The 221,676-nt window shown below is 60.9% G+C and overlaps 6 protein-coding genes, 1 long non-coding RNA gene and 1 pseudogene across 11 annotated transcripts; 5 read left to right on the plus strand and 3 right to left on the minus strand.

The window, feature by feature from the left end:
* The first annotated feature begins 5,661 nt into the window (after nucleotides 1-5,661).
* Nucleotides 5,662-8,871, plus strand: DUSP28 (dual specificity phosphatase 28). The gene is made up of 2 exons (XM_065917192.1): nucleotides 5,662-6,199; nucleotides 6,393-8,871. The coding sequence occupies exons 1-2, from the start codon at nucleotides 5,714-5,716 to the stop codon at nucleotides 6,519-6,521; spliced, it is 615 nt and encodes a 204-aa protein (XP_065773264.1). The 5' UTR covers nucleotides 5,662-5,713; the 3' UTR covers nucleotides 6,522-8,871.
* A 2,312-nt stretch (nucleotides 8,872-11,183) lies between these two features.
* RNPEPL1 (arginyl aminopeptidase like 1) lies at nucleotides 11,184-20,034 on the plus strand. Its single transcript, XM_065917193.1, has 11 exons — nucleotides 11,184-11,821; nucleotides 14,526-14,666; nucleotides 15,134-15,285; nucleotides 15,625-15,741; nucleotides 15,865-16,100; nucleotides 16,292-16,405; nucleotides 16,764-16,876; nucleotides 17,185-17,293; nucleotides 18,338-18,568; nucleotides 18,640-18,782; nucleotides 19,172-20,034. The coding sequence occupies exons 1-11, from the start codon at nucleotides 11,285-11,287 to the stop codon at nucleotides 19,430-19,432; spliced, it is 2,154 nt and encodes a 717-aa protein (XP_065773265.1). The 5' UTR covers nucleotides 11,184-11,284; the 3' UTR covers nucleotides 19,433-20,034.
* Nucleotides 20,035-21,598: 1,564 nt separating this feature from the next.
* LOC136155456 (uncharacterized) lies at nucleotides 21,599-26,179 on the minus strand. Its single transcript, XR_010660827.1, has 2 exons — nucleotides 22,815-26,179; nucleotides 21,599-22,410 (listed from the first exon to the last, which is right to left on the minus strand). It is a non-coding gene; the product is annotated as an uncharacterized lncRNA (long non-coding RNA).
* A 137-nt stretch (nucleotides 26,180-26,316) lies between these two features.
* CAPN10 (calpain 10) lies at nucleotides 26,317-37,244 on the plus strand. 2 transcript variants are annotated; one of them, XM_065917195.1, is made up of 12 exons: nucleotides 26,317-26,590; nucleotides 28,738-28,869; nucleotides 30,206-30,402; nucleotides 31,102-31,319; nucleotides 32,196-32,337; nucleotides 32,679-32,845; nucleotides 33,077-33,297; nucleotides 33,826-34,028; nucleotides 34,108-34,363; nucleotides 35,766-35,965; nucleotides 36,709-36,754; nucleotides 36,951-37,244. In XM_065917195.1, exons 1-12 carry the CDS (start codon nucleotides 26,465-26,467, stop codon nucleotides 36,978-36,980), a joined length of 1,938 nt encoding a protein of 645 aa, XP_065773267.1. In that variant the 5' UTR covers nucleotides 26,317-26,464; the 3' UTR covers nucleotides 36,981-37,244. The 2 variants fall into 2 exon arrangements, with proteins under 2 accessions (XP_065773267.1, XP_065773266.1); XM_065917194.1 differs by lacking the exons at nucleotides 35,766-35,965; nucleotides 36,709-36,754; nucleotides 36,951-37,244 and having other exon boundaries at nucleotides 34,108-35,657.
* A 3,251-nt stretch (nucleotides 37,245-40,495) lies between these two features.
* Nucleotides 40,496-63,497, plus strand: GPR35 (G protein-coupled receptor 35). Of its 4 annotated transcripts, none has more exons than XM_065931073.1 (3): nucleotides 40,496-40,610; nucleotides 55,488-55,708; nucleotides 62,230-63,497. In XM_065931073.1, exon 3 carries the CDS (start codon nucleotides 62,240-62,242, stop codon nucleotides 63,143-63,145), a length of 906 nt encoding a protein of 301 aa, XP_065787145.1. In that variant the 5' UTR covers nucleotides 40,496-40,610; nucleotides 55,488-55,708; nucleotides 62,230-62,239; the 3' UTR covers nucleotides 63,146-63,497. The 4 variants fall into 4 exon arrangements, with proteins under 4 accessions (XP_065787145.1, XP_065787154.1, XP_065787162.1 ...); XM_065931082.1 differs by lacking the exon at nucleotides 40,496-40,610 and adding an exon at nucleotides 62,109-62,145 and having other exon boundaries at nucleotides 55,549-55,708; XM_065931090.1 differs by lacking the exons at nucleotides 40,496-40,610; nucleotides 55,488-55,708 and adding exons at nucleotides 57,528-57,968; nucleotides 62,109-62,145.
* Nucleotides 43,949-44,090, minus strand: LOC136156408 (small nucleolar RNA SNORA70; annotated as a pseudogene).
* A 25,398-nt stretch (nucleotides 63,498-88,895) lies between the features above and the next one.
* Nucleotides 88,896-174,994, minus strand: KIF1A (kinesin family member 1A). The gene is made up of 49 exons (XM_065917196.1): nucleotides 174,889-174,994; nucleotides 153,245-153,412; nucleotides 147,876-147,952; nucleotides 146,639-146,818; nucleotides 145,789-145,854; nucleotides 145,206-145,384; nucleotides 144,143-144,254; nucleotides 142,721-142,798; nucleotides 142,333-142,398; nucleotides 141,832-141,849; nucleotides 139,090-139,165; nucleotides 137,676-137,754; nucleotides 136,961-137,103; nucleotides 135,303-135,436; nucleotides 134,247-134,326; nucleotides 133,627-133,702; nucleotides 131,522-131,601; nucleotides 131,158-131,264; nucleotides 130,177-130,260; nucleotides 128,236-128,416; nucleotides 128,094-128,166; nucleotides 127,874-127,967; nucleotides 127,050-127,198; nucleotides 125,956-126,134; nucleotides 124,568-124,705; nucleotides 123,619-123,882; nucleotides 117,637-117,755; nucleotides 115,639-115,724; nucleotides 114,674-114,812; nucleotides 114,393-114,561; nucleotides 114,170-114,260; nucleotides 112,706-112,824; nucleotides 111,976-112,031; nucleotides 111,087-111,195; nucleotides 110,746-110,812; nucleotides 110,492-110,576; nucleotides 107,724-107,829; nucleotides 105,690-105,716; nucleotides 98,095-98,209; nucleotides 96,970-97,103; nucleotides 96,147-96,208; nucleotides 95,802-95,947; nucleotides 95,134-95,334; nucleotides 94,635-94,712; nucleotides 93,965-94,089; nucleotides 93,127-93,279; nucleotides 92,433-92,625; nucleotides 91,858-91,976; nucleotides 88,896-91,529 (listed from the first exon to the last, which is right to left on the minus strand). The coding sequence occupies exons 2-49, from the start codon at nucleotides 153,348-153,350 to the stop codon at nucleotides 91,487-91,489; spliced, it is 5,361 nt and encodes a 1,786-aa protein (XP_065773268.1). The 5' UTR covers nucleotides 153,351-153,412; nucleotides 174,889-174,994; the 3' UTR covers nucleotides 88,896-91,486.
* A 25,604-nt stretch (nucleotides 174,995-200,598) lies between these two features.
* On the plus strand, nucleotides 200,599-213,358 carry AGXT (alanine--glyoxylate aminotransferase). Its single transcript, XM_065931113.1, has 11 exons — nucleotides 200,599-200,952; nucleotides 201,046-201,238; nucleotides 202,770-202,834; nucleotides 203,721-203,821; nucleotides 207,740-207,810; nucleotides 208,608-208,692; nucleotides 210,165-210,260; nucleotides 210,634-210,703; nucleotides 211,821-211,916; nucleotides 212,644-212,772; nucleotides 212,984-213,358. Exons 1-11 carry the CDS (start codon nucleotides 200,722-200,724, stop codon nucleotides 213,089-213,091), a joined length of 1,245 nt encoding a protein of 414 aa, XP_065787185.1. The 5' UTR covers nucleotides 200,599-200,721; the 3' UTR covers nucleotides 213,092-213,358.
* Nucleotides 213,359-221,676: the final 8,318 nt, after the last annotated feature.

Raw genomic sequence — 221,676 nt, forward strand, 5'->3', positions numbered from 1 at the left:
CTGTGTGGATCACAATAAACTGTGGAAAATTCTCAAAGAGATGGGACTACCAGACCACCTGACCTGCCTCTGAGAAACCTGTATGCAGGTCAGGAAGCAACAGTCAGAACTGGACATGGAACAACAGACTGATTCCAAATAGGAAAAGGAGTACGTCAAGGCTGTGTATTGTCACCCTGCTTATTTAACTTCTATGCAGAGTACATCATGAGAAACGCTGGGCTGGAGGAAGCACAAGCTGGAATCAAGATTGCCGGGAGAAATATCAATAACCTCAGATATGCAGATGACACCACCCTTATGGCAGAAAGTGAAGGAGAACTAAAGAGCCTCTTGATGAAAGTGAAAGAGGAGAGTGAAAAAGTTGGCTTAAAGCTCAACATTCAGAAAACTAGATCATGGCATCCGGTCCCATCACTTCATGGCAAGTGGATGGGGAAACAGTGGCTGACTTTATTTTTCCGGGCTCCAAAATCACTGCAGATGGTGACTGCAGCTAGGAAATTAAAAGATGCTTACTCCTTGGAAGGAAAGTTATGACCAACTTAGACAGCATATTAAAAAGCAGAGACACTACTTTGTCCACAAAGGTCCGTCTAGTAAAGGCTATGGATTTTCCAATGGTCATGTATGGATGTTAGAATTGGACTATAAAGCTGAATGCCGAAGAATTGATGCTTTTGAACTGTGGTGTTAGAGAAGACTCTGGAGAGTCCCTTGGACTGCAAGGAGATCCAACCAGTCCATCCTAAAGGAGATCAGTCCTGAGTGTTCATTGGAAGGACTGATTTTGAAGCTATAACTCCCATACTTTGGCCACCTGCTCCGAAAAGCTGACTCATTTGAAAAGACCCTGATGCTGGGAAAAATTGAGAGCAGGAGGAGAAGGGGACGACAGAGGATAAGATGGTTGGATGGCATCACTGACTCAATGGACATGGGTTTGGGTGAACTCTGGGAGTTGGTGATGGACAGGGAGGCCTGGCATGCTGTGGTTCGTGGGGTCGCAAGAGTCGGACACGACTGAGCGACTGAACTGAATTGTTGTGGGTTGAGCAGTGGTCCCCCCGCCCCCCAGTCCCACAAATGATAAACTGAAGTCCTAACCCCTGAGAATGAACCTTATTTGCAAATAGTGTTTTTACAGATGTAATTGAGTGAAGACCAAACAATGGTGTCCTTACAAGGACAAGGGGGATTTGCAGACAAAACACAGAAAAATATATTTCTGTTGTTTGAAGCCTACTGGTTGGTTGTGATGCTTTGTTACATTCAGCTCAGTTCAGTTCAGGTGCTCAGTTGTGTCTGACTCTTTGTGACCCCATGGACTGCAGAACACCAGCCTTCCCTGTCCTTCACCATCTCCTGGAGCTTGCTCAAACTCATGTCCATTGAATAGATGATGCCATGCAACCATCTCATCCTCAGTCATCCCCTTCTCCTCCTGCCTTCAATCTTTCCCGGCATTAGGGTCTCTTCCAATGAGTCAGTTCTTCACATCAGGTGGCCAAAGTATTGGGAGTTTCAGCTTCACCATCAGTCCTCCCAACGAATATTCAGGACTGATCTCCTTTAGGATGGACTTGTTTGATCTTCTTGCAGTCAAGGAACTATCAAGATTCTTCTCCAACACCACTTCAAAAGCAGTTCTTTGTTACATTGATTCTAGGAAACTCACATGCTGTGCTGTACTCTGTTGGTCCCAATCTTTGAGACCCCAAAGACTGTAGTCTGCCAGGCTCCCTGTCCATGGGATTGCCCAGGCACGAATACTGGAGGGGATTGCCATCTTCTCCTCCAGGGGATCTTCCCTGTCCAGGGATGGAACCAGCGTCTCCTGCACCTCCTGCGTTGCAGGCAGATTCTTCACCACTGAGCCACTGGGGAAGCCCCAGGCAACTCACATGAAAGACTCTATAAACAACAGGTAACAATATTTTTAGCAAACCTTACAATTTCAGAAAACTGACAAAGCAATTCTAAATACTAACATGTGGCCAGAACATGTGTTCTGGGAGCTTCTATAAACTGGAAAAAACAATATAAAACGCTGAAATGTTGTTTATGTTCATAAGAATATGTGCACTGGTATTTTTAAAAAAACAAGGATTAAAAAGTCTTATTTCCATAAATTTATACAAATCCTACAATGATACTAAAGAGTATATCCAAAAAGAAAATTTTCATAGGAACAATATGTTAATATTCATTGACAATATTCAAGAATAATAATTTTTAAAGTTTTTAGTGAATTGGTAAACTTGATAAAAAATTCAGCAAACTGACCTTTAGGACGACTGGTTTTCAGCATGTTAGTTGCTCATGTTACCAGTCATAGTGTTTGCAAACCTGAAAATGCTGGCTGAACCTATCATAGTTATGAAATTCAGTGAAGTATGACTGATGACATGTGGATGGGGAAACAGAGTTATGTTCCTATTAAAATTCAGCTGAAGGCTTGGAAAAGTCAACAAAAGTCACTTTATAAAACTGCAATCAAATTAGATGCATGTGAGACAACTGTAAAGGATTTACAGGGGAAAAAAATCTTTTAAAAAATTCCCAAAGGATTCTTTCGGCAGATTGTTTCTCAAGTGCTTTTAAGTTCACAGGAAGAAAGGAAGGGAAACTAGAAGGCATAGCCAGGAGCCAAGTGTGCTGAGCAAAGTCTCTGTTGACCCACAGAGAAAAGCTTTAAGTGGCTTTTCTTTTTTTTAAGTGGCCTTTTATATTAACCAAATCATGCTTAGATTTTTGTCTTGCATCAGAATCACTGGAGTGCATGGTAACACGTAGCTTCCTGCGTCTCACTCCTAGAGCTTCTGGTTCAGCAGGTCCGGACTAGATAGACCCTGAGAATGTGCATTCCTACCATGTTCCCAGATGCTGCTGAAATTTGGACCACACTTTGAGAACCACTGGGCCAAGGCCTAGTGGGTAGCTGGTTTCAACTGAAAAAAATGCCCAACCTGAGAATCTTGAGTTAAGTTTTCAGTTCAGTTCAGTCGCTCAGTCGTGTCCAACTCCTTCCGACCCCATGGACTGCAGCACACCAGGCCTCCCTGTCCATCACCAACTCCCGGAGTTTACCCAAACTCATGTCCATTGAGTTGGTGATACCATCCAACCGTCTCATCCTCTGAAGTCCCCTTCTCCTCCTGCCTTCAATCTTCCCCAGCATCAGGGTCTTTTCCAATGAGTCAGTTCTTCACATCAGATGGCCAAAGTATTGGAGTTTCAGCTTCAGCATCAGTCTTTCCAATGAATACTCAGGACTGATTTCCTTTACAACCCACTAATGGATCCTGCCGACCTGCTGAATCAGGACCAACATTCAGAAACTCAATGCTTTAAAAAGTGTATTCTGGCTGCAGTGAGAAAGGCTAGAAGGCTCCCTGCACGAGTATGGTGTCAAGTCCAGAAGAGTGTCCTGTAAACAAACATAGCAATCAAGGGAGAGAATGGACTTGAGATACTCAGCATGAATTGTTACCCATTCATTAACTCAAGGTGGTGAAAGGAGTGTGAGGTTATCAGTTAAAAGGCCTTGGAACAGAAAACTCATCTCAGACATCCAACAATAAAGGATGACTGGCTGGCTCAGGAAAGCAGAGTCCAGAAGCTGGAGGCTCTTCAGATTTGGTTTGCTTCAGTACCCAAGTGTCATTGAGGATGGTTTCTTCCATGTGGTTTCATCCAAGGCTGGTTTCCCTTTGTGGTCATAAGGAGAGGACAGGTTTCCAAGTCCCTCTCCCATCTTTGGTTCATGAAAGAAAGTGAAGTCACTCAGTTGTGTCCAACTCTTTGTGACCCCATGAACGGTAGCCTACCAGGCTCCTCCATCCATGGGATTTTCAAGACAAGAGTACTGGAATGGGTTGCCATTTCCTTCTCCAGGGGATCTTCCCAACCCAGGGATCAAACCCGGGTCTCCCAGTTGTAGGCAGACGCTTTTACTGCCTGAGTCACCAGGGAAGTCCTCTTTGGTTCCTATGACAGCCCAAACCCTGCCCTAAAGCAATCATGGGGATAGATGTCACTGACTGGAGTGTCATCAGAAGCCTGATTCTGGAGCTGGGGGACCAGTACTCCCACCTAGCTGGATGGCTCCTGTGAACTCTGGGGAAATGGGAAATGAGAATCCCATTCAGGAAAAGTCAGAATGCCTCCTTAGGGCACAGAAAGGGACATGGATGCTGGGAAGTAGGTGACGTCTGGACCTACAGCCAGTGAAGACCTGGTTACAGACCAACATTTCAATCTTCAGCTCAAGAGAGAGCACCAAGTAGCAAAAAATATCTGACAGTTACCAAGCTTGGTAGCTTTGGCTGGAACGGAGAGACTTGAGGTCACCCAGAAAGACTGCAGAGGTTCATTTTACGAGTAGTGTGTGTTCATGTGTGTGTGTGGGGTGGGGGGGGTGTAGGGATGTACTAGAGCAGTGGTCTCCAACCTTTTCGGCACCAGGGACCAGTTTCATGGAAGATAAGTTTTCCATGGGCTGGGGTTGGGGGTTTGTTTGGGATGATTCAAGCAAATTACATTTCTTGTGCCCTTTATTTCTAACCTAATGCTGCCACTGAGCTGACAGGAGGTACTGGCCCATGGGCCAGAGGTTGGGGATCCCTACACTGGAGAAAAATTTCTGGCCCAACAGATTGAAAATCAGAAATGTTTCAATATTATTAGAAAAGAATTGAAACACCAATAACTAGATGCATACACAACTGCAAGACAGCTAATTTTCAGTGAAACCAGCCCCTGAAAGACACTGGACATCAGAAAAATCTGTTGAAGAGGTTTTCTTAAGTGGAAACTGTGTAACTCTTTAAAGCTACAGTAATAACCCAAAAAAGAGGAAAAATCACAGAAATACTCATCTATGAAAAATGGAAATGCTAAAGGTAAATAGCTTTATTTTATATATTCATGTTTTACAATAAAATAAAATGCAGAAATGACACAGAGTGATTTATTAGGAAGCAGAGAACATAAAGGAATAAATATAAAGTTGTACTAAGGGGAAGGACTGATGCTGAAGCTGAAACTCCAATACTTTGGCCACCTGATGCGAAGAACTGACTCGTCTGAAAAGACCCTGATGCTGGGAAAGATTGAAGGCAGGAGAAGGGGACGACAGAGGATGAGGTGGTTGGATGGTATCACCGACTGGATGGACATGAGTTTGAGTAGGTGCAGGAGTTGGTGATGGACAGGGAGGCCTGGCGTGCTGCAGTCCATGGGGTCGCAAAGAGTTGGACACGACTAAGCGACTGAACCGAAGGGGCATCGCACCAGGTAAATGCGCTTGTAAGAGAAGTAATGACTGGTCAGTGCCCAGATGAGACTCTGCGATAGGGCCCTGGCTCAGCGCGTCAGCCACAGCCTGAGAAGCCGGCCGCCCGCTGCCCGACCCAGCTGGAACCCTCGCGGTGCAACAGGACCGCTAGGGCGAAGCCCTCAGACCTCGCGCCTCTCAGCCAGCCCGGGTTTGGCCTCCGGCACAGGTGAGCGCTTATTCAATCCAGGAACCTGAACCCGCCCACATGTCTGCGGCCAATCTCTCTCTCCCGGTGACCACGCTAACGGCCGCACCCCCACCGCCAGCCAATCAGAGGAGGCCTCGCCCGCTCAGACCTGGCCAATGAGGCGGCGGCAAGGGCCTTGTGGGCGTGACCGCTCCCGCACACCCACCCCGGAGGCCTGCCCCGGGATGGGGAGGGGCGGCCTGAGGGACCGGGGGGCGTCGGCCGGCCACCCGACTGCCCAAAGTAAGACTTCCGGGCCGGGCGCCCGGGAGCCGGCCATGGACCCGGCACAGGCCGGACGGCGCGCGGATGCCACGGCGCCCCCGCCGCCTTTCGTGCGCGTCGCCCCCTCGCTCTTCCTCGGGAGCTCGCGCGCCGCGGCCGCGCCGGAGCCGCTGGCGCGCGCGGGCGTCACCCTGTGCGTCAACGTCTCGCGCCAGCAGCCCGGCCCGGGCGCGCCCGGCGTCGCCGAGCTGCGCGTGCCCGTGTTCGACGACCCGGCGGAGGACCTGCTAGCGCACCTAGAGCCCACTTGCGCCGCCATGGAAGCCGCGGTGCGCGCCGGCGGCGCCTGCCTCGTCTACTGCAAGAACGGCCGCAGCCGCTCGGCCGCCGTCTGCACCGCCTACCTGATGCGTCACCGCGGCCTCAGCCTGGAGCGGGCCTTCCGGGTAGGGCGGGACTTCCGATGGGGAGCGGCAGGACCTTCCGGGAGCGGCGGGCTCCGCCGCCTGGGGAGACACTTCCAGGCGGGGCGGGGCGCGCCCTTGGGGGCGGGGCCTCCGGGCGTTGGCGGGGGCGGGGCGTCTGTGGCCCTCGCGGGGAGCGCGGCGCGGGGGTCTAGCCACAGCCTCTTCTTTGCAGACGGTGAAGAGCGCCCGCCCAGTTGCCGAGCCCAACCCGGGCTTCTGGGCCCAGCTCCAGAAGTACGAGGAGGCCCTGCAGTCGCGGTCCCTCCTTCCCAGGGAGCCCTCGGGCCCAAGTGAGCCCTGAGCGGTCAGCCCTGGAGGACGACCAACCAACCCCAAAGTAGGACGCTCGGGGGTCTCCTGCATCCTCGAGGTGGAAAGATGTAGTGCATGCACTGACGGGAGGCTAGGCCTCCTCTCCTGCCTCACGTCCCACGGAGTTTTTATTTTCTGCAGATTCCCAAAGCTCTCTGTCCCCGCTTGATGGTAGTGTAGGGGTATGTCTGCAGAGAACTGGGGAGCCGTTCCTCCCCTGGTCCTCAGGTTTACTAGACAGGGCTTGATCAGGAACATCAAAACCACTCGAGAAAACTGAGCCAGAAAGACATTTACTACGGAGAGGTGGAGGGCGGGGAGCCAAGGTCAGGAGATGGGGAAACCGCAGGAGTCACGAGGGCCTGCCACCCTGCCCCTGGCTTCCTTCCACATTCGAGCCTGCCACCAGCTCAAGCCACAGTGGCTTTCCGAAACAGACTTGGAGCTGCTGTGCCACACAGGTGCGGGTTCGAGGCTCTGTGACAGACTCAGCTTGGGCTCCCCTGGGGCTCTCAGTGCCCACACCCACTTCCTACCTTACTGACCTCCCAGTTTCGGCCAAGGTCAGGCCCAGACCACACTGACCACCCATGTGTCTGAGTGCATTGGTTACTCTGGTTCAGAGGCACCTCATCTGAGCATCCTACAGCCTGAAGCCTATACTAGAATATTAATCACCCTCAACACTCCCTAAATAAGATAAAGGGGAGAGAGTAAAGGGAAAAAGGGATAATACATGAATTACAGATGATGATGTCCCCGGTTAACACAAGTGTACAGATAACAAAATAATGGATAAAATACCCCAGTTGGTGTTTATCGTTTCCCCTGACCCTCACCAGCGCCTCCTAGCGGGGAGTGTGGAGCCTCCACCTCGGAGGGCCGCGTGGTGTGCTGTGCTCTGCACGGTCTCCTGCACAGCCCGGACTCCTGAGCGGCACGAGCGCAGGACCCGAGTCCCAGCACAGCAAAGCCCCGCTGCGCCTTCAGAGTCAAGGTCAGGGAGTTTCCTGGAGCTCCAGTGGTTAGGATTCCGCGTTTTCACTGCTGAGGCCTGGGGTCAGTCCCTGGTCGGGGAACTAGGATCCTGCAAGCCACACAGCACCCCCCCCAAAAAAAAGTGTCAGTCATTGAGTAGAGCAATTCTGATGTGTGCCTTGAGGACCCCCAACTGGCTAAGTGGGATCTCAGCCTCCATCCAGGTGTGTCCCAGACGGAAGCATCCTACCTGCAGGTGAAAACCTCTGACCAAGCAGAGCCCAACGGGTGAAGCTTGGGAGCCTGCGCTGTGAGCAAGGCCCTGGGGCAGTTGTGAAGGGGCCCCGTCCTCCCCAGCCTTCCTGCTCCTGCTCCTGCTCCTGCTCTGCCAGCGCGATGGCCCTGGCTCAGAGCATGCCCCACCCCCTGCAGGTCAGCACCCAGCCCTGTGCAGTGTCACGCATCAGTGGCGCCCATCTCTAAGAGCCACAGCCCTCGTCATAACCCGATTTCTGCCACCTTTATGGAGGGCTCGCCAGCTGCCGCCTACTCCCTGCAGGCCCCTCACAGCTCATGTTGCTTTCCCATCTACCTGTAAACAAGCGCCTGCCATTGTCTCCGCGTGGCAAGTGAGGCTGCTGCGGCTCCCTTTGTGCCCTCAGGCGAGCTGAGTGGTTTGCCCAGCTGGGAGGTCTATAGCCAGGACCTGAGCCCAGATCTTTTCCCTGTGTGCTCGTGGTACCCTTGCTGCACAACCCCTGACCTGCTGACGTGGCCCCAGGTGACACGGGTGCAGGGGTGTCAGAACCTGGGTCAGGCCTTGGTCTCCCAGCTCCAGCTGGAGAACCGTCCACATCTGCCTGCCGCCAGAGGCCAGGCATGCCTCGGACCTCTGTCCCAGGGACAGCACAGCCCCCACCTGACCCCCACGGGCCTCCTGGGAGCCCTCCCACCGCCGTGTCCACCTGCTAACAGATGAGGCCAGGGACCCGCTCCCCTCCCGGTGCCCGCACACTTTAACAGTGGCACCCAGTCTGGGTTCATGGGGAGAAGGCTGCGTGCAGGCGCTTCCGCCCACCAAGCCAGTCAGGATTGGACCATCCACAGGCTGGTGTATGGGGCTTCCCTGGCAGTCCAGTGGTTAAGACTGCACCTTGCAATGCAAGGGACACTGGTCCAGGATGATCCCACATCCCGTGGGGCAGCAAAGCCCGTGCGCCACAGAACTGCGGAGGCCTGCGCTTTACAGCCTCTTCTCCACAAGAGAAGCCACTGCAGTGAGAAGCCCGCACACCGCAAGAAGAGCAGCCCCCACCAGCATGACTCAGCAGCAGCAAAGGCCCACCACGGTCAAAAAAAATAAAATAATTTTTTTTTAAAAGCTGGTGTATGAAAATTCCTATGGGAGAAACCCCAGCCTCCAGCAGTCCCAACCTCCCGGCTCCTCTCCCCCAGGTGGACTGGGGGAGGAGGGTACATTCCACCCTGGACCTCTGTCAGCAAAGCAGCACCCCCGACCCCCAACACCGAAGGCACCATCCTCCACTGGACAGGGACGAGGTGGAGAGTGGAGACGACCACTGTGCCTTTCACAGTTCACAAGTGCCTTGGCGGGCTGCCTTTAGTGCTGTGAAACATGTTTGCTCCTTCAGACTGACTGGTGTTGGTTCCTTATAAAAACATGGGGTGGAAGGCACGGCCCAGGGAGGAGCTAACAGCTCCTCCGGACCTACACGACTGCACCTACCCCACCGGTCCTATGTGCAGGACAGGCCACCGGGAGGTGCCCAGGGCCCTCCAGGAGAGAAGGGACGAGACCCAACCCCTGCTCTTGAAGGCCAGGGCAGCAGGAGGGCCAGAAGCCCCCTGAGGTTAACTTAGCCTGTGCAGGGGACTGGCAGATGTGCCTGCAGTGCTTAGGGCAGGCCGGTGTGGGTGCCCACAGACAGTCCTTGATGGTCTTCCAGCCTCAGCCCAGTTGGCTGGGAGAGTTTTAAGGATGGCTCCAAAAGGCTGCTCACGCTGGGAGTGCCGTCAAAAACACTCTGCCCTTGGCCTCTGGGCAGGCGCTGGGCCCCCTAAAGGCGCTGAGGACTGATTAGACCCAGTTCTCCCCCGTCTTGAGTCTCGGATGCAGGGCTGAACCCCTTCCTCTAAGTGGCTGGTGAGTTTGGGGTGGGGGCCCCGAGGCTAAAATGACACACAGGGCAAGTTGAAGAGATGCCTCAGTGTGGGTGCTGACTCCGTGAACATGGGTCCTCAGCTCGGCCGTCCCACCCTGCCCGCCCCCCAGCCCCCAGTGGGGAAGGCAGGCAGGAACACGAGTGACAGATGGAGATACTGAGTCCAAAGCGATTAAACACCCCTGAGGGATGCCATCGAGGTCGAGTGCAGTGTCCGTCAGGCCCCAGCTGTGCCACACAGACAAGGAGCAGGGACAGCGGTGGGTGGGACTCCAGGCCAAAAGGGCCCGTCTCCCTGAGGACCTCAATTCTCCCACGACGATGAGAGCAACACCTTGGCGGCCCCTCTCGTTCGTGGCTTTGAGACCCACCCAATGCTGGTCTCTGAGCATCCTCACTGGTCTCCAGCCACCCCTCAGGCCCAAGTGTCTGGACGGGCCTGGGCGAGAGTGGGGGGTGACAGGCTGGCCAGGTCTTGTGACCGCCCAGCACTCACCACCTAAACAATCATCCTTCAGGGCCCGGACAGCCCTGAAGGCAGCAGAGTCCAACAGGACTTTCTCTGATGATGAAATACCTGCTCTGTCCAGTATGGTGCTACTAGCCTGTTGCATGCATGCTTGCTCAGTCGTGTCCAACTCTTTGCCACACCATGGACTGCAGTCCACCTGGCTCCTCTGTCCATGGGATTCTCCAGGACCTGAACCCTAGAATAGGTTGTCATTCCCTTCTCCCGGGGAACTTTCCGACCCAGGGATCAAACCTGCATCTCCTGTATTGGGGGGCAGATTCTTTACCACTAAGCCACCAAGGAAGCCCCACTAGCCTGACATGACCCTCCAAACACACATGGAGACCCTGAAATAGGGCCAGTGCAACGGAGAACCTGAACTTCTAATTCTATTTAATTTCAATCTAAGAAGCCTCATACATCTGAGGGTACAGTCTCAAGGTTCCAGAACCACCACCATGCCCCACATGGCACATAACACAGACCAGTGGTCTCACAGGGGAGCGGGTCAGGGTGATGGGAATCATTGAATTTTCTCCAGGCCCGAGGTTCTGGAACGGACGAGTAACACTTCCCTGACCCAGGTGTTCCAGCAGTGGGTGCCCGAGGAACCTCCAGCGCGCCCGAGTCCCCGCGCTTTCCCCTTCCTCCAGCCCAGTGCCGGGGCCACCTGCACACAGCGGCCGCTCCGGCCCCACGCATCGCACCTGGTTCACGGTCGCAGCGCACAGCGCACCCGGGCCCACACACAGCGCCCGGGCTCACGGCCCCCAGCCGCGCTGTCAGCCCTCCGGCTCCTCGGTCTCCCCACTCACTGAGCCGCGGGCGCCCCGGCCCCCAGCGCACGGCGCCCCCGGCCCCGCGTCCCCAGCGGCCCGGTCTCCCCGCGCACAGCGCCCCCGGCGGCGGCGGCGGAGCGGAGCCGGAGCGGGGCGGCGCACGGCGCGGGGCCGGGCCGGGCGGCTCCCGGCGCGACTTCCTGTTGTGCCCGCGCCCCGCCGCCCGGCGCCCGGCGCCCCTCGCCCGCTCCCCGCGGCCCCGGGCGGCCGCCGCCCATGGATTTCACCTAGCGCGGCGGCCATGGCGGCGCAGTGCTGCTGCCGCAAGGCGCCCGGCGCCGAGGCCGCGCCCGCCCGCCCGCCGCCCGAGCCGCCGCCCGCCCTGGACGTGGCCTCGGCCTCCAGTGCTCAGCTCTTCCGCCTCCGCCACCTGCAGCTCGGCCTGGAGCTGCGGCCCGAGGCGCGCGAGCTGGCCGGCTGCCTGGTGCTCGAGCTGTGCGCGCGGCGCCCCGCGCCCCGCGCGCTCGTGCTCGACGCGCACCCGGCCCTGCGCCTGCACTCGGCCGCCTTCCGCCGCGCCCCCGCCGCCGCCGCCACCGCCGCCGAGCCGCCCTGCGCCTTCGCCTTTGCTGCCCCCGGGCCGGGACCCGCACCGCCGCCGCCGCTGCCCGCCTTCTGCGAGGCGCCCGGCGCGGAGCCCGCCTGCTGCCCGCTGGCCTTCAGGGTGGACCCGTTCACCGACTATGGCTCCTCGCTCACCGTCACGCTGCCCCCTGAGCTGCAGGCGCACCAGCCCTTCCAGGTCATCCTGCGCTACACCTCGACCGACGCCCCCGCCGTGAGTCCTGCTGCCGGGCTAGGGGGGCGTTCTTGGGGGCGCTGCGCCTGCGACACCTGCAGAGGGTGGCCAGCCCGGCTCTCCTCGAGCCGGCCGCGGAGTCCTGTCCAGGCGCCGGCGGGGTTTCCCAGCTGGTGCCAGGGGAGCCCTTAGGAGTCCTGGACCGAGTGAGCCGCCGAGTGCTGGTCCCGGGGCCCAGGGATAGGGCCCTGCGTGCCGCCAGGGAAGCCTCTCCCTTCAGCTGTGCAGGGACGGGTCCCTGCCTGGGGACAGGGGCGGCTTCTGGTGAGCGCATGCCAAGCCCTGCATCTGCCAGAGCCTGGCACTGCGACCAAGGGCCTCCGTGTGACCCGGGCTTCAGAGGACTGTTCCCTGGGGGTGGCAAGAGAGACAGACTTGCCGGCGTGGGAGACCGAGAGGCCTGGATCGGCTCTGATGCTTCAGGCCGCCTGGGGGCTGGCAGGCACTCCAGCAGGTTGGACCCACGTCCCCAACACAGACACACACAGGCTCTGAGGGGCTTTGGACACGGAGCGCCCGCTGCCCAGGGGCTCGGCAGGAAGACTGGGCAGCTCAGACAGCACCCTTCCACCGCAGGGGGTCGTTCAGGATGAGCATGGGGGTTCCTGGGTCCCTGAGTGGACAGCACATTTATGACTGTAACCCACAACACACAACATTCAAGTAGCTCTGGGAGGCCCCAGGAGGTTCCATCCGTCACCGCCGTGGCATGTGAATAGACAGGGTGATGGAAAGGCATCAGGCCAGGAGCCATCAAGGAGAAATCAGGAAGAGCCTAGGCCAGACACACGCCTGCGGGCTTTCTGCACGACTCCCAGGAGCCCCCAGCTGCCACCTCACCCCTTTGTGAGCTTCTGCAGGTGTGCCGGCCTGGCCCTGCCCTGCCCGCCTGGCCCCTGCCCTGCCGTCCTGGCCTCTGCCCTTCCCACCTGGCCCCTGCCCTGCCGTCCTGGCCCCTGCCCTGCCCACCTGGCCCCTGCTGCCTGCCGTCCTGGCCTCTGCCCTGCCCGCCTGGCCCCTGCCCTGCCGTCCTGGCCTCTGCCCTGCCCGCCTGGCCCCTGCCCTGCCCACCTGGCCCCTGCTGCCTGCCGTCCTGGCCTCTGCCCTGCCCGCCTGGCCCCTGCCCTGCCGTCCTGGCCTCTGCCCTGCCCGCCTGGCCCCTGCCCTGCCCGCCTGGCCCCTGCCCTGCCGGCCTGGCCCCTGCCCTGCCCGCCTGGCCCCTGCCCTGCCATCCTGGCCCCTGCCCTGCCCACCTGGCCCCTGCTGCCTGCCGTCCTGGCCTCTGCCCTGCCAGTCTGGCCCCTGCTGCCTGCCGTCCTGGCCTCTGCCCTGCCAATCTGGCCCCTGCTGCCTGCCAGGGGCCTTCTGGGGCTCTGACAGCTGGCGCGCATAGCTCCCACCACAGCCGTGAAAACAGAGGATATGGTTCTCCCTGACCTTGGAGCCCACGTGTCTGGTCCACCTAAGACCAGCAGAGTGGTCGGAGAGTGGTGGGACCAGGGCCCACAACAGGCCACCCTGCTGGCCTGACCCTGTCCCCAGCAGCCCAACCACAGGGACCTGTCCCCAGCATGAGCCAGGGACTGCTTGTCCCAGGATCTGGGGTGGGGGTGGGGGTTGAAATGCAGGTTCCTAGGTCCCACTCCTAGGTGGCCAGACCCAGGAGCTTGCATTTTTGAACAGTCTCCCCAGAGAGGCTTTCTGAACATCTGGGTCAGCCCTAGGGGTCAGCAAAAAATGAAGATAGTGCCGCAGGCTCTGCACGGGCAGAGAATAGAGACATAGAAGTCCAAAAGAAGTTTTGTAGAAGTCCATGAATGCTGACAGTGGCCTGGCTGGTCTGCAGGAACTGGATAGGCAGCTCTGCAGGCCTGGAGGACATCCACTAGGATCTGGGGTCCCCACCTCTGGGGTCCCGGCACGGACAGCCCCCAGCGGTGGTCCTGGGTCTGGGGTCCCCGACTCCTGGGGTCTCGGCACGGACAGCCCCCAGCAACGGTCCTGGGTCTGGGGTCCCCGACCCCTGGGGTCTCGGCATGGACAGCCCCCAGTGGCGGTCCTGAGCCTGGGGTCCCCCACCTCTGGGGTCACGCACAGACAGTCCCCAGTGACGGTTCTGGTCTGGGGTTCCCTATCTCTGGGGTCTTGGCACATATAGCCCCAAGTGGTGGTCCAGGGTCTGGGGTCCCCCACCCCTGGGGTCTCGGCACGGACAGCCCCCAGCGGTGGTCCTGGTCTGGGGCCCCCAGTGGCAAGCAGCTGTGGCTGCTGTGGGGCCTGTTGCTTGCAGGGGGCTGGGGGCCCTCCGTCACGGCCCTGGGGGGACCTGTGTGCACTTGGTCACTGAAGACCCGTCCAGTTGGCCTCAGTGACCACATTGTCCCAGCAGAGGGGACATGGGAGACAGATTCGGGACCCCACAGTGGGTGCAGTTGGGTTGGGGAGACCCCCGGCCTCCAGACGCCCTTCCTGGAGATATCATGATGCTTGGTGGCGTTGAGAAGGAGAGCGCTGAGTTGGCCTGGGCAGGCTGGGGGCGGTGGTGCGCCAGAGCCCCTGAGGGACGGCTCCGTGGTGGGGCGGGGCCGTCTGCCTGCAGCTGTGGTCTCCAGGAGGGCTCAGCCTGCTGTCCCGGGGAGGGCGCCCCGGCCGGAGCTGACCCCTTGCCCACCACCCACTGCAGATCTGGTGGCTGGACCCAGAGCTGACCTACGGCAGTGCCAAGCCCTTCGTGTTCACCCAGGGCCACTCCGTCTGCAACCGGTCCTTCTTCCCGTGCTTCGACACGCCTGCCGTCAAGTGCACCTACTCGGCCGTGGTCAAGGTCAGTGCCGGCAGCTGGCCCTGCTCCTGACCTGTACCTCCCTGGGCCTGCTCCCCAGCTGCCGCCCAGGTGGCCCTCCAAGAAGGAGCACTCCCTGCCCGCCGTGCGGGAGGGGCACCTGCCCATGTCGGGGTCCTCAACAGCCTGAGCCCCGGGACGCCAATGCGGAGAGGGGGCAGGCGGAGTGGCCGGGTCCCAGCGCTCCTGGCAGCCCCCTGGCCCCACAGCCACTCCTGACTGGGACGAGAGGTGTGCGGGCCAGGAGCTGAGGGTGCCCCGAGCAGCATGGGGGGGTCCCTGACGGGGAATGGGAGGCTCCCTAGCAGTGTGGCTGCCTGACCCAGGTGGTGGGGCCTCTCCCACGGACATGGGGCTTGCCAACCGGGCCATGGGGTCCCCACCGGGGACACGGGGTGGCCCCCATGGGGGACACGCTGTCCTGATGGGCGGGGCCTCCTGGGACGCAGGCCCCGTCGGGGGTGCAGGTCCTGATGAGCGCCACGCAGAGCACCTACGTGGAGGAGGAGGGCGTCTACCGCTTCCACATGGAGCACCCAGTGCCTGCCTACCTCGTGGCCCTCGTGGCCGGGGACCTCCAGCCCGCAGACATCGGGCCCAGGTAGGCCCGCCTCTTGCTTGCTGCCCGGGGTCCAGGCTCAGGAGATGCTGCCGGGGCCCGGCGTGCAGCCTGCCTCTGCGGCCGCCCTGTGTGATCCCGCGCGGTGGGACCAGCCCTGCCCCTGCCTGCCTGTCACTGCCCGGGGGCTGTCCTCCCCCGGCTGCGCTCGCCGCACAGTTGGAAGGGCCTGCGGGGTGGGTGGCGGGCGCCGGCTGGACGGTTGGCCGGCCTGCACTGGGCATAGGCAGGCGGTCTTCGTGCCCAGAAGCAAAGGGAAGGCCCAGTGGGGGGCCGGGGCTGGGGGCAGGCTGGCCCCCGCACACCGTGTCCCCGTGACAGGAGCCGCGTGTGGGCCGAGCCGTGCCTCCTGCCCACGGCCACCAGCAAGCTGTCGGGCGCAGTGGAGCAGTGGCTGAGCGCGGCCGAGCGGCTCTACGGGCCCTACCTGTGGGGCAGGTACGTGTGAGAGCCCGGCCGGCCGCGAGAGGGGTCAGAGGGCATGCGCACCACCCCCCCAGCCTGCCGAGAAGCGGCAGGAGGCGAGGCTCACCTGCAGCCCCCACCCCTGGCTCCCCGCAGGTATGACATCGTCTTCCTGCCCCCGTCCTTCCCCATCGTGGCCATGGAGAACCCCTGCCTCACCTTCATCATCTCCTCCATCCTGGAGAGCGATGAGTTCCTGGTCATCGATGTCATCCATGAGGTGGCCCACAGCTGGTTCGGGAATGCCGTCACCAACGCCACGTGGGAGGAGATGTGGCTGAGCGAGGGCCTGGCCACCTACGCCCAGCGGCGGATCACCACTGAGACCCATGGTGCGCCGGATGGGGCGGGATGGTGGTGCCCTGGGTCAGGGAGGGACCGTGCACAGGGCTGGTCCCCGAATGCGGCTGCCCTGCCGTGCGTGTGTGTCTGTGTGTGTCCCCCGCGGGTGGAGGCGGGAGGCAGCTCATGGGGCACAGGGTGGGGAGCAGCCTGGGCAGCGGCCTTGCCCCTGCCTGTCCAGGTGCGGCCTTCACCTGTCTGGAGACAGCCTTCCGCCTGGACGCCCTGCACAGGCAGATGAAGCTTCTCGGAGAGGACAGCCCGGTCAGCAAGCTGCAGGTCAAGCTGGAGCCAGGTACCCGCCCGGCCCTGCGCGCGTCACCCGCAGGCGTCGGGCCCCACCCCAGCCCAGCCAGGCGGGGCCTGTGTCCCCATGAGGCTTCTCTGCGGAGGCCGGGGCTGGGGGGCTTCCCCCCTCAGCCTGCGCCGCCTCTCGAGGGCGCTGAGCACCCATCTCCCCAGTGTCTGGACCCGAGGCCTCCACCAAAGTCCCCCAGCAGGGCAGCCCCCCCCGCCACGCTCCGGGGCGTCTGGACGTGAGCAGCGGGGCCCTCAGTGGCCCCTGCCCTGCAGCGCCCCACCGCCATGCCGCCCCCACCCCTGGGGACCCGCGCGGCTCAGGGCACCCCCCAGAGCCACAGTTTCCCTCACAGGCGTGAACCCCAGCCACCTGATGAACCTGTTCACCTACGAGAAGGGCTACTGCTTCGTGTACTACCTGTCCCAGCTCTGCGGGGACCCCCAGCGCTTTGACGACTTCCTCCGAGTGAGCAGCCCACTCTCTGGGCCCCCGGCCCCCTCCTGGCTCCCTGGGGTTGGGGTGGGGGTGAAGCGGTGGAGGCCGTGAGTGGGGCTCTCATCGGGCTCCTGGCCCTCCCACCTCCCAGCTTCAGCCACTTGGCAGGCCCCTGCGGCAGCCGTGGGCGCCCCCGTGCCCGCCCTGGCCCTGCCTCCCCCTGCTCAGACCCCTGGGCGCAGGGCCCTTTCCCGTGGTGTGTGCCGGGCCCGGCTCGGGGGGAGGGGGACAGTGGCGCACCCAGCCCCTGGGCTTGCTGAGTCCGCTCTGCCCGGCAGGCCTACGTGGACAAGTACAAGTTCACCAGCGTGGTGGCCCAGGACCTGCTGGACTCCTTTCTGACCTTTTTCCCGGAGCTGAAGGAGCAGAGCGTGGACTGCCGGGCAGGTGAGGCCCCCCCGCACCGGCCGTGTATCCACACTGGCCTGCCCTTGGCCTGTCAGGGGCCAGTGGTGTAACAGTGGGCCTGGGGGCTCTGGCCGGCCAGCAGCCCCCTTCACTTGTTGGTGTAGAACTCAGGCTGGACCACGTGGAAGGAACAGAGAGGAGAGTGCGATTCCCAGCCCGGAGGGGCCCCAGGGGGCTTCCTGGAGGAGGTGGCAGTTAGGCTAGGTGGCTCAGTGGGTAAAGAATGCCTGCAATGTGGAAGACACAGGAGACTCCGGGTCGGGACGATCCCCTGGAGGAGGGCCCCACTCCAGTGTTCTTGCCTGGAGAACTCCATGGACAGAGGAGCCTGGCGGGCTACAGTCCATGGGGTTGCACAGGGTCAGACACGACAGAGCGATTGAGCACGCATACATGCAGAGCTGAGTAGGCAGTTCCAGAAAGAGCCTTGGAAACGGCACAGAGGGCCTGGGGCAGGATCCAGGAGCAGAGGGAAGTTTGCCTCAGAGCAGGCTGAAGACAGCCGGCCCATTCGCGAGGGTGTCCCTGGTCCAAGAGCTTGGGCCAAAGCAGAGAAGGGTCTGCCGTCTCGGGCAGTTGGGATTTGAGGTAGCGCAGTGAGCTGTGGGCCAGGGACCCTGCATCAGGGAAGGTTTGGGAAGTGCTCCAAGGTTCTGGGGGGCAGGAGTCTCAGGACTTGCCCCCACAGCTGCCCAGGCTCCAGCCTCTAAAGCAGGAATGGCCTTCTCCCAGGGCAGTGCGCCCCACCTCGCCCCTCCGCCCGTAGGCTCAGGGCCCCTCACTGTTTCTGCCCGGGAGACGCGGGCGGGCAGGGAGTCCCTGGTCCCCAGCTCCGGCCCTCTGTGCCGCCTTCCCAGAAGCTGCCTGTGGCTTGCAGGGTCTGCAGCCGACTGCGGCATCCCCAGGCCACCCCTGCCCCTGGGGCTCCCAGACCCTGGCAGGGTGTCCCCCAGGCACACCCTCGGGGTCTGCGGTCTCCCAGGCAGGCCTGCTTGGGAACCCAGGAGGGTGTCTGTGCTGCAGGGCTGGAGTTCGAGCGCTGGCTGAATGCCACGGGCCCTCCGCTGGCCGAGCCGGACCTGTCTCAGGGATCCAGCCTGACCCGGCCCGTGGAGGCCCTCTTCCAGCTGTGGACCGCCGAGCCCCTGGACCAGGCAGCCGCCTCTGCCAGCGCCATCGACATCTCCAAGTGGAGGACCTTCCAGACGGCGCTCTTCCTGGACCGGCTGCTGGACGGGTCCCCGCTGCCCCAGGGTGAGTCCCGCAGCTGCCAGGGTGGGAGGGGCGGGGGGGTCACCGGCCCTGACCTGCCGTGGCCCCAACAGAGGTGGTGATGAGCCTGTCCAAGTGCTACTCCTCACTGCTGGACTCCATGAACGCCGAGATCCGCATCCGCTGGCTACAGATCGTGGTCCGCAACGACTACTACCCCGATCTCCACAGGGTCCGGCGCTTCCTGGAGAGCCAGGTACGGCCGCACAGGCCTGCCCTCTCCCCCACCCGGCCACTCAAGCTGTTGACCCCTGCCCTCCCCCTGGCCCGGCCCCTTAGGCTGGCCGACCCCTGCCCTCCCCCCACACCCAGCCACTCAGACTGGGCAGCCCAGAGAATGGGGTGGGGCCCAGACCTCAGCAGACCTCAGGCAGGCACCGGCCAAGCCAGGAGCAGAGTCCGGGGGCCTCGCCGCAGGGCGTGCATGCCAGGGGCATCTGAGTTCCTTAAGGCTTAAGGGTCGCTGGATCCCCAGGCCTGAGCCCTGGCAGGGCCCCTGCAGCCCAAGCGCCCTGGGGCGGGGAGGGGAGGATGTGGGGGGCTGGGGGAGGACCAGGGCGCCCTGTGACCCGCGGCCGCCCACAGATGTCGCGCATGTACACCATCCCACTATACGAGGACCTGTGCACCGGCGCCCTCAAGTCCTTCGCCCTGGAGGTCTTCTACCAGACGCAGGGCCGGCTGCACCCCAACCTGCGGCGGACCATCCAGCAGATCCTATCGCAGGGCCTGGGCCCCGGCACGGAGCCGAGCGGGGCCACGGCGGACTCGGAGCCGGGCCTGCTGCTTGGGGATGAGGCCCCGGGCGGCGCCATCTCTCTCAGGGACGTCAACGTGTCTGCATAGCGCTGCGCCTCCCAGACACCACGATTGTGCCTTCTGGGCCCCGGGCCCGGCCGGGGGGCTCTGCTGGGCCCCCCCAGGGCCGACCGAGGCCCGTGGACCCGTCTCTCCCCCACCCCCCCAAGCGCTCTTGCACTGCGGGCCCTCCTGTCTCAACACTGACTGCCAGGCACCGCCCTGGGTCCACGGCGACCGCCACACTGTGCCTTCTGCCCGCCGGGAGGGCCCGGCTGCCGCGCCCGCCCCGCACGCCTGCCTCCACAGAGCCCTGGGCCCCCGCCCCCCGCCCCCGGGGCCGGCAGCCCAAGGGCCAGGGACGCAGACATGCCCACACCCTCCCCGCGGGGGACGGGGCGCCAGACAGACGGTGGATGTCCCTGGGGAGGGGGGCCCCAGAAAGCCTTAGCTCCTCAGGGAACTCAGGGTCCCAGGCCCCGGGGCCAGGGCAGCAATAACACGCAGGAAGGCAGGCGGCACTGGTGCTGTTTCTAGGCCCACCCTGCTGGAAGAGGCCCGGGAAGCCTGGGGTCCACGCTGGGCCCCCTGAGGGACCTCCACTCGGGGTCACTGCGATTGTCCCATTAAACCTCCACTCGCAGACTGCTCCCCGGCCTGTCTGTCCCGCCTCTTGTCCTGCGCAGCTGCCCAGCGGCCGAGGAGCTGCTCACAGACCTGTCCTCTGACCCAGGCTTCCAGCCGGAGGCGGGGACGGAGGGGGCTGCCCAAGGCTGGGGCTCTCGCCTGCATCTGGTCCCTCCTGACCACCCCGCTCTGCACCCCGGGGTCTGAGCACCAGCCTCCCCAGGACCCCCAAACACCAAAGCCAGGGGCACTTGCTGGCACCCCCGCTGTGGGCCTTTCTCCCAAATTGGAGTAAAGGGTGAGGTGAGCGGCGGGCATGTGACCTGGGAGGACGGAGCGCAAGGGCTGCGGCCCTTGCTGGCCCAGGGGAAGGTGGGGCTGGACGCCCCTGGGGGCACGGCCCCAGAGCACGGCCAAGCCGTGGGTACTGGGAGCAATGCACCACGATGACCAGGGGCGACATCCAGGCCCCCTCCTCCTGGCCGCCCATGGGGCTGGGTTCCTGGGGCCGCGCCTCTGCTGTGGGTCCACTCAGCGCTGCAGGGTCTCCCCCAGGATCACACGCTCGGACCCGAGTGACCTGTCAGCTGGCCCACTGGCGAGACCCGGTCGCAAGTGCCCCAGTGACTGTCCTCCCTGCTACACCCCCCACCCCCCGGGAGCTGACCCGACCCCACCCAGTCGTGGCCCAGGCTCTCGGGGGCTGTCCTAGCACCGGGGCCAGGTGTGGCTCCTCTGAGCCCAGACACTTGGAGCGGGAGGGCCAGTCACCCGCTGTGGTGAACAGGAAGCCCTGTAGGGGAGAAGCAGGGGCCCGAGCGCTCCCTGCAGCAGAGCTGGAGTCCGTGGGCCCGGGCCCCCGCGTCCTGGGCTCTCTGCAGCCCTCGGCTGTCCTCTGGGAAGGGCCTGTCCTCCCATCTTCTGGCCAAGCCCTCTGTGGGGCTGACCTGCTTCCTTAGCCTCCTCCCTGCCACGGCTGTTATCAGGTCTCCAATCACTCTTTAGTCCTAGGCTCCTGGTTTCTTTGACAGTTCAGCCCTCAAAAGCTCTGTGGTTCCCTGAGGTCCCGATCCCAGCTCAGCAGGCTGTGGCCACGCTTTGCCCCGCACGGCCCTGCCTGACACTGGGAGGCTCAGAAAAAAGCCCACGGCCTCGCGGGGGTGACCCCCACACCTCAGCGGCATCCTCGCCGCAGTCCGTCCTGGCTCTGACCTGCCCTTCGGGACGTTCCAGCCTTTCTCCATTCCTTTTACCCCCCGCTGTGCAAACCCGGGAATGTTTTTCTCAGCCCATCTTCTCCCACGTGGTATCTTGCCAAACACAGCCTGTGACCAACGCACGCTGCCAAGGTTTCCCAACCCCTTCCACCGGACCTGCAAGTTATTCTGGACGTCATTTGCCCCGTGAGTCATCACAGTTGAGTCTTACCAGATGTTTCGAGGCTGCATACCACAGCCTCCAGTGGTGGGCCCCGCCAGCGCCCCACCCCCACCCCGCCGCAGGCCTGTGTCCTGACAGGGCCGCTCGTCCCTTCTGGGGCTGACGTCTGTGCCTTAGCAACACGCAAAAACACTCTTAAGACACCAGTGTTTTAAGCAGTGAAGGTTTACTTCCCGCTTGTGGCCCGTGCCCACTTCAGGCCAGGTGGGGGGTGGGCTTCCCATCACTGGCTCCTCAGGGCCACTGGCAGATGGAGAAGAGCACCTCGGCAGAGGTAAGGGGGGCGTGGGGGGGCTCGGGCCGGCAATCAGACACACCGGGGCCCCGTGCCACGTCTGTCCATGGCATTCACGCTGGCCCTACACGCCTACTCCCACCCGGCGCATGGAGGTGGGGGGTTTCTGCCAGCAGTAGTAATGACCACCATAGGGGCTGGGGGCACGGTGTTGGGAGACAGAATTTGGGGGGCAGAGAAGGGAGCAGTCAGGCGGGGAAGTGGAGCCCAGGGGGTGGCCGTGAGCACGGCACCTGCTGGGGTCAGGAGGTGGGCCGGTGTGTGGAGGGCCCACGCAGCCTGGAGCCCGGAGCCCAGGGACGGCATCCTCGCCAGGCCTCCTCTTCGGGGTCCACCCTTGCCCTGGAAGACCGTCTGCCCTCCCCCGTCTCACTGGGCCTTCCTGGTGGCAGTCCCCTCAGGCCAGGTGCCTCGGGTGGAATGTCAGATGTAAAAGGCCCACCCAATCGAGTACCCGCCCAGGAGTGTATAAACCACGTGCACCAGGGCCAACACTCACCAAACTGATCCCCAAGGAAGCAGAGCCAACACAGCAACCAGAGGAGGACTTAACAACTTAGTGTTAACATCTCAGCCACGTGCATGGAGGAGGGGGTGTTGAAATAAACCAGGAACAGGTACTTGTGAAATGACCAGGACTTGGGCCAAAGAACCTCTCAAAGACCTGGAAGTTTTTTAAAGGGACAATTCTTTAAAAATGAAAACTAGGAAGAATAGTCACAAAGAAGATGGGTCACGGACTGGAATAGCAGACAAAGAGCATTCTTAGCATCAGCAAACGGACCCATGAAGGGAAAGTACGCAGGAAAAGAAGTGGGACTCGCCCCAGACCTGCCCCCACAGAGACACGCAAACTGAGAGGCATCTCCGTCCTGCATGCACCGGGACGCCACCCTCCTTTCCTTAGCCATCGCCCCCCGGCCACCTGAGGCCACCTCACCCTGGGGCAGCCTCCCTGACCCAGCTGGTGGGTGTGCTCCCTGACACGGGCTGTTGTTTCACCAAGAGCAATCAGATGTCAGCTGCTAAGGTTTTTTTCCCCCACTTTCTCTCTAAATAATCCCTGACCAGACACTGGGAGGATGAAGGCCAAGGCAGGGCAATCGCAGGGAATGGCAAGGCTGCCCCCGGGGCCAGCCCAGCGTCTGAGAGGGGCTCTGACAGGCACAGGCGGGCTGCTGAGAGGATGGCCGCCCACCGGCCAGGCCTGGATAAACTTCCCTTGTTCAAAAACGCATGAGCAAGCGGCGAGGCACAGACTCCACGACCTGAAGTGAATGTGACGGCTCGCCCACACTGCAGAAAACATCCAACTTTGGAAAAACGGTCATCCCAGGGGAGGGAAGTCAACAAAGGAAATTATCTGTATCGTGTTAGTAATAAAACTTAAGGACACACGACCATTGTGGAGCAACAGGCGGAAACTCGTCTAAGAACATCTATTATTTGTAACGAGGTTAGAAAACCCCAAAGTGGATCTAAAACACCACCCCGCAAGCATCCATTCCTCTCAGTGAGCAGAGTGACCTGGGCCTGCCTGGCCTCAGAACACTGGCTCTGTCCCCCCTACAGCTATGGGGTCCTGGGCTGCCGCCTCCCCCCAGTGAAGTCCAGGTTCCTCGTCGTAAGACGGGACAGTGACACCTACCGCTGAGGTATGTGAGGACCACGCAGACTCCACGTCTCATCGCTGTGAAAGGAGCCTGACCCTCCAGCCCTCAGGACGGACCCCTCCTCACCTCTGTGAGCTGATGGGGCCACAGGAGAGGCACAGGGGCCTTTGTTCTGGCCCTCCTGGGACCGATCCTCAGTTGGACCCTCCAGATGGGCAGGGGAGAGACTCAAGCTTCCAGAACCCCAACCCCCACCAGCTACCACCACCCCACGGGGAGCAGTCCATGTCCCCGGTGCTCACGACTGCTCCCCACAGCCTAGGGCCATGACCCCCGCCAACTGGCCCTCCAGGCCTGGGCCCAGGGTTGTTTCTTACAAGCCTCAGCCCAGCCTGGGCCCTTGCACCACGGGGTTTGCAGTTGCAGACGGGCCCGGAGCACAGCCCGGACACCCGCCCAGCGGGGCACAGCCTCCAGTGATCCTGCTTAGGTGACCTGTGGCCCTGCTGCGGTAGACGTGGTGGAGGCTAGTCCTGTGGGCCCAGGCCTTTCTGAGGTGGGGGACCTCTCACCTGTCCTGTCCCCTCAGGAGGAGAGTCCCAGACAGAAAGCCCTGCCCAGAGGGACAGGCACCCCGCCGCCCGCAGGCCCAGGACACTGGGGCAGATTCTCTGGCTGCCTCTGGCGGGGACGTGCCTGAAACTGCCCTGCAATACAGATGCACCAGGGAAATTGAGAACATGTCTAACCCAAGTCCGCCTCGAGGCGTTTTTCCCAAACACTGTCCTTCTGCTGCGCGTCCAGCAAAACTTCCTCACCTGACAGGCCCAAGGCCGGTCCTTCCAGCTCCACGGGGCCTCCCGCTATCTCATTTGTGCCTGTCAAACATCGCCATGACGTGGAGCTGGCATTCCCACCTCAGTGAGGACCCTGAGGTCAGACTAAGTAATGGCCCATCTCAGGGCCTGCGGTTGTGGAGACTAGGGTCAAGAACCAGCCACCCCCAAAATAGTGCCTCATCTCCCCAGTCCAGGCTGCTTCCAACTCCTCCTTCTACCCACAGGCCAGAGGCTCCACTCTGCAGAAGGCAGGAGTACAGGGGTGGGTGGGGTGGGCCTAAGAGAGAGAAGAGAATACTAATTGCCCAGTGGGCCATCTCCGCACCCAGGGATGGGGAATGGGACCCTGAAGGGCTCACGGGGTAAGCGTGGCCCAGGAGGAGCTGTGCCAGGCAGGCCAACAGGAGAGCTGCCTTCAGCCATCTCAGTGCTGGTCACAAACTTATCCCTACGGTCATGGGCTGCTCCCTGCTCCAAATCAACTGTCTCCTGGCCCCTTCTCTGGGTGTGAGCCCAGCCCTGGACACTGATGTGCCCACAGGAAACCGCCTGCTCTCCAGAGCTTGCAAGCCGGGGTTAAGAGGCCCAGCAGAGGCACCCCCACTTGGAGTCCAGTTCTTGGGCTGGCCCCAGCTCATCTGCTAACCACCCCTATGTGCTACCTGGAGCAGACCAGTTGCCCAACACCCCAGGGCAGCGAAATCCGTCCCCTACTCCTTTAGGACACCCACATGAAGCAGCTCCTGGGCCATTCCGGACTCCCTCCAGCAACAGTGCAGCGTCCAGCCTGCCATAAACTCCCATTAGTCAGTGCTGCAGGATAAATCGTCATGAAGTAACCTTTGCAGGGGCGGGGGGGGGGGGGGGGAGATGTCAGATGATGCTGAGGTTCCAGAACCTCAGCAGAGATGAGGACCCCAGACCCCCAAACCAAGAAGCTGGGGCCTGGTGGGGTCAAGGTAGCCCAGGTCACAGCACCACTAGCAGCTGCTTCTCATGTAGGCCCACAGGGGCCTCAGAGGGAGGAGCCGCAGCTGTCACAGCCTCACACTGGAGGCTCCGGAGCAAGGTCGGCGGCGCGCTTGGGTCAGGCTGGGCGCCTCATCCGCAGGAGGGCCTGTGGGGATCTGATCTGACCACACTGGGTATGTGGGGGCTGGGCAAGGACGGCCTGGGGACGCAAAATCTGAACTCCAGGTGGTGGCAGAGAGCTGCCCTCGAGGACTGTGCCCTCCCCACCTGCCCCCGCACGGCCCTCTGTGAAGGGTCCAGCCGCAGCGAAGCAGGCCTGGAGAGGCAGCCGGAGAACAAGCGTCAGGGTGGCTGCCTGCCCTCCTTCCGGGGGAAGGGCAGGTTCCTCGAACAGATCCCGAAGTCGGCGTCGTCACCAACCCGCAACGCTGAGCGGCCATGAGCTGCAACCGCAAGCCCAGCCTATCACTGTCCAGTACGCTAGGACCATCTAGATGGCCGGCCGTCTGGGGACCAGCACTGAGCTCCAGCCTCATCGCCTGCCGACTCACGGTCCAGGGCGTCTAACCGTAGCCGGCCTCCCAGGCCTGGGACGGCCGTCCCGGGGTTGTCACACTTCCCCGGACCCCAGCACACAGCCACAGCAGCGGCGGCGGGCAGCGGACTGCCCACTGCCGGCCTTCCAGAGTGCGTCCCGTTGGCTCCCAGACACCCCCGCGGCGGGGCCGGAAGAAGTGCATTGTGGGAGGCAGCGCGGCATGCTGGGACCTGTAGTCCGCGGCTCGACGTCGTCCAAGGCGGCCTCTCCGGTCCCTTCAGCCTCAGGAGGCCGTCCTCACACGCCGGCCCGAGCCACACCGGTCCGAGGAGGCGCCGGCACCGGCCTCCCAGACGTGAGTCTCGGCTGAGACACCACCAAGCGCCCCCCCGCCCCCCAGCCCTGGAAGGAGAGGCACAACCGACACGGCCTCAAGGCTCGGTGACGCGACTTCCGCGCCCGGAGGGAGGGGCCATCATGCCACGTGACCAGGAGCACCGCGCCTGGTTGGTTGCTGGGACGACGGTTACCGGGGCGACGGGGCGGGCGCGCACCCGGGCCGTCCGGCGCTGTGGGTGCCGCCGGGCTGGGGGGCCGGGGGGCCGGGGGGTCGGGGGGCCGAGCTGTGCCGGGCTAGGGGGCGCGGGCAAGTGGGACCGCGCGCGGCCGGTTCGCCCTTCCCTCCGGGGCCGCGCGCCCGCTCGGCTGCGCTCGGCACGGGTCGCGGGCTGCAGATGGGCGCCCGGGGTGCCCAAGATGCGGGCGCCGGCCAAGGAGCTCTTCCGCGACGCCGCCTTCCCGGCCTCGGACTCCTCGCTCTTCTCCAGCTTCTCCACGCCGCTGGCCCAGTTCCGGGAGGAGATCACCTGGAGGCGGCCCCAGGTGGGGCGGGCGGGGGCGGAGGGGGAGCGCGCGGGGCTCTCGGGGGTCTCGCGCCGCGTCTCCAGGCCGGCTTCCGGCTGTCCCCAGGAGAAGGCTCCCCGGCCCACCCCCACAGCCCGCTCCGAGTGTGCCGGACCTGAGTTCAGAGCCCCCACCTGAGAGCGCTCCCTTCTGTAGGGGATTCACGGCCCCGCGAGCGTGGCGCTTCAGCACACGGCAAACTCAGCCCAACTTGGGTCTGCTGTGAAGGGCTTCTAGTCTGCAGGGCTCTTCTGACCACAAGCGGTCTTGCTCTGCTTTTCCCGCTCGCCTGGAAGGGCCCAGCTGAGCCTGCAAAGCCACGGCCGTTTTGTTCTGCACGCTGGTGTGGTGAACGTCATGCCCTTTCAGGTGTAAACATCTCAAGGTGGCAGTTTAGAGGCACTCTCTCGCCCAATGCTGTGCTGATAGCTTTAGAAACGGCGTATCCGCTGAATAAGGCTGTCCCTGGGGCAACCTTATTCTCCCCGAGCGCTCGCAGCCGTCTTGGAGACCTCGGCATGCACCCGCCCCGGAAGAGAGCCAGAACTAGCTTTCCTTGGACAGCACCGAGGGCCTGTTTGTCACGGAGGTGCCAAGGGGCAGAGCCTGATTGGCTGGGCCAGTGGACTCTAGGTGCAATGGCAGGCCATTAGGGTATTTTTAGTAGAGGAGTGATTCGGTTGGATATATGTTTTAAGAAGCTCACTCTTAAGCCAGGTGTGCAGTGAGCAAGAGTGCAGGGGGCCATTGCAGTGGTCCTGGAGAAAGAGGCAGGGGCTCGCATTAGTGTGACAGCCCTCAGGCTGGGGCTGTGGCGTGGGTGATTAAGGGGGATGTCCAAGGCAGGATTCATAGGTCTCAGTGACCGCCTGGAAGTAGAGGGTGAGGATGAAGGGGGGATCAAGAACTTCTAGATTTCTAGCCTGAGCACCTGGGGGAATAGGGGTCCTGGTTGATGTGCTGCAGAAACGGGAGGTGGGCTGGAAGTGTAGGCTTGGGTTTTGCTCTCATAGGTTCAAGCGGAGCTGACGGTAGGCAAGTGGGTGTGAGAGCCAGGAGCTCAGGAGGAGTGGGGCTAGATGATGCTCCTGGGAACAGGGACCGAACAGATGGCTTACTGTCTGGAGTCTGGGAGAGCATCTCGGAGAAAGTAGGGGCAGAGAAGAAGAGACAGCTTGGAAGTGAGCCTTAAGGAACCGCAGGTGCCTTGACAAGCAGACCTGAGAAGCAGCAGGCAGTGAGGGGAGAGTACAGCCGGAGCACATGGGGTCGCGGATGCCCGGAGGGGGGCTGTTGGGCACAGGGGCGCTGCCGTTCTGATGCCGCTGTGTCAGGAAAGAGGCGCGCAGAGGATGCCCGTGGGAGGTGACGACACAGAGGTGACACTGATGCAAAGCGGCTTTGGGGCTGCGGACCTGCTCGGAAGCATGGGGGTGATGCAAGAAACAGGAGGGAGGAAGTGGGGGAGCAACTCTCGGAGGAGATGGGCGGTGAAGCGCCCGGAGGGGAAGCAGTGCCCAGGAACAGTATCTCAGAGGCGGCGGGCCTCCTCTCCCAGGCCTGTGCTGGTGGGATCCTGCCTGCAGGGCTGGGGGAGGGGGGCCGTGGATGGACTCAGGCACTGAGAGCAGCAGGGATCGGGTCAGGGGGCTTCTGGTGAGCCCCGGGCGGGGCCGCTGCTCAGAGGGACCTGGGTGTTTTGAGGAGAGCAGGGGGAAGGTCAACTCATCTGGGGTGTGGAGAACTGAGCCTTGTAGGGAAGCAGTACGGAAGACCCCCTTGAGACCTGCCTTTGTGAATTTAAAGGGAAACCGTTTTCTAGACCAGCGTTTCACTGCTGCACAGAGGTGGTGGGATTCGTCCAGAGTTGGGGGGGGGGTGCGGTTTGCCAATCAAGGAAGGTGGGCGGAGACAGGGAGCCCAGAAGCCAAGCTGGACGGGCTGATGTGCAACCTGGAGGGGCTGACGGGTACCGGCCGCAAGAGGCCAGCCGTTTCCCTTGCCCTCTTGGGCGACGTGGGTGACCGGAAGAGCGCCTCCCCTGACCCTGTCACACAGGGCCTCTGCTCGTGGTTTCATGGCCAGCCCGAGCACAGCGTCACTGCGGATGACTTTCTTTATTTCAGGAAATCTGCGCCACGCCCCGGCTGTTTGCAGGTAGCCCGCAGGAAGGGCAGGTGAAGCAAGGGCTGCTGGGAGACTGTTGGTTCCTGTGTGCGTGTGCCGCGCTGCAGAAGAGCCGCCGCCTCCTGGACCAGGTGTCTGCCTGCCGCCCGCGGCCGCCGCTCCTCCTCTCTCTTCCTGTCTGACCGCGTAGGAAGGAAGCGGGGTTGGGCGGGGGGCCTCCGCCATTGGGCCCAGCGGCCCCCTCTCCATCAGGGACGGGCCGGGTGGTTTCCACTGCACCTACTCCAACAGCTCCCAAGCCCTGGGTCAGCCGTGTATTTGTGACATGTATACGCACACACACACATATATATATGTTTTAATTTGATAAGCACTGGGTTTAGTTGCAGCAAGTGGGATCTCGTTCCTTGACCAGGGATCAAACCCAAGCCCCCTGCGTTGGGAGCACGAAGTCTTAGCCCCCGACCACCAGGGAAGTCCCAGGCAGGCATTTGGGAGAACAAGACAAACATGCCGGCCCAAAGAAGGAGAGGGTCGGTTGAGGGATCCTGTGTGGGTTTGGAGTAAGTTTTCTGGCTAGTTGGGGTGGTGGTTCTCTTTTCTTATAGGTTTTGAATATAAATTGGAGAAGGAAATACCAGTCCACTCCAGTATTCTTGCCTAGAGAATCCCATGGACAGAGGAGCCTGGCAGGCTACAGGCCATGGGGTTGCAAGAGGGAGACACGATTGAGCGCCTAAACCACCACCGTAAATTGGCAAAGGTGGTTAGAACTGTTTCAGATGTAGGCGGACCCCGCAGGAATAGGAAGCTGTTGAGACTTCCCCAGGAGCACTCATGGCCTGGCTGAGCGTGACGGGTGAAAACAGCAGTGTTGACCGCTTTCCCAGCGGCTCCCACGTCCCCGGTGCTGGGCCAAGCCCACCACAGTTGCCGGCTTTCATTCTCACAGGCCTTGGTGGCCTGGACCCCCTCTTACAAACGAGGCGCTGAAACTGTGGTCATGTCCCAGCTGACAAGGGCAGAGCCGGGACCCAACGGGGCCGTGTGGGTGCAGACCCCGTCCTGTCTCAGCCCTGGGCCAGAATTGTGGCCCCAGCCGTGAACACAAGCCGGGTGTTGGCGGAGCTGAGTGCGCGGGCTCCAGCAGGGGTAGGTGCCGCCTCCACCATGCAGGCCTCTGAAGTCACGCTTGTCATGGATTCAGGGCCCGCGCTCCCTGGGGACGCGCGCTCCTGATGGCTGGCTAGAGCCTTGGAGGCGCCGGTCGCTCAGAGAAGCCCTGGCATCTTCCACCGGAAGGTCTGTGACCTTCTGTCCCCCAAGTGGCATTCACAGGAGCCGGGCAGCCAGGCGCGTGCCGAGGGGTACAGCATCTGGCACAGTCACGCTCTGGCCAGGGCGCGGGACATACCACCTGGGCCTTCTCTCACTGTCTCCTTTTGCCTCCCCTCCCACGCACGCTAGGTCTTCCCTCCGGGACAGCCGAACTGGCTCGACCAGACGTACCGGGGCTCCTTCACCTGTCGAGTCTGGCAGTTTGGACGCTGGGTGGAGGTGACCATAGATGACCGTCTGCCTTGTCTTGCAGGGAGACTCTGCTTCTCCCGGTGCCAGAGAGAGGATGTGTTCTGGCTCCCCTTACTGGAGAAGGTCTACGCCAAGTACGCCGCCTGGCGTGGAGAGGCTGGGCGGGCGGGCGGGGGTCCTGGGCCGCAGTGCCCTTGTGGGCCCTGAGGGCCTCCAGGGTGGGCTGGCCTGTGCAGAGACCGAAGTGCTGAGGCTTGGCCCGTGGGCTGCAGTCCCCTCGGCCCGCGCCCCCCTTCCTGCCCTCACGTCATGGTCAGGCATGGGGGTATAGCCTCTAGAGAGAGGGTGCGTGTTGTCCTCTCTCTTTCCTCAAACCCAAGCAAGAGAAGCCTCTCCGTCCACCTGGTTCTCACTCTGGGGACAGGCAGCCTCTCTGCAGGTGGCTGGAAAGGAGTGAGGCGTCCAAGGCGTCAGACTTGTCTGTTGTGGTCCTGAGACCATGGACGCCCTCCCTGGACGCTGGTGGTCGTGCTGAAGGAGGCTGGGTCGGGAGGCGAACCTTCACGGCAGGAGTGAGCCCCTCCATCAACCTCACATCGGGCCCAGGGCCTTGATCGTGAGAGGCGGAGGGGTGGGTGCTCACGGCCACTGTGCCCACTCCTGCTGGTGCCCGTTGTGGGCCTTCTGCCTGGAGGCGAGCTTGTGCCTGGACGTGGTGGGGACAGGGCAGGGTGGAAAGAGAGGTGATCGAGGTGGGTCAGAGGCAGCCCATGGGGGGACAGGAGGGCTGAGGGCCCAGTGCCAGGCCTCACACCGCCTGGCTGTCTCCCTAGGGTCCACGGCTCCTATGAACAGCTGTGGGCGGGGCAGGTGGCAGACGCCCTGGTGGACCTCACTGGCGGCCTGGCCGAAAGGTGGAACCTGAAGGACGTGGCCGGAACCAGTGGCCAGCAGGGCAGGCCTCGTGGCGCGGAACGCAGGACTTGCCGGCAGCTGCTCAGCTTGAAGGACCGCTGTCTGCTGAGCTGCTCGGTGCTCGGCCCCAGGACAGGTAGGGGGAGCGGGCGGCGGCCTCGCGGGCGGCATGCCTAAGCACTCGCTGCCTCCTGCCGGAGCTTTGTACTTGAGTCCTGTTGGGACTGAGTCGAGAGAGGACCTTTGTCCTCAGAGCTGGTGTCCCGGGTGTGACCTTCCCTTCTGAGCGGCCTTCTCTGGAGGGCAGTATCCCACCTTCCCTTGACCAGGACTGGCCTCCAGGGCGAGAGGGGTGTCTGCACTGGGGTCCCCAAACGCAGAGTGGTGGCATCTCTGGCCCGGCTAGTGACCGGGCAGAACCAGCGCTTAGGTTTCCACATTAGTGATATGCGTGCTCACGAAGCCAGTCTGTTGGAAGACAAAGTCACCCAAACGTGACTACTCTGACTCGTTACTGCCCTTTCTCGGCTTTCTCCGTGAGGCGCGTGTGTCTGTGTTGTGTGTCGCTTTCTGTGCGCTGCGTGGACTTTGTCAGGGTCCTGCTTTATCCCCGTACCTGCCACGTTTCTCTGAATCCACCCCTCGGTGTCCGATAGTTAAGGGCTTTCCAGTCTCATGCTGTTAGAGACGACGTCGCAGTGAGCATCTTTCTGCACATTGCTTTCATATTTAAGATGATCTTTGTAACGGGACTTTTGTCCAAAGTGTCATCTGGGCGAGGACCGAGGCCCAAAGAAGGCAACGCTTTGCAGGCCTGGTGGCAGCTGAGCCCAAATCCAAGGCCAGGCGCTCCCAGTGGCCCCACGCTGGACCAGGTCACACCCCAGTTGACTGGCCCACCGTGGTCAGGATTCAGTGCCCTGGCAGTGCAGCTGGTGGGCTGTGTGTCCCAGGCAAGGAGGCGGGCCTGTGTCCACTCGGTGCGTGGACTTTGCGGCTGTTCCTCCCCCAGGGACCCGGGAGCTGGGCGAGTTTCATGCTTTCATCGTGTCGGATCTGCGAGAGCTCCAGGATCGGGCAGGCCAGAGCATCCTGCTGCTGCGCATTCAGAACCCCTGGGGCCGGCGGTGCTGGCAGGGGCCCTGGAGGGAGGGGTGAGTGCGGGCGGGCGCTCTGGGTCTCTGTCTGCGGGTGGTGGGCGGTGGTAGGGGGGCCGCCATGGCCAAGAGCCCTCTCGACCATGTGCGTGCCTGCTGCCTGTGGCTTGGACCGTGGTCAGGACAGTGTTTGGTCTCTGGCAAGGCCCACTTGGCACCTGCTCTGTGCAGGGCCCCAGACGGCCTTGGGAGGCCAGCTTCGTGCTGGGCCCCGGGACCCCAGCGACGCTGAGGGGCAGGGCCTGTCCTGAGGGCACCCACGGATGGAGGATGCCCCCTGGGCTGCAGGTGGGCGCTTGCTCCTGGGCCTCCGCTCCGTTGAAGGGGGTTCCTTGCAGGGGCGAAGGGTGGAGCCGGGTGGAGCCGGCGGCCCAGGCGGAGCTGCTGTCACAGCTGCAGGATGGGGAGTTCTGGGTGGAGGAGGATGAGTTTCTGCAGGAGTTTGACGAGGTCACCATCGGCTTCCCCAGCACGGAGGCCGGCCACCTGCAGAGCCTGCACTCAGGTGAGGGAGGCCCGGACAGACTGCCCACCCTATGAAGTGGGGCGGGCCACCTGGCGCCCCTCTCACCACCCGGCTTCTCTCGAGGGCGGAGCGCTGGTCCCATCCCTGCTGCCCAGGGGGACAGGTGGCCGGGTGGGATGTCCTCATGGTGTAGGGCTCCTGACGCCAAGTTGGGGCTGGGGGCGTGAGGGGAACCCCGTCCCCACGGCTGAGCGGTGCATTCCTGCCCAGGAAAGGTGCTATGCCACACTCAGGAGCTGCCCGGGGCCTGGGTCAAGGGCCAGTCGGCGGGAGGCTGTCGGAACAACAGCGGCTTCCCCAGCAACCCCAAGTTCTGGCTGCGGGTCTGCGAGCCCAGCGAGGTGTACGTGGGTGTCCTACAGAGGCCCCGGGTGCGCGCAGCCGGCCGCCCGGGCAGAGACTACCAGGCCGTGGGCCTGCACCTCTGGAAGGTAGCCCGCCTGGGCCTGGCGCCCCACCCCATGGGACGTGGAGGCCTGAGCCCCTGGAGCCCCCCGCGTCCCCTTTCCACCCCCACCCCGTCAGATCTGAGTCCACAGGACTCGCCTCCCTCCCCCCAGCCTGGGTATGTCTTCTGGCCAAAGGCAAACAGCACGGAAGCAGCCTGGCGGGCCGGCTGGGGGCCCCTCCGGTGAGCAGAGCCTCAGTGAGGGCTCCAGGGGGTGGTCCCGGCCAGTGTCCGCTCCCTCAGCCCCTTCCCTCCAACACGGATGGGAGGTCCCGGTGTCTTGGGCCACAGCGTCGCTGGCAAGCCTGGCAGGCCCAGGTGGCGTCAGCCACGTGTCTTTACCAGCATCTGTGTATCACGTGGGATGCAGCTGCTGACTCCAGGGCTGAGGGCAAGGCGCAGGTTCTCAGGGAAGGCCCCGAAGGCCTGGGTGCTCCAAAGGGGAGGCCTCTGTTGGGGGCGGAGCAGGGGCCTCCGGGCTCTGACAGGCGCTCTGGGGCCTCCCCTGCAGGTGGAGAAGCGGCGGGTCAACCTGCCCAGGGCCCTGTCGGCGCCACCGGTGGCGGGCACCGCGTGCCACGCCTATGATCGCGAGGTGCACCTGCGCTGTGAGCTCGGCCCGGGCTTCTACCTGGCCGTGCCCAGCACCTTCCTGAAGGACGTGCCGGGGCAGTTCCTGCTCCGGGTGTTCTCCACCGGGAGAGTCGCGCTCAGGTGAGGGCGGGGCAGGGGCGTGGCCGGGCGGCCCCCGCGGCCCGGCTCGCTCACCAGCGCCTCCTGCCTGTCTCCGCAGCGCCGTCCAGCCGGCCGCCCCGGGCCCCGCCCCCCGGGAGGTCCCGCCGGCGGGCGAGTGGGAGACCGTGCGGCTGCGGGGCTCCTGGAGAGTCGGCCGGACCGCGGGGGGCAGCCGCAACTTCGCCTCCTACCCCAGCAACCCCCGCTTCCCCCTGTCGGTGCCGGAGGGCGCGGGCCCGCGCTGCGTGCGCATTTCCCTGCGCCAGCACTCCGGCGAGCGCCAGTGCCTCCCCATCGGCTTCCACGTCTTCCAGGCAGGCACCGGGCGGGTGGGGTCTGCCTGCGTCCTCCAGCCCATGCGAGGCTCCTGTCCCGCTGTCCTAGAGTCCGAAGCTCACAGGGGTCGCGGGGTCACCGGCCAGCTCAGGCAGCCCTGGCCGCTCACCTGGGCTCAGAGCAGCTGGACGCCTGGGTCCTGTGCGAGGTGTGAAAGTGGCTCAGTTGTGACCAGCTCTTTGCGACCTGGATTCTCCAGGCCAGAACACTGGAGTGGGTACCTTTCCCTTCTCCAGGGGATCTTCCCGAGCCAGGGATGGAACCTAGGTCTCCCGCATTGCAGGCGGAGCCCCCAGGGACGCCCCCGAGTCCTGAGCTGCCCTCAAACGGTGCCTCCAGCCAGGAGCCCCCACAGGGCGCGGTGGGCACAGGGTCGAGCAGGCGCCTCCCTGAAGCCACGGGAATCCCCTGCCCCTCTCCAGTGCCTAGACCAGTGGGGGCTTGGGCTTGTGGGGACAGGGAGGGGGGCGGCCCACACCGCCTCAGCAGGACAGATGGATGCGCCACCCACCCGGTGAGGGCTTCTAGATCAGAAAGGGGACGTAGAGTGGGGCCCTGAGGCACTCAGGGCCCAGTAGCTCAAGGCAGGCCAAGTCCCAGACAGGAGAGAAGGGACACTCTCGGGAGAGAGTGCCATTTCCCCAACCCCATGCGGCTGGAGCCGGGGCCCCACAGAGGCCCACAGAGGAGAGACTGCTCCTGGGTCCTGGTGGCCACCGAGGGTCGGGTGGCAGGCGACTGCGAGAAGGCCAGGGAGTCACAGCGCCACCCAGAGTGCATTCCCGGCTTCAGTCCGCCCTTCTGAAATGCAGGCAGGACGTGCTTTGCAGACCTGCGGTTGGATTGGGGGTGGGGGGTGCAGTGCCAGAAGTTGCAAACTCCCCACCCCTTTTGGGGGCCCCACTTGAGGATGGGGCTGGGCAGGGCCCGGTGTCCCGAGGAGGGTGTGGTCCAGAAGGTGGGCCAGAGCCGTGCCGTCGTGGGGCCTGGGTGGGGGCGGCTCTTCCCTGTGCTCGTGGGGTCCCGACAGCCGTGGGCACCATGCTGTGACCATGCTCCACCCGGGCCACCCGGGGTGGGTCCCCAGGGGCTGCGAGAGAAGGGCCAGCGCATGAACAGTGAGGTGTCCGCCTGGGGGGGCCGGCACGGCGCTTCTGCAGGTCCCCGGGCACGGGGCCCCATGGGTGGTGGGGTCCAGTGAGGGGCCTGGCGTGTGAGGAGGGCCAGGCAGACTGCCAGTTGCCCCCAGCCAGGGCGGCCTCGCCAGGAAGGAAGCCAGGTCGAGGCTGCAGGAAGGGACTGGCCTTTGCAGTCCTGGCGGCCGCAGCCGGTTTGGTCGCCCACAGGCGGGTCCCCCGTCTGAGCCCCGGCCTCCCCCAGGTTCCGGTGGACGGCAGGGGCCAGGACGCGTGCTCCCTGCTGCTGCAGGAGCCTCTGCTGAGCTGCGTGCCACACTGCTACGCCCAGGAGGTGAGCCGGCTCTGCCACCTGCCCCCCGGTGCCTACCAGATCGTGCCCTCCACCTACCTGCCGGACACAGAGGGCGCCTTCACAGTGACCGTGGAGACCAGAATCGACAGGTGGGCACCGGGGCTCTGCGCATGCCCTGCACATGTGTGTGTCCCCAGCACCCCCGCCCCTGGTTCCCCCCAGTCACCCACACATCCTGACTCACACCTGTCGCGCAGAGCACGAGGCCTGTGGAGGAGAGCTGACGGCCCTGAAGCTCACTGCCCCCCATGCCTCACCCGCCCCGGGGTGCTGGAGGCCCACGGTGAGGGGCCTGGAGCTCACTGCCCCCGCTCCCGGGGTGTGGGGAGACCGGGGTGACGGGCGTGGAGCTCACTGCCCCCCGCCCCCGGGGTGCGGGAGGCCCAGGGTGACGGGCCTGGAGCTCACTGCCCCCCGCCCCCGGGGTGCGGGGAGACCGGGGTGACGGGCCTGGAGCTCACTGCCTCCGCCCCCGGGGTGCGGGGAGACCGGGGTGACGGGCCTGGAGCTCACTGCCCCCCGCCCCCGGGGTGCGGGGAGACCGGGGTGACGGGCCTGGAGCTCACTGCCTCCGCCCCCGGGGTGCGGGGAGACCGGGGTGACGGGCCTGGAGCTCACTGCCCCCCGCCCCCCGGGGTGCGGGGAGACCGGGGTGACGGGCCTGGAGCTCATTGCCCCCTCCCCCGGGGTGCGGGGAGACCGGGGTGACGGGCCTGGAGCTCACTGCCCCCTCCCCCGGGGTGCAGGAGGCCTGGGGTGACGGGCCTGGAGCTCACTGCCTCCGCCCCCAGGGTGCGGGAAGCCCAGGTGACAGTGACGTTCTCTCCCTCAGGCGCTCCATCCACAGCCAGGAGATGCTGGGGCAGCCACTCCAGGAGGTGCGTGTGGGGCCCACAGGGGAGGGCCCTCCCAGTGCCCTGGGGTCTTAGCTGCTTCCCAGCCCTTCCCTGCAGCCACCCCACGGGCCTCAGGCAGAGATTCCTGGGGTGGAGACGGCCCCGGGGCAGGCGAGGAGGGTGGTCTTCACCTGCCAGCCGAGACAGCATCTCCCAGCGCTCGCCCCTCCTCCTGCAGGCCTCCTTCATGGCGGTGATGAAAGCCTGAGCGGCTGACCCTGCATGCGGGCTCTAGTGACCCATGGCGGCCGGCCTGTGTGCGTCCCAGGAGCAGCAGTCCTGGGATCCAGCGGGAGTCACGGGAAGAGCCCAGGCGGGCACCGACGTCCTCGTGACTGAGCCTCTGGAATCTCCACGCGGTCTCTCCGCTGTCCTGGAGACAGGCCGTACAGCAGATGAGCGCGTCAAGACAGATCCTGTTTGAACTATTTGTTAGAAACGTTTTTAGGACCATGTTTATAATAAATGCGAGCATCGAGCAGCGTCCGGCTGGTTCGGGTGACTGGCAGGAGCAGGTGGGGGCTCCCACCGGCTGCTGACATGCGGGGGGTGACTGGGGCCCGGTGGGGCGGGGCTGGTGAGGGGAGGAGGTGAGAAGACGGGCGCACGACAGGTCTTGGGCGGCAGCGGTGGGGGGTGCCCATCCACACGAGGTCCCCCACCACCTCCAGTCTTCTGGTCTCCCGGCCGGTGGCGCTCAGGTGTGGACGCGCCCCCAGGTGCCCAGTGGCCATGTCGGAGGTCCTCTGCTCGTGACTCGGTGGGGGTGTCCCTGCAGGCCTCGACCCCGGGCCCCTAAACCCCTAACCACTTGGGAGTGGGGGGCCCTGGCCTTGGCCTGGCGTGTCTCCTGTCCCCACGCGTCCCCTGAGTCTGCACCGTGTTGTCAGCGTGATCCGGGTGCCTGGCCAGCTGGGCTTCTTGTCCAGTTACAACGTCATTTCCTGGGAGGGGCTGCAGGGCCTCTGGTCCTGGCGGGAGGTCTTCCTGCCCGCTCCTGACTCGCCTGCAGCTCCTTGGGAGCAGGCGGTGTCCCCGGAAACCCTGGCTCTGAGTCAGGGGGAGATAGGGTGGGACCACTGCCCCTGAGGGGACCACCCCACACCTTCAGCGCCTCGACGGGGTCCCCGTTCCCACCCTCTCCGAGGTACCGTCTGTGATTTGTTATCTGGGGGGCAGGGCAGAGGCGTCAGTCTCACCCCGGCCTTCCCGCCTGGGCTCCGACCCCAGAGAAGGGGTTGGACTTCTGCATGTGGCCGTCCCAGTTTCGTGCTTGGAGAACAGGAAGTGATCCCATCGCCCCCCGTGAGCGGTCCTGGCAAGGGTGCACAGTCAGCAGCTCGCTGTGTCCTGCCGCTGTGTGTCGGCAGTGTCAGCTGTGGGCCTGAGTTCCTGGGGCCTGGTCCTCCCCGCCCCTCCCTGAGCACAGCCACGGAGCGAGGGCCTGCGGGCCTGGTGGTGGCGGCACGTGGGGAGTCTGTCCTGCACACTCGCCGGGGGAGGCGGCCTTCCTCTGGGGCCCGACCACCTCTGCAGTCAGCAGGCCCAGGCCAGCTCCCGCCCTGCTCTGGGGCTGCTCCTCGCGGCCAGCGGCGGCCTCACCCCTGGCCCATCCCCTGGAGCTGCTCCTGTTCCTGCATCTCAAACCCACTGCCCCCTCGGCCCCTCCCCGATCCACCTGGTCAAACAGCGCCCGGACAGGACAAGACCACGCCTGTGCCAGGGCCGCCGTCTCGGTGCCCCCAGGGCCAGCGGGTGACCTGGCTCCGAACCCCACGGTATCGCCTCTTCTCAGGCCGTAGAGGCCAACACAAACAAGTCTGGGGTGCAGGATGTTTACAAGGGAAGGAGAGCTGAGGTTTGCACCCGGGGGCCCGCGTGGGGCTTAAACGCAGGTCTTCTGGGAAGGTGTTGACCTCAGGCATCCTCAGGAGAAAGAGCCGGGCTTCATGTGGGCACACGGAAGCCCGCCTGCAAGCCTGGACGGGGCCTCCGCCAGGAACCAGCCTGGCCTGGCCCCCAACCACGGACGTCCAGCTCCCAGAGTTGGAGGTGTCAGCATCTGTGGTTAAGCCCCAAGCCTATGGGGTTTTCTCTTGGTTCCTAGGCCTCGGCCGAGGGCTTCCCTGGGGTGGAACTTCTCTCTGAGCCTCCACGGGGTGTGCTGTTTGCAGCTGCTGCTGCCGCCTGGAAGAAGAACTCGTCCTGAGATCAGCTGGGGAGGGGGCAGGGGCGGGGGGCAGGAAATCTCTCCAGACCCACAGGTCCCCCAGCCTCAGAGGCCTCTGCGGTTGGCCGGCTCACCCCTGCCCAACAGCCCCAGACAGATGACCAATTTCACTGCAAGCCAGCCGTGGGCCAGACACTGCTCCCTCGGGCCAGCCCCGGCTGCTTGCTCCCCCCCCCCCAGCCATCGGGGGGCTTCTGGGGGCGCCCTTGAACCAGCCACTGCATCTCAGCTCTGCCTTTTACCACCTCCTTCCCTTCCCCGCTTGGCTGATGGCTTCAGTGAGAACAGAGAGCTGGGGCTTCAGGCAGGGGCCCTGCAGATCACTCCCCTTCCAAAGAAGCCTGAAAAAGAAGATGCTACCCATCAGCCCCTCACCCCCGGGCAAGGTGCCAGAACCCCAGAAGGAGGGCGGAACGCTGCCGGCTTTTCGCCAGGCGCCCAAGGGGTGACCCACGGTTCCCCTCGGTTCCCCTTGGGCCATTGGGGTCCCACGGCGGAGTCGGGTGAAGGCCAGGACCACGGCCACCGTAGATGGGAAGGCGGCCTCCGCCTGGGGCAGCGGGTGCCGGCCTCGCCCCCCCGAGCCAGAGGAAGCGGTATCTGGGCGCGGAGAGGCAGGGCGCCGTCGGGGGTGGTCTCCGTGCCCCTTGCACCAGGCTCCCTCCCACCATCAGACCCTGGGCCTGCACCAGCTGTTACACCATCCCTTCGCAAGAGGCACCAGCCCGCTGAGCTGAGGGGGCCTTTCCTTCCCCAGGCCAGCCTCCGTGCTGGGCAGGCCGGTTCCAGTCGGGGCAGCCATCTCCTAGCTGAGCCGTCACAGAGCAGCTCGTGCTCTCTGGGCCCCAGTGTCCTTGCTGGAAGTGTGGGCAGGCTCTGGCCTGTCCCCTGTCCAGCCTCTTCCCCTTTGGTTTGCCCTGGAGTCCTTGGTCTGGACGTGTCTGCTGGGGTAGCTCCAGGTCTGCTGACGAGGGACAGGGACCTGCCCTCAGAGGCCCCACCATCTGAGCCCGTCCCCTCCTGCCTGGGTGGAGGTCCTGATGCATTAGAATCCTCAGGCCTGTCTATTGTCACATCTGATTCCCGCCCCCAGGCCCAGCGCAGAGTTCCCGGGCTGAGTGGGGCTGCCGAAGGCAAGACCCCGGGCTCTGGGAGGGCCTGGGGTCCCGGGCAGGCCCACTGCTGCCCACAGCCTCCACCACACCGACTGACGCGCACCCAGGCCCCGGTCTGGGCTCCACGGCACCCGCGCCAAGCTGAGGGCCCTGCACAGAGCCCAGGGCTGTGTCCAGGGCCAGGGCCCACCTGGGGGGGTCCCCATTCTGTGGGAATGCTGCCTCCCTCCCGGGCACGTTTCCTGGCTGACCCGGGTGGGCGGGTCTGGGTGTGTGCAGGGGAGGCCGCCTCCTGTCCCGGGCTCCAGGCAGACTTTGCCCCGAACGCCTGCCTGAGTTTCCTTGTGGTCTTCACTTCCTGCTCCGGGCTCAGCGGGCAGCACCTCCTCGGTGGGAGCGGAGTCTCGATCCAGTCTCGATCCTGGATCTCCTCGCTCCCCACCTCCCTCCCTCCCCAGGCCAGGTCAGCCTTGGGGGAGGCAGAGCTTCTAGGGTGAGTATCGGGATCCTTGAGCCCTGAAAGCAAGGGGTCGGGCAGGGCGTCCTGGGCAGGAGGCAGGACGGGGTCAGACTGGGTGCACAAGGCCAGCCAGACCAGGGCCAAGGCTCTCGGACGCTCCAGGCACGTTTTTCTGTCTGTGTCTCTCTCTCTCTCCATTCATAACCGTGCCTGGCTCGGTGTCCCATGTCTGCCTCATTTAGTTCTACTGAATTTCTTTTTCTTCCCTAATGTTTAACAGATTCATCCTAGTTTTTACTGCCTTTTGAAATGAAGGGAGAAGTTCTTTTGTTCCCGAGGACCCTCTGCGTTTTTATGACCCCAACACTTGGCCTTGGACATGGCTGCTCCATCAGACGAAGTCTTTTCTACTTTTGAGGACAAGCTTTGAGGGCAGGCAGGGCCCGCCAGTCCCCAGAGTGCTCAGCTGCCCAGCCCCGGAGTCCTCTCCCTCGCCAGGGTCCCCAGGGGAGCTCAGAGGCGGCTGGGGGTTCTGGCTGCAGCCTGGGGCAGGTCCAGTCTGTGCACTGACCTTAGGGGCATTCCTCTGATTCCCAGCAAGTGCAGACTGCGTGTGCCCAGACAGCAAGGCCCTGAGAACGGCACGCGAGCCGGCTTGCTCGGGGTCCCTCAGACCACTGCCCCCCACGCCCTACACAAAGACACGGGTCAGGGCCTGTCCTCAGGTGCCTGGGACTCCTGGTCCTTCACAAACCACGCAGGAGGCAAGGCTGCTGGGCGAGCCTTCAGCACTGACTTGGGCAGACCCCTGAGGGTCTGCTGCAGGGTCCAGGGCCTGGGCAGGAGTGACACTGGAATGCTGAGGCATGCGTGTGTAAGCCTGTGGGCTCAGCCCTCAGCCCAGCCCCACGAGGGGGCTCGCTGGCACCGACACAGCCCTGTGCATACCGTGCTCCCCTGGCCCGTTCGTCCTGAGGCTGCTCTGTGAGCCCGTGAGGATGAGGCCTCGGGCATCCCTGCCCTCCAGGCAGGCAGGCCAGTGTGCACAAGGTCATCATAGAGGCAGTGAGGTGACAGACAGCTCAGGGTTGTCGCAAGGCCACCCAGAAAGGCCTGACAGTATCTACCGTACGACATGGGGTCACACAAGGTCACCCCGAGAGGCCTGGCAGTGAGGTGACAGACGACGCAGGGGGTGGCGGTGAGGGTGTGGTTCGGCCCGCCTGGGGTAGCCAGCTGCAGGGCAGGGCTGGGAGGATCGGGCATCCTCAGTGCTTGGAGGTCTCCGTGTCTGTGGGAAGTGGCCTGGGGTGTATGGCGGGAACGGAGGCGGAGGTGAGGCCGCGGGCCGCTGGAGGAGCTTGGTCTCACTGGAGGAGCTCGGGCCCAGTTTTGAGCAGGGCCAGGTGTGTGCCTATCTGACACATGTCTGGTTGAAGTCTCAGGAATGGACTGGAGGGAGGGCCCGGCCAGAAGGCTGCTGCATTCTTCCAAGGCAGACAGCAGGGCGTCCTGCTGGCAGCTGGCGAGGGGTGAGGGCCGAGGGAGGGGGCTGAGCTGTGGTTCCTCGGGAAGCAAAGCTCACACGGTGACGCTTGCTGGTCCATCGGTCTGGCTGTCCAGACCGCCCCAAGGAGAACTCAGTCGTGTCCGACTCTGCAACCCCATGGACTGTGGCCTACCAGGCTCCTCTGTCCATGGGATTTTCCAGGCAAGAGTACTGGAGTGGGGTGCCATTTCCTTCTCCAGGGGATCTTCCCAACTCAGGGATCGAACCCGGGTCTCCAGCATTGCAGATAGACGCTTTACCATCTGAGCCACCAGGAAGCCCACAAGGAGAACTGGGACCCTGCAATCCAGGAGCATGGTGTAGCTCTCCATTTCTGAGATCTGCGTTATTTCTCTCAAAAATGTTTTGTAGTTCTGAGCATTCTGGTTTGCATTCCTACTTTACTGACAGTTTCTATCATAAATGAGTGTTGAATTTTGTAGAATAATTTTTTTGCTTCTATTGAGAGAGTTATATGTTCTCTTTTATTTCATTAATATAGTGAATTACATAGATTTGACATTCTCATGTTAAAATAAGCTTTGTGCTCCTGGGATGCTTGTTCATGGTGGGTTATTTGTTTTCTGTACTGGTGGATTCAATCAGCTAATGCTTGTGCTTTGGCCATGCTGGTTCTTCGTTGCAGTACATAGGCTTCTTTAGTCGTGATTCGTGGGCTTAGTTGCCCCAAAGCACTTGGGCTCTACCTCACCAGCCAGGGATTGAACCCGAGTCCACTGCATTGGAAGGTGAATTCTTAATCACTGGACCACCAGGGAAGTCCCAAGCTAATATTTTATTAAGGATTTTTGTGTCTATGTTCAGGCATGATATTGATCTATAGTTTTCTTGTAATAGTATCTTTGTCTAATTTTTCTAAAAAAATATTTACCTCTGTATCTGGCTGCACTGGGTCTTAATGGTGGCACGTGGGATTTTTAGTTGTGGCATGTGGAACCTAGTTCCCTGACCAGGAATCAAACCCAGGTCCCCTGCATTGGAACACAGAGTCTGAACCGCTGGACCACCAAGGAAGTCCCAGTCTTTGTCTAGTTTTAGCATGAGGGTAAAATTTGTCTATGAAAATGAGTTGGGAAGCATTCGTCCTTATTTATTTTCAGCAAGTGGTTAAGATTGCCAGTATTTCATTGGTAAGTGTTTGATAGAATTCCCCAGTGACACCATCTGGGTCAGGAGCTTTCTTATGTGGAAAGGTTTTTAACTATGAATTCAACAACTTTAATAGATATAAGCTATTCAAAATTTTTATTTCTTGTACAAATTCTGGCAAGTTGTGACATTCAAGAAATTTGTGATTTTCGACTGAGATGTCAAATGTCTTTGCATAAAGTTATTAATAACTTTCCTTTATTACACTAACGTCTGTAGATCTAAGTGGCATGTCCTCCTTCATTCTTTTGTTTTGGACAGGAAAGTTGGTTTACTGGTGGGCGTGAGTAAGGAAGGGACAGAGCCAAGACTCTCATGAGTGCAGGGCCCGCCATTTGTCCCAGGAGCCATGACTGGGGATTCTTTGACCCCATAGTCCCCTAAGACGAGCTGCTTTTCTGCCACCATGTCTTCAAATTCATCCACATTAAACTTAGTAAATACCTATTCCTTGGAGATGTGGACTTTTTGGCAGAAGAAACTTGAACTTGGCCCTCTGGAGGGCTTCAATTACACACTCCTTGTTCTATATCTTGGTGCAGATGGACATTGTAGCTTGGCCAATGTGGATCCTGGCCACTGTGCCCTGGAGCTTCCAAAGGCACCGTGTATACCTGTCTGGAGCCTAGAATGGGGACGGCATGCCAGTCATGAATGTCCCAGGTCCCTTAGAGCAAGCTGAGCAGGCAGCAGGCTGCATAGCCTACCCAGAAGGCTGTCGTTTGCAAGCAGCACACAGCACCCCCCGCCCCCCAAGCACGGGGAAAGAGCACCGTTGACTCAATTGGCTGCAAATCTTCATGCTTGACATTAGTCATTTATGGACTTTTTTTCTTGATCAGTTTAGCCAGAGGTTTATCAACTTCATTGATCTTTTCAAAGAACTAGCTTCCATGTTATTGATTTTTCTGTTGTTATTTTTCTATTACATTAAATTATTACCATTTCTTATTTCCTTTCTTCTTACTTGGGTTAGTTTGTTGTTGTTTGCTTCCCAAAGAGAAGTCTCAGATCAGTGATTTTTGGCCTTTTCTCCTTTAGTGTAATCACTTAAAGCTACAAATTTTTCTCTAAACTCTGAGTTAACTTTATCTCACAGATATTGATAAGTTGTGTTTTCATTATTAATTAGTTCAAAACATTTTCTCATTTCCCTGTGATTACTTATTTAGCCCCTGAATTTATTATAGTTATGTTATTTAATTTCCAAATATTTGGGCATTCTTTGGGTAGTTTAGTCTTTTGTTGCTTATTTCTCATTTAGTTGTGTTGCACTTGAAGGACATATTACATATGATTTAAATCCTCCTAACTGTAATGAGACTTGCTTTGTGGCCCAGCACGGGGCCTATTTTGAGGCTGTTCATGTGCACTTGAAACGAATATGTATTCTGCTCTTGATGGATATGCTGCTCTATGGACATTTGTGTGTGCAAGTTGATTCACACTGTTCAAATACACCATGCTCTTAATAATTTTTTCTTAGTTGCTGAGAAAGGAGTGTTGGAATAGCTTACTATAATTGTGGATTTTCTACTTATTCTTCTGAGTTGATCTTTTTATTATTATGAAGCTTCACCTTTTATCTCCAGTAAGATTCCCTGTATTAAAGTTTACTTAGAGATCAATACTGGAGAAGGGAATGGCAACCCATTTCCAGTACTCTTGCCTGGAGAATTCCATGGACAGAGGAGCCTGGCAGGCTACAGTCCTGGGGTCACAAAGAGCTGAACGTGACTGAGGAGCTAATACACACGGATATCAATACACCCCACCCAACTTTGTTATGATCAGTGACAGTGATAGTGAAAGTCACTCAGTTGTGTCCGGCTCTTTGTGACCCCATGGACTATACACTCCATGGACTTCTCCAGGCTAGAACACTGGAGTGGGTAGCCTTTCCCTTCTCCAGGGGATCTTCCCAACCCAGGGATGGAACCCAGGTCTCCTGCATTGCAGGCAGATTCTTTACCAGCTGAGTCACAAGGGAAGCCCTTGTGATTCTTATGGTTAGTGTTTCATTTTCTCTTTTCCATCCTTTCACTTTGTTATCATTTTTTAATTTTAATCTGTCTTTTTGGAAAGTGTATATCATTTACACAGTGTATTTTCACTTCTTGCTTTTTAAATCCAGTTTGATAATCTTTGCCTTTTACTTGAAGCATTTAGACCAGTTATATTTAATGTAATTGCTGATATGGTTGGGTTAAATCTACCATCTTGCTGTTTTCTATTTATCTCATCTATTCTTTGCTCCTTTTCCTCTCACTTTTGGATTAACTGGAATACTTTGTTTTATATTCCATTTATCTCCTCTGTTGTTTTATTTATTATACCTCTTTGCTTTATCTCTTCAGTGGTTTCTATTGGACTTTCAATATGCACATTTAACTTACTGATGACTGATTGGATATAAGAGAGAGGGGAAATTTGTGTGTTAAAAATGACACTCAAGTATCTGGTCTGGACAACAAGAGGGATCATTCTCTGAAATAGGGAACTCTGAAGGAAGATAACAGTGTGGGGAGTTACAAAGGGGCTTGAAGATGTGATCAGTTTTGGTTCATTTTCTGAGATAGGGAACTTTGAAGGAAGATTACAGTGCCGCGGAGTGATGAAGGGCCTTGATGGTGTGGTCAGTTTTGGTTCATTTTCTGAGACAGGGAACTTTGAAGGAAGAGTACAGTGTTGCGGAGTGAGGAAGGGGCTTGATGGTGTGGTCAGTTTTGGTCAAGTTGCACTTAAATTGCTTGTTATATATCCAAGAGAAGAGGCCTGCTGTGCAGTCCATGTGTAGTCCAGAGGTCTGAGCTGGAGCTGGCAGCAGGGTCATGGGCACGGGCTGATTCTTGAGTCAATAGGATGGGGTGAATCTGTTATGAAGAGTGTGCGATCGGGTGAGAAAAGGCCCCAGTGAAACTTGGCCCAAGGACCAAGGACCAAGCCCCAGTGAACCACGTTAGGGACCCACATGGAGAACAGCAGGGGTGTGAGAGGAAAGGCCAGATAGGAGGAGCAAAACAAGGCCCGTCTGCATCACAGAGGGAAAGCCGCCTAGCGAGTGCCCCCAGGGGCTGCCTCCAGATCGTCCTGATCCGGGCTGCGTGCAGCGGGCCGCGAAGGTCATCTGAGGACCGCCTCCTTCCCTGCACACGTGTACCTCATGTGCACTTAGATCTGGTCCATGTTGTATCAAAACACTTTTAAAATAAAGAGCTAGGGATGTTCAACTCTGCCCAACGCTGCTGGGAGGTGGAGTAAGGCGGTGTATTAGGTGTCTGTGGGGGTCTGCGGTGCAGCAGCCAGAGGTCCTCAGGAGGATGTTTCTGGGTGCTGACCATGGACGGTCCCCTGGTCCCGGGGTCCCACATGGTGGTGGAGGCAGAGGAATTGAGGAGGCAGACACTGTGCGTGTGGATGTCTTTCGGGAGAACTTGGACCTGGTGGGCTTGAGGCACGGTATATCCTCTAGCCGGACCCTGCAGACAGCTGCGCCCCGGGGAGGCAGGCAGGCAGTGAGCAGACCCAGCCAGTCTTCTCCAGAGGGTGAAGTGCGGGGGTGCATTGCAGGACCAGGGAGGACGAGGGGCCGTGCTCTTGGCCTGCAGGGCTTCCCTGGGGACCGGTCGCCCGAGTCCTCTCCCTCCTGCTCCAGCAGCTGCTCGGGCAGCCAGAGGCCCCCAGGCAGCAGATTCCCCGGGCCCCACCCTGTCACGGAGGCTAATCAGAACAGCACCCAACCCACCGGCTTTCCGCAGCCCTGCAATCTGACAATCTGCCCCGTTGCATCGCTGACTTCCTAGAAGTGCAGCCCCAGCACGCTGCACTGCACACCCTGACTCTGACCTCGAGCAGGAGCCTGACCGCTTGGCTTGGTGCCTGCCAGAGGGGGCTCAGCAGACGCAGGGAGGGGAGCAAACGGGGACTGCAGCGAGGGTCCCAGGACAGGCGGGAGGTGAGGGCACAGGGTGAGGGTGAGCATAGGGCCCACGAATTGGCTCCGAGCTGCTGTGTGTGTGCATGCGTGTGTGCGTGTATACCGATATGTGCATACATGTATGTGTACCTGTGACTGTGCCTCTGTGTTTGGTGTATGCATATGTATATGCGTCCATGTGTTGTGTGCATACGTGCACACACACACATGTGGACAGGTGGTGGGGGTTGTACTGCACCAACCACATCCGAAAGTCAGCCAAGTGCAGCTCCCCCATCTGCCCTGCCCCCGCCCCCTGCTCAGACAGGCCGTCCACTCTCTGTTGGTAGGAGTCCTCTCCCAGGCACAGGTTGGCCCAGGGTTTCCCTCTGCCATTGGCCCCTCAAGCCTCTGACGCTCGGGGATTTCTCATCTTTTCAGGACCTCTGAGAGAACCCCGTCTCCTACACCACTTTGGAGTCAAAAGTCCTAAATCTACTTTCCATACTGTCTGTGGATTTTTAGTGGGGTGCTGGCCATCTTTTTAAAAGCTTTTTATTTTGGAAAATCTCCAGTAGACATAATTTTCATAATAGAAGGCTATGATGAACTCCAAGTGCCTGCCACCCGCAACTTCAACAGTGATCAAATGGCTCACAGTTTTATCTGCCCTTGTTCTATCAGTGGGGAGGTTTTAGAACAAATACCAGATATCATATCAGGGCATCTACCAAAACTTCAGCATAAATGAAAGCAACGGCTTTAAAATACATACTGCGAGGTCATGACCACCCCGAATCAGGCAAGCAGCCAGCGTTCACATTCTCTGTTGTCGCGTGCACCTTTAAAACTGTTTGTCTGGATGCACGGGGATCTGAGGGTTCCGGCTGCAGGCCCGAATCCCGAATCCTATGTGTGATGGCGAGGCCTTGCGCATCGGCTTCTCAGAGCGTGCAGTCAGCCCCGCCCAGCGGGGCCATGTTCCTCACGCCCCGGCCTTCCCAGTCTGGACATCGGGCATCGCCATCAAGGCCTCCTTGGGGGGACCTGGTTGAGGTGCTTCTGCCCCAACCCTCCTTCCTGTCTCAGCCTGTCCCCGCAGTCCCCGCACTCCCAGGTCCACACGGGGGGTGCTCCTCAGTAGAGAAGGCCCCCTGCGTTGTCCGACTCGGCCGCGGTCCCACGGGGCAGAGTGGAGCTCCAAGAAGCCCTGAGCTTCCGCCCCGCCCTTGCCTGTGCCTCGCCCTCAGTGAATAGAAGCTGGATTGTGAACATGGTGCTTCGCTCAGCGTCCCGACTGCCTGGCCACTGGCAGCTCGGCAGGCCCAAGGTCCGCGTCCTCTCCTGCCGAGGGCACCGCCGAGTGTCCCCCATCTCCTCGCCTCCCCTCTTTTAAAAAAACTGAAGTGCAGTTTGGTCTTCCTGGTGTCTTAGACGGTTAAGAATCCGCCTGCAGTGCAGGAGACCCAGGTTTGATCTCTGGGTCGAGAAGATCCCCCGGAGAAGGGCATGGCTACCCACTCCAGCTTTCTTGCCTGGAGAATCCCACGGACAGAGAAGCCTGGTGGACTACAGTCCATGAGGTCGCAAAAGGGTTCACACATCACTGAGACACTAACATTTTCACTTCTTTTTCTCACAGCTGGTTTGCAATGTGTGTTAATTTCTGCTGCACAGAAAGGGATTCAGTCATGCATATACACATACGTATGCTTGTTTTTCAGTCACTAAGTCACGGCTGACTCTTTGTGACCCCCACGGACCACAGCACGCCAGGCCTCCCTCTCTATCACCAACTCCGGGAGTTAACTCAAACTCATGTCCACTGAGTTGTTGATGCCATCCAACCATCTCGTCCTCTGTCATCCCCTTCTCCTCCTGGCCTCAATCATTCCCAGTATGTGTGTGTGTATATATATGTGTCTGTGTGTATATATATATATATATACAGTCTTTTGCATATTCTTTTCCATTATGGTTTATCACAGAATACCAAAAATAGTTCCCTGTGTCCTACAGGGAGACCTGCTGTTTATAAGAGTTTACATCTGCTAACCCCAAACTCCCAGTCCACGCTCCCCCACCTCCCTTCACCTCCCCTCTTGACACTTCTCTTCAGGGCCTGGCCGTGTAGAGCAGTCCCCAGACCAGGGCTCACCGTGGGCACCCCTGGGGTGTCGCCAACTGTGTTCTGGGCCCACTGCAGCTCCTGTCATGGGTGGCCAACTTCAGAGCTTAGATCAGGTTCAGGTGTGATTTTGGGGGTTTGGCGGTACCACTTCATGAAGCAACTTTTTTTTTTTAAAGTATAGTTGAAAATTCATGGATGTAAACACTGTGTTTCAATCTGTTAAAAATTATTCTCCTTATGGATATTAGATGATCCTGTCTTTGGCCAGTGGGAGTGAGCTTGCTTTGCTCTCGAGTCCCTCTGATGTTGGCGACCATCTTGATCTGCTTTGCTCTCTGGTATGAAAAACCGTTCTGGATGCATCTTATCTGTTCCCCAACCCAGACCTAAAAGCGTCTACTTCTCTCTGCGGGCCCCCTTCCTCTTCATGAGAAACCCTAGCCAGAGACCACAATCTGGCTGTTAGGCATGTTGGTTTCGAAGCCTTATCAGCAGTGAGAACCAAGAAGCTTTATTTTGAGACAAGACACAGTACCAGTACAAACTGATACTCTTCACTCAAATTCACTTTTTCTCACTCAGATTCACTCAAATTGCTTTTTTCTTTTCTCGGTAGATTTTTGTTTCCTTGTTTGTTTTGGTGTGCAGGGTGGTCACAGCTGCACAGGCTTTTCTCTAGCTGTGGCACGCAGGTCTGCTCTCCAGTATGGAGCAAGGGCTTCTTGTTACGATGGCTAGTTTTTGCGGAGCACGGGCTCTGGGGTGCATGGGCTTCGGCAGTTGTGGCTCCCTGGCTGTAGAGACCAGGCTCAGTGGGAGCAGCACACGGGCTCTGCTGCTCCGAGGCGCCTGGGGTCCTCCCGATCAGGGACTGAACCCGTGTCTCCTGCCCTGGCAGGTGGACTCTCTACCACTAGGCCACCAGGGAAGCCCCAGATCTGCTTGGCTTTTACTAAGTTTCATTGATGATACACCTTTATCCTACAGCAGAAGTCTCAACAATGCCTGACACAGTTATTCGCTTGCTTTATCCCATAGCACAACAGTCTCAAAAACCTCACACTACTATCAACAACACTGTTACTGAAAATAATTTAAGGTGAACTTTTTAAAAAGTCACTGAGTGACACAGATGTACAGGCAAAACAATGTTTTTAAAATATTTGGAAGATGTTTACAGACAATGGAACATTCTAGCCATTCTCTTTGTCCTCAGGTTGTATGGATATACACTTGAAATACTGGACTTTTTTAAATATAAATTTATTTATTTCAATTGGAGGCTACTTACTTTACAATATTGCAGTGGTTTTTGCCATACATTGACATGAATCCGCCACGGGTGTACGTGTGTTCCCCATCCCAAACCCCCTCCCTCTTCCCTCCCCATCCCATCCCTCTGGGTCATCCCAGTGCACCAGCCCCGAGCACCCTGTCTCATGCATTGAACCTGGGCTGGTGACCGATTTCACATATGGTAATATACATGTCTCAGTGCCATTCTCCCAAATCATCCCACCCTCGCCCTCTCCCACAGAGTCCTCACTTGGAAGAATTTGGTAGGGTTATGCTACCAACTGATCTTGCAAATTAATTGTCTTCACCTTGCTTTCAAGAATCCCTTTTAAAATATAATGTAATTTAATTTAGTAATTGCATAAATATTTACCTGGTTCCAAAGCCAAATCTACAAATGAAAGTACATTCAATGAAGTCTAGTTTCAATCCCTCTCTCCCTTCACAGCTTTTCTGCCTAGTCCCTGTAGGCAGCAATTTAATTTCAAACAAATGTTATGGCTTATTCTTCCACTTGTAAAAATATAGCCTTCTGCTCCTACATAAATACATGAGCATCAACATCCTTTTTTTTTCACTTAGCTGTATATCCGGGAGATAACCATATACTCGTGAACAAAAATATCTCTGTTCCCTTTTTGCAACTGCCCAGTTCTCCGTGGTGTGGATGGGACAGACTCCACGCCACCAGAGCCCATGACAGATGTCTGAGCGGGGTCCAGGCTGTCGCTGCCCCACAGGCCCGCAGGGTCAGCCTCTCCAGCACCTTCTCCCTAGTTCCGCCGTCCATCCATGGAGGAGATTCCCAGAGGTGGGATAACGGGTTGAAAGGGCCCAGCTGGATGCTTTTCAGTGACCCTCCGGGAGGTTGGATGTCAGAGGAGAGTGTGTGAGGGTGTCCCACCCCCACGGAGGGTTGTCAGACTTGGCTTTGGCCCATCTGACGGGAGAGTGGGGCTGCCACGCCCCGTACACTGAGGGCCCCCTTTCGAGCCATTTACGTCTCCTCTGTGAACCGTCCGGCCATCACTGTATTGGCTGGCATCTTGCCCACCCTCCAGAGGACCTCCTGCCTCCGTCGCTGGGGTTCAGATCACGTTGGGTTCCCCCCAGACAGACTAGCTCGTAGGAGCCTGAGCTGGAGGTCGCCTGCCCTTGGGGGCAGCAGGGGGCGGAGGACCCCCTGGTGGAGAGACAGAACCCCGGGGTGCTCTGAACCTGGGTGCTGACTTCAAGGAGGATGATGGGCCTGGGGCACACGCCTGCTCTCTGTCCACCAGACGCCCCGGCCTGAGGTCACCGCCGGGAAGCAGGGCCTGGGAGCCTCTGTCAGGCTGCAGGGGGGGCCCCTGCAGGGAGTGGGTGCCTGGAGAGGAAGGGGGGCAGAGTGGGCAGGGGCTGCCTGGAGGGGGCGGGCCCAGATGGCCATCTCTGCTGGGAAGGGAGGCCCGAGACCAGGCGGGCGCTGGTGGCCAAAGGCTGCAGGGAGGCGGTGTCCCCAGGAGTGGGGCTGGTGTGGGGCAGTGGTCCTTCCAGGCAGACAAACCCTGGGCAGAGAAAGGGGAAGGAGGCCCTCGGGGAGGCAGGAACCTGTGGCCAGCTGTATCAGCTCCTCACCGCTGTGGGGGATGGTGGGCGGAGGTCCCAGGGCTCAGAGCAGGAGGCAGAGCGGGCAGCTTGGCAGCCACCCTGGAGGAGGCCCCGTGAGCCGCCAGGCACCCCTGCCCCCAGCCGAGCCAGGCCAGGGAGGCAGGGTGGTGCTCACGCGTCCCTGGCCTGGGCTCTGCCTGCCTGTGGCATCTGAGGTGGGTTTGCAGGAGGGGAGCTGCCCCTGGCCCTGGTCCCTGAGTAATGCTAGTGTTGGCAGGGTGGGGTGTCAGGACCAGGCGCTGGGAAGCCCGGGGCGCCCTGCCCGGCTTGTGGGTCTGACTCTGTGGGCCAGGACAACAGGTCCACCTCTCAGGCCCGACTACTCCCCAAGGGGGACCCGGAGGTGACCCTGGGGGCAGCCGGGCCAGGCCAGCAGAGCCTCACAACGCCTCAGGGGCCCCAGCATCCCTCGCTGCCCCGTGTGGTGTCTCTCCCTGGCGCAAGCCCCCCAGCTGGGAAAGGACTGGACACGCCTGGCTCGGCCTCTGCGGGCACCCTGGGGTCCCAGGGTGAAGGGCTGTGGAAGGGGCTGCAGAGGACAGCGGGGCTGAGGGGGTCTGTCTGGGAGCACGAGGGGTCTGGGGGGCTTCGGGGAAGCGTGTGGTGAGAGCGCAGACGGCTGGATAGCAGGGTTGCCTGCCCCGGGCGCCGGAGTGCGAGTGCGCGCCCTGGACGTGTGGCCTTTGGCCACCGGGCCCCTGGGCTGAGCGGCGGTCATAGATGGAGCAGGGGTCCAGAGCCTGGAGGGCGTCTGGTGGGCTGGTCGTCTGACCAGAGGACTCCGGGCTCCGCTTCCTGGGTGTGCTGGCTCCTTTCTGGAAACAGAGCGGTTGTCCCTGGGCCCCTTGGCACCCGTCCCTCGAGGGCTCACTGGCAGGAGGGCCTGGGGGGCAGCACGAGCCAGAGGCCGCGGGCGGGCAGGCAGCGTGGCCACAGGATCCTCCTCAGCGTTTCCAAGCCTGCTACTCCCCTGGGCCCGGCTGTGTCCCCGCGACTCCATCCCTGGAGCGGGAACAGGAGCCTGTGTGGGGACAGCAGGGGGCCTGTCCCCCGCCCCGGGCACATCCGAGCCCCGAGGGTGGGCTGCTGGGCGCTCCCACCAGCCCCCTCCCTGCTCAGCCACAGGTGCTGAGCGGACACCGCGGGGCGGGGTGAGGGGCAGGAGGTGGGGGCTGGGGGAGGTGAGCAGGCAGGTCTCGGGGCCACAGAGCGCTTCCTGGAATGACGGAGGCGGCTGCTGCGGGGGCTGCTCCGGGGGGAGCCCCCAGTGGCCCATGGGGTCCCTGCCGCCAGCCCAGTGGGGGAGGGCGGGAGGCGGGGTCCCTGGCGCCCAGCGCTTCTCACCCGAGGAGGTGGGTGGCAGAGCCGCTGGGGCTGTGTGCCTGTCCCCTGCCCTCCACCCCCGCGGGTCGGGTCGGGGCCTTGGCTCTCCCTGCCCCGCAACCACTTCCGCGGCAGTCCCCGTCTGCGAGGCCGGTGGTCAGTGTGCGGAGATGAGTCACGGGTCACATCCGAGGGCCTGCGGCGGCGGCGGCAGGGTGAGCCTCGCACAGGACAAGCCTCGAGTGGACGACGTCTCACGCCAAAGAGCCGCACCCAGGCAGCCAGCCCCGCGCCCACGTCCCGGGGCTGAGGGGCCAGCTCACCGCCCACCCGCTGCAGACCCTTCCCCGCCGCACACCACTTCTCCATTTTTATAAACTTGTTTCATGGAAAAGTTCAACTGTATATTGAACTAGGGAGTCTAGCACAGAGACGCCCAGGCTGCCTGCCCCACGGGACCGAGGCCGCCTGGTCTTACAGCAAAGCCCCGTCCCCTGTGTCACCTCAGCCGGTGACTCCTGGGTGAGCGCCCAGCAGGCAGGAGTCCAGCCAGGGCACAGTGATGGGCCCGAGGACAGAAGCCGGCCCCTGGCCCCTGCCCACGCTGGCTGATCCCCAGGTGGCTCTCGGCAGTCCAGGCCTGCGGGGTCCCTCGGGGGCTGGGGCAGAGCTGGGCTCATCCAACTGCCCCTTTACGAGGGACCAGCCTGCAGGGAGATGGAGGGCGCGAGTCCAGGAAGAAACAGCGGATGGGGGTCGGGGACCCAGACCCCCAGAGAGACGCTCCTGGAGGTGGAGCGGCCGTGGTGGGGGGACCCCAGGGAGGGGAGGCGAGTGGGCAGCCTGGCCAGGAAGGGTCCGGAGGCACTGGACCCTCTGGGGCCCTGAGGCCGGTCTGGCGGCTCAGGGGATATCTGAGCCCAGGGCCTGTGGACAGCGTCAGGGGGGAGGGAGGGAGGAGCAGACCGCCCAGTTGAACAAGGCCTGCGGTCTTCAGGTCTGGGGTGGAGTTCAAGGGTGTTTCCTCAAGATGGGGCCTCATTTTCCTGTGAGGTGGGGGGGAGGATGGCCCTCGGGCTGAGCGGTGAGCCTGGGGTTGGGGGAGGATGGCCCCCCAGGGGTGAGTGGTGAGCCCGGGGTGGGGTGGGGTGAGGATGGCCCCCAGGGGTGAGTGGTGAGCCCAGGGTGGAGTTAGAATGGCCCCCCAGGGGTGAGTGGTGAGCCCAGGGTAGAGTGAGGATGGGCCCCCAGGGGTGAGTGGTGAGCCTGGGGTGGGGGGAGCTGTGAGGCCCATGGTGGGATGACCTACAGATCCACCCCTCTCCTCCCCCTCCCCCGGCAGCGTCCCCATCCCCGTCAGTTTCCCAGGTGTCCCCCCTTCCTCCCACCCCCGCGTGGTGTCCCATAGTCACCTCTGCCTTGCCCGCTACAGTGACAGCGGGGCAAATAACAGGCCCCAGGCAGGTTTGGGGCCAGACCAGTGGCAGGTTGGGGGTGGAGGGGTTGTTTCCCAGACCTGGTTTTGAGAAGAGGGGAACAGAAAGTGCTGGCAGCGACAGAAGGCTGAGCCCAAGGCCCAGAGGCCCGGCCCCTGGGGTGTCCTTGGTCCCCTCCCCAGGTGCCTGGGGCAGGGCTGGGGCTGGCCGAGGCTAGTGAGGTGCTGCCCCCTCCCACCCCACTCCCACATCTAAGGGCCCGTGGTCAGTAATCAGGGTAAACTGTCCTCCCTGCAAAACACCGGAGATAAGGCAAGGTCCAGGAAGAACGAAGAAGCAGTGTTAGTGTTAGACCAGCGCTCCTTTACCTCAGGCTGGGGGGGCGGCGGTGACGGGAGCCCCTGCGCCCACTCCAGTGGCCACATCTCCCCGCGGACAGCGCTACTCCCCTCCGCCCAGCTGCGCCCAGATTGTGAAAGCCAGGCCGGCCCGCCCCGCCTCCAGCCTCCCCTTCCAGCGCAGAGACACCGCGGCTCCCGCCCTTCCATCTTCCAGGAAGCCCTTCCCCACTCCGCCCCGCCCACCTCCCAGGTCCAGCTTCAGGGCTGCCTCCTTCTGGAAGCCTCCTGGTCCTGACCTGCCCTCCGTGAACCTCACGAGGTAAGTGTTCGCTCCCCCTGTGCCAGGCGCGTCCCCCTGGGCCATCTCCCCACTGCCCTGCCAGCCGTGTCCAGCGTGGTGCCCATGAGTGAGGCGGCTAGGGCGGGCATGGAAGGGGCAGACCAGTGTAGAGCAAGGCCAGAGTGGGCGCAGAGTCACGGAGCCCTGGGGGGGACCGCTGGGGGGGTCAAGGCCCTCGGCCAGTGGCCTCACTGTGCAGCTCGTGACATCCCACCTGGGTGTCCTCGGGTCCTTCGCCCTCGTTCTGGGTCAGTCCTGAGTCCTCCGCTCTCAGGGCTTTGTTCCCTCCTGGCCCCCGATGGCGGGGATATCACTCCCACCCCAGGTGAGGAGGCCTAGGGTGGGGGTGGTGGAGGCCAGGGGGTCCCGGAAGCAGCGAGGTTCCTGGGGGTGAGGGTGGGGATGAGGATGGGGGCTCTGGGCACTCCCGGCAGCCTCCTTGGGAGTGACTCTGCCTCCCGGGCACTTCCCTGGAAGAGGTTTCATCTGGACAGGGCAGTGATGCCAACCTCCAATTTCAGGAGTGTGTCCCCCCGCTGCAGCGTTGCCAGCAGTCTTTTCTCTCAAACTCCAACGATTCCGAGGGGTGAAGGGCCAGGACACGGGGGCAGGAGGAGCCCCCTGCCATCAGTCCGGCACTAGGACTCCTGCCCCCGTCAGGCTGCCACGACGGCTCTCGGGCAGGTGTGAAGCAGGAGAGGCAGGTGCTGGGACCAGGGGCGCTGAGTAGTGAGGGTGGGGGGCCTTGGAGACGGAGCTCTGTCTGAGCCCGAGCTCTGAAGCAGCAGCGGGGCCACGGGCCCTGCCCCGTCCTGCTCTGTGGAGGGTGCCTTAGGGTTCTGAGCCCGCCTGGCAGTGGGAATGGGTCTGGTCTGGACTCTGGAGGCCCCCTGGTGGGGCCAGGCCTCTTGGACCCCCGGGGACCCAGTGGACCTGGAAGAAAGGACCCAGTCCTGCCCTCCCTCCACAGTGGGGGGATGGTGAGTCAGCTGCAGGCCTGTGGGCTGGGGCAGCGGGGGGGCTGCACCCCACTCCAGGCCGCAGCCACTCATGTTTACATGCGCCTGCTCTGGGCCAAGACTCTGCTTGTTTCCGGGTGCTGGCCACCCAGTTGGATTCCTCCATTGGGCCCTGCTGACCCATGAATGGGACTTGTTGAGGCCCTTCTGTGCAGGAGCAGGTGGGGTCCCAGCCACAAGCCAGGACAAGGACAGGAGAAATACTCAGAAGTTCTACGTCTGAACACCAGGTTGCAAAGGGGCACAGAGGCCTGCGGAGGCTGGGGGCTGGTGGGGAGGGGATGGTCAGAGAGGAGGGACGGCAGGAGAGGAGCCCACAGTGGGACCCTCCAGCCTGGTCTGCAGGGTGAGCCCAGGCCCCTCCTCAGGGGAGGGTACCTGGTTCCCGAGTCAGGAGGCCAGCCAGACCCCTTCATGGAGCCCCAGGTTCTGCCTGTGGAAACGGGCAGGGTGGGGTCGAACTCGCCCCAGCCCCTCGCAGGCCATGCCGGGAGAGATGCTGAGGTCTGGTGCAGAGGACCCAGGCCCAGGGGACAAGGCGCTGCCCTCAGGTGCAGGCAGTGGGCGGAGCGGTCCCTTTGAACAGGGTCTGGGGCCCTGAGCTCAAAGGGGAGGGAATGGGACTCCGGAGGGCCTGGAGGAGTGGCAGAGAGAATATTCTAGAAGGGGAGCGGGTGGTCTGCAAGGACGGCTTCTGAGGAGGGGCAGTGAGGAGGCTAGCTGGTGGAGGGGCGTGGGGAGTGGGGCCCTGGCGCAGAGCAGCAGGAAGCCCACCCGGAGTGGGCTGTGCCGGGGTGCTCTGCGTGCGAAGGTGCAGGGCCTTCCTGCCAGGACACGGGGGCGGGTGGGGACACTGACCGCAGACACGCGGCCCCGCCCGGGAGGTGACAGGGAGGTGCCTCTGCACTGCGGGAGGTCTGGACCACCGGCTCCGCTGTCTCCAGAAAGACCACTGCTTCTCTGGGGTGTCAACAGAGGCAGCCGCTGGCACCCACTTCCTCCCCCAGGAATCTCCCGGGCAGCCCCGGTCAGGGCCGGCACAGGCGGTGGGGAGTCCCAAGCGCTGTCAGTGTCGTCAGCCCGCCCACTGCCTGCCGGCGTTAAGGAGGGGTGCGGTCAGGACAGTGTGGGGGCCTGGCTCACCCAGCCCTGCTTCCCTACCAGCCCTTCGGCAGCACCTGTCGAGGCGTCAGCAGCTCAGGAGGGAACCAGTGAGTCAGGTCAGTGCCTGCAGGGCCCAGGGGTCTCAGAGGGTGAGGGTGAGGGGGCCTCAGAGGTGAGGGCTGTGACAGGTCTCAGAGGGTGAGGGTGAGGGGGTCTCAGAGGGTGAGGGCTGTGACGGGGTCTCAGAGGGTGAGGGTGAGGGGGCCTCAGAGGTGAGGGCTGTGACGGGGTCTCAGAGGCTGAGGGTGAGGGGGCCTCAGAGGTGAGGGCTGTGACGGGGTCTCAGAGGGAGAGGGTGAGGGGGTCTCAGAGGTGAGGGCTGTGATGGGGTCTCAGATGGTGAGGGGGCCTCAGAGGAGAGGGCTGTGACGGGGCCTCAGAGGTGAGGGCTGTGACGGGCTCTCAGAGGGTGAGGGTGAGTGGGTCTCAGAGGGTGAGGGTGAGGGGGCCTCAGAGGGTGAGGGCTGTGACGGGGCCTCAGAGGTGAGGGCTGTGACGTGGTCTCAGAGGGTGAGGGTGAGGGGGTCTCAGAGGTGAGGGCTGTGACGGGGTCTCAGAGGTGAGGGCTGTTGCGAGGTCTGCTCTGGTGAAGGCCGTGACAGGGTCTCAGAGGGTGAGGGCTGTGACGGGGGTCTCAGAAGGTGAGGGTGAGGAGTTCTCAGAGGTGAGGGCTGTGACGGGGGTCTCAGAAGGTGAGGGTGAGGAGTTCTCAGAGGTGAGGGCCGTGACAGGGTCTCAGATGTGAGGGCTGTGACGGGGTCGCAGAGGGTGAGGGCTGTGACGGGGTCTCAGAGGGAGAGGGTGAGGGGGCCTCAGAGGTGAGGGCTGTGATGGCGTCTCAGAGGGTGAGGGTGAGGGGGTCTCAGAGGTGAGGGCTGTGATGGGGTCTCAGATGGTGAGGGGGCCTCAGAGGAGAGGGCTGTGACGGGGCCTCAGAGGTGAGGGCTGTGACGGGCTCTCAGAGGGTGAGGGTGAGTGGGTCTCAGAGGGTGAGGGTGAGGGGGCCTCAGAGGGTGAGGGCTGTGACGGGGCCTCAGAGGTGAGGGCTGTGACGTGGTCTCAGAGGGTGAGGGTGAGGGGGTCTCAGAGGTGAGGGCTGTGACGGGGTCTCAGAGGTGAGGGCTGTTGCGAGGTCTGCTCTGGTGAAGGCCGTGACAGGGTCTCAGAGGGTGAGGGCTGTGACGGGGGTCTCAGAAGGTGAGGGTGAGGAGTTCTCAGAGGTGAGGGCTGTGACGGGGGTCTCAGAAGGTGAGGGTGAGGAGTTCTCAGAGGTGAGGGCCGTGACAGGGTCTCAGATGTGAGGGCTGTGACGGGGTCGCAGAGGGTGAGGGCTGTGACGGGGTCTCAGAGGGAGAGGGTGAGGGGGCCTCAGAGGTGAGGGCTGTGATGGCGTCTCAGAGGGTGAGGGTGAGGGGGTCTCAGAGGTGAGGGCTGTGATGGCGTCTCAGAGGGTGAGGGTGAGGGGGCCTCAGAGGTGAGGGCTGTGATGGCGTCTCAGAGGGTGAGGGTGAGGGGGTCTCAGAGGTGAGGGCTGTGACGGGGTCTCAGAGGGTGAGGGTGACGGGGTCTCGGCGGGTGAAGGCTGTGCTGGGGTCTGAACTTCAGCAGGGTAACCTGTAGGAACAGCCCTGTGGGGGCTGATGATCTGGCACTGGGACGTCACTCGTGGGCCGGAATGCAGAGGAACTTTGGGTGATCCTGGGACCTGGGCTCCCCTCACTCGAGCCTCTGAAGTCTCTCATGGGCTGAGACCAGCGTCTGAAGCTAGGAGAGAAGGGGTCTTAGGGGGCCCTAGCACAGCGAACGCGACTTTGTGAAACTCGTCCCAGGCCCTGGGCTATTTCTAAGTTGGGGTCCCAGCTCCAGAGGACCCCTTGGCGCCCGGACAACAGGGGTCAGCACTCCACTCTCTGCCCCAGATCCCACTTAGGGCGTGGGACTGACAAAGACACCTCTGCCGCACCGAGGGTGGCTTCCCACCCCGCTGTGGGAGCAGGAAGCGCAGCCTCTGGGGTGCTGCCCCTCGCCCACGGCTGCCTCCCCCAGCAGGAAGTGGCGGTGCCCCCACAGCTGAGCGGTCTGAGCCCCGGCCGCCCCCCACCCCTGCCCAGGGGCCCCGCGCCTTCGCCTGGGGCAGGCAGGACCTGAGTGGGTTGCCATGGCTTCTGGGGACCCCATGCTGTTTGAGCTGGACCTTGGGACTTGAGCCCCCAAACCTTTTTCACCCCAAGGGAGAGGCCCCATGAACAGGGCATTTCCTCCAAGTGTCAGGTGCACCCTGTTAATCTTGCAGAGCTGCTGTCCTCCCTGACAGTCATTATAAAGGAGGAAACGTACAGAGGGCAGCTAGATTTTTTAACTTTCTTTCTTCAAATATTGGGCCACACGAGGTTGGACTGAAGCTGACACCCCCACGGGTGTGAAGCAGGACATAGCCCCAAGACAGCCGTCCAGGTAGAGGGCATGTGGTGAGGGGCAGGCCTGCCCCCTCTGCCGTCCCGGGCAGCGCCCTGGGCTGCGATGACCGTCTGCTGATGCAGGCCTTGCTGCCCATAGTAGCGAGGGGCCATCCCGGACGCCACCTGTGTGGGGAGACGGCCCGGAGGCGTGCGTGGCAGGATCACCGGGTGCTCCCAGCAGGCTCGAGTGTTCTGGGCCAGGGGTAGGCAGGCAGGCAGGGAGGACCCCAGCAGTTGTCTCAGTGGGTTCTGGAGTCTGGGGAGCCTGCCTGCGTGGGCCTGGGGTCACAGACCAAGGAGGGAACAAGCAGAATCCTTCAAACATGAGGAGAGAGGTTTCACACGCAGTGGAAGCATTCGTGAAACTTGAATTGCTGGCAAATGGGCACTTAAAATTCAGAAGGGATTTAACGGGATAATTGGGCGGAATATTTCCGCTCCTACTCTCTGCGGTCTGTGCACCAGCTCCCCTAATGGACTGTGGCCTGGACGTTCCCAGGGGGCTGTGGCTCAGGAAATGACTGCCCCGCTTCCAACCCTGGCACCCATGAGCCTGATACTGCTGCCTCTGGGTGCTTCTCCCCTTCCTGTGTGTGAGGGGGGGTAGGGGAGCGGACTCTACCCCGCCTGGCCATGGTGCTCCCCCCCCAATGGACTGAACCCCCTTCTCAACCTCGCCTGAAGGTCAGGGAGCCCCCAGGGGGCCTGGTGCTCATGGAGGGAGGAAGGCCGCTCCCCCCACCCCTCCAGGCCCTTCCAGCCAGAGGAACCAAAGTGGGGGTGGGAGTGTTCGGAGGGTGCCTGCCACTCACACAGGCATGCTCCACGCTCCCACACGTCTGACACCCACGCCTCTGGGTGCTGCCCAGCTCAGGGGGCCACACCGGGAACGTCAGGCCGCTGACCAAGTCCATCCCACCCTGGTGAGCTGGTTCTGGCAGTCCTGGGCTGTCATGGAGCGTGTGCAGGGGAGCGAGAGGTGTGGAGCGTGAGGCCGTGTAGGGGCTTCTGACGATGACCGGGTGGAGGTCACCCAGCAACACCCCGAGGCCACCAGAACCACAGGGCGGCCCCTGAACTCAAGGGGACTTCTGAACCAGATGGGGCGTCAGGCGAGTCTAGGTGGGCCTGAGGGCAGCTGGGGAGGCTCTTGGAGGGGAGGTGGGAGGGAGGCTGGGAACCAGGCACCTAACCACCATCCCCTCAGCAAGAGGGCAAAGCACAGGAGGGAGAGAGGGGCTGGACTTTTCTGGAGGGCTGAGCCGCGGCCCCTGCTGCCCTGGGCCTCAGTGGCCAGGAAGGACCCGGTTGGGAGATGCCTGTCCTGCTGAGGAGCAGGAGTGCGTCGGACACGGGTGCCTCCTGCAGCCAGGTTTGCGGAGGACGTGGAGGGGGGCAGTGAGCCGCCCTGAGATCCCACGGGCCCCTCAGTCTACCAGCTTTCAGACTCCAGGGCTCCCTGGGGTCCCTGTCTTGCAGTTGCCTCTGAGCCCCCCTGGTGAGAATGGCACTGGGCTGGGGCGAGGCTGGCCGCCCCTGGGTCCCCGTCCTGAGATCCAGTGGAGCCGGCGTGGCTGGGGCTGGAGGTGGACCGTGCACCCCCTCTGTCCTCTCTGCCCAGCAGCCAGCAGGTCCCTGCAGGGGCAGGCTCAGGCACGGGGACCTGGGTCCAGCCCTGGGCTGGCTCCCCAAGCCATCTCAGGCCCATGGGCCTCTGAAGGCCTTGATTTCCCACAGGTGCCTCGGGGCTTCTCGGGGTGTCTTCCTTGGGCAGGTAAACTTGGGGCTCCTGAGGTGGTGGGGGGCCTGGGGTCCTCCTGCTGGCCTACCCACCTCACACCCTGCTGCCCCTCTGCAGCCCCGGGATCATGAATAACAGCAACTGCAGCTCCTGGGAGCCCCCAGCGGTCAAGCAAGTCTTTCTCACCTACACGGGCGGGCTCCTGGCGCTAGGCCTGCTGCTCAATGGCCTGGCGCTCTGGGTGCTGTGCTGGCGCCTGCCGCGGTGGACGGAGACCCGCATCTACATGGCCAACCTGGCTGTGGCCGACCTCTGCCTGCTCTGCGCCCTGCCCTTCTTCCTGTACTTCCAGAAGACCTCCGAGGACACACCACTCTGCCAGCTCTCCCAGGCCACCTACCTGCTCAACAGGTACATGAGCATCAGCCTGGTCATGGCCATCTCCGTGGACCGCTACGTGGCCGTGCGGCACCCCCTGCGGGCCCGCGGGCTCCGCTCCCCGGGCCAGGCCGCGGCCGTGTGCGCCACGCTCTGGGCGGTGGTCCTCGGCTCCCTGGCGCTCCGCTGGTTCCTGGACGTGCAGGACGGTGGCTTCTGCTTCGCCGTCCGCTCCGGGCGGAACGCCTACACCGTGGTCTTCTCACTGCTGGGCTTCTACCTGCCGCTGGCCGTGCTGGTCTTCTGCTCTCTGCAGGTGGTGACTGCCCTGACCCAGAGGCCCGAGGCTAACCCGGGCCAGGCGGAAGCCACGCGGAAAGCCTCTCACATGGTCCTGGCGAACCTGGTTATCTTCGTGGTCTGCTTCCTGCCCTTTCACGTGGTGCTGACCGTGCGCGTGGCCCTGGGCCTGGAGACCTGTGCCATTACGATGGCCATCAAGATCACTAGCAGACTCTCATATGCCAACTGCTGCCTGGACGCCATCTGCTACTACTTCGTGGCCAAGGAGTTCCAGGAGGCGTCTGTGTCAACCACATCCCCCAGAGTCAAGGCCCACAAGAGCAAGGACACTCTGACTGTGACCCTGACCTAGGAGATGAGCCATGGGCCCCCCTGCTGGGGGGACCAGTGACCAGAGACAAGGAGCCCCACGATCTGCCCTGAACTCGCTGTGGGCCGTGGGCTGGGGGCACTCTCATGAGGCTCAACTCAGTGGGACAACTGGGCATGGAGCCTGGGGAGGCAACACCCCCACCCCTGGGGCAGAAGCGGAACAAGGATGAGGACAGGAGGCCTGGGGCCTGAGCAGGGCCAAGCCCGGGGACCCTGCTGCGTCCAGAGTCTGGCACACTTGGGGCACTAGGAGTTGGGTGTCTGCTGGGTGCCTGAGGCTCTGATGGCCAGCCTTCTGCTACTGGCCCACAGGGGCCAGAATAAAGCTCTCCACTGGGGCTCTGTGCCATCCACGGCCGCGTAGTGGGAGGTGGAGCACCTGGGGTGTCTTCCAGGTGGCTTTCTAGGGCTTTCCACTTGGGGGCTCTCCATGGGCCCTGCCAGCTGTTTCCCACTCTGGCCTACTCCCCATTATCTTGGGAGCTGCCACCAGAGAGGGCTGGTCCTCAGCTGCCTTGTTGGCCCCAGGCCTGGCCCAGGCCCGAATGTGGGCAGCTGGTCCTGAGCTCCAAGTCCAGGTGTAGGGAGAGGTGGGGCGACAGTTAACTTCTATATCGGCAGGTGACATGAGCATCCACAAGGGCCAGATGTGAAGTCCCAGAAGCCATCTAGGGTCTCAGCCTGGGTGTTAGGAGCTGCTGTAGACAGAAACAGTCTCTGGGACAGAGAAAAAGTGAGAGATGGGAGAGAAGGAGAGACAGATGGCGAGAAAGCAAGAGAGAATGTGGGTGAGAGAGCACGATTGGGTAGTTTGGAGGAAAGAAAGGGGGGACAGGAACAGGACGAAAGTGAGGAAGATGGTTAGCAGAGCGAGACAGAAGGAGCCTCCGAGGAGACGAGGAGAGAGCACAAGGGCAGAGCCGGGAGGAGGGGCAGAGAGACTGACAGACAGACAGACAATGGCTCAGCCTGCTCTCCCCCAGGTCCAGGTCCCTTCTGCTCTCCTGCCACCCGGGAACCCCAAGGGCCAGACTGGGACCCCTTCTGGCCCCTCAGAGGGTCCCCGAGAGTGGGTGGAAGTCAGGGGTTCTTGAGGAAGGACCAGAACCAGCTCTTCCGGCCAAAGGAGTTTGGGACCCCACATCCAGGGATACAGGAGGAGGGACCTTCCAGGAGTCACGTGGTCTGGGGCAGATGGGGTAACAGGGTGGAGGGGAGGACCGACAAAGGTCCTGAGCTGATCTGATGAAGCCTTGGGTGGAGGGGCTCAGAAAAGGCCCCCACAGACACCCTGCCTGGCAGGGTGCCACTGCTCCAGGGCTGGGGCCCCTCATCCCACTGGGCAGAGGAGGTGGCAGGTCCACAGTCTGGAGGGGCCCTTGGCGGAACCCTTGGTGGAGGTGAGGGAGGGGGAGATAAAGATGGAGGTGGGGGAGGGTTAAAGAAAGATGGAGGTGGGGGAGGGGGAGAGGAAGATGGGGGGAGTGGGAGAGGATAATGGGGGGAAGGGGAGAGGAAGATGGGGGAGGGGGAGAAAGATGGAGGTGGGCAAGGGGAGAGAAAGATGGAGGGGGAAGGAGGAGCGAAAGATGGAGGGGAGGGGGAGAGAAGGCAGAGCCTGCCTCTGTGGTCCAGGTGAAGTCTACCCAGCAGGGCGCGCTGGCCCTGGGCCCACTGAGGCTTCCACATCGTCCCATCCCCTCCCAGGCTGTCGGTCTCTGTGTCTGTGGCTGCCGCCTGGGGAATGACCACAGTGGCCGCAGTGTGGGCAGCGATGTCCTGTCGCAGGTGGTGACCAGTGTCTCCGTCTACCTCCCTGCGGCTCTGGGTCTGCCGTGATGGCATAGGTGGACAGAAACCTGCGTCCTGTGGTCAACCAGGTGGCAGCCACCGCCCACTGCTGCTGAGCCGGCCACATCCTGTCTGAGAGGTGAGGCAGTCGGGCCCACAGGGCCCCCAGCAAGGGGTCCTACAGAGCGTCCACTAGGCCAACACCTGCAGGAGCAGGTGCGTCGTCAGCAAGGCTTGAGAGGAAGCTCTGGGACCCTGCCCCGCCCAGACTTCCATGGATCTCAGGACGTGTCCACTCCACCGGGACAGAGGGCCTGGCGGGGAATCAAGGGGCTGGATCAGCACGAGCACAAACCTGCACCGTGAAGTCCGGGCAGACCACCCGGGGGCTCGTGCTGGGCCAGGGCAGCGGGGCGGCTGCTCCTAAGAGCCTCAGGGGGCCAGGCCCCACCTCAGCCTCCCAGGGCACACAGGGAGATTTGTTCGGGCAGAATGAGGGTGGACAGGCTTCGGACAGAGCAGAGCCCCAGGCCAAACCCACCTTCCTGCCGGGCCACCAGCCCCGACCTGAGGGAGATCGACGTCCTGGCTGTGACAGTGCAGCAGGGCCCTGGACCCACATGGCGGTCAGCGTGGCGGGTGGGAACCCCCTCTGCCCACGCAGGTGCCCCACCCACGGCCTGGTCTAGGGCCTTCTCCTGCCAGGAGGCACAGGCCTACCCATCCCCCACCGCACCTCTAGCACCAGGCATGCTGTTCTGGGGCCAGGCACGGGGGCGCTTCGAATGGCCCACTAGAGAAGCCGTTTATGTGGCCAAGGCTGCTGGCGGCATCAGTGCCCTTGACCACCACTCTGGTGCCAGGGAGATCAAGTCCAGCCATCCTGTCTGTGGCTCAAGCACAGAGCTTCTCATCAGGCCAAGAGCATGGCCACAGCCCCTGCCCCCATCTCCTCTTGGGGCTCTCTGCTGGCCAGAGCGGCAGCTGGCTGGCAGGAGGAGGTGGGGCCCTGGCCCTCCATGCTGCCAAACCCCGGAAACTGCAGAGTACAACGTCTGCCGCACCAGGTTCAACCCTGACCACCGGTCCCTCGGGAAGGGACTCCTGAAGGGGGGCACCGCCTTGGAAGACAACCTTGAGCTGCAAGTGACCCAGGAGGGCCAGACCCTCCTCCTCCCCTTCCCAGCGCCCTCCGTGTGCAGTGAAAAGCATCCCTGCACAGCCAGTCCAGCCACCCTCCCCAGCTGGTGCCACCCTCTGCCCTCAGCCATGGAGGCCCAGCTCTGACTCCGGAGGACGTGTGCTGCTGGCCGTGGGCACCTCCCCTCACAGAGACCCAGGGACAGACGAGGCCCGGGGCTCAGGCTGGTGGCACAGTCACTGGAGGCGGGTGGGCTCGTTGGCCTGCTGTGTCCTCACCCTGCCTCAGAGGCCCCCAGAGTCACCTTTCAGGGCTGGTCCCCTTGGAGAGTCAGGTGCAAGAGACCAGGCCCTCCCACCGGGTCCTGGAGGCAACACTGGGGCTCAGCAGGCGGTGGGGGGCTGGGTGTCAGACCACGCAGAGGGGAGGGGCCGCTGGTCACGCAGGGAGCTGGCTAGAGCCTCCTGTTCGGCTCTGAGGATGCGTCCTGAGGGTGGACACAAGCCCATGGAGCTGACTTACTTATCAGCATGTGCAGATAAAACCTGCCCTGTGCCTGGCACTGGACCCTGAAATGTGCACCCAGAGCCTCACAGGGCTGCACTCTGGGGTCCCCCATGGAGGAATGGAGAGGAGAGAGGCTGGGGGGAGTGGGCCAGATAAGACGGCAGGGCTGAGAAGGGGCTGCTCTGAAGGTGGGAAAGGCTGTGCATCAGAGGAGTGGGAGCGCCCGGCACGTGGGCCCCGCCTCGTGCTGCCGGCTGGGCGCTGGGGAGGGTCAGGACAGGGAGCAGCTCTGGGGGCCCAGGGGGGACGTGATCAAGGCCAGGTGGCACGGGAGGCGTCGGGACAGCAATGGCAGGTGTAGGCCAGGATGGGGAGTCCGAACGCGATGAGGGGTGACAACGCGACTCCGAGGGACACTGAAGGGGTGTGGCTAAGGAGGAAGCAAGGGGGCCTCCAACAGAGAGGGTGCCCGGGTTCCAGTGTGCAGGGGTGTGAGGGCCAGAAGGAAGCAGGGAGACCCGGCAGCAAGGAGGCTGATGCAGCTGAGTGGCCCTGTAACCAGGAGGGTGCTCTCTGGAGAACAGGGGGCGGGCCTGCCTGAGCGGTAACGCTGTGTCCGGCCTCACGGACACCCCTGATCCCAGCCCCGCCTCACACACTGCGCCTCGCACGCTGGAGCGGAGGCCGGAGTCGCTGTGCTCGGTGCTGCTCAGCTTGCTGGGCCCGGCCCGGCTTCCAGCATGTGGCAGGCACAGGGTGGACAGGCCAGCCCTCGAGGGCGGGCGAGGTCGGAGCCTTGGTGAGGAGGCGCAAGGCCAGGCCACGGGAGCCGCCCACTTCACCCTGCCTCCGCTCTAGCCTCTGCCCCTCTGGCCAGGCCCCGCCCAGGAGTAGGCCCCGCCCCTAAGGCCCCGCCCAGGAACAAACCCCGCCCCTTAGGCCCTGCCCAGGAAATAGGCCCTGCCCCCTTAGGACCACCCCTTAGGCTCCGCCCAGGAATAGGCCCGGCCCAGGAATGGACCCCGCCCCTTAGGCTCCGCCCAGGAATAGGCCCCACCGCTTAGGCCCCACTCCAGCGCTTCTTTCCCGGTAGGTTCTCGCTCGGTGAGGCTGGACTTGGCTGGACTCCGCTCCCCAAAGACTGTTCAGGCTCCAGAAAAAGGGGGTGGCTCCGCGCTGGCGGGGAGGGGGCCGAGGCCCGGGCTTTGCCTCTCACCACGCAGTTGTGACCAGCTGTGATTGAAGTTTCAGTTAATTTACGGAGGTAATGTGATTTCTCGCTGTGACCCAGACCGGAGGGTGGAAGTAGCCTGCTCGGCAGAGACCCAGCCAGGGCACGCGGGCAGCTCAGGTCGGGGTCCGTCCCGCCGGCCTGGGTCCTGGGTGCAGGACTTCCCCTGTCTGGGAGGAGGACTGTTAGAACACCGCAGGAGGGGTGGCTTCACAATGGGCAAGTCCTGAGGCTGGACGTGGACCTCCGGGTCCCACCTGGCCCAGCTGCCAGCATGGCCGCTCCGTGGTTCACAGACCACTGTCTGCTGCTGGGTCCTCCCTGGTCCTGGGTCCTCCTGGGATGCGGGAGCCCCCTGGCGTCTCTTTCCCAAGGGCGCCAATCCCTTTCTTGAGGGCTCCACACTTGTGACCTCATCACCTCCTGAGACCATCACATCCAGTTGGGCTAGGTGAGGATTCCAACTTTGGAAGTTTGAGGACACACAGACATTGTGACCACAGCAAGGGATCTGACTGAGGTGATCTCCCAGCATGAACCCAGAACCTAGTCAGCATCACCAGTGCTGGCGTCCATTAGGGGCTTCTAAGCCCCCACGTGAGGACCACTCTGACAGTGAGCTGCCCCTCCCTGCCTTCTCCAGAGACGTGCCCCTCAAGAGGAACAAACCTGAGACCCGGACCCCTGCCCTCCCTGGAGCAGGAGTGCCTGTCTGCCCTCTCCTCCCCTACCACCTCCGACTGTTACCCCTCAGCGGCCCTGTCCCCAGCCTGCCGTGGCCTCTGGTCCCCTCTCTGCCGTGGCCCAGTGTGCCAGGGCCTGCCGGCACCCACCTCCCCATACAATCGCCCATGTCCCGCAGTCCAGAGAGTGGTCCTGTGTTCTGGCTGCCCAAGTGCGGATTCAAGTGGCTTCCTCCCAGGCCGCAGTGTTCCCGCCTGTACCTTGGGATCCTCGGGTTCAGGGCGACACCTAACATGGCTGGGGCCAAGAACACGAGTAGAGGTGAGCCTCAGGCTCATTCGAGTATTGAACCCGTACCCTCGGAGTCTGGCCTTATTTCCCACACAGATCCCCACCCCTGGAGACCACAGGGGCCCAGAGGCTGGGGAGCTGCCCCATCCCTGGCAGGGACCCTGGGAGCCTGAGCCATATCCCCACCTTTGGGACACGGCCGGGACTCCTGAGAGTGACTCCCAGGCTGGGAATGATGGGGGTCAGGGTGGCCTTCCTCAGACACACCTTTTCAGACGTGATATTTCGAGGACCGCCCCCCCCCCGAAAACTGCCCCCTGCGCAAAGGATAGGGAAGGACCCGTCCTACCTGCACTCTTCCCCTGAACACTCAGCAGCGGCTTTCAGCGCTCCTCCTAGCTCCTTCCCTGGACTTGCTGCATGGCCCTGTGGGTCCAGACACTGCTGGCCTTGGTCCCCCTGTGACCTGATATCACTGCCAGCGGGCTTCCCAGGTGGCGCTAGTGGCAAAGAACCTGTCTGCCAATGCTGGAGAACTTCTCCAGCACCACAGTTCAAAAGCATCAGTTCTTTGGCACTCAGCCTTCTTTATGGCCCAACTCTCACATCCATACACATCCATACACGACTACTGGAAAAACCATAGCTTTGACTAGACGAACCTTTGTTGGCAAAGTGATGTCTCTGCTTTATAATACACTGTTTAGGTTTGTCATAGATTTTCTTCCAAGGAGCAAGCGTCTTTTAATTTCATGGCTGCAGTAACCATCTGCAGTGATTTTGGAGCCCAGGAAATAAAGTCTGTCACTGTTTCCACTGTTTACCCATCTATTTGCCATGAAGTGATGGGACCGGATGCCATGATCTTAGTTTTCTGAATGTTGAATATTAAGCCAACTTTTTCATTCTCTTTCATTACCCTAAGAATTATAATTCTATCAGGTCTGCATATGAGATGTCATTTGATCACTTAAATGGTAGCAATAAAACTGAAAGAGAAACACATCAAAATGGTTTTAGAAGACAGAATTCTTGCTGTGGGTCTGCATTATTTTATTACCCTTGTTTGCAACAAGATACTGTAATTACTCTTCCCACAAATGGAGTAATATTGAAGCACTTACCTCCTAAGAGAAAATCAAAACTCTTTTAGTGGAGAAAAGCGTGTGTCTTGGCCCTGAATCTTCAGAAGCTTGGGGTGGAGGGTGTCACCTTGGAGACGAGTCACTTCTAGGATTCCTTGACGGGAAGCCCTGTGCCCTGTGGTTCCAGCAGCTGCGGGTGACACCCCAACAGAAGTGAACGTTAGACTAGAGGAGACAGGAAGGCAAGAGCTGATGAGAGGGGGTGAAAGTTTGGATTAAAACTGTCAAGTGTGAACAGACGTCACGGACAGTGTTTGCACCTGCTGTAGCTGAACGTATTCTGGGAAGACGTTCTATGTGTGACTGGGGTACAACGGGAGGCCTGGAAACCCACCCTTCTGCCGAGGTTGATGGAACATTCCAAATGGGGGTCGGTGAGGTGGTCCAGCCCACAGACGTCATTAATATGAAGGCGTATAGGATGCCTGATGGACAAAAGAGGATCTTCAGGTTCACTATGTCCCGTTAGAGGCTGGACCGCAGGAAGGATAAATTGAATCATAAAGCGACAGGAACTATTGCCCTGTGTGGAGCCCAGGAAGAACCTTAGGGCAGGAGTCAGTGAGCGCCCCGCAGTGGTCACCGCTGGGTTCCCTTTGAGACGGCTGGCCCACTAGCCGGCATCAGGTTTGATGGAGACCCCTCCCCGACCCAGGGAAACAGAGCAATTATGGAACATCCCATGGGATGCCACAGACTCGCCAGTGGGGAGGTAAGTGACTGGAAGAGTTCCTGAATGAGACGGGAGTTTTATTTACCTATTTATACAGGTGCATGCTCCCGGGGGATGTCCATGAACAGGACAGGTGCGTGCTCCCAGGGGACATCCATGAGCAGGGAACCTAGTCCCCCGTACAGTGGCCTTGGAACCCCCTGAGGGGCTGCCAGACACCACCACCACGTGAGTGGTGCCCACGAGCAGCTCTCAGACAGCAGGGCCTGCTGGGTCTCTGGCAGTCCGAGGGGAATGGACAGCATCCTCTTGCATGGTCACAGTCTGATCAAAGAAGGTGAAAGCGATCGGCTCATGGTTGAACTACATGCTGTTGCCTCTGTGTTGGGTTTTTACTGACTAGTGTGTGGTGGCCAGTAACCTGGCCATACAATCAGGCAGATGGGCAACGGGAAACTGGTCTCTTAGGACCCACGCAAATCGTTTTGGAAATTTAAGGGGTGCGTTAAACTAGGACATTTCAACACCCAATCGAAGTAGCCCTTCCAGGATCAGAGGTGCTTGGAATTGACTGTCCTGGTGCTCTTGCACAAGGTGGCCCCCGGGCCCACGGCATGAGTGGGCACGGGGACTCTGCAGCCACGCAGAGATGGGCTGAGTCCAGACACGGCCTCCTGCACCCTGACGGCTGGGGGCAGGCTCCCCAGGAGAGGACCCCACAATGCTGACAAGTCAGACTGATGCCCCGTAGCCCCATAGACTACAAATGGGTCCTGCCAGGAGTGGACGCTGACTCTGGCCTCTGCTTTGTGGGTCCGGCGGGAGATGCAAGCGTTCAGCTATGCACATGCACTCATCTGTTCTTTTTCAGCCCCTTCTCCCGTTGAGGTTGTCACAGAATACGGAGTGCAGTTACCTGTGCTCTATGAAAGGTCCTTGTTGTTATCTCTTTTACATACAGTAGTGTGAGTACGTTAATCCCAAACCCCCAACCTTTCCCCCCTGGTTACCTGACATTTGTTTTCTGTGAGGAGATTGCTGCTGTTGCTGCCCAGCTTGTCCCAGTCTTGGCCATTGAGGAACCGTGTCGGCTGGGTCCTTGTCTTTCTGACACACTCCCGCCAGTGTGGGTGTGTTTTGGGGGAAGGCGGGGAGGCGGATGCTCCAGGCTCACCCCGAGCCTCTCCAGCCCCAGCTCCAGAAGCAGCGGTTTCTCCTAGAAGTGCTGGAGAAACCAGCTCTGGGGGCTGCAGCGCTGCTGGAGTGGGGCTGCTCCGGGGTCCTCTCTGCAAGACACAGACTCCTCTCCAGAGGACCCTCCGTGGCGGCAGCTGGGATGGGTGGGGGGTGGGCCGGAGAGAGGGAGGGGGCAACGGTCCAGAGATGAGAGCCCCTCTGGAGCCGGCCTGGATACGGGACCTGGCGTCTGCAGCCCAGGAATCCACAGGTGGACGCAGGTAGGCCCCGCCCACCAGAGCGCCCCCCACCAGAGTCATCCAAGAGCCCCTCCCAACACCACGCTGATCACTCCCTGCCTTCAGCACGGACCGCTCAGACCAGCAGACGGGGCGGGAGAGAAAGGGGTGCAGAGACGGTTTCAGGGCCGCCTCTGGGGCCTCGGCGGAGGGCATCCCCGCTCACTGTAGCCAGGTGATGTGTGGATTCTTTATCGTCTGAGCCCCAGGAAGCCCTGCTCCAGTCCAGCACCATACAGTGGCCTGTGTTAGCTGTGTACCTAGGCCAGCTCTGGGGGGCTTATGAGCACACTTAGAACCTGCTTGCATGTAGGGGACTTACTATACTTCATTCGCAAGAGATTTTGACTGATTGTCCAATTTTCCTGTCTCCGTTTTCTGAAAATTTATTAATTAGCTAATTAAAATGTATACATTTGGCAACTTCATCTTCCATTAATCGGGTTTAAAGCAGTATTAGTCACTCTGGACAAATATAGGATTGCAATCATTTCTGACGATTTTCAACTTCGAGAAGGATCTTTCTGCTGATTGAACCATTGCTGGGACTGTTCAGAGTATGAATGGGCTGTGAGATCATGGGGATACTTCCTAGTTATTTTGAAATATAAGTTCTAGGACATTTAGAGCTGATGATTCTTTCAGAAGAGAAGACTCTGGAGAAGACTCTTGAGAGTCCCTTGGACAGCAAGGTGATCAAACCAGTCAATCCTAAAGGAAGTCAACCCTGAATATTCATTGGAAGGACTGATGTTGAAGCTGAAGCTCCAATACCTTGGCCACTTGATGCAAAGAGCAAATTCATTGAAAAAGACCCTGACGCTGGGGAAGATTGAGGGCAGGGGAGAAGGGGACAACAGAGGATGAGATGGCTGGATGGCATCACTGATTCAATGGATGAGTGGACATGAGTTTGAGTAAACTCAGAGAGATGGTGAAGGATGGGGAAGCCTGGCATGCTGCAGTCTATTGAGTCACAAAGAGTTGGACACAGCTTAGCGACTGAACAACAATTCTTTCAGAGCAATTTTCCTGAAAAGATTTAACCCTTCACACACATCAGTTTTGTGAAAGCTTGAATTTAAATGTAAATCTTTGCAGTGTCATTTTCATATTTCCTATAGCTTCTGGAGACCATAAAGAAACTGATTCATGATTTGCATGTAATTTCAAACAGCTCTTTGTGCACTTTTATCATTCTATCTTCAATTTTACTGAAAAGTTAATTTTAAGTTGTCATCCAAAGTTAATTTTGAGTTGTCGTCCATGTAGTAACTGGTTCATCAAAGCTTCATATGAACATTGTGTTCTTTTCTGTGTAATAACGTGATCCTTAAATTTAATTTTTCTTTCCAAGTTGGTGGACTTTGCTTTGCGATGTTGACTTTTTCAAAAGAGATTCCAAACTCCTGGAATAACTCTAACAGCCTAGTGCTATCGTGTATTGCAATGCCCACGTTAGTGCTTTTCTTGAACTAACTCACTGACCAGCTCACTGCCTGAGTGCCTGGGGTCCCTGTCCTGGAAGCCCTTGTGCAGGGGCTGTAGGGCCTTTCTGTGGGGATAGCTGAGCGGCTGCCCCCCACCGGTCCTGGTGCTGCCAGTGAGGACCCCTCTCTCCACCCAGGGTGACGACCTCACCCCTGCGGCTGCTGCAGTGGCCGTCCTCCCAGTACTGACCCCCAGGGGATGGGGTTCCAGGAACCCCCAGGAGAGGAGCCCCATCGCATCATCGCCCCTGCGTCTCTCTCCCAGGGGAGCCTTCAGAGACCCAGGCCCGCTCCCCATCCCAGGCGGCCACAGCAGGGTGGAGAGGAGACGGAGCCCATACAGAGCAGCCTTGCTGCCCGAGCAGGTGGGGGAGCGGATCCTGAAGGCGGGCAGCCATAGGAAGAGGGGAGGAGTCTCCCTTCTGTGCCCCCGCACCGGAGCTGGTGCAGGCAGACAGCGCCTCCAGGAGGCAGCCCCTCGGTGGGTGGGCTCACCCAGGGCCTCTGCTTGGCTTCTCCCTCTTGTCCGTCTCGCCCGAGGAGAGGGTGGGGTCCTGGGCTGGGCTCCCTACCAGCCTCACTCTCCGGACGGGGCTGCGGGAACCCCCAGCTGAGGGGCTGTGTTCTCTGGGGGTGGGAGATTCCAGGTGAGCTCTGGTCTTTGGGGAGAAAATGGCCAGGGGCTCCTCTGAGCCTGGGGAAACCCAGGGTCTGCAGTGAAGGCCCCGCTATGCGTGCCTGGACATGAGGGCCTTCAGGGCAGCAGGGTGCTAGGGGGGGTGGGGCTGGGTGTCCCGTGTCTCCTGCAGCCACAGGCTCCAGCCATCACCTTGACCGCCCGCTGGGGTGTGTCCAGGCCGACCAGCCACCAGCAGTGGGACAGTCTACCTCAAGGCCGGGTGTGCTCACCCTGCACCGTGGCCTCTCCTCCTAGGTCTTACCTTTGATTTTGGTTAGGAAAGATCGAAGGCAGGAGGAGAAGGAGATGACAGAGGATGAGATGGTTGGATGGCATCCCTGACTCAATGGACATGAGTTTAAGCAAGCTCTGGGAGCTGGTGATGGACAGGGAGGCCTGGCGTGCTGCAGTCCATGGGGCCACAACGAGTCGGATGCGACTGAGCGACTGAAGGACGACTGTATAGAAGAGGCACCAGAGACCCCCTGCGAAGGGAAGGGCAGGCGGCACTGTGCCCCGCCTCACTCGGCCTGCCCTTCACCAGCCTGTCAGGCCCAGGGACACGGCAGGTCTTAGGGACGGTTTATTGACATGTGGTTTCTGGGGAGGAAGGGACTGGAGGTCTGCCCCCTGCCCTCAGCTCAGGGAGCCCCCGGGTCCAGCCACGGTCGGGCCCTAGCTCCCTGCTTACGGGGACAGAGCCGGCGTGACTGGAACTCAGTGGCTGCCCCCTGCCCCCCACTACCGGGGCCCCCGTCCTCTGCTCCCCTCTTCAGGCGTCTGGCTGCCTCCAGGCCCCGGGACAGGCCTCCCTCTGGGGACCCGGTACTTGCTCTTCTGACTGTAAAGCAGGTTCCTCTGGAAAAGGCGAGGGAGGCGGCCGTGATACAGCAGGACGGCGAGGAGCATGCCTGTGGGAGAGCGAGGGTCACACGGAAGCCGGGGGTTCCCCGGGCCTGAGACTCCCCAATGCCGTGCCCCACACCCTGTGTGGACAGGGGCCTGCAGACAGGGCCAGGTCTTGCCCTGGCCCGGCTCCTGCCAGCATCCACTCCCCTTGGGGCTGACCCCCCGGAGGTTGGAGGGGACCCGGAACCGTGTGCACTCGCTGACCACGCTCTGGGCCCTGTGTTCCGGGAGCAAGTGCCTGAGTCTTGGCCCATCCTCCCGGGGCCGTCTCCCGACACTAGCATGCCATCCTCGGGGTGGCGAGCGTGGAGGTGGGACCAGGGGGCCGGGGGTCGGGGGTGGGGCCTGGCCAACCCCTCGCCCCCAGGTTCTGCCCGGAGCTTCCGGAGTGGAGGACCCTGGACCCCCAGCTGGCCAACTCTCGTCTCCCCGAGGGCGGGAGGCCCCCTGCCTGAACTGAGCTGGTGTGTGCACACGGGTTCTGGCCCCCCAGCCTCCGCCCCTCGCGGCTCCCAGAGGGGTCCTGACGGCACCAGTGTCGCCATAGCAGCTATGGGGTCAAAGGCTGGAGCGCTGTTCCCCGGATTCAGGTCGTTCCCTGACCTCACAGTGGGACTTGCCTGAAATAGGGTCTCGGCGGGCGTGAGTAGTTACATTAAGACGAGGTCTCCCTGGAGCAGAGTGGACCCCAACGCCACTGCTGTCCTTCTCGGGGGACACGCGGTGGACAGGGAGGACTGGCTGGGATGGGACTGATGCACCCGCAAGCCCCGGACGCCCAGGGGTGGGGGGCAATGAGCTGCAGCCGCAGAGAGGGCGAGGCTTCCCGCACCCGCCTGGGTTCAGGTGAGTGGCCCTGCTGTCCCCAGCCTTCACTTCGCTGTGGTCCCTGGGCCAGCCGAGAGCTCTGAAGGACAGCTGCACCCTGTCCAGCCAGCGCCCGCGTAGATTGGGGCCAAAACGCTCTATTCCAAATGCCCACGTCTCCAGCTTCCCTGCAAGGACCTACCCCCCCGGGGACCCTGGGGGAGGCCCCAGGAGCAGCCCCCGCCTCGACCACAGCCAGCGAGCTGGATGCCCTGTGGGCTGCCCCTGTCCCCAGAGGACAGACTGGGCTGCCTGCCCCTGCCCCCGGGACCCCCGGGGCCCCCGGCGCCCCTCACCTGTCACAGGGCCCAGCCAGTACACCTGGATGTACTCCAGCACACTGTGCCCCGAGCATCGGAAGGTGACTGAGGCGGCCAGCGCAGGGTTCAGGAAGGCGGACGTCAGGGGCCCGGCTGCAGGGAAGTGCAGACATCAGTCCTGGCCCGCCTGTGCCGCCAGCCGGACCACCCACCCCCCATCTGGCAGTCGCCCGGGCAGGCCTGGTGGGGGCGGCCGGGCTCCATCCCCCTGTGCCATGGGGACACAGGGAGGCAGGCCGCCCAGAGGTCAGGCAGCAGCTGGACAGGAGGGTCTCCCGACCTCTCACCCCTGCGTGGACTCGGCTCCCCAGCCATCTTCTGCACACCCCATGCCCGCGGGAGGGCGTCATAAAAAGAGAGAGAGGTGAGGAGACATAGATGGAGAGACAGGATCAGCGAGGAGAGAGACTTGGACGAACAAAGAAACAGCAGCGGAGAGGGGTGCGTGGGGCCAGTGGGGGCCACGCGGAGCAGCGCCAGCGTCCCTCAGCCCCAGGGCCTCCAACAGGACCGGCGGGCAGACTCCCCTGGGCAGGGTCAGAGCTGGGCCTGCGCCTTGGGGGAGCCAGGGCGGCTTCCACGGGGGCTCAAGGGCCCACGGGAGCTTGGTCAGTAGGCTCGGCCTGGGTGTGTGGGGGAGATCCCAGACAGGGGAGGAGGGAGGAGGGAGGAGGGGACGAGGGAGGGAGACGGGGAGGGAGACGGGGAGGGGAGGAGGGGAGGAGGGGAGGAGGGAGGGGGGAGGAGGGAGGAGGGGAGGAGGGGAGGAGGGGAGGAGGGAGGGGGGAGGAGGGAGGAGGGGAGGAGGGAGGGGGAGGGGAGGAGGGAGGAGGGGAGAACTGGGGGGGCTGCCTCACAGTGACAGGTGGGCCCAGCAGGCAGCGGCAGGGGGTGAGGAGGAAACAGCAGCCCCGGGCCTCCAGGAGGGGTGAACAAGGACGCAGGAGCTTCCAGACCAGAGCCTGGACCCCAGCGAAGCAGCAGCCCCCCTCCCCACCCCCCGTCTGCCTCAGGCATCAGCTTCCCAGGATGAACAGGAGCAGCTCGGGGTGCGGACAGACCCAACCAGGAAGGACTGTCTGACTGGGGTCCCGTCCCTGCCCAGCATGTTGAGTCCCGTCTGGCTGGCCACCACCCCCAACAGGTGCCCAGACAATGGCCACCCCAGGCCCCGTGCCGGCCTGCAGCTCCTCTCCTGGGTGGCCACGCGGCCCCGGGGACAGGCGGCCGGTCTCACCTGTGCCGGCCGCGGCGGTGAGCAGCAGGGCCACGGCCAGCGCCCTGTGGACGGCGCGGCTGCCCTGGAGGCGGAGGAGCGCCAGGTGCAGCAGGAAGGCGCAGGAGCCCTCGAGCAGGGCGCCGTGGGGCACGGCCGTGCGCAGCGCCGAGCTGCAGTGAGGGTCCATGAGGCTCTGCAGCACGTGCAGGTCGCTGAGCCCCCAGGCCCAGTAGAGCCGCGTCAGGGTGCCGGCTGCCTGCACGCCCAGCGCCTGCGCCGCCAGCTCCAGCAGCGTGCCGAGTAGGGAGGCCTCGGCCAGGAGGAACCGCTGCAGGGACACCGTGGGGTTGGCCGAGGCCCCGTCCAGCGTGGCCCCGTGCACCAGGAGGAGCAGGAAGACCAGGGTCAGCAGCAGGTCGGGGCCAAGGCCCCCTGCCCAGGGCCCGAGCTCCACCAGCATCCGCATCTCCAGGCAGCAGGCCCCCAGCTGGGCCGTGCCCGCCGCCTCCCGGGCAAAGTGGGCGTAGGCACCCCCGGGGAGTAGGGCCTTGGCCGCCCTCCTGGCCGCCTGGCAGAGGGCGAAGGTGGCGAGGAAGAAGCAGAGGGACATGTTCAGACCGGCCATCGGCCTGGAGGCTCCGGGAGGACGGCCGGCAGGCGCCTGAGCTGACGTGTTGGGCAGGGAGGCCGTGGGAGCCTCACACCTGCACTGCCCGCAGCGCCTCCCCGGCCCGCCCCTCAGTCAGGTGTCCTCCGGGGACACTCGGCCCCCGTCGGGCACTCCGGGTGCTGCTCCCCAAAGCCGCCGGGGCTCCGTGACTCAGCCCGGCCTCCTGGCTCCACCGAGCAGCTCCCTGCAGGCGTCTGTGCCATCCCCGCCTGGGTGAGGGTCCCTGGGCACCAGCTCCTTGGGAGGGTGGCCGTGTGCTGGCTCAGGAGCCCCGCGTGGGGAGCAGGGGGCGCCCTGGCAGGGCTGCACTGGGCACCTTGGAAGCTGAGCCTGCGGAGACGGACCCACCTCACCTCATGCAGTAAGTCCCCTGCACACGACAGGTTCCGTTCCGAGAGCACGTCTGTAGTCCACACGATGGCTACCTAGCTCTGTACTGTGGTAGGCTTATCATTCTCTTCACACAAACATACAGTCTATATATACACACTATACTGTCCAGGGAATTCTCCAGGCCAGAATACTGGAGTGGGCTGCCGTCCCTTCTCCAGGGGATCTTCCCAACCCAGGAATGGAACCGGGTCTCCTGCAATGCAGGCAGATTCTTTACCAACTGAGCTATCAGGGAAGCCCTTTATGATACTCTTTACACAACAATACATAAAAAACAAACAAAAACATGTCAACCTTACAGTACACACAGTACCTTGAAAACTGCAGTAGTACGTACCAACAGCTGGCACACAGGGCTGGCATTGAGTGAACAGCAAGGAGCGTTACTGGCGGGAGGAGACAGAGGAGTGGAGACGGTACAGCTGAAGGGTCGTCAGCAACAGGAGACGGAGGGTGCGCTGCCTTGGCTCACACCAGACGCTGACGAAACGGACGTCTGCACCTCTGAGAGCTCGCAGCTTCAAGGTTCCCGAGAAGGGGACTTACTGCCCTGGATCTTCTGCATGGAGGGTGGGCATGTGACTTGCATTTCTAGCAAAGTTGTGAGTTAGTCTTGAGCAGAAGGGCTGCTTGGGGGCTTCGGGGGCTTCCTGCAGGCCCAGCACGTGGTGAACTTGGAGGAGAGGGCCCGATCCAGGCAAGTGGGGTCCCCTGTGAACTCCTCTCCACAGCCCACTCGAGTCCAGGTGAGCGCCTGACCCGAGGACATCGCTGGGCCCTGGCTCCCAAGTTGGAGGGACTGGAAGTTCGGGGCTCTGCTCGTGGCTCTGCTGGACTCCGACCAGGCTGCAAGGACAGACAGCCCAGGTCGTGGTCACGGACGCTCTGCAGTGACCTCAGGATCTGAAGGAGCAGGGGCACTGGATCTGCCAGGCCGCCCCTGGCCCAGCGGTCACTCCAGGCCAAGGGGCCAGGCTGAGTGAGGCTCAGAGGGTGCAGAGGGGAGGCCCGAGCCGGGCACAGGGCCCTCAGGGTGCGCTATACCCCGGCCCGCAGGCCTGAGCTGGAGCAGAGAGCAGGAGCCAGCTGTGGAGGAGGCTTCCGGGGGAGGGGGACTGAGCCAGGGGCTGGGGGCGCTGTTGCTGAACGTCAAAGTCAAGGTCTCCAGGACACAGCCACACCCCACAGGGGCCAAGGTAGTGGGCGCAGGGCGGCGGAGGGGTCCCTGGGCAGGGCCTCCAGGGGAGACAGGCGGCTCGCCTCTGCCTGCCCCCTGCAGAAGGAGGAGGGGGCTCAGAGCACAGGAGCCGGGTCTCTGCAGGCAGAGGCCTCGTGTCCGGCCACCGCTGCTGAGGAAGGGGTCCAGGTGACGCCCCCTCAAGCCCACCTGGAGGCCCCCACCCCTGCTGCTCTGTCCCTCACATCCCCGCCGCCCTGACCTGCAGCCCCCGTCCTCCTTCCCAGGGGCTTGACTCCAAAGAAGAAAGTGAAAGTCACTCAGTCGTGCCCGACTCTGTGCGACCCCAGGGACTATACAGTCCGTGGAATTCTCCAGGCCAGAATATTGGAGTGGGTAACCTATCCCTTCTCCAGGGGATCTTCCCGATCCAGGGATTAAACCCAGGTCTCGCACATTGCGGGCAGAGTCTTTATCAGCTGAGTCACTGGGATGAAAGAACTGCCCTCCAAATCAGGGTGAGTTTCCTCCAGAGGAGCTCGGCCGGGCCCGGGGCTGCGGGGTGCTGCGCGTGCGAGGCTGAGGGCCCGGCCTGGACGCCTTTGCCGCTGGCCGCGCCCACGCGAACCTGCTTCCCGCAGCAGCACCGGCTTCCCCACCCAAGGCCCTGCTCCCGACGGCGCCCCAGCTGGGGACGCGTCTCCCTGAGCAGGTCACTGCACTTCTAATGGGCTGGGGGGGGCCTCGAGACCAGCCGAGGCTTCCGTTCTGCCCCCCAGCATTCTTGCTATGCAGAGGGGCCCTGCCTCTGACGCCTGCATCCCCGCCCCCTCACCTGCCTCTGACGCCCGCATCCCCGCCCCCTCACAGTTCCATCTGTTGTCTTTTCCCCACCCAGCGCTCGTGCCCCCAGAGCCCAGGCCCAGGGCGGTGAGGCGGGGGGCAGAGACCTGCAGTTTAGGGACAGGGGCTGACTTTCGACTGTCCTGACAGACGACCTTGGGGTTCAGAACTCTCCCCGAGGTGGGAAGGCGTCTGGTGCCCCCGTCTCCCCGCCCCACGCCCCAGGAGAGGGGTGAGGCCAACCCCAGCAGGAAGGTCCCCAGGGCCCAACCTCACCCAGGCGGCGGACACGCCCCCAGACTCCAGCCTGGGCATGGGGTGTCTGTCGTTCCCTTCCGCCAGGCCCCCACCCTCTCCAAGGAGCAGGGAGCCTTTTGGAAGCCGCAGCGACCTGGTGCACTGAAGCCGGTGATGAAAGAAACGCTCACAGACTGAGGAGCTGGGCAGTCATTCTCGCTTTTACCTGAGTTAACTTGTCTTAAAATTGATTTTTATTGGAGTGTAGTTGCCTTACAATGTTAATTTCTACTGTACAGCACAGTGAATCAGCTATACATACACATGTACCCTCCCGAGTTAACTTGAACTTGATGCTAACTGGAATAGCCTGTTTGTGGCCCAGCAAACATACATTGTACATCTGGTTTAATTATTAAACGAAAAGGGCGCACCGACCAGAAGGAAAGAACCTCCAGGGCTTCCCTGGCGGCTCAGTGATAAAGAATTCACCTGTTGATGCAGGAGACACGGGTTTGATCGCTGTGTCCTGGAGATCCCACGTGCCTCGGAGCAACTAAGCCTGTGCTCCACGACTGCTGAGCCTGCGCTCTCGGGCCTGGAGCCACAGCTGCTGAAGCCCGCGTGCTCTAGAGCCCGTGCTCCACGGCAAGAGAAGACACCGCAATGGGAAGCCCGAGCACCGCAACTAGAGAACAGCCTGGGCAGCAACGAAGGCTCAGCACAACCAAAAATAAATGAATAAGTAGAAACAGAGGATGAGAGGGCTGGATGGCATCACCGACTCGGTGGACATGAGTTTGAGCAAGCTCCAGGAGCTGGTGATGGACAGGGAGGCCTGGCATGCCGCAGTCCATGGGGTCGCAGAGTCGGACACGACTGAGCAGCTGAACTGAACTGAAAACAAAGACTGTCCATGTTAAAAATAAAGGCTAAATGCTCCCCTTCCTGGCCCTTCTTTAACAATAAGACTCCCTCTCAGGCGCTGAGGACACGCTGGCTCGCTGTGTACGAGCCGGTCTGTTTTTTTGAGAACTTAAAGGGATATGGGGCTTCCCAGGACGCACTAGCGGTAAACAACCTACCTGCCAATGCAGAAGAAGCAGGAGATGAGAGTTCGATCCCCGGGTCGGGAAGATCCCCTGGAGGAGGGCGTGGCAACCCGCCCCAGTACACTTGCCTGGAGAACCCTATGGACAGAGGAGCCGGGTGGGTATGAAGGACGCGTCTCAGACTTGTTTGAGGTTCTTTGTCCCAGCGAGTTACAGAACTGCTCTGCAGCACTGCCTCGGAGTGACCTGGGAAGCTGCTTTCCGGATGATGGTCTTCAGTTTGGGTTCAGTGAAACTCTTCTCTTCCTGTTACAGGTTACCGACTGTGTTCGCGGACCCCGGGCTTCCCTCAGGCTCACACACAGCATGAGTGCGTGAGGGGACCTCCCGTCCACCTCGGGGCCCCGGGGCTCCGCCTTACCCATTGGTCACCCGCGGCTCCCGCGTGGGGCCTGGCCTCCAGGCGGCCAGGGCCTGCGGGGGTCGGAACACAGCGAACACTGACCACCAGACATCCCGCCTGGAGTTGGATGGTGATCCGCACTGAGCCATCAGCCTGAATTGGCTGTATTTCTAGATACCTCATACTTTTAGATAAAACTTAAATGGTGTGCACCACACCTATCTTGAGAGTGAACTCTCACCCGTGAGACGCACGCACAGCCACGGGTCACCCACGCTGAGTGCGCTCTCAGAAAGCCCCGTCCCTTCCAGTGGGCCTCGCCCCTGATCAGAGGCATCTGGCTTCCTGCTCTGCTTCACAGAGACCCGGGGAATTCCCGTGTAGCCCGAGTCCTGCGTCAGCCCTGCGTCTCCATGTGGGGGCCGGCAGGGAGGTGGGCTGGTTTGCTTTCCAGTGTCAGAGTTTTGTTCCTACTTAATGCTGAGTGGAATTCCATTCCATGACTGAACCACAACTTGTTAATCCATCTTTCTGATAATGAACCAACATTCAGGTTTTCTTCCATTTTTTCCCCTGCAATACAAATAAAGCTGCTCTCAGTAAGTTCATATAAGTCCTTGTAGACAAGTGTTTTTGGTTTTGGTGTGGTGGTAAGTAGCTAAAGAATCTTTCCAAATCACAGGGCAGGACAATACTTAATTCTGTGAGGTTCTGTTGCTACTTCCCACAAGGTGGTTGTAGCGTTTACGGTCCCAGGAGTATTCTAATGGCAGAAAGTGAAGAACTTAAGAGCCTCTTAATGAGGGTGAAACAAGAGAGTGAAAAAGCTGGCTTAAAGCTCAACATTCAAAAAGCTAAGATCATGGCATCCAGTCCCATCACTTCATGGCAAATAGTTGGAGAAAAGGTAGAAACAGTGGCAGATTTTTTTTAGGCTCCAAAATCACTGAGGATGGTGACTGCAGCCATGAAATTAAAAGATGCTTGCTCCTTGGAAGGAAAGCTATGACAAAACTAGACAGCATATTAAAAAGCAGAGACATCACTTTGCCAACAAAGGTCCGTACAGTCAAAGCTATGGTTTTTTCCAGTGGTCATGCATGGATGTGAGAGTTGGACTATAAAGAAAGCTGAGCACTGAAGAATTGATGCTTTTGAACTGTGATGTTGGAGAAGACTCTTGAGAGTCCCTTGGACTGCAAGGAGATCCAACCAGTCCTAAAGGAGATCAGTCCTGGGTGTTCATTGTAAGGACTGATGCTGAAGCTGAAACTTCAATACTTTGGCCACCTGATACGAAGAGCTGACTCACTGGAAAAGACCCTGATGCTGGGAAAGATTGAAGGTGGGAGGAGAAGGGGACGACAGAGGATGAGATGGTTGGATGGCATCACCGACTCAATGGACATGAGTTTGAGTAAACTCCGGGAGTTGGTGATGGACAGGGAGGCCTGGCGTGCTGCAGTCCGTGGGGTCGGACACAAATGAGTGACTCAACAACAGTAGGAGCAAGGTAGGAGACCAAGGTAGGGCCACACCAGCTGATCTTCCAGGCAGGAGGTGTCCACAAACCCCGCGATGTGGTGAAGACCCCCACAGTCTCTGCCCCTGGTGTCTGCTCGCTCTGTGGTGGGAGGCTGCACTCCCCTGATGACACGTGATGTGACCACATTGTCAGGAGCCTACTTATTGGTCACTCAAATGCTTTTTGTTTTTTACTGAGTTGTGCATCTTTATCAATACTGAGTTATAATACTTCTTCACATGCTCTGAAGACAAGTCGTTTGTCCAATAATTGTTTTCCAAGCATTTCCTCCCAGGTCCTGGTGTGCTGTCCTTGGTCGCTCAGTCATGTCCGACTCCTTGTGACCCCAGGGACTGTAGCCCCAGGCTCCTCTGTCCATGGGATTCTCCAGGCAAGAACACTGGAGCGGGTTGCTATGCCCTCCTCCAGGAGACCTTCCTGACCCAGGGATTGAACCCGGAGCTCCTGCATTGCAGGCGGATTCTGGCTCAGATGGTAGAGTCTGCCCACAATGCAGGAGACCCAGGTTCGATCCCTGGGTTGGGAAGATCTCCTGGAGAAGGAAATGGCTACTTGCTCCAGTATTCTTGCCTAGAGAATCCCATGGACAGAAGAGCCTGGCGAGACCCAGTCCGCGGGGTCACAAAGAGTTGGACACAACTGAGCGACTAATGCTTCCTTTGTTTACCATCTGAGCCACCCGGGAAGCCCAGGTCCTAGGCATTTCTTAACTCTGATAAGTACTTGTAGAAGCTTTAGCTTTCTGTTCTGCACTTAGGTCCAAGATCCATTTTGACTTAGCATCTGAATGTTTGTGAGAAGTGTAAGATCTGTGACCAGATTCTTTAAAATGCTTTTTGCTCCTGGGCATCCCTTTCTCCAGCCCCATTTGCTGAGAGGATTGTCCTGTTGCCCTTGAACAGCCTGAGTTACTTTTAAAAATCAGCTGACTCTGTATGGGTCTATTTCTCGGCTCTCCTGTACCTTTGATCTACTTGTCTGCTCCATCACCAGCATCACGCTATCTTGATGAAGCATCTGTTTTTATTTATTTACTTGTGGCATGTGGCATCTTTAATCTTTGTTGCAATATGCAAACTCTTAGTTACGACATGTGGGATCTAGTTCACCGACCACGGGTCGAACCTGGGGCCCCTGCATCGGGAGGGTGAGTCTAAGCTGCCGGACCACCAGGGAAGTCCCGATCCTGAGTTTTGAAAGCTTACGGTAAGTCTTGAAGCTGGGTGGTGTGAGTCCTACGAATTTGCTCTTCTTCAGTACCATGTTGGCTCTTTGGGGTCTTTGGCCTTGACATACACATTTTGGGTTCAGTTTGTTGATATCTGACTGGTGCCCCGGCAGCGTGATCGGGGAGGCATTGAGTCTGTGTGTCCAACTCTGCAAACCTATGGACTGCAGCCTGCCAGGCTCTTCATCTGTGGGAGGTTGTATGCTACAGTAGGTTGCCATGCCCTCCTCCAGGGGATTTTCCCAACCCTGGGACTGAACCTGCATCTCCTGCACTGGCAAGCAGGTTCTTCACCACTAGCACCTCCTGAAAAGCCCTACTGCGTCTATAGGGCCAACCAGCAAAGCCCACGTCTTCGCAGCAGCGAGTCTTGCGATCAGTGAACACAGAATGTCTATTTACTTACACCATTGATTCATCAGAATTTTGTTGTATTCTACACCTTACTTCTTTTTTATTTTTCTGGCACTACTCTAAATGGTGATTTTAAAATGTCAAATTCCAGCTGTTTGTTGCTGGAACACAGGCAGGCCACCAGCTTTTAATTTTGATTCTATATTGCCCCACTTGGGGGCAACAATGAGTCGTTGCTTTAAACATCTGTGTATCCATTTCTCTAAGGCACAGCTTTTCATTTCTCTAGGCCCAGCAGTGGGACTGGTGAGTCATATGAAAGTGTACCCTTAACTTTCTAGGAAAGTCCCAAACCCTTGTCCGGAGTGACCGCAGCTTTTGCAGCTTCACAAACAACAGTGGAGCGTTCCAGTTGCTGCTTCTCACCAACACTCTATCTCGTCAGGTTTCATTTCTTGTTTTTTATTTCAGCCCTTTAAGTATGTGAGTAGTGGCATTGTTTAGCATTTTTAAGTTGGGTTGTTTTTTTTTTCCTATCAGAGATTTGGGAGGATTCTTAATATATTCTGGAGACAAGTCTTGGGTCAGAGGTATGATTCTCGACATCTGTAGGTCGTCTTTTCATGTTCCTTCACAGAGCAAAAGCTTCTTCACTGTCATAAAGTTCAACCTTGCATTTCTTTCTTTGTGAATAGGAATTACGGTGTCATGTCCAGCAACACCATGCCTAGGTTTGCATCCTGAAGGTTTCCTTGTAATATTATTTTCTTCTGGAAATTTTATAGATTTAGATTTTACATAACATTTTGAGTTACTTTTTGTATAAGGAGTTAAGTTTATATTCACTTTAAAAGACATATCAAAATCCAACTGTTCCAACATTGTTTGTTGAAAAGCCTATCCTTTCCCCGTTGATTGCTGTTGCATCTCCGTAAAAAGTGCCGGCTGGTTACATCTGTTGCGCTGATCTGTGTGTCTGTCCCTTCACCAATACCACACTGTCCTGGAATCTAGAAAAATGCTACAAATGACATTTTTGCGGGTCAGGAATAGAGACGCAGACACAGAGAACAGATGTGTGGACGTGGCGGGGAGCGGAGCGCAGGATCCGGGCGTAAAACAGACGCTAGCGGGCGCTGCAGGGCGGCTCCGGGAGCTCAGCTCAGCGCTCAGAGAAGCCCCAGAAGCATGGGAGGGCCGGCGTGGGGTGGGGGGCGGCCCGAGAGGGCGGGTATGTGTGCACGTGGCTGATTCACTCTGCTGTACAGCAGAAACGAACACAGCATTGTAAAGCAACTAAATTCCAATTAAAAAAAATACCACACTGTCCTAATCCCCGTAGATTCATAGGTCAAAATGGATATTGTGACTTTTCTAGCTTTTATTTTTCTGTGCCAAATTTGTTTTAGCTATTCTAGCGCCTTTACTTTTCACATAAATTTTAGAATCAGGTGGTTGATATCTACAGGAATTTTGATTGAGATCATGTTGAATTTAAAAGTCAATTTGGGTAGAGATGACATCTTAATAAATACTGAATCTTCTAATTGTGAATATAACTCTTCATTTCACTTAGGTCTTTGATTTATCTCATCAGTGTTTTATAGCTTTCGGCACATTGATTTTCCAAGTATTTTGTTAGGATTTATGCATATGTAGTTCACATTCTTGCTGCTATTATAAATGTGTGCTTACTCGCTCAGTTGTGTCCGACTCTTAGTGACCAGATGAACTGTAGCCCGCCAGGCTCTTCTGTCCATGGGATGCTCCAGGCAAGAACACTGGAGAGTGTAGCCATTTCCTTCTTCAGGGGATCTTCTCAAACCAGGAATCTGCATTGCAGGCAGATTCTTTACCATCTCAGCCACCAGGGAAGCCGCCAGTATAAACGGTGCTATTTTTTAAATTCAGTTTCAACAGTTTATTGCTAGCATATAAAAATAAAATTTGTGTTTGTAATTCTGTAGCTTGTAATAACATATAATGGAAAAGAATCTGAGGAAGAATATACATATATGTGTGTATTCATATATATGCATATATAACAGTCACATTGATGTACACCTTAAACATAGTCAACTGTACTTTAATAAAACATAAAAAAATGAGAGTACATTAACGTTGCACTCGGCAGCCTTGGTTAACTCCTGTATTAATTATAGTGGATTTGGGGGATATTCCTTCAGAACTTACTGCCTTTTGCGCCATTCTTCTGTTCTGATCTGTGCACCTCCTCTTTCATTTTGCCTCACTGCCCTGGTCAGGAGCTCCACTGCCTTGCTGAACAGGGGTGATGGGAGAGGGCATCCTTGTCTTGTGCCCAGGCTTAAGCGTGAAGTCTTCACTTTCTGCTGTTAAGTGTGATGCTGGCTTGGGCTTCCCAGGTGGTACCAGTGGTAAAGAACCCGCTCCCCAGTGCCGGAGACATAAGGAGCGGGCTCGATCCCTGGATCGGGAAGAGCCCCTGGAGGAAGGCAAGGCAACCCACTCCGGTCCTGCCCGGAAAACTGCACGGAGGAGCCTGGCGGGCCGCAGTCCATGGGGTCACAGAGTCGGACACGACTGAGTGAGCAGACGCGCACACACACACACACGATGTGAGCTGCAGACAGTGTGGACACACTTCACCACGTTAAGGAAGTTATCCTCTACTTCAAGTTTTGCTTAGCAACGGATATTGGATTTTCATCAAATGCTTTTTCTGCGTCTATAGAGATGATAATGTGATTTCTCCTTTGTTAGCTTAATACAGTGAGTTAGAATGATCAGCTCTTGAACCGTGCTTGCATTCCCAGGATAAACCCACCTAGGTCACGGGGCATCGGCCTTTCTGTGTACCCCTACATTCAACTTGGTGAGACGCAGTGTGCGCTGCGTGCTACGTGGCTTAGCTTGTGTCTGCCTCTCTGTGACCCCATAGGCTGTAGCCCGCCGGGCTCCTCCATCCATAGGGTTCTCCAGGCAGGAATACTGGACTGAGTTGCCATGCCCTTAGTGAGATGTTATCGAGGGGATTTGTTTCTGTGTTGAAGGACACTGGTCTATGGTTTCATGGAATGTCTTTGTCCGGTTTGATTATGAGGTAACGCTGACCATGTGAAAGGACTTGAAGCTGCCTGGGCTGAGGGTGGAAGTACGCAGGGCTGGCGTACCCAAGGGCACCTGGAGCTGCTGAGACGGTGCAGCCCGTCCTGAGGGAAGCAAGTGGACGCTCCCGTGATAAATCCCATCCAGCACTTCCCACCCCTCAAGGCTCGCTCTTCCCCTCTCTGCCTGGCACTGGGAGGCGCGTGCGACCTCCAGACATGCTGGAAAGCTGGCCCTGCGGCTAGTTAAGGCCCCAGCAAACAGACCAACACACGAATAAAGCCGAGCAGGGGCCCGCGGGTCTGGTGTTGCATAAAGAGTCATTTTATTTCTTAACTGGACAGAGCTTAAGTGCACACACATGGGCAGGAGCCGAGAGCCTAACACTCGGGTTCAGGACACCAGGGAACTAGCCGTTACATCAGGATGGCGGTCACGGTGCAGGGGCCACACAAGCACGTATGTACAAGCCACGGGGGACTCGGGGACGGCCGGCCGCAGGAGGCCTGGGTCTGGGGAGAGGCCGCAGCCTCGTGTCTGTCCCAGGGGATGGAGGACGGGGCCTCTGGGGTTCCCGCGCTGGGGAGAGCTGATGGGGACCGGCATGGCAGCCCCATGCGGGCCGTAACATTGGTGACATTCAGGGACCCTCCTCGGGTGTCTTGCCTCATCCGGCCCAGGGGCGCCGAGGGGGTCCAGGACTGACGGGAGATCACCGCAGTCAGCCTGCTGCGTGTGTGCGTGTGTGTGCGTGTGTGTGTGTGTGTGTGTGCGCATTGTCAGAGAACGAAACGCTGGCATCTTAAGAACAGTCACTCCGAGCACAGAGGCCTTGAGACTGACAAGTCTCTCAACACCTGCCCCTGGCCCCCAACCCGGTCACCAGGGCCCAGACTCTCCTGCCCGGGGCTTTGCCCAGGGCCGCCACCGAAGGTGTGCCCCCCTTCCTGGAGGGGACGCGAGGACACCCCCAAATTCACAGCAGCTGCAGCCCGAGCAGCCTCAAGCACCGAAACAAAGCCCGTCTGAGAGAGGTGGCTCCCTGCATCCTTCCCGCCCCTCGGGGACGCAGCACGACCCCGCACACAACCTTCCTGTCTGCGCCCACCCCCGGGGCCTCCACCCTCGTGTCACCGGCGGGACGGGGTCCCGGACCCCCTGTGCTGGCTCCCACGGCACCCGGCCCGGGACAGTGGCTTTCCCGACGCGCAGACGGAGCTCTTGGGCCCAGGCCGAGAGGAGGCGGCGGAGATGGGCAGGGACACCCTGAGCGCCACGTCCCCGCCGGGATGGCAGGACGCAGCGGCCGTGGGAGCCCCCGTGGCCGTGGGGGCCCCGGACGCGGGCGAGTCCCTCAGGCCCGCCCCGCGCAGCAGGGGCTCTGCGGGCTGGCTGGCCCCAGGCACCCTGCCCCCAGACAGGGCCTCGGACCCCGGCGAGGCCGCGGCCTCAGGCTGGCTGACCTGAGGGGCCATGGCCGGGCCCTGCGCCCCAGTCTCCCCGCAGGACAGCGGGGCACTCGGGACTGACCCCCAGAGCTCACCCGTGCGTCCTCCCCCTGCCCGCGAGGCCGGCTCAGTGTTGGCTCCGGAGCGGCCGTCAGCCTGCTCTCTGCTCTCCGCCTCTAGGGACCCCGGGGCGCTCGGGCCTCTGGTTTCTGGACGGCGTTCGGTCGTCGTCTAGACCCTCCACCTCTGCCACCTGCTCCGGGTGCCGCTGAATGGATGGGGCTTGTGCTGTGGCTGCTCTCCCCTGAGCTGAAGAGGGGCCAGCCGTGTCTCTGGGAGGAGGAACAGCTCCCCGAAGACCCCAGGCCAGTGGGTTGCCCGACCAGACCCTCAGCCCAGGTGACCCTCGGGCATATAGTCTGAAGAGGGAACGAGACGGGTATCGTCATGAGAGGCCAGACCAGACACGGCGACACCCTCGGGCACAAGAAAAGGCTCCTGGAAGACGGACAGCCCAGCGCTGGCACTGGCCACCCGCACTGGCCGCCAGACTCTCCCCCAGGACCCCCGAACACTCCTCTCCTGGCAGGAGAGGGGCCCATGGCTTCCTCCCCGCAGCGACCTGGGGCTCACGCTGCCCACAGCCTCTCGTAGACCCAGCCCCGCCCCCGGCCAGCCCGGACACCGGGCACCACCCTGACCCTCTCACCCCAGACCTGGCGCCTGGGACCCCCCACCCGCTCCCAGGGGCGCGCGGCAAGCGTCCCCAGCGGTCACGGCTCGGGGGCTGCCGTCCAGGTGAGACACACGACCTCCTCCTGGTGCAAGGACACACCTGTGCTGCTCGGCCTTCAGGCAGCACAGCCCCGACACACACGCACACACGCACACACACACACAGGCCCGGGGACCAGGCCGGCCCTGCGTGCGTGGGGACAGGCCTCAGCTGCGGCCGCGGCAGTGCATCCCCGGGGCCGTCCGTCCAGCTCCACGTCCCCGTGGCCCCCGGGGAGCCGCCCCGACACGTCTGTCCCCAAGAGGCTTGGGAGGTGTGTGTGGGAACAAGGGGGCGGGTCCATCTGAATCCTACAGGTCTACGTGAAGGCATTAGAAATAAATACTTATAAATAGAACACAGTCTTATCGTTAATGTCTGAGGGAACTGTCTCAACGTCACTAACTAGCGTATATTAATTATAAGTCTGTCTATGCTTAAAAAAATATTAGAACGGCGGCGACGCCCCGGAACTGCTGCCCCCTGCCTTTCTGGCGCCTCCCGGCTCCTCCCACCCGGGGCGCCTCCTGCAGAAAGAAAGGACAACACGTGCGGCCTCTGCTGGGACAGGTCTTGTGGCAGGTCCCCGGCGGGGCAGGCATCCCAGGAGGCGGGCGGGGCTGGGCGGCGCTGACACAGACGGTGACGATGACGGGACGCGGGGCCGGGCCTGCGGGAGGCTGGGCTCAGACCCGCATCTGGGCAGACCTCCTCCTGGACAGCTTGGACCTGCGGGGCCGACAGGAGTGGCGGTCAGAGGGCCGTGCGCGCCTGCAGGCTGGCATGAGGGGCATCATGGGCACGCCCCTGCCTCCCTGACTGCCCGGGAGACGTACCCTCTGCCTCCTGCCCCTGGGACTTGGTGGGAGCAGCCCCCCTGCCCCCACAGCCTCCTTTAAAAGGTCCCCCGCTGGGGCGAGGCTCGACCACCCAGGGCCTGGTGGTCCCGACACAGAGGCGCCCTCCCGCCGGCCGACCGTGGGCTCTGGAGGCCTCAGGGACCCACACGCGGGGCAGGCCCTAGGCGCCCGTCGCGGCCCTCCGCAGGCGGACGTACCGTATGGTCCCGGCCAGCAGGGGGTTGAAGGCGTACAACCAGTCGTGCATGTCCTTGTCGCTGCTGGCCTGCAGCAAGATGCCCCGGTGCTCCGTGCACACCGCGAACGTGTTGGGGGTCTGCAGAGGGGGCCGCCGTGAGGGGCGCCAGGCCTCCCGCGCTCAGCCCGGGGCAGCCACCGCTCCTCGGGGGTTGGAGAAGGGGCAGAGCAGGACATCCGCGGGAGGGTCGGGGGCAAAGCTGGGGGCAGGAGCCTGCACTTCTGGGCCCAGAGCCCCGCTGGCCTGCAGGGCTCCTGACACCCTCTGTGGGTGTCTCTGGAGGAGGGACTATGTCATGAGCCATCAAACGGGGCATCCTTGGGATCCATGCTCGCCCCACCCCTCACTACTGGTCATCACCAGGATGGTGCGCCTCACGGGTGGGCAGAGTGACCCCAGAACACGAGAGGCTGAGCCCCACACCCCCACCCGTGACGTCCAGTCACACTGCCTCGGCCATGCAGTGAGGGGACGCGGCCCGCAGGGGACTGGGCCCGGCTCCCACCCTCCCCGCCAGCCCGTGGCGCGGCGCACCTTCAGCATGGCCTGCTGGTCCTCACTGTACTCCACCTGGGCGGTGGACAGGTTGAGCACGAACCGCTCCACGGCGTCCTTGTCACTGTTGTACATGTAGGCGTAGGGCCGCCGCACCACCACGAAGCGCTTGGCCCAGCCGGCCGTGTGAGGCTCCAGGAAGTGCAGGTAGCCCTTCTTGGAGACGATGGGGCTGCAGGGTGGCGACACGTCAAAACTATCTCCCCACGGCCTCCACCCGGCCCCCCGCAGCCTCCCACTGGGCCCCACCCCGGTCCAGGCTCTGGGCCACCCTCCTGTCCTCCACCTCAGCTCGTTTTCCACCCCTGCCCTAGGTCTGGGGGGGGCTTGGTCCTCTGACTACAGCACAGAGCTGCTCCTGCCCCACATCGAGGGGTGGTCTGCTGGCGACCAGCACTGTCCCAGGTCAGGGGGGCAGTGTCCTGACCCCCAGAACTGCCCCACATGGGGGTAGCAGTCTCCCGGCCTCCAGAACTGCCCCTGGTCAGGGGGCGGTCTCCCAACGCCCAGCACTGCCCCAGGTCTGGGGGCGGTGGTCTCCTGACCTCCTGCACTGACCCAGGTCAGGGGGTGGTCTCCTGGCCCCCAGCACTGCCCAGGTCGGGGCAGCTGCCGTCCCTGCAGAAGCAGAGCTGGGGTCCTCAGGAGCCGGCTGGGCGGGGCCCCCACACACCTGACGCGGATTTCCTGGATGTCGGGCACCAGCAGGCGCTGGGGCTCCTTGTCGGCTTCCGCTGCCCGTGCAGGGGAGGGGGGCTTCTTGGCATCCGCCTCGGGCAGGGGCTCAGGCTCCGGGCTAGCTGGCCGGGAGCAGGGCTGTAGGGTCCTGGGGGAGCAGAGTGAAGCTGCTGCAGTGCCAGGACGCCCCTGGAGAGCCTGGGAACCTCAGTGGGCTCCTCGGGGCCAGCATCACCCCCCGGGGCCTTGGGGCACCCGACTGGGTCCGCCCGCCACCGGGCCCTTCTCCAGGGGCGCCCTGGCCCCCCACCCCCACCCCAGAAAAGCAGCTCCTGGTCTCGACCGAGGCTGACTCGGCTTCCTCAGGGACCATCTGCGTGGAGAGAGCGGATGGTCCACGAACTGGCCCAAGGGGCCAATGCGCTGGCCAAGGCGGCCTGTCTCAGGATGGGGCCCAGAGGGCTTCATGCCTTTCTCAGTCAGAGGAAAGAGACCCCGAGGAGCTACAAGATCTGGGGCTCAGACACGGTGGTGTTGGCAGGGAGCCCCCACATCAGCAGAAGTCAGTGGACCCAAAGGGCCCCGAGTCTCTGCTTTGTCACCGCTTTTCCACTATTCCATTTGCCACTGGAAAGGCCTTTTGTTCAGTGTTTTGACCTGTTCCCAGCCTTATAGAAGAGCACAGTTTAAATTTACGCTTTAGCAGAAAGTGGCCCGGGACAGGCAGCGTGAGCCCTGCCCCGCCGCATGCCGCCCCCAGATGCCGCCCCCCGCCCCCCGCCATCCCCTTCTGCAGGCTCAGGCTGTGCGGGCCTGGCCCGGTGCGCACGTACCTCAGGTCAGAGGCCCCGTACCGGCCCTCGATCAGGGAGGGGCAGGTGGAGGAGGGGGTGAGCGTGGTGGCCCCCAGCGGGGACATGGACGGGTCCCGCAGCAGCGTGACCGACATCTCGGAGAGCTGCGGAGGAGACGGCATTCTCTGGGCCAGTGCGGGGCCCCCGTGGGGGGACACCCCCCACCCCTACTGCAGGCCAGACCCTCCCTGCCCGCCCCACCCAGGGCTTCGGGCTCTGCCTTGGGGGAACGGAAGACCCCTGGGAAAGGACAGAGGAAGGCGTAGCCTCTGAGCCCCGACATCAGTACATGTCGCCACGGCCACAGCAAGAGGAGCTCTGGGCAGAGGGCAGAGGCCAGGTCGCCCGCAGGGCCGAGTGAGAGCGCGGGCAGGATCCCCTCCAGAGGCTGTGTGGAGGGCAGCACACAGCTGGGGAATAGGCCCGAGGCTGCCGGCCCCGATGGGCCCCGGGTGAGGACGGAAACCAAGGAGGAGCTGGAGTCGCCCAGGACAGGTGCAGCGGGGTGAGGCCGGGTGGGACGGGGCTGCTACTGGGGACAGTGGGCAGAGGAGGGCGCCTCGCTTCTGCCCTGCATGGGCCCTGGCCTCCAGCCCTGAACTCAGAGGCAGCCCCCTGGGCTGGGAGAGGGTGCCCACCCCGCGCCCACCTTGCTCTCGCTGGCGCTGACGCAGACGTGGCTGTGGGTGTACTCTCTGTTGAAGGAGTGGGTGAGCAGCCGTAAGCACTGCGGGGAGAGCAAACGCCCGGTCAGGAGCCCCCGGACCCGGCTTGGACGTGGACGTGGGCGGCTGGCCGAGGGGCCGGGCACCGCAGGGGGACTCCCAGGGGATGGGGCCATCTGAGGAGTCCTGTGGCAGGCTGGGGCCTGGGCAAGAGGGGGTGGGGGCACACGAAGTGCAGGCGGCCTTCCCTGCGGCCCAACCAGCGGCAGAAAGGGCCGGCTCTGGTGGAGGTGGTGAGCTCCCCGTCACTGCAGGTATTCAGGGGGGGCAGGTCACTGCTTGGGGGAGGAGGCTGCAAACAGTGCCCGAGTCCCATTGTGGGTGGGAGGGGTGGGGACAGGGTCAAGGTGACTCTGGGACCCTCGTCCTCCCAGGTCCCAGCGGTTGCCGGCACCGGGAAGGGCCGGGAGGGTGGCCACCCACCTTGACAGCCAGCTCCCGCTGCCTCTCGCTGGGCGCCTCCAGGGATGCCGGCCGGGCCTCGGCCGTGAGCGGGGAGGAGGCGCTGGACGAGCCATGGGCCTCGGAGTCCTCGCTGGAGGCGGGGGATGGCGCCTCGGGGCCGGGCCGCTGGGCCGTCTCCAGCTTCTCCCGCAGCAGCAGATAGTGCCTTGTCTTCTCCACCTGCAAGGAGCGCGAGCACGGCCTCACTGCGCCCGCCGGGCGGGGAGGGCGCGGCCGCGCTGAGCCCCTGGCCCTCGGCAGGCCCGGGAGAGCCCGCCGCTCCGCCAGCTGCGCCCCAGCGCGAGCACACGGACAAGCTCCAGGGGCGCAGCCTCGGGAAGGGCCCAGAGCGTGGACGGATGCGGGCCCTGACGCCCTCTTTCCACCCGCTGCCCCGGCCGGTGGTCAGTGCCCGCTGCTGGACACGGGCTGTCCTGACCGGAGCCACCGGAGGGCCTCGCCGCTGCCCAGTTCTCCTCCCAGTGTCCTCGTCTCCGCTAACGCCCCCCAATCTGAGGCTGGACCAAGGATGAACGTTCCACCGGAAGCCGGGGGCCATTGTGAGGCCCTGAGCCCCATGACAGGCGGGCGTGCGAGCGCAGGCAGGGATGGGGGACCAGGGGGCGCCGGGGGGGCCCGGCCCTCACCTCCTGCAGGAGACTCAGCTTCTCCAGCTCCCACTGGTGGTCCAGGATGAGGCTGTCGCTGCGCGGCCTCCAGCCCGCCAGGTTCTCCTCGCCGCGGACATAGGCCACGGACGTGTCCAGCACCCGCCGGCGCCGCCGCTGCATGCCTGCATGGGCCGTGGATGTGGCGTACCCCGTGGGGGCCGCGCCCGCCCTCACCGTCCTCCAGCCCCCCAAGGTCTCTGAGTGAGGGGCACCCCGCATGGCAGCGTAGCCAACGTCACCCGATGTGCCCCGGGTCCCTTCTCCCTGCCCTCCGTCGGGGCCCCGCCACCCCGGGGCAGAGGGTGCAGGGCAGATGCCTACCTGGGCTGCCCGCGTCAGCCACGTGGCACAGGCTCAGCTCGTACACGCCCGTCACGCGGTTGCTGTGGAGAGGGGCGTTGTCACCCGCGTGGCGACGGGCGGGCGCCCGTTCACCGTCACGTGCACTCTGGGTACGAGCCGCATGGCCCGCACGCCAGGCAGTGGGGGCTAGGAGGTCAGGGTCCCCGACCCAGGCCCCCGCTGGCCCCCTTTTTCCTGGGGCCTCTGACTCTGCCTAGGGCACCCCACTAACCCGCTCATGGAGGGGGGGCCCGTGGTCCCAAGGTGACCTCCTGGACGACAGGGTCACGGGGTCATGGCCATCCAGGACCCCCACGCTCTTTCCTCCCGGCTGTGCCCCCCCGGGGCGGCCGCCCACAACACGGGGTGTGTGAGCATCACTGAAGGTGACCAGCAGGGACCTGGCACCCTGGGTGTCCCCACTCCTGGGGCGGGGTCCCTCCACTGCCTTCCTCCCCTCCCCTAAGAATGCAGAAGAGAACACTGGGCCTGGGGTCCAACCCCCTGGGTGCCGGGAGGCCTGGTTCTGCACACGTCCCTGGAGACATGCCGTCCAGGGTCCCTCTGCCCCACCTCCCCCGGGGCCCAGCGACAGGGCCCCGCGGCTGCTGCGGAGGAAGGTCACCCGGGGCCACCCATAGGGACCCCACTGTGGACACACAGGCCTTCCTGCTGCACCTGGCAGGCAGACCCCAGCTCTCTCCCGCCCCCCCAACACAACATCCGCATCCCCACAAGTGCGCAGAGGCCTCCTCCGGTGGTGCAAGCGAGACGGGCCGGAGAGCACTCCTGGCGGGCTCACCTCTCCGAGGCCCGCAGGCTCCCACTGCCGAATAGGTTGCGGATGGAGCGTGAGGCAGGCAGCTTGGCGTCGCGGGAGTAGAAGACCATGCAGAAGTCCTTGGTGACCACGGCCGGCTGCGTGCAGTTCTCCATCTGCGGGGGGGGGGGGGGGGAGGGGTGGGTGGGTTCAGCCCAGGCACACCCGGGCCGACCCAGACCCCCGCCCCGTCCTCTGCGGGGAGGCCCAAGAGCCACACCGCCTGCAGCCGCAGACCCTCCCCCTGCCCCGTCCCCGGGGCAGCCGCAGCCCAGGAGTCTCTGCCCCCACCTTGAACGAACTTCTGCTGGAGCTGCCGGGGTCCAGGGGCCAGGTGTCCCTGCAGGACACCCCGACATCCCAGACACAGGCCTCAGCCTGCTCACCGCGAGACTGGGATGATACACTCCCCAACATGTTTGTGAGGATCTGACCGGACCCTATCTGTGCACCCACGGGTCAACCCTAAAGGCCACAGGAGATCACTGCCCAACGAGCGAGCTGCTGACTTAAACAGCAGGTTCTTTGGTTTTCCTGAAGCTCCAGGCTGACAACTGACAAAGCGGATGTGTCCTGGGGTCTTGCTTGGGCAATATCCTACCAGTGTTTGCTCAGCTGAGCAAACCTCATCCCGTGGGGCGGTCACACTGGTCCCCATGTTACAGCCACAATTATTAGACTCTGGGGGTAGGGAGCGAGGGAGGGTGGGTACTTCAGTCTCTACCACCCTGCTGGCTGTCACACCAGCAAGAAATGCCCACACCCCCAGCCTCCTCCTGGGCTTCCAAGGAAGTCACAGCCAGAAACCCTTGGGATGGGGAAAAGAAGGCTTCTGTTCTTGTGCTGTCTGGAACATAGATGCAATGTCTGCTGGTGCTGCAACCCCAAGGACAAACCCACACACTAAAGACAGAGGAATCGACTAATTCTGAGCACTCCCACTAAAAGTACACAGATTTAACTCAAGGACTGAAGAAGCCCTCTGAGAAGATAACAGGGTTGACCGTGGTTGTGTGGGACTAACAAGCATCCTTATTGTCCTCTGGCCAGCAACTCAGGCTGGGGAGATGGGTGATTTGGGGGAGGCTCTGGGCCCAGGTTTCTTGCCTCGATATAAGCAGAGAGGGTCATGTAGATCTTCTCTCGGTAAGGGGTGACCCGGTTCAGCAAGAGGGAATTGTGCATTGAGCTGTCCCACGCAGCCTCAAACTGGTAAAAGGTTCTAGAAGGAAGCAGAGACGAGGGAGAAAGATGACGGAGCGTGGTGTGCTCTCGGCGGGGACGGGGACATGCAGACAGACCACAAAGACAGACGGACGTGTGGGCAACCTGCAGGGCGAGCCGCTGGGGCCGGAGTCCAGGGAGGACAGACCCCTCCTTACTCAGGACCGGCCTGGGCTGGGGGCTCTGGACGCCCCACCAGGAGGAGCCCTGGAGCGCTTTCAGCTCCACCCTGGGGGATGGGAGGTTTCAGCCCGGGACTCTGGAGCTGAGGTGGGGATGGGAGGGTGGAGGGGAGAGAGGCTGTGACCACAGTGGGAGAGGAGAGGCGAGGGACCCCCTGAGCCTGAGTAAGGAGGCACACGGTCTCTCCCTGGACCCGAAGGGAGCCTGCGGGTCTGTAGAGCTCTCCGCGGCATCTCCTCCCCAACTGACGGCCCTGGGGAATGATGCTGGGGGTGGAAACCGGGGCAGCCCCCCAAAGACAACACAGCCCCTGCGGCCACGGCTGGGCCCCACAGAGCACAGAGCAGGCGGCGTGTGCTTCTTTCTGTCCCCAGGCTCTAAGTCAGGAAGCAACGACCGGGGCATGAGCGCCGTAGCCAGGAACCCATGCTGCGGGCGGCTTGGGGCAGCCTCAGGGGCCAGACGAGTGGTGGCTGCCACTCTGGCCGGCTTTCCTGTTACTCGACAGTTTCTGCTCTCAATCATTCTAACCCCTGCCTCAGTCCCGGCGTGAGTCGAGGACCGTCACTCATGAGCTGGGAATTTGCCTGAAACCCTAACGTGGCCACTCTGCGAGCCCTGGCAGCCCCAGCTTCTCCGGTTTCCACCCAGCATCCCCACGCAGACGCGGCAGAGAACATGTCAGCGCAAGCGGGGCGCCACACACGCGCCCGCACGGCCAGCCCCGCCCAGGGGAGTGGACGGCAGGGAGGTGAAGGCACCGCCCCGTCTCCGCGGCGTCTGCGCCACGGGCGAAGCAGCGGACAGGGCGGGGCCAGTGCCGGGCACGACACGGAGGCAGACCCACAGGGAGGAGGGGAGGACAGCAGGGACCGGAGGGCGGGCGGGGAGCGGGGCGGACATCAGAGGGGAGAGGAGACTGGAAACCGGAGAGGGCGGGCCAGCGGGCGCGGAAGAGAAAAGTGAGCTGTACCTAGTGTCACTTCCAAACGAAACGCTAAAGGCGGAGGCAGCCAGGACACACGTACACACACAGAAGAGACCACATGTCAGAACGAGCACTGTCACCCGGCCAGGTACAAGCTGACACGGAGCAGGCGGGCGCCGCACCACGCTGCCCACGGGCTGCCGACCGCCGGCCCGGGGCCCAGACACAACCCGGGGGGCCCGCTCTGAGCACAGGAGGGTGGGGGCCCACTCTGAGCCCCGGGGGGTGGAGGCCCACTCTGAGCCCCCCGGGGGTGGGGGGCCCACTCTGAGTCCACGAGCAGACACCCCATCCCCTGTGTCCTTGGGTCCGTCCCCAGCAGGACCAGCTGGGCATGCCTGGAGCTGCCACCCAGAACCAGAGGGATGCCCTCTGTCCCAGGGGCCCCCAGATGCCCCAGCTCTGAGGGTCCGGGCCCGTGGACAGAGCCAGAGGCCCACTGCAGCCCAGCTCAGGGCAAGATGCCACTTGACAGCACATGACCTCGGGCTGTCAGCAGACACGCCATGCCCTGCCTCCTGGTCAGATGGTGGCGGTCACTGTCCTGCCTCACTGAGCCATCCTGCCGGCTACGTGAGCCGGTGTGGAGCGGAGGACAGTGCCTGGGCGGCGTGGGTCAGGACTAGTCCTCACCCCAGACGCCCCCAGTGGCCAGCACCTGGCTCAGTGCTGCCCCGTCCACCTGCCTCAAATTTCGCTGAAGGACACCGCTGGATTCCTTCCCTGGCAAGTGCTGGGGTGCGAGGACCCAGCCCACCCCAGAAAGGCCGGAGAGCGGCCCCTGCCCATGTGAGACGCAGGCAGTCACGCGGGGGCCCCTGAGCTTGCTGGACAGGGCGTGGGAGGCACTGACTCATGCCCCGTTGATGACATGGCAGGAAACTCAGACCCAGTGGGCTCAGAGGGAGCCACGGTGTACCCAGGTGGCAACTGGGAGGTGGGGGGCCCCCCGGGACCCCACACCCGAGTAGGCATCAGGTCACCCGGGAACTACCCCCCCACCCCCCGCAGCGCCGCTCCCTCTGAGCGACACTCAGCCAGACCCCGTGCCACTTTTAAGGGGGACAGGTGGTCTAGACATGGGGACTCTGGAGCCACAGGGTCCGCTTCACTGAGAACTGGTCAGGAACGCAGATTTCAGGGCCCTCGCACCCACAGAAGCAGAGATGCCGCGTGGGGCCACCTCGAGGGCAGAGAATCGGCAGTTCACAGTCAGCTTGGCCCCAGCATCCTGCGGACCCTCTGCACCCAGGCATCCTGGGGAAATGGGCCACAGTAGGGCCAGCCCAGCCGCTGCCCCGGCGAGGCCGTGGGGCCTAGTCTGCCCTGCCAGCCACGCGACGTGCTCCGGACTCCACTTGAAACGGGGCAGGCACCCAGGCTGCACCCACAGCAGAGCCTCCCAGGCTCCAGCAGGGGGAGCTGGCCTGCACGCTCCCTGGCTGTGCGGAAACTGATCGGCACAGTTCTGCAGCCCTCACACTCCTCTGTCCACGTCCAGGAGGCTCGGCTGACTTCCTGACTACAGGTGAGCCCTCCAGGCGGGGAGAAGGTCCTGGGTGAGGGGCCCTGTCGAGGGGCCTAAGGGGTCGGGCAGCAGGGGCCTGGAGACAGGACAAGCAAGGTTCAATTCCGGGACAAATAGTGTGAGGCTCAGACAAGCAAGGGCCCACATGGGGAAGACGGAACTGGGGGCTTCCCTGGTGGCCCGGTGGTTAAGGCTCTGAGCTTCCACTGGTTTGACCCTAGTCAGGAAACTAAGACCCCACATGCTATGTTGTAAGGCCAAAAAATAAAAATGATTAAAAAGAAAACGTTAAAAAAAAAAAAAAAAAAAAAAAAAAAACTTTGTTGACAAGGAAAATGTCATGTGTTGCAAAACATCCTTCCCGTCTCATTTCTTGTTCAAACAGCGCAACCTTGTGGCCAGGCAGGGGTCCTGCCAGACAGGGATCTGTTCTCCCGGGTCTACGTCAGGGGAGCCAGCGTTAGTCCTGCCTCTGCATCCTCTCAGCATGTTAAAAAGCAGAGACATCACTTTGCCAACAAACGTCCGTATAGTCAAAGCTATGGTTTTTCCAGTAGTCGTGTATGGATGTGAGAGTTCGACTATCAAGAAAGCTGAGCACTGAAGAATTGATGCTTTTAAACTGTCGTGTTGGAGAAGACTCTTGAGAGTCCCTTGAACTGCAAGGAGATCAGTCCTGGGTGTTCATTGGAAGGACTGACGCTGAAGCTGAAACTCCAATACTTTGGCCACCTGATACAAATAGCTGAATCATTTGAAAAGCCCCTGATGCTGGGAAAGATTGAAGGCAGGAGGAGAAGGGGACGACAGAGGATGAGATGGTTGGATGGCATCACTGACTCAATGGACATGAGTTTGAGTAGTAAACTCCAGGAGTTGGTGATGGACAGGGAGACCTGGAGGGCCTTCCACGGGGTCACAGAGAGTCAGACACAACTGAGCGACTGAACTGAACTGAACTGCACCCTCTTGGGGCTGCAGGAGGCCCTGGGGTGCTCAGAGGCCCAGGGGCTGCCCAGGGGGAGGTAAGAGAATCTCAAGGCTCCCAGCACGACCCCCTGGGCACTCTTTGAGTGTGACCACCTCCCCTGTTGCGACAGCCTGACAGGGCTCATTCAGACAACTTCTGAGAAGCGTCAAAGCCGTGGGCGCCCATGGGCAGGCACAGTGGGCAGCCTGGTGCAAATGGGTCTGCTGAGAATCTGCAAATGAAGCCCCTCCCTTGAGGTGTCAACCAGAAATGCCTTAGACTCTGGGAAGTACGTTTCTTGACAACGTCACCTTTAGTAGAAGTGGCCTAGGAACTCAGGGAAGGTGATCCGAGCCCCTGAATTGCAGCCAGCGCAGCCCTCCTATCCAGTGGGGACCAGGGTCACAGGGTGCAGCCACGCGGCTAAGAGCAGGAGAGCGGCCTTGAACCTCAGAGACTCAGCTCTTCGCACAGCCGAGCGGCGTCTCCCGCCACGCAGAGCGAGCACTCTGGCCAGAGGGATGGAGGGAAGGGAGGATCAAGGGGTGAGGGGACAAATGAACGCCTCCCCAGCATCTGAGCTTCCTGGAGACAGACTCCTCCTATTTAGTTTTTAATCCCCCTTTTGAACAATTGCAGAAGAAGGCTCACATGTGATGGATGAATGAATCAATCAGTGGGGCTGTGTCCCATGTGACGAGTGAATGAATGAGTGAGTGGGGGTCAGATCCTGTGTGACGGATGAATGAGTGAGTGAGTGGACGTTGTGCCCTGTGTGACGGGTGAATGAGTGAGTGGGGGTCGTGTCCCATGTGATGAATGAATGAGTGGGGTTGTGTCTGTGTGACGGATGAATGAGTCAGTGAGTGGGGGTCGTGCCCGTGTGATGGATGAATGAATGAGTTAGTGGCGTCCTGTCCATGTGAGGGATGAATGAATGAATGAGTGGGAGTCGCGCCCTGTGTGAAGGATGAATGGATGAGTGAGTGGGGGTCATGTCCTGTCGATGGTGCAGCAAACAGGACAGAGAGGAGACTCCACAAGTTCCCAACCCGGGCCCGTCCCAGGGAGGCTGGGGCAGTCCTTGGGGCACCTGAGCCACCTGTCTGGAGAAATCCGATCCTGTGCCTGGTGGAAGGGGTGAGGGTCACTGTGGGCCACCGTCCTCCCCAGCCTCACACTGCCTTACTTTATAGGGTCTCGTGGCCCCTTGCTGCCCCGGGCACCCGGAGCCTGGGGCAGGAGAGTGAGCCCAGGTAAGATGCACAGACGGGGTGGAAGATGGAAGGTCTGACCTCACTCTTCGTGGGTCAGGCTGGGTCACCACCTCTCCTCCTTGCTCCCCACTGTGAGAGTGAGACCCCCGCATCTCAGCAGGGCTCCTCTGGAAAACGGGTGTGGTTAGGTTTTTAAAAACTAGGCTCTTTGCTGAGGAGGTTTGTGCTTTAGTAGTATTTCAAATTAAATGCTAGGACTCGAGAGAGTCCCCTGAATGCAAGGAGATCAAACCAATCCATCCTAAAAGAGATCAGTCCTGAATATTCATTCAAAGGACTGATGTTGAAGCTGAAACTCCAGTCTGTGGCCACCCGATTTGAAGAACCAACTTACTGGAAAAGACCCTGATGCTGGGAAAGATTGAAGGCAGGAGGATAAGGGGACGACAGAGGATGAGATGGTGGGATGGCATCACCGACTCAATGGACATGAGTTTGAGCAAGCTCTGGAAGATGGTGAAGGACAAGGAAGCCTGGCGTGCTGCAGTCCCTGGGGTCGCAAAGAGTCAGACATGACTGAGCGAGGGAACAACGTCGGACACAACTGAGTGACTGAACAAGAAGGTAGCAGTGAAAACAACCACACTACACACATTAACAAGTTCCGCGTGCAAGGCCCCTCCTCAGAGCTTGTCCCATTCATCTCATTTAGCCTCACACGCTGAGGCAGCCCTCAGAGTCCCCGGCCTAGGGGACAGACCACAGGCTCCGGAAGATCCTGCCACACGTGCACGTTCGCACAGCCAGCCCGGCCAGCCGGTGCAGCCCCCAGGCCCCACCCCACCCCAGACATCAAGACGGCACCCTCTGCTCATCCCCAGAACCTCCCACCACAGCAGTTTCCTGCTGCGTGAAGCAGGCCCTAGCCCAAGGCTCGGGGCTCTGACCCCTCACCCTTCCCAGCACGCTGGGCCTCCTCTTGCAGGCCAAGGCCACTGGGGGCCATGAGCCCAGCGCTGCACCTGGGGGCTGGGGTGAGGCCCTTCTGCAGCCTGGGGGCTGGGGCAGAGGTCCTGCTGAGTAGGAGCCCCACCCCCACCCCAACCCAAGGCCCTCTCCTTCTGGACACAGGGAGTGTTTCTATTTCGTGATGTATCTGCAGGGGGTGTACTGGACCAGCCTGAGCACACCTCTGTCACACCGGGCTGGTTGTGGACACGCAAACTGGAACAAAATGCCCATACCCCTGTGTGATCGTACTGATGGACTTATCAGGGAAACAGGCCCGAAGTCGGGTCCCCTCCGGGGGTGAACCCCAGAGCTCTCTGAGAACAGGCGGACTGCAGCCTGCAGCTGCATGGCGGGCCCAGTTTGCTTCCAGGACCAGCTGGCAGGCTGCCACCTCCAGGAAGCCCTCCAGGCTACCCAAGAGGGGCAGGGCCCTGCTCTCTGGGCCCCGCAGGGATGTGACCCTCCTCTAGTGCAGCCTCACCGCAGGTCTTCCTTGACAGAGTCCCCCCCACAGCCAGCTGCCTCCCAGGGAGGGCCTGATCCTGCCTCGGGTGCGCATGCCCTGGGGACACGCTGACAGAAACTACAGCCTCTGACTACCCCTTGAGGCCTCAGCTAGAGCTGCCCAGGGCACATTCAGAATGACCATCCATCCCAACACATCGCATCAGACCTGACCCCTCCCTCTGCCCTGGGCCCCACCCTGAGAAGGGGCAGGCACCGCCCCCGCGCCCCGCGCCCCTTCAAGGACCAGGCGTCCTCACTGGAGGCCTTCTGCTGCCCTCTTCCTCTTTCAGAACAGAGACAACAGGGCGCCCAGCTCTGGCCACAGTCCACAGGGGCCCAAAGCAGGCCGCGGCCTCAAGGACAGCGTCTGTAACAGGGACTGCGAGGTGGTCCACCCCAGGGCCTCCGGGACCCTGCACCGGGTCGCCAAGGCCAGAGCTCAGGTGGGGAGGGATCTCCCTGCCCGGCCCAGGAGCCCGTGACTCAGGGGCTGGTCCTGGGACCAGCAAGTCCGGAGCCTGGGCCCTTCGCCCCTCACCACCCACCCCCTTCCAGAAGGGTGTGTGGCAGCCTCGCCAGGAGCCTGGCTGGGTGAGGGGCCCGCACCTGGGGCAGCGGGGCAGAGCGGGGAGGGCTGGGCTGGCCGTGCCTGTCTGCCCCCCGTCCTGCGCCCATTATGCACCTTTGCTCTCTCACTGTGCGGGGAGGGGGCCGGCCAGCCTGCATGCGGGCGCCTGCTCCTGCTGGGGCAAGGTGGGGCACGGGCAAGGCTCGGGGGGCGGAGGGGAGCGGGAGGCCAGCCATCGTCTACAAGGGCAGAAACTACCGAAGCAGCCAAGATCGAGAGTGGAGGGTGGGGGTGCTCAGCCACGGGTGGGGGGGGCGGGGGGGGGGTGGAGGGCAATGGGGAGGAAGCGGTGTGACGGGGAGAGGAAAAAGGAAATAAAACGGGAGGAGAAGACAGCAGAGACAGACGGGGAGGTGAGCGAGTGTGGAGGGGCCCGAAAGCTGGAATGAGATCTCGGGGCTGTGGAGTGGGGGCAGGCTGAAAGAAACCAGGGGCACGGATGGTACCTAGGCATGTCCGAATCAAGAAACTGCCTGCAAAACACAAACAATCACAGGTTAGTTGGGGGGGGCCGGGGGTGGCAGCAGCGGAGCAGGCGGGGCAGCGCGCAGGCGGCCCAGCGGAGCCAGAGGCCGCACAGCGTGGGGACCCTGAGCGGGGGTAGGGTGGTCGGGGCTGCGGCGAAGCAGGCGGGCAGCCGAGGCGTGGGGCCCAAGGCCGGCCTGGGTCTCCCGGTGGGGAGAGGGCCTGCCCCGTCACCCGCAGAGCTCTGACGACATCAGCCAGGGTCCGGGGAACAGAGGGCCCTTGGAGGAGCTGCTGGTCGACCAGCCAAGCCTCTGCACGCCGCCCGCCTGGGGCCACTCGCTGACGGGGTCCCCGAGACTCTCCCCAGGACGGGGCTCGGGTCAGGACCGTGTTGGAATGAGACAGCAAGGAAGAGGGGGAGCCAAGCAAGGGCCAAAGCAGCTGCGGGCAGGGACTCTGGTCTGGGGGCTTCCTGGAGCCCCGGGGGCCCTGACCTCCCGCACTTGAGTTGGCCTCTCGTCCCATGGTCCCCAGGGCACAGGCCGGGCCTGCCAGCGATGGATGCTCTGACTTCCAGGAGCAGGGCGAACCTTTTCAGCCAAAGCCCCACAGACCCGAGGTCCAGCCCCCTAAGCTCTCCAGGACAGAGCCCAAGACGGGGCTGGCCATGTGTCCCTCAGCCACTGTGCCGGCTGGAGGTCGGGAGCCCAGAAACATGGTCCCAGAGGCACCCTCACCCCCCTCCTCTCCCCGGTCCACTCCCCTTCTAGCCCAAGAATGGAGGTGTTGCCAGGACAAAGGGAGGGTCAGAGATTGGGGGAACGCTGAGGTCAGCCTCCCTGGTGACACGGGTCCCCTCGGCCCCACCCCTGGTCCGGCCTCAGAGGCCCGTGTCCCCACAGGCAGCCCGTGAGAGGGCGCCAGGCCCTCCTGCCGGGTCCCCAGGATGTGCCCCCACAGCGACGGGCCTACCCGCACGTGCCGCACCTACCTTCCCGTAAGCCCGGCCTGCCTGTCATGGTGCCCCCACCCTCGAGAGAACACCCCCCAGCATCCTCACCCAACCCTCCCTCCTCTGGACACGAGTGCAGGCTGCGTTTCCTCCTGAAGGTTCCAGGGCAGGGCTGGAACAGAGCCACGCCTGCCCCTGCGGGGTCGCTGCCCCCTCTCCGGGGAGCCTGCGAGGAAGCCCAGCTCTGTCTGGACCAGGACCCTTCATCAATATGGATCCAGCTCCCCTGGCAAGGGGGGCCCCACCTGCTCCAGCGCACCCAGCCCTCAAGATACTTTCTGCAAACACGGTTCAAGAGCCCATGGAGATGCCCATGGCTGGAGCTCGGGGTCAGCTCTCGGCTTCTGCCCTTTGGACCAGGTTGAGCCTTCGGGACTTGGGAGCCCCTTCCCCATGTCCCCACAACCCCAGGAAGCAGTGTCTCAGACAAGGCCAAGCCTACCAACATCCCCCCAGGAGGGTGGCTCTGGCAGGGAGCTGTCCACCCCAGCCTGGCCCCCAGAGGCCTCTCCCCCAAAACCCCCGAGCCCGGCAAACCCAGTAAGGAAGAGCGTGTGCCAAGCCATGCTGTTGGACACACCCCCACCCCAGGATGCCAGACCACCGGCCGGCTCAACCCTGAGCTCCTCCAGGACCCTGGGCCGCAGGGAGGATGCCTGCCAAACAGGACATGTGCCCGCAGCAGCGTGGCTGGGAAATCCGGCCCGTTCGTCTGCCCACTGCCCCATGCTGCCTCCCTCCCACGAGAGTCCTGAGGACAGGACCCGGCTCCTCCACCAGCCATGCCCATGTGCCTCTCCAACAGGTGAGCGAGCGACAGCTCGCCAGGGGACCACACGGCCACAAGCCCCTCCCTGCACCACCTCCTGGAGGGCCAGGAAGAAGGCCTGGAGAGCTCAGGGCCCTGCGCAGCCGGGCAGGCCAGGAGGGGGGCTGAGAACACACCCCGGGCCCCAACTCAGGCCCTCCTCCAGAGAGCGCCAACCCCGAGTGGACTCACCGGTCATCCTGGGCCGGGCAGATGTATCCGGATGAGAGGATGCTGAGTGACAAGATGTTAGGGTCGATCAGGGACTCGTCCGTTTCCGGGGTGTTTCGGATGCGACCTGCGGAAAGCGGGGTGGGCTGCAGGTCACTTCCCAGGAGGGCAGGTGGGCGCCAGGTCCCCGCTCTCCACCTCTGCCTGGGCAGGAGCTTCTGGCTACGAATCCGTGCCACAGGGCTGCCCACACGGCCACAGGGGCACCCAGCTAAAGGCAACATCGAGAGGTGCAGGGAGGCCCACGCAGGCTCTGCAGTTGGAATCCAGACTGCTGAGAGAAATACCAACTACCTCAGATATGCAGGTGACACCACCCTAATGGCAGAAAGTGAAGAGGAACCAAAGAGCCTCTTGATGAGGGTGGAAGAAGAGAGTGAAAAAGCTGGCTTGAAACTCAGCATTCAAAAAACTCAAGATCATGGCAACTGGTTCCATCACTTCATGGCAAATAGATAAAGAAAAAGTGGAAACAATGCAGATTTTATTTTTCTGGGCTCCAAAATCACTGTGAATGGTGACTGCAACCACAAAATTAAAAGACGCTCCTTGGAAAAAAAGTTATGACAAACCTAGACAGCGTATTAAAAAGCAGAGACATCACTTTGCTGACAAAGGCCTATCCAGTCAAAGCTATGGTTTCCCAGCAGTCATCTATGGACGTGACAGTTGAACCATAAAGAAGGCTGAACACCATAGAATCTGTGCTTCTGAACTGTGGTGTTGGACAAGACTCCTGAGAGTCCCTTTGACAGCAAGGAGAACAAATCAGTCAATCCTAAAAGAAATGAACCCTGGATATTCATCGGAAGGACTGATACTGAAGCTGAAGCTCCTGATATGAAGAGCCGACTCTTTGGAAAAGACCCTGATGATAGGAAAGATTGAGGGCAAAAGGAGAAGGGGACAACAGAGGATGAGATGGTTGGATGGCATCACCGACTCAATGGACATGCATTTGAGCAAGCTCCAGGAGACGGTGAGGACAGGAAAGCCTGGCGTGCTACAGTCCACGGGGTCACAAAGAGTCGGACACAATCTAGTGACTGCTGCCCATGGCGCTGCCTGTCAGTGGACGTCCTCCCGCAGCATAAGTTCTGAGCTTCTCAGTCTCTCAGCCATAAATAACTCTTGCAACATCTCCCCAACCCAGCTGATAGGTTCCAATCACCCAGCCTGGAACCCACAGGCCCTGCTACTTGTTGGAAGAGGACATCTTAGCAAGATGAGAAGGAAAAAATGTTTCCTCTCTTTTTATACTTAAGAAAAAGAAGAGAAACACTGAGTCAAAAATGTCTCCTTGCGAGGGCTATTTCCAGCCAAGCCCTCTAAGATGCCTGCACTTGTGGTGGGGGTACGGGGGTGACTCTGTCTATAAAAGGCACCAGAACCGCCACGAGTCAGGACTCCCTCCTGGTGCCTCCGTTACCCACTTCTCGCCCCTGAGTGCATGTGCTTAGTCAGACAGGCGTGTCCGGCTCAGTGCAATCCCATGGGCAAGCCCACCAGGCTCCTCTGTCCATGGGATTCTCCAGGCAAGCATATTGGAGTGGGTTGCTGTGCCCTCCACCAGGGGATGTTCTTAAGCTTATAGTGATGGTTAATTTGATCACTCTGCCTCCTCAAGGAATAAACAAGTAGTACTGAGTTTTCTTTGTTAACTCAGAAAGGAATCACTGGGCCTCTCCCCCAGACCACATCTGCAATAGGGGTGTGTGCCTTTGTTCTGCTTTTCTTCTGATTTGTGTGGAAATAAGACACGGAACATCTCAAATGAAACGTTTGTCCTGGGGCCCCCAGAACCCCACGATCTACGATCCTGACCGAGTGACGCAGGATGATGGGCCCCTGTCACATCCTTGCTGCTGCACTCTCAGAGCCACTCCCCCGCCCCAGGGACACCAAGCTTGAGCTGATGCCCTTGGCCACAGCAACGCCTGGGGCGAGGCCTCGGAGGTCCCTCAGCTCCAGGGCGGTGGGGTGGGGAGGCAGCTTCACACTGAGGACGGACACTGGTCTGTCCTGAGAGGGATGGCGGTCCCAGTCTTTGAACGGAACCTGGGAAAACAGATTCTTTGCAAAGAGTCAGCAAAGGGAACATTTTCAAGATGGAAGAGTTCACGGCAGGAAGTTACAGATGGAAAGCATCTAAGACCTGGCACTCTCTGTGAGCTGAATTGGGTCCCCTCAAAACAACGTGTTGTGGTCCTGACCCTCAGAACCTCAGAACGTGACCTCGTGTGCAAACAGGTGCTTGGCAGACGTGAGGAGGTGAGGTGCTGTCACGCTGGACCGCTGGGCCCTCATCTAAGTATCCAGGCCCCATGAAGACAGAAGATTGGGGTGACGCGTCCACAAGCTAAGGGCTCCCCACAAACCACCGGAAGCTGGAGAGGGGAGGAAGGACCTCCCCTGGGGCTTCAGGAAGCATGGCCAAGCTGCTGACAGCCTCGTCACAGGCCTTAACCACAACCACGGCAGGACCAAGTTCTGGGCTTTCAAGCCATTTGGCGTGCGGGACTTCCTTACGACAGCCCTAGCAAGCTAACGCGGTGATTAAATAGAAGTCTGGAATCATCGCCAGAGTCCCTGCGCTTCTCTTCAGGTGAGGGGTGAGGCACAGAGAGGTTAACTGACTCAGCCAAAACCACACAGCAACAGGGGCAGAGCCGGGTCTGGGGCTGAGCGGGGCGCCTGTGTCGCTCCCACCTGTGTGAGCCCTCACTCACCCACCACCAGCTCCCGCACTTCCTTCCAGCGGATGTGGCTGCCCGTCTCATGCAGCAGGGTCACGGTGATCCGTCTCTGGATGCCCTGCCGGGCACAGGGGGAGACCGCACCGTCAGCCGGCGGAAGGCCAGGCGGAGGCGGGGGCGGGGGCAGGGGCGGGCGGGGCGGGGCGGGGCAAGAGGAGGGGCGGGGGCGGGGCGGGGGCGGGGGCAGGGGCGGGCGGGGCGGGGCTCGGGCGGCTAGGTCTGCGCACCTGGTGGAGTAGGAAGGTCCCCATGCACGGCATCCCGCCGCGGTGGTCCACCACTGCCGGGATGTAGCTGGAAGAGGCGGCAGGGCTGAGGGCGTGCCCGGCCCCGCCCCGCGCCCACAGCACAGACAGAGGGTCCCACAGACCCCGGGCCCGCCCCGCGCGCGCTGCAGAGACAGAGGGTCCCACAGACCCCGGCCCTGCCCCGCGCGCGCTGCACGGCCGGCCCCCCGGGGCGCAGCAGAGGGCAGGGGAACACCACCGGCAGCCCCAGGCCCCTCGGGCCCCGCACATCCCACGGACCCCTGCCCCGTCCCGCGCGGCAGCACAGGCTCCGGACTCACTCGCCGTTGGCCTCCAGCTCGCAGATCTCGAAGTAGACCAGCAGGTCGTACTTGCAGTGGCAGGGCCCTGGGCAGGGCCGTGTCAGCGTGCTGAGCTTGGTGGCTGGTACTGGGGGGACAGAGGAGATGCGGGTGCAAACAGGCCACTCGTGGGTGAGGGTGCGTAGAGGAGGCAGGGAGCAGACCCCCAGCAGCGGCAGGGACACCGCCCTCCACGGGGAAGACTCGCGGGTTCCATCCCGGGGCACAGACAGGCCTCGGCCACCACCCCGGGGGGAGGGCGGGCATGACTGCAGGCTTGTCTGTGCCAGGCGGGAGGAGCCCGCAGCCCCAGTGGCTGGAGCCACGCCTGCTCTGAGGCCCCACGACCTGCCCGGGACCACTCGGCCACGCCAAGCACCTGCTTCCAGCACAGAGGCCCTGGGCCCCGCCACCCTAAACGTGTGGCCGCTCCCAACACACAGGTTCCGTGCCCCATGTGCCCAGCCACCTCTGCCCACAGCCCCTCTGCTCTGGGTGCCAGGCACGGCTGACCTCCCAGGGCCCTTCCTCCAGGGACCTCCTGGGCTCGCCCACCTCCAGCCTCCCCCCCGGGAAGCAGCTTCCGAGCCTGCCTCCTCTCAGACAGTGTCCATTCTGCAGGTTCAGTTCACAGGGCCCAGCCCCGGGAGCCCCCGGCCCTCATCCCCAGCCGCGGGCAGCCTCCCAGATGTCCCTCTGTGGCCCCTGCTCTGGAATGGAGCCCCAACTCTGTGGGGCCCCCGGAGGGCCAGCGGGGGGGCAGGGAGGTGCCAGGAGGCTAGGGGGCAGGGATGCCCTTGCAGGACTACACTTGGCCAAGCGTGGTCGGCCCACATGGGCACCCCGCGCCTGGGAGAGCCCCGCCTACCTGGCTTGGAGAGCGGCATGACCCGTGGGAAGTGGCGGCGTGAGGGCCTCAGGGGGCTGTGGGGACAGAGATGGGAAGAGTGACCGTGAGTGACCAGAGGCCAGTGCCTCTCCCACGGGGCCGGGGAAAGGCCTGACCTCAGGCCTCCGCCAGCCAGGGAGGGAGCACCCTAGAACTCAGGACCCCCCGGGAGGCCCCACGAATCCAGGCAGGCCTCTCCCCTCCCCAGGACAGGTTAGCCCTGGAACCAGCCCCTCCGGCCTGCTCTGCCGACACTCGCCCTGGGTCCTGCACATCAGCACAGAGGGCGCCGGGAGGTGGCAACAAGGGGCCCCACCGCCCCCAATCCTCTGGGCTGCTGTCCCCACACGCGGGGGGCTCAGCGGGGACCCACCTAGAGAGCCCCAGGCAGGGGAGGGAGCAGGGCCAGTCACCCCCGTCCCGCCTGGGGTGGCGGAGGACTCAGCAGCAGGGCAGGGGGTCGCCCCCGCCAGCCCCACGTGGCTTCCCTGGGCCCTGGAACACGGCCGGGCCCAGGCCAGGCCGAGGTTCTGACAGTGACCCTCTAAGACCCCTCCTCAGCCCCGCGGGGCCATCTCTGACCGCACCGTGTCCAGCCTCAGACAGGAGGTGTCGGGGGGCCACAAGGCTCCACAGTCAGCACACCAGGCCCGTCCAGGGTGTAGGTCAAGCCTGCCGGCCCGGAGGCGAAAAGCCCCAGCCCGCTGACCTGAGCACGTCCTTGCAGAGGGGGGGGAACGGGTGCTGCTGGTAGTGCCCGAAGACCTCGAAGACGAGGGGCTGGCTCTTGATGTATTCGATGAAGGACCTGGTCACCTCCACCGCGATCTGGTCAGGGGGCAGCACGGGGAGTCAGGGAGGGGAGAGCTCGGCCTCCACGGAGCACCCGGCACCCCAGGCCCAGACCGCAGAGCCCGGGGCTGACCTCGCCTGGGTCTGCCCAGCCTGCTCCGCCACACGCCCTGTGGACCGGCCACTGCAGCCCGGCCCGCGGGCTCTCCCACAGGACTGACGGGCTGAGGGCCCCTGGGCTCAGCTGCTCTTTCAGACAGCAGAGCTGCAGGACGGGCCTCTGCGACCCGGCCTGACCGCGCTTGGGCTCTCGTCCACTCGCCCGGCAGTGTGGGGTGAACTATGTCCCCCACCACCTGCATCTCACGTGTTGAAGCCTGACCGCCAGCACGTGTGTCAGAGAGGGGTCCCCACAGAGGCGATCGAGCTAGAATGAGGCCACTGGGGGCCCCACAGGCCCAGTGTTCTTGTAGGAAGGGGACACTTGGGCACAGGCCCGCACGGGACGTGACGTGAGGATACCAGGGAAGGTGGCCGTCTATAAGCCAGGGAGAGAGGTGGCAACTGGTTCTCGTCATGGCCTCAGAGGGAGCGCGGATCCCACCGGGCTCTCGGATTTAAGCCTCAGGGGCTGAGAGGCAGGCAGTCCCTGGTTAAAGCCCCTGGGCTGAGGGGCCCTGCTGGGCTGCAGCGCCCTGGCAGAGCTGGCCCCGCCTCCCTGGCTTAGACATGACCGGAGCCCCTCGTCCCCGAGGGGCAGGATGGGCCACAGTCCACAGGGCCCTTCTGAGCCAGGCCGAGGTGGCTGCTCAGGGCACAGCCACAGCTCAGGTCCAACTCACACTCGCTGGGTCCCCAAGGTCTTGCGACCCAGCGGCTTCCGTCAGGGCCCTGCTTCCCCGCCTCACAGCAGACAGTTCCCTGCTCTCCTGACAGCCTGGCTCGAGTTGCGGGTTGAACCGTGTCCCTGCCGTCTGGCAGTTCTTCCCGGGCTGGGGGTTCCCTGGCCTCTGCAGCTTCTGCCTGGGCACCCCACAGCCCTCCGCACACCCTGCCCCACCTCATCCCCAGGACCAAGCCAGGGTGGCCTTGCTGGGCCCCCAGACCCTTCACATCCACATCCAACTAAGGCTTGCTGCAGGGGCCCTCGGTGGGGCTCTGGGCTGCCCCCACCCCCAGCCTTAAGCTCCCCAAAGTCCCTACTGCCCAGCAGGAGCAAACACGCCCCCACCTGATGCTCAAGGCCCTTGTTCTCACGCCCAGCCCAGAGGGAGAAGGTGTGACCGAGTGAAAGCGCCTAGGGGGTTTCAGGGAGGCCAGCAGAGCTGGGGCTCCGGGAGGGGCGGGTCACGGCAGGGGGACGGGGGCCCTGAGGACGTACATTTTGGACGTGGTAGAAGCCCAGTGGGGGCCCCCTCCCCGTGTTCTTCAAGGGCTCCGTAGAGAAGGCCTCATCATGGCGATGGATGAAGCTGCGAACCGGGAGGAGATGCTCGGTGGGTGTGGGGCCTGGGCGCGGGCACCCCAGCCTCCAGGGGGCCACCAAGTGCCCTGCGCCCGCGCCTTGCCAAGGCCCACCCACACAGCCTGGGTACGAGGCTCACTTGAACTGGCAGAAGATGTCAGCATATTCAGCAGAGATGCTGGACGCCTGCAGGACGGTCACGCGGAAGGTGAAGGTGCTGCCCAGGCCGAGGTGGTCCAGGGCGGCGTCCAGGGGCCCGTCCAGGGCGGCTTTCTCGGGGCTGTCCAGGAGGCCCTCCGGGGTCACCGCTGCTGGGAGCCAAGGGCAGAGGGGCGTGGAGGGACCCAAAGGGCTGAGTGTGGGCTCGGGGACTGGCCTGCAACACGTGTGCCTGCCAAGAGGCGGGCTGCGGGGACCCACCTGAGCAGGTGTTGTTGTTGACCTCGTCGGCCGAGGGCCCAGAGTCTGCGGCCTGGCCCTGGCCTTCCACGATCCGCAGCTCCTCTTGGGAGGTCCCTGAGCGGGACATGCCCACCCCAGGGCAGGACTCGGCCTGGAACTGTGCAGGCGGGGGCGGGGTCAGACAGAGCACCGCCAGGGACCCTGAGCGCCCACCAGGCCCGCCCCTGCCGTGGGCGGACTCCTCCCTAGCCCTCGGTTCCCCAAGGTCTGAGTGCCTCTGTCAGTCTACGCAGAGGGAAAGGAAGGTGTGACACGTCTCTGGGCTTCAGCTCCGCCCCCACCCCAGCCAGGACTCCTCCCTCAGCTCCGCCCCTCCCTCAGCTCCGCCCACCCAGCCAGGACTCCTCCCTCAGCCCCGCCCCTCCCTCAGCTCCGCCCACCCAGCCAGGACTCCTCCCTCAGCCCCGCCCCTCCCTCAGCTCCGCCACCCAGCCAGGACTCCTCCCTCAGCTCCGCCCCTCCCTCAGCTCCGCCCACCCAGCCAGGACCCCTCCCTCAGCCCCGCCCACCCAGCCAGGACCCCTCCCTCAGCCCCGCCCACCCAGCCAGGACCCCTCCCTCAGCTCCGCCCCCTGCTCCCCCACCGTAGACTCTCCCAGCGGCTTTCAGGGCCCAGCCAGACCCCCGCACCAGTTGCCCGCATGGCCCCCACCGCCCCCACCCCGGGCCCTCTCTGCTCTGCCGGACGCCCCGTGCCCCTCCTGTGAGGCCCAGCACTGACGGCCCCTCTGAGAGGGATGACTCGGGGGTCCTGGGCCCAAGGCCTCAGAGCACCACGGTTCAGGCAGGGCCTGGGAGCTTCCCGCTCAGCCCTGCCGCCCGAGAGCAGGAATGGCGCCTGCGAGGACGACGCCGTCCTCCCCCACCCCGAGGCCCTGCCTGGCTGGCGGCCCATCCGGTGGCATCCGTGGCCACCCCACTACCTTCTCGAAATGCTGGTCGTCAAAGGAGATTTTGGCTGTTCCCGACTGGCGGACGCCGGAGCCGTAGTCAGGGGCCTCCTCGTCGGCTGAAACAGGACGGAGCAGAGGGTCAGGCCCAGAGGGTCCCCAGGTGGGACAGGACGTCCACTCTGAGTGCTGGCGGGGGGCACGCGGGAACCAGGTGCGGCTCCAACCTGCCTGGGGGATCCCAGACACGGCCAAGCAGTCCTGAATGACCGGGGCATGTCCCTGGCACCCTGACCACCGGCCTCCGCTGCCCCATGGCCCAGTGGCAGCCATGTCGTCGGCACGGCCACGCCCATGGGGCCGTGAACGCCACCTTGTTAGAGCTGAGCTTTCTACCTCTGCCCCCGCCCCCGCCCCCGGCCATGTCCTGACCCCAGACTCAGCCGCTGCAGCAGAACCCAGGTGCCTCCAGACCTCCCACCCCCTCCCATCCCCCCGTCACGCAGATGGACACTCAACACCCCACATGCTCTCACACCCACTTCTCCCCGGTGTCCAGGGTTGCCTACCATCTGGGACAAAACCCAAACCCTCTCCCGCCGCCTGAAGTCCCCCAGTTCTGCCCCCTCCAGGCCCCCAGTCCCCAACTCCAGCCACTCTGGCTAGGTGCCGCTGCAGGAGACTTCACAGATGCCAGGCGGCTCTGACCCTCTGTTCTGGGGCCCTGTGGGGGTGCGAACACCACTGAGGCGTCCACCCCGCCTGCCCGAGGGCCCAGGGCTCTACCCCACCACCGCCAAGGGCGGCCCAGGACAAGTGCACAGGAGGGCCCCTGCCATGGCGGGGCGGCAGGGGCAGGGATGGCCGTCTCCTCCAGTTCAGCCACCACACGGGGGACGTCGGGTGCGGCCCGAACAGACAGCACTGACCTGTCTGTCTATGAAGCGGCCGGCCAGGCGGGACCCGCTCTACAGGGGCCGAGGGGTCAGGAAGGGCCAGGAAGAGGCCGGGGAGGACGAAGCGCCCAGAGCGCCCGGGCCCCCCTTGAGGGGGGAGGGCGGCACTGGATGCCCCAGCACCGCCGTCACCTGGCTCGCTCCTGAAGCCAGCCCACCCCAGCCTCCCCCTTCTCAGCCGCATCCCCAGGGGCCTAGGCATGTGGTCACACAGCTGGAGGAGCTGGGGAGAGTGCTTGGGATCGTGGGGAAGCGAGAACCCAGCACAGCGGTCCAGACATCCAGAGTGCGCACACACGGGCCACCCAGTGGGAGAGCAGGCCACCCGCGCTGCTCACGCTCCGCACCTCCCTGTCCCAGCCTGGGCCCTCTGCAGCTGACACGGGGCACCCATGGGGCCCAGGCCAAGCCTCAGGAGAGGAGGAAGAGGCCCGAGGAGGCGCTGGGGGCTGGAGGTGGGGAAGGGAAGACTGGCCATTGCAGCAGAGGGACCCTCCAGCCCAGCAGTTCCCCATGCATCCTTCAAGCATCTCTCACACTCCTGTCTAAGAAGCTTCACAGAGGACCCACTTTCAGAGGAGCAAACCCAGCAAACCCGATGCCCTCCCTTGGGAGGCTGCCCCCAACCCAGAGGGGCAGACGGGAGGGGACTGGGCAGTGAGGGGCATCTGCCTCTCAGTGGGGGGCTGGACCAGCTGGCCAGCAGTGGGGAGGGGCTCACGGCCTCTGGGGACGCAGGTCAGCACCCGAGCAGCCATGCGCTCCAGAGGGCGCCATGCTAGGGACTCGGGAAGGCTGGGGGACCAAGGGCCGGAGTGTGCGCACCCCTCCTGGGGCTGAGACTGCGGTGGGGACTTGGGGCGCACTTCGCACTAGGTTGCACCTGCAGGCCGCCGGGTGGGGGGCCCGAGCCAGAGGGGCCTCAGACAGCCCCGGGCTCGGCCTGCACAGCCCTGGAGGCCCCAGCCGACCAGGAGGAGCCCCGGGAGCCCGAGCCGAGCGCGGGGCAGCAGGGCTTCTCTTGCAGGGAGAGACGGAGGAGGCCGGGGCTGTGGGGGAGGCTGCCCACACGCACCTGAGATGGCCTGCACGGCCACGCGCAGGAAGCCCTTCACCTCGCCCTTCTCGCTGACGATGGCCACGCGGTGCACCAGCGGCACGGGATACAGCAGGTTGCTGAGGTACACGAAGGCCCTGGGGGAGGAGAGGCCGCGGTCAGGGCCACCCGCCGGGCACCCGGCAGAGGCGGCAGGGGGGCGCACGACACGACACTGCGAAGCAGGGGGGGCGGGCAGCCAGGCGGGGGGCAGGCAGGGGCTGCACAGGGCGGGGTGGGCAGCAGCGGACAGGGCAGAGGGGCAGGAGGACGCGGAGGACAGCGAGGAGGAGGGTTCAGCCTGCTTCAAGGATGACGACCAGGGACCGCCTCTCTGACCTACAACCCTCACGCTGGTGCCGATGCCCCCCGTCTCCCCTGCCCGTTCCCCGGGGGCCCCTGACACTTGCAGACTACACAGAGGGCCTCAGATGGCCAAAGACGGCTCAGGGCTCCCTGTGAGCCTCTCCAGGAACACAAGGGGTGAGAGCTCCACGACGTCAGCCAGGGCCCGGGAGGAGGGCTGAACGGAGCCCCGAGGATGCCCCAGACACTGCAACACTGCCTGGCACGGCCCCACCAGCCCCAGGGCCCAGAGCCCCCCTCTCCCGGCAGCTCAGCTGTGCACCCAGCTAGTGCCAAGACAGGCGGGCCAGAGGCCACGTCACCCGTGGCGCCCCCTCCCTGAGCCGGCCAACCTGCGAGATCTCACGGGCAGTGGAGGACGGAGCCTGTGCTGCTCCGCGGGTGGGCAGGCTGGCAGGAGCACCACTCCCTTCTGTTCAGGAAGCCCTCCTTGGGGGGACACCCCCTCCTTGGGGGACACCCCCTCCTTGGGGACGGGCCCTCTTTGGGGTATGTCCTCCTGGGGGGAGCACCCTGGTTTCCAGCCCTGCTCTGCCCTCCACTCCAGCCCAAAGGCACAGACCCGGCAACCCTGAGCTCGGCGTTGGGGGAGTTCTGGGTGTGGTCCTGCGGGAGGGGCAGGATTTGGAGCCGGATGGTGGGAGGTGCTGGGGAGGAAGTGCAGGGGGGGTGAAGGGGCCCAGGTGGGGACAAGGTGTGGTTGAGGTGGCACTCTGGGCACTGGTCGGGTGGGGTGGGGGCGCTGGGTGATAGGAGGAGAGGTGCGTTGTCTGTTGCTCCGCCCCTCATCCAGGCTGGGGTCCCTGCTCTGGATGCCCCGTGGCCGCAGGTGGGGGTGGGGCTGTCCCCAGGGCCCTGACTCTAGGCCCTGTGTCCCCTCTCCGGTCAGCTCCCAGCCTGGCCACCGCCGGCCTTCCCCCGCCGCAGGGCAGAACTCTGCACGTCATCCTAGCCCGTCCCTCAGCTCTGCCTCGAGTCTCTGAAACCCATCACCAGCCCATCAGCCCTGGCCTCCCGCCCTCTCCCCCTGCACCACCCCCACCCCGGCCTCCACGGCTCCCAGAGGGGACCTGAGACCCCAGCAGACCCCACCCACCTCGGCCTCCAAGCTCTTTGCATCCAACAGGTGCCCCAGCCCCTGCCGTGGACCCCGCCCCGTTCTGACCTCACGCCCCCGTCTGCTCCCATCTCTGTGCAAGGCTACCACGTCTCAGCCTCTGGGCTGCCTTCTGCACAGCTCTCACGGTTGGCCCAAATTTATCAGTAGGCCCAACCTCTGTTGACTGGTTTTGCTTTCTGGGCCCTCGAAGGCTAAGCCAGGCCCCAGGAACCCCAGGGTGGGGCCTCCCAGGGCCTACCACCGTGGCCCCCTGCCCTCCGGCAGGCGGAAGCCCCCTCCCCAGCAGAGCACCATCTCTGAGGGCGCCCCACGGCCCCTCCCTTCGGTGTTCTCTCCCCCAACGGGGGCGGGCGCCAAGGCCCACTGCCCCTGGCCACCACGCAGGCGAGCAGAAGCCAGCAAGAGATGCTGGAGCCCGGACGGAAGGCCTCGCCCACATCGTAGAGGGCATCGGCCAGCACCCACCTCGGGCGGGATGGTGGGGGCCTCCCCTCCCCGGCACCTGGGCTGCTGGCCCAGCTTCTCTGATGGAAACTGGGGGTGGGAGGGGGCGACTGTGAAATGAACCAAGTCATGGGGTCCAGAAGAGGAAATGCAGGGCCAGGACTCGAGCTATGGGGACAGGCACAGAGCCAGCTCCACTCCACCAAGGCCCAGCTGCCCCACCCTGCCCCAGAGGCCTGAGGGGACTGGGTGGGGCAGCCCCCTGGGCACCGCCTGCTGCAGAAAGCAGGGTCGGGAGACTTCTGGAAGCCCCAGGCGCCAGGGTGGGGGGCAGGCCTGCCCACCCCCTGCACCCTGCAGGGACCCACAGGAGGACCTACGGGGAGGCACGCCACCTGGGTGGTGGGCTACTGAGGGCACGATGCCCTCCCGAGGCAAAGTGTCAGGCTGTCCGAGGGCCACCAGCCAGGAGGGCCCGCCAGGCCCGGGGCTGCTTCCTGAAGGCTCAGGGGGCAGTCCCTGGGCGCTGGCTCCCGGCTCCAATGGCTTCTCGCAGCCCCCTGCAGGGGACCCAGGACCACCCCAAGGGGTGGTGAGGGAGGGAAAGGAGGTCAGCCCTCCTCCCTCCTGTGCCCACGGAGGCCAGGCCCTAGGCAGTCCGAGGCACGGGGCCGGGCCAACCCAGTCACAGCAGGCCCGCGGCAGGCGGGCGTCCCCGCTCCCCCAGGGCCCCGCGCCTGCACATGCCCACTGCGGTCTCCCGGGGCGCCTCCTGCCAGGGGGCCCACGCATCGAAGGGTGCCGCACCCCGTGAGTCCTAAGGCTCAAACCACCCCGCTGGCAGTCTGCCACCGAAAGCTCCAGGGGAGAAACTGTGCGTGACAGCCCTTGCGAGCCCACTGGGGCCGGCGCTGGAGCCCCCAGCACCATGCGGCAGGCGGCCGGGGTCTCCTCTCCTCACACCTCAACACGGACGCTGGGGCTCCCTTCCCAGCGGCATGCCTCAGCTGGACCGACGGCTCAAACTAGGGGCTCAAACACAGCGCCGGAGGTCTAAGCGGGGGTGCTAGGGCTGGCGAACCACGGCTTCCGTGCCCCGTCTTATAGGCGGAGACGGCGGCCCGAGGACAGCAAGGCTGGGAGCAGACGCTCGGCTGGGGTGGGACCCCAGGGTGGCTCCAGGACAGCTCTCGGCTGTGGGCATGGCGCCCCATCGCCCAGCGGCTTACTTAAGGTTCATTAGGTAAATCAAGTCTTTCCCGATCTCACGGGAATTCCTCATGTCGGAAAGGAAAGAAAACCCACATGCTTAGGGTATCGTAAACAGCAGGGCTGGGGGGCTTTGAGGGCCCCCGTGGTTGGAGGTTGGAGTTTTACAAAGAAAAAGACGCCTGGAGTCCACGGCCACACTCACCGCCCTCTCTGAACCTCACTGCCGGCCGTGGGAGGGCTGGACCCCACAACCCCAGGGGCACCAGGCGGGTACGCACACAGATCAGATGCAGCCCTGGGTGAGGACTTCCAGAGGGCACGGCGGCCTTGCGGGACCCTCTGTCCTCCTCACTGCCCGCCCTGTGATGATGACACCGCCTTCACCCCAAAGGGACCCCCCGGCCTGGCAGCCACTGCCCCTGGTGGCAGTACCAGCCTCGAGGGCAGGGGGCAGGAAGACCCCAGGCCCACCCCGAGTGACGGGGACGGGAGAGGGTGGGTCCGAGGCGTAGAGGCCGGGCCCTCCACACGCCCAAGCGGACAGCAGCTCCCACCACCCCGGGGGCTGGAGCAGCCCAGCCCTGTCAGGAGGCCCTGCCAGCCATGGCGCGCCCACCCGCACACGGTGGCCCGGCGCCTTGCTGGAGACAATTTGGGCTGAGCGGCTTGGCCCACAGAGCACACCCGGCTGGGGGCTGGGAGCTTGGCCTTGCCGGCCCAGACAGCATAGAGCGGACACGGCGGGTCAGTGCTTTTCCACCCAGAGTCCTGGATCCTACACTCGGGGGGCACCTGTCCTCCTTCCCCGGGACTGTCCATCCCAGACGGTCAGCCCCTCACCCTCCTCTCTCTGCGGCTCCCGTGCCCAGCACCCTTCTGAGAGCGAAGGTCCAGGCGGGGAGGACCACGGGGGAGACTGACCCCGCAGACCCACCTCCTCCCCCTGGGCCGGCCCACCCCACCCCCCAGCTCAACGGCACACAGGCTGACCCTGGACTCGGGGGAGGCCCCTGCCGGGACCCCGTGCTCAGGAGCGAGGGCACCTTGAAGCAGGCTGAGACCCGCTGGAGACAGAGGGGGTGGCAGAGGTGGGGGCCGGGGCGGAGCGTGGGGGAGCGGAGGAGGCAGCGCTAACCACGAGATTGGTGAGGTGCAGACGCATGCTGGGGCCACGGAAGCCTTTCCGGAGGGAGGCAAGAGTGGGCGCCCCAATTTCGCTTAAGCTTTGGAGAGAGAGCCAGCGGCTACCAGAAGGATAAAGGGAACCACACACGGGTCCTCCTCAGGGCTGGGCCTGCACAGCTGCTGCGCGGGAAAAGCCAATTCTTGCCAAACCAGAAAAATCAGGATGTTTCCAAATGAAGCCCCTCGCAGACGGCCGCGTGGGGAGCTGGACTCTCGCGCGGCTTTGGTTTTGGTTGTTTCGTAACATCCCAGATCACAGGGGGAGTGTCGGAAGGACCCAGCTCTTTCTGGCTGAGACTGCAAGAGCCCATCCCCATTTCTCCCGGTGACCCCACGTCTGCCTGACACCCGGCAGCCCTGGCCTGCGTGGCCGGACTTTCTGAGAGGCCTGTGTGGAGCCAGCCCCAGGGGTCACACCTTCCCTTAGGTCGTTGGGGCAGGAAGCTGGACTGGGGCATCTCAGGAGAGAGCCAGGGGGCCAGCAGCCCCCGCTCAGGGAGACTGAGTCAGAATAAACCCACGATCCCCTCAAGAGAGGCTGCTTCCTTCCCAGAGGAACCAAAGGGGCTTCCACTCCAGCAGCTGCACCCAAGGGCTCCCAGAACAAACCCCGTTATCTGGGGGCCAGCCTCGGCACATCTTCCAGCACTGGTGCTCCAAGGTCAAGACTTCCAAGACCTTCCCTCGGCCTAGCCCAGGAAGCAATCCCAGACTCCTACAAAGTTAAAGCTCACTTCCACCTTTGCAGACAGAATGTGTAAATTCAGTCTCTGTGAGCCAAGGTTTCTACTCCTATCGCTAGGTTTCTAGATCTTTCTTTCTCATTTCTGTCCCACGGTGGTAAAAACAGACGGGCTGTGCTTGGCCCATCTGCCTGCAGGGCGAGCCCCGCGCCCCCTCCTGGACCTGATCTGCCTCCTGTCTAAAACCCTTAATCACTGCCTCCCCTCCACAGAGGACACCTCCCTGGGGGGCACAAGGCCAGGGGCGCCGTCTCCAATGTTGATGGCCTGAAGGCCAGGACGAATGAGGTGTTCTCTATCTTAGATGGAGACTGGCTCAGAGAGAGGCCAGGCTGCCCAGGGCTTCAGAGGGAGGCCCTTCCACTGCCAGGCTCTGCCCTTCCTTCGTCCCCCCTGCTGCACCCCAATGGCCTCCTCCAGGTTCTGCTCCTCTTCCCACGATGGGGGAGCGGGGGCGGCACTGGGAGCACACCCAGACCCTCCATCTCTTTTGGAAAACAGCAGAAGGAGGGACAGCGGCCTCGGCTGGTGGGCGAGGGGGTGCAAGGATGCCTGCCGCCACTTTTCCAAATCATCCTGAGGCCCCTGCACAGGGATGGGGGCTCTCCCTGGGGTTCCGGAGGCCTCTCTGCAGAGACAGGCCCACCTGCGTGGAGCCTGTGCCCCGGGGCGTCCTGCCTCCTCTGTCACTGGGCCCCCACCCTCCCCGGCTGGGCCTCCCCAGGACGGCCAGGAGCGCTCTCGCTGCCTCACTTGCTCCCTGGGGGAGGCCAGCCCCTGCCTGCCCCTGCGCCAGGGTGGTGCCCTGCCGATGGTCCACCGTGCCCACAGCAGTGCTCCTGTGCAAAAGAGCTGGTTCCTTCCCAGCATGCCGTCCTCAACCTCACCAACCTTCCTACTAAACTGAACAGGGGGGGCCGGTCGTAAAACGGGTCCCGGCCGTCGCACAGCACGTGCTCCGGAAAGACGTCGTCCTCCAGGTCCTCCTCCTCCTCCTCCTCCTCCTCCTCCTCCTCCCCCACGCTCTGCTCCTCGGCAGGCTCGGTGGCGTCGGAGTCGGGGCTCGAGAAGGTGGGGGAGGGGGTGAGAGCAGCCATGCGCTCGCTCATGCATGTGTTGAGAAGAGGGTAGCTGTTGCAGCCAGAGACGACTGAACTGGGGTTAGTGCGACAAGACAGAGAGAAGTTAACACCGGCTCCTCAGGGGCGGCGGGGCGGGCGGCTGACACACAGACCTCCACGGGCACCGCCTCCAAAGCTGAGGTGGCCCAGGGCGCGCCATCCCCAGGCATGGACACACATGCACGCCCGCCCGTGGGGCCAGTGTGCAGCCCCGGAAGGTTCCGGAAGGTCCCGGCGGGTGTGGTCCTGGCCAGGTGTGGCCGAGGCTGTGGTCATGTTGAAGCCTCAGAATCCATGCCCCATGGGGGGCAGGGGCTGGGTGCAGCCCCCCAGCCCAGGAGCCAGGGGACAGCAGGCACAGACTCTGGGCTCTGGGAGCACTCTGCGCTGCCTCCCGCTCACGCCCCACCAGTGGCCCAGAAGGCCTGACCAAGCCTCACACTCTCACCCGTGGACAGGTGTCGCCTGAGGGCTACAGCCCCGAAGCGGGGGTGGGTGGCAATGCGGAGACCCCCTCCCCATCAGGGCCCGCTGGTGTGTGGAGAGGATGACGGGGGGACTCAGCCCAGAGAGGACCAAGGCAGGGGATTCGGGATGGAAGAGGGTCAGCACCCGCCTCAGGTCAGGGCCAGGGCCCAGGCCCTTGCCACCCACCAGCCTCCCAGTCACCCATCAGTCTTCTCCCAGCCTCTCAGCCCGGTCCGGAGGCAGACACCCACCTGCCCACCAGCCGGAACCAGGGGAAGCGGTCATAGAAGGGGTCTCCTCCGGTCACCACGTTGTCACAGTCCTCGATGACGCTGGAGGGCACCTCGGCCGCCCGGTCATACATCTCCCGCATCAGGTCCAGCCGCTGTCTGCAAGGCAGAGGTCAGCGTGGGCCCAGGCGGAGCGTCCTGCTCAGGGTTGCCCTCAGCTCAAACGGGTTTGCTGGACATTCCCTCCATGGTCCTTGGAATCGGCTGACCATGAGCAAGGGGCTTGCAGTGCAACACACGTTCATCACACACTTCTCTTAACCCCAGTGACAGCTGCAGGGTGTCAGCAGGGGACGGGGCTGGGACCAGCCAGGGTGGGGGGGGACCCGGATTCGGGCACGGAGCCCTGGGAGCTGGTGAGCAAAGGGCAAGTTGTGACAGGACACGAGGAACAAGGCATTTCCGAAGTTATCACCCTGGAAAACCAGCAAGCTGTGAGAGAAACACCTCCGAGGGAAGTATCCCTCGGGGGCCCAGGTGCAACAGGAAGGACCTGGGGGGACATTCATCTCCCAGGAGGGGCCGCAGCCTGAAGGACAGGGAAGAGGCAGGTGTGCCTGGGAACATACATGGTTGGTATGTGAGTGCCAGTGGGCATGTGTTTGAAAGTTAGCGGGACCACGTGTGTGAACATGCGTGGCTGTACGTGTGAGTGCGTCTGTGTTCTTCATTTTCTATGTCTCACAGTGTTCTGACATCTTTGGGGCCTCGCTGCCTGAGGAGACCCTTCCCCACAGTGAAGACTCCCTTACCCGGCCCAAGCCCACTCAACCAGCCAGCAACCCTGCCCTAACCTCAGGTGCGGGGCCAGGCCACCAGGCAGCCCCTGCCCCAAGCCTCCAGTGCTGTTCTAACCGGCCAGTCCTCACTGTTTGCCTTGTCCAGCTGTGCCCACGAATGCCTCGAAGAGGCCGTAGTGAGTCCCCTGCTTCGTCCCTGAAGGCCCTGCACCTCCCTTGCGTGCAGGTGTCCCTCCTTCCAGGGGAAGCTGAGCAACAGTAAACTTTTCTCCCATGGCAAAGCCCTGCCCAGTCACCTTCACCCAGGAAGAGTCAGGCCCACGCCCGGTAGGGTGGGCACTTGGGACCCTGGAGGCAGAGCGGAAGGCAGACCAGCAGTCCTCCAGGGGCCCCCGCCCTGCTCAGCCACCCCCAGGCTCCGCCCAAGGCGGAGGAGCCCCTGCCTTCCTCCCCCCAGCACCTCACCCGCCAACTTCAGCCTGGCTTTGCCAGAGGAGAACACATTCTTTAATAAGGCTGGATCCTATGTACTTTCTTCTGACTTAAAAAGAAACTGAAACAGGAAAACTAGCTGCCCGACATCCCACGTTCACTCCGCTTCCCATGCACCTGAGTTTCTCCAGCGTCCAGTAGTGGGTGGCCCCGTTCTTCTGGTCTTGGACCTCCACGGCCACGATGGTGCGCGGGAAGGGGCGAGTCTCTCGGTCCTTGGCAGCCTCCGGGGGCAGCAGGTCAGGTGGCAGCGGGGAGTAGAGTGTGTCCGTGAGGAGGACAAACTGGAATTGGACCTGTGCCCGGTGAAGATGACGCCCGTTAGCCCCTTGGAGGTGGAGCCCGGCCTCGGAATAGCCTCCTTCCCACGGCTGGAGGGGATGCTCCACTTCGCCCGCGCTCCAGCCTGCCTACGCGCCGGCCTTGGTCAGTGCAGGCTTCCCTTCAGCCAACCAGCCTCCTAGGGTTACAGGTCAGGGGCGTTTCGCCCCCCTGGTAGAGAGGCAGAGCCGCTCAGCTGGGAGTCCTACTGGGCTGGAAGAGTGCCCTCGAGGTGCAGACGGCGTGGTGGGGGCGTGGCGTAGCAGGGGCCTGGCGTGTTGTGGTGGGGGCGTGGCATGGGCGTGCTGTGGGGGCGTAGCGTCAAAGGGGTGTGGCGCGGAAGGGGCGTGGCGTGGTGCGGCATGGCCTTCTAGGGGCTGTGGCGTGGCGTGGCGAGGGCGTGGCACGAGCGTGATGTGCATAGGCGGGGAATGGGCGGGGTGGGGGCGTGGCATGAGAATGCCGTGCATGTCAGGCGTGTGGCGTGGCGGGGGCGTGGCATGTGTGCCGTGGGGCGTAGTGTGAAAGGGGCGTGGTGTAGAAGGGGCGTGGCAGGGTGTGGCGTGGCGTGGCATGGCATGGCCTGCTAGGGGCTGTGGCCTGGCGTGGCGAGGGCGTGGCACGAGCGTGGCGTGCATAGGTGGGGAATGGGCGTGGCGGGGGCGTGGCGTGCAGGAGGGGAAATGGATGTGGGGGGCGTGGCGTGCATGGTCGGGGGAATGGGCGTGGCGGGGCGTGGCGTGCACGGGCGGGGGAATGGATGTGGTGGGGCGTGGCATGCACGGGCGGGGGAATGGATGTGGCGGGCATGGCGGGCGTGGGCGTGGCGTGGGCGTGGCGTGCATGGGCGGGGGGAATGGGCGTGGCGGGGCATGGCGGGGCTGGCCCACCTTCTTCTTGAGCTCCACGCTGATGGCGTTGGCCTCCTTGAGGAAGATGGCGTTGCCCCACAGCAGGTCCCGTAGCGACGTGAACTGGTACCACTTCCACTTCCGGAAGGCCCACAGCGCCAGCTCGCACTCCCGCTCCGTCCACTGGACTGTGCGGAGAGGCGGGCCGGGTCGATGCGGGGCGGGGACTCAGGCCCCCCAGGGTCGCACCAACTGTCTGGGGTGCTCGGAAAGGGGTCGGACAGGGAGACCGGCCTCAGGGAGCAGCACTCAGGCCCCACGGCGGCCGCCGCGCCCCCGGCGTGAGTGCGAGGGGCCTGAGAGTCAGGCCGGAGCTCAGCGAGGGCTCGGAGCAGCGGTGGGGCAGGGGCAGGAGGACGGGCTGCGACCTGGCACCCCCCACCCCCAGAGAGACGAGCCCAGACAAGGGCGGCCAGGTCTCATCCGCCCAAGGGGCCAACCAGCTGACCGGAGGCCGATCGGGACGTGAACCCTGCCTGCGTGTGGTCCTCCGCCCGGCAGCTGCGGTCAGCGGTGGGCCACCCAAGGAAACGCTCTGAAACGGCGCAGAGACTTTGTCCCGGGACGAGCACTAGCGCCGCTGGAGCAGCACAGGCTGGGTGGATGCAAGGTGCCCGCAGGGGACCCTGCACTATCCTCCCGGTGCTCCAGGCTGCCTGCCCCAGAACTACACGTGTGTGCACAGGTGCCTTCCTGCTGCAGCACAGCCTCCCAAATCCTGCCTGCAGACCAGGGCCCCCGGGGCAGCCGACCTGCAGGGAGGCCCCTCCCCAGCCCCAGGCCGGCCCGGCCCGCCTCCTCACCTTCGTCCTCCAGCTCCTCCTCCTCCTCGTTCACCTCGGGGTAGTACCTGGAGTCCATCTGCTTCTGCAGGGCCTCCAGCTTGCTCTCGTAGTCCTAGGCACAGAAGTGCGCCTGTGGCTCCACGCGGAGACCAGGCCCCTGCGGCCCTCCCCTCCGGACGCGGCCCCACCCAGCACCAGCTCCTGCGGGGCAGCGGGGACCTGGGTGGGGGCGCCTCACCAGTCGCTGCTGCTCCAGGAGGTAGGTGGCCTCCTCGCGCTCCCGACGGTACTGGTCCTCTAGCTCCTGGAGCCTGCAAGAGCCAAGGGTGAGTGTGGGCGGGCGGATGGCGGCGGGGTCCGGGAGGGGCAGCCCCGCCCACCTCTGCTCCATCTCCTGCTTCATGTCGATGCCCTGCTTCTCCAGCAGCTCGCGCTGGGCAAATGCCCAGTCCACGGGCTCGGCCGGCGTCTCCGCGCAGGGCGTGCGCTCGCGCTCCTGCCGCGCCTGCTCGGGGTGGTTGAACCGGAACACGTGGCTCTTGCCCATGATGATGCGGTTTCCTGGGGGACAGGGTCGAGGCAGGAGCTGGAGAACCTTTGGTCTGAGGGGCCTCGGGGGAGGGGAGAGGAAAGGGAAGGAACCCCCCCGCGTCCCAGGGTCACCCTCCCCGGGGGCCCCCAGTTGTTCTGGGGCCAGCCCACTGCAGCCTCTGCCAAGCGTCCCCCTCACCCGCCCCTGCGGGATGGCCTCCTCCCCCACCAGGACCTGAACGCGCCTCCTCAGGCTCCCCGGATCCTCCCTGGGCCCCACCCCTCCCAGCAGCAGTGACGTTTGCGCATAGTCATGGGGTGTCTCCACCATCCCATCCTCTCCACAACCCCGCACGTGCCACTCCCAGGCCAGTCTGGCCTCCTGCCCCGTGCCCTGGGCCTGGCACCCCCCATCTGAGGGCTGGGCTTGGCCCCTCTGCCAGGCACTTCCCTTCCTGGCCGTCCCCTGGATGGTAGCAGAGCAGGGGCCAGCAGGTTTCCAGAGCCAGGCTCCACCCTGTCGGCAGGACCCTCCCGGGCACACAAGTGCCCCCAGGGCTGTACCAGTTGTCCAGGGACTATCCTGCCTGGAGGCAGGGTTCTCTGCGAACCGCCTAGTTTCCTTCTGACTTTCTCCAGGAATCACAGCTCTCCTGTGGGGCCTGCAAACCCAGCTCAGTCCCACTCCCCAGGAGGCCCCCAGTCTGCAGGCAGCTCCTCCAGCCCCCAAGTTCCATTCCCCTCCCAGCCCAGGCCCTGCCCCGAGCCTTCGGGCACCGATCCTGAAGCAACAAGGGAGACAGAAACTGCTCTCTGGACCTGCCCTTGCCTGGCTCAACCAAGCGAGGACACCAGTCATGGGTGGCCTCACGAGGCCCCTGAGTCCAGATGTGTGGTGCGTACCCCCTCAAAGCATCCCAGGACCACAAAGGCAGGGAGGGCCGTTTGGAGCAGCCAGAGAGGTCTGGACGTCAGGCTGGGGGTGTCCCGTCTGCAACCTCAGCTGGGGCAGAGGGAGAGTCCCTTCGTTCTTAGCAGAGTCATGAGACACAGTGACATGACAGTGTGTCCATGTGTCAGCTTGGCCGGGGAGTGGAGCCAGGGAGAGTGCCCTCATTCTTAGCAAAGTCACCCAGACACAGTGATATGACAGTCCGTCTCATGTGTCAGCTCGTCTGGGGAGCGGAGCCCAGCGGTGCGCTCGGGCACTGATGTAGGCACTGCCAGGGGCGGGAACGTCTGTAGCTGGGGGTGGCACCTCCAGTCACGTGACCTTAGGACAGGAGACCGTCCACAGGATGTGGCGGGCCTCACCCCTTGGGAAAAGGCCTTAAGAGCTAAACAGAGATGTCCCTGAGGAGGAAGTTCCACCTGCAGATTTCAGACCCATCTGTCTAGCCCCCACCACCTCCCGAGCCAATTCCGTTGAGTAAGTCCCTCAGTAGATGGACAGACAGATACATCAGTATATACACGTGTGTGTGTGTACATACATCTTCCTTCTGCTTGTTTTATAACACTAGGGCATGAGGCCCAGCCAGGGGTCCGGGGTGCGGGGGTTGTGCAGCCCACGCCCCGCTGGCTGTTCTGCCAAGGCCCCCCTCCGTCGCGCCGGGGCTCTGGGACAGGGCCCCTCATGGAGTTCTGCTGTGAACAGCCTTCGCCCCACCACCTCCGAGCCTATGGTACAGCCAGGGCGCTTGTGGGCTGGCCAGGTGCCTGCAGCCCCACAGCCTGGGAGCAGGGGTGCACAGGCATGGGGAGTGGGGCGACCCCCGCCCCCACCGTACCTGACCGCAGGATGCTGGGCTCCGTGACTTTCTTGCCATTGACATAGGTGTCCGCCCCTTCACAGGGCTCTAGGGTCACCACAGCTACAGGACAGGGCAGAGAGGAGGACCGTGAGGGGCTGTCACCCTGGCTGTTTCCCTGTCTGAGTCCATTGAACTGGACTCACTGCAAGTCCAGCAAGCACTCAGGGTGGGGGGGCTAGACCCACCTGGCCAGCTGGCACCCAGGTGTGGCCCCCCAGGCACCTCCTCCCTGCAGCACCTCGATTAGGCCTTAAAGAAGCTGGAGGGGCATCTCAGCCCCTCACAGGCAAGGGAGGTGATACCCAGGAGGGAGGCTCTTATGCCCCAAGTCAGAGCCAGGGAGGCCGCACCAGGCGCCCACCCCTCCCTACGGGGTCTCCAGGAGGGACGGTCCTGGAGCCCCAGAGCCCCTCCTGGCTCTGTGTCCACCCCCCAAGGGCAGGGAGAGCTTTGGGGACAGAATTCTGGGAGAACCAGCGTCCTCAGCACAGCTGAAGGCCACCACCCCGCGGGGGCCCTGTCACAGAGAGGTCACTGGTCTGCAGCCCCGAGGCTGACCCGAGCCCCCCAGGGAGCGTGCGCTGAGCTTGGGGGCCGTAGCTGCTGGGACAGCAGGTACCTCCCCAAAAAGGAAGGATTGTGCTCGAGACTGGCAGCGGTGACGGACACCCAAGGACAGCCCGGCCAGGGAGAGGGACAGATGGCTGCTCCCAGTCCGCAGGAAGCTGCGGCCTGAGAACAGTTGTCCCTGGATCTGAGCTCACTGCCTTCCCGCCGGTGACTGCCCCCAACCGGCCCCCTCTAAGGAGGGAGTCCCAGTCCCCAGCCCAACTGTCTAAGCCCCCTCAGAATCGGGGTTCCCAGGACTGACTAGGAAGCTGGGTGGTGGGGCGCTGACCCAGCAGAGCCTCGGGGCTGATGCCTGGCAGCTCTGGGTGAAGCAGGGCAGGGCGGTACCTTCACTTCCCCCTCGAGAGTCGCTCCGGAAGACACAGTGCTCCTCCTTGATGAAGTGCCCGCTCAGAACAATGTCCTGCCGCTTCTCTGCGTCCTCCCGGCCCACCCTGCGTGCAGCGGGCCGTCAGCACCACGGGCCCAGCGCACCCGCGATGCCACCCGCGACACCACCCACTGACCCACCCCGCCTCCCCCCCCCCACCCTCCTGCAGCCTCCTGGATGCCCAGCCCTCACAGTGAAGGGCTGGAGAGCACATGAGTAGGGGCGCAGGGGACACCCCCCCACACACGGCCTGCCTGCGGGGAGCCGCCCCGCCCAGAGGGCCCGCAGCATCGCCCCGCCCCGCGCCCCGCCCTCCCCCACCTGGTGATCCCATCCTTGATGTAGTACAGCAGGCACTCAGACATGAGCGGGTCCTCGTTCAGGTTGACCAGATGTGGCGTCTGGGGAGACAGGGGTCACCTCTCTTGGAGCGGGGCAGGAGTCTGGCCCTGGCCACCCGCTGCCCTCTCTCTCCCCGGGACCAGACCACTGCCAGCCCTAGGCCTGGCCTCGTGGGGACACAGTGTCCCCCATACTGGCCGAGAGGACGGGAGGAGACTTTGTTGGGGACCCCGGAGCCTTGGGAGCAGCACTCGGGGGCGCTGGACCTCCAGAGGGGCTGGGAGTCCAGCTCTGAGCACTTGGACGTGCAGGGCAAGCCTGGGATCCCTGGCGCCTGGGCCCCGTCCTCCACTGAAACAGGACCGCAGGCCCCCATCCCAACCCAGGGGCTGAGGCCCCAGGGGACCCAGGAGCCAGGAAGGGGGTGAGGGTGCAGGCGGGGGAGCTTGGGCCCTGGAGGTCGAGGAGCAGAGAGGCTGTGAGCCAGACGGGTCGGACGCCCCCCGCCTTCCGGCCAAGGGGAGTGCTTCCCCCGCATCCCTGTCTAAGCACTGCCCACCCCGCCCAGAGCATCTGGGACAGGCTCTGCCCCACCTTCCTCTCCTCCTCTGCTCTGCCTCAGGGTCTCTGGGCCCCAACTCTTCCTGACCTCCAGCTTCCCAACCTCCAGCCCGTCCTGGCAAGGACTCTGCAGCAAGGTGAGGCTGGACAGCTTCCTGCTTCCCACCTGGCTCTTTGGGGCCAGCTGTCCACACCCTCACAACAGACCCCATGGGGCCCCCCAATACTCAGCGCAGGGTCAGGGAGGCCTGGTCATCAGACACAGGACAGACCATCTCCAACCACCCTGTTCCCAGGAGGGTGTCTGCATCTCCAGAGGAGATGTCTGTGGGGGTCTCCAGGGCCAGCCCCCTCCTGAGCAGAGTCCAGACCTAGGCCACCAGCAAATCCCTCTGCACCAATGAAGCCAAAAGACTGCGCAGGTGGTGCCCCGAGGGCATTGCACCCCAGCTCTGCACACTTCCCAGGGCACCCCCCCCAGGGACAGGACACCCCTCTCATGGACAGGGCGCCCCCCTCCACAGGCAATGAATCCCAAACAAAACTAAAGGCCTACCGGACAGATGTGAAGCACCCCCAGGGTGCCACTGCCCCCCTCCCAGGTCCCTAGGCACCCTCCCTCCTGCCTCTGGGTGTCCACACATGCTGTACCCCAGGCTAGCAGGTGGGGCGCAGACGCAGCCTGAGGGGCCCAGCCCTGTTCCCAGGGAGCAGCCACCCTGAGGGATAAGCCCTCACACAGGCGCCCCGTTCTCTTTCTTTGGGGCCCCAACGGCACAGCACTGGCTTCATGTGCCGCCAGCTCCAAGACAGGCAAACACAGAAGCCCTTTTGTGGGATAAAAAGTCAGCCAGGCACTCCCTCGCTAGCAAAGTGGCAGGGCCAGGGCCTGAGGAATCCTGTTCTGGGGCCAGAGTGCTCTGCCACTGCCTCCAGGAAGGCTTCTGAGCTTGAAGCATGGCTCCTAAGGGCTCTGGCAGTCTTTGGCAGGGGAGGGTGGGTCTGCGTCCTAGAACCACAGAGACTTTTCCCCAGTGCTCATGCTCTGCCCCACCTGAGCTATGGAATGAGGTGGGGCTTGGTTCCATGTGAGGTCCTGGGCCATGGGCAAGCTGGGCTAGGTGCTGAAGAGGAGTGTCTGCTGGGACAGTAGACTTACTTTAGCTAACCTCCAAGAGGATGGCTGGCTCCTGGCTCGTGTCCCCCAGCCCTGCCCTGCAGGCTCCTGAGGGGGTGCTGGCTCCCTGTTTCAGGAACCCGGTCTCACCCCAACCTAAGGGGCCCAGTCCACTCCTCAGGCAGCTAAGTGACCTCTTGGATGTCCTTAGACCACAGAGATATCCCACGGTGAGCGGGGATGGGGGGGTGGCGAGGGGCCACGCAGGGAAGGAATAGCTGTGGGTGAGTGTGGCCGGGTCCCCGGAGCCCGCTTCCCCACCCCCAGGAGCTGACAGCTGCCGAGGGCTGCAGGTCCCCCATCCCTGGCCATGCTGGGGCAGCCCAGGGAACGGACCAGCTCCTACCTTTTTGGGAGAGAACACCCCCAGGGTGCCGCCGTCCTCCCGCATGGCCACGCCCATCTCGGCCAGCAGCGCTTCCCTGGGGGACAGAGTGGGGGTCAGCACCCACACAGGGCTGCATCTGGCCTGTGAGTCCAGCTGCCCCTCGGAGGGACTGGTCCCCTGACTGGGGATCAGGTCAGTGGGGCCGTCGGTGAGCGGGGTGGGGTCACTGGATGAGAGGGGACAGGTATGTCCTGCACTGGACATGAGCACCCTTGGGTGCAAGACCCCAGAGCTGGGCAGAGGCCTGGTGCCCTCTCCATCAGATGGTCATGTCCCCAGCCCCCACCTCTCCATCAGATAGCCTGGTCCCCAGCACCAACCTCCCACCTCTCCATCTGATGGTATTGACCCCAGCCCCCACCTCCCACCTCTAGATCAGATGGCTGGTACCCACCTCCCACCTCCCCATCAGATGACCTGGTGCCCAGCCCCCACCTCTCCATAAGACGGCCTTGTCCCCAGCACCCACCTCCCACCTCTCCATCAGATGGTCTGGTCCCCACCTCCCACCTCTCCATCAGATGGTCTGGTCCCCACCTCCAACCTCTCCATCAGATGGCCTGGTCCCCAGCACCTACCTCTCCATCCGGATGGCTTCTGTCCGCCGCAGCTTCTCCTCCCAGGTCTCGTTGAGCTCAGCGATGATCTTTTCTGTCTCCTGGGGAAAGAGACAGAAAAGAGTGAGGTCAGGGTGGGGGGCAGGCAGTGCACAGAGACTTGGGGGCCAGGCAAAGGGGAGCTGAGTAGCCAGGTCTACAGGGCCCGACACCCCAATTCTAGTCCATCTAGGCAGCATGAAGTCTGAAAGATCAAGGTGAAGGGCTGAGGGTCAACGTGTGCAAAGGAGGCATGTCTATTCTGTGGACAGAGAACAGAGGGGAAGGCCAACTACACCTGGAAGAGAAACAAGCCCATCTGTTCTGTGGACAGAGAACAGAGGGGAAGGCCAACTACACCTGGAAGAGAAACAAGCCCGTCGAGATACCAAGACGCTGGTTCCGAGGCTCAGGTGTCCCCTGACTGCAGTGAGATGGACAAAGCATCCCATTTCCGCGCCGGCTCCCCGCTCCCTTACTGGCCCCCCAGCCCCTGTGGGACCCCCACGTCCTTGGTGGAATCCCACACCCCAGGTGGAACCCACACTCTGCTGGGTCCCCACAGCACAAGGAGGCCTACGCCCCAGGGTGACCGCATGCCCCCTGGTCAGCCCGGGTCTGGCCCCTGTGCCTTTCTCCTTTCAGTCCCCTCAGACTCCAGGTCTGGGCTCACCGTCCACTGCTCACAGCCAGCACCGAGTACCCATCTGCTGAAGGAAGCCAGTAACCAGAACCCTGCAAGCAGCTCGCCTGTGGCCAGCCGGTGGGGGTGGGCAGCCATGCCGGGGCGGGTGTGAGCACGGAGACCCGGGAGGGGGCGCAGAGGCCCTGGGACGCCTGCCCGCCCCCGTCAGCAGATGGACCCCACGGTCCTGGACAGGGAGCACTGGGTCCCTGGGCAGGCACCAGCAGGTCTGGGGCCAGGATACAATCGTGTCCCCTGGCCCTGCTCACGCTGCCTCCAACCCTCTGCCTGTGACCATCCGAGAGCAGGCGTCTCGGCCCCCTGCCCACCGCCCAAGCCCGACCTTGCCTCACCTTCAGCCTTTCGATGGCCTCCTCGCTGCCCGGGGCAAACAAGATGCGCTCGTGCAGGCTGGACACGGAGGCGGCACGGCTGGACAGGGCCGAGAGCGAGGACGAGGGGCTCATGCCCACCAGGGCGTTGGTCACTGTGGAGAGATTGTCAGGGGCTGGGTTCAGCTCCACCCCGCCACGGTTACGGTTATTGTTCTCAAGGTCGGACACGTCTATGGAAGGGGGCAGACAGACGGGAGGAGAGAAAAGAAAGACCAAGTTGGGAAAAGCAGGAGATGGGTGAGAGGAGGGCAGCAGACAAGGACCAGCAGCCGGGCGCCGGGCGAGCGCATGCAAGGCTGCCCCGCCCCACCCCCGCCTGGGGCCTCTGTTCCCCTGCCCGCTCAGCAAGCCGCCCTGCCCTCCTGCCCACAGCCCTCTGCTGTCCCCACCCGCGGCCCCCGAACCCAGGCCCTGACCCTGACCCAGGCCCCCCGAACCCAGGCCCTGACCCTGACCCAGGCCCTCACCCTCTCCACCACCCACCGCAACCCCGAGCTCTGGGGCCGGGCTGCACTGTCCACCCCACTGAGTGCCCTGGCAGAGTGAGCTGTGGGACCTCCGAGGGGGCTCCCACTCCTCCACCCCACACACTGCTCTGAGACCCCCACGGCTGGGAGGCGGGGGCTTGACACCCCCTGGGGCGGGAGGAGCCCGGGCCCCTCCCGGCAGAAGCAGACACACAGCAGAGCAGCGGCGAACGCAGGGCAGCACGGGGGGCCGGGAAGCCAAGGGCGGCCTGCGGCTCCTGGGTGGGGAGGGGGCACCCAGCTCCTGCCCCTGCCCAGGGCCAGTGGGAGACGCAGGCCAGAGGGGCCTGGCAGCGGTCAGACTCCTGGCATTTCCAAGGGAGGGGGCTTGGGCTGGATGAGGTCAAGGGAGGTCGAAGCCGGGAGGCAGGAACAGAGCCAGCCACCGAGCTGTCCTGGCCTCTGTACTGATGTTCAGCATTTCCCAGGCCTCTAGAAACATGAGGCTCAGAGGCTGACCTCAGCCACACTCGGCCTCAAGAGGCCTTGGCTGCCCTGGGCCTCCCCATTGCCTCAGTTGCCCAGTAGACACAGGGGTAAGCCAGGAGCACGGCCCACAGGGCACGTGAGCAAGAGGACGCTGGTCGTCCAGCCCCAGGGAGAGGACGGCCGCGGAGGGGGTGCGCCCGCCCCGTGCTGCCCTACGCTCGCGGGCGGCGGAAGCGGGGTGCGCAGTGAGCGGGGGATACACACATCTGGGTCCTCCGGGCACAGTGCCGGCTACGGGGCAGGCGTGGGAGAGAGAGAAACGGAAGAGCAGGTTTGTCTCCGGAGGGCGCGTCCCGGGCCGGGCCTCAGGCTGGGCGGCGGTCCTCGGCAGGCGCGGGGACGGCCCGGCGCCTCCTGCCCACGCGGCTTCCAGGAAAGCCGTTGCTGGCCTCCTCAGGCCAGCTGCAAATCCAAACACGCAGCCCCCCAGGTCCCACCAGGACCCCCTAAACCCCACCCAGAGGCCACTCAACCCTAGAACCCGCAGCAGAGCCTGGGCCTCGGGCCAGAAGGGTCACTGTCAGCGGGTGGTGGTCCCAAGAAGGAGCCAGGGCCCGCAGTCCCCCTGCCCGGCGGGGACAGGCGGGCACAGACACTCACTGTCGGTGATGTCGCCGAGGCCCTGGGCGTAGAGCAGGTCCCGCAGGCGCGTCACCTCGTCCTTCAGCTCTCGAATCAGCTTGTTGTTGGGGTCCTCGTTGATGACGGCGTTGCAACGGATCTGCTTGGCCCGGTCGGCGTACCTGGGAGGCAAGGGGGGCTGGGGGCTGTGCGCATGGCGGCCGAGGGCACCCGGAGTCCCGCCTGCACCCACCTGCGGGGGCACCGACCTACAGTGGCTCAGCACTTGGGGAAACCAAGGCCCCGGGGGGAGGGATGGGGGGTATCTTCTCCCCACGGGGAGCCTTGCCCACTTGGCCCTGTGGCCCCGGGGTGCACGGGGCAGTCTGACCTGCACCCGAGCCCCATGTGTTCCTGGCCCGGAGGCGAGAGCACCCAGCCAGGCCACTGAGCAACACCCCGGCCAGCGGGACCTGCAGACACGCCTGTCCCCGGGGGCTCATTAAAGACCCCCGGTGGCTCCATGGCCTGTGGGTCAGGGTGAACCACTCAACCCAGAGCACTGCTCTCCCGGCCTAGTTTCAGGGGCCTGGGGCCACTCGAGGCCACAAGCGGTGGGACACGGGAAGAGGCCCGTGAAGTCCTGGGGGCCCTGCTGGCCACTGGGAGCCTCGAGGGGCCCAGTGGAGCCGGTGCCCCATGGAGGCTCCTGGAGGGTCGGCTCCCGCCCACCTCCAGCCCCCTTGGGACACACCTCAGGGTGCTCAGCGTCTCGTCATAGTTGATGTCCGCGGGGCTCAGCGCCGCCACCATCGCGGTCCTGGAGTTCCCACCTGTGGGAAGAGACCCGGTGGTCCCCACCGAGGGTCAGCCTTGCCCACCCGTCCCATCCCCCACCCTCCCCGTGCCCTGCCCATGGGCCATTGGGAGGGAGCAGACGGCAGGGGCTGGCCTCCCTCTCGGAGTTAGGCACCTGGCTTGCTTGTCTTCTACATAAACAAATGTTTTTCTCACGTTTGGGGTCACGTTACAACAAGCAGCCACATCCCCCCATGATAAAGAGGCACGTTGTGGGGGGTTTATGGCATTTACTAGTGGATAAGGACCCTTTCTGTCCAATAAAGATTTCACTCTGGTCCCTGTCATCTGGGATGTGTTTCCCATCAGACTCCTGGCCAGGGTCTCCCAAATGCAGCGTCAGGACACGCAGGGCGTGAGGAGACCAGCCATCTGACTCCGTCCTCCTCTGGGCAGAGGGTCCTGTCGGTTCAGGGCTGGGGCAGCCCCAGGACTGCTGTTTGTCCTGCCCTTGCTGGGGCTCTGGACACACTGACCTCAGGGACCTGTGTCCCGGGGCCGCGTTCTCAGGGTGCGGCACCCCCCAGGGACTGCGGGTTGACAGTGTGAAGGCCTAGGGGTGCAATGCCCACCCTGGGGCGGGGCCTGGGTGTGGCCCTGGGGGAGAGGCCGGGTGAAGGGACACACACTCCTGCGACTCTTGTGTTCCCCGCTGGGGGGCACTTTCCCCCCCATCTCCCACTGCCCTCTTCTCCACCGGGAGGCTTGGCGCTGCACCCAATGTGGCCCATACCAGAGACCAATCGGGCTGCTTCTGAGGGTCAGGGTCATGCCCCTTGGTGTGCAGCCGAGGAAGGCCCCAGAGCCCCAGCTGTCCACAACTACCGGAAGTCAGTTTACCCTTCTGGACATCAGTCCCCCCAGCTCCCGCACCCTTCTATAAGGGTAGGCAGCGAGGACCCCAAGGCCATTTTGGGCAGAACATATGGGTATTGGGGTGTTTCAGGCTCCATCTCCCTCTCACTGGCTCAGAGCTCAGCTGGAGGGGAGGGCGGGGAAGCAAGGCAGCTCCGGACAGCCAGCAGGGCTCCCAGGGGTCACCAGACGGAGGGAGGCAAGTCCCTGTGACGGGTGGGGTGCCACCTCCCCGAGCCGGGGGTACCGGCGCGAGGGCTGCAGATCTGTGGCCCCGAGGGCCACCTGTCCCCAGCCTGGTGGCGTAAACCCGCTGCTGATACCGCCCTTGTCCCCCGGGAGGAGCCCCTGGGCCTGCCGCTCAGCCGGGGAAGGATGGGCGCCCTCTGGGACAGAGCAGGAGCGAAGGTGGCACCCGTGATGGGTGTCAGATCCCAGGCCGGGTGAGCCCTCACCTAGGTTTTCCCGGAGGAGCCAGGTCAGCACCGAGTCTCTGTAGGGAATGAAGTCTGTCTTCTTCTTCTTCTTGTTCTGTGGGACACAGACAGCCAAGGTCAGCCCCGAGCCCAGCTGAGGTGGTATCAGGGGGGCAGGCACAGGGCGCACGGGCTGGCTGCCCAGGGCTCGGGGCTGGGCCTGCCCTCACAGCCTCTCCCCCCAGACCCTGGGCGCCCCTGCTGGGACTGGAATCGGGGACCTGCCAGCACATTCCTCAGCCTCCCCCTTGTCTGTCCCAGGCCCCTCAGGAGCCACACAGACACGTGCTGCTGCTCTTCAGGCCCCGAGCCTGCAGGACCGAGAGTCCTGGAAGTCCCTGAGACCAGCCGTGGGGTAGGGTTACTGAGCAGGTTTGAGAGCGTCCAATCCCCGCAGCGCCTCCTCGGCCCAGGGAGACTTTCCTTTGCAAACCTGGTGGTGACAGACTCGATGTCCACCTTGTGTTTCTATTACTTAACCCTCAAGGGTGACTCTCTGCTGCCTTTGTCAGACCTGTTCCCACAGTAAATGCCCCGTGGTCACGCAGTCACCGCCGAGGGGGCCTAGCTGGCAGCTCCCTCACAGGTCTTCCCTCTGCTCTGTCGGCTTGGCCCAAGCACCTCAGCCCCGGGACCTTTGCCCCCGTGACCCTTGCTGCCCTGCCTGCCACCCAGCCACCCCCATCAGCTGCTCCCTACACAGCAGCCTGAGGGCGCATCCAGATGCCGCCAGTCTTCACCAGCCCACAGCTGACCCATGGTGACCTCCCACCACACCCCAGCCAGCTGCTCCCTGACGCTGCTGGAGAGCAGGTCAAGCCTGGCCATCAGGCCTCGTCACCTGCAGTCACCCACGCTCCTGCGTCCAGGGCTGACCCTCAACTGGCTCCTCAAAACCATCTTGCTCAACTCCTGTGAGTCACCACAGCGCCTGACAGTCCCCTCCTCGGTCCTTCACATGGTTCCCCATATGGTTCCTCTCGCTCTGCTGGCTGAGCTACTGGCACGGCTCATCAACGCCATCCTTCAGTTTCTCACCTGAGTTCCTGCACCGCCTCACACAGTTTCTCATGTTTCCCCAGCTTGTCGCCGTTTGTCACAGGATCCCTCACAGCTCCTCACAGCTCCCACAGGTCACTCACACGCGTCCCCACACAACTCCTCACACAGTTCCTCTCATCATTCACCACAAGCTCCACACACACGTCCCTCACGCTCCTCACACCATCTCACACACTTCTCTGGTCCCCACACAACTCTTCACACAGTTCCTCTCATCATTCACCACAAGCTCCACACACACGTCCCTCATGCTCCTCACACCATCTCACACACTTCTCTGGTCCCCACACAACTCCTCACACAGTTCCTCTCATCATTCACCACAAGCTCCACACACACGTCCCTCACGCTCCTCACACCATCTCACACACTTCTCTGGTCCCCACACAACTCCTCACACAGTTCCTCTCATCATTCACCACAATTCTTCACAACATCCAGATACAGTTCTTCACAAGCTCCACGCACACGTCCCTCACACTCCTCACACCATCTCACACACTTTGTCTCACATTTCCTCGCTCCCCAGAGTCCACACGATTCCTCACAATTTTGCACACAGTTCCCACAGACTCCTCACACCTTACACAGCCCTCCTCCCAGGCCTTTGCACAGCTCCCAGCACCGTCCCACACTGTTGCTAGTGGTCTAACGGACTAACGGCTCCTCACAGCTCTCTCAGCGTCTCACACAATGACTCACACCTCCTCACACAGCGGGTCCTTATCTACTTCCTCTCACGGGCACTCCATGATCCTCAGAGACCCTCCCCAAGGTTCCCGCTGAGCCGCAGCTTCACACGCTTCCTCACACAGCTCCACACACACCGTCAGACTTCCAGCTCTGCACACAATTCCCGCACCTTCCACACACAGTTTCTCGGTCTTCACACAGCTCCTTACAATTCCCAGAGACCCTCCGTCTCCTCACAGGGTCATGTGCTGACCTCCCCTGACACGGTCCACACTCACCCACAGCTCTTCAACAGTTGCACTTGCCTTTCCTCACACTTCTCCACAGGCCCTGACACCGGCCCCAGAGCTTCTCACGGTTCCTCACGGTTGTACACAGTGTCCCGTTTCCTGCGCTCTCTCACCTCCCAGAGCTCCTCACAACCCACTTCTGGATCCCCTGCCATGGCAAGGCGCCTCCTCTCACAGCTGCTCACACACATCCGCACGGCACCTTCTCAGTTGGGCTAGTTCCTCTCAATGCGCGTGTGGTCCCTCTCCTGCCTTCTCACGAGTCCTAACGCCCGTGTCCTCCCACTGCCCCCCATGCTGACCAAGCTCTTCCCACCTCACGCCTCAGGACTCAGGGCTGCACAGGGCATGGGGGCACTGCCTGCCCGCTCGGCTCCTCCACGCCCCCCAGGCGCCCTGGGGCCGCCTCTCCCGTGACGCCCCCCAGGCCATGCCGACAAGAGGCGCCCACTCGGGTCACCCTCACAGCCCAGCCCTGTCCTTTACGAGGCTCATCCCTGTTAGTTCACGATTATCTCCTAGTCTCCTGCCGTCTCTCATCCACCCGGCAGCCTGCTCTCCGCTCACGGGCCCGGCCCAGCTCCAAGCAGGGCTGTTGTGTCCTGGGCTCCCACCACCTCCCCCTTCCCCACCAAGGGCTGAGAACTTCCCCCAGAACAGAGGAAGCGCTGCTTACCTTGTTGGGCCCAGAATCCTGCAAAAGCAAACACAGAGTCTGAGGACAGAGCTCTGGGCCTGGGGCGAAGGCCCCAGCTCTGCCCACACCCCCCTGCACCCCACTGCTGCCCGTCACGGCCGCTGGCCCTTGCTCTGCCCTCAGCCCTCAAAGCAGGATGGAGCAGCATCTGAGTTCACACACCCCACATCCTCCACCAGGCCAAGCCCTCACTCAAGGGTCTCAGCTCCTCCTGAGGGGCGGCCTGGGGGACACCCAGGGTCATAGCACCTGGAGTCCAAGGTCACCCTCAGGGCCTGTGAGGGAGATGGCACATCCCAGTCTCACAGGCTCTGAGGAACGATGGGGTCCCGGCTCGCCTCCAGCCGGGGACTCCCTCCCCACACTCTGCGGATTTCCCGTGAGCCCAGTCCACAGCATGGATAGGGCCTGGGCAAGGGGCCACTCCCAGTGTCTCCCACCCCCGCCCTGTCCCCCGGGCGGTAGCCCGGGCCCACTCACCATCTCGGCCAGCGCGGAGATGACCTTGCCCAGGGTGGTCAGGGACTTGTTGATGTTGGCTCCCTCCTGCAGGGGATGACGCGGCTGGTGTCAGGTGGCCTCAGAGTCCCTCCTCCCGTGGGACCCTGACCTGAGCTGGGCTGCCCTGATGGAGGCCCAACATCCAGCCCCCTCCCTGGGGGCCCCGTGAACCCTCCCGCCCTCCCCATCCCATGATGGCAGGACCAAAGTGGGCGCAGGAAATCAACTCCCCTTCCCGCCACCCCACTGGGTGTCAGTCCACTTTCCCCTGAGCTGCGCTGTCCCCCTCCCCTCAGACCACCCGGGCGTCAGGCCCCACTGGGCAGTCGGTGGTAGTAGATGCAGACCCTCCTGGGGACAGCCCTACCTTCAAGCGCGTACCCTTGGCCCCCGTGGAGTCGGCCCGCTCACTCCCAGCCAGGTCCACCAGGCTGATTTTGCTCACCTGTGAGGACACAGGCGTCACACGCAGGAGCTGGATGCCCAGTGGGGCCCGTCCCCCGGGGTGCGGCCTGCAGGGCCCACCATCCCAGGCCAATGTCATCCACCATCACCTCTTGCTGCTCTGCCGTGGGAGCCCACCGCCCCTGGGAGGCTGCATCCCGCCCCCCGCGCCTGACACCCCGCTGCCCCCGGCGTGCTGGCTGCTCTTCACCCGCACGTCACCATCACTGAAACCCACTCCACAGGCCAGGTTCACTGCACGGTGGGATTTGAACCCAGTTTCAGGAGCCCCTCTGCCACTGTTCAGCTGGCCTGTGGGGGTGCAGCTGCCTGCAGAGCTGCCCCAGCAATGGGGAGGGACCCCTGCACTTGCTCAGCCTGGACGGGCTGCCACATGCTCCTGGGGGAGGCCCATGCCCTTCAGAGCCATGGAGGTGCACGCAGGACTCCCCCAGTGCCCAGAGCCTGAGGCGTAGGAGCGGCAGGCAGCCCACAGCCAGGCCGGCTCAGGCCCAGTTCTGCGCTCCCGCCCTCCCAGGCCCCCGGGAGGACGCTGCCAGGCCGAGGCGACCCCGGCATCATCAGGAACCGAGGAGCCTCTGTGCAGAGCCCGGGGAGCTGCCTGAGAGAACTCTGTCCGCAGGAGGCAGCCGAGCTGTCCCAGAACAGGGCCTGGATGGCAGGGTGGGCGTGGGGGCCATCAGAGCTAACAGGACGCTTAGGGTCAGGGCCACGGAGGGCGCCCGCCCCCCTGCCCCAACTGGCACCCTCAGTCAGTGTGTCTGGTAAAGGCCCCAGGAGACGAGACCCCTGTCCTGGTCCTCTCACAAGGCCAGGGTGCGTGGGAGTGGCATCTGGGGTGGGGGGCACGGCAGGGTGCTCAGCACAAGCTCTCCTTTGTGCTCACAGATGCCAGCACCCACAGTCGGGGGGTGTCCCCAGCCTGCACCGCGGCCACAGTCAGCCGGTGACGGGCACTCACTCAACCCGAGGCCTTCAACTCCACCCTGTGAGGGCCCCGAGGCATCCCCGGGCAGCAGGGCTCTGCTGCAGTGCAGCCCAGGGGACACCCTGCCCGGGCCCCAGAGTCTCCACCACAACCCGTGAGAAGCTGATCTAAGGTCACGGCCCCTCAGCTGGGTCCCGGCCACACCCAGGTGGCACCAAAGGCCGAGATGTGGTGGCCTCTCAGGCCTGGCCAGACTCTCACCGTGGCCCAGGCTGGGTAGTGGGCTGTCAGCGCCCCGTGAAGGTGCCACCTGCACCTTGCAGTTATATCCAGTTTGGCCTCCTCCCCGCCGCCTGACTGCCGCCCTGCCCCACCCGACCCTCATAGCTGGCTCACTTTCTCCGTGGTGATGTTGGTCTCCGCGTCATGGCGCTTCTGTGTGAAGATGATGTTGAAGACGGCGTGGGAGCGGCTGCTGGTCTCATTCATGTTCGTGGCCGCCACCGTCCTGGAGAACAGAAGCCACACACGGTCACCTGGCACGCCACGGTCGGACATGAGGGCCGAAGGAGAGAACATGAGACGTCTCCCGGGGCCGTCTTGTCAGAGCTCGGGCAGGGCCCACGCCACCTGCCCACCTCATCCACTGTGGCTCCTGCAGCCTCCAGCTCGAGCCTGGCACCTGGGGAGCTGTGACTGGGGGTCTCTTGGCTTCCAGGGGTTCAGCAGAGCCCAGCTATTGCTCACTCAACGCCTGGGGCAGTGGTCTGTGGGCAGTGACGTGGAAAGGCCCCCCAGGAAGGGAAAGAGGGGTCCACTGTCACATCCCATGCCAGTTGCTCCAGGAGAAGGCCTGAGGCTGTCTGACCAGAGGCCAGTGTTGGACCCAATGCCACTGACATGCAGAGACCCCGGGGAAGCCCCCAGGCTGGGCTCACTGCCTGACAGCTCTCTGCAGAGGGGCCCCTGTGGGGCTACAACTGAGTGCCGGGTGTCGGCTGCCCACCCAGTCTTCCTCACCCTCCCAGGAGCCCCTAGGAAGCAGACGGGCAGCTGTTGCCATGACAACCAGGGCAGGTCCTCCTGGGCTGGGAGGTCCAGAGCATTGCAGCCACGGAGGCCAATAGCTTGTGGCTGGCAGTGCCTTGAGGCTGACCCTCTCCACACGCCCCGAGCAGGCAGAGCTGGGCCTCACAGCCTGGCCCCACCCAGGGCAGCCATAGCCAGAGCCTCTAGGAGGAGCAGGCCCTGTGTAGGTGATGGTATCTCCTGTACTGGGCGAGCTGGAGGTCCCTCGCAGGCAGGCATGTGCCCTAAAGGCCTGAGGCCCAATGTGGGCCCTGGACAAGCCCCATGAGAACACCAACAGGCACCCCAAGGCCCGGTCTTCCTCGGAGAGACTCGAGGCTGCACTTGTGATGGGGTGGGCAGGGAGGGTGGGGGCATCACTCGCACACACCGGGCCTTGTTCCCAGAGTCCATGAGGTCTTGGATGTCATTATAGGAGGTGACCGCCAGCTTGGACAGGTCCTCCACGTAGGGACCCAGCAGCGGGTGCTCCCGCACACGCAGGTTGCCCTTGTTCTTGGGGTTCAGGAGGTCACGGACACGCTCGCAGTAAATCTCCATGTAGCTGACCTGCAGGACAGAGTTAACATCAGGGACCCCCAAGGTGGGGGAAATAGGGTACACCATGTGTCCAAGTCACCCACTGGGGCCAGGGCCCCTACTGGAATGTGTAAGTAGAGGTATCAGCCCACCCCCGCCTGCCTGGCCTTGCCCACCCATGGCCATGCTGCCAGCTGGCCCAAGGAGGTCACGCTGGGGCCACCTCGGCCACAGCCCAGCCCAAACCATGCAGCTCAGAGCAGCTGCTCAATAAACACCATGGAGATAACACTGCCCCTTCCGGTGTCCAGCGTGGGGCAGGCACATTTGCAACATACATGCAAGAATGACAAGATAAGGGCACAGACCAGTGGGGGGATTGGCTTTAAGTCAGAAAAGCCACGCTCCAAGGGACAGGAGGTGGGGAGACCTACCTCCACGGAGTAGGACATGTTATCGTTGGTAGTGTCGTTGATGCGGGAGAAGAGGTCCTCGCAGAGCTGCCAGGACAGAGGACACGGTCAGACGTGAGGCTGGGCTGTCCCCAGAGCCCTGCTTCTCGAGGTGCTGGGCTCCTGCACCCCAGCAAGGATTCTGCTCCCCAAGCCCCTCCCACACCCTCACGGTCCACCTTAAAGGCACCGAGAAGGCCTGCAGCCAAGGAGTCACTGTCTTCTGATAACTCAGGGGCCCCCGGCTGACATCTGATCCTCTCCTGCTCCTCCCACCATCCTCACCTGCATGAGGTGGAGGATCTACCATGCTGCAGATCACCTGACATTCTCCCCTCCCTGACCAAGTCCAGTACTGACCAGCTCAGATTTGGAGACCTGCCTAGCGGGCATCCTCTGTCCTGAGCACCTCTCCCTGCCTGGACCACCAGCCCTCACAGCTGTCCCCAGGAAAGGCTGACCCTACCAGCAGCTGTCCCAGCCTTCCTGTCATGGATGTGACCGCGGTGGTCGCTGGCCAGGGCTGGGCCCCTCCCGCAGCTCCCCATCCATGGACCTGGGTCTCCAGCCTCTTCACAGCCAGTCTGCCCCACGCTGCCTCCTGCCCAGGCCCCAACCTCCTCCTGGTTTACCTTCCCTCCTGGTCTCTGCTCTCAGGGGGGCTTGCTGCGCCCTTCCCAGGCCCCGCCCTCCCCGGGCCTCGCCCCGCCCCAGGCCCCGCCCCACCCAGCCTCAGACCACACTCCATCTGCACAGCCTTCTTCAGGCCCCGCCCCAGGCCCCGCCCCAGCCAGCTTCAGACCACACCCCATCCGCGCAGCCCGCCGCGTGCCTGCGGGATGATGCCCTGCTGGTCCTTCTCCTGCTTGCCCATCATGGTGTAGGACTTGCCAGCCCCAGTCTGTCCGTAGGCGAAGATGCAGACGTTGTAGCCTTCGAAGGCGTGCTGCAGCATCTCCTCGCCGATGTCGCGGTACACCTGCTTCTGAGAGGCGTAGTTGATGTCTTCCGGCTGCAGGACGAGAGGGGAGCAGCTGCAAAAGGCTGGGGTGCCGAGACCTCCGCCCGCCAGATTCTCTGAGCACCCGCATCGCACCATGGGCTTCCGGGAGCCAGGGCCAGTGCGGTGGAGAGGACGCCCGCCCGCCCACTCCCTCACAGGACACCTGGAGAGGGGAAATAATGGGGGGGGCTTCCGGTGGGAGCGCTAGGAGAAGCCATCAGGCTAGGGCCTCACAGAGTGAAGGGCATTTCTGCAGAGGGAACAGCATGTGCAAAGGCTGGGAGGTGGGAGTACATAACGTGGTGCCTGAAACCAAGCTTGGTGTGGCGGCCGTGGAGTGACAAGGTGGGACTGGAGAGACCGCAGAGTAGGGGCCCATAGGCTGGGCTATCACCCCTGGACACGTCCTGAAGACAGCGGTCACTTTAGGCAGGCCAGGGGTACCCTGACTGTGGGAGAGGAGGGGCTGGAAGGTGAAATGGGGAGCCCTGGGACCAGGCTCTCAGAGATGTGACTCATGGTGGGCCCTGGCCCACGGGCAGAGGGCCTGGACACCTTCTAGGATGCAGGGGGCTGGGGGATGGCAGGACTGGGTGTGGACTGGATGGAGGAGGTGGGGGGTGAAAAGCCCGGAGTTCTCCCAGGCTCCCAGGGGAAGTGGAGTGGAGGAGGGCGTGGGCTGGCCGGTGTCAGGTGGGCAGGCTCAGCTTTGGACACTGAGCCTGGGATGTCTGGGGAAGAGAAGAAGCTGCTGGGCAAGTGGACGTACAACTCAGACCCTGGGAAACTGCCCCTGGTGCGCTGACAGCCCCTTGGTCTCTGTCACAGCAGGGGGCAGTGCATGTAGCATCTGCACTATGACCTTTCACACACAAGGCAACTGAGGAAAGTAGGCCCCTCCCCACGGGCCTCCACCTAGGCCCACACCTCCCGCATTGGTCCTGCAGGGGAGCAGGTGAGTCCCTCACCCCACTGGCTCAGAGAGGTCAAGGGACTGGCGGAAGATCACACAGTGAGCAGGGCGGAGCTGGCTTCCACCCCTCCGGAACCCCAGCCCTGGGCTTACCGAGGTGTGTGACCAGTAGGAGTAGTCGAAGCTGAAGCTTTTGGGTGTCTCCTTGGGCTGTTTGGGGTTAACGATGGCTGCAGGGAGGGAGACAGGCATAAAGGTTAGCACTGCCCTGCAGGGACACACCTCCTTCAGGAACTCGGGCTGTCCCAGTGGGAGAGGGCTCCAGGCCACTCCCCACCACGGCATCCCATTTGAGGAGCGCGGCACCCTCCTCCCCGTACTTGGAGATGCAGGCCAAGCTGCCCACCCCTTGGACCGGCTTCCCTCAACTGCCGGGGGCTGGGGCCCTCGCCTTCCTGAGCTCTAGGACCCCACACCCTGCCCTGCCAGCCATGTCCTGGGTTACCTGTAACTCTCACTGAGAGAGCAGACCCCATCCCTGCAGCAGGCTGAGTTACGGCCTTCAGAATTCACACATCACTGAGTCCTGACCCCAGGACTCGGGATGTGACCTTATTTGGAGACAGGGTCTGAAGGGTGGGCCTGGTAAGGAGGAGGGGGCACTGGAGTGGATGGCCCTGTCACCACGGGACTGGTGTTCTTATAAAGGGACGTGCCACGGACACACACGTGGGGAAGGCCACGTGAAGATGGAGGCGGAGACCGCAACCGCGCTTCTGCAGGCCAGGAGACGCCAGCATCTCCAGAAACCACTAGAGGCAAGAGCCATAGAGAAAGCTGAGCGCCAAAGAACTGATGCTTTCAAACTGTGGTGCTGGACAAGACTCTTGAGAGTCCCCTGGACTCCAAGAAGATCAAACCAGTCAATTCTAAAGGAAATCTACCCTGAATATTCCCTGGAAGGACTGATGCTGAAGCTCCAATACTTTGGCCACCTGATGTGAAGAGCTGACTCATTCGAAAAGATCCTGATGCTGGGAAAGGCTGCAGGCAGGAGGAGAAGGGGCCGACAAGAGGATGAGATGGCTGGATGGCATCACTGACTCAATGGACATGAGTTTGAGTAAACTCTGGGAGATGGTGAAGGACGGGGAAGGCTAGTGTGCTGCAGTCCATGGGGTCACAAAGAGTTGGACACAACTGAGCGACTGAGCAACAAGAAAAAAAGGTGAGATAGGTAGGGAGTAGATTCTCCTCCCCCTCAGAAGGAACACCTTGATGTCACAGCCGGTGACACCTTGATCCGGGACTCAACAGCCTCAGGACCTGTTGTCTAAGCGGCCCCATCTGCGGCACTCTGCTCTGGAGCCCTGGGACACTGGGACCTGCACCCCAACCCTGGCCACCCTGGCCTTGACCGGCTCGGCAGGCAGGGCCCTCGCTGTGTGCTCCAGAAGGTCTTGCTCATGGCCCAGGAGTTACCAGAAGCCCAGTCCTCAGGGCTGACCCGGCTCCAGGCCCCATGCCCCAGGTTTGAGAAGTTCTAGCTGATGACTCAGCACCCCTGGGAGGCCGGCAGGAGGGAGCGGGTGACTGACCATCACAGCCCTTTCTTTGGAGCCAAAAGGGGGTCACGTCATCCATGCCACCTCCAGAAGTGAGGCTGAGAGGAGACCTAGCTGCCCGGGTTTCAACTCCCGCTGGACGTGGGGCCGTGGCCGCCGGAACCTCGGCACAGATAATGCCAGCGCCGTGGAAACGACAATCACAGCGCCCCCTGAGTGCACACAGGCCCCGGCACCCACCAGCGCCCCAGCTCTGCCCACCCTGTCGCCCCACCCCGCCCAGCCCCCTCTCCTTCACTGGCTGCAACCCCTGCCCCCCACCCCCGCCCCGGTGCTGATGCTGTCTGGGCACTGGGGTGTCTGCCTGCACTGGAGCCCCCGGCCCCCCAGGGACAGGGCACAGACATGCTCAAGGAACCTTGAGTGGGCAGGGGACAGCCCGCTGCCAGGGTCAGTGAGTGGGGAGTGGCCCCAAGGAGAGCCCGCGGGGAGACCGGCAGGTGGAGTCGCTCTGGCTCCGGACCTGCTGTCACCTGCCCCCTCTCCCACCGGCGCAGGGTCCGTGGTGTGACTATGACCCCACCCTGTTCTAACCCCGGGGTCCTGTGGTGTCCCCATCACAGATGGTCCTGAGCTCCAGAGGGGACGGCCCTCCCCAGGGCAACCTCCCTGGGCCAGGGGGACAGGGCAGCACCCACCCCCAGCACCGAGGTGATCTAGTGGAGGGGGCTTCCGGTGTAGCCTCCTCCTGAGGGTCTGAGGAGGGGCCAGGAGCCTGGGCTTGTCAGGGACTCAGCGCCTCCGCCCCTGCTGCGGGCACACGGGGGACAAAGACGGGCACCGTGGGGCGGGAACAGCAGGGCAGGGGCTGAAGCAGGATGAGCCGCTTTCTCGGAGTCTGAAGGCCCCACACGCCGGGAGCCGCCTCCACTCCTTCCAGGAGCGTGTGCTCAACACTGAGGAATTCCGTGGGTCTGGGGTTGAACCCCAGGGGGCTTGGAATTGATGCAAGGACAGTATTTACACCATGGAAATGGGCAAACAGAGGGGGTGTGTGTCTGTGTGCCAGAGCAAGTGAGGGGCTAGTTTAGTGACAGGCCACTGCTCACCACCTGCGAGATTTAGGAAGTAGCCTCGCTGAGACACAGACAGAAACATCAGTGTCAGGGGCCTAGGGGACATTCTCTCGGCATCGGGCTCATGTCAGGAGGGTCCTCCGGGTAGCAGGAGGAGTCGTCCTGCCCAGCAAGGCCCCCGCGCCCCCAGCAAGGCCCTCACAATGCTCCGCCAGGCATGGTCCTTGTCCCTGGCCCGTCTTGTTCCATGTCTGAGTCCCCACGGGAATGCCACCCCCAGGTCAGTGAGGGCCTCAGTCCTGCTCCCCAGGCCTGACGCTGGGAGTGGAGCCTGGTGCAGGCTGGGGCTCAGTGATGTCCCTTCCGACGTGGGTATGAAGGGACCCCCCCACCTTCTCCTCCCGGGTTCTGAGGGGTGTTGACCCGACCCCACCCAGCCTCCTTTCCCCTATGCTACGGGAGCATCCTCGGCCCTGAGGGGCTCAAGGCAGAAAAGGAGGCTGTGTGGCCCCTGCAAGTGGACAGCCCATCTCGACCCTCACAGGTGGGCCCCGGGGAGAGGCAGCTCAAGGCAGGGAGCGCCCAGGGCACCTTGGCCTGGGGCTGGCCGGTGACAGCGGGCCCCCAGCCCCGCGCCACGGCTGCTGACCAGGGCCCCGCCTTTGACACCACGTGTCCGAGCCATTCCTCCAATACACAAGCCCGCAGCCAGGTCACCACCTTCTGGCCACACCCATGCTCCCTTCTGTGGTCTCCCGGGCCGAGGGTCACTCTGTTTGGAGCCCAGAACATGTGGCATGGCACATGGCATATGGGGCCAACTTCTCTGAGGACTTGGGTGTTGAGAACACACATGAGCACCTGGTCAACAAGGGCCTTTGTGCAACTAGCAGGATCTGTGTGGGCAGAGGAGACCGTCAGGGGGTCCCGATGGACCTTCCAGAATGGCAGTCCGTTCGCTGAAACACACAGCAGGCCCAGCTGGCCAGGGTCCAGCCTTGCAGGCAGGGAGGCCAGCCTGGGCAAGGGCCTGTGGGGCCCGGCGGGGCTGGAGAGCCTGACCCTGAAGGCGTCCACCCCGCCACAGGCACTCACCTAGGCTGAACAGCGTCCTCCCCAAGTTCATGTCCACCAGAACCTCAGAATGTGACCTATGACCTTACAGAAATAGGGTCCCTGCTGTAACACCTTCTGCAGCCTCAAGGGGGCCAGGCTGGAGATTTAACAGTGCCAGGCCCTGGACAGGCCCTCTGCTTGCATGGGGGCAGTGGCTGGACAAGACCCCAGCTTCCTGGGGAGGTCACCCAGAGGTGCGTCCTGTACCAGGAATAGCTGGGCCCTATTCCTGCTGCCCGTGGCGGTCCCCTGCTCACCAACGCCCCTTCGCAGCTTCTGTGTCCCCACAGTGGGACCAGGGCACCTGAGCCCTCATCTCAGGTCTGCTGCCGGGCACCCGGTGGAGACCACACCACTGAGAGTCACTATGAGCCCCCGATGTACCCGGGTGCCGTGCTCAAGGCTCCTCCCGCGGCCTCTACAACATGCCCCGGGGCTCCTGCAAAGACCCCCAGCCCAGACCCCCTTCCCCAGACCCCAGTGGTGCCCCAGGACACCCCAGGACAGGACACCCCCCAGCCATGCCCTAATCCTCAGCCCTCACAGCACTGGGAGGCAGCCAGCATCCGCCCCGAGTGCCCCTCCCCTGGGCAGACCCTCCCTCCAACCCTGTGGACGACAGAAGTTGTCCCCCACCCCACCTCCCACCCCCAGGGCTCCTCGTCCTCCTCCTACAACCTGAGGACCACTAGGTGCAGGTTCCACCAAGGAGCCCGCTGGCAAAAGCTCCAGGTGCAAGCTGCCTGTCAAGCCACGCCAACCACACAGCTGGGAGACAAAGAATTCCCGCCTGACACTAAGCGTGGGGATGGGCTGCTGGTCAGCAGGAGGTGATCCAAATGCTGGCTCCACTTCTGGGGCCCCAAACAAGCCCGCTGGCCCCCAGTGTGAGAAGCAAAGATGCCTGCTCTAGTGTGGGTGAGGGTGGGTGGGGGTGGGCGGGCCTCCAGGTGTCAGCAACACCCTGCTTCTTGGTCTGGGAATGGCTCAGTGCTCCCTAGGAGCACGCACTCTGTCCCCTCTCCCCGGGAGCACACGCCCTTTCCACTCTCCCTGGGATCACACGCCCTGTCCACTCTTCTGACGACACACCCCAAGTCAACAGAGAGGCCCCAGAGTGCGCGGGTGCAGGGCTGAGTCTCTGAGGCTCCGGCAGCCAGGTGTGTGCCCTAGAGGGGCCTGCAGGCCACACTGACCCTCTCAGAGCCATCCTTTCTCTCACTATGTCTTCCTGTCGACCTCCTACTTCTCAGAAAGGTTTGAGGTGACTTACAATTAGAAATAAAGAGCACACAAGATGAGAAATGAAGAACCTTGTGTCTTGGGTTGAAAAGTTCCCTCCCCAAATTCACGTCTCCCCCAAACCTCAGAATGGCAGAAGCAAGGTCTCTGAAGATGAACGTAGCTGTTGAAATGAGGTCACACTGGATCAGGGTTGCTCCTAAGTCCAGTGGTCAGTGCCCGTACGAGGCCACACAGGGACCCAGACACGCAGGGGAGAAGCCCCGTGACGATGGAGCAGGGGGACGGGTGTGGAGGCGTGGCCGTCGCTGGAGGCCACAAGAGGCAGGAAGAATCCTCCTCCAGCACCACCACCCAGAGGCCCCCCCGTCAGCACCTTGGGTTTGAACTCTGGCCCCCCTGACTGCGAGAGAATATACTTCTGCGGTTTTAAGCCGCCCGATTTGTGGCCTCTGTTCCTGCAGCCCCAGGAAACCACACATGGTGTGGACGAGGGGGCCCTGGGGCCGCGCACGGTACTCACTGGTGGTGCTCCCCGACATCTGGATGATACACTTGGACTCGCGGCTCATCTCCCGAGAGTTGAAGGGGCGGACGCGCACCGCCACCTTCACCGAGGCCCCGGCCATCTCTGCGGCCTCTGTGGGTCACTCCTAGCAGCGGTGGGAGCCCCAGTGAGCAGGGGAGACACCTTGGGGAGAAGGGAGACATGAGTTAGAAACAGTGTCCAGAAAGGCAGGGCAGGCATTTCTGGCCATGGAACCCCCTCTGCCCTGGCGACACCCACTCAGATGACCAGTTCATGAGGAGGAGGGACGGAGTGGGCGGCTGTGGGCGAGAAAGGCCTCGCCTTTTAAGGAAGACAGGAGCCTGAGAAAGCGGCAGCCTGACAAGAAGCGGCTAATTCAGTCCGGGACGGGAAAGACGGGGCAGGTGCCTCCGGAGTCACAGGCTGAGTGGGGCTGCCCAAGGCGACTTAGAGAAATGCACGTGGGGGAGCCCTACGTGAAGAAAAGACGGGGCCGGCCAGCTGAGGACCGGACGAAAACCACCGAAAGGCAGGGCTTCACCGGTGGCTCGGGTGCAGGAGACTGCAGCTGCTAGGGCAGGAGACACGGGTTTGACCAGTGGTCCAGGATCCCACACGGCAGAGCAACTAAGCCTCCGCACCACCTCCAGTGAGCTTGCGCGCCCTAGAGCCTGTGCCCTGAAGAAAGGGAAGCCCGCACAATGCAGCTAGAGTGTAACCCCGCTCGCCACAACTAGAGAAAAGCCCACACAGCAACAGAGACACAGCGCAACCAAAAATAAGTCAAGAAACATTTTTTTTTTGAAGGCAGGAGACCACAGGCAATGTTCTCGCCCACAGCCTCAGAGGGAAGCAGCCTGCTGACCTCTTGGTCCGGGACATCCAGCCTCCAGACTCGGAGACAATACACTCCTGTTGTCCAAGCCCTCGGTCTGTGCTACTTTGTGACAGCAGCTGTTAGCTCCAGCAGAGCAGTGAAGACCCTGAGACCCCCACCCCTACCAGTGAACATCTAGGACGTGCCCCCCCACAGCTCCACTGCCACCACCAGGCAGGAGGCCAGGGGATACCCTCGGGGAGGCTGAGGCTCTGCAGCCTGGCGCTCCGAGGACCAGCTGAGGGTGGATGTGAAGAGCCCAGTGAGGTGGCTGGCAGGGGGACCCCAGCCTCCCGCTCCTGCTGCGGGGCCCCTAGCGTGCTGGCCGCCAGGGAGACTGAGCAGGATCACACCCTCTAGCGAGACACACGGAGACTAAAACGAAGAGGGGGAGCACAGTAGGAAGAGACGGAGCAGGAAAGTGTCAGTCGTGTCTGACTCTCCACGGGCCACAGCCCGCCAGCAGAGACACTGGAGTAGGTTGCCATTTCCTCCTCCAGGGGATCGTCCCGACCCAGGGATGGAAGCCAGGTCTCCTGCACTGCAGGCAGATTCTTTACCTTCTGAGCCACAAATTTTAAACGCTTTGTAATTCACATCTTCAGAAAGAAAAGTCACTCATCCATGAGCAAGTGAAGGATACTATTGTTAAAAGAAACTTTTAATGAGTAAGAAAGAGTTCTTAGAAATTAAGAATATAAAAACAGAACCTTTAAAAGTAAACAAAAAACTTGGAAATTAAGTAATTTTCCATGCGAGAAGAGAAATAAAATTTGAGGATCAATGAAAAGAAACTATTAAAGAAATAATTCAAGAAAACTTCCTAGCATTGCCAGTTATGAGTCTCCAAATTCAGAGGTTTCCCTTACCCCACCTGCTATAAAACGTCACAAACCACAGCAAATGGTGAACTTCCAAGGGTTCCAGGCTAAAGTGAAGACTCCAGAGAGAAAGGCAGGCCACAGAGGAGGGAGACTCAGAATGGCACCGTCATCTCATGGACACTGGAGGAAGAAACACTTTCAGATTGCTGAGGAACGGTGTCAACATTCAGCCTAGAACTCTGAGTTCAGGCAAACCACAGCCAGCGGGAGGGTGAAAGGGAGACCCTGGAAGACTCTGGAAGAGGCAGGAACCTGTGCTCCACACGTGAGGAAGACGTGGGTTGGGTCCCAGCCAGAGGACGGTAAAGGGTTCCCAGGAGGGCCCTGGGGCTGCCTGGAGGGGGACACCCCCGATCTGATGGCAGTTGAGGGGACCCACCCAGGGGCGGGACGGTGCTACAAGGCCAGAGGTGGTCTCCCATGCAGAGAAACGTCCATCCGAGGGTTTGATCAGAGATCAGTGATGAACCCAGGCATCAGCTGTCAGTTATTTCTGATAAAATCTTCTACAAGAAGGAAAATATAGGGACTTTCCTGATGGTCCAGAGGGAAAGAATCCACTTTCCAGTGCAGGGGATGAGGGTTTGATCCCTGGTCAGAGAACTAAGATCTCACACACCACATGGCAACTAAGCCCAAGCACCACAACTAGAGTCTCTGTGAGCCCCAACGAAAGATCCGCATGATAAACAACGATCCACATATAGCAACCAAGACCCGACTCAGCCAGACAAATAAACACTAAAAAAACAACAACACAGAAGCAGAGTGCACTCGAGCAGCAGGGGAGACTATTCACCAGTCCTGCTGTTGTAAACAACACGCTAATCAACACACAGGAAGCAGGGCAGGAAGACGGGAGAGAAGTGTCAAGTGCCGAGGTGTCGTTGATGGCGCGACGGTGCGGACAAGCTGACTGTCCCGGGGGTAGCTAAATGGAGCAGACAAACCAGGACACCGGGACTCTGGGCTCGGGGGCACGGCGGGGCTGCTTCTCACGGAGACCCTCCCAGCCCCGATGGACCTCGATGCCATGTCCGCAATGTGCTACTTCGGTGATATTTTGGGAACAAACAGAAGAGAAAAGCCAGAAAAGAAACTGAGGCTTGGAGGCCCACAGTGAGACCCGGCTTGGGGCCCATGCCTGAGGAAGGAGGGAGGGGAAGCAGCCAGTGTCAGCACCCCCAGGTGTGAAGGTGAAGCTGGCTGTCACATCCACTTGCGGGTGACACTCACACGGAGCAAGCAGTCCTGCTGGGGACGCAGGCCCCAGACAGCCTCCGAGCTAGGTCTGTGCCAGCTTGACAGGACTGACCTCCCTGGGCTGGAAGCCCCACACAGGAGGTGAGTGGATGGAGCAGCACCCGAGACTCAGATGAGGGCAGGCAAGAGGGGCTTGGTTTCCAGGCTGAAGAGGTGGGGACTCAGGCAGAAGCAAGGCCTCTATGTGGCAGAGGGTCCCACCTGATGCCCCATCCTTCCCATTTAGGAGGGTGGCCCCCGGACTCCCAGGAGGGGAACCCGGGGGCAGGCAGGACCTGGCGCATAGGGCACCTGCTTTCTCCTGTCCCTCCCCCTCCCAGGGGGCCCTGGAGACCCAGCAAGGACAAGTGAGCTCTGTCCAGTATGGCAGGCTGTGGCCCACTCCCCCACGGGCCATGGTCAGGGTGGAGTATGTCCAGGGGGAGCGGCCCGGGGCCCTGAAAGGCCAGGCAGTGCGAGGTGTGGTGAGGTGTCACTCCCGGTTCCAAAGCAGCGGCACACAGGGCCTAGTGTCCCTGTGGACAGCAGCCCAGTCACTGGCACAGGGTCAACCCGTGACACTGGGCACACAGAGCCTCAACCCCACCTGGCAGGAAGGCAAGATCCACGGGAACCAAGTGTGCCCTGAGCCTCGGCCTCTGCAGAGCTGTTTCATGTCCTCCTCCTCCTCAAGCCCCGACAGTACCCCCGTGCTGGGAGCCCCCGAGGGAGGCTAGTGCCCGGAGCTGCTCCCAGGCAGCATCAGCAGCACAGAAGGAAGAGGGTCAGGCAGCCCCGGGCCATCAGGCACCACAGGGGGCCGGTCCTAGGGGGCTCAGCCCAGCCGGGAGCCTCCCTGTGACTCCTCCCCGGAGCCCGAGTCCAGCCACCAGCTCTCATGAGACCCAGCACACGCATCCTCGCCTGCGACAGGGGCAGTGACCAACTGGGCTCTCTGCAAGGGAAAACACGACCCCCACGTGGCCGGACCTTTAAGTCACCAACATGCCAAGGGCATTCACAGCAGGGTGTTCATGCACACCCTCCCCTGGGCTCCTGCTGGCGGCCACAACTTGGTGTGATCTCCAAGCCAGTAGGAAAGGGTGCGATTTACTCAGCCAACCAAAAGGGTGGGGTAGACTGCCCTAACCAACAGGACAGACATCTGCAGAATGCTGCCTGTCCTAACCCGCGTAGATCCTGGGTTGAGTCCTGAGGCCACGCCCAGGGTGGAATCACATCACAGCCATTCGTGCAGGCCTGGGGGCGGGGCCAGTCCCAGTCCTGCCTTTATCTCAGCTGTGTGAATCAGCCCCTGGGCCTCGGTTTACCCATCTGCACCATGATCGGGTTGAGGAGGTTGCGGCTCTGGGGTCCCAGACCTCCAGGGAGAGTGACTTCCCCAGGGCTGCAAGGAGAGGCCGTGGCCAAGTTACTAGGAATAGGCCAAATGGGGAACAGCTTCCCTAGTGGGAAAAAAAAGGAGTAATATCTAGTTACCTTGCACGATTTTTCATGCATTATTAAAACAAAATGTAGATAAATCACTTAGCACAAGGCCCAGCATATGGAAGGAATGAAATAGAAAGCTGGTAAAAATTTCTAGTAAGAAGAAGCTTTTCCTTCCCCAGGGCTGCAGGGCAGTGGCCGATGCTATTGCTGCTCCCCCATGGAGACTCAGGGCTGAGGAGGGGCTCCCGGGAAAGGGGAGGGGGCAGGCTAGGGACAGCGAGCTGCTGGTCATGGCAACGGCCAGGAGATCCAGGAAACAGGTAGCCCGGAGTTCTGGGGGCTCCTCCTCATCATTGTTGTTCAGTCGTTCAGTTGCCGGGGCTCCCGTACTACTGTCTGAAATGAACTCGATGCCCGTTAAGTCCTGAGCCTCCTGTCACCAGAGGCATCCAAGTAGAGCAGAGGCCTGGGGTCTCTTTGAGACCCTCCCACACTGAGGGTCCATGACACCTCCACTTCTGAAAAGATCTGCTTCAGCCTCCCCTGTAATCATGACCCTCTGGACAGTCTGACCAAAAGACCCCCTTCCAGGATGGGGGGGGTGCCTCTGTGCACAGACCCAGGACCAAGGGCAGGAGGGGCTGAGAGACCCAGCTGCCCCTCTCCCTACAGACAGGGGATGGCATGGGCAGGGCTGGGGTCCATCCTGCAAACTCCCAGGGCCAGCTCCTCGGCGCCCCAGGACTCCCCAGAGCAGGCTGGACAGGAGCAGGACTGTCCTCTCAGGTGACAAAGCTCATCCAGGGCTACAAGGAGACGAGAAAGTACCAGGCCTGCCAACAACCAAGGCCAAAAGCTCAGGACACGAGCGAAAGCCCAAGCGGTAGGGGCGGAATTCGGGGCTGGGCCCACGGCAGCTCCACCCCGCAGTCCCTTCCAGCCACCTTCGGGCCTCCATCCACACACCACAGATGTGTTTTCAACACTCTTTCACCTTCTTACATCCATGAATGGCCATCCAGCATAGACTGGAGGGCGTACCTCTCTGAGAATGCATGTTGCCTTATGCGGGAAAATCTTTGCACTTTTGAAACTGAGAAAAGTCTTAGGACATTCTGGCTGGAGTGGGAAGAGTAGAACAATGTGGTGAATTCCTAGTAAGAATGCAAACTAGGATGAGGATTCTAATGCACCTTCAGCAACAGGCCCCATGCCTTAAACGTAAAGGCTGGGTCCTGTGAATACGTCATCCCAAGTCCTGAAACAGGTGATAATTAGAAACAAAGAAAATAGTTATGCAATTTGACATTGCAAAATGTTCAGTTCTCCCAGATTTAGCTATATTCATTCAGTGCAATTCCAATAAGCAAGATAGTCCAACAGGATTTTCAGTGAAGTTTGGCAAGAGTTTGGAAGAGAGTTTTGAAAAAGAAGAAGAAAGAGGGGAGCACACCCTACCAGCTATTGTATTTACTCTAATGCTGCAGTAGCTCCCAAAGTCTAGTGGTGATGTGAGAACGGAGGAAAGTGGAAAACAGGAAGCTGGGCCACAGATACACACAAACAGACAAACCCAGATCCAGCGGTGATAAAGCAGTGTTGAAGGATGGGATAAGCTTGGTATTGGACAACTGGCTAAAGAGAGAAGAGCTAGATCTTAGTCTGGGAAAGCATTTACAAGAACACACAGGAGACTGCTCATGGCCCTGGGGGGAGATCGTGCACTGATACCAAACAGGAAAAACAAAGGAGGGCTTGTGTGTCCAGGTGGGGGAACGCTGGCGCTGGCGGAAGACGCTTGTGCCCTCCTCTCCTCGCCCATCCCGGCGTTCACAATGGGAGGAGCTGCACACGGTTTTTAAATCTGCTTGAAGGAATCTAAGAGCTACGGAAGCCATGCGGACTGGCAGGCGGAGATTCCAGGGATGGGGCTGCTCCGAGGCAGGGGACGACTTCCCCAGCACATTCTCCCCCAGTGCTTTGCATTCTGGTCACAGGCACGAGGCTGGGAGTCCAGAGTCTTCCCACGCAGAGAGCCGTTGCTGAGGGATGGAGAACCTGCAGAGCTTTTTGGTTGAGAAAAACAACACTTAAGAGGCCAAGATCCCAGGAGAAAGAAGCAGAGACTTAAATGGAACAAATAGTCAGTCCTCCCCTTAAGACATTTGCCAAACTCCAAAGGCAGGAAAGGCGGAAGTTTGACACTCAGGCAGAAAGCCTCTGGAAATCAAAGAGAATTCTCCCATGGTCTCAGGTGCCAAGGAGACAGAGGTCAGAGTTCGGGTCCCCTGGGAGAAGGGGCCTCAGCAACCACGCGGGGAGCTGATCTGAAAACCCTGGAAGGCAGAGCCTGTGAAAGCAGGACACAAACACAGCTGGGGCTGTCGCTGTTGTTCAGTGCTAACCTGTGTCCAACTCCATGAGGCCCGCGGGCTGCCATGCACCAGGCTGGCCTGTCCTCCACCGCTTTCCGGAGCTTGCTCCAACTCATGTCCATTCAGTGGGTGATACCATCCAACCATCTCATCCTCTGTCGTCCCCTTCTCCTCCTCTGTCGTCCCCTTCTCCTCCTGCCTTCAATCTTTCCCAGCATCAGGGTCTTTTCCAATGAGCCATTTCTTCACATCAGGTGGCCAAAGTACTGGAGCTTCAGCATCAGCAACAAGCCTTCCAATGAATATTCAAGTTTGATTTCCTTTAGGATTGACTGGTTTGATCTCTTTGCTGTCCAAGGGACTGTCAAGAGTCTTGTCCAGCATCACGATTAGGAAGCATCAATTCTTCAGCACTCAACCTTCTTTATGGTCCAGCTCTCACACCCATACATGACTATTGGAAAAACCATAGTTTTGACTAGACGGACCTTTGTCAGCAAAGTAATGTCTCCACTTTTTTTTTTTTTTTTTGGTCTCTACTTTTTAATGTGCTGTCTAAGTTGGTCACAGCTTTTCTTTCAAGGAGCAAGCTTCTTTTAATTTCATGGCTGCAGTCACCATCCTCAGTGGTTTTGGAGCCCAAGAGAATAAAATCTGTCACTGTTTCCATGTTTCCTCCATCTATTTGCTATTAAGTGATGGGACTGGATGCCATGATCTTAGTTTCTTGAATGCTGAGTTTTAAGCCAGCTTTTTCACTCTCCTCTTCCAGCTTCACCAAGAGGCTCTTTAGTTCCTCTTCACTTTCTGCCATAAGGGTAGTGTCATCTGCATATCTGAGGTTGTTGATGCTTCTCCTGGCAATCTTGATTTCAGTTTGTGATTCATTCAGCCTGGCATTTCCTATGATGTACTCTGCTTAGAAATTAAATAAACAAGGTGACAATATACAGCCTTGACGTATTCCTTTCCCAATTGAGAACCAGCCCCTTGTTCCATGGTGGGTTCTAATTGCTGCTTCTTGACCTGCATACAGGTTTCTCAGGAGGCAGGTAAGGTGGTCTGGTATTCCCAACTCTTTAAGAATTTTACAATTTGTTGTGATCCACACAGTCAAAGGCTTTAGTGTAGTCAATAAAACAGAAATAGATGTTTTCCTAAAATTCCCTTGCTTTTTCTATGAACCATCAGATGTTGTTAATTTGATCTCTACTTCCTCTGCCTTTTCTAAATCCAGCTTGTACATCTGGAAGTTCTCAGTTCAAGAACTGTTGAAGCCTAGCTCGAAGGATTTTGAGCATTACCTTGCTAGCATATGAAATGAGCACAATTGTACAGTAGTTTGAATATTCTTTGGCATTGCCTTTTTTGGGGATTGGAATGAAAACTGACCTTTTCCAGTCCTGTGGCCACTGCTGAGTTTTCCAAATATGCTGGCATTCTGAGTGCAGCACTTTCACAGCATCATGTTTTAGGATTTGAAATAGCTCAGCTGGAGTTCCATCACCTCCCTCGCTTTGTTTGTACCAATGCTTCCTAAGGTCCACTTGACTCACACTCTAGGATGTCTGACTCTAGGTGAGTGACCACACCATTGTGGTTATTCAGGTCATTAAGATCTTTTTTGTACAGTTCTTCTGTGTATTCTTGCCGCCTCTTCTTAATCTCTTCTGCTTCTGTTAGGTCTTTGCCATTTCTGTCCTTCATTGTGCCTGTCTTTGCATGAAATGTTCCCTTGGCATTTCCAATTTTCTTGAAGAGGTCTCTAGTTTTTCCCATTCTATTGTTTTCCTCAAATTTTTTTTTTTAATTTTTTTGCATTGTTCACTTAAGAAGGCTTTCTTATCTTTCCTTGCTGTTCTCTGGAACTCTGCATTCAGTTGGATATATCTTTCCCTTTTCTCCTTTGCATTTGCTTCTCTTCTTTTCTCAACTATTTGTAAGGCCTCCTCAGATAGCATTTTGCATTGTTACATTTCTTTTTCTTTGGGATGGTTTTGGTCACTGCCTCCTGTACAATGTTGCTAACCTCTGTCCATAGTTCTTCCTAGTTTACCTCTAGATGGCCTATTAAAAAGCAAAGACATCCCTTTGCTGACAAAATTCCATGTAGCCAAAGCTATGTTTTTTTCCAGTAGTCGTGTACAGATGTGAGAACTGAACCAACCATAAAGAAGCGTGAGCACCGAAGAATTGATGCTTTTGAATTGTGGTGTTGGAGAAGACCCTTGAGAGTCCCTTGGACTGCAAGGAAATCAAACCAATCAATCCTAAAAGAAATCAACCTTGAATATTCATTGGAAGGACTGATGCTGAAGCTAAAGCTCCAATGTTTCAGCACCTGATGAGAGGAACTGACTCATCGGGAAAGACTCTGATGCTGGGAAAGATTGAAGGCAAAAGGGGAAGCGGGTGGCAGAGGATGCAATAGTTAGATTGCACCAACAACTCGATGGACACGAAGCTGGGCAAACTCAGGAGATGGTGGAGGACAGGCGAGCCTTGCGTGCCACAGTCCATGGGGTCACAAAGAGTCAGACACGACTTAGTGACTGAACAACAATAGTTATTTCACTGGCATTTCAGGAGGGAGAGAAGATAAATTAGAAATGACAAAGCAAACACTAAATTCTATTTATGTAACTTCTAAAACAGGCCAAAAATGAGCGGAATAAGAACATTATTTAGCAATACAGAGCTAAATAGCAACAGTAACAACAAAACAGCTAAAAGGAGTTGAAAGTGGTTGGGCATAGAGTGAAAACTGCTGATTTTCTAAATGAATCTTGTTGCTATATTTGACTCTTCTAAATGATGTTCATATTTAACCTAAAAATTATTTTAAAAATAATTATCAAGTGATTCAGGGAAAGTGGGAGAGACAGAAAGCTAGCTCACCTCAGTTGAAGTGCCGTGTGCATGAAAACAAAAATCTGTTTTGCTCATTAAGATTATTATTTCAAAACTGATGGGGGAAAAGGTGAATGAAAGACATCCATTTCTGGCAGTACGATGGATGAGATATCCTCCCATTAGAACTCACCATGAAATCTAGGATATATAACAAGCATCAGAATAAAAGAAGGGAATTCTGGAAAAGGGAAAAAAGGAAAGGAGCTGAAACAAAAGTGGGGAGCCCATCCCACCAGCTCACCCAGGAGGAAACTACACCAGAAATGCAGAGAAGTGGGTTTCACCTGCTGAGTGGGGGATGGGAGGCGTGATCTCAAAGACAGGCAGTCAGAAGTGGAACCAAATGTCACAAAAATCTGGATCCTCTAGAAGCCGGGGAAAGCCACTGGCCATCAAAGGGACGTGGGAACTGGTCTGAACGGCCCTCAGCTCCTCGTGGTGAGAAAGCCAGTGCTTCTGAGAATCTGAGGCCACAGACCTGACCTCACACAGGTTTGGGTCTAAAATTCACAAAGCCCATGTGGTCAGGGAAGCCCAAGGTTGAGACATTGGCTCAGAGTAGCCTCAGGTGTTTGCACCCAAAGTATCACACAAAAGCAGACACAAACCTCCCTTGAGAAGAGCTTCCTCGCCTAGGCTCCCCAATATTCCCAGAGATGAAGATCAGGTAAATGCGTGCTCATGGTGACACACCGCCCAACACCCGAGATGAAACTCACCAAGGGAGTCAGGGGGAAAATGTAAAGAAAACCGGAATTAGACCCTCAAGAACCTCAGATGCTGCAGTGGTCAGATTCGGATTACAAAGTGAGTGCACTTAAATCAACAGAAACAAGCAGGGATGGAAAAGAATGCAGTAAAATATGGGGGCAAACCATGCAGAACTTTAAAAAATATAATCCTTTAAATTTTAAAGTTTAGCTGACATTAATCAGCAAATTAAATGGAGCTGAACAGGGAATTAATGAACTGGAAAATGTCAGGAAAAAAATTACCCAGAATGGTCCCAAAGACACAAAATGATGAAACCAGAAAACCAAGGTTAGGGGCCATGCCACACGGAACAATTCACTAATTCATCATGGCAGGAGGTTTGATGCACCTCTCACTAACTGACAGACCAAGCAGACACATAATTAACAAGGATGGAGATGATTTGAACAACGTAACAATCATGAACTAATGAACACATGTGCTCTATCTTGCCCAAAAATTAGAGAAACACATTCTTTTCTAAAACATAGGGAACATTTACAATATTTTACCATGCAGACTGTATCAAATGGATCATGTAATTTGAATACAAGTAAATAAAAAAATCAATGAACGATCATTAAAAATCCATATGTTTAGAAATTTTTAAAAATAAACTTATTTTTAAAAAATGTTTCTGGCCATGACACAAGACATGCCAGATCTTAGTTTACCGAACAGGAATCAAACCCACGCCTCCTGCAGTGGAAGCGTCAAGTCTTAGCCAGTGAACCACCAGGGAAGTCCCAACATCCAAATAACAAACACACAAAAGAAAAAAACCACTGCAGAGTTACAAATAAACTCAGTCGTAAATGATCATGAAGATACTACCAGCAAAACTGACAGCACCTCCACACCCAGCCATGAAGGAGTTATCAGGAGCATGCTCAACCTCCCACTGTAAATGACTAGCAAACTGGACAAAGCAGATGCAAATAACTGCTTTTAGACGTGGCAGAAGGGCACCGAGAGCATGGAAACACATGGGATGAGCCCTACCATTGCCAGATCTGCCCGGAGGCAATTTATAGACCTCAGGCGCTGGCAGCGGGCACTTGAACAGCTCGGCAACTTTTATGAGTTGAGGAGATGAAGGTCAGAGTTTGGGTAGGTGGCAGCAGCTGGAATGGGTGGCTCAGAGTCTGGAAAGGAAAGCATTACTTGGTAACAGAGCTCCAGAAATCCGCTACGGATTCACTTGTCTTACTACTGTTCTTGTTTAGTTGCTCAGTCCTTTGCTGAGTCGCTCATGACTCTTTGCGACCCATGGACCGTAGCCTGCCAGGCTGCTCTGTCCATGGGATTTCCCAGGAAAGGGTTGCCATTTCCTTCTCCAGGGGATCTTTCCAACCCAGGGATTGAACCTACATCTCCTGCATTGGCAAGCAGATTTATTACCGCTAAGCCACAAGGGAAACTTGTAGACAACTTAGTCCATGCCTATGTGGTCCTGGCAAAGAAGACTGAATAATTCCCAAAGCTCAAAGTCAGCAGACATCTGTGCTTCCACCAGTCAGAATACAATTCTTTTGATCCCGCCATCCCAGATTCCCAGCCACTCAGTAGACTCCAAATAAATCAAGTTTATTGTGGGCTTAACTATCCCTGGAGTGACATCTACCCTAAAGTAATTCTAGAAAAGCTGAAAATCAGGCCTTGAAGGATCAAATAATTCTTCAAACAATTTAACTCCCTAACAAAACAAAGCCAACATTCTTCATAGAAGAAAGCATAACTCAGATGCTCCACAATGTAGAAATGGCTCAAATTCAATTTTAAAAATGACTACACATGTGCCAAGTTGCAGGAGATGACTACACACACCAAGATGCAGGAGAAGATGATCTATAACTAGGAGAAAAATTCAGTAGGAACTTGAATTTTCCTATAACCATTAAAGAAACAGATTCAATAGTTTAAAATTCTAACCACCAAAAGAAAATCAGAAGACTCAGATACTTTTATAAGGGAGTTCTCCCTAATACATAGCAAAAAACATGCCATATACATAGCAAAAAACCCAGATATTTCCAATCTTATACAAACTATGTAAGAGAATAAGAAAAAAAGAGGGAAACAGAAGGAGAAAGATTATATCTCAAACTCATTCACTGAAGCTAAAATGACCTTGGTATCAAATCAGATAAAGAAAATTTGAGAAATTAAGATTTAGACCAATGTCCCTGACAAACATAAGATACAAAAGTTCAAAATCTAGCAAGAAAGTCAAACAGAAAATAAAAAGGATAATGTGATAGGTTTATTTCAGGAATACCAGTATGGTGCTATAATGGCTTAACATTAGGATAGCTATTAATAAAATTCACCACATGTCAGCTTAAAAGGAAAAATAGGTCAAGTGAAGTTCTCCATAGATACTGAAGAAGCACTCAATAATTTTCAAAACCCATTTATGATAAAACTCTTGGCAGTGTGAAGATAAAAGAAAACTTGAATCCTATAACGCGTGAGTGCTAAGTCGCTTCAGTTGTGTTTGACTATGCGACCCCATGGACTGTAGCCCACCAGGCTCCTCTGTCCAAGGGATTCTCCAGGCATGAATACTGGAGTGGGTTGACATGCCCTCCTCCAGGGGATCTTCCTGACCCAGGGATTGAACTTGGGTCTCCTGTATTGGCAAGTGGGTTCTTTACCACTGAGCCACTGGGGAAGCCAATCTCATAATACATATCTACTAAAAATCTATCCAAATACCATACTTAACCCTGAAATATTGGGGACATTTTCTTTAAATTCAGGAACAAGTTCAGGATACCTACTATCGCCACTTTTGTTTAACATTGTAGCAGAGGTTCTTGCCAGAGTGATAAGGCAGGAAGACAGAATAACAGTGGCAAAAGATGGGCTAGAACAGAATAAAACAAACTGTCATTATATGCAGACCATCTGCTTATCTACACAGAAATCAAGAGGATCCATAGAAAAATTATTTGAATTAGTGGGGAGGGTCAGCAAAATTGCTAGGAACCAATCATGCTGGTATGCACTAGAGATAGAGTTTAAAAAGTATTTTTTAAGGTATCATTTAAAGAAAAACCAAAAGTACAAAGTATGTTTATGGGAATAAATGTAACAAAGGATACATCCAAAAGTATAGAAAATCTAAATAAGTGAAGAACTATAATCTGTTCATAAAAAAGAAATTTCAATATCTTGAAAATATGTTCTTTTCACCCAAATGAATCAAAACATTCAGATGTAACTTCAAACAAAATCAGGTGAGTTTTTGTGTATGTATGAAACTGGACAGATTGCTTCTAAGAATTTCTAAATAGTAAGATACTACAAATACCAATAACAAGCTTGAAGAAACGCAGAAGGTAGAGAGCAACAGGTTCCACTGATAACAAGACTTAATATAAAACTGAAGTAATTAACACAAGGTGGTTGGGACAAGTCCATCATCACAACTGTAACAGAAGGGACACCAGAAACAGACCTGCACGCACAGCCTTCTAACATCAGATAAAGGAGGCTTTGCAGGCTGATGAGAAGAGAAAGGAGCGCTGAGAAAACTGGTGTCATGGACTGAATGCCTGTGTCCCCCAAAAGTCCTGTGTCGAAACCCTACCCTCCAGGGTGACAGCATTAGGAGGCAGGGTACTTGGGAACCTCGTGACCTTAGAAAGTTCCAAGGGGACTTGCTTCCTGTCTCTGCTCTCAGCCCTGTGAAGACAGAGTCAGCCATCTGCAGCCCAGAAGAGGGCTCTCCCCAGAACCTGGCCAGGCTGCACCCTGACTGCGCTGGTGCCCTGATCCTGGACTCCCAGCCTCAGAACTGTGAGCAAGTAGATTCTGCGGTTTGTAAGCCCCCAGTCTGTGCTGCTGTTCTGTTATCGCAGCCTGGACAGACTAAGACAACGGGCCAGTCATACGGAAAAACACACAATGAGATCCCCTTTTATACCCGAACAGATTCCACGTGGACTGAAGATCTAAACGTGAATAACACAGTTTCGGAAGAAAACAAAAAGCGTTCTCTCCCTGCTCGCCTTTAAGAAGGATCTCTAAGCCCATGGAAGATGCCAAAAGGAAAAAGTCCAGGCATCATGATACCATTAAAAGGAGAGGAGAAGTCCACCCACCCAGCCACACGATCATCAAGGACTCATGAGCAGAACATGCAGAGAACAGACAAAGTCAAAGAAAAGAGACACAAAAGGAAAAAATGGGCAAAAAGAAATGAACAGGCAAGATACTTATCTTGCCTTACAGGACAAGATACTCAACCACAACAGTAATTAAGAAAGTGTTGCTTAAAACCACACCTATCAGGTCAACATTAAAACGTCTGCAACCCCAGCTGTTGTGAGGATAGAACAATAGGAACTTAGGGATCATGGGGGAAAAGTTTGTTGGTTCAACCACTTTCAGAACAACAGGGCGATTTCTAGTAAGGCTGCAGACCCTGTGGGCAGCAGCTGCGCAACTGGAGATGTTGTGCACGAGCCCAGGAGGCGGGAGGGAGGGAACAGAGACCCCTAATTGTCCCCGGACGGAGACCGCTCAGTCACACAGGAGCGCTGTCCAGACGTGAAAGTGGATGAAGTGTCCTGGGGAATCCGACAACTCGATTCAGAGGGGAGTAGACAAATGTGCACAGGGAGGTCAGCCCACAGAGCCTCACGCCCTGGCACACTGCTGAGAGCAGGGGAAACAACGGAGCTCCGAGAATGCTGACGCCGAATTCAGGGTGGTGGGGATGCCCCAGGTCAGGCGTCCAACCGACTGATGCTGAGGCCTCGGCGTGAAGCCCCAGCGTGTCAGCGCTGGGGACGGAGCCCTGACCGCCTCTGTGGGCCCGTCTGCAGGGCGGCTGGGACAAGCTCCCCTTCTCCCCCCATGAGGATTAGGGGTGTGGGCCTCTGCGGCACAGCAGTGGGGAGACCCTCACCCCCCTCCCTGCCCCCACCCACAGAGGCCCTGGCCGCCAACACCTGGGGCGACAGTGGCGGGCTCTCCTCTGCAGAAACAGGAGCAAATACCCAGGAAGCACGAGGCCCTCTGTGGGGGTGCAGCACTCCAGATTCTGGCACTGGGGGCACAGCCTGGCTCGCAGCTGCCTCCCCTTCACCTAAAGCAAACCTGCTAGCGGCACCCCCACTCCCCCCGCAAGACGGTCGGACACATCCACTCCCCAACAGGGCCCCTAACGTGAATGGACCAAGGCCTTTCACATGCATGAGGGGAATAACAGCTTCAGCATAAAATAAACCAGCAGAAAATAGGCCCTGTGAGAAAGAGAAAACAACTAAACAAACAAAAAACCTCTCTAAACTTACTCATAATGTTTTGAGAAGACACTGCATTTTCAAAACAAGAATAGGATTCTATGAAATGGGAGCACACAGAGACAAGGAAGATGGTGCTGTTAGTGATAAACACTGTGAATGCTTAAACACAAAATTCCCCCAGAGAACTCCAAAATGAAGTCCAAAAACTGCCCAGAAAATAGGACATAAAACACAGAGACAGAATGAGAGAAAATACCAGAACACCGAAGACCAATGCATGAATTCAAGGAAGAAAACAGAAAAAACGAAAGGGGAGAAATGTGAACAGACAGAAGAATAAAGCCTGTCTTCCACTGAAAGGCCCCACTGAACACCAATAAACACAAAAACCCACACCGAACCCATCCACGTGGCTGGTCAGGAATCCACAGATGAAGAGAGGATGCGAAGAGATCCAGGGAGGGAAGTCAAGTTGCTGACAAAGACTTCTCTTGAGTGACTGGATGCAGGTGACGATGACAAAGCATGAGTTACTGACAAGAAGGGCCCCAGATGGAGCAGCAACCCAGTGTGAGGACAGAGCAAAGACGCTCTCAGGCAGCCAAGGACTCACCGCCCTTTTCAGGAAGTCACACAAGGATGTGCTCCAGCAAAAGCAATACAGGAAGCCAAGAAAGCAGCCACTCTGGGGCCCATCAAATAGAGACTCCAGCCCAGGGGATGCAGAGAACAGCAGGAAGGAGGCGGTTTCTGGGGCGAGGATGCCAGGAAAGAGGGCACTCAGCAGAAGAGAGGGAGTGACTGAGAAGCTGGGGGAGGGAGAGGACAAAGGAAATGCATTCAGTAACTAGGGAGAGCTGAGCTCTGCCCCGTTGTGGGCCTGGCCCCACATCACCGCTCAGCCTGGAGCTGCCGCCTTCCTGGGCAGCAGGGCCTTGGCCAGGGTACAGCCCTGGCCCCAGAAGCAGGTGGACGAGCTGCTGAGAAACCCTGTGCTCCAGCCGAACGGGCCCCCAGAAGCATGGCCCCCACTGACCCACAGATCTTGGGCCTCAATGGTCAAGCCCTGCCCCTCGCCCTCCTGGTTTGAGCTAATGACAGATGGAGAAGGGAGCTGAGGCCCCCTGAGCGTTACTGGCAGGGCTGGGACTGGAGGAGGGCACAGGACTCCTGACACCCTGCGCATCATCACCCCCTCCCAGGACAGGACAAGGGCTGGGCGGGGCGGGGGGCTGCAGGGGGCTGGGCCTGGGTGATGCCCCACCCCCCCCCATCCTGGAGCAGCGTCTCAGGACCTCAGGCTGGCCAGACACACAGACCACCCCCACCACCCACAGAGCGGTGGCCGCTGCCCCGGGCCCACAGGAAACGGATCCTCTGGCTGCAGCACCTGGCCCAGCTGCTGGTGAGGCTCCGCGCTGGCTCGGGGCAGGTGGCACTAAAAGAGCCCCGTCTTTGGAGTCAGAGGCAGATGGGGTGGTGTCCCAGGTCCTCTGTGACAGGTCACCAGCCTTCCCAGGAGCCTCAGCCTCCAAATCTGGAAAATGGGGGCCACGCTGCCTGCCTGTCTGGGCGTTGGGAGCACAGGACGAGGGGGCACGCGGGGGTGCAGTCCGCGCCCCATCCGCGCTCACGTCCTCCTCCCTGGTCCATGTGACCTACTCACAGGGGCTGGGGTGGCCCTCCTGGTGCTTACCACAGGCTTTAGGGGGCTGGAGCCCGGGAGCGGGGCAGTGGGGGGAGCCGGTGTGGGTGTGGAGGCTCCTGGGGAGAAAGAGGACCAAGGAGGCACAAGCCGGGTAAGGACTACAGTCTGCGTGTGTATGTGAGGATGCGTGTGAGTGTGTGTGTGTGTGTGAGTGTGTGTGTGTGAGAGGATTTGTATGTATGAGTGTGCGAGAGAGTGTGAGTGTGGGGTGTGTGTGCCAGAGTATGTGTGTGAGTGGGGGTGTGTGTCAGACTATGTGTAAGAGAGGGTGTGTGTGTGGGCACACAAGTGTGTATGTGTGAAGGGTTTGTGTCAGAGTGTGTGTGAGAGGGGGTGTGTGAGTGTGTGTGTGAATGTGTACGCATGAGGGGGTGTTTCTGTCAGAGAGACTGTATGTGTGGGGGAGTGTGTGTGTATGTGACTGTGTATGTGTGAGAGAGAATGTGAGTGTGGAAGAGTGTGCGTGTGTGAGGGGGTGTGTATATGTGAGGGGGTGTTTGTGTGAGAGAGAATGTGGGTGTGTGGAAGAAAGTATGTGTGTGTGTGTGAGTGTGAGACTGTGTGTCTGTGTGTGTGTCTGTGTGTGAGGGGGTGTTTGTGTGAGAGAATGTGAGCGTGAGAGTGTGCGTGTGTGAGGGGGTGTGTATATGTGAGGGGGTGTTTGTGTGAGAGAGAACGTGGGTGTGTGGAAGAAAGTATGTGTGTGTGTGTGAGTGTGAGACTGTGTCTGTGTCTATGTCTGAGTATGTGTGTGAGGGGGTGTTTGTGTGAGAGAAGGTGAGTGTGAGAGTGTATGTGTGGAAGAGAGAGAGTGTGTGTGTGTGTGACCGTGTGAAAATGACTGTGAGTGTGTCTCCGGGTAGCCCTCCAGTCTGCCCAAGAGCGATGGGGAGCGGAGTGACGTCCTGGCGTCTGACGTCCTGGCGTCCGGCCCCTCTTCCCCGCCAGCCCCCCAGGAGCCCTGACAGGCGTGGAGCAGCAGGGGTGCCGCCCCGCCCACCGGCGCCCCGTGGGGGCGGGGCGTGAGGGGGAGGCCTGAGGCGGCGGGGCGGGGCGTGAGGCGGGTCGGGGGCGGGGCGTGAGGGGGGGCGTGAGGCGGCGGGGCGGGGCGGGGCGGGGCGGGGCGGGGCTCCACGCCCAGAGCTGAGCCGGGATTAGGAGAGTAAATCCCAGGGATAGAGAGAAGCGGACGGTGTGTCCCGCTGCGTCCGGTGGCACCTACGAGGCTGCCAGGGGGCCCGGCAAGGGTGGGGAGCCAGCTCGGGTGGTGTGGGTCGGGAGCCAAAGCCCGCAGGGGCCTGGGGAAACGCAGAGGGCTCAGGAGGCTCCGTCTCCGCTGACCGCTGACCTTGAGTGTGCCCTCCCCGCTCCAGTGTCTCCAACACGGCGACCCCTTCACCGAGGCCCTGAGGCTCTAGGCCGGGGGTGCTGGGGGAGCCTGGGGTCAACCCTGGACCAGAAGCCAGGGTCCTGGCGGTGCTCTGGAGTTAAAACGCAAACCTGCCAGAGCAGGTGGAGCAGGACGCACGCGCCTGCCTGCCACCCCATCTGCCATCTCGCCGCCCCCCATCCTGGGCTGCATCTGCGGGTGATGCCAGGTGGGAAGGGTCCCATCAGCGAAGGGGACAGGCCCAGCGGCCTGCCCGTGTCCCTGGGCACCTCAGCCACGCGGAGAGCTTGGAGGAGGGCCTGGCCCTCAGAGGTCCTGGAGCGGCACCTGGTTGCGGGCGGGGAGACGGTGCAGGGGGCACATCGGGTGGGGGTGGGGAGCCAGGCCTTTGGGCTAAGAATATTGAGTGGAGAGCCCCCTGGGGAGCACCTGGGGCTGGGCCCCGGGGAGACCCCAGCCAGTCGCTCTCCTTCCCAGGGGAGGCGGCCCAGGCCCTTCCAGGCTGGGAAGGCTCTCAGGCCTGAAGGACTGGTCAGTCAGTCCTAAAGGCCAGGGTGGGGTTCCCGGTGCCCTGACAGCAGGACCCGCGCCCTGCTCACCCACCTCGGCTGGCCTGTTTGAGCTGAAGGGGCCTGCTCCTGAGGCTGGGCACCCCCATCTCCACCTCCCACACAGGTCTGTCCCCCATTCCTGGTCCCTCCCCCAAGCCCATCCCACCTCTGCAGGGCCCACTTCCCTGCTCTGCTTCCAAAGGATGCGGTCAGCCCTGGGTCAGCAGCGGTGACACCCAGGGGCTGAAGGCGGCCAAGGTTGGTGGCTGGGGCCCTTCTGCCCGGTGTGATTCCCAGCTTGGCTGAGCACCTGGCTGTGTGTGGCCGGCCCTCAGGAGGACGCAGGAGGGCAGTCTGTGGGCCACTCCAGCGGGGGTGGGCGGAAGGGAGGACACGCAGGAGGGGCAGCGCCCGTGGCGGGCACCCGCAAGCCCTCCTCAGGACCCTGACTCCACACCGGACGCTCTGTCTCCCTGTGGACCACACCCCGCGGACAGCCCTCCGCCACCCTCAGCTCCAGGCCCAGCACGGGATGAACTCCGAGTCCCCGCCTTGGTGGGGACCCGGCCCCCTCAGCAGCCTTCACAGCCCAGGAAACTCCCTCTCCGGCTCCCAGTCAGTGGCCTCTTTGCAACGGTCAGCCCCAGAAGGTTCCTGAGACTTGACCGCAGTCGAGTGCAGACCTGAGACCTGACCCGGCCCGCAGCATCCTCCACCCTACACTGCCGACGCTGCAGGCGCCGCCCCCGCCTCACTCCCGACCCCCGCGCCCCGCGGCCTCAGCAGGGGCGGGTGGCCAACCACACCTGCAAAATGGCCGCCGCAGGTACGGCCCCCGCCCCCACTCCAGACCCCAGCGGCTCGCTCAGGGGGATGGGCACGCGTTCCGGGAAAGGCCCCCCTTACAGCCCGAGAGCTGGGGGCGGGGCGGGGGCGGAGGCGGCGGTGCTGCAGAAGCGCGCGGGGCGTCGCGCCCACTCCCCCGGGTTAGGACGCAGACGGCCCTGCGCGCACGGGCCTCCCCGCAGCCGCCGGGGCCAGCCAGCGCTTTGCCCTAACGGGCTTCTACCCCAGCAACGCTGACATCCCCGGAAGGGGCGGCCGCCTGGGGCGGGGTCCGCGGGTCTCGGCAGGAGAGCCCCCATCCCCGGGAGCGCGGGCGCGCTTCGCGCCCGCGCCCGGCGGGCCCCATGACTCGGCATTCCGTCCTTCCCTCCCCCTCCCCGCCCTGCGGCCCCCTGTCCCCCCGCTCACCCAGCGCTGGGCAGACAGCGGACCCTCCCTCCCCGCCGGGATGCTGTCCCGGCCCCTCCCCAAGCGCGAGAGATGCCTGCTTGGTTTGCGAGAGAACTAGGGCGGGAGAAGGCTTAAAGGACAAGCCAAAGGGGCTGCGCGGCGGCGCCCCTGTCACCCGAGCCCCGGCGCCCGGAGAGCGCCTCCAGCCGAGACGTCGCGGCCCCGCAGCCCCCTCCCCTCCTGCCGCCGGGCCACACCTGTTACTGGGGCGCCGCCGGCGTGGATGCAAGCCGTGTCCGCAGGCGGGCCCTCCCAAACCGTGGGGCTTTCTGGAAGGGAGAAGGGGTCTCTTGGGAGAAGGACGCGACCTGGGCTGGGCGCTGGGCAGTCCCGGCGGCACGCACCAAGCCGGCAGCCAGCCCTCCCACCGCAGCCCCCGCCGCCTGCCCGCCCGTTTTGCTCTCGACTCCAGCATCCGCCCTCCCCCACCCCGGGGACCAGGGCCCCTGCCTGCGCCCCGCCGCCGGGGACACCCTCCCCTCCGGCCGGGCCGCGCCAGCCGCGCCCCCTCCCGGGTGCCCCTTCCGCCTTTCTCTCCTTTGCTCCATCCCTCCCCTCCCCCGCCGGTGCAGCCCCAGTCCGGGCTGCATCCCGGGTGTCGGCTCCAGCCCGGGCGAGTGGAAGATCACGGAAACGGGGAGGGTTTATCGAGATGGTGCCAGCTGCCTGCGTCCTCCCCGCAGCGACCCCGCCTGCGCCAGACCAGCGTCCCCCTGCAGCCGGGGCCGCAACCAAAGGGCCTCTCCAGAGGGCTGTGCCTCGCTGCGCAAGAAGGGCGGACACCCCTGAATCTGCCCCATTGTTCTCCGCAGGGACGGGGGAGGGTCTGGGGAAGTGAAGGGGCCGCGCCAAGGGCTCCGGGCGCGAGCTCCCCGCCCGGGCCGCGCTGGACGCAGGTGCGGGATGCGGCCCCGGAGGCCCGGCGAGCCGCGGCCCTACCTCTCCGGCGTCACTGACGGCGGCGGCGCGGCATGAGCATCGGCAGGGGCGCGGGTCCCGAGCGAGCGCAGAGCGGCTGCTGCTCCCCGGCTGCGCTGGGCGCTCTGACGGCGGCACCGCGTGACGGCTGCGGGCCCCCGGCCGGCCCGCCCCGCGCCCCTCCCGCCGCGCTGGTTGGCTGCGCGCGGCGCCCGAGCCCCAGCCGCCAGCTGGTTTGTCGCGCGGGGAGAGGGACGGGCGTCGCGGCCGCCGCGGGGCCGGAGGGGGCTGGGACCGGAGGGGGCTGGGGCCTGGGTGTGACATCACCGCTGACGGGCGGTGCCCTGGTGGGGAGGTGGGGGCCCGGCAGCGCAGCCGGGACGCACCGCCCTCTCCTCTAGCGCAACCCCAGCTCACGGGGCAACCCCGAGTCCCCGCGACCACCCACCTGCATTTGCCCGCGTACCCAGCGCGCCTGGCCCTCCCCAGCTCGGAGCCCTTTCGCGTGAAACCACTAAATCCCCACCTGCCCCACCCGCGATGCCGACAACACAAACGCGTCGACGCAGAGAGACAAACTCGGGTGGACTCCTCGTTTGGGGAGGGGGCGTGGGGGTGTAAGGGGTGTAGGGACAGGGACTCCGAGGTGTAACAGGTGGGTTTTTCGATCGCGCCTGGCATTTGGCCAGAGCATCGCAGACAGCCCTCAGCGCGGGGATGATGCAACCGGCCGGCCAGCGGACCTGCCGCCTCTCCTCCCGGCATGCCTCCGGGGGAGACCCCCACCATCCTCTCGCCCCCACGCCCCGGTCCCCACACCCTGTTTCTCCAGCTCAGCTCTCTGAGACCAAGTCACTGCCGGCCCTCGGTCCGCACCGGCAAACCCCAGCCTTCGTCAGCGCCCCAGCCGGAAAGCAGGTCACCAGGGACGGCTGGCATCTCTGCGTGCCACCGACCTCCATCCGCAGCCCCACCGCTGGGCAGTTTTGACAAAGCCTCCGGCCAGCTCACCCACCGGAACTGCGGTGACGTCATGCCGCCCCTGCCCACGCAGCCCCTGGCGCCTGCACCCTTCATCCCCAGGGCCAAGCCTCTGCGGGTCCAGCAGGTGCCAGGCGCTACCCCAAGGGTTTGCTCGGTTAACCATTTAATCCTCACCCGGCGTGTAAGGGAAATGCTTCACCTCCACGTGCAGCGTCCGTGGGGCCTGGGCCTTGAAAGTGGCGAGGGCTCAGCCACATACAACCACCCTACCCTCCAAAGCCCCAGAGAGCCTCTGTTTTCTGGAACTACCTGCATAAAAGAGGAATTATTGTTCTTCCAAATTTTTGGTGGAAACAGCAGAACTATGTGGGCCCCAAGGAAGTGAATCTTTTATCGTTCTGTTTCATACTTATCCCTCTGGTCAAGTGCTCTATTTCTTGAGCTAAATCTGGCATGTTTCTAGGAATTAATCCATTTCACTGAGATTTTAGAATATTCTTATATCTACTGCTTTGAACCTTTAAACCATAACTTTGTAAACCTTCTAAATTTTTGACCTTTCTAAAGCCACAGAATTCCTTCTACAGCACTGCCTTAGCTGGGTCTCACAAAATTTGGATGAGCAATGTTTTCATTTCCTTCAGATCTGAATATTTCTTTTTAAAATATTTATTCATTTGGCTGCACCAGGTAAATTTGACAGGTTCAGAATAAAGATCAAGGAGTCTGCCTGTTTCTGGCTGAAGGTTGCTGCTCTTCTTCCTTCCTGCAGACAGGTTTTGAAATGATCAGACCCATGTATCAGAAATGTCCACAGCAGAACAAATCTCCTTGCTTTCACCTCATTGCATTGTGGAAAGGAGGCCACCCTCAGAGACTGGGAGCCACACTCAGCTTGCAATCTAAATAACAGTAAAATGATCCTATACCTTGACTACATTTTCTGGAATGCAAGGATGGTTCAGTATTAAGACTCCGTCAGTATAACCTACCATTCTAGTAAGTCAAAGGATAAAAAGAAATAGGATTATTTTAGTAAATGTTGAAAGGCTTTTGACCAAAGGGCCACTCACTTTTTGGTTAAAAAGCAAGTAATTACACCCTTTGGGGAAAAGATGCCTTCTTCTTTCACTTGAGGAAAAGCAGCCCTTCAGGGTCTTGGAGGATAAGAGTCTAGCCAGGATTAGTGTCTGGCTTCATCCTTCATCAGCTGTGTGACTCCAGGCAAGTTCACCAGCACCTGTGTCTGTCTCCTCTCCTGCAGGTGGGATAAGAACAGTGCCAACCTCAAAAGGCAGTGGTGAGGATTCGTGTGTGCAGGGCTGGGTCCGGGGCTGGGCACGTAGCAAGCCCAGTACAAACAGTAGCTGTGATGGTGAAGCAGCAAGAGCATTGCCATTTAAGAGGGACGCGCACGGTTGTCTCTGGTTTATTCAGAACTATCAGCCAATGCAATTATAAAGGAGGAAAAAAGGTTAAAACGTTGAAGCAAAAGAAGAAACGAAATTATCAATATTTGCAGATGATGTAATTCTCTACCAAGAAAATTTCAGGGATGAGTGAAAAGTTATGGGAAACAGTATGTTAATGGGATGGTATGAAAAATTATCACCAAGAAAACAAGTTTCCTTAAAAACAAACCATAACCAGTTAGAGCTTATAATGGAGGAATCCAATCACAACAGTACTAAGGAAGGTAAAATGCCTGGAAATAACAGGAAATGTGCAGACTTCTTGTTTATAAAGAAAGTATATAGGAAAACTTTGAAAATCCATGAAAAGAGATCGATTAATGGAAAAGCATTGTATACTCTTGGAAAGGAAGAATTATATTGTTTAAGGTCCAGTTTTCCATAAATTATGAGACTGCTGCACTGCCTACTGTGCGAAGAGGGCAGGTCAGTTTTCCTAAATTAAAACTGCACATCTGTTGCCATCTCAAGCTAAATAAAAAGCAAACATGAAAGACTAGTGAGGAAGTTTGTTAGAAAGAAAAAGAGTGAAGAGGATTTGACATTAGACATTAAGACATTAGACATTAAGATATATCATGAAATTCTAATAATTAAAAAGATGACAGTATTAAAGGAAATAGATCAAAAGTTTATGATAAGGGCATCATTTCAAAAAACTTGAAGAAAATAGATGATTTTTATAACTGGTGCAGGATAATATGGGAAATATATAAAATTGGATCCCTCTTGACACAACATCAAGATAAATTTCCAACGAGGTAAACATTTATCTGTAACAATGGCATTGTAGGAGACTAGAATGCAGTGTGAATGGATGCACTCAGCATCTCAGTATGCAGAAATCAGGATACATACACTGACTGCGCCAAAGAAGACAGAAGGACTGTATAAAAATTAGGCATCAACTAATAAAAACAATAATTTGAAAAAACAAACATCTACATGGCCCAAACATCATAAACAAAGCCAAGAGACCAACCCCACCCTGGAAAAATATTTCAAAACATTTGACAATGAAAGGAACTTCCTAAAGGAGTAAAAAGGTTTTACAAACTAAAAGCAAAAATTGTAAGTAACCCCCAGAGAAATGGCCAGGAACTATGAGGGATGAAGGGACGCTACAGAAAGAAAATCGTTCAATAAGCGAAGGGAGTCATACTCAAAGAAATGCAGGTCAAAACAGTGCGATACTTTTCTGACCTGGTGCACTGTCCCAAACGTAAACGCTGGGTGACACTTGTGTGGTGAGGGGCTGGGGAGATGAGCCCTCTGCGCTGTGGCTGTGGTTGGCACCAGCTGTGTAATTTCCCTGAATGTGTCTGCATTTAAGGTGCTCCTCTCCTTGATTCAGTAATCCCATGGCTAGAATTTTGCCTATGGTATCTACATATGAAAATTTCCCCCAAGAAACAAGATAAGCAAGGGGTTCACCCATGGCCATGGCTAAACGCATCAGGGTGAACAGGAGAGATTTCTCTGATGCTACTGAAAAGAATGAGTCTTAAAAGTCATGCGCTGAAGCGGAAAGATCAGCAAGATGTTTGCTAAATTATTTAAAAGGAGCACAGGAGAGTGTGCATAATATACCCCACCAATCATAAGAAAGTGTTAGCAGTGTTTGCCATGGCGGAGGCTACTGTTGGGGAGGGAAGACAAGGACACGTTCATATATATATTCCTGTATGTGTAGTTTGAATGCTGTCATCATATTCAGGTACATTTTTGTAGGTCAATGGCACTACCTAAGAGTAGACATTAAGACCCATTTTCATTTTTCACTTTTTTGGGTGCCATTTGCAATACTAATAAATACTACATTAAATTGTTTAAGTTTTAAAAATCTTATCAAAGCTGTAGACTTCCATAAGGCTGAAAAACATAGAAAAACCCCAGTCCATCCAAATACTACATTAAGTTATATAAAATTGCTGATGCTCAACTATTTTTGATCATGAAAAATAGTCATTTTAAATGGTTTAGCCTCATAAGAATGTTGTAGAAAAAAAGAAATCACAAAATTCAAAATACACAAACCAAGTCCTTGCAAAGAGGAAAAAAACCCAGGTGTCACAAACCAAAAGGGAACTGCAAACTGTGGTGGTGGCTACCCCAAGGTGAACTGCTACAGCGGGCGGGGATGGTAATGGGTGGGCAGCAACTGGGCAGGTGCAGAGGGGCCCAGGTGAGTCCCCTCAGGTGGATGAGGGGTCCAGCTGAAGGGGCTCTGTGGGCAGGATGGAAGGTCAGTAAAACGACTGTCCAACACGGGTCATCCGTGGGGCCTGAACCTACGTGTCTTCTGAGCAAAGTTGGGAAGAAAAGGGTTGGGCCGGGGCTCCTGCCTGGTGAGTAACCAAAATCTAGGTGAAGTCATGGCTCAGCAGAAAAGCCAAGAGTCGGTAGTGAGGCTGTGGAAGCAGGGAGCTAGGTGGAGCCTGTGACCTGTGCTTGAGAAGGATTCCTGAAATTTCAGAAGGAGGAATAGAGTATTGAAACAATATTTGCAGAAGTACTGGCTTAGACTTTTCCAGAACTGTAGATAGAAGTGCTTAGTGAGGAATCAGTATGATCCCAAATAGGAAAAAGAAGACCAAATCTGCAGAAACCAGAGACAATGAATGAATGAATGATGGAGTCAAAAGGCAAGTTGCCTGAAAAGAAGCCACAGTAGGGGCGGCTGGTGGGATGTGCGGCTGTGGAGCTAGGTGGGAGCCCTGGAGGAGTTTGAGAGGACACGTGGAATTTGAACTGCTGCACTGTCTTAATCCAGCCCTCGTCTACCCAAGCCCTCTGCCCCGCGAGGACCACAGAGCATCTGCTGTTCTTACGGTCCAGGCCCTCGAGACCCCGCCCCACTGGAGGCCCTGCTCACTGGAGGCCAGCCCATTGGAGGTGCTGTCTGGTTGCCTTGGCAACCCCCCTCGGCCGAGTTCCGGGCTTTGCGTGCCGCAGGGGAACGCGGTTGCCACAGCAACGGTGGGGCGTGTCCGGCCTAACACTGGGAGCGGAGCAGGCATCCCCGCGGATGCAGATGCTGTTGCTCCTGAGACGAGAGGGCCCTCGGGGTACCGAGCCAGACGCGGAAGTGAGGCCACTTCGCGGGGGGATCTGTGGGCTCCACCTGCGTTGCGGTGGGGTTCCAGATCCAACACCGCAAGGCCCTTAGCGGCATTTTCAGTTCAGTTCTGTCGCTCAGTCGTGTCCGACTCTTTGTTACCCCATGGACTGCAGCACGCCAGGCCTCCCTGTCCATCACGAACTGCCGGAGTTTACCCAAACTCATGTCCATGGAGTCAGTAAGAGGTAAACTGAGGCCAGAAAGGGAAAGACTTGCTCCAAGTCAACAGGCTGGTGTCCAGGCAGGATCCTGCCTGTCCAGCCAGGACCGTTTTCTTCCCAGCCTTGGCTCCAGCGTGTCCGGCCCCAAGGTGACCTGTGTGTCGGTTTCCCGGATCTGGACCGTGCATCCTGTGTCCACAGAGCGCTCCTCTCCGGCGGAAGCCCACCTGGCCGCCTTTGATCCCCTGGAGACCTCTGCTCCGCTCCACCACGGCCCACCCGAAGTCACGCCCTCTCTTCAGTTTCTGCAGCCTTCCGATCCTCCAGGGTCCCATCTGGAAGCCCCTCCACGCAGCCTTCCGCCATCCCCACTCTGGGATGGAACGTCTCCCCCCTCAGAGCTCTCACTTGCTTCATCCTCAGAGGGTCTCATGTAGTTGTGTTTAAAGTGGACCCATTGCCCTCCTTGGGGTTCAGGGAAGAGCAAGCCAGCGTGTCCACACTCTTGCGTAAACCGTCTGAGAGCCAGGCTGTCTGGTGCGTCCCAGGCAGGAGAACACGACAGACTCCCCAGGCTGGTGGCAACACCCGTGCCAGCACTCAGGGACCTCTGCGACGGTGCAGACAGGACTCCCGCGTGACCCGCGGGGCTGCTGGGACGGGGTAGAGGCCAGACACCGGCCACTGGCCTGGGTGCCGGGAGAGGCCCTGCAGAGACCCTGTCACACGCTCAGCACAGGCAGGGTGCTGGGGTCCAGAACTGGCGGAGACTGCAGTCCCAGGGCTGGACTCTCCAGCAGGCTGACCCCAGGGCAGCCTGAGGCTGAGCACGCGCGGACACAGCCTGACAGCTAGGCAGAGTATCAGGCCCACATTCCGACACCACTCCGGGCGCGAGTGACCTGGGCCTGGCCAGCCTTTGTGTCACGATGCAGAACTTGCAAAGTGCGTCTTTGTGAATATCTGTGAATGTCTGAGCTCCTTCCACACAGGCCCCTTTGCACAGGGAGGCACAATTGTCAACCCCATTTTGCAGATGAAGAAACTGAGGCTAAGAGACTTGGAAAGGCCCTGAGGGTTCTGGGTGCCTGTGGTCAGCCTGAGCCAGACCCCTGACTGAACACTCTTTCCACGACTGCAGTAGCTTCTTGGGGGCCAGGCAGCCCCTGAGGGGGTGGGAGGAAGCAGGCTCATAGGATGACCGCCCATGCCCGGCATTGTTAATGGAGGCTCTGCTTAGCCGGCCCCACGAGCTCCTCCCCGGGAATGGGGGCAGGGCTGAGGTGCGGCCCAGGAGCCTGAATCTGCAGGAACGCCCCTGCACCCTGCATCCTCAACCCCGCGTCACCACCGATCATGGGCTAGGTGTCATCAGACTTTATGAAGAAGGGAACCGACCTGCAAGAGAGAGGCAGTGCTGAGTCCCAGGCCTTGAACCCGGAGCAGAGCTGGGGGACCCGCACCCCATGGGAGAGGAGGCTGGCGGGGCCCCTGGGCTTCGGGCTTGAGAGGCCCGGAGGGGGACCTGCCCTGTGTGTGGACAGCTCTGTGGGCACGATGCGTGGTGCGCTGATGGCAAGCTGCTGACTCAGTGTCTGGCCTGCAGCAGCTGGCAGCCGGGCGGCTGGGCTGGGCCAGAGCCCATTGTGGGGGACCACGTCCACAGGCCAGCTGCTGCCAGCCGCTCCCTCCGTGACCCGGAGCAGAAGGAAATGCTGACCTTTTAAAGGTCAATCAAAAGCCCCAACACCCCCCTTCTGGCCCCTCCACTGTTTCCCCTCCTCTCCACATCTGCAAAGACCCCACAGGCTCTGAGCTATGTCTGGGCTTTTGGGGCCAGGGCGCAGGAAGGGGATCCCTCTCTGTATCCTGGACATGTGGCTCGTTAGGAGGGCTGGTCATCAGGGTCTCCTGCTGCCCACCGCAGGTCAGGGTTGGGAAGGTTGGGACTCCCCAGCGGCACTGCAGGGATTCTGTCAGCCTGCTCCTAAACCCAGGGAGGGGCTGGGGGCTAGGGCAGGTGCTCTGGGGTTCAGACGAGCAGGGTGTCTGCCTGCTGCTAGATGCTGGCGGGGGCGGGGAGACACTGTCCTGCCCAGGGCAACTTTGCAGTCTTAGAGAAGACAGAGCCGTCCCCAGCAACTTTCTGCCAAGTGGGAAGGGGTGCCGTGGCCATGTCCAGGGGTGTACAGGGCACCCTGAACCCCTGCTTCCCCACTGTCTCCCTGGAAGCTGATGGCTCTGGGCTCTGCTTCGGTTCCAGCCAGTGGGAGGGTTCTGCAGGAGGTGACAGGGCAGGAGGAGAGGGCGGGCTGAGTGGCGGCGGGTTTCCCTAGCGTCTCCTTTTCAGAACCCCCACCTGGGACTGCCACCCGTGCCGAGGACTCTGGTTCCCTCGCCAGGTTCTGGTGTGGAACCTCCCTGTGCCCTTGGGACTGGCAAAGACTCCCAAGGCCACTGACTCCTGGGGCTCCCTCCCTGGGCGTCGCTGGCCCTGCCCCGCACCAGAATAAACAGCCCTCCGTGAACTGTCTGCTGCGGCCGCCCCCGGGAGCTTCCCGCTGGAACCCTCACCAGTCCCAGGTGTGCTGCGCTGTGTTTAGTCGCTGAGCCGCGTCTGGCTCTGGGACCCCGCTGACTGTAGCCTGCCAGGATCCTCTGTCCGCGGAGTTCTCCAGGCAAGAATGCTAGAGTGCCTTACCATTTCCTTCTCCAGGAGATCCTCCCCACCCAGGATCAAAGCTGCATCTCCTGCACTGCAGGTGAATTTGCTTACCACCGAGTCACGGGGGAAGCCCAGACAATGAGTAACAACAACAAAATTCAACAGAGAGTACAGGCAAGAAGTTAAGGCAAAACCTGAAGTTATGAAATAGAAAATAAGCAATTTTTAGAAAGAAAAAAATGATTGGTTCCTTGAAACTGAGAAGAGAATATAGCTACAGAAAAAATGTGTAAAATGCAGCATTGATATAAAAAGTGAAAATCTAAATAAAATTGATAGCTTTCTAAGAAAATATTACCAAGACTTTCCCATAAGGCATTATAGACTGGATGCTTATGCCCAACCAATTCATATGTTGAAACTGTAAGCACCGCATGTGGCGGTTAGGAGGTGGGGCCTTGGCAAGTGACTGTGTCCAGAAGGTGCAGCCCTCACAAAGGGGGTTAGTGCCTTTAGAAGGGACCCCAGGGGCCCCCTTCCACCTCCCAGCACGAGCGGACACGGGAGCGGTCGGGCGTCTGTGAACCCGAGACAGGCCTCACCAGACAGCAGATCTGCTGGCACTTCGGCCGTGGACGTCTAGCTTCCACAAGCATGAGAAGTAAGTGCCTGTTGTTTACAAGCCTCCAGCCTACGGTGCTCTGTTACAGCGGCCAGAGCGGATGAGACACAGGGAGGGGAGCCCTGAGTGGTCCAGTCACACCGGGGGAGCACAGATGCAGTAAACGGTCTGGCTTCCCTCACACAGGCTCGGGCATCAGGGGCTGTTCCGGGGGCACGTCCTCCCGGCTCCCTCAGGAGCATCATATGTGTTATTTAAAATGATCTAAAGCAGGAAAAAGCAGGGCACGATCCCTGGTTTGTTCTCTGAAGGTAGCATAGTCCTGAGATTGACGCTGACAGCAGTGCGGAAGGGAAACTGAAGACTAATAGCGCTTCTAATGTAAATGCGGAACTCCTAAGTGGGGTTGGATAGTACAGTTGTCTTGACCGTGTGGAATTTGTTCCAAGAATGAAAGGATGGTTCAACATTCGGAAATCTTACAGTGAAATTCATTGCGTTAATAGTATAGAATAGGAAAAATCATGTTACATTGATCAATGCTAAAAATACATTTGATAAAATTCAACAGTTACTCTTGACATACACTCTTAAACTCAGAATAGCATGAATCTTCCTAACCTCAAAAAGAAATAAAATCTTAACATCAAACATAGCCTCCATAGCTCTCACACATGGTACATGCGTGCTCGATTACTCGGCCGCTTCCACCTCTCTCTGACCCCGTTGACTGTTAGCCCACCAGGCTCCTCTGTCCGCAGGATTCCCCAGGCAAGAATACTGGAGTGGGATGCCATTTCCTACTCTTGGGGATCTCTGCAACCCAGGGATCAAACCCATGTCTCTTGCATCTCCAGCATTAGCAGGCAGATTCTCTACCACTGGGGTTGAGGAAGTCCCTCAAACATGGTACCCTACTCTGTTTTCAATGTGACATTTACTTGTCCATGAACTTGTTTTATTTTTTCTTTTTTAAATTATGCAAATGTGATAACATGTTTACAGGAGACTTGGAAAATACAGAACAAATTCACATATAGTTCTACTGTATATTGCAATTGTTTGTTTCATTTATTTTCTTGTTTACTTCCTCTCTTCTTCCATGGTCAAGGATCTCGTTTGCCTTGTTCATGATTGTGCACCCAGAATCAAAAACAGTGCCTGGCAGGAAGTACAGGCCAAAAAATATTTGATGAATGGCTGAACAAATAAATATTGGGAGGAACAACTCAACGTATTTCCAAAAAGGTTAAAAATCAAACAAGGATGGATGGTGTTGCTGTTGAAGTTCAGTATTATGATTCTTCTATTCCATGTGAGGACAAGAGAAAACAAATGCCAAATCTAAGTGTGGAAAACAAGAAAGTTACACTTTTCAGATGAGATACTTTTACTACTTAGAAAATTTAAGAAAACAGACAAGGAATTTAGTAAAGTGGCCAAATGGCAAATCAATCAGAAAAAGTTTCAGCTGTAAATGTGAGCATACGCAGGGGTGAGAAGGAGTCTCATGGAGAATACCAGATGACCAGCAGACACAGCAAACACTTGAAAAGGTGCTCAACCAAAAGTCACAGTTATGGCAGTAATAACAGCACCCACCTTCAGATCTACGAGCACCCAGTCTGGGCACCCCCAGGGGGCCAGGCCGCCTGCCACCCTGCTCAGGGGCCATGGTTTGGAAGGTGAGTGATGACACTCAGGGTGTTACGCCAGCACAAGGCCAGAGGAGACACACAAGGGCAATCATCACAGAATTGCTCAGCACCCCAAGCTGAGAGGCCCCTGAGCCCACCGGTGGACGAGTGGATACATGACGTGTGCTGCGCTCCCGTACCAGGTGCTGCCGCAGTCAGGATGAGTGGACCAGATCTACGTACAGTCGCAGGGCTCAACCCCCAAACACGCTGGATCAAAGAGGCAAACGGCCAGTGTTTACCAAGTGCGTTTGTCTACTCGAGACTTTTAACTATTGTTTACCATCCTTACAGGTATAGTAAAATCATGGAGGCATGCATTTAGTTTTACTGACCTTGGAGTTGAGTTTCTCTGGGGAGGGAGGAAGGAGAATGGGGTTAGGGAAGGGTCATTAGGAGCTTCGACTGTCTGTGGGATATTCATGGCTTTGGTCATTAATGAGGTGTGAATTACACACAGTGAATGCTCAGATGTGTGCCAGTTGATTTCAGTTTCGACTCAGCAAGCCAGCCCCTTCCCGCCGCTCCCAGGCGTTCTCACGTGTCCCTCCCCAGTCCATTCCCTGCCCCGGATGCGACCTCGGAGCTGATATCTAGTGTCAGAGGTTCCTTTGCTGATTCGAGAATCTCAGTAAATAGAATCGTACTCTTCCATGTCTGGATGGTTCTAGCACAGTATTTCTGAGCTTCACCCACGCTGTTGAGATATCAGCAGGCTCGCTCTTGTCACGGTTGAGTAGGGATCCCGTCCATAGCTACGCGGAAGTTTGTTTGCCGGAGTCCTGCTGACGAACATCTGAGTTTCTAGTCTCTGGCTATTATTAATAATGCCTGAACATTCTTGTACAAGGCTTTGGAGAGAACATATATTTTTAGTTTCTCTTGAATCTAAAGGGGAAATGCTGAGTCATAGAAAAAAATATGTGTGTGTGTGTGTGTGTGTGTGTGTGTGTGTGTGTGTATACACTTTCCAAGAAACTGCAGTAAAAATTTTCATTCCTGTCAGTAGTGTAGGAGGTTCCACTTACCTCACAGCCTTGCTGACATTTGGTAGTGTCAGCCTTTTTAATTTTAGCCATCCTATGTTCCTTGATACTTCCTAGATGACTAATGATAAGAACTTTTCATATGTTTATTGATCACTTGTAGATTTTCATGTGTGTGTGAGAAGTTGGTTCAAGTCTTTGCTCATTAAGAAACAGTTGGATATTTCTCTATTATTAAGTTGCAGGATTCTTTACGTAACATGGATGCAACTCGTTTGTCAACCGTGTGCGCCTCAAATATTTTCTACCAGTTTGTGGTTGGCCTATTTATTTTCTTGAGGATGTTTTTGACGAGAAGTGTTTAGTCTTTATGAAGTTCTGTTTATCTTTGTGTGTGTGTAGTCAGCCTATGACGTCTGTGAGTGTTTCCTCCTGTGTTCCTGTGTTTGCTTGGAGCTTTTACCTGTTTGTTGTTTTTGCTTTTACCTTTAGGTTCATGCTGCAGCTTGAAATGATACCCGGTGGTCCGAGCACCCCTCACTGGCCCTTCCTCTGCCTGGCGGGCCACACTGGCCCTCGACAGAACCTGCTGACCGTGTGTCTTGGGTCTGTTTTTACACACTCTATTGTGTTGCATTGATTAATTGGTCTTTTCTTTTTACAGTACCACACTTTCTTGATTACTGTAGGCATCAGTACATTTTATTGTTTTAAAAAACAGGATCTGAGGTAAAAGGAGGAAAATGTTAACATTTGTTAAATCTAGTGGTGGGCACAAGGGTTTTGAAGCCTCTCAAAACATCTAGAAACATAAACATGTAATGGAAGACAGGTTCCAGTCACAACAGCAACAAAAACTTACAGTTCCTAAGAATATATTAATAAATGGACAAGTTCTTTATTTAAAAAAAACAAAAAAGTTTATTGAAGATATTAAATTTATATGAGTAATTGAAATATAGAATACTTTCCTAAAAGGAAAGACTGAGTATTATAAATTTAATGTAATTTCTATAAAAATCATAGGAGTATTTTAGGAAGGTAAAATCATCCTCAAGTTAATCTAGGCAAAGTCAATAAGACTGACTAGCAAGAAAAAATTGAAATAAGCAAAAGAAAAAATGTAAAGGGAAATTGATCTACGTTATGGGAACCCAACAGCTATAATAATGATAATTCAATACTGGCAAAAGATAACTCAAACAGCTGACAAACAGATAAATGAAACAAAACAGATATAAATGAATTTACCTTGTGATCAGGTCACACGTCAAACAGGGAACAGCCAGTCTGTCTTCTGAACTGTGTTTGTTGAGTAAAGGGTCCATTTGGGGAGAAAATAAGGTGTCTTCTTGCCTGCACATACACACAGAGTCCCAGATGGACTCAAAACCTAAAATAAGAACCACAACTTCTGGTTATTTTTGTCCCACAAAAATATACAAATGCTATTTTTCATTTCTTTGGGCTATGGAAGACCTTTCCAGAACATAAGGAATCCACAGACCATAGAAGACAAACCTGACAGATGGGGCCACCTCAAAATCTAGAGCTTGAATGTCACAAAATTAGCCATACTCGGAGTTAAATTAAAAAAAAAAAAAAAGATTCGACTAGGAGAAAATGCTTATAACAAACACAAAGGATTGTGTATGTGCATCCACGATGCTGCTGTTCTTTAGTCGCTCAGTCCTGTCTGACTCTTTGCGACCCCAAGGACTGCAGCCCGCCAGGCTCCTCTGTCCATGGGATTCTCAGGCAAGAATCCTGGAGTGGGTTGCCATTTCCTTCTCCAGCGCATCTTCCTGACTCAGGGATCGGACCCTCATCTCCCGCACTGCAGGCAGTCTGAGCCACCAGGGAAGCCCAGCCGTGTGACCCTTGCTGTGATGTAAGTTCTGCCAACCCTGTGAGCTCACAAGGGTTTTGAAGGCAGAGACTGCCATGGCTGGTGGCCCTTCCTGGGTGGCCCAGGTCAGCCACATGGCTTTGGGTCATTCCTGGAAATTTGAGAAGGTCCTGAGGGTCAGGAACGGTGACCCGCACTCCGTGATACACCCGCTCCTGCTCGAGCCAGCTGCAGTGAGCCCCCACTGAGCCCTGGCTGGGGTGACCCGCAGGGTGTGGCTCTGCTGAGGTCGGGCCCTCTGTGGTGACACCCTACGATCATAGACCTCACCCACGGCTGCATTTAGAGCCCCCAGGAGCCGGCCCGAGACTCACAGAGCTGACTGGATCAGGGTGGCCGTGAAGGTGTCCGCCCCAGGCTGGTTGACAGGCTCGCCCAACTGACTCCCGGGTGCAGCCAGGCTGAGAACCACGCTTTGGGCAGCTGCGTCTGCAGCGGCTTCTGTCCCGCTGAAGTATGGTTTATACCATCCTATACCACTTCCTCCATCGGCTCCACGGCCGCAGCGGTCACCGCCAGAACGTCCCCGAGCTCGTCCAGACGACCTTCTGCCAGTGGCCGTCCAGTGGTCCGTCCACGCTCCACACTGGCTCCCAGGAACCCCTGCCCTAATTAGGCGCTTCTACTGACCCCTTCAGTTAAATTCCCAGAGTTTCTGTACTCAGAGATCCTTCATCTCCGCACTTTTTGGTGTCGGTATCTTCCTGTCTGGTTTTTTTCCACTTGAATTTGTGTTTCTCTCCATATGAAGATGTGCTTCTTAATTTTCTAGAGAATCCATCAATCATCCGGGACCCCTTTGGTGCAGACGACCCTGTAGACGGGATTCTGGCGACGGGGCGTGGGTGTCTCCAGCAGAGGGGTTTCAGCCCGAGAAATCGCGGCTCGCCGAGGGTTTCCTCCTGCCCGGAGGTCAGAAGATGACATCGCAGAAACAAAATTGGCAGCAAAGTGGCTGAAATGAGATCTTTTCTTAGATCTTGGCAGGAGAGAGGCTGACCTTGGAGGAAGGAGTTTGTGGATCGGTCCCTTGATCATCTGTTTTTCAGGAGCAGAAGGGAGGGAGCCAGAGGCCAGCCTGCACCCCGCGAGGCTGCTGCTTGCTGAGCGCTCACCAGGAGTGGCCTGCGGCCGGGGTCCTTCCACCCTGAGCCTCGGCGTCTCCGATCCACTCAGGCCTGCTCGTGGAGCAGCCATGGGCTCCCAGTTGCCCCCCACCTGAGGGGCACTCTCTGGGAAAATGGGTGACCTGGGGGGGCCCTGTGCATGGGGTCTCGGGCAGCGATGAGCGAGGCAGCCGAGTACCTGGCATCTCCTGGAGGACAGCGCGCTCCCTGGGACGGGGCGGCAGGAAGCGAGAGGCCAGGGGCCTCGTGGTCTGAGCCACATTCTGGGCGCGGGGCAGGGAGAGGAAGAGGGAGACAGCACCTAGAAATGGCAGGGAGGTCAGCAGAGCGTCCCGGGGCCGGTCGTCCACAAGCCGCAGGACCCAGGCCCGCCTGCCGGGGGCGCAGGGGAGCTGCCCTGGCCTGGCCCAGCACACCCCCTACACAAGGACCAGGGCCTTGGCAGAGCCGGGGGTGCCAGAGGAGGGCCTGCCCGCCTCCAGGAGATATCCAGCCCGTGGCCCTGATGGCAAGCCCTCCCCTAGAATGCCCCAGCGTTTGCCTCCTCGCAGGCCCACCTGGCCGGCGTGTGGGTGGATGCTTCTCCTCTGGGCCAGCCCGGCTGCCTCCCCATCTCTGCACACTTCCCCACTGTAATGGAACTGCCCTGGGGAGGTCAGGTCCCTGCTCCGAGTCTCAGGATCCTAATTCATAGAGAGCCTGCTTTCCTCAAGGGGTGCCAGCCTCAACTGAGTGAAGTGCTGAGAAGTGAGGACAGGCAACCCCAGAGCCAACCCCAGAGCTCATCCCCCATGCCTGGGCTTCAGGTTTCAGCCCTTCCCAGATGGACCCAGCAGAGGAGGAGCCCCATCCCCCCATCCCCCCCCCACCTCTGCTCCCGGAGGGACTGTGAATGTCGGCAGCCTCTCGGGGTCCCAGTGCTGCCTCGACACCTCCCCCAGCGTGGTCTGCAGCACCCCGGGCCAGGGCAAGAGTCCCAGGAGCTTGGCTGCCCCACACCCACCTCTCGTGGGGGGCAGGAGCGCAGAGGGAGGTCAGCAGAAGGCTGGCACCTCAGTCTTCCTTCCTGCCACCCTCCCAGTCGAGGGGGTATAGGGCCGGGTATACCGGCCCTATATACGTATAGGTATAGCCCAGAGGGAATTGCTGGCCTTCCCAGAAGCCCCAGGGCCAGGCAGAGGAAGGGGGTGTCCAGGTTGGGAGCTGGACCCTAGTGTTTCCCCAAGACTGGATGAAGGTCTGAGCTGGGGTCCCAGGGAAGGAACCCAAGGAAGGGACCACTGCTGACCTGGAGCACAGGGCAGCCTCAGCCTTCCCACCAGGAAACCAGGTGACCCCGTGCCCCACGGGGTGAAACCTCAGACCCTGGGGAAAGGTGAGCCTCCTGCCCCGCCCCCTTGGTCCCTCCCCTCCGCCCAGAGGCTCCTGGGGCAGGAAGTCCGTGCCCTGGGGGCCTGGGGTGCGTGTGAGTGAGAGGGATTCAGGCAGTGGAAGCCACTAGGTCGCCCAGGGACAGGGGGCGACCTGCCAAGGCCTGGGGACGCAGAATTCTTCCCCACACAGAGTTCTCATGCATGCAGAGTGTCGGGCCCCACCCCGGCCCCCTGAGTCAGGATCCGCTTGTAGACAAGCTTCCCACTGAGGACTTTTCCACCGAGGCTCGAGAGACGCTCAGCCATCAAAACAGACTTGAACCAGCAGCTTGCGATGCCGGGACCCAGTCTCAATCCCAGCTCGAACAAACCACCTTTGAAAAGTCCTCTTTGGACAGTAGGTTAAATTTATCTCCAGACAGGTGACATTAAATATAACAATGGCATCGAGCTCGGTAGGAAAATGTCCATTTTTTAGGTGCACATTGGGAGATCTGGGTGAAATCACAAAAGGTCTGGGATTTGCTTTGACACAGGGAAAATTTGGCGAGAGAACGTGGGGGCTGGGGGGCCCAGATCAAAGAAATGAGGCCGCGAAGATGCAGATGGCGGTGTGCCCGGGGTGCCAGGTGCCAGGAGCCTGATTTTGGGGTCAGTTTGCCGGGTTTCCGCCGTGACCCAGGTTGGAGATATTTAAACTTGTGACCGTTCTGCGCGTCTTTGTCGCAGCCTGTGCACGGCCCGCAGACCGCACGGATGCAGCTGTCCAGGAGGGTGGGCGTCCAGCCCCTCCACAGGGCCCGCTCCCTCACCAGCAGACCCGTCCCTGTGCAGGACGGAGGACCTTCCTGCAGTCTCCTCCCCTCCGTCCTGGTGTCGCTGTTCCCCGCGGGCCAGGCCTGCCACCTCACCTCAGCTGTCCCAGCCGCAGGTTGGAGGCTCGCAGGACGGGGCCCAAGCGCAGACGTTCACAGCCAGGTGACCTCTGACCTCGGCCCACCGCTCTGAGCCTCCCTGTCCTGCAGGTCCTCTGGGGCTGCTGGCCGCCTTGGGCTCGCCGCGGAGCGTCTCAGGCCAGAAATGCAGGTTCCCGGCCTCAGAAAGCCTGAGGGTCCTGAAGCTCGCTCACACGGGGACCCGCTGCCCTGCAGACACAGATCACGGGGAGCACCTCTCCCCTGGCTGGCTCTCAGAGCACCTTCTTCGCCATGGAGCCAGAGCTGCAGGTGACATCTGCGAGTCCACAGTGCTTTCAGGATAAACCCTAAGGTGCCCTCCTTTGCTGGCAGTGCCGGCTCCCGGGGCTGCCCTCTCTGCCTTCCATCCTCATGCCCCGGTTAACCTTTCTCTCCGCCAGGTTCAGAGAGCTGCTGGCCCCCCATCCTCACCTCGGACCTGCTCCCTGCCACTCCCTGGACTTCCCCCAGGCCACAGCCCACCGCCGAGCCTGCCCCTGCCCTGGGCCAGCACACTGCAGCCATGAGCCCCGGGGTTTCCTCACCATCTCGTTCATAGGTGTTTATTCTCATCCAGCTGACACAGAGAAGACTCTCAGTCAAGGACGGTGAACACACAAAAACATGAATTGAAGGCTCAAAACGTCAGGACCGCTCCCAGGACCGGAAAGAAATGAGGCTGAAGTTTGCCCAACAGAGGACAGAAACACGGATCTAATCGCAGAGTTGTCAGTGTTAAACACTCAACTCCCTGAGCTTAAAGAAGTCAATATGACTCTGTCAGGGTCCCCAAGACCACCCTCACGTGTGCTAGGGGTCCCCCACGACTCAGCAGAGATTCAGGACACAGAAAACGATGCAAAGCGATGTCAGTGAGAAGAAGAGGCTGGCGGGGACAGGTCGGGGACCAGGCATGAGCCTCCAGAGCCCCGCCCCACACCCACATGCCAAGCTCCCCCACACACCCATCCCCACCACCAGCCAGCAGGTGCCATCTCCCTGGGAGCCCAGTAGACACGCAGTGCCCAGAGTTTTTACTAGGGGGCTGGTTCAAGGGCACCTGTGCCTGGGGAAGGTTCCAGACCCCCAGAGGAAGCGGTGCTTGGATGGCAGGAGCCTCATTCTGCAAAGATGTTTAGGGGTGACGAGGCCCTCTCCTCCCCGAGGGCACTGGGGACCCTCGGGAACTCCAGCCCCAGGCCAGCCTCACAGGTGGCCCTCGGGAGCAGGCTGGCAGCTCTCCCGGGGGGCAGGCAGGCCTGTCTGTTAACCCTTTACTGCACAGCAGGTGGAAAACAGCTCCCGTCAAGGAGAGAAGCGAAAAGATTTCATGCTAGAAACACCGAGTGAATGATTTTAGCTGCCGAACCACACACACCTGCTCACTGGACACACGCTCGGAGGATCCACTCTCTGCCCCTTTCATGTCTGTGAAATGACTTAAGTTTCTTCTCCCGTTCATTAAGAAAAAATGTGGAACAGGAGAGACTGACACTCTGAACGCCCAGACGGTTTCAGAAACAGACACAGCGGCGGCCCTAAGCTGCGCTGTATTCTGCCATCAGGGACCCGCGAGCTCTCCGTGTTAACTCCACTCACACACCCACGCAGAGTAAACGACCTCAGTGACGTAGAAAAAAGCCTAGCAAGATGAATATGAGAGGATAAAAGTGGCCTGGTGTCAATGGAGGGTTTCCAGGGCATTTCATTTGCTTTCAGTTCAGTTCAGTCATGTCTGACTCTTTGCAACCCCATGGACTGCAGCACACCAGGCTTCATTTAAAGGGAAGCATCATCTGCTTTAAATTTATTTTATCCTTTTAAAAAATTATTTACAGTGAGCACACAATGCTTTTATCTTTTAAAATTCAATTTAAAAGGTGACTAGGGATTTGCTTGTTGGCCCAGTGTTAAAGAATCTGCCTGCTGATGGAGGGACATGGGTTCGATCTCTGGTCCGGGAAGATCCCTCATGCTGCGGGACAGCAAGGCCCGTGGGCCACCACCACTGAGCCTGCGTGCCTAGAGCCCGTGCTCGACAAGAGACGCCACCGCCGTGAGATGCCGGAGCGCTGCGTCTGGAGAGTAGCCCCTGCTCTCCGCAACTAGGGAGTGTCTCCACAAAGCAAGAAGACCCAGCGTAGCCAAAAATAATAAATAAATTTAAAAACAAAAACGTGTCAGGTAGGCACTGAATTCATTTTCTTGGGAAAATTCCTGAGGACAAGTCCTCCAGGTTCTCCATCGCATCAGGCTAAGCTGATTCACGCCAACAGCGGTCTTCCAAATATGGTGTCTTTTGAGCCTCACACATCCCCGAGATGTAGGCGAGGTGGGTGCTCGGACGCCCTGCCACAGAGACAGTCCAGGTCGGGGAGGTTAGGTGACCGGTGAGGCCAGGCCCCGGGAGGATGCAAGCTTGCTGTCTCCCAGCTGCCCTGACAGCATTAACCGGCCCCCAAAATAACTGAGCTTAGGGAGCTCTCGGTGAGGTCAGATGTGGTGAGGAGCGTGGGCACGAGTCCCAGGGAACACGGGCTGTTTCTCAACTTCTTTCCGTAAGAGCTGGGGTGTGATCGGGGCTGGCTGGGGCTGGCGGCCCACCGGGAGGGTCTCGCCAGCCCGCTAAGAGCCCACCGGGGCCAGAGAACAGCCTCCACTTCTGCATGTGCTAAGCCGGGGTGTGAGACGGTAGAACTGGGACAGGGCTCGTGAAGGAGACGCGATGCTCCCTGGAGGGACTGTGCCCAGGCCCGGAGCGACCGGAGTGTGGCCACGCTGACGGCCCACGGCGGGAAGCTAGGGTGTCGGGCTCTGAGCATGGCGGCCAGCGGCGCCCTGGCATGCGGCACCCGCAGCTGCTGACGGTAAATCCTGAAAGCAATCCCCAGGCCCGGGGGGTCCTGATGCCCGAGCGTCTGGGGCAGACCCCACAACCTGGGGCATCCTCTGCTGGGGCCGAGCCGGATGTCCAGTGCCAAGGCCGCGCTCTTCTGAGGCCTCCCCGCCCCTCCAGCTCGAGGCTGCCTCCCTGCACCTCTGCCTCCGTCGTCACACGGCCCCAGCTCCAAGTGTCCGAACCTCCCTCCTTGTAAGGACACCCGTCCCTGGAGGGGGACCATCTGAGTGCCGCCCCGTCTTACCTGGCACCTCTGCAGTTATCTATCAGAGGCTGGAGGCACAGACATCGGGGTTAGGCCCCGAACACATCTCTGGGGAGGAGCACCCAACCAGAGTGCCCGAGAGTGCGGAGCTGCATGGACCGGGCCTGTTCCCGGGGCTGCGGATGCCAGCTGCCATGAAGGCACGGGGCAGGGGAGTGGGACCAGCCCCCAGAGCCGCGTGCGGTCCTGCCCTGAGCAGCAAGTCCTTGTGGACAGCCTTCCCGCTTGGATCCCACGGTCACCTGAGCAAGGACAGTGAGACTGTCCTGGCCCGGGGCTTGGCAGAGGCCTGAGAACTCCCTGAGATTCTGACTCCTGCGGCCTGGAGGCCTCGGGGTACTTGACACCCGTGTGCTGGGCAGCTCTGGTCTCCCTGCTCACCGTAGCCCTGATGCCAGTGCAGCCTTGATTCGTGGTCCAGGCGGGGCCAGCAGCTGCTCAGGGCACCCAGAGGAAGTGACTCTAGGCGCCCCGCCCCCAGCCGCCTCCTCCAGGAAGGAGGCCAGGCCTCTCCTCTCCGGGGCCCCCTCAGTCGGCTCACAGCCCCTGTGTGGGGTCCCCAGGGGCCCGAGGACGGGGTCAGGGGTCTTCTCTCTTCTGGAAGACAGACTGGACTCCAGGCGGGTAGTACCGGTGCACCCCTCCCCCCGGCCCTTCCCCAGCACTGAGGAAAGCTCGCGTCAGCCAGCGGCAAGCCTGTTGCCAGGTGTGGGCACTATGGTGCCAGTGCTCGTCCCCCCAGGTCCCAGAGACTCTGCCATCTGAGGCCTTCCGGAGGTCAGGGGTCATCCCCAGACTGCGGGGGAGGCTGCCTCGGAGGTACCCCCAAGCACCCCCCACCTCAGCTTCGTGGCGGGTGGGCAGGGCACGGGCAGTGTTCAGCAGCATCGGAGCCTGGGGTCCTAGACGCCCCCCACATCGCGAGCCTCGGTGGGCAGGTGCCCTCAGCCCGTGCGCAGCCTGGGGGATCACAGAGGGGCACAGGGCCCACGGCGAGGGGCGGCAAACCTGGGCCAGGGGACGCCGGCCCTGGGGCAGCTCCCTCCCCGCTGGGGACCTGCGTTCACGGCCTCCGGAGGACCCGCTGGACAGGCTGTGCAGTCCCTGGCGGCATGTGAGCCCCTGGACTTCGCGGCAGAGGGGCAGGGCGACCTTTCACCTGTGTGTGTCTGCTGAGTCGCTCAATTGTCTCCGACTCTTTGCAACCCATGGGCTGTAGCCCACCAGGCTCCTCTGTCCATGGGATTCTCCAGGCAAGAATACTGGAGTGGGTTGCCATGCCCTCCTCCGGGGGATCGTCCCAACCCAGGGATCGAACCCATGTCTCTTACATCTCCTGCATTAGGCAGGTGGATTCTTTACCACTAGCACCACCTGGGAAGCCCTTTCACTGTACCTCACATCTAAAATGCAACTTCAGTTAAAAGGGAAACAGTCAGAGAGGGTTTGTCGCCGGAGCCATGGTGACTCGAGAGAGGAAATGCCAGGCGTGTGTGTCTAGCCAGCGGGGGACTTGCCACGCTTCTCCAGGAAACCTTGAGTCCTGGGTTTTGACAGTCCTCCTCTCACGCTGAACTTTAAACTGGTTAGAGCCGCTGCTCCATTTACCTGCAGCTCACCACAAAGCCTGGGTCCCGTGGTCTGACGTTTGTGAGGCCAGCGAGCACCGTCTCCCGAGGTCTGCGGGTGCAATACACAAAGAGCCTCTTCCTGGGTTCTGGGGTGTGAGAAGGTGGGGGCACCTGGCAGACCCTAGATCAAGGTTCTGCTGTATTTAAAGCAATGCTTTTTTAAGAAAAACTTTTATTTTGTATTGGAGTATAGCTGATTAACAATGTTGTCATAGTTTCAGATGGACAGCAAAGGTACTCAACCATACATATCATGTATCCAGTTGGACACGGGAGGGGCAGGGGAGAGTTGACAGATGGTGTCCAGAGCCCAGGCCTTGTGACCCCTCCCAGGGCACGACTAAACAAACAGCTGCGGACACGGCGCCTCCACAGGGCTGCTCCACGGGACAGGCTCCAAGTGGCCTGTTCCTGGCAGAGACCCACCCCTGTCACATAGGTGGTGACCTGGCCAGGCTGCACCTGCCCACCCACCCGCCAGCCAGGACTCCAGGCCAGGCTTCCACGAGCTGCACTGGGCACCCGCAGCACTGCATAGAGGGGTCCTGCCCAAGGCCACACACAGACACGGTGACCCGCATGGCCTGCGACAGGTGACAGGCCTCTGAGGACCTCCAGACAGGAAGACTCTCTGGGCAGGAGGCTTGGCCACAGCTCAGAGAGAAGAGCAGGAGGGCTGAGCAAACACAGGGACAAGCACCCAGGGAGGGGGAACAGCACATGCAAAAAAACACAGGGACAAGCACCCAGGGAGGGGGAACAGTACATGCAAAAAAACACAGGGACAAGCACCCAGGGAGGGGGAACAGTACATGCAAAAAAACACAGGGACAAGCATCCAGGGAGGGGAACAGTACATGCAAAAAAACACAGGGACAAGCACCCAGGGAGGGGGAACAGTACATGCAAAAAAATACAGGGACAAGCACCCAGGGAGGGGAACAGTACATGCAAAGGCACACATGCCTCTGTTAGGCTGCAGTAAGGGTGGCAGTGTTCCGGAGGCAGGGGTCAGGGAGGCTCAGTGAGTGGACCCAGGTGGGAAGAGGGTGGGCCGAGCGGGACAGGGTTTGGTAACCGAGAGAAGCAGCCAGAGCCCTCAGGGACTGCCGGCAAGGAAGCCAGGGCAGAAGCCAAGTCAAGGGGAGCTCCCCTGTGGGCCAGGGACAACCCTGCTCCCAGCAGGCAGGAGACCCCCAGGGTGGACACAGCTATGACCCGGGATCCCCTGAGGCAGAAGTCTCCTCCCCTGTGGCAGGTCAGGTCAGCACCAGGCCGGGCAGGGCTGACACGCCTGAGACCCCAGAGGCCATGGCAGGGCCGGACCTGAGACTGCTAGCTCCTGCAGCGGCCTGTGCCTCTGTGCCCGGGCCCCGCGTTTCACTCCTCCTGGCAGGCCCTGGGGTGGGCCCGCCTCTCCCTTTTCCAAGACCCAGCCTGGAAGCCCCTAAGACCTCCTCTGGCAGCCCCTGGGGGGGTGTCCCCTCCTCCGGGCTCTCGGGCCTGTTCAGCCTCTCCTTTCATTTCCCAGGAGGCTGCCCAGGCCCTCTGCCCACCCCTGCCCCCCACTGGCACCAGCAGGGCCTTCTCCTTCTCTTCTTTCGAGGCTACATCGGTTGAAGTGACCAGACTGGGTCCCACTCCAGAGCGAAGGCTGGTAAGGAAGGGGGGAAGGTGTCAGGAGAGTGAGCAGGGGAGGGAGGGGGTGCCCTCTGGACCCCCGTGTGCATGACAGGACCAGGCTAAGCAGTGGCGCCTGGGCCCCTTCCGTGCAGCTGCCCTGAGTTGCTGTCTGCCCACCACTCAGGGCCCGTCCCCTCGGTCTATTCCTCCGTCCATCAGAGGGACAGAGTACCCCACCCCAGCAGGGCTGTGAAGGTCCCCCAGGGGCTCGGGCCGTGACTGTCCAGCCTGGCTAAAACTTGTGGAGTCCCTCCACCCCAGGGCACCAGACAAACGTTCAGCAAGTGCTGAACGCAGGGGCTCCACAGAGCTGAGAGGCCAATCCCTGTGGAGTAAGGTCACGTGCAGGTCCCAGGGAGCGTGGCTGCCTTCTTGTCCACCGTGAAGCCTCCGAGGAAGCTGGACTGCTTCCCTGGTTACTGCGGTCCCGGCGTCAGATCCCGAAACACAGAACAGGAAGCCCCCAGCAGGCTCCAACCCGGCCCCCTGCAGTCTGTAAGGAGCAGGGTCTACTCTCAGGACGCCCGGTCAGCGCCTTCCTGGCCTGGTCACCCGCAGTGCAGCGCTCCTCCGACGTCCCAGGACACCAGCGGCCCTGCGGGGCAGGCCGCCCTCACCTGGGCCTGGCCCCTCCTGCGGCACTCGTGGTTGCATTTATTCTGCGCGCCTACTGACGCAGAGGCCGAGACTCCCCAGCAGCACCCCTTGGTTATGAGCATGGAGACCGAGCAACAGGACCCTTGGTGTCAACTCGCAGAGGAAAGGCTTATTCCAAAGGGTCAGGAAGGACACATGCTCCGGTGTGCACGTGTACACGTAGAACACACACACTTCTTTCTTTCTTTTCTTTTCAGAAAGCCTTTTATTTTATACTGGACTATAGCCAATTAACAATGTTGTGATAGTTTCAGGTGGACAGCGAAGGACTCAGCCATACACACACCTGTATGCATTCTCCCCAGACTTCCCTTCTATCCAGGCTACCTTGTAACATTGAGCAGAGCTCCTTGTGCTACACAGGAGGTCTTAGTTGATTACAGCAGTGTGTACTTGTAAACCCCAGGCTTCCCTGGTGGCTCAGATGGTAAAGAATCTGCCTGCAATGAGGAGACCCAGATTCGATGGAAGCTGCCCTGGAGAAGAGAATGACTACCCACTCCAGTATTCTTGCCTGGAGAATCCCATGGACAGAGGAGTTTGGCGGGCTACAGTCCCTGGGGTCTCAAGTAATTGAACATGGCTGAGTGACTAAGAATGCACACACATGTAAATCCCAAATGCCCTAAATATCCCTTCCCCCCATCCTTCCTTCCTGAAAAGCATAAATTTGTTCTCTAAGTCTATGAATCTGTATTTGCGGTCAGAATATAAATTGGTACACTACTATGGAAAACAGCATGGAGGTGCCTTAAAAATGGAGCTATGATGTGACCCAGTAATCCCACTCCTGGGCATACATCCAGAGAAAGACATGGTCTGAAAGGTTACGTGCACCCAGTGTTCATCGCAGTATTGTTCACAGAAGTCAAGACACGGAAGCAACCTAAATGTTCAGCAACAGATGAATGGACAAAGAAGACATGGTGCATACACACAGTGGAATATTACTCAGCCACTAAAAAGGATGAAATAACGCCATTTGCAGCATCATGGATGAACCTAGGGACTGTCATACTGAGTGACGTAAGAAGCAGAGAAGGAGAAATATTGTATGGCATCCCTTATATGCAGAATCAAAAAAGGAATGACATGAAAGGACATATATATTTCTAAAGTGTGTTTTTCCAAGAGCTAAGCAAGAGTCAGCAAGCTGTGGCCCTGGGCTGAATTTGGCCCAGGGCTCCTTCTGTAACTCAAGCGTCATTGGCACAGGTCCACACCCCATGACCGCTTCCTCACAACCACAGCAGGACTGAGAACTTTTAACACAGCCAGTATGCCCACCAAGTTGGAAATATTGTGTCTCCCATCCTATACGTGAAACATGGGGCGCCTGCGCCCGCCAATCTCACAGGGCTGGGCATCCCTGGAGACAGAGTGGGGGAGGGCTGGAGGGCAGAGGCCAGCCCGCTCAGCTCTGTCCTGTTCTCACTGACTGGATTTTGCCAGCTCCTCCCCAGACGCTCGGGGTTCACCACCCCTGTCTCCAGGCCTTTACGTGCAGGGCAGACATTGATAACGGTTGGGTAACAACGACAACAGCACAGGCAGGGGGTGGAGCCGAGGCCCACCCTCCAGGCTCGGCTCCTGGACACCGCGGTGCTCTGCGGCGCCTGGTTGTCCAGCACAGGGGCTGCTGGGAAATGCCCTGGGCACTGACCACGGCCAGGGCGGTCCTGGGGCACAGGGCGGCAGGCTGGGTGAGGACTATGGCCTCCCACTCGCTGCTGGTGGCCCCTCCGGCGGCCCTGAGCAAGCCGCTGTCCATCCCCAGCCGGCTGCTGCTGGGGCCAGGCCCCTCCAACCTGACCCCCCGCGTCATGGCGGCCGGGGGGCTGCAGACGCTGGGCCACATGCACCGGGAGGTATACCAGGTAGGTCACCAAGGACTCAGCCTCGGTCCCGGGGCGGCCTCCTCCCGGGGGCGGGAGCGGGGAGGCTGTGAGTCGTGTGTCCACCATCCCCAGATCATGGACGAGATCAAGCAAGGCATCCAGTACGTGTTCCAGACCAGGAACGCCCTCACCCTGGCCATCAGCGGCTCGGGGCACTGCGCCCTGGAGGCCGCCCTGTTCAACCTGCTGGAGCCGGGCGACTCCTTCCTGGTCGGGGTCAGCGGCATCTGGGGGCAGCGGGCCCAGGACATCGCGGAGCGCATCGGTAAGAGGTGGGGCAGGGGGGTGGCTCCTCACTGCGTCCTTCCCTGAGGCCTCCCGCTCCAGCGTGAAGCCTGGAAGCACCCAGGTCTGGCTACCAACCTCAGGCCCTCCCCAGGCGGAACCTACACCCCTCCCCACACTTCATGCCTCCATCTCCTGCCGGCCTGCTGCCTCCTCCAAGTGGACGTCAGGATGCTCCGGGGCCCCCATCCGCTGGTCTCTTGGAACTTGGGGTCAGCAGTTTCCCGAGCCCATGGAGAGGCCAGCACTGCAGGGTCTCCGCGGGTCTCAGTCCAAACCTGGGGGACCCCCCAGCTCTCTGAGGTCTCTAGGGGCTAGCCCCGCCCCTGTCACAGAACAAAATTCCAGAAGCTGCACCTCCCGTAAAATCTCAGAAGCAGTTTCTACAGCCGCAAAATGCTGAGGTAGGGACAGAGTTTGCAGTCTCAGAGTAAAATTTTCTGGAGAGAGAGACAGAAGTCGGAGCCCCTGTGTGCTTTGGGTTTAATGATTGATCGTGGTTTGGAAACATCGTGAAGCTCCTGGCTGGTCAGTTCCACACGCGGCCGCATTCGGTCCAGGTTAACGGACAACCCCTGACAGCCTGAGGGGGTCTTGGCCCCTCGCCAGGGCCCCTCCAGTCTACACATTGGCTTCAAGGGGACCCCGAGTTGGGCAGGGCACCCTCCTGGCCTGGGGCTCCCCACCTCACCCCACACCCCCGGCTTGGGTCTCTGGGACGGTCCTGGGACTCCCTGCCTCCTGAACATGAGGCTGGGGGTCTGCTGTGCATGGGGTGCGGGGGGACGAGACAGGGAGCAGCACAAGGGCCTGCCTTCCTGGAGCCCCCAGGCTCCAAAGAGGGCAAAGCCCGCTCAGGCCTCCCTCATCCATCAGTCCTTCATCAAACTCTGTGGTGCCTCTGAAGTTACCCTCTGATGTCAGCCTCCGAAGTCACCCTCTGAAGTCACCCCCTGATGTCACTCCCTGAAGTCACTCCCTGAAGTCACCCCCTGATACCCTCTGATGTCACTCTGATGTCACCCTCCGAAGTCACTTCTGATGGCACCCTCTGATGTCATGCTCTGAAGTCACCTCTGATGTCACCCTCTGATGTCACTCTCTGATGTCACCCCCTGAAGTCACCCCCTGATGTCACCCTCTGATGTCACTCTCTGAAGTCACCCTCTGATTTCACCCTCTGAAGTCACCTCTGATGTCACCCTCTGAAGCTCAGCCCTGCACAGATCTGTACTTCCTCTCTGGGGAGTGCTGCAAGGGACAGGGGTGCCCCCGTCTGGCTGGGCTCAGGGAAGGTGGCCAGAGCAGGGGACTGAGAGCTGCGGGACCTGCTCCCATCCATGCACCGCAGAGCCTGGATTCACTGAGCACACCCCAACCTCCTCTCCTGGGCAGCAGCTGGGCCAGTGTGGACGGCCCCCACAGGCCCCACCTGCTCAGCACGACCACTGTCCCTAGTGCTGGTCCCCACCTGTGTGAGTAGGGGCGCTCACCACTCACGTTGCCCCCAGGAGCCCGCGTGTACCCGATGATCAAGGTGCCTGGAGGCCACTTCACTCTGCAGGAGGTGGAGGAGGTACGGGGGATGCAATGACCCAGGGAGGGGCCGGTCAGCTGGGCTGGCTCAGGGCAGGGAGGGGGCCTTGGCGGGTCCCCGGGTCTTCTGAGCCCAGCTGCCCGGCCCTGAAAACTTTCCCACAACTGGGGGCAGGTAGAAGTTTGACCGGGAGGATTCAGCTCCCCAAGGAAGCTAGGTCAGGACCGAGGCCTTGGCAGGGTGCAGGGACAGGAGTGGGGGGGATCAGGCCATGCCCTGAGTCTTGCGGTGCCAGACCCCCATTGGGCAGGATCAGCCCAACCAGCCCAGAACCAGGCTGACCTCATGATGTCCCCGGAAGAATGGGGTGGGCGGGCTGGGGCCACTCTGGCTCAGCCTCAGGAAGAAAGACCACGTTGTCCTGGAATGAGCCCTCCTCTCAGACCCGAGTTGCGCGGCCCTGCCAGCACCGGCGGGGCTAGAGGAGGGTCCGGTTCCCGCTGCCCAGATCTGGCCATCTATGTGGCCATCCGTGGGCAGAAGTGTTCAGGGTCGGTCTCGTCCCACCCTCACAGGACAGTCCCCGCTGCCCAGATCTGGCCGTCTATGGGGCCGTCTGTGGGCGGGAGTGTCAGGGGCAGGGCTAGTCCCACCCTTACAGGACAGTCCCCACTGCCCAGATCTGGCCATCTATGGGGCCGTCTATGGGGCCGTCTGTGGGCGGGAGTGTCAGGGGCAGAGCTCGTCCCACCCTCACAGGACAGTCCCTGCTGCCCAGATCTGGCCGTCTATGGGGCCGTCTGTGGGCGGGAGTGTCAGGGCAGGCCTCATCCTGCCCTCACAGGACAGTCCTCACGCGAGGGGCCGGCAGACTGGGAGGCCCTGCCCCACTGGCTCTGCCTCAGGCTGTCACCTCCCCCCTCAGGCCCTGGCCCGGCACAAGCCAGTGCTCCTGTTCCTGGCCCATGGAGAGTCATCCACTGGCGTGATGCAGCCCCTCGATGGCTATGGGGAGCTCTGTCACAGGTACTCCTGTCCCCACAGCTGAGCCTGGCCTTCAGGTGAGCCTGGCCCTCAAGTAAGCCAGGCCCTCAGGTGAGCCTAGCCCCATAGTTAAGCCTAGGCTCTCAGGTCAGCCTGTCCCCTCAGGTGAGCCTGGCCCTCAGCTGAGCCTGACCCCTCAGATGAGTGTGTCCCTCAGGTGAGCATGTCCCTCAGGTGAGCGTGTCCCTCAGGTGAGCGTATCCCTTAGGTGAGCCTGACCCCTCAGGTGAGCCTGGCCCTCAGATGAGTGTGTCCCTCAGATGAGTGTGTCCCTCAGGTGAGCATGTCCCTCAGGTGAGCCTGTGTCCTCAGGTGAGCCTGACCCCTCAGGTGAGCCTGACCTCTCAGGTGAGCCTGTGCCCTCAGATGAGTGTGTCCCTCAGGTGAGCCTGACCCCTCAGGTGAGCCTGTCCCTCAGATGAGCGTGCCCCTCAGGTGAGCCTGTCCCTCAGGTGAGCCTGTCCCTCAGGTGAGCGTGTCCCTCAGGTGAGCCTGACCCCTCAGGTGAGCCTGGCCCTCAGATGAGCGTGCCCCTCAGGTGAGCCTGTCCCTCAGGTGAGCCTGTCCCTCAGGTGAGTGTGTCCCTCAGGTGAGCCTGACCCCTCAGGTGAGCCTGGCCCTCAGATGAGCGTGCCCCTCAGGTGAGCCTGTCCCTCAGGTGAGCCTGTCCCTCAGATGAGTGTGTCCCTCAGGTGAGCCTGACCCCTCAGGTGAGCCTGTCCCTCAGGTGAGCGTGCCCCTCAGGTGAGCCTGTCCCTCAGGTGAGTGTGTCCCTCAGGTGAGCCTGACCCCTCAGATGAGCCTGACCCCTCAGGTGAGCCTGTCCCTCAGATGAGCATGCCCCTCAGGTGAGCCTGTCCCTCAGGTGAGCCTGTCCCTCAGGTGAGTGTGTCCCTCAGGTGAGCCTGACCCCTCAGGTGAGCCTGTCCCTCAGATGAGCATGCCCCTCAGGTGAGCCTGTCCCTCAGGTGAGCCTGGCCCCTCAGTGAGCCTGACCCCTCAGGTGAGCCTGTCCCTCAGATGAGCGTGCCCCTCAGGTGAGCCTGTCCCTCAGGTGAGCATGTCCCTCAGGTGAGTGTGTCCCTCAGGTGAGCCTGTGTCCTCAGGTGAGCCTGGCCCCTCAGATGAGTGTGTCCCTCAGGTGAGCCTGGCCCCTCAGGTGAGCCTGTGCCCTCAGATGAGTGTGTCCCTCAGATGAGCGTGCCCCTCAGGTGAGCCTGTCCCTCAGGTGAGCCTGTGTCCTCAGGTGAGCCTGGCCCCTCAGATGAGAGTGTCCCTCAGGTGAGCCTGGCCCCTCAGGTGAGCCTGTGCCCTCAGATGAGTGTGTCCCTCAGATGAGTGTGTCCCTCAGGTGAGCCTGACCCCTCAGGTGAGTATGTCCCTCATGTGAGTGTGTCCCTCAGGTGAGCGTGTCCCTCAGGTGAGTGTGTCCCTCAGGTGAGCCTGTGCCCTCAGGTGAGTGTGTCCCTCAGGTGAGCCTGACCCCTCAGGTGAGCCTGACCTCTCAGGTGAGCCTGTGCCCTCAGATGAGTGTGTCCCTCAGGTGAGTGTGTCCCTCAGGTGAGCCTGACCCCTCAGGTGAGCCTGTGCCCTCAGGTGAGTGTGTCCCTCAGGTGAGCCTGTCTCTCAGGTGAGCCTGTGCCCTCAGGTGAGTGTGTCCCTCAGGTGAGCCTGACCCCTCAGGTGAGCCTGACCTCTCAGGTGAGCCTGTGCCCTCAGATGAGTGTGTCCCTCAGGTGAGCCTGACCCCTCAGGTGAGCCTGTGCCCTCAGGTGAGCCTGTCCCTCAGGTGAGCCTGTCCCTCAGGTGAGTGTGTCCCTCAGGTGAGCCTGTCCCTCAGGTGAGCCTGTGTCCCTCAGGTGAGCCTGTGCCCTCAGGTGAGTGTGTCCCTCAGGTGAGCCTGTCCCTCAGGTGAGTGTGTCCCTCAGGTGAGTGTGTCCCTCAGGTGAGCCTGACCCCTCAGGTGAGCCTGTGCCCTCAGGTGAGTGTGTCCCTCAGGTGAGTCTGACCCCTCAGGTGAGCCTGTCCCTCAGGTGAGTGTGTCCCTCAGATGAGTGTGTCCCTCAGGTGAGCCTGACCCCTCAGGTGAGTGTGTCCCTCAGGTGAGCCTGGCCCCTCAGGTGAGCCTGTGCCCTCAGATGAGTGTGTCCCTCAGGTGAGCGTGTCCCTCAGGTGAGTGTGTCCCTCAGGTGAGCCTGACCCCTCAGGTGAGTGTGTCCCTCAGGTGAGCGTGTCCCTCAGGTGAGTGTGTACCTCAGGTGAGCCTGACCCCTCAGGTGAGTGTGTCCCTCAGGTGAGTGTGTCCCTCAGGTGAGCCTGTGCCCTCAGGTGAGCGTGTCCCTCAGGTGAGCCTGACCCCTCAGGTGAGCCTGTCCCTCAGGTGAGCCTGGCCCCTCAGGTGAGCCTGTGCCCTCAGATGAGCGTGCCCCTCAGGTGAGCCTGTCCCTCAGGTGAGCCTGGCCCCTCAGGTGAGCCTGTGCCCTCAGATGAGTGTGTCCCTCAGGTGAGCGTGTCCCTCAGGTGAGTGTGTCCCTCAGGTGAGCCTGACCCCTCAGGTGAGTGTGTCCCTCAGGTGAGTGTGTCCCTCAGGTGAGCCTGTGCCCTCAGGTGAGCGTGTCCCTCAGGTGAGCCTGACCCCTCAGGTGAGCCTGTCCCTCAGGTGAGCCTGGCCCCTCAGGTGAGCCTGTGCCCTCAGATGAGCGTGCCCCTCAGGTGAGCCTGTCCCTCAGGTGAGCCTGTGCCCTCAGGTGAGCGTGTCCCTCAGGTGAGTGTGTCCCTCAGGTGAGCCTGACCCCTCAGGTGAGCCTGTCCCTCAGGTGAGCCTGTGCCCTCAGGTGAGCCTGTCCCTCAGGTGAGTGTGTCCCTCAGGTGAGCGTGTCCCTCAGGTGAGCCTGGCCCTGAGTGTCGGTCCTGGGGCAGAGCCAAGCCCAGTTCAGATACAGGCTGGGGATTGGCTGGGGTGGCTGGGGTGCTGGCGGGCCCCTCCTCACAGGAAGTAACAGGGAGGCCCAGCTCCCTATCCCACTGGGCCCATCCCAGCCTCTCTCGTGTGGAGTTGGGTTCAGGCTTTCTTGGGGTCCTCCTGGGCCTGGGCAGAGCCTGGGTGCACCCTCCGGTCTGAGAGCAGGATCAGGTGTCCCCAGAGTGCCACCTCCCTCCATGCAGGTTAGGGCTTGATACCGACCCTGCAGTCTTGGGCCCACGGCCTGACCACCTTGCCCTGACCCCAGAGCCCCCGAGAAGCCCCTGCCCTCAACTGGCTTCCCCAGGGCCCCCACCCCTCCACAGGGTCCCCTTCCAGGACCAGCACTTCTGCTCTGGACAGTTGACCACAGGATGAAAGGAGAGAAACTCCACCTCCAGGCTGGATCATCCTGGCAGGCCTGCTGTCTGTCCTCCAAGGCGGCCACAGGGCCGCTGGCCACAGCCCCAGCCAGGACCACCTGCCCCCTGGAGTCCTGTCCAGTGGGCCGAGCTCACAAGTGTCACCTGGGCTGTGACCCCCAGGGGTCCACAGGGACCTCTTTGTGCCTTTCTTCTAGGAAAGTATGGGGTGGAGGAGGGTCAGAGGTTCAGCTCAGCCTGTTCCTGGACTCTGTCCTCTGCACTCACTGGACTTCTGCCCAGTGGGCTGCTGGACAGACGGAGGGCCAGCCTTGAGCTGCCCAGCTCCCCGGACCCCACACAGCCCTGGGGCCTCCGAGCTCAGAGCACCCAGCTGAGCCACAGGGCTGGCCTGGCTGGCCCTCTCGAGTACCTGTGGGGGACCCGTGGTCTAGCCCTGGGGGCCTGGCCATCCTGAGCCCCTGTGTGACGTCCGCCCTGCTGGGGGCTGCGGACGGCCCCAGCTCAGGGCGGGCCGCCATGTGAAGCCCTGTCCTGCTCTCTGCTGCCCCCCAGGTACCAGTGCCTGCTCCTGGTGGATTCGGTGGCATCCCTGGGGGGCGCCCCCATCCACATGGACCGGCAGGGTGAGTGCGTGCCCCCCACTCCAGCCGTCCGTGGGCTCTGAGGCTCAGAAGTCCTCCCCGCTGTCCCGTGCTCCGAGCACGTCCGGCAGCCACACACGGGGCCCGGTCTCCACAGGCCCCGGGGCACGCACCAGCTCCTCCCAGGGCAGGACACTCTCCATACTGACCACACCCCGTGTCCCCGCTGTGCCGTCGGGCCCGGACAAGCCCAGGGAGAGGGGGAGGGAGAGAGGGACACTGCCGGACAAGCACTTGGAGAGAGTCAGAGCCCTGACGGGGCGGGTGCGGGCAGGCACCTGGGACCCCGTCCAGCGGGCCTCGGTTTCCCATCGGCCCCACCCTCAGAGAGGTGGCGGTGGGGCAGGGCTCGATCCCAGCCCTGGTCCTCTGTCCTCCCATCTGGCTGCTTGCCCAGGGCCTTCTGCTGCTGCTACCCGTATCCTAAAATCCCCGGGTGGTGGGGGCACCCCGTGGACGGGCACCTCAAGATGTGAGAGCATCACCTTTCCTCCCCCTTGGCCACCCGCACCGCCTCTGCCTGCACTTTGACCCCAGCCATGGGAGTCTGCCACAGCAAGCAGACACTAGCGTGGGCCTCTGGTTAGCTCAGCCCGCCTGGAACTCTGTCGGTCCTGCAGGCGAGGGGCCTGGTCCCACAGCACGCTCCTCCCTGTTTGCACAGCTGGATGGCGGGTCCCAGGACACCCGACGTTTGCTGGACTGGCAGTGTCTGGGCCGAGCGGCCCCCATGACCCCCCAGTGGGCTCGGCCCCTGAGTGTGCACCCCTCCCCCGCAGGCATCGACGTCCTCTACTCGGGCTCCCAGAAGGTCCTGAACGCGCCCCCAGGCACCTCGCTCATCTCCTTCAGTGACAAGGCCAAGTGAGTGAGCCCCGCCGCCCCCACCCAGGACTGGCAGTGAAGGCCAGCGGCCCCCAGCGGGGAGGGAAAGAGGGACAGGACAGGCCCAGTGGGAGGAGAGGGCTGCCGGGGAGCCCAGGGTCTCCCACTCCCGGGCCCTGGGCTCTTCTCAGGCTGTCCTCTAGGCCCCTCCAGTGAACCCCAGCTTCACTTGCTCTCAGGAGAGATGAGGCCTCATCCCTAGGCCTCTAGCCTCAGTCTCCCCTCTGTCATTTTTTTGTGGGTATACTATTTTTAAATTATTAAGATTTAAATCTCACCACTAAACACAGAGCATAAGTATATGGTGACCCTATGTTCAGATTTCTGAAACAGATAAATGGACAGACAGATAACTGTGCAATAAACATTGTAGAATGTATTGAACAAATAGAGGAAACCTCAGGGCCGGTATACCTATGTGTCTTATGCATTTGGCATCCGTTTAGCATAGGGACAGGCCAGGCAACCGGGCAGAAAGCCCGTTCAGGACTAAACAGAGGCCCTTGGCTGCTGACAGCGTCTCTCCTTGGCTTCATGCTTGAGACAGACAGAGGAGTCTGACTCATGTATTGGTGTTGTTTAGTCACTAAGATTTGTCCGACTCTTTGCGACCCCACGGACTGCAGCACACCAGGCATCCCTGTCCATCACCAACTCCGGGAGTTTACTCAACCTCATGTCTGTAGAGTCGGTGATGCCATCCAACCATCTCATCCTCTGTCATCCCCTTCTCCTCCTGCCTTCCATCTTTCCCAGCATCAGGATCTTTTCCAAGGAGACTGCTCTTCCCATCAGGTGGCCAAAGTATTGGAGCTTCAGCATTATTTCTTCCAATAATTTTCAGGGTTGATTTCCTTTAGTACTCACTGGTTTGATCTCCCTGCAGTCCAAGGGACTCTCAGAGTCTTCTCCAGCACCACAGTTGGAAAGCATCAATCCTTGTGTGAAGACCCTTGCATTCAGGAGGAACAGTAGCAAAGGACAGACATCAAGGAAGGAGCTATTGCAGACTGGGCCTGCGGGGCGGGCCTGCAATGGGCGGACTGCCTGGAGCTTGGCGTGTGGCCACTCCAGTCCTGGGTCTGTAGGTTAGAACAGCAGTCTGGAAACAACGTGACTACTACAGTCTTCAGATTTCCCCAGTTTTCCAAACAAGTTTCCCAGATGATTTCCTCAAACTGGGTCCCCTCCGCAGTCTTTCTGTGTTTGAACTCACCATCCAGCAGACCTTCCCATCCTTTCTCTCTGACCTGGGAATAGTGTAGGGCGACTCCGCGGGAGGGGACAGGGAAGGGGGTGCCAGCTGGGTCCTGAGGGACAGGCTCACAACCCCGGGTAGAGGCACAGGCTGGACCCCCGGGGGTCTAAACGCAGACACTGGGGCCTGAGCACCCCCGCCCGGGCTCACTTCTGAGAACCAAGCGGCACTGTTGCTGGTTCTTTCTCCCCAGAAGTAAGATCTATGCTCGTAAGACCAAGCCTGTCTCTTTCTACCTGGACATCAAGTGGCTGGCCAACTTCTGGGGCTGTGATGACAAGCCCAGGATGTGAGTGAGGGCATGGGGGTGCAAGGACTGACAGGGGGGACCCCCCACCTTCATTCCCCCCACCCTGGCCGGAGCCACAGGCTCTCCAGTGCCAGGCCTGAAATGCCCTCCAGGAACTTTGCCCTGCCTGCCCAGCGGCTCAGCGAGGCGCCGGGCTCCAGGCGGGACCCAGTGCCCGGCCTCCACTACCGTCCACCTGCCCCGGCGGCCTGGCCGCTGCCCCTGCCTGGAGCCCCGCGCCCACCCCATCTGCCTGTCCTTTGGGTCCCGAGTCCGTAACCCCTAAACTGGACCCTGCTCCCCTGGGAGGGGGCTGGGGGAGAGCAAGTCACTGCCCGAGCGCGTCCACTGACCCGGGCCCTCTGTGCCCCAGGTACCACCACACCACCCCCGTCGTCAGCCTGTACAGCCTGAGGGAGAGCCTGGCCCACCTGGCGGAGCAGGTGCGGGGGGCGGGGGCAGTCGGGGAGCCTGGGGCTGGGTCCCGCAGGGCGAGTCTGGGGAGCCCCGGAGCCCCCACCCAGGGCTCCCGCAGCCTGGGGCGCCTTGCTGGAGAGAGCATGGGCCGGGTCGGGAGGGCTCTGGGCGGGGCTGGGGGCTGGCTGCCAACCGAGGGGGGCCTGGGGGCAGACACAGCGAGGGGACAGATGAGGCCACGTTCCCGCCCTCTGGCTCCCAGTAAAGCACACACAGGGCAGGCAGAGGGGAAGCAGCCTGTGAGCAGGGAGGCCGGGTGGCAGGAGAGAGGGCGGGCCCAAGGGAAGGCCAGGGAGTGAGACCCCCTCCAGGAGCCCCGCTGTGCCCGCCGCTCCCAGGGAGGGCAGGAGCCACACGGGTCAGCGACTGTGACGCCCCCAGGGCGGCGCCCGTGACCAGGGCAGTGTCCATACTCTTGGGACCCAAGGGGCCCAGAAACATACCGGGACAGCCCCCAGCGGCCAGCCCAGCGGCCAGCAGAGGCCTGGGCCGCGGCCAGCCTCAGTGAGGCTGCAGTGCTGCACCAACCACGTCTGCCCTGTGTCTACTCAGGTCACCACTGCCCTGGGCCGGGCTAGACTCAGGCTGGGCCGTGGGCAAGGCTGTCCCAGCCTCGGGCTGGCGTGTGCAGCCGAGAGGCTGGGGGCTGCACACTCGGCGGGGGTTCTCCAGAGCGGGGCTCCGGCTGTGAGCTCTGGAAGCAGGGGAGGCTGGGCCTCCAGAACACGGCCTGTGGGGTCAGGGGCTGGGAGGGCACTGTCTGCACCTGGCCAGCTCCCCGCCTCTGGGTGGGTGCACACCCCCTCCCAGGGGCCTGGAGGACCCAACCACTGGTTGGGGCCCAGGTTATTTCCCCTCCAGACTATTCCCACTGCCCCCGAGGGGCCCAGGCCCGGCCCTTGGAAAGAGTCAGGGCCCTAAACCTGCGGTTCAAGGGGGCTTCCAAAGGGTCCAGTGTCCAGGACAGGAGAGAAGAGCCTCCCCAGGCCAGAGCTCCCCTACTGTGCATGCCAGCCAGCTTCTCCCGCTCCAGCCCCAAGGAGGGAACCCGCCCACCCCCCAGCCTGCACTCTCTCCCTCCAGGGCCTGGAGAACAGCTGGCGACAGCACCGCGAGGCCTCCGAGTACCTGCACGCGTGTCTGCAGGGGCTGGGCCTGCAGCTGTTCGTGAAGGACCCGGTGAGGAAGGCAGGGCAGGGGGTGGGGGCAGGGGGCAGAGCGCAGGGGGCAGGGGTCAGAGGGCAGGGGGCAGGGGTCAGAGTGCAGGGGGCTGGGGGCAGGGGTGGGGAGCGGGAGGCAAGGGAAGGGGGCAGAGGCAGAAGGCAGGAGCAGGGGTGGGAGCAGGGGGTCAGAGGGCAGGGGGCAAGGGGCAGGAGGCCGGGGCAGCTGGTAGGAGTGGGGAGAAGGGAGAGCTCCTGTCCAGCCCCCATCTGGATATGTGGGTCCGGGGTGGGAGCAGTCATGTTCATGGTCATGGTTTTCTGGCCTCTGGATCTCAGGACACTTAACTGGGTGCCCCTGCTCCCCCCAAAGCCTCCTGCCTGGAGTCGTGGGTGATCTCTGAGCCGGAAGATGCCCGTTGGCCCTCAGAGCCCCGGCCAGATACCAGCCTGGAAGGGGTTAGGGGTGGGGTATGCTGGGTGAGCCAGGCACCCCGAGCTTCAGTGTGTGACCTGCCAGAGAGCGGACACAGGGCGGGGGCGGGGGGGGCAGGAGTCCCTGGAGGCTGGAAGCCCCACCCTGAGCACCAGCCCGCGGGCGTGGCTGCTGGGAGGGTGGAGACCCCGCTCTATAGGCCCTTCCTCCCACCCCCATGCTCGACCCTCCCTGCCACCCCTCTGGAGGCCGGGCAGGGGGGGCTCCCTGCGATCTGTCAGGAGGTGGCCGAGCCCCATGCGTCCTGCAGGCGCTCCGACTGCCCACAATCACCAGTGTGGTGGTCCCCACGGGCTATGACTGGAGGGACATTGTCAAGTACATCATGGACCACCACGACATCGAGATTGCGGGCGGCCTTGGGCCCTCGGCTGGGAAGGTAAGGGCCCTGCGGCCGTGATCGCTCCAGGCCCAGGCCTAGGCCAGTGGTAGCAGGAAGGGGACACCTTTCTCTGAACCCGGGAGTGACTCAGTGAAGTGCACCCCGGCCCCTCCTCCCGCACTGGGGGACGCCAGCAGGCTCTGCGCTGACCTTGGGGCTGGCAGCCAGGCCCCGCCCGAGGTGACCTCCTCCCCCGGCGCTGCCCCAGGTGCTGCGGATCGGCCTGCTGGGCGGCAACGCCACGCGGGAGAACGTGGGCCGGGTGACCCGGGCCCTGCGGGACGCCCTGCAGCGCTGCCCCCGCAACAAGCTGTGACGGGCTGCCTGCCCCTCGTCCACCCTGGGAGCGGGCGGGTAGGCCCGGGGCGAACAGACTCTGCAGGGGGCACTGGCCAGCGGCTGCCCTGCCCAGGCATCTGCCCCGCCCCAGGCGGCCCGTCCCCCCACCACCGCCGGTGGAATGTCCTGGGTGTGGCCGCATGGACCCTCAGCACCTCTCCTTGAGCTGTTGCCCCCATAGGTCCCTGGCCTCCTTTGAAGGTTCAATAAAGAAGTGGCTTCATCGGTCTTCACTGTGTGGAGTGGACCCCTGCTCCCTGACTGCACCTGAGCTGGGGGTTTGAATTCAGGGAGCAGAACCTTGCCGGAAGGATCCGGGCTGGAGGATGGGTTGTGTGGGCTGGTCAGCGGCCTGGGGTCCCTGTCACTGTACAGTCTGGGTCAGATCTTGAGCCTGCAAACACCTCCTCTCCCACCACCCCCACAGAGGCCCCGCGGCCCACAGAGCCATGGGCTAGGGCACCCAGGGCCCAGGAGCACACAGCCAGGACTCGCGCCCTGAGGATCCCCAGGCACACCGCAGACAGGCAGGCTCTGAGGGCCGGGGAGGGCCCAGCCCTGGGCCGCTCTGCACTCAATGTGCAGCAGACGGGGGCCAGGACTGCAGCCCCCTCCCCTGCCGCTGGCACCCCCGACCCCTGCCCCTAGCCCCTGCCCTTCCCTGGGAGTCTGCCTGGGTCCGGCTCCCTCATCTGTCCTTCCTGGGAAGGGTCCGTCCAGGCCCGACCAGAGTGTGCTGCTGGCGGTCACGGCCACGTCCACGTGTCCCGGTCCTCACTGGGCCTAAGAGCCTCCAGAGGCAGGCTCCAGGGTCCCGCTCTTGAGATGGGCACTCACCCTGCGGCAGCCCCGAGTCTTGGGGAGGGCTGGCGTGGGCCTGGCTCCGCCCCTGTGGCTCACCAGGTGGGGGTTGGGCACCGCGGTGGGCCCTGGGGTGGGGCCCCGAGCCGACCCAAGGCCTGCGGGCCCAGGTGCTCTCAGCTACCATGGGAGCTGGCGCCAACAGGCTGATCCAGACCCTGCCCCAGGGCGGCTGCGGTCAGCACAGGGGCTCAGAGGCCAGAGGGCCTGAAACCCCAGAGCTCAAGTCCTCTTTCTTCCCGGGGGTCTTTCATGGTCTGTGCTGTTCGGATCCTCCCCGGGAAAGTCCTGTCCACCTAGAGGTCCTGAAGACCTCTTCCCGGGTTTTCTTCCAGAAGCCCTGTGGCGTCAAGTTCTCTGTTGAGGTTATGACCCCCTCTCGGTGATCCTGTGCGTGGAGTGGGGAAGGGGTCAAGGTCCACTTTTATCCAGGGGACACCCAGTCGTTCCGATGTTTGCTGGGCAGACTTTCCCTCCTGTGTGGTTGGCGCGCCCCCTTTGCCAACTGACCAGAGGTGGAGGTCTGCCTCTGTGCCTGTGCATTAATGAGCTTCTCTCTCCTTGTGTCCACACCACACTGTCTTCAGCATGTTAGCTTTGTCATAAGGCTTGAAATCATATACATTTTAGAGTCAGCTTGTCTGTTTCCTCAGAATAGCTTATTGGAATTTTGGTAGGAATTGCAGTAAATCTATGTATCTATTGAAGCTGAACCTCCAATACTTTGGCCACCTGATGTGAAGAGCTGGCTTATTGGAAAAGATCTTGATGCTGGGAAAGATTGAAAGTGGGAGAAGGGGATGACAGGGGATGAGATGGTTGGATGGCATGACTGACTCGATGGACATGAGTTTGAGAAAGTCCAGACGTTGGTGATGGACAGGGAGGCCTGTTGTGCTGCAGTCCACGGGGTCACAGAGAGTCGGACACGACTGAGCGACTGAACAACAAAAAACGTACCAAGATGAATGGAAACCAATAAAAAAACTACAAGTTCCCATTCATGAACGTTAACGTAGGTCTCTAAAAATTACACTTAGTTTTTAGTGCAGAGGCTTATCCGTATTTTGCTCAGTGTCACTCCTCCACCCTCCAGAGTGAGGGTGGCCAGCAGCATGCACAGAACTGCCAGCCCATGCCCCCGGGTGTGTTCGCGGGACGCCTCCATACGGTGAACCGCGTGGCTTCCTACAGGTCGTCCCAACGATGGAGCTCCATCAGGCTTATGTCGGGACACAAGCAGGGGGTGAGCGCCAGTCTGGGGCCATGCCATGCGATGCTGGTGCCTCTCCCACGTGACCGCAAGCTGCTGTGAGCTCCCTCCTTCGTGGGGTTGGAAAGGGGGCAGTCCCTGCTGGGCAGGCACTGCGACCCCCGAGGCCATGCCGTCTGCCCCGCTGAAGGCAGTCACAGCGCAGCACCTGGGTGGCTGCGTGCGACCCGGCTCTGTTTATGTAATCTCCTGCTGTTCACCGTGATCCAACCGAGATTTTTATTTTTTAATTTATCTTTAGACCCCTTTTCAAAGCAGTTTTAGGTTCACAGAAAAAGGGAGAACCTAAAGGAAGGTGCAGAGGTTTCCCAAACGCCCCCTGCCCCACAGGTATGCGGCACCCCCACATCTCAGCCTCTCATTTTGACCTCTGAGCTGAGGTCACCCTGGTGAGCCAGGGTCTCTGACAGTGGCGCCAAGTCCTGACACTGGCCTTCGGCACGTTCTGCCGGATTCTTGGCTCTGGGCGTGGGTGGTTATAACGTCTTCCCCTTGGCCTTTCCTGCCGCTGTAGCTCTTTCTCCTGCTGAGTGCAGCTCCCCGTATCCACCCGAACATCAGAGAAATGACACAGGGTGGGCCTGGCCACTGCGCCCCTCACGAGTCAGGCTGGACCAAGCTAACACCTTCTGCAGCTGCCGCCTGACAGCAGGGCGCGGGGTGTGCCTGGGGGCATTCCGTGTCCCCTCCAATTAGTGTCAGCTCAGGCCCCGGGTCCCACGGCCTCCTGAGAGGCCCGTGCGTCCCCTCCGCAGCGTGCGTGTGACCACTTTCCGGAGGAGGTCCAGGGAGGTGCCTGCCACACAGACTCACTGGGGTTTGCAGCCACCTTCTCAGAACCCGGGGTGTGGACTGTGGCTCAGAACTCAGGAGCCATGCCGCTTCCAGGCAGAGTGAAGACTGCAGAACGCCTGCTGGCCGGGGCACACAGAGGGTGGGAGCCCTGCGGGGTGAGGGGCTACGGGCCGCCGGCAGTGCGCTGATGGGAGAACGGAGGTGGGAACAGCCGAGGGCCGAGACGGGCGGGGACCGAAGCAACTAGCAGGTGAGGACTGGGGGCGGGCCGGGGTCGATCACAGGGACAGAGAAGGATGTCTGCACACAAGCTTCTCCACTTTATGTGTCCAGAAAGCAGGCGGTCCCAGCCCCACTGGACAAATCAGAGGCCCCGCCACCTGGAGCAGCAGACATTACAGGTGCAGATAAGCTCCTGGCCCCCCGAGGCCTCCCAGCTCTTGGTCTTGATGACGTGACCCAGAGCGCACAGCCCCTTCTCCCCGGGGCCTCCAAGACCCACTGTCCAGCACACTCAGATGCCCTCGGGGCCAACCCTGGACAGGCGCAGGTGGGCCCTGGGGACAAAGGCCCTCCACCCCCAAATCCACTCCAGGTGAAGCCCGTTCCCTCCTCCACACGTTCCCAGAGCCTCCGTGGGCGGTGCAGCCCGGCAGAGGGCAGTGAGCCGGCGCCCAGCTCAGCCATCCTCAGCACCCAGAGTCTTGGTCTTCAGGAAGACGCTCTGCATGGCCGAGACCCGCTGCTCGTCCTGAATGTTGAAGGCCTGGAACTGCGGGTGGGGCGGGACAGCGGGGTCACGGGCCGTCGGGGGCCATCGGGCACTCCCTGGTCTCCAGCCTCCTCCCTCTGGGTCTTCACCTGTGCAGTCCTCCCTGAGGGTGGACACACCTGGGGCCCCCTCTCCTGGGCCCTTCCCTGGACGGGCCTGACACAGGGAAGCCCCCCCGGGTGCTGGCTGAGAGCTCGGCGTGCACTACCCCGCCCCCACGCCCCCCCACCCCCACGCACCCTGGAAGGAGCCTGTGTGGGCTCTCAAGGTGGGGTGAGAACTGGCCTTGGGGGACAGGAGCCAGAGGGGCTCTGTGGGGCGGGGGCAGGGAGGCGTAGCAGAGCCGGTGGAGCCTGGGGGCTCAAGGAGGGACAGCGGGTGGACACACACGGACGTGGGCATGGCCGAGGGACCCCCGAGCCCAAGGGAGCAGCAGGAAGCTGTCCCCAGGAGGCCCGGGGCAGCCGCACTCCATCACGAGGAGCGGAGCCCAGGGGCAGGTGGGGCTCTGAGCACTTGACCAGTGTGGGTTTGTGAGGGGTTCGGGGGCGCCGGGGGCAGTCCCAGACGGTCTGGTTCTCAGAGACGGCCCCTTGGCCCTTGAGGTCCCTGGTGGCTGGGGGCATTCACGGCTTCTCTGAGCCCGACAGACGCCCCAGCCGCACTGCCCCAGTGAGGACTGGCCTGCCCCACCTTCCTCAGCTCCTGACCAGGGGTTGCACAGCAGGGCTCCATCCCCACCCGCCGTGACCCCACACCTGCTGGGTCCCCCAGCCTCTGCGCCCACCTTGTCCAGCAGGACGTCGAAGTAGGCAGTGGCCCAGTAGGCGGGCTCGCTGGCGGGCAGCTGCAGCAGCGCCCGGAGCCCGCTGCCCACGCGCGGCGGGGGGCTGCGGCCCAGGTGGGTGGCGTGGATGCGCAGGGCGGCCTCGGGCTGGCTGGCGAAGCGCTCGATGCGCTGGTAGAGGGCGCCCAGGTCCAGGCCCGCGTCCTGCAGCAGGTTCCGCTCGGGGTGCAGGAAGTGCGGCAGGTTCCTGGTGGCCAGGCAGCAGAGCAGCACCACCAGCAGGCGGTACACGGCGCCCTGGAGCTCCGCCCAGTCCTCCGGCGCGGGGAAGAGCGTGGCGGCCCACAGCAGCACCGTCTGCGGGGCACCGGGTCAGCCCAGCCCGGGGAGGCCCCGCCCGCCGCGCCTCCCCGGGCGTCCCAGCGGCCCCCAGCCTGACGCCCCTCTTCTGCCTGGCGTCAAGCTCAGGGCGTTCTGCGGCCCCCCACCACCCTCTGGGCCTTCCCCACATGCCCCGTCCTGCACGAACTCCTCCTGATGCCCGGCAGCCCCACACAAAGTGCCCTGCCCGGCGACATCGTCCCCGCCCGCGTCTGTGAGCCCAGGATGCCTGGATCCACCTCAAAGCCACCAGAATAGACTTATCTGCCCCCGCCCAGCACTTCCTCCTCCCCCACCCCGAGCCCCGGCCAGGGGCCCTTCCCGTCACTTGGCACCCCCCTGCCGCACACCCCCTCTTGCTCACTGAGCCAGAGTGTGAGACCCCAAAGGACCGCCTCGGAAGCCAGCAGCCCTTTCGGGGAGAGGGGCAGGGAGGCCTGGGGTGGGGGGCAAGTGGGTGACAGTGAGGCTCACAGTAACCTTCCCGCCAGTCCTCCCCAAGCCCCACCCCAGGCGGGGAACAGCGCCACCCCCACTGCTGGCCCTCAGAGGAGACCCCAGGCCCCCAGCCCAGCCACTCCCCCTTCACACAGGCCCAGGAGAGGCCACGCGGGGACCACAAACCTTCAAGTGGCCGAAGGTCAGGCCGGGGCTCCGGCCGCCGTCCCGCCAGCTCTCATGGTTGACCCGGTCGAGGATGGAGAGGCTGTCTAGGCGGTGGCCCCGGAGGGAGCCCAGCGCCCCCAGCAGCCTGGTGAGCAGGTAGTCAGTGGAGACCCTGGAGCCCGACAGACATACCGCGGGCGGTCAGCACCGGGGCCGCTCAGGCGTCTAGGCACATGCCTGCCCAGCCTGTCCTCAGAAAGGATGGCCCCCCGCCTCTGTGGCCGTCTGAGCCCCACGGGACGGCCCAGGCCTCATGGGGGCTGGCCTGGCGCTCATGGCCCACCCCTGCACTTTTCAGGAACCACTCCTGATGGGCCCTCAGGGGCGGAAAATCCCATTTCCAGGTAGAAGCTCAGGCCCAGGATGTGGGGGGCAGCTGGGCGCCCCCAAGCACGTCCAGGCCTCTTCGTGTGGGCAGGCAGATACCACCATTACCCACCAGGGGTGAAACAGCAGCTCTGGGTGGGCGGGCATGGGCCGAGTGAAGCTCCCAGGCCGGGCAGGTGGTGTCTCCACTCCAGGCCCCATTTCGGAAGCCCAGACCCCCTGGCTGTTGCACACACAGAATCTGGCCCTGCGGCAACGCCCACAGTGTGGGCATCACATGCCAGAGGCGCTCGCTGAGTGGGCTGGAAAGGTGGGAACTGGTGTCCTGTGAGCCCCGGCTCCCTGCGGGTCTCCATGCTGGATGATCACCAGCCCACATGCCCTGATCTGTGGTGGGTATGTCACAGGACAGGCCATGTCCCCATTTACTCCTGAAAAGTGACTCCGCCCAGCTCAGCGATTCTCTTCCCTCTATGGGCAGGGGTCAGCCTGGATGTAGCCCCTGCTCTGGCAAGGTGGCTCAGCTGGGGGGCTCACGGGCTCTTCACTGGGACTCGCTCGGGGCAGAGAACCACAGAAGGGCACGACCAGCCTGATGATCACCATCCACGTCCAAGCATCAGCTGGACTGTGAGAGTGAGCCCTGTTTACTCAGCCGCGCTTCGTTCCTACAAGTGTCCCCGGCCCCGGGCGCTGGGGTGAGTCACCCGGGCAGAGCACGGCGGCCCTGCACTCCAGGCTCAGGTCAGGACGGGGCCCAGTCCCCAGCCCTGGGTTTGAGGGGAGCTCAGCCTCAGCCCCATGCCTCCCGCCCCCCACAAACACCGAGGCGGCCACCCTTCCCTGCAGGACGGGCCGCCCTTCCTGAGCACAGGCTCCTGGGAGGGACCTGGGACGCGAGGCGGGGCTGCGGGGGCTCCAGGACAGGTGGGAGGGCCTGCAGGCGAACAGCCCAGGTGGGAGCTGTCCCCTCCCTCACGGCGGGGGATGCGTGTCTGGGAAGGGCAGAGCCCAGGGCCAGTGCCTCTCCTCGGACAATGACCGCCCTCCCATGAGGGCCCTCCCAGCTGCCCTGCGGCCCAGATCAGTCCCCTGGCCCTCGCCACTGTCCCACCTGAAGGGAAGGCGCCAGGGGGGTGGTGGAGGGGCCCGCCCGGGACAGCCCCCTAGAGTTCCGAGTCCCCCCTCGGTTCCTGACAGCACCCCCTCCCCCGGGGGACAGAGGATGCCTCCCCGTCCCCCAGCGCCGAGAGGTGAGGAGCCGGCAGTGGGGGGCAAGCAGTCTGGTGGGATCCCCGCGACCCCAGGAATGGCAGCACTGTTCAGGAGCCCGGGGCAGAGGCGGAGAGTACCCCCACAGGCCCTCCTGCCTGGATTCGGCGGGCAGAGGGGTAACGGGCCGCCCCTCCCGCTGGCTCCCCGGGGCCCCGCACACCCAGAGCGCGTCCTACCTCCAGAGCTCCGCGCTGGCCGGCACCAGGGCCGCCTTCTGGCGGACGATCCCTCGCAGGGCACCCTCAGGGAACCCCGGCACCAGCCGGGCCCCCTCCAGGGCGGGCACCCTGAGCCTCTTCCGTACCACAGGCACCACGTTAAAGCAGAGTGTCCTCCAGCCGCTGGAGACCCGCAGGGACAGGCCAAGCTGCTCCTCCCTCAGGCTGTCCACGCTCAGGGAGCCTGCAATGGGCCACCTGCTAAGCCAGCCCCTCTCCCGGGCCGGCCTCCGAACCCCAACCCCTGTGCCTTGGGCGGTGCCTCTAGCGAGGTACACTGAGGCCGTGAGGGGGCCCTGACCCAGTGAGACCTGCTCACGGAACAAACGTCGGGATCTGCTCCCTGAAAAGTCCACAGGAGGATGCCAGGGGGTGGATCTCTAGTCCAGGGGCGTCCCCAGTGAAACCAGGCTATGGACCCCGTGACCCTGGGACCTGGGACCTCAGCCTCCAGAACACAGAGGAAATGTGCTTCTGTTGCTCAGGTCGCCAGCTCCCTGGGGTCTGGAGGAGGTTCCTAACCCTTGGCTCAAAGAGGCTGATTTTAAGGCTGCACCCACGCCCCGGGACACCCAATGCACCCCCAGTCCCTGGTTGCCTCAGCACCCCTTTCCTGGACCCATGGGCCCCTAACCCCGAGCTGGCGGGTTATAGCAGCCCCCCTACTGGGGACACCCTGGACTGCTGGAGGTCGGGTCCCACCCTCCCCACAGCCTGGAGACCCTGCGGGTCCTCCAGAGGGTAGGGCAGCCTCTGTGGTGTTCCAGATCCAGAGTCCGAGGGAGGGGGCCTGGCTGTGGCTGGATGTCCCCTGATCAGACCCTCCTGCTCCCCACTTCCCACCCCCGGGCCCCTATGTGACCCAAAAGCGCCCTCCAGGCTCCACCCGTGACCCATCCAGGAAGGGCCAGGCCCTGGGTGAGTGCCCAGTGGCCCTGCAGCCTGGGTGGTGAGGAGCTGGCTGGGCGCAGGCTCAGCCAGGAGGAGGCCCTGGACCCCACCGGACACGCAGGCCGGACACCGGAGCCTGCCTCCTTCTGCACATTCTACCTGACCTGCTGCCCACGGCCCCTCCCCCCCCAGACCCCAAGGGGCCCAGCCTGGCACCCACGGCCCTGGAAAGTGCCACAGATCACCAGGAGGGGACGCTCCATAGTGTCCCTTCCCCCAAACATACACACAACCCGGAGAGAGCAGGCGCTCTCAG

This window comes from Muntiacus reevesi, chromosome 1 (genome assembly GCF_963930625.1).
Source record: "Muntiacus reevesi chromosome 1, mMunRee1.1, whole genome shotgun sequence".
NCBI classification, from domain to species: domain Eukaryota; kingdom Metazoa; phylum Chordata; class Mammalia; order Artiodactyla; family Cervidae; genus Muntiacus; species Muntiacus reevesi.

Coding starts and splice junctions, on each gene's coding strand:
- DUSP28 (XM_065917192.1), top strand. CDS start 5,714: ATGGGGAGGGGCGGCCTGAGGGACCGGGGGGCGTCGGCCGGCCACCCG. Junction 6,200..6,392: donor GCCTGGAGCGGGCCTTCCGG/GTAGGGCGGGAC, acceptor TCTTCTTTGCAG/ACGGTGAAGAGCGCCCGCCC.
- RNPEPL1 (XM_065917193.1), top strand. CDS start 11,285: ATGGCGGCGCAGTGCTGCTGCCGCAAGGCGCCCGGCGCCGAGGCCGCG. Junction 16,406..16,763: donor GCAGGTCAAGCTGGAGCCAG/GTACCCGCCCGG, acceptor TTTCCCTCACAG/GCGTGAACCCCAGCCACCTG. Junction 16,877..17,184: donor GCTTTGACGACTTCCTCCGA/GTGAGCAGCCCA, acceptor TCTGCCCGGCAG/GCCTACGTGGACAAGTACAA.
- CAPN10 (XM_065917194.1), top strand. CDS start 26,465: ATGCGGGCGCCGGCCAAGGAGCTCTTCCGCGACGCCGCCTTCCCGGCC. Junction 30,403..31,101: donor CTGGAGAAGGTCTACGCCAA/GTACGCCGCCTG, acceptor CTGTCTCCCTAG/GGTCCACGGCTCCTATGAAC. Junction 33,298..33,825: donor TGGGCCTGCACCTCTGGAAG/GTAGCCCGCCTG, acceptor CCTCCCCTGCAG/GTGGAGAAGCGGCGGGTCAA.
- GPR35 (XM_065931073.1), top strand. CDS start 62,240: ATGAATAACAGCAACTGCAGCTCCTGGGAGCCCCCAGCGGTCAAGCAA.
- KIF1A (XM_065917196.1), bottom strand. CDS start 153,350: ATGGCCGGGGCCTCGGTGAAGGTGGCGGTGCGCGTCCGCCCCTTCAAC. Junction 137,755..139,089: donor GCTCCTCCGGGAAAACCTAG/GTGAGGGCTCAC, acceptor CTCTTCCCACAG/GTGGGAACTCCAGGACCGCG. Junction 110,577..110,745: donor GGACCTTCCTACTCCACCAG/GTGCGCAGACCT, acceptor TGTGCCCGGCAG/GGCATCCAGAGACGGATCAC.
- AGXT (XM_065931113.1), top strand. CDS start 200,722: ATGCCCTGGGCACTGACCACGGCCAGGGCGGTCCTGGGGCACAGGGCG. Junction 203,822..207,739: donor TATGGGGAGCTCTGTCACAG/GTACTCCTGTCC, acceptor GCTGCCCCCCAG/GTACCAGTGCCTGCTCCTGG. Junction 211,917..212,643: donor AGCTGTTCGTGAAGGACCCG/GTGAGGAAGGCA, acceptor TGCGTCCTGCAG/GCGCTCCGACTGCCCACAAT.